Source organism: Triturus cristatus, chromosome 1_1 (genome assembly GCF_964204655.1).
Source record: "Triturus cristatus chromosome 1_1, aTriCri1.1, whole genome shotgun sequence".
Classification (NCBI taxonomy): domain Eukaryota; kingdom Metazoa; phylum Chordata; class Amphibia; order Caudata; family Salamandridae; genus Triturus; species Triturus cristatus.
The window spans coordinates 16,018,773-16,307,130 of record NC_140579.1 but is presented as its reverse complement, the minus strand read 5'-3'; the positions used below and the strand labels follow the sequence as shown (position 1 = coordinate 16,307,130).

Genomic DNA, 288,358 nt, shown 5'->3' with positions numbered 1-288,358 from the left:
TACATTGTACCCCTCTGCCCCAGCCTTTCCTCTTAAGTGTGTGTGGATGTGTTGCAATCTACCTACACTTGGGTTTTCCTACTAAACCTATCTAGTAGTTGTAGTCAGGGTGTGCTACTCCCTTTGCTCTACAACAACTAAGTTCAGTAGAACTTAAGTATATCTATCTTGTTTTATATGTACCTAAAGGTACCTATGTGATCTTTCAATTGGTAACCAAGAGATTACAATGGTAAAACACAGCAAGCTCAAATCCCACCGCTGCCACCAATGTGAGAAGTTGGCCTGGTATATGCTGTTCACTAGTTAAAGTGACCACCTTGTACCATGCCAAGCAACCCTTATGGTGTGGTTGTAAGTCAACCTTTTCGGACTAGCTGCCCTAGTGGTAGCGTAGGCTAAGCAGTCTTTGAGGCTAAACTCGTTAAAGCGTGTTAAGCAGGCTGTTTTACCAAATGTAACCCCCCTTTGTACCAATGAAAGGACACCACACAGATATATATTGAAAATATATATGTATTTATTTCTCAAAGTATCCCCTAGACTCTTTATGAGCACAGGAGCACAAATCGTTAAACAAGACAACGTTATAATATACAGAAGTTGCACTTTATATGGATGGGCCCTGGTGGCCACTCAAACCATATACTAAAATAGTGGTATAAGTACCACGATCAGGAAAGGGCAAAGGCCTAGGGCCTCTAGAATCGCTGGGCCTACAAAGAGCTAACTTCAGTTAGTGACCAGGAGGTCCACGGGTCGCGTGTGCAGTAAGGAAAGTTACACGCGGGCTCCCATAGGTTTTCAATGGGTGCGTAAAAGTTAAAAAGTTACTGCAGAAAGGGTCTTCTGGATGGACTACGATCTCAAGATTCAAAACACAGACACTAGAGATGTTTCTCTACACTTGGGCACCGGAGTGCCAGCTTTACCTCACCCACAGGAAGCGGGTGCATAGGTCTCGAAGTGCGTCGGGTTTCTTCTATCGATTTAATGGAGCCTGATGACAAAGATGCTGCAGGCGGCCGGTCCAGAAGAGCTGCGTTGGATCCAAGGGTGGATCGGAGTTGTAGAAGACCTGAAAGCAGAGGGGACAGTGTTCACAGTCACTAGCCAGTGACCGGCGTGGTACCAGGCGATGTCGGGTGCAAACAGGTGGTTAGGTGTAGCTTGTCTCCGCAGCCACGTGGTCCCTGAAGGTCGACGATGTCCAGGAGTCGAGTCACGAGCTGTCCCACGCAGGCTCTCGCTGTCGGCGGTGTCAGCGACTCGAAAGAAGCAAACAAGCCTTGGCAAAGGCAGGAGTCGTGGAAGTTCAAGAAAGCTGATTGTTCTGACCAGCAAGGTCAGAGGGGCTGCTCTTTTGGAGAGCAGCTAGGGCCAGTCTGGAGCAACCAGACCAGCATCGTTGATTTCAAAATAGGTCGCCAAAATGGCCACTAGCCAACGGGCCAGGGACCGGGCAGACGCGTCGAGATGCAAAGTGCAGAGGGGCCCCACGCAGATCGTGGAGATGCTGGAGGGCTCACCTTTGGTGCAGATGCTGCTCAATGGTTGGGCTTCTCAGGACCCAAAGCACAACTTGGAGGGAGCCTCTGTCGTTGCACTTGCAGCTTGTCGTCGGTCTTCCAAGATGGCTGGCTCCACGTGTCTCGGTGCCTCCACGGGTTCCTTCTTTTCAGGGACTGTGGATCGGGCGGTGAGAGGTCTGGAGGTCCAGGTCTTGTCGGGCTCTGGGCTCGGGCTCCGGCAGGAGGCGGCGGCAAAGCAGACGTTGAATAGCTGGTTGGTGCTCGCGTTAGCAAGATGGTCACTCCCTGACCATAGGGGAGATTTCCTTCAGTCCTCTGTGCAGCAGAGCGTCGAAGTTCCCGTCTTCTTCTTTGTAGTTAAGTTGATTCCAGGATGTCTGAAGTCTTAGGACACAGTTCCTACCTTTAAGCGGATTCTAGGGGCCGGACTACCTGCTAGGTCCCTCCCTAAGGGTGGGACCAGGAAGGGGGGTGGTTACACCCCCAATCCTTTGTCCAGCTCGCCCCAGGTCCGGGGCTGGTGTGCCCCAGGGCCGGTTTGAACTGGCATATGCACCGAGGCTCCTTGTGAGCCTCAGGCATGTCTGATTCCTTTCAAGCCCTACCTGACCAATACACAAAATCCTGTCTGGGGTGGTGCACGCACCTCCCCTGGCAGGAAACCCTTTGTCCACGTCTCCCAAGCTGGAAGGACTCCCAGCAGCAGGAGGGCAGACTTGTGTCTGTGGTGGCAGCATCCATTTTGTGGAGCTGAGGCTATGTCTGATTTTACCCGGGTTTCAGGTACTGTACATGTCGTGTCCCTCTAGAAGGGTGGAATGCTAACCCCTTCGCCAGAATTGGCGAGGGGTTAGTATTCCAATTCGTATGACACCTTACTCGACATGTTTTGATAAAGCCAAACCAAAGATAGCATTTAACCGCGAGGTTCATAATGCACTTAAGAGTATATGGTATGACGATATCTGGAAACGGTAGAAGGAAGTTGTTCCGACCACTGCAGACAGGCTCAGCACATGCCAGAGCACCATCTCACATGGAACCAAGCACTCTGCCTTCAGGATTGTCAAGGCCTGCCATAGGAGTGACTTATAGGTTAACATGTGTTCCATTTAAGGTTAGGTATAGGTATACTACACCTAAGTAAGAGGTGGTTACACCAACTTACCCCAGCTGAGTGAGCAGCCAGTTGTGTCAAATTGCTAGGCCAGGCCAGGGGTGGCACAATACATGCTTCAGCCCCTGGTAGGCCTTAGATACACCAATGCCCGGAGTACCTAGTGTACACTGGTACAGGGGCTCACAGGGTGATCCAATTCCAATTGGTTATGCACCTAGGGTGCATAGTGTCAATTTAGTTAGAGAGAACAGCAGGCTGGGGGTCTGATTAGCAGGCCCACAGCCTCAATATGTCAAAAACCAGTGAAGCAAAAATTTGGGGTGACCATTGGATAGCAGACCCTACTCTCCTACAATGTCCATGAAAGATGCTACATATTCATTGCTACACATTGAAAAATTAGAACCTTTGTGTGAGAAAGTGGCTCTGTATATACAGTTCCCTAATAGGTACAGGGTGTACAGAGTCCACAGTCCCCCAGGGTTTGACAGAGGTTAAAGTTAGATATAACATTACTCTCTAAAGTGGTAGCTTGGTCGAGCAGTAAGGCAGTACCAGAGGACAGTGTAAAGCATTTGTTGTACACACTCAGTCAGCAAATGGTTTCACACACTCAATAACTGAACTCTAGGCCAATGTTTTATATATAAAAAAATTATACGTTTGTTTTATTTTAGAACCAACACTTGGATTTAAAGTATACTTTCTCAGCATGAGATGTTTCATATAAATACTTTTGCAATATGCAATTGGCTTTTGTAAACAGTTACAAGTGGTTGCAATGGCAACTCTATTTTTAAACACAACAATGCATTGAGCTCAATGATGCATTCAAATTATTTGTAACAGATTAATTTTTAGATTACTTTTGGAATTCCAGGACTGGATCCTAGATTCAGTCCTGGGTCAGTATTCAGAATCAAGTGATGAAAGTCGACTTAAGTACTGTAATGATTTTTAAACAATATTTAGCTATTTTAAAAGTTGACACTTAGAAAATATTTCAGAGAAAACAGTCAATGATTCCCTACGGAAGAAAATGCAGGTTACTGGTACAGTATGTTCTCGTTATTTTTGTAATCCAGTACTGGGTGCCTAGACTCAGTACTGGGACCTTTATCCAAAACAGGTAAGCAATTACGTTTTCAGATATCATACGATTTTTGAAGAATATTTAAAGATTGCAGAAATCGACACTTAGAAGAAATTTCACAGAAAAACAGTCAATGGTTTCCTATGGAAGAAAATTGAGTTAAGGGTAAGTACAGTTGTAGAGATTTTTCAGGGTCAGTGCTGGGCATCAAGATCCAGCACTGGGAGTTCACCTAGGAACAGGTGAGTAAATTCGTTTTTGCCACTCGTCTGATTTTTTGTGAATATTTGAAGATTTGAAAAGTCCACACTTAGAAGAAATTTCAGGAAAAAGCCAGTCAATGTTACCCTATGAGAAAAATAGAGTTTGCGGTTTAAGGGTAAGTACTCGACTGGCAGAAGTGAGGTTCTGGGCACAGACTCAGGGGTCTCCCAGGGTCAGGTAGGTACAGTTGGTTCACCCTCAGCGGCTCTAGGGCGGCCGGGTGCAGAGAGAGTTAGGCCCAATGTTATCTCATGAGGGATAGGGGGGCCTTGTTTGGTGGCTGCTGTCTGGCAAGCCACGCGGCTGTGGGAGCTGGGCTCCTGGTCACTTACTCAGGGCAAGTGGGGAAGTAGGTAGGTGTAGAGTTTTCACTGCCAGGGCCATTCGGGCGGCTGGGTGCAGAGTGCTTTTGAGCCTTCGGGTGCTCAATGGATTTCAATGGGAAATCTCCGGTTTGGAAAAAGACTGCAAGCTCGGGGATGAGGATTCTTCAGGTGCCACCACCACTTCGAGAGGTAAGTTGGGTAGTTGGAGAATAGGTAGGTACCCCGGGATTGGACACAGAGGGCCGTGGGGCGCTGGGTGCAGGGGTGCCTTTTGGTGTCGGAAAATCTTACCCTCTGTTGATCGCGGTTGGGGTGGCACACTGTTCTGAGGCTGCAGGCTTCTTCAGGATTGTCGAGGGGGGTCCTTGGGTGCCGGACTCGGGGTCACAGTCGCTGTGGGGTCGTCCTCGTGGGTTTAGTTCACTCCGGCACCGGCCAGGCTTGGCTGGTGCAGAGTGGGCTGGGATCGCGGTTCCGGGCTGCTGCCAGGGGTGAAAGGTAGGTTCTGAGTAGAGCCTCTACTCATGGGAGTCCCAGGGAATCAGAGTTCAAAGGTAACCAGGTCCTCCGGGGTTTCTGAGGTTGCTGGCCACAAGAGATGCCGCGCTGGAGCAGGAGCAGGTTCGAGGGTCGACAGGCCGGTAGGGCTGGGGCCAAAGCAGTTGGTGTCTTCCTCTTTTTAGCAGCTGCAGGGCAGGTCTTTGTTCTTCTTGCTCTTCTTGAAGTTTCGAATCTGGGATCTGGGGGAGGAAGGTTCAGGGTGCCCCTAAATACTAGATTTAGGGGCGTTACTGGTAGGTGAAGGGCAGGGGCCAATGGGTCCCTGTCCTGGGGTGGGTACACCCCCTATCCTGCCTCTCTCCTGTGGGAGGGGGGCAGGAGCCTAGTCCTGATTGGGCAGGGCTTCCCATCTTCAAGATGGCGAGAGCCCGGAGATGTGCTATACCTCGCCTCCCCCACCTGAGGGGTGGGGTTGGCAGGCTGGCACATCCCCTGTCCTTATTTGGGGTTTCCGGCCAAGCTTCCCGCCAGAGTGGGGGGTTGCAGTGGCCTGGGGAAGCTCACAGAGGCGGAATGCCTTTGAAGCTTCCCCCTGTCCATCCTGGGGAAGGAGATTTAGCACCTCGCCCAGGATGTGCATTGTTGCAGGCCCAGGAGAGCAGGGGCTCTCCTACCCAGGGGTCCAGCAACAAGTCTGCTGTGTGGTAGCCTAGGCAGCCTCAGAACAGACGTGGATTGTAGGTTTAGGATTCAGGGGGTCTCTCTAAGATGCCCTCTGTGGTGCTTTGTACATTAAATCACACACTGGTATCAGTGTGGATTTAATGTGCTGAGCAGTTTGATACCAAACTTCTCAGTCTTCAGTGCTGCCATTATGGTGCTGTGGAGTTCGTGTTTGACAAGCTCCCAGCCCCATGTTCTCTTAGCTGGCAGCACTGCACTTACAGGACCCAGGAATGGACCTGGGTACTGTAGGGGCGCAGGGCTCCTGCCTCTGTGTCCACACCACTGGCATAAGGCACCCAGCTAGAGGGGTGGCTGATGTATGCCAGGGCAGTGTAGGTTGTGGGCATGGCACACAGGGATGTGTGCCATGTCGACTCTGTTTTGTCTTGTATCCAGACACTCAGCCTGCAAGAGCAATGTGTGTGTGTTAGGGTACAGGGCCTCTAAGGGTGGCACAATGAGTGCTGCAGCCCTTAGAGGCCTTCCCTGGTCACAAGGCCCTGGGTACCATTTACCAGGGGCTGACATGTGGCCAGGGTTTGTCAATTTGGGTTTTGGCTGTTAGGCAGTTTTTAGGGAAGGAACACAGGCCCTGGGCACCTGATTGGCTGGAGCCCAGGGCACAACAAGGAAAAGTGCATCAGCTATTAGGCAAAAAAGGGGGGGGGTTACTGCAACAGAAACCCACTTTCTTACACTTTGCCTTTCTCTGTTGCCGAATTGAATTCTGCCGTGTGGCTAGTACATGGGTTGATCACGTTACCGTTTCCCCTGTTTAAGTTTAGTTCGTGTATGAAACATTATGCTCTGGGCAGATACGAACAATTGGGTACTGCCTTCCTGCATGAAGTCTGGTCGCTCCCTTTCACATACAGATGTGTGAGGGACGGCAAGGAGGTTTACTTGAAAGGTGAAGAGTGCACTTTCACTCCGGATCACTCTGTTGTGTGTAGGCACATTCAATTGCATGGTGCATGTAATGTGCATGCCCCTAATTTAGCTTGCGTGCTGAGAGGGATTCCTGTGCCAGTTATTACTCCATCTTTTACGCTGCTTGCTAAAGGTAGTTATTTGCTGTTAAATCATGAAGCTTGCTGTGGGATGTTGGTGGGAATTCCCTACATAGTGACTGTATCATCCATTTGGCTTTCAATTCCAACCTTGAAAGCAGAGTTCAATAAGATGAGCAGAATAAGGGCTCTATTGTCTCAAAAAGAAGTCGCGTTGACTTCTTCCCGGAAAAGATTTGTCCTTCAAGTAGCTAACACGCGCACTGAGGTGCAGGCTCTTTTAACTACTGATTTGCCGCTTCATTTTGGGACCTTGATACAGACTATCTTTAATGCCTCATCCACAAGTGGCATAGCTCATTTTTTTAAACTTGTGGGCTCCGGCCTCGTGACCTCTTTTCAAACTATTTTTGGAGTGATCCCGGCCTTTTTTCATTCTATTTTTTCAGTGTCTTCGGAGGTCTCCCTTTACTTCTCGCCCTCGTAGCTGGAATACTGTTGTTGCTCTGTGCCTTGCGCTATGGATGCACACCTTATGTCGCACGACAACATGTCCCGGCTGCTCCATCTTTGTCACCAGATGCTTGAATTCTATGGCGCTTTACCACTGGCGACTCTGAGCGTAGCCTATGGATTGTCCTTCCGGTTTGCCTACTTTACTTGTGGGCAGCCAGTCTTTCATTGCCTAGATTGTCCGTTCCAATGGGCTCTGGGTTTGTGTCTGTCAAACCCGGTGTCTCCTGATCCGGATTATGCTCGGCTTATGGGCCCCTTAGTGGCTCACGAGTTGACTGTTCTGGTGTCGGGATTATGGCCTGTGCTGCGGCGCATGGAGTTCTTGGAAATTGGGACATCGGAACGGCAGCGATTGACTTCTTAGCGAACAGTTATCTTGAGGTGCACGCCGGTTGTCCTCGCCAGGTGCTGGAGGCTCCGGTGGTTGAGGAGCATGTATGTTCCTTCCCCGTACTGAACTGGATGGCAGATAATTTTGCGGAACGTTCCAATGATTTCCTCTTGGAAGCTGTTGCAACTTATTGTGCCTATACATTGATGGATTGACTTTTTACTTTCATTTTGTCAAGATCTACTTGGTTTTTTTCCTCCGTTTTAATTTTTTTTTCTTTTTTTCTTCTCTCTTCGAACTTTTTCACTTCCCTCATATGGACTTATAGTTCATGCCCTTGGTTCCGTTCTATCAAACTTGAACTCTGCGTTCTTGCAAGTGCGCCCCTACTGGTTAGTGGTCCGATCATGGGGGGGTGTAGTGAAGATCGTTATCTACCTATGTACAATGCTAAGTTAGCATAACCGCGTTAAATGTTAGAAAGCCATCTTGCCGCTTTTGCTGCTTTTGCACACGACACTGTAGTCACGTTATTAAAATTGAGAAATGCTTACTCGACTTTGCTTCACATGAGAACTGTCTGTTGTTAACATCTTACACAGTGAGCAGCGACCTTGGTCTGTACACAGTGTAACAGAAACAGTCTGGGTCGCTAGATGGTGCATGTTGTTGAGTTCAGGTTGATCGGCCCACTAGTTTAGCCATAACACGCACGCAGCTGCAAATACCTGAAAGTCGAATGCTTTTAATATTGCAGTGTTACATGTTTTCATTACATTCGGAAGAAGAGCGTTCCTAGGAGCAGAGCATAGCTGATCCTGTGATGTGAACTCTCTGAGCTGATCTAAACGGTATGGGGTTCCCCATTCAAGCCTAGAGACCTTTTATTAGTCTAATAATACTATTAGTGTGTTAGAGAAAGGAAGGTGGCCTAGAGCCACTGTCATTTTAGTATGATTGCGCCTTTCATTTTCTATGGTATTGTAACTATGCTGATGGTTTTGATTTTAATTGTTTGTCTGCTAATGTTAGCCAAACTGCTGCATAGTAGGACACGAGGTTTATAAAATAAACTCTTTAAACTTTTCCCGTGTCTCTGTTTATTCTATTGTGGACTGGTACGAGAATAATTACGAAAAGGTGTTTCTGATTCCCACCATTCCTGAGAAATATACTAAGTCGCTTGTTGTGGGTTGTCTATACATTGGGACCGCCGAGCTAAACCTCGGATAACGAATGGGACACTGATGCTGGCCGGATAGGTGGTTCTGGGTTCTGAGGTGAGTTTTTGGTACACCGCAATTCACTGAGGGCCTGGGTTCCTGCGCATAGTTCTGCGCATAAGCAGAATCCCTGCAACATGAGAAAGTGGCTCTGTATATACTGTTCCCAAATAGGTACAGTGTATACAGAGTCCACAGCCCCCAGAGGTTTGGCAGAGGCTAAAGTTAGATATAACCTTACTCTCTAAAGTGGTAGCTTGGTCGAGCAGTAAGGCGGTATCAGAGGACAGTGTAAAGCATTTGTTGCCCACACTCCGTCAGCAAATGGTCTCACACACTCAATAACTGAACTCTAGGCCAATGGTTTATATATAAAAAAATATATGCTTGTTTTATTTTAGAACCAACAATAGGTATTAAAATATACTTTCTCAGAATGAGATGCTTCATATAAATACTTTTACAATATGCAATTGGCTTTTGTAGATAGTTACAAGTGGTTGCAATAGGCAACACAATTTTAAACACAATAATGCATTGAGTTCAATTGAAGTTTCAAGTTATTTGCAATAGATTACTTTTTGGATTACTTTTGGAATTCCAGGACTGGATCCTAGATTTAGTCCTGGGACAGTACTTGGAAACAAGTGATAAAAGTCGACTTGATTACTGTGATGTTTTTAGACAATATTTTGCTATTTTAAAAGTTGACACTTAGAAAATATTTCATAGAAAACAGTCAATGATTCCCTATGGCAGAAAATTCAAGTTACAGGTATAGTATGTTCTTGTTACTTTTGTAATCCAGTACTGGGTGCCTAGACTCAGTACTGGGACCTTTATCCAAAACAGGTAAGTAATTACGTTTTCAGAAATATTTAAAGTTTGCAGAAATTGACACTTAGAAGAAATTTCACAGAAAAACAGTCAATGATTTCCTACGAGAGAAAATTGGGTTACTGGTAAGTACAGTTGTAAGTATTTTTCAGAGTCAGTTCTGGGCACCAAGATCCAGCACTGGGAGCTCACCTAATTGCAGGTGAGTATTTACGTTACTCGGCTGATTTTTGATGAATATTTTAAGTTTTGAAAAGTCCACACACACAAGAAATTTCAGGAAAAACAAGTCAATGTTACCCTATGGAGAAAATTGAGTTATCGGTTTAAAGGTAAGTACTCGACTGGCAGAGTTAAGGTTCTGGGCATAGACTCAGGGGTCTCCCAGGGTCAGGTAGGTACCGTTGGTTCACCCTCAGCGGCACATGGGCGGCCAGGTACAGAGAGAGTTAGGCCCAATGTTATCCTATGAGAGGTAGGGGGCCTTATAAAGCATCTAATTCTGAGAAAGTATATATCTGAAAGAAACACGTTAGTTAGATTTCTCACCTTAGAATATCCCCAGGCGTCGTTGCGCGTCGCTAGGCGACGTCTGTGGCTCCGCGTCCGTCGTCTGTGTCGTGCGCCGGAATGACGTCGGAGTACTTAGACGCCGCCCTCGCGCGCTGACGTCAGTTCTTCTTTTTTTCCACGCCAGTAAGAGCCGATCCGGGAAGAGCTTACCCCTAGTCATTTTTTGACTAACTTTTTTGCCTTTTTCTGTCTATCGACTGTAGGAGAGTAGGGTCTGCTTTCTATGTTCACCCCCACTTTTTGCTTTTGCTTTACTGGTTTTCGACTTAGATGTGGCTGTGGGCCTGCTAATCAGACCCACAGCCCTGCTGTTCTCTCTCTAAATTAATACTATGTACTTTAGGTGCATAACCCATTTGGATAGGATCACCTTATTGGCCCCTGTACAGTGTACCTTAGGTACCCAGGGCATAGGTGTACCCTAGGCCTACCAGGGGCTGCAGCATGTATTATGCCACCCCTGGCCTGGCCTTCCATTATGACACAACTGGCTGATCACTCAGCTGGGGCAAGGTCGTGTAATCACCCCTTGCTTAGGTGTATTATTCCTATACCTAACTTACATATAGACACATGTGTACCCATCAGCCACTCCTATGGCAGGCCTTAACAATCCTGGAGGCAGAGTGCTTGGTAACATGTGAGATGGTGCTCTAGCATGAGCTGAGCCTTTCTGCAGCTTTCGGAACCATGTCCTTATAGCTGTTCTATGATATAGCCTACCATATACTCTTAAAGTGCCTTATCTTAAACGGTTATGGTAACTATGGTTTGGCTTTATCAAAACATGTCGTGTAAGGTGTCTAACACTTTGGAATAATACCCCCATCCCATTTCTGGGGATGAGGATATTATCCCTCCCTTCTAGAGGGAGAAGACATGTTGTAACCTACTTACCCGGTTAAAGTTAACCAGAGCCCCAGCATCACAAAATGGATGCTGCTGCCACAGACACGAGTCTGACCTCCTGCTGCTGGGAGTGATCCCGGCAAGGGAGGCTTGGACAATAGGTTTCCTGCCTTGGGAGGTGCTAGCACCACCCCAGACAGGCCTTAGTGTATTGGGGCAGGGAGGGATGAATAGAATGAGACATGCCTGGGGCACACAAGGTGTCCCGTGCATAGTCCAGTTCAAACCGGTGCTGGGGCACTCCAGCCCCAGTCCTGGCGCGAAACTGGACAAAGGGAAGGGGGTGTAACCACCCCCCTCCCAGGTCCCACCCATAAGGCGTGACCTAGCAGGTATCCCAGCCCCCCAGATTTGGATAAGAGTGGTAGCTGGGCCCCAGGAGATTAGATTATCCTGAACCTGCAACTTGAACAGAAACTCTGGACCTTCGACATTCGACGAAAGAAGAAGACTGAAGAATCTCCTTTGTGGCCAAGGAGTGGCTACCCTGTGCAAACAGGCACCATCAAGAGACTACCCTTTGCTTTGCTAAAGTTCTATGAGGGACCGACTGCAGAGCCCGACCAGAGCCTTGACTTCCAGACTTCTCCGACCCTGATCCACAGCCGAGCTGAGATCCATGGAGGCGACAAGAGACGTGGGACCGGCTACCTGGGAAAAGTGGCGAGTATCTTCCAGCGCAGCTTCTGAGGCACCCTCGAAGTTGTGCACCGGGGATTGAGAAGCCCCAACCCCAAGCACCATCTGCACCGAAGATCAGCCCCCCACACTCCACGAGTCCTGCGTGGGGCCCTTCTGCATTTTCCTGCTTGCCGCGCCTGTCCGGTTGCTTGCCCGCTGGCTAGTGGCCTTTGAGACAACGCACCCTGAAATCTTCAGCGCTGGTTTGGCTCCTCCAGACTGGCTCCCGCTTCTCTGCAAAGAAGAAGCACCCCAGACCTTCCTGGTCTGCACCAGAAGCAAGTCCTCCGTTCTTCGTGGGTTCCGCTTGCCAAGGCTTGGTGAGTCCTAGTCCAACTTCGACGCTGCCGACAGCAAGAGCCTTCGTGGGACAGCTCGCCTCCTGGTCCTGATCATCCTCGACGTTTCCTGGTCCTCGTGGCTGCAGCGACAAGCTTCACCTTCACCTGCAATCTTCACGACATCGCCTGGTTCCTTCCTGGTTCCACGTGGTCACTGGCTAGTGACCTTGACTCTGTCCCTTCTGCTTGCAGGTCTCCTCTCTTCTTGATCCCAGCCTTGGGATCCACCGGACACTCTTCACTGACTGCCTGTCAGCAACTTTCCTTCAGGCATCCATAGAAGTCCACGAGGAAACCCGACGCAAGTTCACACCTATGCACCCGCAGCCCGTGGGCTAGGTAACTTGGGTACTTCGGTGCTCACGAGGGTATTGACTATCCTAGGGTCTAGTTTCCGAGTCTCGACTTTCTAGCTATACCAGAAGTGTCCTAAAACTGCTTAATTCAAAACTGTACTATTTCTATCGATTATACGCATTACGCGTGAGTGTTTCCACTCTGCACCTGAATCCCGTGGGCCTCCCACTTCCTAACCTTTGGTAGTATAGTGTAGCCCCAGCGATTCCCTAGGCCTAGGCCTATCCTATTTCCGTGACAGTGGTCCTTATACCACTTACTTAGTATATGGTTGGCGTGGCCCCTAGGGCCTAACTGTATTACTTACCTGTGTGACTTAATGTATGCTTAAATAAGACTGTGTTGTACTTACCTCTAATCTCATAAAGAGTGCTGAGGGTTTGTCTAGAATAAATACACTTTATTTTGATATATATCTGTTGTGGTGTCCTTTCATTTGGTATTCAAGGGATTATATATGGTATCACAGCTGGCTTCACATGCCATTCAGAGTTTAGCCTAAGACTGCTCTTGTCCATGCTACCACTAGGATAGCTGGTCTATAAGGTTGACTTTACAACCAATCACCATAAGGATTGTTTGGACTGATATAAGGTGTACACTAGAACTAGTGACATCATACATCAGGCCAACTTCTCACATTGGTGAGCAGCGGTTGGGATCTGAGCTTGCTGTTGTAATACCATTGTAATCTTGAGATACTAAATTGAAAGATCACACAGATATTGTTTAGGTACATATAACATAGATTATAATACTTAAGTCCTACTGGACTTAGTGGTTGTAGGTTGAAGGGAGTAACACACCCTGACTACAACTACTAGAAAGGTTTAGTAGATACAACTAGTGTAGGTAGGTGCACACACCACACCCTCACTAGAATCATGTCCCTGAATGGAGATCACACTGATGCTCCCTCAGGAGAGGAGAATCCTAGACAGGTTCCCTCTAGATATGATGCATTCACTTTCCAGGAGATGAGACAACTGTGTACCTCCAGGAGATTAAAACAGGGTTCCAACCCAACCCTACCCTTAGACAGCTAGTGGAGCTTCTGGAGGCCTATGATGCTGAAAGAGCTGCCCAGGATGGTGCCATAGCTGTAGATAAGGGTCTACCCACCACAGAGGAGTCAGATGGGGCTTCAGATGAAGAGGTAGACAGCCAGGGCCAAGTAGGAAGACTTAGCCAGGCTAACCTAAGCTTACATGGGAGTTTGCATGGGGTCCCCCCATAGAGACCCCCAAGTGGGCTTAACCAGAGAAGCAGGAGGGACAGATCCCCTTCAAGGGAATCCATCCACTCCCATGTCTCTAGCATCTCTAGTGTTTCATCTCACAGGGGAATGACTTCCCCTGAGAGAAAGGAGCATGAAGCCAGAATGAGGGAAGCTAATCTGAGGATTCAGAGGGAAGAACTTGCCCTTGCCAAGGAGAAGCTTGCTCTGGCTAGAGAGCAAAAGTTAAGTGGGTCAGAACCCACTGGTGGCAGCAATATCCCTAAGGATAGAGACAGGCACTATGATAATAGAAACCTGAGCAAGATTGTCCCTCCCTACAAGTGTGGGGATGACATCCACAAATGGATAACTGCTTTGGAGAGAGCTTGCAAAGTACGGCAGGTACCCCAAAGTCAGTGGGCAGCTATCTTGTGGCTCTCCTTCTCTGAGAAAGGCAGAGACAAGCTCCTCACAGTTAGTGATGAGGATGCAGATAATTACACTGTCCTGAAGAGTGCTCTAAATGTATGTGTCTTGTAAATGTATGTGTCTTGTAAAGCGCACTGCTGCCCTGAGGCGTCCTGGCGCTGTAGACCGCTGGGGAACCTGTCCTGGCTATCCCTGTGAGATGGTCCCTCCAGGGTATCTCCAAGGTGAAACCAGGCATCCCCAGCGAATGTGGGGGGCCGTTGTGGAGATGAGGCAAGCTAATGCCCAGAGTTGCTGAGTGTGTTCCTGGTTAGAGTAGGTACCGAGGCGAGAATTATCGAGTCCGTTTTGACCCTGGTCCACGACCCTGCCGCGTCAGGAATTGAACCCTGGTCCCTGGCCGATTCTCTGCTTACGGATCTGCCGCCTCTAACCAGTGACCCACACCATCTCTAATTGATGGGTTTGGCCTAACCACTGAACAATACAGATGTTGTTCAGGGATACCCAGAAGACACAGACTCAGGACTGGACTGACTTTGTAGATTGTGCCACTAAGGCTCTGGAAGGCTGGCTAGTGGGAAGTAAGGTTAAGCACTATACAGGATTGTATAATTTGATCATGAGAGAGCAAATCCTTAACAACTGTCAAAACCAGCTACTGCATCAACACCTGATTGATTCTGATCTGACTTCTCCCCAAGAATTGGGAAAGAAGGCAGATAGATGGGTCAGGACTAGAGTTAAGCAGAAAAACCAGAACCAGGGCGGTGATCAGAAAAAGGCAGACCAGAAGGGTAATGATCAGAAACAAAAAGACCAGAAGTCTTCACCAGGCCCCCAAAAGGCTCAGGGGGAGGGTGGTCCCAAGAAGGATAAAAAGAAAGATGGTCAAAAGAAACCATGGTGCAACTATTGTAAGTCCAACTCACATTGGTTTAGTGAGTGCACCAAAAAGGATAAGCCCCCAGCCACCATTGCCCCTAAGGCAACTGTACCCCCTAGTCCAGCTGTAAGTGGTGGTTCCCAGCAAAAGGGTGTAGTAGGGTTAACCCTGGGAACTGAGGAGGATTCTGGCCTAGTCAGAATACCTACTCAGGCTGTTCTGATCTGTGATGGGGACTTAGCTTTGTCCTCTACTGTTGGCCCCAGTAACCTGGGCAAGTACAGACAGACTCCTTTTATCAACCAAAGAATGGCTCAGGCCTACAGGGACACTGGGGCTAGTGTCACAATGGTGACACCTGCCTTTGTGGACCCTGGACAGATCATACTAGGTGAGAATTACCTAGTGACCAACGCTAGCAATGCCACTACCTCCCATAGTGTGGCTATTGTTAACTTCTCCTGGGGAGGGGTAACTGGCCTCCAGAAAGTTGTTGTTAGTTCAGACCTTCCTGTAGAGTGTTTACTGGGCAATGATCTTGAAACTTCAGTTTGGTCTGAAGTGGAGTATAGGACCCATGCAGAAATGCTGGGGATAGATGCACATGTCCTTGCTGTGACCAGGTCACAGGCCAAAAAGTGCGCCACTGAACAAGTGCTGGATCCTGAAACTATGGACCAGTCACAACCCAAGAGAAAGAGCAGTAGGGTTAAGGCTGTGCCTTCCCCCCTGCCTCAGGTGGTGGATCAGCCCTCCCAGGAGGATGATTCTGAGAGCCCTGAAGGAACTGTCCTAGAAGAACTTGAGCCTGACCAGGTTGAGTTTCTTGGGACAGGGGGACCTTCAAGGGCAGATCTGAGGCAGGCTCAATTAGACTGCCCCTCTCTTGAACCCCTCAGACAGCTGGCTGCTGCTGAGGCTGCAGGGAATGCTCAAGGTACCCATAGAGTGTATTAGGATGAAGGGCTACTGTACTCAGAGGCTAGAGACCCCAAGCCTGGTACATCCAGGAGGTTGGTCATACCACTGAAGTTCAGAGGCTTCCTTCTTACCTTGGCCCATGATATTCCCCTTGCAGGACATTTAGGCCAGAACAAGACTTGGGACAGGCTTGTCCCTCACTTTCACTGGCCCCATATGTCAGAAGATACTAAGGAGTTTTGTTGCTCCTGTGTCACCTGCCAAGCCAGTGGCAAATCAGGTGGCACCACAAAGGCCCCCCTCATACCACTACCTGTGGTGGGGGTTCCCTTTGAAAGAGTGGGCATAGATATTGTAGGACCAATGGACCCACAAACAGCATCTGGGCACATATTCATACTGGTGATAGTGGACCATGCCACCAGGTATCCAGAAGCTATTCCCCTGAGGACCACAACAGCTCCTGTTGTGGCAAGGGCCCTGCTTGGAGTATTATCCAGAGTGGGCTTTCCAAAGGAGGTCATTTCTGACAGAGGTGCCAACTTCATGTCAGGATACTTGACTGCAAGGTGGAAGGAGTGTGGTGTGAACTACAAGTTCACCACACCCTATCACCCACAGTGCAATGGGCTTGTTGAGAGATTCAACAAGACCCTAAAGGGAATGATAAAAGGTTTACCAGACAAGCTTAGGCGAAGATGGGACATCCTTTTACCCTGCCTTCTGTTTGCTTACAGAGAGGTCCCACAAAAGGGGGTTGGCTACAGCCCTTTTGAGCTTTTGTTTGGGCATCCTGTAAGAGGACCCCTGTGTTTGGTAAGGGAAGGATGGTAGAGACCTCTCAGACAACCCAAACTTGACATAGTGGATTATGTACTTGGTCTCCGCTCCAGGATGGCAGAGTATATGAAGAAGGCTTCTAAAAACCTTGAGGCAAGCCAAGAACTCCAAAAAGCTTGGCATGACCAAAAGGCTGTGCTGACTGTTTACCAGCCAGGGCAGAAAGTGTGGGTGTTGGAGCCAGTGGCCCCAGCAGCACTCCAAGACAAATGGTCTGGACCCCACACTATTGATGAGAAAAAGGGAGAAGTCACCTACTTGGTGGACCTTGGGACTCCCAGAAGCCCCCACAGGGTGCTTCATGTCAACAGATTGAAGGCATATGTTGACAGGGCAGACATGGGCTTACTCATGGCTACAGATGAGGGGCAGGAGGAAGAGAGTGACCCTCTCCCAGACCTGTTGACTCAGAACCCTGATGATGGCTCAGTTGATGGTGTGGTCTTTTCTGACAGCCTCACTGTCCATCAGCAACAGGACTGCAGACAGGTTCTGCAATCCTACAGACATATGTTCTCTCTGACCCCAAGTCAGACAAACTGGTGCACCCATGAGGTGGACACTGGTGACAGTCTGCCTGTGAAGAGTAAAATCTACAGGCAACCTGACCATGTCAGGGACTGCATAAAAGTTGAGGTACAAAAGATGTTGGAGCTGGGAGTCATTGAACCTTCAGAGAGCCCTTGGGCTAGTCCTGTAGTTCTTGTGCCAAAACCTCACACCCAAGATGGTAAGAGAGAGATGAGGTTTTGCGTGGATTACAGAGGTCTCAATGCTGTCACTAGGACAGATGCCCACCCAATACCTAGGGCAGATGAGCTCATTGACAGACTGGCAGCTGCTAAGTTTTTGAGCACATTTGACCTGACAGCAGGCTACTGGCAAATCAGACTAGCTGAGAATGCAAAGGCCAAAACTGCTTTCTCGACCCCAGGAGGACATTATCAATTTGTGGTAATGCCCTTTGGTTTGAAGAATGCACCTGCCACTTTCCAAAGGTTGGTGAATCAAGTCCTTACTGGGTTGGATGGTTATTGTGCAGCTTATCTTGATGATATTGCTGTCTTTAGCTCCACCTGGGAGGATCACCTGGTCCACCTGAGGAATGTTTTAGAGGCCCTGCAAAAGGCAGGCCTCACTATCAAGGCCACAAAGTGCCAGATAGGGCAGAGCAAGGTTGTATACCTGGGCCACCTAGTTGATGGGGGTCAGGTTCGACCACTGGAGAGCAAGATCCAGACCATAAAGGACTGGACTCCTCCAACTACCCAGACTCAGGTCAGAGCTTTCTTGGGCCTGACTGGGTCCTACAGAAAGTTTGTTAAGAACTATGGGTCCATTGTGACACCACTTAATGACTTGACCTCCAAGAAGATGCCAAAGAAAGTTCAGTGGACAGTAAGCTGTCAACAAGCATTTGATGACCTGAAGCAGGCCATGTGCAGTGCACCTATACTGAAAAGTCCAGACTACTCCAAAGAGTTCATTGTCCAGACAGATGCTTCTGAGTTAGGTGTGGGAGCTGTTCTTTCACAACTGAATGTAGATGGTCAAGACCAGCCCATTGCTTTTATAAGTAGAAGGCTGACCCCTAGAGAGAAACGTTGGTCAGCTATTGAGAGGGAGGACTTTGCTGTGGTTTGGGCCCTGAAGAAGCTGAGGCCATACTTGTTTGGCACTCACTTCAAGATTCAGACAGACCATAAGCCCCTCTTGTGGCTAAATCAGATGAAGGGTGAAAATCCCAAACTTCTTAGGTGGTCCATTTCCCTACAGGGGATGGACTTCACAGTGGAACATAGACCAGGGACTGACCATGCCAATGCAGATGGACTCTCCAGATATTTCCACTTAAAACATGAAGACTCAACTGGTCAAGGTTAGTTTAATGTCCCTAAGTTTGGGGGGGGGGGGTTGTGTAGGAGAGTAGGGTCTGCTTTCTATGTTCACCCCCACTTTTTGCTTTTGCTTTACTGGTTTTCGACTTAGATGTGGCTGTGGGCCTGCTAATCAGACCCACAGCCCTGCTGTTCTCTCTCTAAATTAATACTATGTACTTTAGGTGCATAACCCATTTGGATAGGATCACCTTATTGGCCCCTGTACAGTGTACCTTAGGTACCCAGGGCATAGGTGTACCCTAGGCCTACCAGGGGCTGCAGCATGCATTATGCCACCCCTGGCCTGGCCTTCCATTATGACACAACTGGCTGATCACTCAGCTGGGGTAAGGTCGTGTAATCACCCCTTGCTTAGGTGTAGTATTCCTATACCTAACTTACATATAGACACATGTGTACCTATCAGCCACTCCTATGGCAGGCCTTAACAATCCTGGAGGCAGAGTGCTTGGTAACATGTGAGATGGTGCTCTAGCATGAGCTGAGCCTGTCTGCAGCTTTCGGAACCATGTCCTTATAGCTGTTCTATGATATAGCCTACCATATACTCTTAAAGTGCCTTATAATCTTAAACGGTTATGGTAACTATGGTTTGGCTTTATCAAAACATGTCGTGTAAGGGTATGAGGATATTATCCCTCCCTTCTAGAGGGAGAAGACATGTTGTAACCTACTTACCCGGTTAAAATTAACCAGAGCCCCAGCATCACAAAATGGATGCTGCTGCCACAGACACGAGTCTGACCTCCTGCTGCTGGGAGTGATCCCGGCAAGGGAGGCTTGGACAATAGGTTTCCTGCCTTGGGAGGTGCTAGCACCACCCCAGACAGGCCTTAGTGTATTGGGGCAGGGAGGGATGAATAGAATGAGACATGCCTGGGGCACACAAGGTGTCCCGTGCATAGTCCAGTTCAAACCGGTGCTGGGGCACTCCAGCCCTGGCGCGAAACTGGACAAAGGGAAGGGGGTGTAACCACCCCCATCCCAGGTCCCACCCATAAGGCGTGACCTAGCAGGTATCCCAGTCCCCCAGATTAGTATAAGAGTGGGAGTTGGGCCTCAAGACTTTAGATTATCCTGAACCTGCAACTTGAACAGAAACTCTGGACCTTCGACATTCGACGAAAGAAGAAGACTGAAGACTGAAGAATCTCCCTTGTGGCCAAGGAGTGGCTACCCTGTGCAAACAGGCACCATCAAGAGACTACCCTTTGCTTTGCTGAAGTTCTACGAGGGACCGACCGCAGAGCCCGACCAGAGCCTTGACTTCCATACTTCTCCGACCCTGATCCACATCCACAGCCGTGCTGAGATCCGTGGAGGCGACGAGAGACGTGGGACCCGCTACCTGGGAAAAGTGGCTAGTATCTTCAAGCGCAGCTTCTGAGGCACCCTCGAAGTTGTGCACCAGGGATTGAGAAGCCCCAACCCCAAGCACCATCTGCACCGAAGATCAGCCCCCCACACTCCACGAGTCCTGCGTGGGGCCCTTCTGCATTTTCCTGCTTGCCGCGCCTGTCCGGTTGCTTGCCCGCTGGCTAGTGGCCTTTGAGACGACGCACCCTGAAATCTTCAGCGCTGGTTTGGCTCCTCCAGACTGGCTCCCGCTTCTCTGCAAAGAAGAAGCACCCCAGACCTTCCTGGTCTGCACCAGAAGCAAGTCCTCCGTTCTTCGTGGGTTCCGCTTGCCAAGGCTTGGTGAGTCCTAGTCCAACTTCGACTCCGCCGACAGCAAGAGCCTTTGTGGGACAGCTCGCCTCCTGGTCCTGATCGTCCTCGACGTTTCCTGGTCCTCGTGGCTGCAGCGACAAGCTTCACCTTCACCTGCAATCTTCACGACATCGCCTGGTTCCTTCCTGGTTCCACGTGGTCACTGGCTAGTGACCTTGACTCTGTCCCTTCTGCTTGCAGGTCTCCTCTCTTCTTGATCCCAGCCTTGGGATCCACCGGACACTCTTCACTGACTGCCTGTCAGCAACTTTCCTTCAGGCATCCATAGAAGTCCACGACAAAACCCGACGCAAGTTCACACCTATGCACCCGCAGCCCGTGGGCTAGGTAACTTGGGTACTTCGGTGCTCATGAGGGTATTGACTATCCTAGGGTCTAGTTTCCGAGTCTCGACTTTCTAGCTATACCAGAAGTGTCCTAAAACTGCTTAATTCAAAACTGTACTATTTCTATCGATTATACGCATTACGCGTGAATGTTTCCACTCTGCACCTGAATCCCGTGGGCCTCCCACTTCCTAACCTTTGGTAGTATAGTGTAGCCCCAGCGATTCCCTAGGCCTAGGCCTATCCTATTTCCATGACAGTGGTCCTTATACCACTTACTTAGTATATGGTTGGCGTGGCCCCTAGGGCCTAACTGTATTACTTACCTGTGTGACTTAATGTATGCTTAAATAAGACTGTGTTGTACTTACCTCTAATCTCATAAAGAGTGCTGAGGGTTTGTCTAGAATAAATACACTTTATTTTGATATATATCTGTTGTGGTGTCCTTTCATTTGGTATTCAAGGGATTATATATGGTATCACAGCTGGCTTCACATGCCATTCAGAGTTTAGCCTAAGACTGCTCTTGTCCATGCTACCACTAGGATAGCTGGTCTATAAGGTTGACTTTACAACCAATCACCATAAGGGTTGTTTGGACTGATACAAGGTGTACACTAGAACTAGTGACATCATACATCAGGCCAACTTCCCACATCGACTCGACTCTGGTGCCGGTAGGATGCCTGGTTTCAAAGCCTGTGACGCCTGTCATCGCCTGATGTCGGTGACGGATCACCATCGCCGGTGCCTTTATTGCCTGGGGGCCGACCATGACGCGGAGTCGTGCCTCGATTGCCTGGCCTTGACGTCGAAACCTAGGCGGGAGCGGTCCCGTAAGCTTCTCGAGCTTCGGCACTCGGCTCCGCGCCTCTCTCGGTCCCGGTCCAGGAGGAGGTCCAAAGACCGATCGCGGAGCTGCAGCCATTGTCATCGCTCGTCGGGGTCTTCGGGTAAGTCGAAGCACTCCAAGAAGTCCAAGAGACGACATCGCTCTTCGGACTCCCCTTGCCGGTCGCGCGACTCTGCTGAGGGTTGTCCGAAGAGACGACATCGCTCTTCGGACTCCTCTCACCGGTCGCGCGACTCGGCTGAGGGTCAGGGTGGTCCCACCCCCGCGGCTCAGTCGGAGCCGCAGGAGCCGCGTCCGTCCGCATACCCGCCGGTCCCTGGGACTGATGCGACTCCGGCGGAGGTCAGTGCCTTCCTCTCGGCCATGAGGGGCCTGGCTCCGCCGTCGATGCCTGTAGGTGCGCCGTCGATGCCTGTAGGTGCGCCGTCGATGCCTGTAGGTGCTCCTTCGGACCCCGCAGGTTCGAATGGGCGACCTTGCGTGCCAGCAGCTCCGGCCCCGGCGCCGTCAACGGCTCCGGCCCCGACGCCGCGGGTCCCCGAGGGATCCAGGCCTGGATCTCGGTGGGCGCCGGTCGACCTCACGACGCCTCCTCCGCAGGCGCCGACACCGGTTCCACCCCCGGCGCCGTCCCCGGACAACGTCGTTTCCCAGTGTAGCCCCGGTCCGGGCCCGACGCCGCCTGGCGCTGCTACCGGCGCCGATTGGTGAACGCTTCATCTACTGCCCGGCTCCGATCATTCCTCCTGTTTATCGGGAATCGGATGACGAGGGCGACTGGGAGGGGTCTGAAGACCCTATGGCCGCTCAGGCCCAACTTTCTCAGGACTGGGCAGAGGAATTGGTGGATGCCAGCGGTCTGGATACCTCCCCGGACGCTGGTTTCATCTCTCCTCCGACTGTGGCCTCGGAGGAGGGCGCAGCCTTTTCAGTGGTGCTGCGCAAGGCGGCCGAAGCCCTAGGGCTGGAGTTGCCTGCTGTGGCCGTGAGGACTAACGTCCTCACAGAGGTCCTTCAACCGACAGCAAGCTCCACTGAGCCTCTGCTGCAGTTTAATGAGGCCCTCATTGACGTTCTGCAGGGCACTTGGTCCAAGCCCTCCACATTCCCTCCTGTGGACCGGAACGTTGCCCGGCGCCACCGCCCTGCTCCGGGCAACCCCAGTTTCTGCTCCCAACACCCCACCCCCGAGAGTCTGGTTATCCAGGCCTCAACCTCCCAATCCTCCTTCTCGTCCGCTCCTCCGGATCGGGAATCCAAGAGGTTGGAACAGTTTGGCAAGAAACTGTTCTCGTCCCTGAGTTTGGGGCTGCAGTCTTTAAATACCGCTTGCCTTTTGGACCGTTACTCCCACTCTCTGTGGGATACGGTGGAGGACGTGCTGCCCTTGTGTCCAGTGGAGGCCCGGACACGACTCGCTCAAGCACTTGCTGACGGTCGAGATGCAGCACGGCACGCCATACGGTGTGGACTTGACACCACGGACTCGCTGGGTCTGGCGATTTCCACCATGGTGGCGCTTCGGCGTCACGCCTGGCTGAGTTCCACGTCATTTTCGGGGGATGTCCAGAGTTCCCTCATGGACATGCCCTTTGATGGCACTCGCCTTTGTGGTGAGAAGGCGGACAGTGCGCTGGCTCGGTTCAAGGACTCCCGTGCCACGGCCAAGTCCTTGGGTCTTTCGGCCCCGCGGCCGCAAACTTCTGCCTTTCGTGGCCAAGGAAGGGGCGCCTCCTCACGTCCGCCCAGCCACCGGCCGCAGAACTAACCTGCACGCGGTCGCGGACGTGGATTCCGCCGAGGCGGTACTGGAGGTCAACGTGCCGGTCAGTCAACATCCACCCCGGCAGCATCCGCCTCAAAGCCTTCCTAGTCCCAGCTTTCAGGCCCATTCAACGCCAGTGGGCGGCAGGGTTCGCCATCACCTGCTCCACTGGCGCTCCATCACGTCGGACAGGTGGGTGCTGCAAATCGTCCGAAGGGGCTACTCCCCCCCCTTCGAGACGACCCCTCCAGCCATGCCACCGCTGAACCACCGTATGTCGGGGGATCATTTGCATCTTCTACGAGAGGAAGTTTCGGCCCTCTTGGCCAAAGAGGCCGTCGAACGCGTTCCTGGTCCACAAGTAGGTCGTGGTTGTTATTCCCACTACTTTCTGGTTCCCAAGAAGGGAAAAGGGGGCCTACGCCCGATCTTGGACCTCCGGAGCGTCAACGCCTTCCTCCGGAAGGACCGGTTCAAGATGCTCACTTTAGCTCAGGTTCTGGCTGCCCTAGACCCTGGAGACTGGATGGTAGCGTTGGACTTGCAGGACGCTTATTTCCACATCCCCGTCCTGCCGGCCCACCGGCATTACCTGCGGTTCACGGTGGGTCAGGAGCACTTTCAGTTCACCATGCTCCCCTTCGGCCTCACCAGTGCCCCTCGGGTGTTCACGAAAGTGATGGCGGTGGTCGCAGCTCATCTGCGCCGATCAGGGGTTCCAGTCTTCCCCTATCTCGACGACTGGCTGTTGAAGGCAGGCTTGCCCCAGCAAGTCGTCTCCCACCTCCAGACTACGGCCGACCTCCTGCACTCGCTGGGGTTCTCCATCAATGTGCCGAAGTCGCACCTGAGTCCCTCCCAGAAGCTCCTTTTCATTGGGGCGGTTCTCGATTTGGCGCAGTTCCAGGTATTTTCGCCGGAACAGCGGGTCCGGGACATTCAGGCCCTGATTTCCATCTTCCGGCCTCTGTCCTGGGTTTCGGTCAGGTTGGTGCTGCGGCTTCTGGGGCAAATGGCCTCCTGCATCCTGTTGGTGCCTCACGCCAGGTGGCGGATGCGGGCTCTGCAGTGGGACCTGAAGTTTCAGTGGGCCCAGCATCGAGGCAACCTGTCCGACCATGCCTTGATCTCGGAGGTCACTGCGAACCAGCTGCAGTTGTGGCTCACGAATCGCGATTGGGTCAGCAGCAGATCCCTCTCCCTACCCCAACCGGAGCATGTCGTAGTGACATATGCGTCCCTCCTGGGATGGGGGGGCCATATGGGAAAGGCGGAGATCAGAGGACTCTGGTCTCCGGCGGAGACTCGTCTCCATATCAACCTATTGGAGCTGAGGGCGATCCGACTTGCACTAAAAGCCTTCCTTCCCTCTGTCCGGGGAAGTGTCGTGCAGGTGTTCACGGACAACACCACCGCCATGTGGTATTGCAACAAACAGGGTGGGGTGGGGTCGTGGACCCTTTGTCAGGAGGCTCTGCGCCTCTGGACATGGCTGGAACCTCAGGGCATCACCCTGGTGGTTCAACATCGGGTGGGCTCTCCGAACGCCAGAGCAGACGAACTCAGCCGCCGGTGCATGATGGATCACGAATGGCGTCTGAACTCGGACGTGGCGCAAGGTCTCTTTCTGCAGTGGGGAGAGCTTTGGTTAGATCTATTCGCCACCGAAGAGAACGCGCAATGTCAGCAGTTCTGCGCGTTGGAATTTCCAAAGCGGCACTCGCTCGGAGACGCTTTTCGTCGCGAGTGGATTTGCAGTCTGTTGTACGCCTTTCCGCCTATACCACTTCTGCCCAGAGTGCTGAAGAAGATCAGGCACGACCGGGCCCAAGTCATCTTGGTGGCTCCGGATTGGGCACGAAGGTACTGGTATCCCGAGCTACTCAGTATGTCCATCGATCCCCCAATATGACTGCCTCTTCAGGAGGACCTTCTGTCGCAGCAGCAGGGGACGGTCCTCCACCCGAACCTGTCCTGCCTCCACCTCCATGCGTGGAGATTGAGCGGCGACAGTTGATGCCATTTGACTTGCCTCCTGATGTCTGTGATGTCATTCAGGCAGCCCCTCCACAAAGACGGTATACGCCTGTCGGTGGAACAAATTTGTGGCATGGTGCACAGCAAAGGCTGTGGATCCCCTTTCTGCCCCTCTTTCTGAGGTTCTTCTCTTTCTTCTTTCTTTGGCCCAGCAGGGCTCTGCTCTGGGCACCTTGAAGGGTTATCTTGCTGCAATCTCTGCTTTCTTAAGGCTTCCTGATCTGCCTTCTCTTTTCAAGTCCCCTGTTGTCTCACGTTTTCTCAAGGGCATTACTCATATGTTCCCTCCTGTTCCATTCGTAATGCCTCAGTGGGACTTGAACCTTGTTCTCACTTTTCTGATGTGTGCTCCCTTTGAGCCCCTTCACAACTGTCCCATTCGTCTACTGACTCTGAAAACTGCCTTCCTGGTGGCTATCACCTCCGCTAGGCGGGTGAGTGAGCTCCAGGCTCTGTCAGCTAAGCCTCCCTTCCTTTCGGTTTATCCGGATAAGGTTGTCCTCCGGACACGTCCTTCTTTTCTTCCTAAAGTCGTGACTCCCTTTCACATCGGGCAATCTGTCACGCTGCCCACCTTCTTTCCGCATCCTTCAAAAAATGAAGAGAGGCTCCACCATCAGGACCCAAAACGTGCGCTGTCATTTTATTTGGACCGCACAAAACAGTTCCGGTTGGACGACCAACTTTTTGTTGGATATGTAGGTGCGAAGAAGGGTAAAGCTGTGCAGAAGCGCACCATCTCGCGATGGGTCGTGTTGTGTATTAAACTCTGCTATTCCTTGGCGAAAAAGGTCCCTCCTGTTGGGCTGCGAGCCCATTCCACCCAAGCCACAGCGGCGACAACTGCCCTGGGACGGGGAGTCCCCTTGCAGGACATCTGTCAGGCGGCGACGTGGGCTTCACTGCACACGTTCGCCAAGCACTATTGACTGGACAGCCAAGTCCGGAGAGATGGTCACTTTGGCCGTTCTGTTCTCCAGGACTTTCTGCTGTGATCTTGGTTCGCAGGCCCACCTCCGGGGTTGGTATTGCTAGGGTATCTATTCCAAGGTGAGGAATCTAACTAACGTGTTTCTTTCAGATGAACAAGTTACTTACCTTCGGTAACGATGTATCTGTAAGAAACATTAGTTAGTTAGATTCCTCACCGACCCACCCAGCCTCCCCGTTCTGCGAACCGACATCTAGGGTTAAGGTTCTCCCTTTCAGGGCCCTAGATTTTTTGGCACCAGTGTCGGTCTCTTGCATGGCTCAGCGTCCCTGGCGCGGAAAGCTATGTATAAGAACTGACGTCAGCGTGTGAGGGCGGCATCTAAGTACTCAGACGTCGTTCCGGTGCACGACGCCGACGACGGACACGGAGCCGCAGTCGACGCCTAGCGACACGCAAGGGGTATTGCTACAAAAATCTTTCCGGATCCAGCCTGACGCCTGGGGATATTCTAAGGTGAGGAATCTAACTAATGTTTCTTACAGATACATCGTTACCGAAGGTAAGTAACTTGTTCATTAATACCTATTGTTGGTTCTAAAATAATACAAGCATATATTTTTTTTATATATAAACCATTGGCCTAGAGTTCAGTTATTTAGTGTGTGAGACCATTTGCTGACTGAGTGTGTGCAACAAATGCTTTACACTGTCCTCTGATACTGCCTTACTGCTCGACCAAGCTACCACTTTAGAGAGTAAGGTTATATCTAACTTTAGCCTCTGCCAAACCTCTGGGGACTGTGGACTCTGTACACACTGTACCTATTTGGGAACAGTATATACAGAGCCACTTTCTCACAAAGCGCGACTACTCGCCCGTAAGAGTCTCAAGGCGCTGGGGGTGTGTGTGTGTGGGGGGGGGGGGGGGGGGGGGGGGGTTCGCAGGTTCCAGTCCATCAAGGAGGGGGTCTGTCGAAGAGCAAGTTTTTGAGGTTTCTTGCGAAGATGGGGAGCGATGTTATCAGTCTGAGGTGGAGCGGAAGGTCGTTCCAGGCTCTGGCCGCACGGGAGGAGGAGCGGCCTCCCGATCTGGTTTTTCTGGTGCGGGGGGACCATGGCGTAGGAGAGCTGGGCTGATCGTAGGGTCCTTTGGGGTGTGTGTAATTTGAGTCGGCTATTCAGGTATGCTGGTCCGGTGTCGTGGAGGGCCTTGTGAGCGTGGGTTAGCATCTTGAAGGTGACTCTAGCTTCGATGGGGAGCCAGTGTAGTGTGCGCAGGTGCTGGGAGATGTGGCAGTGTCTAGGCAGGCTGAGGACCAGTCTTGCGGCGTTTTGGATGTTCTGTAGCTTGCGGGTGAGGTTTTTGTTTATTCCGGCATAGAGTGCGTTGTCGTAGTTGAGCCTGCTGGTGACCAGGGCGTGAGTGACGGTCTTTCTGTGGGCGAAGGGGATCCATTTGAAGGTCTTACGTGTGCGAGGGGGATCCATTTGAAGGTCTTACGTAGGAGGCGGAGGGTGTGGAAGAAGGACGACGAGACGGAGTTGATCTGGCGATCCATTTTGAGCTCTGAGTCCAGGATGATTCCCAGGTTGCGTGCGTGGTCCGTGGGGGTGGGCGGGCTTCCGAGGGCGGGTGGCCACCAGGTGTCGTTCCAGGCATCTGGGTTTGGGCCCATGATGAGTACTTCCGTTTTGTTGGTGTTTAGTTGTAGGCAGCTGTTTTTCATCCATTTGGCGACGGCTTCCATGCCTTCTCGAAAGTTGTCTGGCGGTGTTGGGTTCGTGGGAGAGGATGAGTTGGGTGTCGTCTGTGTATGACACAATGTTGAGTCCGTAGGTTCTGACGGTGGGGGCGAGCGGAGCCATGTAGACGTTAAAGAGCGTAGGGCTGAGGGAGGACCCCTGGGGAACTCCACAGGTGGTAGGGTCCGAGAGGAAAGTAGGGGGAAGGGGGGAGTCTGACCTGCTGTGTTCTGCTGGAGAGGAAGGAGCGGATCCAGTCGAGGGCCTTGTCTTGGATCCCTGCGTTATGGAGTCTGCGTATTAGGGTGCGGTGAGAGATTGTGTTGAACGCCGCTGAGAGGTCGAGGAGGATGTGGGCTGCTGTTTCTCCTTTGTCCAGTAAGGTACGGATGTCGTATATTGTAGCGAGGAGGGCGGTTTCCGTACTGTGGTTTTTTCTGAAGCCGGATTGGGAGGAGTTGAGTGACTGTGCAACTGTCTGTATCTGTCAAGGCGCCACTTCCTCGGGGTCTGTACGTTGCTCTGTGAGACTGTTGCAGGGATTCTGCTCATGCACAGAACTATGCGCAGGAAACCAGGACCTCAGTGAATTATGCTGTACCAAAAACTCACCTCAGTACCCAGAACCCCTATCCGACCAGCATCAGTGTCCCATTCGTTATCCGTATTATCTCGGAGGTCCCAATATATAGACAACCCAGAACAAGCGACTTAGAGTATTCTCAGGAATGGTGGGAATCAGAAATACCTGTTCGCTATTATACATATATCAATCCACAACAAAGTAATCAGAGACATGGTAACGTTTAAAAGGTTCATTTTATAAACTACGTGTCCTAAGATGCAGTACTTTGGCTAACATAAGCAGACAAATGATTATAATTAAAACCATCAGCATTGTTACAAAACCATAGAAAATGAAAGGAGAAATCATAGTATAAATGACAGTGGAATACAGCCACCTTCCTTTCGCTAGTAAACTAATATTATTAGATTAGTAGAAGGTCTCTAGGCTTCAATGGGGAACCCCATACCGTAAAGATCAGCTTTATGTGGATCACATCACAGGATCAGCTTTGCTCTGCGCCTGGAAATGTTCTTCTCCAGAATGTGTGTCAAAACGCATGCAAACTGAAATATTAAAGGCTCTCGACATTCAGTTATTTGCAGCTGTGTGCATATTATGTCTAGAGAGTGGGCCGATCAACCTGGATTCAAAAACATACATTGTCTAGCGGCTCAAAGTGTTTTGCATATTATGTTCAGACCAAGGTCGCAGCGCACGTCCAGGGAGGTGAACAACAGACAGTTCTCATGTGAAGAAAAGGCAAACAAGCAGTTCTCAAATAATAACATGTCTCTGCAGTGTCGTGTGCAAAAGTGGCAAGATGGCTTTCTAAAAGCTAACGCGCTTATGCCAACATAGCAATGTATGCATCTAAATCGCTACCTTCACTACACCCCCCCCCCCCCCTTGATCGGACCTCGAACAAATAGGGATACAAAAAAGGAACGCAGAGTTCAAGTTCGACAGAGCAGAACCAAGTGCATGCATTGGAAATCCAAATAAAGAGCAGTGAAAGTTTGAAAAAAACGAACATAAAAAAAAACAAAATGGAGGGAGAGAAAAAAAAAAAATGGGAAGTCAATACATCATGCAAAAGCTCAACGAGCCCAGATGTAGGAACACACAACAAAAGTGTGGTTTGTGCAAGGGAAGCTGGACGATAATGAAGTTAATACATAAACGTGTAAGCACAGTACGTAGCAACAGCTTCCAAAAGGAAGTCATTGGAACGAGTTGCAAAAGTGTCCGCCATCCAGTCTAACAAGGTAAACGAACATACATGTTCTTCGACCACTGGAGCCTCTAGCACGTTCAGAGGACAACTGGCGTGTTCTTCTAAATAACTTCGTGCCAAGAAGTCATACGCTGCCGTTCCGATGTCCCAGTCTCCAAGGACTCCATGTGCCGCTCCACAGGCCATAATCCTAACACCAGAACAGTCCAACTCATGAGCCACTAATGGACTCATTAGTCGATCATAATCCGGGGCAGGAGACACCGAGTTTGACCAGCACAAATCCAGAGCCCATTTGAAAGGACAATCTAGGCAATGAAAAACAGGTTGTACGCATGTAAAGTAGGCAAACCGGAAGGATAATCCATAGGCTATGCTCAGGGTTGCCTGTGGCGAAGTTCCATAGTATTCAAGCATGCGGTTACGAAGATGGAGCAGCCGGGACAGGCTGTTGCGTGACACACAGTGTGCAGCCATTGCGCAGTACGCAGACCAACAGCAGAACGCCAGCCACGAGGGCGAGAATCAATGGGAGCCCTCCAAAGACGCTGGAAAAAAGGCCGGTATCACACCAAAAATAGTTTGGACGGAGGTCACGAGGCCGGAGCCCACAATTTTGAAAAAATGCACTAAGTCAGTAGTTGACGAGGCGTTAAATATAGTTTGAATCAGGGCACCAAAATGAAGTGGGAGATCAGTATTTAAAAGCGCCTGCACCTTGGTGCGGGTGTTAGCTACGTGAAGGACAAATGTTTCACGGGACGAAGTCAGAGTGACCTCTTTTGAGACAATTGAGCCCTTATTCTGCTCATCTTGTTGAACTCTGCTTTCAAGGTTGAAATGGAAGGCCAGATGGATACATCCAGCCGCCCATGCGGGGGTGGGAAAAGGACATTTTTACAGCAGACTACTCTCTGTGATACAGTCACAATGTAGGGAATTCCCACTAGCATTCCGCAGCAAGCCTCGTTATTCAAAAGCAAGTAACTACCGTTAGCTAGCAACATAAAAGAAGGTGTAATAGCTGGCACTGGGATCCCTTTCAGGACGCATGCTAAATTAGGCGTTTGCACATTGCACGCGCCATGCAATTGGATGTGCCTACTGACTACAGAATGATCAGGTGTGGAAGAACATTCCTCACCCTTCAAATAAACTTCTTTACCTTCTCTCATGCACCTGTATGCTAATGGGAGTGACCTTACTTCATGCAGGAAAGCAGTACCCAATGGTTCATATCTGCCTAGGGCATAATGTTTCATGCACAAACTGAATTTAAACAATGGAAATGGCAATGTGATTAACCCGTGGATAAGCTACACAGCTGAGTTCAATTCAGCCACTGAGAAAGGCAAAGGTTCTAACTTTTCAATATGCAGTAATGAGTATGTTGCTTCTTTCATGGACATGAATTGTTGTTTCGCAGTTAGATTAAAAGGAAGTAATGATGAAGTATTCATGTAGTCCCAGGGAACTTTCCCAGCTTTTAACGTTTGCAATGTCCATGCAAACTGCATTATAGAACGCAATTGATTCTGACCATGATATAAAACAGACACATCATCCTGCACAATATCAACAACAGATGAAACAATATTATCTAATGTGTAAATTCTGGAAGAAAGGGTGTTAATGCTATTATCTATAACAGCTAGCACGTTTTCCATGTTGGCTTGATCAATAGCTCTCAATCTGGAAGCAGCTTCAATCTGCGATAATTTCCAAACCTCGTTATAAATAGCATACACCCACCTCCTGGACGTGCCACCCACAGGACCCTTAACAAAATCATTCAAATCTATTTTGTCATGTAATTTAGATAAATGAACTTTAACAGATGCCAAGGTGGAGTGTTGCAGCCAAGACTGGCATAACTTCCCAACGGAGTAGGTAGTAACAGAATGAGAAGATTAAAAGCGGGGGTCTACACGATCCTACGTATACCCAGGCTTCGGATTCAAAAAAGTATGTTGACAGAAATCTGAACTCGTCTGCCAAGTCAACCAGCCTTCAGAGTTGAACTTAGAAATATTGAAGGATGTATTAGTAATGTACGACTGCAACGCATCAAGGGACAGATCTCTATGATTATCCCAAGTTGGGTAAGCACCCAGATCTGGAATAGAGGGGGAATTCATTTTTTTTTTTAGAAGTAGCCAATCCAAAGCAGGTGGTCTGAAAAATAGTCGAATTCAAAAATAATATGTGGTTCGGGATGGGGCAGGCACGATGCAAAGCTTCTATTCCTTGTACCTGCCATGGGTTAGAACCCCAGACAGATTTAAGATCAATAGTATCTTTCCACAGATCATAACCCCTGACCGCTAAATCATCCATAAAGGATTTGGAATATAATAATTTAGTGTGTGACAGCCTAACCTTCGAGGCAGACTCCGCTGCCAATTTAAAATAAAAGGCGGCAGGTTTTGAAACACTGAAATCAGTAAAATAGGCAAATTTGTTCACCAATGTGCTTGAGCTGCCTATCATTGGCGTTGGACAATGTTCCCATTGTATATAATTTACAAAATTACGAAACGTATTGGCTTTATGTAGGAAACGATTGCCATAATGCTGATAGCAAAACAACTCTCCGTAATTAGCAGTCTCTAAATACAAATCTTCAGCATCAAAAGACGCATATTTCAAATCAGAAAACAGTGCTTCTATGGCCTGAACGTCCCAATCATCGGAGCGAATGTTTTGTTTGACCACATCTCCCATGGAAACACGAAATACATTTGGTACATTGATAACCTCAGTCGAACCATGAATCTGAAATTTAATATCATCCCTCGCAATCCCTTCTAACACAGGCCAGGCAGTAATATTCACAAAAGTCTGGTCTCTTTTTATGATGTGTGATGAGGAGTGAGTGGCCAAAGTTCCATCAATTAGTCTAATTTTAGATCTTTCTTTTAGGTAGTGTCCGTTCACTAGACGAAAAAATACCACCACAAATCCGATGGACATAAATAAAAAAATACATATGAGCATCAGCCAAATGTAAGTCCAAGGGGGAATCAAAAAATATCTTTTAAACCAAACAGCAAAGATAGAAACTTTTGATGGGGCCCTGGAAGTTATAGAGTTAGTATCAAAGGAGAAACGGGACTGTGTAACTGCGGTTGATTGTAAAACAGGTAATGTTACATCTGCAGGATAAGCATACTCAGTATCTTCAGGTAGACCACCAGCCGGTGGTAGCAACAAAGGATCAGCAACTGTATGCATCTCGATGGCAACATCAGGCATGGTGTTAGGAGCCGGAGCGAACACAGAATTTCTCAGCATCGCAGGGCAAGAGACCGCTGGAATCATACTAAGAAGAATCTGCCACTCGCTGTAGTTTGACATTGTCAATTGAAATGTACCTGTTATCCTTAGGATCAGGAAGTGGAGGTAAAATGACTGTTCTTGTACCCTGCACGCCGAGCACTGGAACCGGGGCACAATAAGAGGGGCCGAACTACTCCTTGTTCTCCACCTTCTCACGGACCAGGTCACCAACTCGAGGTAGCCAGCTGACTACCGAAATCTGAAGTTCAGCATCAGATGTGGAGGGCATGTGTTCCTTCGCGAGACTATCTCTAGCCTCTTGTAGAGTCTGTAACACAGCACAGTGATCATCTACGTCAAAGGGTGCGGCTGACGCCGCCATGTCTAGACCATCAAGGTCCGGGACAAACATATTTATGCCAAAGAGCATCATGTATGAGGTCCGCCCACCCAGAGACCTTCTAGGGAGATTATTAAGTGCACGTTGGACGTTATACAAATGGACTAACCAGTTCCGGCCAGTGCCTAAAACCCTAGCTGTCAAGGATTGCTTTAGGTCACGGTTCATCCGCTCCACTACACTATTACCCTCAGGTCGGTATGGATACGAAAATTTGACTTGGACCCCCTAATTTTTCATGGGTTCTGTGTACGCCTTCGAGGCGAACGCAGGGTTCTGATCAGAATGAAAGGTACCACACGCAAAACTTCCCACAAAGACACGCAAATCCCTGATGACAGTACGGGCATCAGCACTCCTTTGTGACCATACCCACAGAAAACGTGTGCACGAATCCACTGCAACTAAGATATACTTGTACGAAGTATCAGAGGAGAAAGGACCGCAGTGATCCAGATAAACACACCCAAGTGGTTTATTGGATATGTACAACTGAGTTTGTGGTGGACGCGCAGCAGTTGAAGGTTTAATCTGCTGGCAAATGTCACAATCAAGAACATAAGTGCGAGCTTGTTTATATAACCCGCGCCACCAGTAACGTTGTTGTAACAGAGAAACAGTTGCTGCAACGCCGGCATGGGCAGACGCCATACCCTCGCGAGCTGCTGATATCAGAGATGGTCTGCAGTCCGCGTTGGGAATCAATCTGTCACCAACGTCGTTAATTCTCACTAATGGGACTTTATCAGGACTTAAGTGATAATGGTAACAAGAAGGGAACCCTCTCTGGAAATTACCTCCATTCTCTGTAGCAGCAATAGCTGCCAAGATGTCATCATCGATCTTACTTTTGGATCTTGTAACTGCTGCAACTAAATATGTCGCCACTGCTGTTTTCGCTGCTTCGTCAGCTAAGCTGTTACCGACAGCGTGGACACCAACTCGCTGGTGCCCAAGAGTGTGAATTACATTCATGAGAGGCAGATGTTCTTTAAGTTCTGCCACTCAAACCCAAAGCATTTTATGCTTAATTGTGCTACCTTTGGAATCACGATATTCATTTTGAGACCAAAATAATAGATTGTCGTGGAAGGACTGAACACAGTAAAACGAGTCACTTACTATGAGTAGTGACTCGAGGATCAGCAAACTCCATTGCAAGCACCAGAGCACGGAGCTCCGCTAACTGTGCGGTACAATCACCCAATGACTGCGTATGCACGACATCAGATTGGAATTCAGCATTTATGAAAGTACCTGCCACAATTGCGCAAGCTGCTGAATAGGCGTGCTTCGATCCCGTCGACGGTTGCGCCAAACCGTCAGTATAATTGACACAATGGTAATCTTCGAGCGGGCGCAAAGACAGAGGAGCCGAATGAACGAATTCATATTGCAAGTACTCCTGCGTCTGTAATGAGGCATCAAAGATATAAGTGACATCTGGCGATGTTAGAGAAGTGGCCCATTGTATCCAACGTGGATGCAAAGCTTTTGAATTGGGTACACTGGCTTTCGTCACTGCATCTAGGGCAGGATACGGTGTGACCACCATGTGTTTTCCTTGCGACAGCGCTCGTTCTTTAAGAATCGCCATCTGCACTGCAGTCAAAACTTTTCCGACAGAGGAAAAGCGCAGTTCAGCCGATGTGTACAGGTTTGACTTGTATGCAATGGGGGCGTTGTCGCCCTCATTGAACGTTAAGTACGTGAAACCCACCGCGCCTGGCACAATTCTTATTACCAGGTTCGTGTGGTTATCACACGTCAGTAAGTATTTTGAAGCAAGAAGATCAGCCTGTAATGATTGCAAAATGGCTGCATGCTCTGGCAGCCAGCTTGATTTGGAAAAAGTAGGTTGTACCAAGGCATATAGCGGCTTGATACGCTCGGCATAATCAGGAATGTACGTACGACCGAAATTCAGAAAGCCCAGTAAAGACTGTAATTTTTTCAATGTTGTAGGCGCACGCAGACATGCGCACTTTTCCAGAAAGTGAGGAGCTAAACCTCGACCCTCATTGTTGAGCTCGTATCCCAAAAACAACACTGTATACTCTGCAATGTGAGACTTCGCAAAGTTGAATTTGTATCTGAAGTCTGCAAACATGACAATAATGCAATCAACGCGACACAGATGCGGCCACAACTCGTCGTCCGTGAGATAGATAGATATCAAAATACGAGTACGCATCCGGGTCAATGCTCTCTAATAGAGAGACTACACGTGCGGCAAAAACGCCAGGGCTATTTTTATAGCCCATGGCCAATCTTATAAATTGTTTTTGCTTGCCGCCCAATGTAAATGCTGTCCACTGACTACTAATAGAGGACAGGTTATGGCTGTAAAAGCCATTTGATATGTCAAGTGTGGTTTTAAACCTTTTACGCACAAGACTATCAACTAGGGCAGAACTGTGGGTATTCTGTACCGCGCACGTCCGGCAATGAGAGTTTAGGTGCCGGTAATCCAAAACTAGGCGGTACGACCCATCAGGCTTCGTTGCAGTGAATAAAGGATTATTCATTGGTGACACACATGTTTCAATAACACCCTGATATTCCAATTGATCAGGGATTTCCGTGACGTGGGATCTAGCTTCGCGGCACATGGAATATTGGGGTTGTGGTTGAAGCATAGACCATAAGGGAATGTCATGGCCGGGAGACAATTTATCCCAGCCTACCTGAGTACGATACAAAGCCGGTGCAAGCACCTGAGCCCACTCTTCGGCAAACCTTTCAGCATGCTCCTTTGGCACAGTATGCGCAAAGGACGGGAGGATAACCTCCTCCCCTCTAGGAGCATCTAAAATGAAAGTCGGGGCCAGTCTGCCTCCGCCAAGAGAATGTCATAGGAAGAGGTCAGATTCTCCCAAAAAATCCCTTGTATTGTTCGTTGTATGTCACCTTCGATTAAGAGGACTATGTCATATAGTCTGTCAGGGGAAGCCACTCTAGTGTCCGCAGTTTCTACAGTAACGAACTTGTCAGTCGCTGTCGCGTCCAGATAGAGACGTAGTGCTTGCCGCACTACTGTAACCTCTGCTGCGCTGTCGAGCAGCGTTATCGCCCATGTCAGGTTCCGAAGATGCGTCCGTACTATCTGTGGCATACCTCGCTGTTAGCGCAGCAACCTTCTTCTTTTGAAACGGGGGACATTGACGTGCAAACTCGTCTTGCTTGCCTCTACCTTCAGCCTGACGGGGTTGCTCACGACCTTGCTGGGCACCCCGACCTTTGCCACGTTCTCCTCCACCGGCCAATGTTTCCTGTAAAGAACGAGGAGAACGTTCAGTAACCTGAAATCTATCAGGTGACTTAATACTAGTGCGATCGCGCAAATTGTATGTGCGCTCACTAGTTGGCTGTGTGGGAGACGCAGGACGAGACCCCTGTTTCAGCTGCTGCTTTCCCTGTTTCTTTTGTCGCCAATTTTGCTTTGGAAAATTTGGACGATCGTCTTTAACAGACGAGCTCACCTTAGTTTGTTGTATCAGGTCAGGAATGACTATAGTTGGTTTAACCCCTAAACTACTGCGGCCAATTGTTCTATACGCCTGCGCAATAATTTTAGGCAACTCTTTTGGCTTATCGAGTTCATTGATGCGGGCTAAGCCATTAGCCACTTGGAATTGTACCGCATCTCCCTTGAGGTTACCAAGGACGAGAGAAGCAACTACGTCGAATACTCTGACAAGTCGCATTCCCAACTCAACAGCCGCCTCCGGACCGTGGTTATCTTGAACACGTTTAATAACGGAGGGGAGCATGGCCATAGACGGAGTGCCAAAGCACTTCGTGTAGACCGTGGCAAAAACCTTACCCCAGGTGTCACAATCGGTCACTTGTGGGACCAAGTCTTTCGGCAAACTTATGGTGAGGATTTTGTGTTTCTCCACTGTCGTAGAGTGTCGAAACACTGCTTCCAGTTGGTCAAATTTCTCGGCAAATCGTCCTAATTCTGGGGGCGCTTGCCCATCACCGAATTAACTATGACTGGGCTAATAACAACCGCAGGATGACCAGCTGGTAGACCCACAACAGCAGGTGCCCCCACCTGCACATTGCGTGAAACGTATTGCACCAAAGCCCTATATACTGTAATGAGGGCTGTATGGAGTGTACGCAATTCATCCACCGCAATAGTCAAATAGCGGGGGTGAGGCGTAAATCCGGCCAGCACCGGCCATGTGGCCCCTGGAATTGACAAAGGGCCGAGTCTAGCCGGTGCAACCGCATGGGGAAGGGCGCCATTAAACCAAATGCTATGCTGCCAGGCTGAAACTGGAATCTCCAGCGTCCTGTATGGTGTATAATTTGCTGGGACCCATGTGTGAGTATACGAGTGAAACGCATTATCATCCGCATTCACTGCCGGCAGCGTCACCCAAGAGTAAAACAACTCGTAAGGGTGTGACGCGTCCGCACTCACCACAAAAATTACGGCCATCCCATCGTCCGGTACCCCATACTGCGTCAAATGACGCCGCAAAGGCGTACGACTATGTGCTGCAATTTCGACCGCCATAAGGACACCGAGAAGAACTGTGAGAAGTTGGCCTGATGTATGATGTCACTAGTTCTAGTGTACACCTTATATCAGTCCAAATACCCTTATGGTGATTGGTTGTAAAGTCAACCTTATAGACCAGCTATCCTAGTGGTAGCATGGACAAGAGCAGTCTTAGGCTAAACTCTGAATGGCATGTGAAGCCAGCTGTGATACCATATATAATCCCTTGAATACCAAATGAAAGGACACCACAACAGATATATATATAAAATAAAGTGTATTTATTCTAGTCAAACCCTCAGCACTCTTTATGAGATTAGAGGTAAGTACAACACAGTCTTATTTAAGCATACATTAAGTCACACAGGTAAGTAATACAGTTAGGCCCTAGGGGCCACGCAAACCATATACTAAGTAAGTGGTATAAGGACCACTGTCACGGAAATAGGATAGGCCTGGGCCTAGGGAATCGCTGGGGCTACACTATACTACCAAAGGTTAGGAAGTGGGAGGCCCACGGGATTCAGGTGCAGAGTGGAAACACTCACGCGTAATGCGTAAAAGTCAATAGCAATAGTACAGTTTAGAAATCGATAGATTTAGGACACTTCCGGGGAAGCTAGGAAGTCGAGACTGGAAAACTAGACACTAGGATAGTCACTATCCTGATGAGCACCGGAGTACCCAAGTTACCTAGCCCACAGGCTGCGGGTGCATAGGGGTGAAGTTGCGTCGGGTTTCGTCGTCGACTCCTATGGATGCCTGAAGAAAGATGCTGACAGGCAGTCAGTGAAGAGTGTCCGGTGGATCCCAAGGCTGGGATCAAGAAGAGAGGAGACCTGCAAACAGAAGGGACAGAGTCAAGGTCACTAGCCAGTGACCACGTGGAACCAGGAAGGAACCAGGCGATGTCGTGAAGATTGCAGGTGAAGGTGAAGCTTGTCGCTGCAGCCACGAGGACCAGGGAACGTCGAGGACGACCAGGACCAGGAGGCGAGCTGTCCCACGAAGGCTCTTGCTGTCGGCGGCGTCGAAGTTGGACTAGGACTCACCAAGCCTTGGCAAGCGGAACCCACGCAGAACGGAGGACTTGCTTCTGGTGCAGACCAGGAAGGTCTGGGGTGCTTCTTCTTTGCAGAGAAGCGGGAGCCAGTCTGGAGGAGCCAAACCAGTGCAGAAGATTTCAGGATGCGTCGTCACAAAGGCCACTAGCCAGCGGGCAAGCAACCGGACAGACGCGGCAAGCAGGAAAATGCAGAAGGGCCCCACGCAGGACTCGTGGAGTGTGGGGGGCTGGTCTTCGGTGCAGATGGTGCTTGGGGGTGGGGCTTCTTAATCCCCGGGGCACAACTTCGAGGGTGCCTCAGAAGCTGCGCTTGAAGATACTAGCCACTTTTCCCAGGTAGCCGGTCCCACGTCTCTCGTCGCCTCCACGGATCTCAGCTCTGCTGTGGATGTGGATCAGGGTCGGAGAAGTCTGGAAGTCAAGGCTCTGGTCGGGCTCTGCAGTCGGTTCCTCGTAGAACGTGGGCAAAGCAAAGGGTAGTCTCTTGATGGTGCCTGTTTGCACAGGGTAGCCACTCCTTGGCCACAAGGGAGATTCTTCAGTCTTCTTCTCTCGTCGAATGTCGAAGGTCCAGAGTTTCTGTTCAAGTTTGCAGGTTCAGGATAATCTAAAGTCTTGAGGCCCAACTCCCACTCTTATACTAATCTGGGGGGCTGGGATACCTGCTAGGTCACGCCTAATGGGTGGGACCTGGGAGGGGGTGGTTACACCCACTTCCCTTTGTCCAGTTTCGCGCCAGAGCTGGGGCTGGAGTGCCCCAGCGCCGGTTTGAACTGGACTATGCAAGGAACACCTTGTGTGCCCCAGGCATGTCTCATTCCTTTCAGCCCACCCTGCCCCAATACACTAAAGGCTGTCTGGGGAGGTGCTAGCACCTCCCCAAGCAGGAAACCTATTGTCCAGGCCTCCCTGGCTGGGATCACTCCCAGCAGCAGGAGGTCAGACTTGTGTCGTGGCAGCAGCATCCATTTTGTGATGCTGAGGCTTTGGTCAGAGGCTAACAGTGAAGTATAATTTTAACATGTCTTTCCCTCTAGAAGGGGGGAATAATATCCTCATGTCCAGAAATGGTATGGGGGTATTATTCCACAGTGTTAGACACCTTACACGACATGTTTCGATAAAGCCAAACCATAGTTACCATAACCGTTTAAGATTATAAGGCACTTTAAGAGTATATGGTAGGCTATATCATAGAACAGCTATAAGGACATGGTTCCGAAAGCTGCAGACAGGCTCAGCTCATGCTAGAGCACCATCTCACATGTTACCAAGCACTCTGCCTCCAGGATTGTTAAGGCCTGCCATAGGAGTGACTGATAGGTACACATGTTTCTATATGTAAGTTAGGTATAGGAATACTACACCTAAGCAAGGGGTGATTACACGACCTTGCCCCAGCTGAGTGATCAGCCAGTTGTGTCAAAATGGAAGGCCAGGCCAGGGGTGGCATAATACATGCTGAAGCCCCTGGTAGGCCTAGGGTACACCTATGCCCTGGGTACCTAGGGTACACTGTACAGGGGCCAATAAGGTGATCCTATCCAAATGGGTTATGCACCTAAAGTACATAGTATCAATTTAGAGAGAGAACAGCAGGGCTGTGGGTCTGATTAGCAGGCCCACAGCCACATCTAAGTCGAAAACCAGTAAAGCAAAAGCAAAAAGTGGGGGTGAACATAGAAAGCAGACCCTACTCTCCTACAAGAACAATGGATTTTACAGTAGCACACGGGTTCAGAAATAGAAAAAACCTTTTTAATTAACAAGCTTGCATGAACCCATTAGGTTACTAACAGGTAGGTGAAATCCGTCACTCCCGTTATCCGGAAAGTGAGGGTGTTGTGGACTAATATAGGCACTACTAAGGCGTTTCAAATCAAAAGACCAAACGTTAAGTGCGCCATGTTGCAGGGATTCTGCTCATGCACAGAACTATGTGCAGGAAACCAGGACCTCAGTGAATTGTGGTGTACCAAAAACTCACCTCAGTACCTAGAACCCCTATCCGACCAGCATCAGTGTCCCATTCGTTATCCGTATTATCTCGGAAGTCCCAATGTATAGACAACCCAGAACAAGCGACTTAGAGTATTCTCAGGAATGGTGGGAATCAGAAATACCTGTTCGATATTATACATATATCAATCCACAACAAAGTAATCAGAGACACGGTAAAGTTTAAAAGGTTTATTTTATAAACTACGTGTTCTAAGATGCAGTACTTTGGCTAACATAAGCAGACAAATGATTATAATTAAAACATTGTTACAATACCATAAAAAATGAAAGGAGAAATCATAGTATAAATGACAGTGCAATACAGCCACCTTCCTTTCACTAGTAAACTAATATTATTAGACTAGTAGAAGGTCTCTAGGCTTGAATGGGGAACTCCATACCGTAAAGATCAGCTTTATGTGGATCACATCACAGGATCAGCTTTGCTCTGCGCCTGGAAATGTTCTTCTCCAGAATGTGTTTCAAAACGCATGCAAACTGTAATATTAAAGGCTCTCGACATTCAGGTATTTGCAGCTGTGTGCATATTATGACTAGAGAGTGGGCCGATCAACCTGGATTCAAAAACATACATTGTCTAGCGGCTCAGAGTGTTTTGCACATTATGTTCAGACCAAGGTCGCAGCGCATGTCCAGGGAAGTGAACAGATAGTTCTCATGTGAAGAAAAGGCAAGCAAGCAGTTCTCAAATAATAACATGTCTCTGCAGTGTCGTGTGCAAAAGTGGCAAGATGGCTTTCTAAAAGCTAACGCGCTTATGCCAACATAGCAATGTATGCATCTAAATCGCTACCTTCACTACAAGCCCACCTCTTGGTACCTCTATTTCAAGATGCTATTACAGCACTGAAAGTTAGAGTGACCAAGTGGGGGGGGAATGGTTTGGGGAAAGGAACAGCTGGGAAGGAGACCTGTAAAACAAATAAATACACATACAAACAATAACAAACAATAACAATTAACATATATAATTCTCAGATGCTGGACTCTGCTATGCGGAATTTGTAGGCTAAAGAGTCTATATTAGGCCTGGGCTAAAATTTCGTTCCGTTCGCGGAAATTGTGATAATTTGACATTTTCGCGTTCCGCGGAGAGCGCAAAAATGTCAAAATTTCCACTTTCCGCAGCTTGGCGATAATTGGTTTCTTGCTCGCGCTGTAAAATGATACATTCTCGCGCGATCGCCTTACCTGAATCCCTGCGTTTGCCGACAAGTTTTCTTGATCCGGTCGCGTTCTCCATGAGATGTTGTATTGTTTTTAGCCATTTGCGCTGTCTCGCGACAGTTCGCGCCCGCAGTGACGTCATGCGTCGCGCGATCACGTCTTTCTTCTCGCGATCATGCACCGCGAGACAACTCAAAACAAGATGGCCACGCCCGCGAGCAACCAGATGGGTAAGTTGGCGACCCGCAACCATGCAGAAAATCTCGCGAACATGCGGGAAAAAAACTTCCGCATCTTCGCGATATTTCCGCTTGTTTGCGATAATTTTAAACATTTTCGCGATAATTTGCTAAAGTGGATTTCGCAAATTCCGCCCACCCCTAGTCTATATATGACTTTATCACGAGCCCGTGATACCAGTTATACAGGAAAGACACTTCCAAAGAATTATTAGCAATATTCAACTATGTTCGTAGCATATGCTCATAGTTTTTACACAATATACAAATGAGCCCCAAAGCGCTTGCCCGGGCGCTTGAAAAGACAACATGCAAATGACCTCCAAAGGGCTTGACCGAGTGTTCCACATACACCATGCAAAGGAGCCCAGAACACTTGTCCCTATGCTCGATAACTCAATAAGCAAATGAGCCAAGAGCTCTAGATTGTAATCGCTGGTCCCTGTACTCAACACAATATTCAAATGAGTTCCAAAGCGCACGATCATAAGCGTGCCAATACAATATTCATATGAGTTCCGGAGCGCACGATCGTATGTGTGCCAATAAAGCGGATCCCAACGATGTTCAAAATGAGTATCACAAATAAAGAGCAGAAATGAAGATTCTCTGTTGCCTTCAAAACAACTGAGGCTTACCTGAAAGCCCAAGATAAAAAGGAATGAACTCCCACTCGGCAGGATTCCAGAATAGTGAGCAACACCCAATGGGGCGTGGCTCCTTTTATAGGCAGACCACACCCACAGTGAAAAAGGCCGACCACACCCATAGGCAGACCACACCCAAAGTGACTGCTGTGTGGGGATTCTGGGATATGTAGTCTCCTATAGCTACATCCGGAAAAAGAAAAGGAAAACACATAAAAGAAAATAGACAATGAAAGGAAAACATATTGCGGTGCTCAATGAACACTTGCAGAACACCGCAGCCACCATCTAGCAACAGGAAAATTTCGTTTCCCACATTGTATCGTGGTAGTGCCATAAGTACGATGGCAACGGAAATCTAAATGAACAGTGGGGGCGGGCCCTAGAACGCGCGCCACAGAGGCGATGCTATCAGTACTCCTCCCTCCCCCCTCCCAAGCGCGTTCTAGGGCCCGGCTTTGAAGGATGGAGAAGATGAAAGCGTCGAAGAAGACGAGGTGCATGCACATCTCGAGCAGGCACCCAGGAGTCATTTTCCGGACCGTAACCTTTCCAGGATACCAAATACCACACGGAGTTGTTCCGTCGTGTAGCGTACAGAATGACTTTCACCTCATACTCCCATTCTCCGCGAACCAATAGCGGGGAAGGACAAGGGCGGCACCGTTGTGTGGCCTTTTTTACAAGGAAGTGTGAAATACAGGATGAATACCCAAAGTTTGAGGTAAGGCCATCTTGTAAGTGACCGGATTCACCTGTTTTATCACACGATTAGGGCCTATAAATTTAGGATGGAACATGTGCTTATGTTTGAAGTCGATATGTTTGGTGGAGAGCCACACCTTCTCTCCTGGTTGATAAATTAGACCAAGACAATGACGTTTGTCATATTGTTGTTTATAGCGTTTCTTGGCTTTCTTCAAATGGCTATATATTTGCGACTGAATCCGCTGAACGTCTTGCAACGTAGTTTGTACGGCAGGAGTACTGTCTGTTGTAGTAGGTATGGTGATTGGCAAGGTATGTGGATGATGACCATATAGACCAAAAAAAGGAGTATTACATGTGGATGAATAAGCGTTATTATAGGCTAACTCAGCTAACCAAAGAAGATTCACCCAAGAGTTGACTGCTTCATCAGCATAGCAACAGAGATATTGTTTTAGCATCTGATTCAAACGCTCCGTCTGACCATCAGTTTGTAGGTGATGACTCGTTGACAATGTGGATGAAACCTTAAGTGCCTTACACCATGTCTGCCAAAATTGGGAGGTGAATGGCGACCCCCTATATGAAAGGATGATTTTTGGAAGGCTGTGTAAACGTACCACATGTTGCAACAGAAGGGTCGCTAATTGGCTAGACGTAGGTAAACCTGTACAAGCAATAAAATGCGCGTATTTTGTTAGACTATCCACTACAACCAGAAGGACTGTGCAACGTTGCACCTTTGGTAGACCAACAATGAAATCGAGAGTGATATGTTCCCATGGTTTCGTAGGAGTCGGAAGTGGTTGTAATAATCTAGGTCTTGAGTGATCCGCTTTATTTCTAGCACATGTATCACAGGCAGTCACCATAGTTTGGATGTCTTTGCTAAGAGTTGGCCACCAAAAGTATCTCTTTACCAACTCCACAGTTTTTGGAACTGCAGGGTGTCCGGCTACGGGATTATCATGCAACCATTGAAAAAACCTTTTTCTGTAAATTTAGGGTGGGAATGTGTAAGCAATCCACATGTAAAGGTAATCCCTGTTTGATTGCACGCTTGGCGTTATTCTTGAACCATTGTTGCCAATCTGTTACCTTAAAGGCATTTCGAACCTGATCAAAAAATAGTTCTGTTTCTGTCACACAAATCACCTTTGAGGGTGTTAAAATGGCTTGAAGAGGTCCTGTATTGGGCACGAGCGAAGAATCTTGTTGTGAAAGAGCATCAGCTATTCGATTGTCAGATCTAGGTCTAAAAGTTACTACAAAATCAAACTGCAAAAAAAGAGCTTCCATTGCAATTGCCTAGGTGTAAGAAGTCTTGCTGAACTCATGAATTGCAAATTGCGATGATCTGTGAAAACAGTTATCGTAAGTCTTGCACCTTTTAAATAGGGACGCCACTCTTTAAAAGCGTCTCGTATTGCTAGTAATTCTTTTTCAGCAATGACATAATTTAGTTCACTATCGCTTAATTTGCGGGACATATACGCTACGGGATGTAGTTGTCCAGTAGCGGGATTTCTTTGAGAAAGTACTGCTCCTATAGCAATATCGGCTGCGTCCGCTTCCACCAGGAATGGTTGTTCCATGTTTGGATGCGTCAATATAGGAGCTGAAGTAAAAGCCGTTTTAAGAGTGGTAAAGGCTGTGTCGGCTTCTTTTGACCAGTGAAACACCTTTTTTTTTATTATAACAGTTTTGTGATAGGTGCCACAGTAGTGGAAAATTGGTAAATAAACCTTCGGTAAAAATTGGCGAAACCAAGGAAACATTGTACATCTTTTACCGAAGTAGGTGTAGGCCAGTCTGTTACTGCTCTAATTTTCCGTTCCGCCATTTACATTCCCAAAGGAGATAGCGTTACACCTAAAAATTCAACAGTGGTGACATGGAACTCACACTTAGCTCTACGAAAGAATCACCTCTATTGTAAAATAACTAACAGACTTGTCTTTACATGTTGCTCATGTTTTGCCACACTATTGGAATAAATAAGTATATCATCTATATAGACGATTACAAAATAGTCTCTTAGAACGTAGTTTAAAAAGAATTGAAATGCGGCAGGCGCATTACAGAGTTCGAATGGCATCACAGTGTATTCATATAAGCCATATCTGGTCTTAAAAGCAGTCTTCCATTCGTCGCCAGAACGGATGCGCACCAAATGGTATGCCCCTCGTAAATCTAATTTTGTATAGATTACAGCCGTTTTAACTTGATCCAGAAAAACTTGAATCAGAGGTGGGGGTATCGATTTTTGTCAGTGACCTTATTCAATGCCCTGTAATATATGCAAGCCCTCAGATCACCATTTGCTTTTGGAATAAAAAAAAGTGGCGACGCTGCAGGGGATTTAGAGGGTCGGATGAATCCGTTAGCTAAGTAACGAACAAGGTATTCTCTCAAATACGGATTCTTCTGCTCAGCGAGAGCATAAATCCGACAACTTGGGACAATGGAGCCTGGTACTAGATCAATTTGACAGTCATACCGTCGATGAGGCGGTAAACCTTCTGCCTCTTGCTCATCAAATACGCCTGCAAACGTTGCTTATTGCCAAGGTAATTCAATGTCTTTTTCTGCCGCAGTTGCTAAGTATAGAGTAGAAAGTCATTTTCTTTGTACAGTTTTCATGGCAAAAGGATGAGGTAAAGTGCATGATTCTCTTGGCCCAATCGATGTGAGGATTATGAAGCGTTAACCATGGTGTTCCTAAAATAAGGCCATACTGTGGTGCCTGAATGATGTCGAACATAATTTCCTCTGCATGTTTTTTGTATAATCATGGCAAGTTAACTGTATTAATGTTGTTTGCAAAGATACGGGACCTCCTGACAGTATACTACCATCTACTGCTTGTACGACCTCAGGGGTTAGCTTCTTTTTGCAAGGAATTTGCAGTTGTTTTGCTGTGGACTCATCTATGAAATTTCCTGTCGCGCCAGAGTCTATTAAAGCACTCCTCTTGTGTTTACTTGTCTGAAAACAAATTTCCACCTCAATTCGGAAATGTGCTGTCTTAGGGATGTTTAAAATGGTACTCATTTTCTGTGAAGGGATGGTAACAACACTCAAGTCTAACCCTTCTTTACTTCTTGGGTGTGTTAGTTTTCCTTATTGTGTTCCAAACTGGCTACACTCTTAGTGGAAGGTGGTCCCTTGCCTTTTGGTTTTACCAGACATTCTTTTACAAAGTGTCCTTTGCGACCACAGTATAGACACAGTCCATTTTTTCTGCGTAACTCTTTTTCTTCTTTCGTCAATGGTTGACGCAATGTACCAATCTCCAGAGGTTCTGGTGCATTATCTGTAGGGCTAGGACTAGAAAAAGATCTTGTTTTGTCAAAATTCACATCGTTTTCTCTGTTTTTTTCCGATCTCCCTTTCGTTCAGATAGGCGATGATCCAGAGTGTTAAATTAATGAGATGAGAACAAGTAGTGGTTTGTGGATCAATCTGTGCCAAAACATCTTTTAAGTCATCTTTTAGTCCCTGATAAAATATTGCTGACCTTTTCTCTTCAGGCCATGCTGTTTCTGCGATTAATCTGTTAAATTGTGATAACCATATCTTGGTTTCCTTTCTTTAACTCAAACAGTTCTCGGTCTGCTGAAAGAGTCACCGCTCTCCTGTCAAAAACCTTTTCATATTCTTGTACTAAGAGTTTCCAGTTATATAACAATGGACTGTCTCTTCGAACCAATGGAACTGCCCATGTAGCAGCGTCTCCGGACAAATATGAAATTAAAAATGCTATCCTGGATTGAGGGTCAGGGAGGGCGCTTGGTCTACAAGTGAAGTGTAATTCTACTTGAGTAAGAAAAATTTGAACCTTATTTGAATCCCCTGAGAAATGCTCTGGAGCAGCTAATGGTATAGGAGTAAGAATGGTTACAGCTATGTTCGTAGGTGTAGAGTTTGGAGGGAGCGGAGTTTTGTTCCAAACCCCCCGTAAAGGAGTTTGTTCACTAACTCCTACTTTTGTTTGTAGTTGAGCTACCTTATCAGCCAGAACAGCAGTTGCGTTTTTGGTTTCAACCATATCCCTTTGCATTTGTGTGATTACTTTCAACAGATCGTCTAAAGTGGCCATGATAAAGCCTCATACAGACCAGGAGGAATTAAAATTTGTGGGCTCACTTTCTGTCAAAGCGCCACTTCCTCGGAGTCTGTACGTTGCTCTATAAGCCCCCCTCTCAGTACCTCCAATTCAGGATGCTATTACAGCACTGAAAGTTAGAGTGATCAAGTGGGGGAAAGTGTTTAGGGAAAGGAACAGCTGGGAAGGAGACCTGTAAAACAAATAAATACACATACAAACAATAACAATTAGCATATATAATTCTCAGACTCTGCTATGCAGAATTTGTAGGCTAAAGAGTCTATATATGACTTTATCACGAGCCCATGATACCAGTTATACAGGAAAGACACTTCCAAAGAATGTGTTACTAACACACTTTCTTATTAGCAATATTCAACAATGATCGTAGCATATGCTCATAGTTTTTACTCAATATACAAATGAGCCCCAAAGCGCTTGCTCGAACGCTTGAAAAGACAACATGCAAATGACCTCCAAAGGGCTAGTCCGAGCGTTCCACATACATGATGCAAATGAGCCCAGAATACTTGTCCCTATGCTCGACAACTCAATATGCAAATGAGCCCAGAGCTGTAGATTGTAATCGCTGGTCCCTGTACTCAACACAATATTCAAATGAGTTCCAAAGCGCACGATCATAAGCGTGCCAATACAATATATTCATATGAGTTCCAGAGCGCACGATCGGATGTGTGCCAATAAAGCATGCAAATGAGCTTCAAAGCGCACGATCATGTGTTTGCCAAATACAGAGTTCAAAGGAGCTCCAAAGCACAAACGGATCCCAACAATGTTCAAAATGAGTATCACAAATAAAAAGCAGAAATGAATATTCTCTGTTGCCTTCAAAACAACTGAGAATTACCTGAAAGCCCAAGATAAAAAGGAATGAACTCACAAATCTGCAGAGGAGACCGAGGCTGCTCCCACTCAGCAGGATTCCAGAATAGTTAGCAACACCCAATGGGGTGTGGCTCCTTTTATAGGCAGACCACACGCATAGGCAGCAGACCACACCCATAAGCAGACCACACCCAAAGGGACTGCTGTGTGGGGATTCTGGGATATATAGTCCCCTACAGCTACATCCGGAAAAAGAAAAGGAAAACACATAAAAGAAAATGGACAATGAAAGGAAAATACAAGGAAAACATATTGCGGTGCTCAATGTTCACCTGCAGAACACTGCAGCCACAGGAAAATGTAGTTTCCCACATCGTATCGTGGTAGTGCCATATGTACGATGGCCACGGAAATCCAAATGAACAGTGGGGGTGGGCCCTAGAACGCGCGCCACAGAGGCGATGCCAACAGTATCAGTGTGTGAGTGGGCATCTGAGTGGCTATATGGGTGTATGAGTGGGTGCATGAGTGACTGGGTGAGTGTGTGGGTTTCTGAGAAGCTGTGGTGAGTGTTTGTGTGTGGTATAGGTTTGTAAGTGGGTCTGTAAATGATTGTATAGCTGTGTGATGGTGTGTCAGTGGTTGAATGGATGTGTGAGTGGTTGTATGGGTTTGTAAGTGGTTGTATGGGTTTCTACGTGGATGTGCAAGTGGTTGTATGGATGTGTGAGGGTGTGTGGTTGTGTGAGTGGTTGCATGGGTAGGTTACTGAATGTGAGTAGTTGTATGGGTTTGTAAGTGGGTGTGTTAGTGATTTTATGGGTGAGTGGGTGTGCGAGTGCCTGTATGGATGAGTGGGTGGTTGAGTCAGTGGTTGTATGGGTGAGTGAGTGCGTGTGTGTGTGAGTGACTGCATACGTGAGCGGCTTTATAGGTGTATAAGTCTCTGTGTAAGTGGCTTTATGTCTGGGTGGGTGAGTGGATGCAGGAGTAGCTGTATGGATGAGTGGGTGTATGAGCAGTTGTATGGGTCTAAGAATGGGTATGTGAGTGCTTGTGTGGACATATGATTGGGTGTATGAAGCTGCATGGGGAAGTGAGTGCGTTTGTCGATGTCATCATTGATATCACTGACCTGGTCACAAGTGATGTAATATGTGAGGTCATAAGCAGTGCATTGCAGGGGCGTAAGTTATAGTTCGCTCAGGTAATTATAACTGCTGAATTTATATGGTTTTGCATGAGTGAAATCTGAACCCAACTATAACATCTCTGTAACCAGTGGTTTTTGCAGTGAATATGTCATGCTTTTTTAATTCTATTTCCTAACTATAACATCCTAATAACCTTTGTTCGAGGCATGTGAGCTGTAGAGCACATGCTTTGCATACTCCTGCCATCTAGTGTTGGGTCCGGATGTTTGCAAGTTATTTTTCTTCTAAGTCTTTCCAGTCACAAGGTAGGTGACTCCTCCTTTTGGCGATAGTACGCATGGGCATCTACTCCATTGTTAGATTGTTTTTTTCCGCCATCGGGTTCGGACATGAATTGCTGTGCTCCAGTTCAACACAGTTTCTCGGGTTCACCTCAGTGCGCAATTCACTTACCCTCGACGGGATTGTTTTCAATCTCGTATTTCAATTCTCCGCATATTGCATTTACTACAATATCCCTCTTTCAATCGGGTAGCTCGTTAAAGGCCGTTGGGCCTACCCGCGTCTGTCCGCCTCACTGTCGATGGAACGGACTCCATTCAAATCTGTCCTCTGTGCCACGTGAAGTTATCACATACCGACTCACACATAGTGTGCAACTGTTGCAGGGATTCTGCACATAAACAGAACTATGCGCAGGAAACCATGTTCTCAGTGTATAGTGGTGTACCAACTACCCACCTTAGTGCCCAAAATCCCAATCTGACTAGCTATAGTGTCTCATTCGTTCTCCGTACTACAGCAAAGCTACCGATGATTAGACAACCCAGAACATGTAACTCCGACTCTCTCGGGAGTTGCGGGAGCAAAAACACTTTCTCTCACTCCCTCATACTTGTCCACAACAGGAGTAATCAGAGACACGGTATAGTTAAAAATGTTTATGTTCGAGGCATATGAGCTGCAGATTGTAAACTGTGCATAGATTGCCATCTTGTGTTGGGCTCGGATGCTTGCACCTTGTTGTTGTTTTGGAAGAGTCTTTTGTAGTCACGAGATAGGTGACTCCTCCCTTGGACGATAGTGCGCATGGGCATCGACTCCATCCTCATATTGTTTTTTTCCGCCATCGGGTTTGGATGTAACTTCTGCGCTCCGGTTCGGCTCCATATTCTCCAAACCTTTTCGACGCGCAAACTATCTAAAACTCGACAGTATTTTTTTCGATCGCGTGATATTCGACGCGCACCTCAACTACTCGATTCTGGTCGTCGATGTGGGCCGCTGGGCCTATCGACACCGTTCGGGCCTACAGCTCATGGAAAGAACTCCATTTAAAAAATGCCCCTAGTGTGGAGCTAAATTCCCACACAGTGACCACCACAAGGTCTGTAACCTGTGTCTCTCGCCAGAGCACAACAAGAACAATTGCCAGGCCTGCGCCTCTTTTCGATCCAAAAAGACCATCCGTGATCGCCGGGCCCGACGACACATCATGGCGCAGCGAGCAGCTCCTGTACCGGTGGACATCTTCAATAAAGGGCCCGATGTCCCGGAGGAGGATTCTGAAGATCTGGAAATCGTGTCCGAAGCAGACGACTCAGACGACCATATCACTCCTGGTCAACGAGTGAGTACAATTGCCCCTACCCAAACCCCACCTGAAAAAAAGAAGTCCCTGGTCAAGACTTCGCCTGCTGGCCCCAGTCATGACCGAAAACAAGCTTCGGAAGCCCCGGGCCCGGCTCCGAAGATAAGGGGCAAGCCTTCCGGTAGCTCGGGACTGAGCAAACCGCATCTCAGTGTTCCGCAGGCACCATCGGCACCGAAGCCGGGCGTGCAGCCTACTCCAAAAAGACATCGGCACCGATCACCTAGACGTCAAAAGAAAAGGCATCGGATCCAAAACCAAAACATTTGGAACGAAAAAGATTTCCGCCTCCACATCCAAATCGAGGGACCCCAAACCACCAAGGCCCCGGAGCAGAAATCCAAACCTCGCTCGGACCCGAAGAAACTGGCGCCGAAATCGGTTACCGAAGAGGAAAAACGTTTTCGGTCGGATCCTATCGACCCGAAACAAAGAACTCTCCACATAGACCCCAAAACAGGACAAGTGGCTACTGTTCCACACAAGAAGAGGAAACTGGACACACCAGGCATTCCTGTAGTGCCTGTGAAGAGGAAAGACTGTGCCACTTCTCCTATACGGCCCTCTTCTCCTGTTCTTCCTCCTAACCCTGTCTCTCTTCCACATTCTCCTATACTTCCAAACTCACCACTACCTCAGGTTGAGGATGATTTAGTGGATGGGGAGGCAACAATGACCTTTTCACTGACCCTGATGACGACAGAGACGTACCTCAGGACGATTGGGATGATTAAGATGACCCAGTAGATCCTCCAGACCTCCCTGAGCCCCATGCATATCCAACAAAGCCATCTCCCCCAGATGACAATATTGGCTTTGGTCAGCTTGTAAATAGAGCTGCTCTGTACCATGGTGTTCAGATGCATACTGACCCCGCAGACCAGGACTTTCTACTAGACACCTTCGAGCAGTCACAAAAGACTGTACAAACCCTGCCAATGTGAAAAAAGGTGTAATTAAACATGCCCACGACATATTCAAGGACCCTGTTAGGACTAGAATTCTCAATCCAAGGATTGACAAAAAATATAAACCCGCTTCCAATGATCCCACCAACATCAAGGGTCAACTACCTTTAGATTCACTAGTGGTAACTAATGCTAGGAAACGTGCCTACTCTCAGACCTCCAGTGATCCGGATAAAGAGTCTAAGTTGTTAGATGCTTCCGGCAAGAGAGTTGCTGCCAAGTAGCTAATCACTGGCAGATAGCCAACACACAGGCATTACTTGCTAGGTACGATAGGGCTCACTATGACCAACTGGAAACCCTATTGCTACATTTACCTGATCAATATAAGACCAAGGCCAATGATTTAATTCAGGAGGACAAATTAATAACTAATGCATCAATCAAGTGTGCTCTTGACACAGTTGACACCGCCTCTAGGTCCATTAACACTAGCGTGTTACTCAGACTGGTTAAGCATCTCTTGTTTCAAATAGGAGGTACAAACAACTATCCTCAATCAGCCGTTCAATCAAGAACAACTTTTTGGACCGGCTGTAGACACCACTCTAGAAAAAATGAAAAAGGACACGGAGACTGCTAAATCCATGGGGGCATTACAGTCTCCATCCACACGTGGTTCCTTTCATCGCTCCTTCTATAGAGGAGCATCCAAAAACATCGGAGCAGACACCGCCTCTTCTTCCTACAAGAACACCACACAAACATCCCCCAACAGGGGATATTTTAGAGGCGGATACATGGGAAATAAAGGGAGAGGCCGAGGTAACAACACTCGCACCTCCCCCACTAATAAGCAGTGACTTCCCTCCACTCCCTCCAGACCATTCCACCCCGGTTGGAAGGAGACTATCACAGTTCCTACCTGTCTGGACTTCCATCACCACAGACAAGTGGGTAAGACAAATTATCCAGTATGGTTACTGCCTGGAACTTACAGCAACCCCACCTACCATACCTCCCAAACAGCGTCCAATGTCCACAGAACATCTCACGCTCTTAAAACAGGAGGTTCTCTCACTGCTTGAAAAGGAAGCAATAGAACTAGTTCCCTTACAGCATCAAGGAACAGGGGTTTACTCGCTGTGCTTCCTAATCCCCAAAAAGGACAGCACCCTAAGGCCAATACTCGACCTCAGACCTCTCAATCTCTACATACAGTCAGATCATTTTCATATGATCACTCTTCAACAGGTCCTCTCACTACTTCAACAAGGCGACTTCCTTGCCACACTAGATCTCAAGGACGCCTACTTCCACATTCCCATACATCCTGCTGACAGGAAATACCCAAGATTCATAGTGGACACTATCAGTTCAAAGTCCTTCCATTCAGGGTGACCACCGCACCCAGGGTGTTCACAAAGTGCCTTGCAGTAGTACCAGCACACTTAACCCCTTTGCTGCTAGGCCTTTCCCCACCCCCTGTGCTAAACCTTTTTTTGGCTATTTGGGGTAGTGCGCGCTTAGGCCCCTGTAACTTTTTGACCACATAAGGTATCCACACCAAATTTGCGTCCTTTTCTTCCAACATCATGGGGATTGTAAAGGGTTCGTGGATTCCCCTGGAGGGGTCCCAGAAATTAGCCAAAATACAGAAATCATTTGGGTTTTTGGGGGGAAAAATGGGCTGCAAATGAAAGCGTCTGGGTTTTTCCCTACAAATGTTATTAAAAAAGGGGTTTGTGGGGCTGAAATCAACATTTACCCAGCTTTTAGGGAATGACAGACTTTTGTCAGAAAACCAACATTTTGTACACAGATTTGACATTTTTCTGGGACATAGCCTATTTTTGCTATTTTTTGTGCTTTCAACCTCCTTCCAGTTAATGGTGGAAATGGGCATGACAACAATAATGGATCCTGGAAAGCTATACATTTTAGAAAAGTAGACAACATTCTGAATTCAGCAAGGGGTCATTTGTGTAGATCCATCAAGGTTTCTTTATAGAAACTAACAGTTAAATATAGGAAAAATTGAAAATTAGTTGAAAAAAACAGCCTTTTGTGTCAACGTTTTCACCTGTAACTTCTTCTAATTATGACAGCTCTTTGAAAGCAATATACTGTTACATTCGCTGGACTTTCTTGGTTGTGGAGATATATAGGACTTGTAGGTTCACCAAGAACCCGACGAACCCAGAGTCAAAAACTGAGCAGCAATTTGCAATGGCTTTTTATAATATATGGGGTATATAGCAATTATTGTGGGAAAATGTATACATGGAAAAATCTGTATGAAAGACACCTATGTATTTCTGAAATGGGAACAAATTATAGAGTTTAGAAACAGTACATATTGGCACATTTTCGAAATTGGGAATACTCATACTAGCATGAGAATTATCGGTCATTTTTCAAAATGACTTTTTTTTTTTACACAATGTCTTTCATTTGGAAGGCAGAAATGCATCAAAAAGCAATAGGTAATAACAGTTGCTTTACAAATCTGAATTACCCTAAGTCTCCCGATAAAAATGGTACCTCACTTGTAGGGGTAAGCATAGTGCCCACGACAGGAAATGGCTCAAAACCCAACGTGAACACACCACATTTGCACAATGCAAAATTACCCTTTTTTTGCGAAGTGTCTAGCTTTAGTTTTTTAACACTAGCTCTGCCGGCTCCTAGGGAAACCTAGCAAACCTATACATTTTTGAAAACAAGACACCCAGGGGAATCCAGGATTGGGTGAATTGACTGCCTCCCACCAGGTTCTGTTACCCAGAATCCCTTGCAAACCTAAAACATTGTAAACAAAAACACATTTCCCCCACATTTCTGTGGTGGAACGTTGTGGAATCAGCGTGGCTCCACAATTTTCCACCCATCCAGAGTTCCCCAAAGTCTTACAAGAAAAATGGTATCTCACTTGTGTGGGTCGGCCTAGTGCCTGCGACAGGAAACGGCACAAAACGCAACATGGTCACACCTCAATTTCGCAGTGAAAAATGACCCTTTTTTGGCAAAGTGTCTAGCTGTAGTTTTTTAACCCTAGCTCTGCCGGCACCTAGGGAAACCTTGCAAACCTATACATTTTTGAAAACTAGACACCCTGGGGAATCCAGGATGGGGTGACTTGACGGCCTCCATTAGTCCAGATGGAGTCGAGGTCTACATAAGACTGAGTCGGACCTTAGGTACTCTTTGTCAAGGAATAGTAACATTATTACTTGTATTGGACTACCATTCACACCAACTAATAATCCAGGTTATCACAATTAGGATTTAGTTATCATGCTTAAACTTTTGACTCCTGGACCGCTGTTAAGTGTATGACCTCAATGTCACTTATTATTTAAAGCGCTCCCATACGTTCAGCACTATATAAAACTGTTACACAAATAAATAAGAGTCCCTAAACTAGGTGCTCGCATGGATTCAAATTGAATATGCTACTTACCAGTATGCATCTGTTCTTGGCATGTAGGGCTGCTGACATTCATATCTGTGCATAGATCGCCGCCTAGTGTTGGGTCCGGATGATTGCACATTGTTGTCCTGGAAGAGTCTTCGAAGTATCACGAGATAGGTGACTCCTCCCCTGGACCACAGTGTGCATGGGCATCCTCTCCATCCTTAGATTGTTTTTCGCCATTGTGGCAGTGATGGAGTAGATGTAAGTGATGACCATGCTATACAGTAATTCTGAGTGCTGCAGCCGCTACAGGCGCCGGGGAGGAGGGTGGGCGATATGAATATCAGCAGCCCTACATGCCAAGAACAGATGCATACTGGTAAGTAGCATATTCAGTTCGAGGCATGTGGGCTGCTGAATTCATATCTGTGCATAGAATAAATAGCAGTACCTCCATTAGTGGCGGCTACCCGTGCCAGCTGCAGCAGTCTGAAAAAGAGTTTTGAGAACAGCCTGTCCTACAGCTGCCTGCTGTTTTGAGTGTACATCTACACAGTAGTGTTTGGTAAATGTATGTATAGTGGACCATGTGGCTGCTCTACATATTTCCTGTAAAGGAATGTTTCCTAGGAAAGCCATGGATGCCCCTAACTTTCGTGTTGAGTGGGCTCGTGGGGGAATCGTTAATGTGCGTTTAGCCTTTTGATAGCAAATTTGAATACATTTAACGATCCATCTGGCTATACCTGCTTTGGAAATGGCGTTGCCCTTGTGTTGTGGAGAAAAGGCAACGAAAAGTTGTTTTGTTTTCCTAAATTCCTTAGTTCTGTCTATATAGTACATGAGGGCCCTCTTTACATCTAGTGTATGGAGCATTCTCTCTGCGACATTCTGTGGATTTTGAAAGAAAACAGGCAGTTCGATAGTTTGATTAATGTGGAACTGCGATATGACTTTGGGCATGAATTTGGGGTTGGTACGTAGTACAATCCTGTTTGCGTGAACCTGTATAAATGGCTCTTGAATGGTTAGTGCCTGGAGTTCACTAACTCTTCTTAACGAAGTGATTGCCACTAGGAAAGCCACTTTCCAGGTGAGGAACGGAATCTCACATGAATGGAAAGGTTCAAAGGGTGGACCCATTAATCTGGTGAGGACCAAATTGAGGTTCCACACTGGTGCCGGTGGGTGTCTTGGGGGAATTACTCGTTTGAGTCCCTCCAAGAAGGCTTTGATGGCAGGCACTCTGAATAAAGAGAGGTGCTGCCTGTTTTGGAGATAGGCTGCTATCGCGGTTAAATGGATACGTATTGAGTTGTATGCCAGATTGCATCAGTATAGGTGTAGGAGGTAACAGATGATATTTTGAATGGATGCGTCCAGCGGGTTAATGTCAATGTTGTTGCAGTAAATGACAAACCTCTTCCATTTAGCCGCATGGCAAGCTCTGGTAGTGGGTCTCCTGGCCTCCTTGATGATATCCATACAGTCAGGTGGCAGGTTTAGGTAGCCAAACTCTAAGACTTCATGAGCCAGATTGTCAGGTTCAGCTGTTGCGGATCTGGGTGCTGAATCTCGCCATGGTTCTGCGTTAAAAGTGAGGGTTTGATCCGCAGCCTTTGATGCGGCACCACGGAAAGGGGGGAACTAACGGACTTGGACACTTGCTCACCTACGGAGGAAAACACTGCTGCCACGTCGCGTCAGCGTTGCTGCCGCTGACTTCGGGCCCCATCTCGCTGTTTGTCTCCCCCGCCTCCGCCACCACACCTTGCGGCCGAGAGCGAGGGGAGACTACAGCCCCCAAGCACCCCTGCGGCCGCTGACGCCGCCAACGCGCCCGGAGGCGCTTTAAAGATCGCGGCTTCCTCCGCGTCACGGGACGCGCGCGGGCGGCGCCGGGCAAAGGGCGGCCCGTTGTGTGGCCGTTAGGAGGCCGGAGGAAGTCGGGTTGGGTCACCCCCCTTGATTGTATGGAAGACGTTTTAATTGCAAGTATAAATTGTTTTTAAAGGATCTTGTCAGTCATGAGCTACTACTGATTGTATATCGAGACTGCTAATATACAGGCCATATCCTGCAGTGTAGTAGTCACTGTCACTCATAAGTTATCAAATCTCATTGCAGTATTCATTTCACCGCATTAGTTTTAACTTGTTTCTCCAGTGACCCTCTTGTTCTGTTGATTGCTGACTATAACTGTAACTGTCTATTATTGTGACTAGTGTTCTGTTATGGCAAAAGTGAAAAATATAATGGATAATTACTTGGTCAAAAGGGTTAATATGATAAACAGTGAAAGACGGAAGTCACTAGGAAAGGAGTCCCTTGTAGAAAATATAGAGCTTTCCATAGATGGTAGTGCCCACACTCTTGCCATAGTGGATCCTTCAACCGAAGCTCCCTTATTGGAAAACTCGATTCTTTCCATTGTGGACAATGATGTTGGCACTTTAAGCCAAGGTATATTGGAGTCCCCAAGAGAGCCTGAACCTCTCCCATCTCTCCCGAAAAGAGCGGTTAGGAAATGCAGAAAGTCCCAACCTAAGAAGGGAAGTGCGCATTAGAAGTCACTGTCAGACCAACTTCAGAGGAACACTGTGGCTCATGCCAAAACACAGACCCTTAACGAGGTCGAGAATTCTGTTCTCTCGGGAGTTATAGCCAAAATTTTTGAGGAAAAATTAGCGCTTATGATTAAGCCTCTTGTAGAAAAAATTGAAACCTTGTCAACTGAGGTATTGAGGCTGGGTGGTCTCTTAGATGAAATGAAACAGCCTATTATCTTGTCTAAAGCACCAATACAACCCGTTCATACTGTCCCGCTACCTACACCGGAGGGTGGGATCTTTAATGGTCCTATGAGATCATTACCACTTGTTGTTAGTGATATTCGTACTAATATAGATACACCTAGTAGTAAGGGGCCTAGAGCTATAGTACAGAAATTACATTGTGTTAACTTACCACCAGCTTGTGAACCTTACGTGGTTGTTTTATCTAATGTTCCTCCACTTGACCCAGTAACTTCTAATTCCCAATGTGAAACGCATGATTCCCTTAAGAGGAAATCAGTTGCTTGGTTAAATAAAAATTGTGGCTTTCCTACTAACTTTTCAGATCAAATACTGTCCACTAGACGAGTCTCCTGGTTAGGTAATACAAGGAAAATGTGTAAGGGGGATTGTGTTATAATACATTTTAGACACCCCCAACATGCTGCAACCACCCTATTAAGGGCAGCTTCTCTTGCATTAGTAGAGAATACTGTGCGCGTACACTCCTTGGGCTACTTCTATAGACATTTAGATAGACCAATACAAACCACGAATAGGGGAAGACTTACTCGTACTAATAATCCATTAAATTTCGAAATCCCTATGGAGAATAGATATTCAGTACTGAGTGAACTAGATGAAAACGATTGACTTATACAAGTTAATAAAAATACAACCTTAGTCCCACTGTGGGTTAACCTTCCAAAGGGGACTACTAAAAGTAGCGAAACCCGTGGTTTGGAAATTACGGTAGCACCAAGGTCTCTAACCCTGCCATCAGATGAGCAGCCATATTCAGTTGGGACTTCTAGAGATTGGCGGGGAGAGCAAGATGAAGCTGGTTTAGACATGGTTTTGAAGTCAAATGCAGCCCGGCTTGAGACACTAGGCAATAACATCGATGATTACAAAGTGGAAGTAGGAAATTCTCCAGTTTCACTTGTGGATGATACTGCTAGTGATGACATTAGATTAAGGGAATCTCCCCTATGTGTAACTGATAATCCTAATATTAGACTACTATCCTGGAATATCGCTGGCCTCTCCAGGAACTTGAAGGACGTGGTATTGTGTTCATTTATTGAAAAACATGATATTATCGTCCTTCAGGAAACCTGGATGGTAGAAACCCCCCATAGAGTTGGATATAAAACTTTTAGCTCTAAAGCTATTCCATCAAATAGAGGAAGGGCATCCGGGGGGCTGGTCATCTGGGTTAAAGTCACCTTGGAAATAGAGGTCAGCCAGCTATCTATCCCCTGTTCTGACCTGCTAGGTCTAAAAATTGTGACCAGTAAGAAAGGAGTCATTTATCTAATAAACATTTATAATAGACCATATCCATCCAACAGGGAATCAAAGGTGATAGACACTTTGGATTCCATTCTAGAAGGCTTAGGAGAAAATGCTCAGCTTTTAATCTGTGGAGATTTCAATTGCAAATATAAACCTATTCAGGGTTTAGAAAGATTGTTTGATGAACAAGACGTTGCTAATGATATCATGCCCCTGGAGGCTATGAGTTCTGTTAAAAGCTCAATAGCAGCCACACAGATGACTGTGTCACATGATCTAAAATCATGCAACGGTCGCTTCCCTTCAGATAGCCCACCAGCTCCCACTTATTTTAAGGGAAGTCTTAGGTCACACATTGATTTTGTAATGGCCTCTCGAAACTTATGGAGATCAATAATTGACTTTAAGATCGACTCCAGAACAGAGAGTGATCACTTTCCCCTTCAATTATGGTTAGACTCTGCTCTCTTTCTACTTAGACTACCTGTAGAAGGCCCACCAAATTCTTCGGTTGGAGAGCTTCAGATATCTAATAATAGGCGTGCTATAAAATGGTCTTACATTTTGGGTAAAAAAGAAGCACTGTCCAACATCTATAATAAATTTAATGAAATTATTGGGACACCCCAGATGCCTTTCTTAGGCACTCAGGGAGTCCTTGAATTACATTATAAGTTGGTCGATGCTTTATCCCCCCTTTTGAGTAAAGTTTATAAAAAAGAAGGGAATAAAAATATGGATCATTTAGAGCTAGAAAATCAGTGGTATAATCAAGACTGTAGAGTTGCAAAATCACGGCTGATCCTTGCAGTAAAAAATGGGAGCCAATGTGACATAAAAAATGCAAGACTGGCCTATAAAAATATTATGAATCAAGCTAAAAAAGCAAGGGATGCTGACCTATGGGAGGCCTTACTGAGTGCAGCTAAGTTACATGACCAAAGTACGTTTTGGAATTTAATTGCCAAGGGAAATAAGAAAGGTAGATCACCCAAGGATATTTTTCTGGATGAATCGACTTGGTGTGATCACTTCTCCAAACTCTATTCTATTAGTAAGGATGATTTGTCCCTTGACAATGTAGACATTAATTCTGATAATAGTACTATACCATTATATTTTAGCCTAGAAGAAACAAACCAAGCATGATTAGCTGTTAAAATAGGTAAAGCCCCCGGTCCTGACAAAATCCCTGGTGATCTACTAAAACATGATGTGGAAGTGTGGGGACCATACATTAACTTTTTAAGCAATTCAATTTTGGCCGGTACGCCAATCCCAGAATCATGGAAAGGGGCAGAAATTATAACAATCTTTAAAAAAGGTGACCGCCATGATCCTAGGAATTACCGCCCTATTAGTTTAATAGATATTTTACAAAAAATCTTTGCCAGACATATTTTAAACAGGATTTTAGATTGGATTGAGGAGACAAAGATACTGACCAAATACCAAGCAGGGTTTAGATCAAATATCAGTACAATTGATCAGGTGTTTAGATTTATGTGCATTTGCTGGAAATATATAAATATCAGGAGGGGTAGTCTTTATGTGGCGTTTATGGATTTAAGGGCCGCCTTTGACCTCGTTCCCCGTAAGTTGTTGTGGTCTACATTAAAGAAGTTAAATGTTCCAGGTGGGCTACTCAATGAACTCATTAGACTACACACAGGGAACTATGCTAAAATCAGATGGGGAAAGGCTGGCGAATTATCCAAAGCGATCCCTATAGATCGAGGTGTGCGCCAAGGTTGCGTATTAGCACCCACATTGTTCTCATTGTATGTTAATGATATTCCAACATACCTGAGGAATTGCGCCCATGACTCCCCGAAATTAGACGGCGAAATAATCACTTCTTTACTTTTTGCCGACGATACTATCCTTATTTCCCAGACTCCGAGAGGTTTGCAAAATTTGGTTAATTCTTTCCAAAACTATTGCGTAGAAAAGGGGTGAGAAATAAACCCAACGAAAAGCAAATACATGGCCATAAACCCAACAAAAACCAAATACATGGCCATAAACCCAACAAAAACCTTTAGGAAAAACTTGCTTTTAGAGAATCGGGCACTGGAACAGGTAGAAAGTTTCAATTATCTGGGTTTGACGTTGGATAATAGACTGACCTGGCGAGGTCAGCAAAACAAAAGTTTATTATCCCTCAAACAAAACTCACTCCCTATCTTAAAGGTGCATAGAGCAAGTCACTCAAAAGCTATTTCCCCAGCATTGGAGGTTTTTAAAGCTAAGGCTCAATCAGCAGCTCTTTAAGGTGCCGAGATATGGGGATATTGTAATACCAACAAATTTGGGACGATTGAAAACAAATTTGTGCGTAGTCTACTTAAAATACCGACTCGTACTCCCGTTGTCCCCCTATTCTTGGACATCAACCTTAAAAGAACAGAGCATTTAGTTTCACTAAGACCACTATTATATTGGATCAGGGTATGGTCAACCCCTGAGCTGAGGGACTACAAGTCTGGTCTGATTGAACTAATTAAGCTGGATGAACATCTGAAAACCCCATGGCTGAAGTATATATGTACGTGGTTCAAGAGACTAGGCCTTCTACATTATTGGGAGGAGCCCCACAATTTGACCCAGTTCTCCAAAAAACTTCAAGGATTCTTTTTGGTCTTATGTTAACGGTGAATTAATCCTGGGTTCTACTATTGGCACATTGTCTCAGAATTTCCTATACATAAAAGATTCACCTAACTTTGAAGATTTTATGGATGAGATTGGTCCTCCTTTAGCAAAATCACTTTATCTAGAATTCAGGTATGGGGTTTTATTGATAAATACCTACACATGTAGGTGGGCTGGGGAAAGTGGTTCGGATGCGTGTATCATGTGTTCTCTTGGGGCTAGGGTAGACCTTGCCCATATACTTTTCTTTTGCCCAGCTTATATGAAACCGAGGATCTGCTGGATTAAACCCCTTTGTAAAAATATGGGGGTTGAGTCATACAAAGTAGCGGAGCGCATACTAAAATCTAACACCTCTCAATTGATGGTGTTTGGTATAAGTAGATTTCTATTTAATGTATATATTAGGAAACGCTCTGGTTATAAACTGTAATAGCAGAGGGATGAAATTTTGGATTACCCTCACTTTACAGTTTTTTCTATCAAGTCTACCTCAGTTTTATAGTATTATTTGTTTTAGAATTCTGGCTTTTAATTAAATTAATATTCTTATTTATATCTTAAATGGTATTGCTGAATCATGGAGATTTAATCACTTTTGTTTATTGTTTGTAATTGTATACTATGGATTTGTATGTTATTGTTTTGTTTATGTATATTGGCTTTTATGGCTATATAGCCGAAATAAAGTATTGACTGACTGACTGACAAACCTCTTCCATTTAGCCGCATAGCAAGCTCTGGTAGTGGGTCTCCTGGCCTCCTTGATGATATCCATACAGTCAGGTGGCAGGTTTAGGTAGCCAAACTCGAAGACTTCAGGAGCCAGATTGCCAGGTTCAGCTGTTGCGGATCTGGGTGCTGAATCTCGCCATGGTTCTGCGTTAAAAGTGCGGGTTTGATCCGCAGCCTTTGATGCGGCACCACGGAAAGTTCTAGAAAGGTGGTGTACCATGGTTGGCGCGCCCATGTGGGAGCAACTAGGATGAGTGTTAGTGAGTGTTGTCGCAGTTTGCGTGCCACTAGCGGTATTAGTGGCGCTGGGGGAAAAGCGTACGCAAATCTGCCGGACCAGTTCATCCATATCGCATTGCCCTGTGACTGTGGATGTGGGAACCTGGCGGCAAAGCTTTGGCATTTTGCGTTTTCGTTTGTGGCGAATAGGTCTATCTCTGGATGACCCCACTGTTGGAAGTACGGTTGGAGAACTGACGGATGTAGCTCCCACTCGTGCATCTGGTGGCTGTGTCTGCTGAGCAGATCCGCCATCTGGTTGTCCTTGCCGGGGAGGTGTTCCGCCATGAGGAATATGTTCCTCTGAATGGCCCACTTCCACATGCTCTGAGCCAGATGAGACAACTGTGGAGAGTGTGTTCCTTCCTGCTTCTGTATGTAGTACATGGCAGTCATGTTGTCCGTCCGGATCAACACGACTTTGTTGCACAAGTGTACTTTGAATGCCTTCATGGCTAGGAAGATTGCCATCAGTTCCAGAACGTTGATGTGCATCTTCTTATGTTGCGTTGTCCATAGTCCCTGCACTGTGTAAGTGAGTACATGAGCTCCCCAACCCTGGAGAGAGGCGTCCACTGTCAGTATTATTTGTGGAACAGGCTCTTGGAACGGTCGGCCCTTGCAAAGGTTTTGTGGAGTCCACCAATGCAGAGAGTTGTATGCCCGACCGCTCACCAACACTAGGTCTTTTAATTGCCCGTGAGCCTGATTCCATTGACGTGCCAAGTACTCCTGAAGCGGGCGCATGTGTAGTCTTGCGTGCGGGACTATGAAAATGCAGGAGGCCATCATGCCTATCAACTGCATGAACACTCGCGCAGGAAGGGAGTGTTGAGGTTTGAACTTTGAGATCAGCAGTTGCATGCTGTTGATCCTCACTAAATTTGGCTGAGCTGTGGCTGCCAGAGTGTTTATGGTCGCGCCCAGGTACTGTCGTACGTGTGCGGGTTGGAGATGTGATTTTGGGTAATTTAGTGAGAATCCCAGACTGTGAAGAAGGTGAATGGTGAGGGACATGTGGCTGGCACATTGCTGGGCTGACTTTGCCTTAACAAGCCAGTCGTCCAGGTAAGGGAAGACGTGAATGTGTTGTCTTCGTAGATGTGCCGCCACAGTTGCTAGGCACTTGGTAAAGACCCTGGGTGCTGTTGTTACTCCGAAGGGGAGAACTTTGAACTGATAGTGATGCCCCTGAATGGTGAACCTGAGATATTTCCTGTGTGAAGGGTGTATGGGTATGTGGAAATACGCATCTTTTAGGTCCAGTGTGGCTAGGAAGTCTTCCTGACTGAGTAGCGAGAGAACCTGCTGTAGGGTGAGCATATGGAAATGTTCTGAGAGAATGTATCGGTTGAGGGGTCTCAGGTCTAGTATAGGTCTGAGCGACCCATCCTTTTTTGGGATTAAGAAGTACAGAGAGTACACCCCTGTCCCCTGCTGGTTGACGGGCACGACCTCTATTGCACCTTTTTGCAGCATACTTAGCACATCCTGCTGCAATAATGCCAAGTGCTCTACGGACATAGGACGGTGCTTTGGCGGTATGTTGGGTGGAGTGGACGTTAATTCGAGACAGTAACCGTGCTGGATAATGTCCCTGACCCACCTGTCTGTGGTGATGGCTTTCCACGCTGACAGGAACCGTTGGAGTCTCCCTCCGACAGGTGTTATGTGGTCGGGGGGTAGGGAGAGGGCGTCACTATTTATTTTTGGGGGAGGACCTGGTGTTGCCGTAACCACGTCCTCTGCCCTTGGTGCTGGAGCCACGATATCCACCTCTGTTGGTTTTATCATAGGTACTTTGTGTGCCTCCTTTAGTGTACTGCTGCTGTGACCCCTGACCTCTAGCTGCTCCTCTATTCCCGGGGCGACGAAAGGAGCCACTACGAAACTGCTGCGTCTGCAGAGCCCCCATTGATTTCGGAGTGTCAGTGTCTATTTTAATTTTCTCGAGGGTAGTGTCAACTTCAGGGCCAAATAAATAGTCTGGGTTGAACGGTTGATTTAGGATATTGTTCTGAATCTCCGGCTTGAAGCCTGAGATTCTCAACCATGCATGCCGTCTTAACATGACGCTTGTGTTGATTGCCCTCGCCGCTGTGTCGGCTGCATCCAGTGCGCACTTGATGGATGCATTGGTAAGGAGTTGTCCCTCTCTAATGAGGAGCTCCACTGCCTCTTTATATTCATCTGGCAAATGTTGGAGTAGTGACTCTAGTGTGTCATAGTGGGACCTATCTGTGTGTTGGCAATGCGCCAAATGTTTGCTGCTTGCGCTGCAAACCGTTTGCCTGATGTCTCCAGCACCTTGGACTCCTTGTCTGGGGGAGGAGCATCACCTGTTTGTAAGTGGGCTCTTTTGCGAGCATTAGCAACCACCATGGAGTCCAAAGGTAACTGACCCCTAATGTACATAGGGTCTCCGGGTGCAGGCTTGTATTTTTTTTCAATCCTGGGGTTTAGCACCCGCGCCCTGGTTGTTTCTTTAAAAATGTCTTTTGCAGGCTTGAGAACTCCTTTTAACATGGGCAGAGTCTTGACAGTTCTTTCGGAAGAGGCGAAAGTGTCCACCAAGAAGTCTTCTTCGACAGTGTCAGAATGGAGTTCTACTCCATGATTGGCAGCAGCCCGTTCTATGAGGGCATTAAAGGCAGCAGTGTCCTCTGTGGGAGATGTCTTGATGTTATAAAGCTGCGTGTCATGCGTATCTGGTGCGGTACCCTGGTCTGTGGGGTCATCCCATGCCTGATCTGGGTCTTGCAGGTGATCATCAGGATCGATATCCCCAGGGTAGGTGGTATCATCCCCTACATAGTCCTCTACTGCGTCTGCCTCTGAAGGCGTAGGAGAAAAGGACGGTGGATCCTGATGGAAGGGTTGAAAGTGTTCATGAAGCACTGGTTCTGACCCTGCCGGCAATTTGTGTTTGAGAGGAATCTTGTAGGAGTCCAATCCCCTCTCTGGTGTGATTTTCCACTTGCGGAGAATCAACCTACCAGTGTTGGCGTTGATAAATCGTGGCTGTGAAGGCTCGAGATCTGTTTGTCCTGTGGATGGGGACTGTGTTTGGCGGACATGTGTCCGAATCTCGAACAGTTTCGGCGCCGTGGGCGGCGGCAACCCAAACGTGATGTTGGTCGGCGCCGAGGGTGGTTTCGAAGCCTTGTGCGTGTCGGGACCCGGCGTAGAGTGGAGGGCTGCCCGTTCTCTGAGGCGTTGCAACGATGCCGAGACCTGTTGCACGGTGAACGCAGATGGCTCTTTGGAGCCGGTCGGCACCTTGGAGGTAGGCGTCGAAGCGGCCCCCGACTTTTTTGCAGTCATGGGGTCATCGATCCGAAGGGAGGTATCGACGCTTGTTGGAGTCGATGACTTGGCAGGCGCCGCTGTTTTAGACGTCGACGCAGACTTGGTGGTTGGGGCCGATGTCTTCGGTGCCAGAGGGCGAGGTGCCTTGTGGGGACCGAGGGCCTTTTTCTTTGGCTCGGCACCCGTATCCGCTGCGGTGAGCTCGGCACCGAAATCCCTTTTTGCGCGGTCGGAGCCGATGACTTTTGCCGGCGTCGAAGGAGTGGAGGGCTTCGAGGCCTTCGAGCCGATCACAACCAGTTTCACTTTCGTTTTCGATGGAACTGGTGCGATGGATGGTTTCGGTTTCGCTGAATGGAATCCAGTCGTCTTCGATAAGAATGGCTCTTGCAAAATGTTCGAGGCCGGGCCTGAAGGCGGGGCCGAAGAACCGTGAGATTGATCTCGGGTAAGGCCTGAAGGCGATCCCTCGACCGGAGCCTTACGACGACTTATTTGTTCGGCCTCCGTATCGACGGGTGGGCCTAGCTCCTCGCTGGAGCTATCTTCCTCGGCCCCAAAGGCCTCATCGTAGTCTCCTACCTCTTCGATGACTTCTTCTCTCTGAAAGATCAGCTCATCGTCGTCTTCCGATCGGGAATCGTGTTCGGAAGCGGGGCTGGAGTCTACGTCTTCCACGCTCTCGGCGTCCTCGTCTTCGGTGCTAAAGATGTTGGTTGGGGCAGGCGCCGATTGCTGCGCCTCCAATCTCGCTGCCCGTCGATTCCGGAGAGTCTTCTTCGAGCGGAATCGGGCACAGGCCATACATTTCGACTCATCGTGATCCGGTGAGAGACATTTGTTGCATACCGGGTGGACGTCGATGTGTGGGTATTTCGCGTGGCATAAAGGACACCTTTTGAATGGAGTCCTCGATTCCATCGTCGATCGAAGTTTGATGTTCGGACCAAGCGGATCCGAAAAGCTGGAAAAAGGTGCTAAAGCACTAAAGAAACTAGTCGACACCGAACGGGAACAGTACCGACGATAACTAAAGGCCTTTTGGCCTTAAACTGAATTTTCCTAACTTGAGCTAAGATAAGCACATCCGAACCCAATGGCGGAAAAAAACAATCTAAGGATGGAGAGGATGCCCATGCGCACTGTGGTCCAGGCGAGGAGTCACCTATCTCGTGATACTTCGAAGACTCTTCCAGGACAACAATGTGCAATCATCCGGACCCAACACTAGGCGGCGATCTATGCACAGATATGAATTCAGCAGCCCACATGCCTCGAACATTATGACGTACACTCGCTGGGCTTTTGTACAAGCCACCTTAAGATCCATGCGATCTTGTCGAAGCCATTCGTAGCAGGGGTACCATGCTGCTCCTGTCTGCGGGTGAGGGTGAAGTGTTTGTCTAGGTGCTAACTTGGATTCAAATATTATGACGCACACTTTGGGCTTTTGTCCAAGCCACCTTAAGATCCATGCTTCTTGTCGAAGCCACCTTGAGATTCATGCCTCTTGTCGAAGCCACCTTGAGATCCATGCCTCTTGTCGAAGCCACCTTGAGACCCATGCCTCTTCTCGAAGCCACCTTTCAATCCATCCGCCTGCCTAGATGCTTAAAGGTGTGGGAGGTGGCACATGCTCTCTAGCCACTTATCCCAGCCACCATTGTATCCTGTCTAGGCAAGGCCATTCCATGCGTATGAAGAAAAGTGGGGCTCCAGTCCGAGGCAGCACAGCTATCACTCAGTGATGAGCAAAGCTGACCTGCTGAGGACATAAGCCGAAGCATTTTCTTTTCCACTGAACACAGAGATAGTCAAGAAGTAAACTTTATTACATAAGTGTTGATTCACACACAGTCCTTTCATCCTGCTCAGCAGGAATAATGAGCAGGGTCAGAAAGAGTTCACTGCTCCTGCTGCCCCCACCCCAAGTGCCACTGCTTACATTGATCCTGCATGTCGCCCCAGAGCTGTTCCTTCTGCGAACTTCCAATTGCATCGCTCATCCCACAGCTCCCCTAGTATCACTAGCTCTTGACAGATTATCCACTTGGGCCCTCTCTGGTCTGGGCAGCAGGTCCCTCCTCCTTCTTGAGGTAGCGCCGGTAGATCTTCCGGATGAGAGCCACTTCTGTCTCCGGTGGCTGTTGCCATTCGTACCAGGGGTACCATGCTGCCCCTGTCTGCAGGGCGGGTGCGGGGGGAGTCTTTGTCACTGCACCATGTGAGTTAGTGTAGTCCTCCTCCTGAAAGTCAACAAAGGGTACACGAGAGCCCAACAACCCTGAAAGACAAGAGAAGAGCGTGCTATCAGTCACAGCAGCCAGACCTAAAGAGGCACATAGAAGGGAGAGATACCAACACAGAGACCAGAAGAGGCAGACAGAGGAGGGAGATATCAAAGCCACCGATACTTGAGAGACTCAGGAGAGAGAGAGATCATCAACACACCGACTTGAGAAACTGGACATAGGATAGCAAGATGAGCAACACCCAGGACAGAAGAGGGAGACACTACCGGACCTGAGGAGAGACACTGAAGGGCAGGACCAGCAACACCTAGACCTGAGCAGGGACACAAAAGACAGAAACTAATCTCCCGAGACCCCGAGCAGGAACACAGGAGAGAGAGAGAGAGAAAGGTTAGCAAAACCCACACTTGAGCAGGGACATAGGGGAGAGAGACTAGTGACCCTTGACCCAGTCTACGGTAGGTCGCTCCCCCTCGCCGCACAGCACCACCGGTGTGACCGTGTTCCCTTGCTCTGCTCTGCTTAGGCTCCTCAGCCTGAATTGTGTGCCTTCGCATTGCTGTTTCTGCTGCTCTGCTTATGTGCTTTCTGTTTTCCTGATTGATTCTGGTGTTCTGTTTTTCTGATCCTGCTGCTCTGTTTATGTGCCTTTTATTTGTCTTATTTTTCTCCGTGCCGCGTGTTCACACCCGTTTTTTTTATCCCTGCCGCTGCGTCCCACCACCCTGCCTGCCCATTCGTTCCCCGCTCCCACCTCCCCTCACAATGGTAGCCGGGCGCAGCGGGTGCGCGCCCGACGAAGGCGCGCCTAAGGCAAGCCCGTCCGCGCCCAGCGCCAGACCCCCTGTTCCCCGCGAACGCCACACCGTCCGCCGCCACTACACCGCCAGCACCCTCCTCGCACTCAACACCGAACGACCACACACCTGCTTCCTGGCCGTCCTGAAGCACACAAAAGGACCCTTCTGCTGCGAAAGCTGCAGCTTCACCAGCCTCCGAGCCGCCAAACCGCCCACCGTGACAGAACACAACCACCTCAGATGCATACTACTGAACACCTGCTCCGCACGCAAACACGCCATCAAACTTTGGGACCGGCTCGTCGCATCCTCCCTGCACGTTTTCTTCCTGACAGAGACCTGGATGAAAGCCTCGTCAGCACCCAACATTGCCATAGCCATCCCGGACGCCTACAAGATCACCCGCAGGGAACGCACCAACGGAGTAGGAGGTGGAATCGCCATCGTCCAGAAGAGCACCCTCAGGGTCTCGACCAGCACCGACGACACCCTCCACACCGCCGAACACCTGCACTTCCAGATCCACACCGACCCCAACACCACCCTCAAAGGAACTCTTGTCTACAGACCCCCGGGACCCCGGCCTCAGTTCAGCGACTCCATCGCCGACCTCATCAGCACGCACACCCTTGTCTCCACAGGCTACATCCCCGAGAACAACAATGACACCAATTCCACCACCCTGATTGACAACCACGCCAACCTCGGACTCAGACAGCTCGTCACAACGTCCACCCACACCGCCGGCCACACGCTTGACCCCATCTTCTCCGCAAGCTCCCATGTCACCTTCAACCACACCACTGAACTCCACTGGACTGACCATCGCTGCATCCACTTCACCTTCCGGAAACCCACGACGCACCATCGCACTCAACAGATCCCCCGTCGCAGCTGGAGCAAAGTCACCGTAGACCAGCTAAACACCACCCTCGCCCGAAGCCCACCCGCCGACCCCACCTCCCCAGACATCGCCGCCCGCAACCTCAGGTGATGGATCAACAACTGCGCCAACACTCTCGCCCCGATCAAGAAACCCTCCAACGGATGCACTAACAAGAAAGCCAGCTGGTTCACCGTGGACCTCCAGACCTCCAAGCAAACCTGCCGAAAACTAGAGAAGAAATGGCACCGCGAACAGACACCGGACAGCTACGCAGCCCACAAGAACGCCATCCGCAGACACCGTCACCTCATCATATCCGCCAAAAGGGCCTCCTTCAAGGACCGCCTCGACAACAACGCGCACAACAGCAAAGAGCTCTTCAACATCGTGAAGGAACTCTCCAACCCCAGCTCCAACACCAACGACATCCCACCATCGCAAGACCTGTTCGACTTCCTTGCCACCTACTTCCATCGCAAAATCGCAGACATCCACGACAGCTTCAACAACTAAGCCGCTCCGACAGCGACCGGCACCTCAGACCCCATGGCCACCACCAACATCGACCCCCTGCTCACCTGCACCAACATAAACACCGACAACACCATCAAAATCATGAACACCATCCACTCCGGCTCTCCGTCAGACCCATGCCCACACCACATCTTCAACAAAGCTAGCGCCACCATCGCACACCATGTCCGCAGGGCCATCCACGTCTCCTTCGAGACCGCGACCTTCCCGGAGAGCTGGAAGCACGCCAAGATCAACGCCTTACTCAAGAAACCCAAGGCGGATCCGAAGGACCTCAAGAACTTCCCTGCTCAGGTCATCGAGAAGACCGTCAATGGACAACTGACCCGCTACGTCAAGGAGAACAACATCCTGGACCCGTCCCAGTCCGTATTCCGCAGCCACCACGGTACTGAAACTGCCCTCATCGCTGCCACCGATGACATCAGGGCCCTACTGGACAACGGCGAAACCGCGGCCCTCAGCCTCCTGGACCTATCAGCCGCCTTCGACACTGTCTGTCACCGAAACCTACGCACACGCCTCCACAACGCAGGGATTAAGAGACAAGGCTCTGGAATGGACTACCGCCTTCCTCTCTGGCAGAACCCAGAGTGTCCGCCTCCCCCCTTTCTGGTCCGCAGCCTCCGAGATCATCTTCGGCGTACCCCAAGGATCATTCCTCTGCCCGACATTGTTCAACGTTTACATGGCACCGCTCGCCCACGTCGCCTGACTGCACGACCTCAACGTCATCTCTTACGCCGACGACACCCAGCTGATCCTCTCCCTCACCAAGGACCCCCTCACAGCCAAAACCAACCTCCACGAAGGAATGAAGGCCGTCGCCAAGTGGATGGAGAACAGCTGTCTGAAGCTGAACTCGGACAAGACGGAGGTTCTCATCCTCGGCTCCACCCCCTCAGCCTGGGACGACTCCTGGTGGCCATCCTCACTGGGAGCAGCACCGACACCCACCGACCACGCACGCAACCTGGGGTTCATCCTCGACTCATCACTCTCCATGACCAAGCAAGTCAACGCCGTCTCATCCTCCTGCTTCAACACCCTCCGCATTCTCCGCAAGATCTACAGGTGGATCCCCACCGGAACAAGAAGAACGGTCACTCAGGCCCTCGTCAGCAGCAGGCTCAACTACGGAAACACCCTCTACGCAGGAGCCTCGGCCAAACTGAAACGACTTCAACGCATACAGAACGCCTCTGCACGCCTGATCCTCGACATCCCTCGTCACAGCAACATCACACCCCACCTGAGAGACCTGCACTGGCTTCCCGTCAACATGAGAATCACCTTCAAGCTCCTCACCCACGCTAACAAGGCACTCCACAACACCAGACCGGCATACCTCAACAGACGACTCACCTTCTACACCCCGAACCACCAGCTCCGCTCCGCCGACCTCGCCACCGTGCCCCGCATCCGAAGAGCGACCACCAGCGGCAGATCGTTCTCCCACCTCGCCGCCAAGACCTGGAACACCCTCCCCATCCTCCTATGGCAGACCCAGGACCTATTAACCTTCAGGAGGCTACTCAAGACCTGGCTATTCGAGCAGTAGCAGCATCCCCCCTCCCTCCCCCCCCCCCTCCCTACTCAGCACCTTGGGACCCTCACGGGCGAGTAGTGCACTTTACAAATGTCCCGATTGTTTGATTAACCCCAGACCTGAAAAGCAACACAGGAGGGAGGGATTAGCGAAACCGAGCCTCGAGGAGCGACACAGGAGAGAGAAAGGTCAGTAAAACACAGAACTAAGGATGGACACAAGAGGGCAAGATCGGTGAAACCCAGAGCTGAGGAGGGACAAGGAGGAGCGCTAACCAACACCCAGACCCAAGGAGGGACACTGGAAGGAGAGATCAGCGACACCAAAGCTGAAGAGGGACATGGGAGGCAGTCATCAGGAACACCAAGCCCTAAGGAGGAACAATGGAAGAGAGTATCCCCCCATATCCAGTCCTGAGGAGGGAAGAGACCAGTGATATCCAAACCTAAGGAGGGACACACAAGGGAGCAATCAGGGACACCCAGACCTCAGGAGGAGCACAGGAGGGACAGATCAGCAACATCCAGAGAGAACAGACACTTCCACACTTGAGGAGAGGCACAGGAAGGAGAGCTCAGCGATACCCAGACCAGCGGAGAAGGACACTGGAGTAAGAGATGAATGGCACTGGAGAGCGGGATAAGCGACACCCGGGTATGGGGAGGCCGAGACAGGACGGAGAGGTCGGGAGCACCCAGGCTTGAAGAGGGACAGAGGAGGAAGCAGGGAGAGACCAACACTCAGGAGGAGTAGGTGAACACAAGAGGAAGAGATTAGGGATTCAGTTCTCCGAAAGAGAAGGGATGAAGATATCAAGGACATCCAAAGCTGAGCAAGAGAGGGCAAAGGAAAAGCACCAGAGTTGAAAGCCTGAGGAAGAGAAGGAACTAGGGAGAGAACAAGAGACCTAGGACTGAGGATAAGGGGACAAGAGCAAAGCAGGGGGGGGGGGGGACTGGGCGAGATCAGGGACATCAAGTCAGATAAAGGGCAGGAGGCAGGGTTCACAGACATCCAGACTAGAGGAGGTGGAACCTTTGCATGACTCCAACCACTAACCACCCATACACGGGTCTTAGCAGAATGACCTCCATGTCCGAGCAAGTGTATTATAGCCACCAGTCCAGGGGAACAGTATTATAACAAACGACCAAGGAGGCTGAATGTCGTTAGCACACATCGAAGCGAGCATTATAAACATCAGACAAGGGAACTGAGAATTAGGACCACCCACCTGGGGGCAGACTATTAAACCCATCCTCCATGGGGGGAGGGTATTATAGCCGCCCATCCAGGGGAACAATATTATAACCACTGACCAAGGTTCTGGTTTCTGTGTGGTAGAGGGAACTACAGTAGGTGGGAACGCTAAGCCTGGTTAAATTTCTGGAGATGGGAACGATGAGCCTGGTTCTGGTTTCTGTGGTAGAGGGCAGCACAAGAGGTGGGAACGATGAGCCTGGTTATGGTTTCTGAGTGGTAGAGGGCAGAAGAGGAGGTGGGAACGAAGAGCCTGGTTATGGTTTCTGTGTGGTTGAGGACACCAAATGAGATGAGAACGATGAGCTTGGTTATGGTTTCTGTGTGGTAGAGGGCAGCAGAGGAGGTGGGAACGATGAGCCTGGTTATGGTTTGTGTGGTAGAGGGCAGCAGAGCAGGTGTGAACGATGAGCCTGGTTATGGTTTCTGTGTGGTTGAGGACACCAAAGGAGATGAGAATGATGAGCTTGGTTATGGTTCCTGTGTAGTACAGGGCAGCACAGGATTTGGCGATGATGAGCCTGGTTATGGTTTGTGTGGTAGAGGGCGGCACAAGAGGTGGGAACGATTAGCTTGGTTATGGTTTCTGTGTGGTAGAGGGTACCACAGGAGGTGGGAACGATGAGCTTGGTTATGGTTCCTGTGTGGTAGAGGGCAGCACAAGAGATGGGAACGATGAGCTTGGTTATGGTTTCTGTGTGGTAGAGGGCAGCAGAGGACGTGGGAACGATGAGCTTGGTTATGGTTCCTGTGTGGTAAAGGACAGCAGAGGAGATGGGAACGGTGAGCCTGGTTATGGTTTCTGAGTGGTAAAGGGCAGCAGAGGAGGTGGGAACGATGAGCTTGGTTATGGTTCCTGTGTGGTAGAGGGCAGCAGAGGAGTTGGGAATGATGAGCTTGGTTTATGGTTCCTGTGTAGTACAGGGCAGCACAGGATTTGGGGACGAGGAGTCTGGTTAGATTTCTGGATGTGGGAATGATGACCCTGGTTATGGTTTATGTGTGGTAGAGGGCAGCAGAGCAGGTGATAACAATGAGCTTGATTATGGTTTGTGTGTGGTAGAGGGCAGCAGAGGAAGGGGGGGTAACGATGAGCCTGGTTATGGGTTCTATGTGGTAGAGGACACCACAGGAGGTGGGAACAATGAGCCTGGTTATGGTTTTTGTGTGGTTGAGGGCACCAAAGGACATGAGAACGATGAGCTTGGTTATGGTTTCTGTGTGGTAAAGGACAGCAGAGGAGATGGGAATGATGAGCCTGGTTATGGTTTCGGTGTGGTAGAGGGCAGCAGAGGAGGTGGGAACGAAGAGCCTGGTTATGGTGTCTGTGTGGGAGAGGGCAGCAGAGGAGGGGGGGGGAACGATGAGCTTGGTTATGGTTTCTGTGTGGTAGAGAGCAGCCCAGGAGGTGGAAATGATGAGCCTGGTATGGTTTCTGTGTGTTAGAGGGCACCACAGGAGGTGGGAACGAGGAGCATGGTTATGATTTGTGTGTGGTAGAGGGCAGCAGAGACTGTGAGAACGATGAGCCTGGTTATGGTTTCTGTGTGGTAGAGGGCAGCAGAGGAGGTGGGGACGATGAGTCTTGTTAGATTTCTGGAGGTGGGAACGATAAGCTTGGTTATGGTTTGTGTGGTAGAGGGCAGCAGAGAAGTTGGGAACGATGAGCTTGGTTATGGTTCCTGTGTGGAAGAGGGCAGCAGAGGAGGTGGGAACGGTGAGCCTGGTTATGGTTTCTGAGTGGTAAAGGGTAGCAGAGGAGGTGGGAATGATTAGCTTGGTTATGGTTCCTGTGTGGTACAGGGCAGCACAAGATTTGGGGAAGTGGAGTCTGGTTAGATTTCTGAAGGTGGGAATGATTAGCTTGGTTATGGTTTCTGTGTGGGTGAGGGCAGCAGAGGAGGTGGGAACGAAGAGCCTGATTATGGTGTCTGTGTGGGTGAGGGCAGCAGAGGAGGGGGGGAACGATGAGCTTGGTTATCGTTTCTGTGTGGTACAGGGCAGCACAGGAGGTGGGGACGATGAGTCTGGTTAGATTTCTAGAGGTGGGAACGATAAGCTGGGTTATGATTTGTGTGTGGTAGAGGAAAGCAGAGAAAGTGAGAACTATAAGCCTGGTTATGGTTTGTGTGGTAGAAGGCAGCAGAGAAGTTGGGAACGATGAGCTTGGTTATGGTTTCTGTGTGGTAGAGGGCAGCAGAGGAGGTGGGAATGATTAGCTTGGTTATGGTTCCTATGTGGTAAAGGGCAGCAGAGGAGGTGGGGACGAGGAGTCTGGTTAGATTTCTGGAGGTGGGAACAGTAAGCCTGGTTATGGTTTCTGTGTGGTAGAGGGCTGCAGAGGAGCTGGCGATAATGAGCCTGGTTATGGATTCTGTGTGGTAGAGGGCAGCAGAGGAGGTGGGAACGGTGAGCCTGGTTATGGTTTCTGAGTGGTAAAGGGCAGAAGAGGAGGTGGGAATGATTAGCTTGGTTATGGTTCCTGTGTTTGACAGGGCAGCACAAGATTTGGGGAAGAGGAGTCTGGTTAGATTTCTGAAGGTGGGAACAATGAGCTTGGTTATGTTTTCTGTGTGGAAGAGGGCAGCAGAGGAGGTGGGAACGAAGAGCCTGGTTATGGTGTCTGTGTGGATGAGGGCAGCAGAGGAGGTGATAATGATGAACTTGGTTATGGTTTGTGTGTGGTAGAGGGCAGCGGAGGGAGGGGGGCGATGAGCCTTGTTATGGGTTCTATGTGGTAGAGGGCAGCACAAGAGGTGCGAACGATGAACCTGGTTATGGTGTCTGCGTTTGAGGACACCACAGGAGGTGGGAACGATGAGCCTGGTTATGGTTTTTGTGTGGTTGAGGACACCAAAGGAGAGGAGAACGATGAGCCTGGTTATGGTTTCTGTGTGGTAGAGAGCAGCAGAGGAGGTGGGAACCATGAGCCTGGTTATGGTTTGTGTGGTAGAGGGCAGCAGAGCAGGTGGGAACGATGTGCCTGGTTATGGTTTCTGTGTGGTAGTGGGCAGCACAGGAGGTGGCGATGATGAGCCTGGTTATGGTTTGTGTGGTAGAGGGCAGCAGAAGAGGTGGGAACGATGAGCTTGTTTATGGTTCCTGTGTGGTAGAGGGCACCACAGGAGGTGGGAACGATGTGCCTGGTTATGGTTTCTGTGTGGTAGTGGGCAGCACAGGAGGTGGCGATGATGAGCCTGGTTATGGTTTCTGTGCGGGAGAGGGCAGCACAAGAGGTGGGAACGATGAGCTTGGTTATGGTTTCTGTGTGGTAGAGGGCACCACAGGAGGTGGGAACAATGAGCTTGGTTATGGTTTCTGTGTGGTAGAGGGCAGCACAAGAGATGGGAACGATCAGCCTGGTTATGGTTTCTGTGTGGTAGAGGGCAGCAGAGGAGGTGGGAACGATGAGCTTGGTTATGATTCCTGTGTGGTACAGGGCAGCACAGGATTTGGGGACTAGGAGTCTGGTTAGATTTCTGGAGGTAGGAACGATGACCCAGGTTATGGTTTTTGTGTGGTAGAGGGCAGCAGAGGAGGGGGGGGGGGGGGGGGACGATGAGCCTGGTTACGGGTTTTATGTGGTAGAGGGCACCATAGGAGGTGGGAACGATGAGCCTGGGTATGGTTTTTGTGTGGTTGAGGGCACCAAAGGAGATGAGAACGATGAGCCTGGTTATGGTTTCTGTGTGGTAGAGGGCAGCAGAGGAGGTGGGAACCATGAGCCTGGTTATGGTTTATGTGTGGTAGAAGGCAGCTAAGGAGGTGGGAACCATGAGCCTGGTTATGGTTTGTGTGTGGTACAGGGCAGCACAGGAGGTGGGGACTGTGGAAATATGGATTTTTCTGATCAGTTATGTCCCCTATCTTGGACCCCAACGGTTTCATGTATGAATCACAAGTACATGTATGTTCCCTCCAGTTCCAGTTATGAAGACGCAAACACATGTGCGTCCACCGTCAACATGTCCTCTTTCAGATCCGCCATGAATGGGCCGGATATTCCATTCCTAAGTATGAAAGGCCACCGGCTTTATATGGTTCACTTATGCCATTTTACAGTCCAGGCAAGTAGGCCCTGATTCTGTCATCAAGCTTTTCTTGCTTTCTGCCTCTGAAGCTCCAGTCCGAGCCTGCATCTGCGACCATGAACTTTGTCTCATTCCCTGCGCGGCTCACGAAGCCTGACATCAGCCTGTTGCCTGCCAAGAAACTGTATTTCACCTTCGAAATGATCTGCTCCGCTCCCTGCCCAATGCATTCCTGTCTAGTAGTTTCAGTAAACATTCTTCCAGCTACCGAGCAAAGGCCCGGTTTCTCTGTCTTTATGCAAGTAATTCATAGCCCTGTTACTATGGAAGATTCCTACCCTCGCATCTAGTGTAGACACTTAGACGCTTGTACACGCACTAACAGTCAGTATAGTCAGTATAGAATAAGATTCTACTCTAAGAGACCTCTCTTCTGGATAACATAGTTCTTTAAACATAGGATGTTAGATATGATTTGGGATTAGGTTGACTTGACCCTCCAGACTTCTGTCGCCACATGTAGAGCTAAATGTCAAGTCCCCTTCACCCCCTAGTTGCACGTCAATCACACGTCATACTGCTGTGCGCGCATCTCTGCCAAGTATTTCTGCTGACATTGCGAAATTATTTCATAGGTCCACCCATATGTGACATCACAACCAATGACGTTTCCTTGTTACTCCCAATTACGCCTCCTTCAGCTACGCATGTGAAATGTTATCTTTGCTATCAATTGTTACGCCTCTTGCATTTGCTTCACTGTAATGTCTATTGTATAAAAGTGATTAATTATCAATAATGTATGTACTTCACTTCCTGAACCTTCGTGGTGATGGAACTTGGAGCAACCGATTCGAATCGTCCATTGGAATAAAGCCCATTCCGAACCACTAATACCACGGATTCTGCCTCTTATTTACTGAGCTATTTTTATTATGTTTCTGTATCAAATTAAGTCCCGGTAATTAAATTATTTACCACATGAATGGCGCCCGAACAGGGACACTTTCTCATCTCACGCGCCGGCGGTGCGTTGCAGGCCCGGTCTCCTGCCACAGCTGGACGGACAACAACGCGTACCAGCAGGATTTCCTGTATCTCCCTCCGGTCAAGCGGGGGCGACTGAGGCTGCGATCAACACCCAGACGAGGCGGTGAGAAGTGCGAAGTATCCCGACCAGAGCCTAGCTGAGAGAGCAAGATCCGAGGTATACAGAGGCCCACCAGGTTTCCGAAGCTCAGAAGTGTCCGAAGTTGTCGAGTCGAGTCCAGTCCGGTCCAGTTCAGTTCAGTTCCGTTCCGAGGCCTTCCGTTCCGAGCTACCCGGTGAGTACCATTACTGGGGAGGCGTTCTGACGTGCACATAGGTTGTGCCGGTCAAGACGGGTTTGGGTACACAAATCCGGTCTGCACAGTTTCAGCAGTGTATCTGTACTGTTTAGCAGTATATCTAGTATATCAAGTATATAAATTCAGAATAATCCAGATAATGCCGAGTATTATGTTTAGTGATTAAGTTTTCCTTAGATCGTCATCATCATTGTTTGCTCATTTAAATGTTAAATGTTAAATGTGTTAATACGTTCTGCATATTGTGGTATGAATGACTGTTCATTATCGTGTTTATTGTATTAAGTTTGTTCAAGATCAAGTATCAGATCAGTTCTCAATATGCCGCTCTTTTCGAAATTAAGACAGATCACAACTAGAAAAGGGGTACTCGAAGAAGCTGTCCCTATTCCTCCTAGGGACACTCCAGGGTACTTCATGTATCATAAACACGGCTTAGACGCTATATTATTTCTTGATTTATGGGTAGACTACACCAAGGAATTACCAGAAAGTCAGAGGTGGCCCGCAGCTGGGACCTGGGATGCAGAGTGCATCATGAAAGTAGAGGAAGAGTTATGGAAAAGGAAAGTCAGACAGTCACAGAAAGACGCCGTTGAGTTATGGCGTAAAGAATCTCATAGACGTACAGAAAAAGCACTCCGACAGGAAGAGAAAAATAAGGAAAATTCAAATAAAGTCCGAGAAAATCTATTAATTGAAGAAGGTACACGAGTGAAATCAGAACAAATAGACAGACAAAGAAATGTCCTTATGAAGGGTATGTATCCCCTTCTGGCCGAGGGATTACCCAAGGCTACTCCGGGGATACCAAAAGACTTGCCACCCCCATTATTTCCAATAAAAGTACATCCTAAGGGGCATCCTAGAACCGCAGAAGATGTTTTTCTTTCCTCATATTTAGATGACGCAGCTCCCGAGCATGCTAACCCCGCCCCACATAGACCGTCGGCCGGGGAGGTTCAACGCCAAGATCCTGTATCTGTATCTCTACAACAACAAATCCTGACACAAGTTCCGGCAAGCACATCTGTTTCCACATCTGTTCCTACAGCTACTTCTATAGCTGTGTCCACACCTATAGTTGCTGTATCGCGTTCAACGAATCCTTTCACGCCCGATACCCCAGACGGGGCTACGGGAGGTGCTACCAACATTTTTTCTACGCCACCCAGAATAAATAAACTTACTTTTCAAGAGTCAGCACATCCACGTACCCCCAAACTCATAAATGCCCGCACGCTTAAGGAACTTCTTGTAGATTGTAGATATGACCCTGTGCCCGGCAAAGAGGACGAAATGATCCTGGCATCATTACGTATCAGACGAGCCGCGGTGTATTTAGGGAAGTTACCAGGAATGACTATGCATCTAGATAATATATACCATTTTGTCCAAACAGGGCGAGATTCTGAATGTATTAACAGAGCTATGGAATACCAGAAAGTGGAGATACAAGGGGAACTGTTACGTTTCCTTATTAATTGTGTGATCAGAAATCAAGACCGACCGGGGGTAGACCCGGAAGCAATGCAAATTCTTACCAGATGGAGCCAGAATATATCAGAAGGGAGACATGATAAGCAAAACTGTATAATAGCCATGTGCCGAAAGATCCGTAAAGAAATAGAACGCCTACACGAAGAGAGATTAGCGGTAGACCAGTTCGAACAAAGCGAGGAGGAAGGATCAGGACTGCCCACAGGACAGTCAGACACCATAGCCTATGTAGGTAGAGGAAGATCTTGTAATAGTACTAGATGTTTTACTGACCCGATATGTCCAGATAATAACAGGAATTTCCAAACACCTATAATAAATATAAGGTCCCCCGAGCATTCGTTCCAAGCCGCTGACAAATTACTCCGAGAACGAATGGGTTATCATTTTCTCGATTCTATGGATGAACAAGAATTAGCCAGGTCAGCCGTTCATTGGGTTGACAGTCCCGGAAAGTATGATGATGATACCGTAGCCCACACATTTTTGAATCTCACCCCAGATGAACAGCGTTTAGCTGGGATTTATATGATTCAACAACTTCTTATACTATATAAAAGCCAACATTCAGATCCTGGTCCCTTACCTGATATATTGACTGAATTACTCACGAATAGATGGAGAGGTTCAGGTACTAAGCTAATTAAAGAAATACTAGAATCAAGAAAGCAGTACATTCTTTTTGTATGTCCAGAACATGTCTCACTGCCCATCAAGGAAAGACCGATGTATTACATGGACAGACAGAATCCCTTACGAGAAGTACACCCAATAAAGGGCGAGGACAATCAGTTTAAACGTGTATTTGTATATACGCCCATATCGAAAATAGAATTGTTAGAAATGAAGAAAGTGGTACCCAGTCATGACAAAGACCCAGCGGGTTTCCACCGAGAAAATAAAGACATGTTACTCATGGGAGAGTACACCTATCCCGACATTATGACAATATTAAAGGTATTAATGCCTGCTGGCATTTATGAAAAACTCAAGGAAAAAGAGTGGGAGGTGGGAGACCAAAAAATAGACTGGACAGCATTAGAAAATGAAGAAAAGGCCCGAGGTCCAGGTTCGGGGCTTGGGGACAAAACTAAAGCACTACCAGGTTTACTAGTACAGGTACTGCCACGTTTATTAACTACGAAAAAGGAAGACTGGGGTGCAATTTCAGCCTGTAAACAAAAGCAAGATGAAGACACTAGTGATTTCTATGCACGATTTGAAAAATGTTTTGGTATAAATAGTGGCATAAAAGCAAGTAGCGAATCATACCCACATCTGTTTGTGACAAAATTAGTTGAAAATTCCTTGCCCCAAGTGAAGAATAGAGTATTAAAATTCGAGAGTACCTGGCAAGGTAACACCCCATCACAAATGTTACAAATGTTACAGTATCATCACAATAGAATTAGAGAGGAACAAGATCATGAACAAAGACGCATGAAAGACACGAAAATGAAAATGCTAGTCTCTCAGACAGTTCCAACTGACGGTCATAAAAAGGGTACGACACAGTCCGGTGATTCAGCAGGACCTGTAAAAGGGACATGCAACTATTGTAAACAGCCAGGTCATTATATACACGATTGCCCAGTCCTGAAGCGTAATATCGCCACAGGTATTACAAAAGAAAGACCACGGCCACCTAGACAGGATCAGAATGAACAAGGAGCCCCGCAGCATGCACAGTCCATGCCAGCTCCACCACAGTCTATACAGTTTGTGCCAGCTGCACCAGCGCTGCCTGTTGCTGCCACACAAACCACGACACGACAGCTGTACCAGACCGCACAGTACGACTATCCTGATTATCAACGATACGCATGAACCAGCCTAGAGAGGGAAGTTGACTTACCCCTTATCGAGGTCCCAGTAGACCAAGAAGGACCTTATGTACATAGTGAATTATTAGGCCAAGATAGAAAATTTTTACTCGATACAGGGGCAAGTCGAACAACCATAAAACGTAGTGAAGTTCCAGGGGCACCCCTCTCAGGCTCACAGAATATTTCCCTTGGTTTTTCAGGAAAACCTATTGTTAATGAAGTATCACAGCCTCTACCACTTACGATAGGACCCTTGACCAGAACTACAGATTTATTGCTTACTAAATCATGTCCAGAAAACTTGTTAGGTATAAAAACACTGAAAGCTCTAGGAGCTATAATATGTTGTTCTCCGGAAGGAGTAAGATTGTTTTTACGTGATTTCAAAGGTCACTATGTGTCTCGAGACATGGATCCCCGACTGCAGACTTTACCTACACATCTATGGGCACAAGGCCCTACTGACGTTGGTTGCATGAATATTACACCATATCGAGTTACACTAAAGGCAGGAGTGGTACTACCACGAATGCGACAATACAAGTTACCACCAGATGCTGTAGTGGTTTTACTACAAATCATTGACGAGCTCATTGCCCAAGGAGTGGTTGTAGAAACAGACTCCAATGTATGTAATTCACCGATAATTCCGATTCTTAAACGAACAGATCCGAAGGCCCCGCCAGTATATCGATTGGTTATTGATCTGCGCGAATTAAATAAGTGCATTGTGCCACAATTCCCTGTGGTCCCAGATATCTCGTCATTACTGACAGCTATTGATTCTGAAGCAACATTCTTTACTGTAATTGATCTCAAGAATGCCTTTTTCAGCGTCCCTATAGATCCGGAAAGCCAATACTTGTTCGGATTTAGTTTAAATGGACGTAGCTTTAAATTCTCACGCGCACCTCAAGGATTTACAGAAAGCCCCAGCATCTACAGCCAAGCACTGAAACGAGAACTCAACAGTATCCACATGCCAGTAAACACTGCCCTGCTTCAATATGTCGATGATCTGCTGATCACCGCTAGAAGCGAACACGAATGTGAGAAAGCATCACTGACAGTTTTACAATTTCTAGCCGAAAAGGGGCACAAGGTGTCCCCTTCTAAGCTGCAATTCTGTGTCCAGCGAGTTGTTTATCTTGGACACTCGCTGTCCAAGGAGGGAAGGCAGCTTACACCCGACCGCATTCAGTTAATAGCTAACATGCCAATACCCAAGACACAAAAGGAGGTGCGGGCTTTTATAGGCCTCACTTCATATTGTAGGCAGTGGATCCCTCAGTATGCATTTCTAGCAAAACCACTCATTCAGTTGACAACACAGGAGGCAGCCACATCGACTGTTTTCCCTTGGACTCAGGAACATGCACAAGCTTTTGAAAGCTTAAAGAAAGCCTTATGTCAAGCACCGGTTTTAGCAACACCATGTTATAATAAACAGTTTACACTCTTTGTTACAGAACGCGAAGGTACTGCCTTGTCAGTACTCACACAGGAACAAGCAGGATCCCACAAACCATGTGCTTATTTTTCTAGTACATTAGATCCCGTAGCTCAGGCTTTGCCTGCATGCCTAAAATCGGTGGCAGCAACAGCTTTAGCAATAAGACAAAGCGATGCCATAGTGTTAGGACATCCATTGACAGTTCAAGTACCACATGCAGTAGAGGTTCTCGTGAATCGAACGCAAACACAACACTTGACTATAGCGCGACTTACAGGGTATGAATTAACATTGTTCCAGCCACATATAGAAATCAGACGTTGTAACACATTGAATCCTGCCACACTTTTACCCGTAATTGGAACAGATCCACTAGCGCATGACTGTATTGACGTTATTACAATCACGACGAAACCCAGACAAGACTTGACAGATGTCCCATTGTCAGACCCAGACCTGACGTTGTATGTAGATGGTTCATGTATGAGAACAAGTACAGGAGAGTTAGTGGCCGCTTACGCAGTCACAACAGACACTGAAATCATTGAAACAAATTGCATAAATACCTTGTCCGCTCAAGCAGCAGAGCTCGTCGCTCTGACGCAAGCCTGTATTCAAGCCACAAATAAAAGAGTCAACATATACACTGATTCACGTTATGCATTCGGAGTTGTACATGACTTCGGCGTGCTGTGGCGAGAGAGAGGTTATTTAACTTCTCACGGTGCCCACATTCAGCACGGACCCCTCATTCATGCCTTATTAGATGCAATACATCTACCCACTGCAATATCAATTATGAAATGTAAAGCTCATACGAAAGTTACTGATATCATTTCTCGAAGCAATGATCTAGCTGACAGAACAGCTAAACAGACTGCTCAAACTCAAACATCCGACATGACAAAGACAATAGTCCCGACGCCAACACATTGTATGACGATTAAAGATCCCGCTCTTGACGTAATTGACATACAGACGCATGCTACTCCAGACGAAATAAAGAAATGGACTGAATTAGGAGGGATCCAAACGGATCAAGGATGGATGACGAAGGAAAAATCTGTGTGGTTCCTTCCTGATTCAATGGTCCAAGTTATTATTAACACTATACATAGTCCAGCGCATCTAGGAGAAAAAGCTATGCTAGACAGCATTCAACACATTTGGTTCAATAAACATTTACGAGCAGCAGCCAAGCAAAAAGTTCGTACCTGTATGATCTGCTGTCAGTTCAACCCAGGAAAAAGCGTTCCCGTAGAACAGGGTGGATTTCAGCCTCCTGATCACCCTTTTGAAGTGCTCCAGATGGATTATATCCAGATGGAACGATGTCGAGGATTCAAATATGTTCTCGTAGTTGTCTGTGCTCTTTCCCGTTGGACAGAGGCATACCCGGTTTCAGATTACACTGCCCCGACTACTGCCAAACAGTTAGTTCGAGAATTCTTCCCACGATACGGTTTACCACGTGCAGTCTACTCAGATAACGGCCAGCCGTTCTCATCCGAACTAATGAAACACGTTTCACTTTTGTTAGGCTATCAGTGGAAATTCCACTGTGTCCGACACCCCGAGGCAGCAGGTCTCGTAGAAAGACATAATCAGATCCTGAAAATCAGATTGTCCAAAATATGCAGAGAGAAAGGTGTCGACTGGGTAGTAGCGTTACCAGTTGCACTCTTTTACATGAGAATGGTAGCACACTCTCCAACAGGGCTATCCCCGTATGAGGTGATCTTTGGCAGACCACCAAATATGTGGGGGACGCCTATACCACGCAAAATAACTGATATTGACTGTAATATGCTGACAGATTATTTGGCTTCCTTGATGTCTGCACTACAATCTTGTCGTTCACAGGTAGCTGCAGCCTTTCCCGACAACACTGAGGTGAAACCCCATGATATAATTCCGGGGGACCTGGTCCTCGTGAGGAACTTTGATCGAAAGACTCAGCTGGATCCTAGGTGGAAGTCACCGCAACTGGTCTTGCTCACCACAAGGACAGCCGTGAAGATCGAAGGCAGAAAAGGCTGGGTACATTCAAGTCATATCAAGAAATTTCATGGACTACCATCGGATGTAAACACCACACCTTGTGTGTCTTCACCCATTGACTCAAAACTTCCTTTTGTTGAATCAAGTAGTCACGAACAATATAAACTAAAACTCAGATCTAACCGGTCGGGAAATTTGATTGTTTAAGTCCTCTCCAAGGTGAAGCGGTTGAATTCGTCTCTGACATGTATCCCTTAGATCTGAATAGAGAAAACACCCGAAAAATGTTGAAACGACATGCATACTGTAAATCACTGCGTAGTCATTGCACAGTGACGTTATTAATTTTGTTTTTCCTAAGTCTTTTAATAATTACTGCAAGTATATTGTTGCACATATATTATCCTATTTCTAGACATGTTTATAATGTTACTGCTGAACATTCTTTTAGTGAATTACCTCCGCATGAGTTGTCTTATAGATTTGCGCTGCGCAATAATACGTTTATTAGTATGTTACATCATTCCCATCAGGTCAGCAATGCTACAAATTGTTGGATATGTGGCCGACTCCCTCCCTATCAGAATTATAAAGGAATTCTACCCCTCTTTCCATACCCATTCACACACAACGGCTCCTGTGGAGCATGGTTTAGTTTAATTAATCCCCTAGATTCAAATTCTGCAGTTTATCAAGACAACTGGGTATGGGGAAATTTAAACTTAGTTTTACTTAAAGTCTGCTACCCTAACAAGGAGGGACTTCCCAAGAGAACAGGAACTGATCTAGAAAATGAAGTATATGGATTAGGTAATTTTACGCTTAATCTTATGATCCTAAATGTCGAATCCGAAGTTACTCCAATTTTGCCCGCCATGTCAGTATTTCCAGTAAAAGGTGAATTATGTGTAAGAAAGAATGGTTCCATACATATGGGCCATAGTAGATGCATCACTGTAATAGAATTCAGTGATCAAGGCAAGTCGACATTTAGAGCTTCCCGCCATTCCTATTTTATATGTGGTCAGACGGCATATGTACGTTTGCCTCTAGATTGGGATGGTACCTGCTACATTGGATTCCTTTTGCCACCTGTTTTCCTAGCTCCTCCCGATTATCACAGAAATACTCATTTAGTACACAATAGAGAAAGGAGAGATCTCCCAATTGTCGATTACACCGAAACAGCATGGGAAAAATACACAGATTTCAATAAAGGTCTCTTTCCCTATATAGGTACCGTTACTAATAGTAAGCTGATACGTAGATTAACTAGAACCCTTGAAGCAGTAGTGAACGAAACTATTTCCGCCTTAGGCAATTTAACAGAAGAGCAGTCTGCTATGCGGATTGTTGTGCTTCAAAATCGTCTTGTCCTTGACGTCATCCTGGCCGATAGGGGCGGAGCTTGTAGGGTCATCGGATCAAGTTGTTGCATTTTCATACCAGAAAATTCGCCATCTGTATATAAAGCCATAACTCGCCTTCATAAGATTGTAAGCCAGATACACCAGAATCCAGGCACCTGGACTTGGTCCGGTTGGTTTTGGAGTGTATTATCTACCTTTGGATGGAAGGTCCTATCCTTCCTAGGTATTGGCTTTCTCATACTATTCAGTTGCTGTCTATGCCTACAATGTGGACCAGCGATTTGTGGTCTGTGTGCCACATCGTGTATTCCATCACCAAGATTTCATTCGTCCCAGAAGAAAAAAGAAGAACAAATGATGCTATATGAACAGATCAATGGATTGATGAAGATTGATATCTCTTAACGGGCAAGTAGGGGACAAGGAGGGAATGTGGAAATATGGATTTTTCTGATCAGTTATGTCCCCTATCTTGGACCCCAACGGTTTCATGTATGAATCACAAGTACATGTATGTTCCCTCCAGTTCCAGTTATGAAGACGCAAACACATGTGCGTCCACCGTCAACATGTCCTCTTTCAGATCCGCCATGAATGGGCCGGATATTCCATTCCTAAGTATGAAAGGCCACCAGCTTTATATGGTTCACTTATGCCATTTTACAGTCCAGGCAAGTAGGCCCTGATTCTGTCATCAAGCTTTTCTTGCTTTCTGCCTCTGAAGCTCCAGTCCGAGCCTGCATCTGCGACCATGAACTTTGTCTCATTCCCTGCGCGGCTCACGAAGCCTGACATCAGCCTGTTGCCTGCCAAGAAACTGTATTTCACCTTCGAAATTATCTGCTCCGCTCCCTGCCCAATGCATTCCTGTCTAGTAGTTTCAGTAAACATTCTTCCAGCTACCGAGCAAAGGCCCGGTTTCTCTGTCTTTATGCAAGTAATTCATAGCCCTGTTACTATGGAAGATTCCTACCCTCGCATCTAGTGTAGACACTTAGACGCTTGTACACGCACTAACAGTCAGTATAGTCAGTATAGAATAAGATTCTACTCTAAGAGACCTCTCTTCTGGATAACATAGTTCTTTAAACATAGGATGTTAGATATGATTTGGGATTAGGTTGACTTGACCCTCCAGACTTCTGTCGCCACATGTAGAGCTAAATGTCAAGTCCCCTTCACCCCCTAGTTGCACGTCAATCACACGTCATACTGCTGTGCGCGCATCTCTGCCAAGTATTTCTGCTGACATTGCGAAATTATTTCATAGGTCCACCCATATGTGACATCACAACCAATGACGTTTCCTTGTTACTCCCAATTACGCCTCCTTCAGCTACGCATGTGAAATGTTATCTTTGCTATCAATTGTTACGCCTCTTGCATTTGCTTCACTGTAATGCCTATTGTATAAAAGTGATTAATTATCAATAATGTATGTACTTCACTTCCTGAACCTTCGTGGTGATGGAACTTGGAGCAACCGATTCGAATCGTCCATTGGAATAAAGCCCATTCCGAACCTCTAATACCACGGATTCTGCCTCTTATTTACTGAGCTATTTTTATTATGTTTCTGTATCAAATTAAGTCCCGGTAATTAAATTATTTACCATAGGACGACGAGTCTGGTTAGATTTCTGGAGGTAGGAACGATGACCCAGGTTATGGTTTTTGTGTGGTAGAGGGCAGCAGAGGAGGGGGGGGGGGGGGACGATGAGCCTGGTTACGGGTTTTATGTGGTAGAGGGCACCATAGGAGGTGGGAACGATGAGCCTGGGTATGGTTTTTGTGTGGTTGAGGGCACCAAAGGAGATGAGAACGATGAGCCTGGTTATGGTTTCTGTGTGGTAGAGGGCAGCAGAGGAGGTGGGAACCATGAGCCTGGTTATGGTTTATGTGTGGTAGAAGGCAGCTAAGGAGGTGGGAACCATGAGCCTGGTTATGGTTTGTGTGTGGTACAGGGCAGCACAGGAGGTGGGGACGACGAGTCTGGTTAGATTTCTGGAGGTGGAACGATGAGCTTGGTTATGATTTGTGTGTGGTAGGGAGCAGAACAGGCGGTGGCGAGGAAGAACCCAAGTTATAGTCTGTGTAGTAGAGGGCTGTGCAGGAGGTTGGGGAGACAAGCCCAGTTATGGTTGTTTAGGGCTGCACAGGACACGGATGGAGCCGTTGTTGGGGTTTTACATCTGTATCCTGTCACCCCCTACATACCAAAATCTCGAGCCTTGCCGATGACGTCCGTCAGCTTCTTCTGCTGCTTCATACACACACCTGCAAGGAAAAGAGGAAAACAATTAGGTCCTGCGTGACTCTCCACAGAATAAACACACACAGACTACCATGAGGTGGCATACCCATGTTAAACAGAAGCGCTACATGGACCTGGTTACTCAAGCTTTTAACGGATAATATTCTGTCAACAGCCTTAAAGAGTGCAAGCACTGACGTCCCACAAATTCCCTCTGTAAGTTATTAGAAGTATTCAGTAACTAGTTATATATTTTTTGTTACAATTACTACCTCAAGTGGCGACGACGTTAATAAATTGATACCATGAGTATTGAAGGCAGAGATTAGCAAAATATAGGCCACAAAAAACAGAGCTGAACTACCCTCTTAAATACTGCAGTGATTTTTAAATAAGAAATGCTTTCCTATGTATTAAATATGCCCCAAACCAAATGGCGGGGAAAAGAATCTGAGGTAACATCTTGTCCTGGTGCATTGTGGGTTTCCCCGACAGGGACGCAGGGTAAGACACTCTCTCTCACGGACAGGGACTCGGGGTAACTCTCTCTCAATGACAGGGACGCGGGATAACACTCTCTCTCCCTGACAGAGATGCGGAGTAACACTCTCTCCCTGACAGGGACGTGGGGTAACACCCTCTCTCCCTGACAGGGACGCGGGATAACACTCTCTCTCCCTGACAGAGATGCGGAGTAACACTCTCTCCCTGACAGGGACGTGGGCTAACACCCTCTCTCTCCGACAGGGTCGCGGGAAAACACTCTCTCTCCCAGAAAGGAACAAGGAGTAACACTCTCTCCCTGACAGGGACGTGGGGTAACACCCTCTCTCCCTGACAGGGACGCGGGATAACACTCTCTCTCCCAGAAAGGAACAAGGAGTAACACTCTCTCCCTGACAGGGACGTGGGCTAACACCCTCTCTCTCCGACAGGGTCGCGGGAAAACACTCTCTCCCCGAGAGGAACAAGGGGTAACACTCTCTCCCTGACAGGAACACAGGGTAACACTTTCTCTCACTGACAGGAACACGGTGTAAGATACTCTCTCCCTGACACGGACGTGGGGTAAAACTCACTGGTACCCGTTCTCAAATTATAAACACAGAGAAGAGAATTCTATAGCAAGTTGATGCTTGAATATTGTGGAGCCAAAATGAACCCCAGTTGGTATAAAAGTGAAGATGAACCATGTGTTTTTATGGAAAATACACTCCAATAAAATGAGGAATCACAGATAAGTACTTACATGACTGGAGGCTGCTCATTATTACAATCAGTAATCAATAACATTCATCGAGGCTTACGGACGCCTGGTCGATGGAAAATGTAAGTAATACTTATTTTTGTTTTATGTACGCAATCTGCCTACGAGGAGGTCAGACAGCGAGGCTGCACTCTCATCAGAGCCCTGCAGGCTCTGTGAAAATCTGGATATAATTTATTATCTAAATCCCTGTTTGGCGGCAGGGATCCAGACCTGCTACTACCATCTACGCTCACTCCGACATACCTGTAAATATTACCCCTGGCCACGCAGGCACTTGTAAAGTTAAGGCAATAACGCATTACTAGGTCTTCTAAAGTGTGACATGTCCAAGAACACAGCTGCAATTGAATGTCAAGACCAGAGGCTCCGATTATGCGCATTCTCCTTAAATGTCTTCCCCGACGCAACGGAGTACCACGGAGAGTAACCACTGACAACCGACATCTTCTGGGATGCAGTCTCTTTAACCACTTGACTGCTTCCACCCCCGTTCGGAGCCCTTTCTAGGATGTTTGGATCAGCTTGTGCTAAAACCCCCATAACTTTTTACCATAAAAGGTATCCACCCAAAATTTACATACTTTTTTCCAACATCCTGGAGATCCTAATGGTATCCAGGGTTTGCAGATTTCCCGGGAGGGAAGAGAGAACATAGCCGAAATATACATACATTTGTTTTAGGGGGAAAATGTGCTTTGCAAGAAATGTTTTTCTAAAAATAGCATCAACGAAAGGTTTACTGTGCTGGGATAACCATCTTTCCAGCTTTCATGAGCAAGCAGTGTCGTTTCAAAAATGCTTTTTGAATTGCAATTTTTGCACTTTGTTTAGTAGTCATTTTTTTCGAATTTGTGAGGTTTGCAGTTAGTGGTGGAAACAAGTGTGAAACACTTGGGTGATCCTGGAAAGCTATACATTTCTGAAATTGACAAAACTCTTTCTCAAACAAGTCATGGGAAGTTTTTTCGTGTCATTTTTTTTGTCGTGATGGACAATTTACAAATGCAATGTACGGTTATGTTCATCAGATTCTTATAGTCACAAGGATATATAGAGCCATTTAAAGCAGTGGCAAAGCCAAGCGGAGAAGTGTGGCTCAATGGTTAGAGCGGCAGACCCTGATGCAGAGGTCTGGCCCGGGACCAGGGTTCAATTCCCCGCCTCGGCGGGTCTTGGGCTCTAAATTCCACAGACCTGACAATTCTCGCCTCGGTGCCTATTCCAATCGTGGAGTCCCACTCTGCAACTCTGGGCAATAGCTTGCTTAATCTCCACAACGGCCCCCACAACGCTAAGGATGCCTGGCCTCCACCTTGGGGGTGCCCAGGAGTGGACACCTCACAGGGAAAGCCAGGATGGGTTCCACAGCGGTATTCGTACAAGCGCCTTGAGACCCTTGCGGGTGAGTAGTGCGCTATACAAGTATCAATTTACATTTACAAACCTGCCGCTACAATATGTGTAAGTCACCCCTATCGCAGGCTTACCGAGGCCTAAGGCAGGGTGCAGAATACTTCATGGGCAGAACATGCCAGAATTGTATGTATTCTGGCCGTAAAAAAGCGAAACTGTTGTTTTTAAAGTGGAAAGGCTTGGTCACCCAATACATGCCGACCCATCAGCTCTGCTAACTCCTCAGTGGTGCGCCCCAAGTCGATACTCCAAGGACCCAAACAACTTGCTACATTAAGCCCGACTTGATTGTCAAAGAATCAACTTCAAGCTCCTCATGCCTACCTGCAAAGCCCTCCACAACGCCGGACCTGCATACCTCAACCACAGCCTCTCCTTCTACACTCCCATCAGACATCTCCACTCTGCCCAACTGGCCCTGGCCACCATCCCACGGATCCACAAAACCACGGCTGGAGGAAGATCCTTCTCTTACCTCGCTGTGAAGATCTGGAACTCCCTGCCTCTGCCCCTCAGGCCTTCACCATCGCTGCTGCAATTCAGGAAGGATCTCAAGACCTGGCTCATTGACTGAACTGCAGGCCCAGCTCTACCCCCACCGTCCCCCCCCAGTGCCTGGAGACCCTCAAATGTTGAGTACTCATGCTTTACAAGAACAGGGATTGATTCATTGGGCATATAGCTTTTGTAAAAACACATGAATCCCAGAGCCGAGAACTGAGCTGCACCTTGCAATGATTTTTCATTAACAACTAAGCACCTCATATGGTAAAAGTCAATTAATTAAAATGGAGCAGGAAGAAAAGCTATATGTTGATAGGTGCAGAAGATACTGAGCTTAGATGAAGAGCGATCCAGTTGGTAAAAACAAATGTTCTACTATTCTAGGTTCCCACGTGTGTGGAAAGGCCTCTCGTTGTATGGTCACCTCCAACTTTTTGCACTGATGCTGCTGGTTTTTTGACTCGAGAGTGCACCGAGGCCTGATAACCAGTGCACTGACCCTACAATGTGTGTGTTACATTGGCCTATACCCAACTGGCATACGTTAAGCTACCTAGAACTCCCTAGTCTATGGTGCCCAGTGTACCCAGGCAAGTTAGAGGGTCATCCCAGGGATGACAGCACTGGTCGTGCCACCATTGATGGGGCACAGGTAAAAGGAGTCTCCCATTCCGCCCGACTTTGCCATTTAAAGCCATGGCTAAGCCAAACCTCCCTCTACAATATGTGTAAGTCACCCCTATCGCAGGCTTACCGAGACCTGAGGCAGGATCCAGAATACTTCATGGGCAGAACATGCCAGAATGTTGCGTATTCTGGCAGTAAAAACGCAAAACTGTAGTTTGTAATGTAGAAAGACTTGGTTGTCCAGTATATGCGGACCCCTCAGTTCTGCTAACTCCTGAATGGTGCGACCCAAGCTGATACTCCAAGGTATCGAACAACTTGCTGCATTAAGCCCGACTTGATTCTCAAAGTCGAAATTATTGTAACTGGTTACAGTGTGCAACTTTTACAAAGTTGCCACTTTGTTGCCTTTAAATCTGTGCACATACTGGTTGCAGAAGGAGCCTGTCCCAGAGACAGCTTTCTGTCCTCTTGGGGAGACCTTCTAACAACTCCCAGGAAAGAATACAATAGAAGCCAGCAACGGGGCGAGGTGTTACCGCCCTCCTGCAGGAAGCCACATGGGTCTTGGTCCTAAAGGTGAGCTTCAAAGGAGAATCCATCTTTAAAGGGCCAAAGGGAAACACTTGGGAGAGGGACGGCTTTATTCTCCAAGTAGACAGGCTGGCACTAGGGAGAAGCAAAGGGACACAGCTTGCCAACCAGTTTTCTCAGGGGCACAAGGCCACCCCCGGGTTGAGATGGGGAGTCTGCCATGTTGAGAGTGGGCAGAATAGTACATCTTGGGATAGCCAGACATTACACTTCCCAGGCAGTGGTCATCAGGAGAGAGGCGACTTAGTAACCCATTGCACATTTTGAGCATAAATAGGGCACCTGAGGCACCCAGATCTTGACTGGGCTGGAAGAAGGACTGGCATGCTGCACCATGGAGCCGTTAAAGAGAGGTTGCACCAGAGGGGGCTGCATCTGCTGTAATTGGTGGCTAGCAAAGGAGAAGGGACTTTGCCTGCTGTGTCCTGCTCATGAAGAATTAGTCTCCAGAGCCCACCTGAAGCAAGAGACTCCAAGGGTCAGTTGGCTGACCTTCTGTTCACAGCACAGAGTCCCAATAGCTGAAGAAGCCTGCTGAGGCACGTTAGTAGCCCAGAATCTACAGACTGCCGCCAACCGCTGAACCCGGGAGTGACGTCAGAGTGCAGCTTGATCCCTCAGAAGACGAGTTATTGCACAGGGAAGGATTTGGCTATGACTGGTAGCCTACCCGTGACTGGACTTGCACCAGGCCCGAGAGGACTTCGAGGGACGTCAATCTTGTGACCTGGGCCACCTCCTCCCCTTTGTGGAGCAAGGAGTAGCCACAGGTGGACCACGCCGACTGCATCACATCCACAGCATCCTTGAGCATCTTCAGCATCCTGTATCCCTTGCATCAGGACCACTTCCATAGGAAATCTAAGCAAAGGATAAAAGTGTCTGGAACTGACTGACGACTGCTTCACTCGCTGTGGTAACTATTTCTAAGGACCTTGCTGGTACCCCTGACATGCTTCCTGTTGGAGTTGGTACCCCGAAGTCAATCAGAATCAGAAGTAAATGTAACCAACTACAACAGAACTAACCAAAAGGTTCTTGCTCAGTAAGTTTCTAAGCGTAATATTTGTTGAAGTTTCTAATGCTTGTTTCGCGGTTGAGTAAAAAGTGCATATTTAGTGGAACTTGTAATAGCTATATCCCCCGTACCCTTCGGTGGATCTTTTTCACTGTGGTGTCTAAAAATACATAATAACAGCCAATTTTCATAAGTTGGTGTCGGAATCCTTGAGTGTCTTGCCGATTGCTTCCATTATTTTTGTGCTGTTTAAATGCTTTACTCTTTTTCCTCTGTGTAAGACTCGCTGCGCAGACTCGCAGCTCCCCATGGTTGAGCGGAGGGTTTAACAAGCGAAATCTGCTGGTCCTAAAGGGGGTGGTAAGTGGATTACATGATGAGGTCGCTCAAGCACATAATATAATACATCCCTTTTCCTCACATACCTCCCAATAAAAATGGTACCCTGCTTGTGTGGCTGGGCCTAGCGCCTGTCACACAAACCCCTTAAACATGACCTAATGACATCACATGTCACCCAGCAAAATCAACATTATTTTTATTTTTTTTACAATATGGGTAGCTGCCGAATATGGGCCCGACTTCAGCTGACACCCAGAGGAACCTTCCAAAAGCATAAACAGCCAGGGAGGTTCAGGGAGGTCAGGCATGAGAGGGTCCCTTTACTGTTTCGTACCTACAGTGCCTTTCAACCTCAAACACTGGCAAAACAGCATTATTAGATCTGGAATCTGTGGGGATCCACAAGTTTCCCATCACCCACCATTCCCACGCTTTTCCTGATAAAACCAATAACCTATTTGTGTGTGTGGGCCCAGCACCTGCAACAGGAAAGTCTCCAAAAACGAAACATGAACAGATTTTTCCACTTAAAACCGACCCTTTTGTTACAATCTAACTGCGGTTTTTGGGTCTGGGCTCCACTGCCTTCAGGGAAAACATATCAAACACGGAAAACTAGACACCAAGAGGGCTCCAGGGTGGTGTGATCTGAATAGATCCTTTGATGTTTTTTTTAACCCGTAAGGCTTGGTATACCTCAACTTTGGCTATGAACATGCATTTTCTTCACATTTCTGTGAGGAAGTTTTGAAAGCTGCGTGGATCCACAATATTACTTCCACTCAGCGTTCTCATCCTTGCCTCGGTAAAAGTGGTACCCCACTTATGGGTGGGGCTGCCTCCCAGACATGAAAGGCCTCAAAACACAAGGACAGATCACAATTTTCCACTCAAAACCGTCCCTTTTTATGCAAAGAGGAAAGCTGTGGATTGTGGGCCTAGGCTTGTCCGTCCACCCAGAGAAACCCACTAAACTCAGAAATTCCTGAATAACAGACACCCAGAGGAGTCCAGGTTGGTGTGGCTTGTGTGGATTCCAAAACACTTTCTTACCCATAAGGTCTGCAAACTAGAGCCAAAAACACACATTTTCCTCACATTTTAGTGAGGAAAAGTTCAGGAAACTATGGGGATTTACAAAATTCCCAGCACCGAGCATTCCCACATTTGTCCTGATAAAAATGGTGGTCCACTTATGTGGGTGTGCCTCGCATCTGTGACACAACAGGCCCCAAAATGGAATGTGGAGATATCAACATTACAAGTCTAAAAACTACCTGGTTTAGAGAAGGGGACAGCTGAGGTATCTGGGCCCGGGCTCTGCCGCAACCCTGTTCACCCCAACAAATACAGACCTGTTTTAAAACTAGAAACCTGCGGGGGTCCATGGTGGTGCGACTTGCGAGGATCCTGTGAATTTTTCTTACCATCAATGTGCTGCAAACATAACATTTTGCCTAAAACCATGCTTTTTCCTAACGTTTCTGTGATAGCAACTTCTGGAATCTGCAGGGATCAACACTATTCCTACCACTCAGTGACACTTTTCCCGAAGGAATCCCATTATCTCTGGTTTGATCTTTTCCCCTCAAGGGCACTAGTTCCAGCCACACATGTGGTGAAGCATTTTTATCGGGACAGTAGTGAAAACGCTGTGGATCCCTGCAGATTCCAGAAGTTTCAATTACATGAATGTGAGAAAAACACATGGTTTTAGGCAAGTTTTGTGGGGCCTTGTGGAATGCACGCAAGGCCCACCCCCATGGACTCCCCGGGGTATCCGGTTTGCAGAAATTTCTGGGTTTACTAGGTTTACCTGGGTGGGCGGCTGACCAGGGGACCGTTCAGCCCGACAAGTAAGAGGAAATCTAAATTTACCTCCCACTCTGTCAGTCCGTGTGTCAAAACTACGCTCAAAGAAATCCGAATCATCCCTTGCTTGCCATGGGGATGCCCGGCACCCCAGGGGGCAGAAAGACTGATTGGGTTTAGGGATGAGTGCCAGGCCCAACACCATGTCGGCCGGCCCACCCTCACCCCATATATATTTTTTTCTTCTTTTTACTAAATATAAGAACATTTATTCCTGGTGCATGGTGGACTTTTTGAAATCCTTTCCCCCACCCCCGTAAAAGGGCAGATAAGCAGTACACCCCCATTGAACCCCTGAGATGTGCTGAAAGACTGGCCTGGTCTGAGTTGGCAGCACTACGTCCTTCCTTTTTAGGAGCACCGTTTCCCAGGTGTCTAGTGGGTCTTCTATCCAACAGGGGGCAGATTAGGAGCAAATTAACTATCTGCTTCCGTGGGGGGAGGAAAGACTTTTGCCTTCTCTGAAGTGGGGGCACGGCTAAACAATTTTACTGTGGAATACAAATTTACCGAGACCAAAGAAAAGGAATTAAAAAAAAAAAGTAAAACATACAATCATAATGGTATTTGCAGCACCCCTCAATGTCAGACTTACACTCACAATGGTATGCCCCCCAGAGCCAGCCTTACATTCAGAATGGCATATCCCCCCCCATTTCAGCCTTCCATCCACAATGGCACGTCCCCTCCCCCCATGTCAGCCCTACATTCACCATTGTCGAGAGTTCCATTTAGGGCCCACTTAGTTCTCCCTTACTTTAGCCAAGCTGCAAGCTGTCGGCTGCTTTGCATACGTTGCACTCGTCGCGTTTATTTTTGTGCCATGATATTAATTTAGCAAAACGCTGCACATGTTTTCGTTATTGGTTCTTCTCCCTGGGACTATGTCTGAACATCTCGTACAAGGTCAAACACTGTGCCCTGTCTTCTGTGCTCAGTTAGCAACGTAGGTTGGCATTTAGACACCACATACATTCACTGCTGTTATCAAAACAGCACCTCGTATCATATACACCGAGACAAGCCGTTTGAAAACAGAGGGGAATTCTTGGAGAGGTCATTGATGAACGCACCAGCCTTGCGCAACCGGAGATGCAGATTACCCCACAATAATAATACAAGGTATGGGGTTCGGCTGTAGTCTCAGCGATCTACGATCTATCATTGTGTGCCCCTAGTGAGGATAGGCTGAGGCAGATGTATCAGTTACCATGGTAGGGCGTTTCACGGTGTATAGTTTACTTGTAATGCTAACTGCTCCAATAGCTTGCATACGTTTTCTAGTTGATACACAATTTTTTTGTAACAGTGCAATACACTTTGCAACTGTTTTCATGTTTTGTTTATTATGGACATGCGCGAGTAAGAAAACAAACGATGATCTGTCGATCATGAGGAGACTAGAGGGTTGTGTTTTCGGGGTGCTAACATACCTGTCACTCTGTGAAGGTTAGGAGCACAAGTAAGGCACTGAGCTAGTCAGGATTGGGGTTCATAGGTACTGATGTGATGTGGCGACTCAGTCCCTACATACTGACGTCCTGTGGTTCCAGGCGTAATTCTGTTTACACAGAATCCCTGCACCACGGCACCCAATATTTGGTCTGGTACTTACTGCTCATAATAGCCCGAATACCCATCAATGGAGACGTCTGTGGGGCGGGGGGACTAATCCTCCACAGTGTTTGGGAAGCACCAAATTCTGTGGTTTTTCATCACGCTCGAAAGAAAACCCATTTTTGTGTTGCACTTTGTTTTCATCTCGGTTTGATTAATGGCTGCGCCCGCTGCTGTCATTCCTGTTAATTGCAGACCTGCCGTCCATGCACATGTAACGCATCACGGACTTCCTAGAGCAGGTGGTCCTTTCATCTTTGTGGTAGAAGCAGATGATGCTTATCGTTTTGAAGCATTTCATTCTTGAGTCAATTTTCCAGCTGTGGATGCAAATGCAACATTTCATACGTATACTACTCCTGCACCATGCGCACAATACAGAGCATGTGCACTCACGGAAATACCGCTGTCTTACCGGGAGTACAATACTTGGTTCCTTGGCGCCCTCCCGCATGTACCTCCGATTGGGTCCCCTTAGTAATGATGGGGCGACCTGGCCAGCCCTAGCTGGAGGCACTCCATACCCTGATGTAGCTAATCTAAATCTTGTACAAACACAGACATTATATCTTGCATTGGTGACACCATCAACGCTGGACTATTTCACGCACCTTGTTGGCTGTGCCCCCACAGCCTGGCCTGCTGCGACAAGTCCAGTTGCCTGCAGTGCCTACAGTAAGTCCTGTAATTGTTCATTCAGTTATGGGCAAAGTGCTCACTAATCCGGAGGACATTCCATTTTGGATCAGCCAAAAAACAGACCAACTGAGGAAATATGAATTTTTATGATCAATTGTGTCCCCTATCTTAGACCCCAACGGCTCCATGTACGTGCTACAAGTACATGTATGTTCCCTCCACTTCCAGCTCTGAAGACGCAAATACATATGCGTCCAACGTTAACATGTCCTCTTTCAGATCCACCATGAATGGGTCGGATATTCCGTTCCTAAGTATGTTTGGCCACCGACTTTATATGGTGCACCTTTCACGTTTTTCAGTTCAGGCGAGTAGGCCCTGAATTCTGCCATCGAGCCTTTTTCTGACTTCTGCCTCTGAAAGCTCCAGTCTGAGCCTGCATCTGTATCCATGACCTTTGTCCTACTCCCTGCGCGGCTAACGGTGCCTGACTCGGCCTGTTGCCTGCCAAAGACTGTATTTCGCCTTCAAGTTATCTGCTCCGCTCCTCATCCAATACATTCCTGTCTAGTAGTTTAGGTAAACATCCTTCCAGCTGCAGAGCAAAGGGTCCAGCCTCACTGTCTCCGTGCAAGTAATTCATAGCCCCGTTTCCATGGTAGGCCCATGCCCCCTCGCATCTCATGTAGACACATAGACGCTTGTACACGCACTAACAGTCAGTATAGAATAGATTCTGTCCGAGAGACCTTTCCTTCCCGATAATATAGTTCTTTAAACACAAGATATTAGATACGATTTGGGATTAGGTTGTTCTGACATCCCAGACTTCTGTCTCCTCATGTAGGGCTAAATGTCAAGTCCCCTTCACCCTCTAGTTACACGTCAATCACACGTCATGCGGCTGCGCGCGCATCTCTGCCATGTATTTCTGCTGACATTGCAGGATTCTCTTATGGATCCACCCACCTGTGACATCCTCTTAAATGACGTTTCTAGTATACGCCTTTATGCACGCCTATTGTAACGCCTTTTTCATTACGTATGTGTATTCTTATCTTTCCTATCAGCTGTTACGCCTCCTGCATCTGTTTTTACTGTAATGCATTTACTATATATATGATTACCTGTCAATAATGTATTGCCTATCCCTTCCTGAACCCTCGTGGTGACGGAACCCGATTGCCTGGTTCGAACCATAATTCCTTTGTAAGGAATAAATTCCCTTTTATAACCTCAAATACCACGGATTCTGCCTCTTATTTTTACTGAGTTATTCTTATTGAATTTTACCGCATAAATTAAGTCTAGGTAATTTAAATTTACCACATAATTGGCGCCCGAACAGGGACACCTTCCCCATCTCACGCGCCGGAGGTGCGTTGCAGGCCCGGTCTCCTGCCACAGCTGGACGGACAACTACGCGTACCCGCAGGATTTCCTGTATCTCCCTCCGGCCAAGCGGGGGTGACTGAGGCTACGATCAACACCCAGACGAGGCGGTGAGGAGTGCGAAGGATCCCGACCAGAGCCTAGCTGAGAGAGCAAGATCCGAGGTATACAGAGGCCCACCAGGTTCCGAAGTTCCGAAGTACCTATGTCACGAGTCGAGTCGAGTCCAGTCCAGTTCAGTTCCGAGGCCTTCCGTTCCGTGCTTCCCGGTGCGTACCGTTGCTGGGGACGCATTTAGACGTGCGCATTAGTTTGTGCCGGTCAAGACGGGTTTAGGTACACAGATCCGGTCTGCACTGTTTCAGCAGTGTATCTGTACTGTTTAGCAGTACATCCAGTATATCTAGTATTATGTCAGTAACTAGTTTTATTCTAATTATCGTTGTTCGTTTTAAGTGTTAAATGTTTTAATATGTTTTAAAAATGACGTGGTATGAATGATTGTTCGATCTTCATTATTGTGTTTATTGTATTAATCGTGTTCAAGTCCAAGTGTTAAAGTTCAAGTGAGAATCAAGTAGCAAGGTTCAAAGATGCCGTTCTTTTCAAAATTAAGACAGATAAAAACTAGAAAAGGGATACTCGAAGAAGCCGTTCCCATTCCACCTAGGGACACTCCAGGGTACTTTATGTACCACAAACATGGCCTAGATGCCGTATTATATCTAGATTTATGGGTGGACTATACGAAGGAGTTAGCAGAGAGTCAGAGATGGCCCGCTGCTGGAACGTGGGATGCAGATTGCATCATGAGAGTAGAAGAAGTATTATGGAAAAAGAAAGCCAGACAGTCACAGAAAGATGCCATTGAATTATGGCGTAAAGAATCGCATAGACGCACAGAGAAAGCGTTCAGAAAGGAAGAGAAAAGTAGAGAGAATTCAGACAAAGCCCGAGAAAACATATTAATTGAGGAAGGTATCCGAGTAAAAACAGAACAAGTAGACAGACAACGAAATACTCTTATGAATGGTATGTATCCTCTTCTGGCCGAGGGTTTACCTAAGGCCACCCTGGAGGTACCAAAAGATCTGCCACCTCCATTACTCCCAATTAAAGTACATCCCAAGACCGCAAAGGACATTTTCCTTTCTTCCTATTTAGATGATGCAGCCCCCGAATATGCTAATGGTGCGCAGCCACGCGCATCACCTGTTGACGACGCTCAACACCAAGATCAACTGCCCCCACCTCCGCAGCAACAAACTCCTCCTCACATTCCAAACGTTCCACCTGTTTCTACAGTTCTTCCTGCATCTATACTGTCTACCTTACATCCAACAAATCCTTTTGGACTTGGCACCTCAGGAGGTGCGACAGGAGGTGCGACAGGTTTCTCCACGCCACCACCTAGATCGACTTATAGGGATTTAGCACACCAACGTACACCCCAAACAGCTAATCACAATATATTTAATGAGCCTCTTGCAGATTGTAGATATGATCCAGTGCCCGGTAAACACGACAGAATGTTGCTATCATCAGTACGTTTACGACGAGTTTCGACCTATCTAATGACGCTACCAGGAATGATTGATCATCTAGACAAAATATATCACTTTATCCAAACAGGGCAAGATCCTGAAAGTATTGGCGAGGCCATGGAATACCAGAAAGTGGACATGCAAAAACTACTGTTACGTTTCTTCATAAACTGCTTGATCAGGGACAGAGATAGGCCTGAGGTAGATTCGGATGAAATGCAAGTACTTACCAGATGGGGTCAGAATATAGCAGACGGAAAACATGATAAACAGAAGAGTATAGAAGTTATGTGCCGAAAGATCCGAAAAGAAGTAGAACGAATACATGAAAGAAGATTAGAGGCAGATAAAACTGAATCAGAGGGAGAGGAGGAGGAACAGACAGAAATGACCACAGGACAATTAGACTCACCAGCTAGAGAAACGATAGCTTATGTAGGTAAGGGAAGATCTTTTAATAATCCCAAATACTTTAATGATCAAATACGTCCGATACGTCCAGAATGTAACAGAAATTTTCAAGCAGCTATGTCAAATCCAAGGTCCCCTGAACACTTATTTCAGGCTACTGATAAAATACTTCGAGAACGAATGGGGTACCATGTGCTCGATTCTATGGATGAACAAGAATTAGCCAGGTCAGCAGTACAATGGGCTGACAGTTCTGAAAAATACAGTGATGATGCGCTAGCACACACGTTTCTGAATCTTACACCAGACGAACAGCGTTTAGCTGGTATATACATGATACAACATCTCCTTATATTATATAAAAGCCAACACTCCGATCCTGGTCCCCTACCTGATATACTGATAGAATTACTCATGAATAAATGGAGAGGTCTGGGTACCGATCTAATTAAAGAAATTCTAGAACATCGGCACAGATACAGTGCCTTCCTATGTCCAGAGCATGATTCAGCTCCCTCCATGGAAAGAAAAATGTATTACATAGACAGACAGAATCCCTTACGCGAAGTGCACCCAGTTAAAAATGTAGATGATTCTTTTTCGCGCGTGTTTGTGTACACGCCCATAACTAAAATAGAACTATTGGAAATGAAAACATTAGTGCCCAGCCATGACAAAGATCCAGCAGGTTTTCACCGTGAAATAAAGGACATGTTACTCATGGGTGATTATACCTATCCTGACATTATGAAAATATTAAAAGTATTATTGCCTGCCGGTATTTATGAGAAACTCAAAGAAAAAGAGTGGGAGGTGGGAGACCAAAAGATTGATTGGACCGCCTTAGAAAACGAAGAAAAGGCCCAAACTGCAGGACGAGGGCTTGGGGACAAAATTAAAGCATTACCAGGATTATTAGTGCAAGTATTGCCACGTTTATTAACTACGAAAAAGGAAGACTGGGGTGCAATCTCAGCCTGTAAACAGAAACCCGATGAAGACACTAGTGATTTTTATTCCCGATTTGAAAAATGTTTTGGTATTAATAGTGGCCTAAAAGCAAATAGCGAGTCATATCCACATCTTTTTGTAACAAAACTAGTCGAAAATTCCCTGCCCCAAGTTAAGAACAGAGTATTGAAAGTCGAGAGCACTTGGCAAGCTAACACCCCTTCACAGATGTTACAAATGTTACAGTATCACCAGAATAGAATTAGAGAAGAACAAGAACACGAACAAAGACGTATGAAAGACACGAAAATGAAAATGCTTGTTGCTCAGTCAGTTCCAGCTGACAGTCATAAAAAGGGTGCGACACAGTCCAGTAATTCAGCGGTTCCTGTAAAAGGGACATGCAACTATTGTAAACAGCCAGGTCATTATATAAACGATTGTACAGTGTTGAAACATAATATCTCTACGGGTAAAACAAAGGAGAGACCACGTCCGCCTAGACAGGATCAGATCCAATAACAAGTACCTCAGCATGTACAGCCTATGCCAGTTCCACAACAGACCGTAGCAGTATCACAGCCACAGCCTATTGCTGCAACACAAAACACGACACAACAGATGTACCAGTATGCACAAAGTGATTATCCCGATTATCAGCGATACACATGAAATAGCCTAGAGAAGGAAGTTGGCTTACCCCTTATTGAGGTTCCTGTAGACCAGGAAGGTCCTTATGTACATAGTCAAATATTAGGGAAAGATAGAAAGTTTTTACTTGATACAGGGGCAAGCAGAACTACTATAAGTCATGACGAAGTCCCAGGGGCACCCCTCTCAGGCTCACAGAATATTTCCCTTGGTTTTTCAGGAAAACCTATTATTAACGAAGTATCGCAACCTCTTCCACTTACAGTTGGTCCATTGACACGGACTACAGATTTATTGCTTACAAAATCATGTCCAGAAAACTTGTTAGGTATAAAGACACAAAGCTCTAGGAGCTATAATATGTTGTTCTCCGGAAGGAGTACGACTATTTTTGCGTGACTTTAAAGGTCACTACGTGTCAAGAGACATGGATCACCGGTTGCAGAATCTACCTGCACATTTATGGGCACAAGGTCCCACTGATGTAGGTTGTATGCACATTACACCATACCGAGTAACGCTCAAAGCAGGAGTGGTATTACCACGAATGCGACAATACAAGTTACCTCCAGATGCTGTAGTGGCTTTGCTGCAAATCATTGACGAGCTCATTGCACAAGGAGTGGTTGTGGAAACCGACTCCAATGTATGTAATTCTCCGATCATTCCGATTCTTAAACGAACTGATCCAAAAGCACCCCCAGTATATCGATTAGTTATTGATCTGCGCGAATAGAATAAATGCATTGTACCACAATACCCCGTGGTCCCAGATATCTCTTCATTACTAACAGTCATTGATTCCGAAGCAACGTTCTTCACTGTAATTGACCTCAAGAACGCCTTCTTTAGCGTCCCAATCGATCCGGAAAGCCAATATTTATTCGGATTCTGTTTAAATGGACGAAGCTTTAAATTCGCACGCGCACCTCAAGGATTCACAGAAAGCCCCAGCATCTATAGCCAAGCACTGAAAAGACAACTTGACAGTATCCACATGCCAGTTAACACTGCCCTGCTTCAGTATGTCGATGATCTGCTGATCACCGCCCGAAGCGAACCTGAATGTGAAAAAGCATCACTGACGGTTTTACATTTTCTGGCCGACAAGGGGCACAAGGTGTCCCCTTCAAAGCTGCAATTCTGTGTCCAGCAAGTTGTGTACCTTGGGCACTTGCTGTCCAAGGGGGGGAGACAGCTCACACCTGACCGCATCCAGTTAATTGTAAACATGCCACCACCCAAGACACAAAAGGAGGTACGGGCCTTCATAGGCCTCACTTCGTACTGTAGGCAGTGGATTCCCCAATATGCATTTCTAGCAAAACCACTCATTCAGTTGACAACCCAGGAGGCAGCGACATCGACTGTCCTCCTTTGGACTCAAGAACATACACAAGCTTTTGAAGACTTAAAGAAAGCCTTATGCCAAGCACCTGTCTTAGCAACACCATGTTACAGTAAGCCTTTTACACTTTTCGTTACAGAACGTGAAGGTACTGCCTTGTCAGTACGCACTCAGGAACAAGCAGGATCACACAAACCATGTGCTTACTTTTCTAGCACATTAGATCCCGTAGCTCAGGCTCTTCCTGCGTGCCTGAAATCAGTTGCAGCGACAGCTTTAGCGATCAGACAAAGCGATGCCATAGTATTAGGACATCAATTGACAGTACAGGTACCACACGCAGTAGAGGTTCTCTTGAACCGGACGCAAACACAACACTTGACTATAGCACGACTGACAGGTTACGAACTAACATTATTCCAGCCACACATAGAAATCAGACGTTGTAGTACATTAAATCCTGCCACACTTTTGCCATTAAGTGGAACAGACCCATTGGCACATGATTGTATTGAAGTCATTACTATTACGACGAAACCCAGACAAGACTTGACAGATATTCCATTATCAGATCCAGACCTGACACTTTATGTAGATGGTTCATGCATGAGAACAAGTACAGGAGAGTTAGTGGCCGCTTATGCAGTCACAACAGACACTGAAGTCATTGAAACGAATTGTATTAATACCTTGTCAGCTCAAGCAGCAGAGCTCATCGCTCTGACACAAGCCTGTATTCAAGCCAAAAATAAGAAAGTTAACATATACACAGACTCACGTTATGCATTCGGAGTTGTCCATGACTTCGGAGTCCTTTGGCGAGAGAGAGGTTATTTGACTTCTCATGGTGCCAACATTCAACACGGTCCCCTCATTCAAGCTCTATTAGATGCAATACACCTACCTACTGCAATATCTATTATGAAGTGCAAGGCCCATACGAAAGTTACCGACATTATTTCCCAGGGTAACGACCTAGCAGACCGAACAGCTAAACAGACAGCTCAGAATCGGACTCACGCAACTGACGTGACAAAGACAACAGTTCCGACATCAACACACTGCATGACAGTTAAGGATCCCGCCCTTGATGTAATTGACATACAGACACATGCTACACCAGAGGAAATCAAGAAATGGACTGAATTAGGAGGGATCCAAACGGATCAGGGATGGATGACGAAGGGAAAATCTATATGGTTTCTCCCCGACTCCATGGTTCAAGTTATCATTAACACAATACATAGCCCAGCGCACCTAGGAGAAAAAGCTATGCTAGATAGTATTCAACACATTTGGTTCAACAAACACTTACGAGCAGCAGCCAAACAGAAAGTGCGTACTTGCATGATTTGTTGTCAGTTCAACCCAGGTAAAAGCGTTCCTGTAGAGCAAGGTGGATTTCAACCTCCCGATCACCCTTTTGAAGTCCTCCAGATGGATTATATCCAGATGGAACGTTGTCGAGGATTCAAATATGTCCTCGTAGTTGTATGTGCTCTTTCCCGTTGGACAGAGGCATATCCCGTCTCAGATTACACTGCCCCGACTACTGCCAAACAGTTAGTCCGTGAATTCTTCCCACGGTATGGTTTGCCCCGTATCGTATACTCAGATAACGGCCAGCCGTTCTCATCCGAGCTAATGAAACACGCTTCACTCTTGTTAGGCTATCAATGGAAATTTCACTGTGTCCGACATCCCGAGGCAGCAGGTCTCGTGGAACGTCATAATCAGACTCTGAAAATTAGACTTTCCAAAATCTGCAGAGAGAAAGGTGTCGACTGGATAGTAGCCTTACCAGTTGCGCTCTTTTACATGAGAATGGTAGCACATTCTCGAACAGGGCTATCCCCGTACGAGGTGGTCTTCGGTAGGCCACCAAATATGTGGGGGACGCCTATACCTCGAAAAATAACGGATGTTGACTGTAATATGCTGACAGATTACCTTGCTTCCTTGATGTCTGCACTACAATCTTGCCGTTCACAGGTAGCTGCAGCCTTTCCCGACAACACCGAGGTAAAGCCCCATGAAGTGGTTCCCGGAGACTTTGTCTTCATAAGAAATTTCGACAGGAGGAGCCCGCTGGAGCCTCGCTGGCAAACGCCGAAGTTGGTACTTCTGACCACGAGGACAGCAGTGAAGATTGAGGGTCGCAAGGGTTGGCTACACTCGAGCCATATCAAGAAATTTCATGGACCACTTTCTAATTTGAACTCTCAGCCCTGCCTTCCCTCACAGACTGACTCAAAACTCCCCCTGGTTGAGAGAACCGAATCACAGGAATACAAACTGAAACTAAGGTCTAGCAAGTCAGACAATTTGATTGTTTAAGTCCTCTCCAAGGTGAATCGGTTAAATTAGTCTCTGACATGTATCCTCTAGACCAAAATAGAGAGAGAAATAGACAGAAACAGCTCAAGAAACATGCATACTGTAAATCACTTCGTAGTCACTGTGTTGTGACATTATTGATTATGTTTTTTCTAAGTCTTTTGATTATTGCTGCAAGTATACTGTTGCACATATACTACCCTATTTCCAAGCGTGCTTTCAATGTTACTGCTGAACACTCTTTTAGTGAATTACCTCCGCATGAGTTGTCCTACAGATTTGCGCTGCGCAACAACACATTCATTAGTATGTTACATCACTCTCATCAGACCAGCAACGCTACAAATTGTTGGATATGTGGCCGACTCCCTCCCTACCAGAAATACAAGGGAGTTCTGCCTCTCTTTCCGTACCCGTTCACACACAATGGTTCCTGTGGAGCATGGTTTAGTTTGATTAACTCTTTAGATTCAAATGCCGTAGTTTACCAAGACAACTGGGTATGGGGAAACCTGAACCTAGTTTTGCTTAAAGTCTGCTACCCTAACAAGGAGGGACTTCCCAAAAGAACAGGAACTGATCTAGAAAATGAAGTATATGGATTAGGTAACTTTACACTTAACCTCATGATTCTGAATGTTGAATCCGAAGCTACACCAGTCTTGCCTGCTATGTCAGTATTTCCAGTTAAAGGTGAATTATGTGTAAGAAAGAATGGTTCAGTATACATGGGCCATAGTAAATGTACCACTGTGATCGAATTCAGTGATCAAGGCAAGTCTACATTTAGAGCTTCTCGTCATTCCTACTTCATATGTGGTCAGACCGCATATATACGCTTACCTCTAGATTGGGATGGTACCTGTTACATTGCATTCCTTCTGCCACCTGTTTTCCTAGCCCCTCCTGATTATCATAGAAATACCCATTTAGTACACAATAGATCCCAGAGAGATCTCCCGATTGTCGACTACACTGAAACGGCATGGGAGCAATACACAGATTTCAATAAAGGTTTCTTTCCCTACATAGGCACTGTCACTAATAGTAAACTGATACGTAGATGAACCAGAACCCTTGAAGCAGTAGTGAATGAAACTACTTCCGCCCTAGGCAACCTAACAGAGGAGCAGTCTGCGATGCGGATTGTTGTTCTTCAAAATCGTCTTGTCCTTGACGTCATCCTAGCCGATAGGGGCGGAGCCTGTAGGGTCATCGGATCAAGTTGCTGTGTTTTCATTCCAGAAAACGCGCCATCAGTATATAAAGCCATAACTCGTCTTCATAAGATTGTAAGCCAGATAAACCAGACTTGGTCCGGTTGGTTCTGGAGCGTGTTGTCAGCCTGGGGATGGAGGATCCTATCCTTCCTAGGTATTGGCCTTCTCATAATATTCAGTTGTTGCCTGTGTTTACAATGTGGGCCAGCGATTTGTGGTCTGTGTGCCACATCGTGTATTCCACATTCAAGTTTTCATTCAAAACCTCGTAAGAAGAAAGAAGAGCAAATGATGTTGTACGAACAGATTGATGGATTAATGAAGATCGATATTTCATGAAGGGTCCGTAGGGGACAAGGAGGGAATGAGGAAATATGAATTTTTATGATCAATTGTGTCCCCTATCTTAGACCCCAACGGCTCCATGTACGTGCTACAAGTACATGTATGTTCCCTCCACTTCCAGCTCTGAAGACGCAAATACATATGCGTCCAACGTTAACATGTCCTCTTTCAGATCCACCATGAATGGGTCGGATATTCCGTTCCTAAGTATGTTTGGCCACCGACTTTATATGGTGCACCTTTCACGTTTTTCAGTTCAGGCGAGTAGGCCCTGAATTCTGCCATCGAGCCTTTTTCTGACTTCTGCCTCTGAAAGCTCCAGTCTGAGCCTGCATCTGTATCCATGACCTTTGTCCTACTCCCTGAGCGGCTAACGGTGCCTGACTCGGCCTGTTGCCTGCCAAAGACTGTATTTCGCCTTCAAGTTATCTGCTCCGCTCCTCATCCAATACATTCCTGTCTAGTAGTTTAGGTAAACATCCTTCCAGCTGCAGAGCAAAGGGTCCAGCCTCACTGTCTCCGTGCAAGTAATTCATAGCCCCGTTTCCATGGTAGGCCCATGCCCCCTCGCATCTCATGTAGACACATAGACGCTTGTACACGCACTAACAGTCAGTATAGAATAGATTCTGTCCGAGAGACCTTTCCTTCCCGATAATATAGTTCTTTAAACACAAGATATTAGATACGATTTGGGATTAGGTTGTTCTGACATCCCAGACTTCTGTCTCCTCATGTAGGGCTAAATGTTAAGTCCCCTTCACCCTCTAGTTACACGTCAATCACACGTCATGCGGCTGCGCGCGCATCTCTGCCATGTATTTCTGCTGACATTGCAGGATTCTCTTATGGATCCACCCACCTGTGACATCCTCTTAAATGACGTTTCTAGTATACGCCTTTATGCACGCCTATTGTAACGCCTTTTTCATTACGTATGTGTATTCTTATCTTTCCTATCAGCTGTTACGCCTCCTGCATCTGTTTTTACTGTAATGCATTTACTATATATATGATTACCTGTCAATAATGTATTGCCTATCCCTTCCTGAACCCTCGTGGTGACGGAACCCGATTGCCTGGTTCGAACCATAATTCCTTTGTAAGGAATAAATTCCCTTTTATAACCTCAAATACCACGGATTCTGCCTCTTATTTTTACTGAGTTATTCTTATTGAATTTTACCGCATAAATTAAGTCTAGGTAATTTAAATTTACCACACAACTTAGAGCTGTTTTTCCCCCATACAGGACCACAAGATAAGAACAGAATATTGACTATGTGCTTACCACGTGGAATGGTTTCCGGATTAGGTGACTGCATCTCACGGGGTTCAGTCTTTGCCAATGTATAAACCACAAGTCATGGCACTCCGTGCATGTCAGTCTTGCCAGACATGTTGAAACAAATATAGAAAGTGCACGGGGCAGCTGCTGCCCTTGATTTGGGGATAAAACTAATAGAATCATTGCAGCCACCACGGGAAATGTTGCTAACATTCAGTGAGAAACTGGGTCTGGCAGCTCAGTGGACTAATGCGTCCACTGCAGGGGCCGCTGTTCGTCCTCATGGTCACAGGTTCAAATCCCGGCGGGTCCACTCAGCCTTTCATCCACCTGAGGTCGATAAAATGAGTACCATTGAGTTGGGTAACAAACATCTGTTATTCAGCACCAAGATGCCTCCGGGAGAACGTGCGCTTTCCAAATACACATGTTATGTAGAAGAGGCATGTCTGGCTATACGCCAGAGGCTCACAGCGGTCGCACAAGCCGACCGTGAACGTAAGCTACCTATAATTTTTGCTAATGTGTATACATCCTTAGGACGCAATAATTTGGGAATCAGACCTACTAAACCACCTCTTAGCAAACCTAGTATAGACAAGGAAGCCAAGCAAAAACTGTGAGTTGGTCAAAAAACCATGGGATAAATCTAAAACACAAAAAGTTAAACATCGCTCACTTTCTCCACTCCAGGAGCCCTCAGAGACGCTATGATTTTCGTGATCGCACTAGAATCAAGGCTTCAGACAGGTATCAGAAATCTGATACACGTTCTCCTCGTTTCTTGCAGGACTCATCCGAAAAGCAGTTCAAGAACGCTTGTCTGACGTAAAGATAAAGAAGGAGAAATCTCCTTCATTTAAACCTCAATTTCAGAAAAAAGAAAGTTGCGGCTATCACCACAAAATATGCCACAGACACTGAAAACCCTCCTTCTGAACAGGAGTTGGGCGGTGACTCTTCTCAACAGCATGGAAGAAGTCACCATAGTGCACTGGAATCTCCAGGACTTTCCTCCAGCGAAAGCAACTGATAACTTCATTACAGTTGAAACCCTAGATAGCCACGTAGCTTCTACAGATAGGTTATATGACTTAGACATAAAAATTGAGGTTGACATACAACGCACCATTAAAGTAATCTTCTGGGTGAATTTAACTTTGTCTAATGACATCCTTTTAGTGGTGGTCGATTGGCCCCACTCTTTGTCCAAAGATCACCACAGGGTGAGGATGTAATACTTCCTTCATCCGCTCCGATCCATTCGCGGAGCTCCGTGGAGCATGCAGAGTTCCAAAAAACTCTGCTCCACAAAGCTGAGCGGAGTTTTTTTCTCCCTCGCCAACGTTAAGTTGGTGAGCGCGAGCAAGGAAAATCCAATGCTAGACCACATCCCAGAGAGATTTCTCAACGCGGGCGGGCGCGACTGCTCATGTTGAGAAACCATTGTTTGTGTTGAGGAAGCTGCCATTCGAGTAGAAAGTCTACTTGAGTGTCAGAATGAAGCAGGGCGAGCTTGTCCTGCGCATGCCGCCTTTCGCACTGGTTTCCCAGTTCAGGACAAACACCTGGCGCTAAAAATCAGCGCAAACGGCGCGACCTAACGCACTCCACGGCTTGCGGAACTCTGCGTAGTGCAGTAGCGAACTCTGCCCAGGCCTACTGAAGAGGTCAAACAAGCCTACGCAGCAGAATAGGCTCTTGCACAAGTCCCAGGTTTATACAGCAATTACGTTGGCTGGGATAAGGACTCTCCTTATCATATCATACCCATAAGGTCCAGCCCGCAAGTGCAACCACAATATCCCATTAAACGAGATGCTAAATCTTCCGTTAAAGACATATTTTTGCAGTTGGAGTAATTGAACCTGTATCTCTTAGATGAATAATCTTCTTTTTCTTGTTTTGAAACCGGATCAATAGTCTAAGACTACAGACTTTTAAACAATCATACACGTGCATTTCCAATACAAAAAACACACCGTATGGCACTAATTAACCATATAGTCCATAAAAAATACAAAATTACCTTGGATATGGCCAATGTTTTTTTAAGTCACAATCTAGCGCCTGAAAGCAGAGATTCTAAAGCCTTCTCTGCACTTGGCATTCAAAGAAGTTATGCATGGCTCCCCATGGGCTATAAGAATAGCCCGGGATTATTTGCTGCCCGCATTGTGTCAATTCTACATAATGACCCGGACACATTGTGTTATGTAGATGATATCAACCTGATAGATGATGAGTTAAACAGACACTTGTCAGAGTGGATTGCATAATTTTAGGATTTACTGCCTGTGGCTATAAGTGCAACTTTCAGAAGTGTCCTTTTCTTAGAATATGAACTCGCATATCAGGGTAAGAGTCTTGCCCCTCACTTTTTGGGGAAGTTTGCACAATTGCAACCTCCAAATACATTGAAGAAACTACAATCCCGATTAGGATTCCTTAATTTTGGCAGAGCATACATTCCCGAATATGTCCACCGCATTAAACCACTATATGAATGAATTCATCCTGATTTTTCCAATACACTTTGGAAATCAGAGCACACTGATACATTCAGAACTTTACAATTTGACTTGCTTGACGTACGTCAGTAACATATACATGTTTTATCAAAGGCAATTGGATTCACCTATATCACTTTTTTTTTTTTTTTTTTTTTTTTTTTTTGAAACCGTTTATTGCAATCTCAAATATATACAGGTATGGGCCTACAACCTTCCGGCCGGCCGCTAAAGTGACGAGAACAAATGAGAAACATACAATGAGGCACTTAGCTTTGCATAGACACTAAGGCAGGAGGTATCAACAACGCAGGCCATATGGCTCAGAGCCCGCAATACGGTTTCATTTTCTACAACACAACAACATAAATAAACACACACCCGCAAGGCAACCCACGATCAAAAATGACAGCACGTGCTCCTCAAATGGGGGACCCCAAACCACCTATATCACTTTTAACAAAGGTGAGAGGCATATAAATGGCATTTATATTCCAATGCAGAAATGAGTTTTGCCTCCACTGAAAAAATACGGACAGCAGTGCAGATGGCTATTCCTAAGGAGCGGCCACTTGCACAAGGGAAACGCATTATTGGTGTCACTCCGGGGCCATCCTTGGAGGCTGTCACAACGGCTTCCGAACGCTAAAGCCCTCCATCCTACATGGATACAATGGGCAACATCCTTAACAGCTGTTGATGTAGACTTTGTCTTTGACCCGCCTTTACAGACACAAGAATTCTTGCAGTATGACCACGTTTATCCCATGCCCAATTTGGTCTTACCTCTTGAACGGTATAAACAGAATATTCACGCTGATGGTTCAGCCCAGCCTACTTATAGGCTCCAGATAGCAGTATTCGGCAGCGTGTGCCACCGTTGCAGGTGTGATCTTGGGTGGAAAATTCCAACCAAAAAAACCCGTACTCTGTCCTTAGGGGACTGCGCAGTTGGCTAAACTAAAAGCTTTGCTTCTTGCGCGCGACCATATGGATTCTGAATTCCCAATACTTATTGAGAGTTATTTGTATTACTGTGTGCAGTCCTTTAACAATAATTTACATTATTGGGCTCAGAAAGATTCCAAAGGCAACACCATCAAGCATAAAATACTTTGGGTTAAAGTGGCAGACCTCAGAGATAGGCTGCCACATGCTCACTTTAAACGTACATCGAGTCGCCAGCGTGTGGGAGCACATGTTGTAGGGAATTCTTTGGCTGATTGAGCGACCAAATCTGCAGTTTCGACTGCCACGTTGCAGCAATTACTCCTTCTAAAATGAGAATAGACTGATATTTTAGCTGCTGTTAATACTAATAAACACTAGAGTAAACATTCCTTTTGTAACTATTCCAGCAGTTGGTGATTGATTGATTCCAAACCAAAACCACAGACTAGCTTTAGTGATAGCTGTGCACCAAGGTGTTGCTTCTGCACATGCAGGTGTGGCGGTCACAATTCTGCTGCTTATCCAGATCTAGTAGTGCATGGGGGTGAGTTTCTGAAAAGTTTTGCGGCTCTGTCCATCATCTCCTTGTTTGCTTTGTGAGCCCTAAGTTGGCAGGGTATGTCCAGATGTGGGTCCCTTGCTCACTTGGCCACTAGATTCAAGCTAGCTGGGTTGATGAGGGGTGTTACCCCAAAACCGGTGGCAGGATTCTTGTTTCAAGTCCAAGGAAGAACTGGCTTGGCAGTTCTGGCTGGACTGTTTCCATGAGGAACTGGGCCAAAACTGATTTGCATATGGCTGGGTCTGAACTGGCGATGATGGATTCAACCCAGATCTAATAGTGACTGGAGGGTAAGTGTCTGAAAAGCTTCAGCGCTCCGTCCATCATCTCCTTGCGTTTGTACAGCAATTATTGGTGGCATGGCTTCTATCAACAGGCCAAAAAATATGTCCTTGGTTGTGACGTTTGTCAACAAACAAAAGCTTCCGCCTTGGCCTGTCCACCGCAGACACACCTGCAGAGAATGCACATCAATCCATACCGGTCTCTGCTACAACTGCCAACAACTCAACTGAAGCAAGTATTGAATTTATTACTGCGCCGTCTGCAGCTGATGTACTTTATACAGATCCATCACACTTGAATTTTTATGATTCTTTAAACGTACAGGTGGCACCAGTTTTTCAACGATCTGCTTCTGGGTATTATATGGGTCAAGATGATTTTCTTTTGATTCTTTTGAGGACTCTTCAGTTTTAAACAATCCTCCTGAGTGGATCTGTGTTTTCTTTTCATGGCTGAAACACACTTATCTAGTCCAGCCTTGCATATATGTTTGGATAACACTTTCCTTGTTTGTTTTATTCCTGTGGAGTGGACTTGACAGTTTTATTTTTTGCTGATTAATGGCCACTACCTTCCAGAACCCTCTGCTACAGAACTGGTCGGCGGGGTGTTGGCTCCCCACTCTTCTTCACATACATTATAGAGAGACTTGTCTCCCGTGAACATTTAAGCTACTCCGGTTACTGATAGAATTGTTTGGGATAAAGTTCTTTGCGACATATTCGGTCCTACGGAGATCCTACAGATACTATATGTGCTTAGGGTTTCAATGGGGGAAGTGAGGGTACCTGGGTTACATGCTGATGATTGGGGTGTTGAAACTGTAAACTCCAAGCTCTCGGAGCTGGAATACTATACGTTTTTGGATCAGAGGATATGTACCTCAATTCTGTTAACTAAGCTGAGATGTTCCGTTATCACCATTACGGACATCATTATTTACATCAAGCTAGTGTTTAACGCACACTTTTTAATTACACACAATGAGAAAATATTCCAACTCCCCCAGAAGGGAGTTCCAAACCATACAAAGATAAATGCACATATTTTTCAGGATATTTGACACGTCATATCCAATGTCCTTAAACCACCAAAAAAAATACATGCTTACGCAAAGAAAATTAATCTATACGGATTCATTTGTTACAAAATTTGCTGTGAACGGCTATGATTATGGGAAGGACACCACTGATTTGAAATCCATTTGAGGTAAAAGCTCCTGGCAGGTCCGGGGTACAGATACATTATTTCGAGCCGGCTTAATCCCAACTCAAGTGAGTTTCCTGACCAAAACATGCAGCCTGCGATAGTAGCCCTGCACGAGTTTGGTGAGGGGTCCACTAGGGTGGCACAATTTGTGGTGCAGTTCTTGGGGGGCCCTTCTTAGTACCTCAGGACCTAGGTACCAGGTTTACTATTTTCTAGGGACTTAAAGAGGGTGCTATAGGTATGGCCAATGGGGGGGGGGAGGGGGGGGAGGGCGACTGTACAGTTTAGGGAAAGAGCTTTGGCACTGCGGACCTGGTTAGCCGGAACCCAGTGCACTTGCAGTCGGAATCACATCATGCGCCAGGCAAAAAGTGGGGGTGACCATGTCAGAAAGGGGTACTTTCCTACGCCCACTCAAAGCCAGCCTTACATTCAGAATGGTATATCCCCCACGCATGCCAGCCTCACATTCCCAATGGTAGCTTCCCCCAATGCAAGTCTTACAATTACAATAGTATATCACTGCAACGATCTCAAAGCCGTCATTTTGTTTTTTTAACCCTAAAAGGCAGTCTTTTTTTTTTTTTAAATAACTTTTTATTAACATTTTAATCTGCAGCAGTTACAGCAGTCGTGACAATCAGGCAATACGTAATCATACAGGGTACATATCAGGGCATCATAGGCGACCAGCATCACAGCAAGGGTAATTTAGCGCAGAGACAAACCCAGCATAATACACTATACCGGCAACCCACCGACCAGCCCGGGACCAGGGGGGCTCCAACCCACGGAATGTATGATTAGGTGTTTCCCGGAGCTCCGGACGTCCCACCTGTAGCCAGGTTGTCCATTAAGGCCCGTCTCTCTCGTCGGAGTTCTATTGTGGGAGAAATACAAATGTCCCCTCTATATTTGTTCCACCGTCCCCATTTGTGGTCCCATTTTCTGGGGCAACCGCGACCTTTATAGACCATTTTCTCCGCCACCATCGATAGATCCATGTCTTTGGCCCAGGCGCTCAATGATGGCAAGGCGGCAACCCCCCATTTCTGGGCAATATTTCGTTTGGCTATGGCCCAACCCAGCGCCGCCCAATCCTGCTCCGCTGGGGTAAGGTCAGTATCCCTCCACACGTTAAGGAGACACAACTGAGGGGAGGGAACAACCAATTTACCGGTGGCCCGCGCCATCTGGCGGGTGACTTTTGTCCAATATTGTTGTATGGGGGGGCAGGCCCATAAAATGTGTGAATGTGCCTACGTGAGGACAATTCCGAATGCAGAGCTCGTTGGGACGCCTACCTAATTTGCACAATAGGATCGCATCAAAATATACACGATGCAGAACCTTGAGCTGGACCAGGCGGAGCCGCATCGGTATCGCCACCTCCCAAGGGGAGGCAAGCGCATCTCTCCAGTCCTCATCAGACATCCCGCCCACATCCGATTCCAATCTGGCCCGTATTTTCTGCATCGTGTCATCGCGGTTATTGATCAACTTTTTATATGTTAGGGAACTAGCCCTGCGGTCCATTGGATCGAGCAACAGTCTGTCGTCCAAGGGCGAGTAGTCTGGAAGAGGAGTCTCAGCGGGTATTACACAATCGATAGCATGGCTAATTTGTAGGTAGCGGTACTGCTCAGAGGGAGTAAGTTGGTATTTAAGCTGCAGTTCTGCGAACGTCGCCTTCCTGCCTTTAACCCATGTGTCCCCTACTGTAGAGATGCCAATGAGATCCCACTTATCGAACCCCACATAGGTGCTCAGCCGTCCCAGACAATCCGGTCCCCAGAGCGGAGTGGCCTTAGTCAGCCGCCCATACCACCCCATTCGCTTCTGGAGAAGATGCCAAATCTCCACCGTCCTGGCCGTGGGGCCCGTCAGACCTATTTTCTTCGGTTTGAGTATAGTGCCCTGTTATATCCACCCTTCCCCATGAGCCAGTGGTCGGTTCGGAAGCTAGGGTCATCATGCGCCCCGAACACTCACTGGTTGATCGCGATCAGTTGTGTTGCCTGGTAATAAAAGGCGTAGGTCCGGCAGTCCAATCCCACCGTCGTACCAGCCCATAGTTAGTTTTTGGATTGCAATGCGCGGCGTCCCGGTATCCCACAACAGTCCACGCAGTGTTGCGTCGATCTTTAAAAAATAGGCTTCCGGGATAGGCGTATTCTGAAGGGCATAGAGGAAGCGGGGGAGCGCTAACATTTTGAAGAGGGCTGCCCGGCCCAGGAGTGTAAGGGGCAGCGTTTTCCAATGGATCACATCAGATTTGAACCGCTGCAACGGGCCCTCTAGGTTTCGCTCATAGAATAATGTTGTATCCAATGTTATAAAAACTCCCAGATATTGGAAGCCCTGTAGTGCCACCGGTATAGTGTACCCCCTGGGGCTAAGCGGCGGATCCCCCCGAAGTGGATACATCTGGGATTTGGACCAGTTGATCTGGTATCCAGAGTGGGCCCCAAATATATGAAAGATATGCAGTACCCGCCGAATCGATCGCTTGGGGGAGGCCAAGTATAGTAAAATATCATCCGCGTATAGCGAGATGCGGTCTTCATGATCTGCTGTCCATTTGAGGCCCCTAATTTCCGGGTCCTTTCGGATCCAGACCGCCAGAGGCTCCAGCGCCAGGGCAAAGAGGAGCGGCGACAGGGGGCAGCCCTGCCTCGTGCCACGACCCAGGGAAAAGGAGGTCGAACGGTGATTATTGACTGATACACAGGCCGTAGGCAGGGTGTACAGTAGTCTAATCCATCCTATCAACCGAGGGCCCAGCCCCACACGGGCCAGAACAGCGAATAGATACTCCCACGCTACCGTATCAAACGCCATCTTGGCATCGAGCGCTAGTAACAGTGCATCTTCCTGGAGTGTCACCGCCCGACCTAGGGCCCCGTGGACTCTACGCAGATTCCGTGCAGTATTACGGCCCGGCGGGAAACCCGACTGGTCCGGGTGGATCAAGGCCGCGAGGTATGGGAGCAATCGGTTGGCCAACAGCTTAGCCAGGATTTTGGCTTCCACTGCGATCAGGGAGATGGGCCTGTACGATGCACATTCGTCCGCTGGTTTGCGGATTACCACTATTGTGGCCATGCGGATTTCGGCCGGAAGGGTGCCAGTCTCATAGCACTCCTTGTATAAGTTTAGCAGGTGGGGTGCCAATTTCGGAGCCATACATTTCATGAGTTCATCGGGATTCCATTGGGACCCATGGCCTTTCCCGAGCGTGTATCCCGAATGGCTGTCTGAATTTCCTCTAATGAGATATCAGACTCCAGAGTCTCTTGTTCTTGCTGGGAGAGACATCGCACCTCAATGGTGGCAAGGAGGTCTGCCACCCAACCGGCCTGCGAGTCCTGCGGCGGGGTATATATTTGCTCATAGTACTTAGCAAATGCTTCAGCTATATTTTGAGGGTCAGTGATCAACCTCGCGTCCGGCCCTTTGATCGCTCCCACCCATCGCGCCGCCATTTCTTTCCGCTCCAGCCATGCCAGCAATTTACCCGTGCGTTCCCCCAGCTCATAAATTCTGTGTCGGGTGGCTAGGGATCGGCGACTGGCCTCTTCATAGAGCAGTTGTTTATCTCGTCTCTTTACTTCCAGTAAGTGTGGGGCGTCGTGGGCAGAGGTGTGGGCACTCCCCTGTTCGAGCTGAAGTACCTCCGCCTCGAGCTCGATAACCCGCCGTCTTCGTTCAGTTTTGTATCCCACCATCAATGACAGCGCCCTCCCTTTAATAACTGCCCCGTAGGCGCCCCATAATGTTACCGCCGAAGCCACCGACCCCTCATTTTCTTCAAAATAGCAATCAGTGTCATGTCGCAAGGAGTCTCTGATGTGCGGGATTTTCAGCAACCACGGCTGAATCCGGATGGGGCCAGGCTGTCGCTTTAGACTGACTCCAAAGGAAGATATGACCGGGGAGTGATCGGAAATCCCCCGTGCCAAGCTCGAGGAATCTGTGAAGTTATGAATATCTTGCGCATGTGTGAACAGGTAGTCAAGCCGTGAGTGACTTCCATGCACTCCGGATTTAAAAGTATAAAGCGTGTCTCGGGGATGTGACCACCTCCAAACGTCCACCAGACCGAATGCGTCTGCGAAATTGCTCAGTTGCGAGCCCCGCGGATCGTTCCCTCGGGGTGGGGTACGGACCACTGTATCGTCCATCGTCAGGTTGAAGCCGCCGCCCATAATTACCGCACCCTCCGGCAGGGTCAGTAGTATCTTTCCAACGTCCGCCAGGGTCTGGCGCTGAAGGCCCGGCGGTGCATAGACCGAGAGCAAGTTGAGGGCCCTCCCTTCCCAGCTTCCTGAGCAAGCAACATATCTACCCTGAGGCTCTGAATGAGTTGTGTGTACCACATAGGGGCAGCCCTTTGTCAGGAGGATTCCCACCCCTCTAGAACCCGACGTAAAGCCAGAGTGGGCAATCATACGGTACCCCTTCCGGTCTAGGGCGTGACAGGAGCCGCCTATGAGGTGTGTTTCTTGGAGCAACACTACGTCAATACGATGACGGTGTATGTATTGCTGCACTATGCTCCACTTAATTTTATCACCCAGCCCATTAACGTTCCAGGTCATTAGACTAAGTCTCTGAGCCGTTGCCATTTAACCTCAATAGCACCGCTTCGGAACAGACGAGGTGAACCCTGTATATGGTTACCTTAGCAATCACCCTCAGCGACGACACCCGCCGCCCCCGCCCTTTCCGAGTGTGACGGAGAGGAAACCAAGAATCAATAGGTAAACAATTAGTGCCATATCTTGTCTAAAGGTATCGTGCAAGACTACTGCAGAAGAACAGTGCAGAACAACTCCCCCAACAAATGCAACCCCACAACATACCCCTCCCTCCCTGCTACCCAGCTGAACGGGACTAGAACCGCCCGCCTCCCCCAACCCGCAGAGTGCCTGTTGCCCCCCCATAAACACTTCGAGGAAACGTGTGCTGCCCCACTCCCATCATGGCAGCTGACATTTTACAAAACCCCTACCCGTATCCGCAAACCCTACTCACGCCAGGCCGAATAATTCCCTGGAGGTCCGCCCGACTAGCCTGAACCCCGCTCCACCCAGTATCTCCTCGTGGAGCTAGACCCCTCCCGAACCCCATAAAGAACAACAATGCTATCAGGAAACGTATCGTTGAGGGGGGGCCATCTATGTACAGGGAGGATCGGCTCTTGCCCCTCGGCTGTCTACCATGGAGAGCCCGTTGGCCATAAAATCAAGGGAGCAGCTCATTCCCCACATCAGTACCACCAGTACCAGGCATAATGTCACCCTGAAGCTAGCAGTCCGCTCCCTGAACAGCTAAAGGGGAATTTCTGGGCTGCCCTGTGCGATCACATACCATCTTACCATTGTCCCTAATCAGTGTTCCCCGCAGGGCCCGGGGCCCCAGAGTCAGAGCGTGAAGGTGAGTGCCTCTGCTGGCGCCAATCAGCAGCCGCATCTGCTGCCGAGGGTTTCTTCTTTTTCCGGCTGTCCACAGTGCGCCAACCTTCCAGCCAGTCCCATGCATCCTCCGGGCGCATGAAGAACCATGATTTGCCCCCAGCCTCCACCCGAAGCTTGGCAGGGAACAGCATTGCGTACTTGACATTGTTCTCACGAAGGGCCTTCTTTACTTCCTGGAAGCTCCGTCTTTGTTTCTGGATTCGTAGGGTAAAGTCCGGGAAGAACGTGATGTTGCTATTCTCCACGGAGACGGGTGGTGCCGCCCTCGCCGTTTGAAGGATTATGTCTCGATCACGAAAGTTAAATACTCGGGCCAAAATAGGTCTAGGAGGGGCCCCCGGCCTAGGGCATCCTCCCGGCACCCGATGGGCTCTCTCAATGGAAAAACACTTGGAGAGTCCCCTAGGTTGCAGGTGAGTGAGGATCAAGTCTTCGACAAAGAGGTCCACCGCTTGCCCCTCTGCCCGTTCCGGAACACCAATAATTTGCACGTTATTCTACCTTCATAGTAGTCCAGCTATCGGGCAAGCACCACATGGGAGGCGCGCAGGTCACTAACCTCTCGTTTGAGGAGGCTGGTGTCGTTCGACAATTCTTTGGTGATATTTTCCACTGTTCCCACCCAGTCAGCGATCTTTCGCACATCTTCTCGGATCAGACCCACATCGGGGGCCACAGTGTCGATCCGCTGTTCAAGGGACGTCTTGACGGCCGTGATGGCGTCCAAAACGTCTTTGTTCGACGGGTCAGGCTTACCGTCCGAGGCCGGCATCCCAGCCCGATCTCCGCTCAGTTGCTGGTGCCAAGCAAATTTCTCCAGTTTGGCCTGCGTCTTCGTTTTGCTGTTCCGCCCAGACGGCATGCTTTCCCTTCGGTGAGCATTCCCCAGCTAGAAGGCGCAGCCGCTAATCCCCGCCGCCTGCATTGGAGATCACCACCCGGCCTGTCGGTTGTCGCTGACCGCACCCGCGTCGCCAGTGCACTCCACCCGATGTCAGGGTATTGCAATAGAGCGTGGGTAAGGCCGGTCTCTATCCGCACCGACCTCCGCTACACCTCGGTGGGATGACCACGCTCCAGCCAGAGGCCCCTACCCCTGGGAGCCTGGCGTCGTAGCTCAGAAGGTAGCCCCTGAATTCAGCCGCTCGGCAAGGCGGCACCCCAACACTCCCTAACCGGCCGTCGTTCGATCCGTATCAACGGCCTAGATCTGCCCTGTCGCAGCAGTGGGAGATCAGGGATCTACTGGCAAGTCTCTCAGCACACTCTCAGGTAGGGCCGCGGAGGTGGCGGGCGACCCCGTCGTACTTTCACCCCTGTCAAGCGTTCTATCTGTACCCCTCGCGGGTTATGGATTCCGGGGAGTCATCGCCAACCCCAGCACAGTAGGGGGATCACCAACCTCCGGGACAGTGCACCAAGAAACCCCTCGAGGCCAGGCTGTTTTGTTGGCGTCAGTCCGGCTTATGAACCTCCTCCGGGCCCACTTCGTTGTAGCTCCGGTGGTGTGTTCGGGCCGCCGGTGTGGCCGCCCACTCGTCCCAGCACACACCCCAACAGCTCCGGCGGCGCCGTTTTCACTGCCACCAACACTGCAAGCGTCTCGCCTCCACCGCCGCCGCTCTCCTCTTCACGCCAGTGTCCCGGTGGACCGCCCACCGGCAGCGTGGCGATCAGCCATTCAGCACAGGAACCCACCGCTTCTTTATCACTGGAGCGTCGCCGATCCCGAGTCCTCAACGCTGGGGTCTCGGAAGTGCAGGGGAGGCCACCGGGCCCCACCGATTGAACCCACACCACAGGGGCGGCGCTGCGCCCAAGGCCGCCTCCCACCAGGCGTCCCAGGCCGCCACCTCGGTCCCACGTAGTTTTTCACCCGCCTGGGCCACACTCCTCACCCAGTGACGTCTTCTACTCGCGGGGCCCGGAGCCAGCAAGCTCTTGATTTACTTCGCCCCTTGCTGCAGGCATGAGTTATCGCATCGCTGCCGTCGCCTCCACTGTCAGGTACTGGCTACTCGGCGGCCACACCACAAGGCCCACCGCTCCGCCAGCGCCCTCCGGTACGGCGCCGGCCCTCAGCTCCCACTTCCGCAGGGGCATCCGCTATGTCAGGCAGACTGGAGGGCCCAGCAACACCAGCCCCCGAGCCGCCCGGGGCGCCGCAGCCTCCAGCATCCGTCGTGTCCGGTCGGGTCGCACCCAGCAACCGCGCGGCAGTGCACCAGCTCCCGGAGAGTGGAGCGCGAAATCAGTTTCACCTCCAAACGCCCCCAAACTTTGCCAATCGGTCCGCGGGGGCCTCGGAACCACCAGCACCCTCTTGCTGCACGGGCAGGGACCGTGGGGCACAGATTATCCGGATATTTCGGGAGTGGCGCTGCAGAGCTTCACTACTGCGCGGCCATTCCCGTCGGCAGCAGGCCACGCCCCCAAGGCAGTCTTTTTTAAAGGGCTTTGAGTTTTAAAAAACAGTTATGTTTCAAGAAAGAAAGAAAATAGTAAAATGTTAAATTATTTGAAAGAATGTTTCAAGGGATTCTCTGGCTACTGAGGTTTACTCTAAACTCACACAAATGGAAAAATATCCTTGCTGGAGAACCAGGGTTGAAGATAAATAACTTTCCATCATGCCTGGCTTCAATGCTTTAAAGTGGATGAATTATGTGCAGAAGTGGTGGATTTACATCAGGACTTAATAAATAAATGTATTCTTATGAATAATTACAGTTGAATTTTGTAAAATGTGTCTTAAAATGTACATGTTTGTTTTTAATTACCTGGCACTGTGAATGAACACACTGTTGTGATGTTAAGAAACACTTTTGTGATAATACAGCAAATAAAGTGTTCTTAGCTAAATGCAAATAAAGGAATTCAAGCATGTTTAGCACATAAACATTAAACAAAGTTTGCAGCTTTATTAAGTAACTTTGTACAACTGTTTCTCATGTAAAGCGCTCGGATACCTCCGGGTCTAGCCAGCGCTATATAAAACTCTTCAAATAAAATTAAGTGAACGATCGGCTCGCTGATAATATTTCAGAACGGAGATGATGGAATGGGCTAGTAGGTATGGGTCGTTTTACAATATGTGTTTAGTAAGCTTGTATGTGAATGTCTAGCTTGGCTCTACTTGGGCCGGATGTTCAATCCTCTAGGTTTTGTTGTACACATAGATCTAGAAATCATTAAATACAAATTGGAAAATACAAAGAACTTTAAGGACGCAATTAATGAAACACCTTTGCTCTACAATAAACAGAGGATGCAATCTTGGGAGGTTTGGAAGGAGGGCTGGACATACCTACATTTACGTAGATTATTTTATTTCTGGAATTCCCACAAAAGTTGATCCGAGCAGCTGCACTCCAGAGGAACTGTTTCTGCACTTACAGTGATGCCCACATATATGGATTGAATTTACCACAATGGGATATTTTTTCCAAGTACACCAACTGCTGGACCTATGTCTGGTTTGAGCATTAATTCTCCCCCTCAGGACATCATCTACAAGGACTTTGTATATGGTTCTTTCTCCCTTGGCGAGAGCCACATTTTGAGAGTCAGAGCATCCCTTCGGGGGGTACATTAGGAGTTGAGTCTGTTGTTAAGGGAACATTTTCTATCTTTTTAAAGGAAATCCCTGAAAGCAGTAGTTACTATTTGGCTCCCCAGGTGCCTGTAGGGTCTGAATACCCACATGAGGCATAAATGGGCACCCCACAAAAAGCAGTAGGTCCATGCCATGGTGTGGGCCTCATCTGGTGGCGAATTTGGTCACCCTCAGAGGATCTGTTGGTATTTTGGGACAAACAAAACAGTAGGGTTTGTTCCCTCACATGAGTAGGCCAGTTTTTAGCTACTATATTCACAAGAAGTACATGGGGAAATGATGCATCTAAAGCAGGATCCTGTTGAATACATTCATGGTTAATGATAGATCTCAAAGAAAGCAATCTCACTTTCAATGTCAGATTAAGAGCACCATCAGCAACCCTGATATCAAAGGAACAGTGCATATGTGCGTGATCCTTACCTGTGCGCATGGGGTCGAGGATCTCGCCAGTGTAAGGAGAGATGAACTGCTCCAGGAGCTTCACGTTCTGCAACAGCACAAAGACAACATGAGACGCAGGACAGGCTTAGAACTGCAATCACCAAGAAACTGACACACAAGCCAAGTACAGCAACCTGGGAAGTACAGCAAGAGCCAATGGAAGTAGGTTATTCCTAGAGCGGCAGCGGTCAACATAAAATACAAACATGGCCAGCAGAAGCATGCCATGCGCAGCAGAAGAGAAAGGATGTAGATCCTTCCTAAAGCGGCAGCTATCAACGTATAAAAAAACACAAGTCCTAAATAGAAGCATGCAATCTGCGGCAGGAGTAATGGGAAGGCCAAGTGGTGAACCGCAAAAACCAACGTACAGCTACAAATGCCATCAACCAGAAGAGTATGAGGAAGGAGACAGGCAGACACACAGGACATGAGCAGTGAGTGTATAGGAGGAATAAACACCTGTATGGCTGAAAGCACCAACAAATACACACACAATGCCGCAAAAACGAACACAGTAGTCCAGTGGGAGGAAGATGGGCCCAAGCACAACCAGACACTACAGCCTGACACACACACGCCAGCAGGCAAGCGAACACAAGAGTAGAAACTGGTTGATCGATACCTGATGGTGTAGGCCCAGCTTCTGGTCTCTGCAGATGGGGCAGGGATTTCCACAGATCTTTTCTCCTCTCTGTCAGGAATAAAAACATGTTTAAGAAACTGAGGGTGAGTAATAAATACTGGCAATGGAGCAAGATCAACTGCATCTGGCACCCAAACCTCTTTGTCAACCGTAAGCACAAGTTGCTGGCTTGGGGAGCAAAAGGTGCTTGGAGGAGAGAAGATTTCTATAGATAGGGCAACCCTTTACAGTTTATATAAATATGTCCAGTTTAGCAACTGTTGCAACAAAAGGGACAGCACTCCATGGGTCAGTCTTTACAACGCCCAGTGGTGCATTTCCAACCTATACCCAGCTGCAGCAGGCACTGCGATCATACAGTGCAGAAACACAAACTGAACAAAGGGGAGGACACCACTCAGTCCACAAATGAATAATGGGATGAGCTCTGGGATTCACTTAAATTCAGCTTTTATTCTTTATTCCATAAAAAACAGTGCTTCGTTCCAGACACATTTTGTAACTTCTAAGAGCATGATGGCTCCTGTAGGGTACTGAAATGAACCCATGCAATAATGATTGTGTGAACAGCATGCACTACATTATGAATTTATCAAAAAGTCATACACAACTTCATCAATGTATCCAGAGTATACATTTAATTATCAATTTTAACCCTTCCTTGAAGTATTCTGTTTAACAAAATACAAATTAACATCAGATACTGCCATTTTGCAAAATCATTTTATACTCCATAAATGATACGCTTCATATGATTTATGCCCAATGCATTTCGGACTGAAAACAAAGTCAGGATAAAAATATTCAGAGTCTAACATGGTTCTGTGTGATCAACCATATTTAAAAAAAAAAAAAAACTTGTGTATGTGCCTTCTATCAACCATCAATCAAAATGTTATACAAACATGCAACAGACAGGACACGTCAGAGCATAGCACATGTATGTAGTTTCAAAACACAAGGAAGGCGTTTGAGTTAATCAAAAATAGGAGTGCACCATATACATTTGTTTTAGCGTTTCCATATGGAGTACTAAAAGCCCTTACGTTTCTGGTTTACTTTCTAATAATGCGCCCAATACGATGAGCGACAAAACACACCAGAGGAAATACATTGTCTTGTGATAAATAGGATTAGCCCTGAAGAAGTTGGAAATTTGTCAGGAATGAAATGAGTTTGCTGTTTTTCATGAATTGAAGAGTAAAAGAAGATTTTAACTGGATAACAGAGTCAATGGCATTATTTAATTAGTGCTCTCCTGAAGATAGTCTATTTCCACAGGTAAACATACATAGAGTGGTGAGCTGAAGGTGAAAAGAAAATCTCTAAATGCACAGCATGTAAAGTAGAAAGGGTAAGAGAAATACATTGAGAAACAACTGCGTGCCAATCATGCAATAGACATTCAATGTGCAGTATAGTCTTCACAGTGCAATTAGTTCTACAAAATGCACATGGTGCTGGTTCAAGAGTTAACTAACTTTTCAGCTCTTGAAAGTAAGTCACGGAGCCTTCATCAGGACAATGTCAAACTTACAACTACTTTGCTTTTGTCCAAAGACAGGGTTGAAAGGTAAAATAAATAAATTAGCAAAATAAAAAAATGTTTCTTCATAACAAATTTCTTTTATGGTCATGCCCCAAGATAAAGGAAGTCAGCTATTTTTATATACTGTCCTGAAAACTAACTGGAACAAATGACACATAGTCTAAGACATTACGGCTCATATCCCGATCGCATACCTAAAGGGTTATAAAAGGACTTCAGGGACCTGTGGCAGCACATACTACCAGCCTGCCATAAACACCAATAAGGTCCTTTTTAGGTCTCGCCTGCGAACGCAGCGCGAAGCGCTGCTCGCAAGCGAGATCTATTGTTGCTGACTTGCCTCGGAAGTGGGACAGGAGATGTGCACGCGCAGGCTTTTGGCGGATTTGAGTTGGTGTACGCGCCTACAGCCACGCGGCGTGCACATCTCCTGTCCCGCTTCCCTCGCAAGCCAGCATGCAGTTTCTCAACACGCACGTCCTAGGCACCGCGCAACCACTATGTGCTCCTGCTCCAAACCCCCACACCCCTGTGCCCTCCGCTTCCCCCACCACCGCTCCCATCCGTGTCCCTCACTCCTGGAGCAGGGCTGCTGCTGTCCAAGCACACATGCGGGCGGGATTCCTCCTAGGAGATAGAAAGCGGCTAACAAACCTCGGTGTTTCCTGCAGTACTGACCAAAGCTCCTTTCCTCGGCTGCCTGCGATGAGCGACAGCAGCGCACAGACCGACGGACAGGAACAACCAGGGACTGAAAAGCGGCACCCAGTAACTGTCCTCAGACTCAGACAGCATAACGGAAAGCAAACGGACCTCAGCCACCACCCCGCCTCTGCTCTAACGTTCCTGCTGTGCGTAAAGGGGCGTCGTTTATAAGCGTAACCGAGCGCCGCCTGCAGCAGCACCACCGCGACTCCATGTTTAACTTTCCCCACCTCCCAGAGACCCAGAGCCGGCCAGGCGCGGGGCTGCCCCTTACTCACACCTTACACACCGCAGCCCCACCATGCCTGGCATGATGGACAAGGGGATTGAGTTCCTGGGGAGGACCCGACCCAACGGCGCCAAAAGCCCCTCCAACGGGCTCATGAGCGACGAGAGCGGCAGCGACGACGAGCACGGTGGGAGCCTCGAACGCTGTGAAAGAGAGGTCATGGAGGGCTGTGTGGAGGAGAAAAAGAATGCTTATCAGGCTCATCCCCTTGCTTTTGTCTTTCTAGATGTCGGGATGAGAGTGTGGCTGGATGAATGCTTAAGACTGAGGGAGGCCAGGATGTTGTAGGGTGGTGTCATCTACTCGTGAGAGGTGCCTGCGCTCTGCCAGTACTCATTAACTAATACTTTAGCCTTGTGCCCAGTCATTCATTTTTTAATTCATTCGTACGTACGTGACCTGCGCATGCATCTACTCGTTCACCAATTGACTCGTTCTCACAGTCTCCTATTCTGCCTGTGTTACCCTCGGATAGGTTGTCTATTGTGACCACATGGGCTAGTGTTTCCGAATCCACATGGGCCAGGGTTTTGGAATTTGACATGTTTCACCCTCGGAGAGCCTGCGGCTCGTAAAAGTCGCCTTCGCGGCAGGTTTAGGCGGTGATCGGAGCCCTCCACCCGGACAATAAGTGGACAAACCTCGTCTAGGTGTCAATGTTTTTATTCAGCTCAGGGCTTTTTCCTCGGTACATCTCAGATGTTTCCTTGGAGCCAGACTGTAATAACAAACTGCAGTGTTTGGAAGGATGTTGTTGCTCGTTTTTGTTACCCCCTTTCTCACTCTGCCCCGTACCATGTCTTAAGAAAACAAGCATTTGCAATGCAATAGGTCCCGCATTACTGAATGTTTGAGCTATTTGTGTTGCATTATTAATAGCAATGCCAATAGCTCAAACTTTAATAGTGCGAGACCTATTGCATTGCAAATGCTTGTTTGATAAGATATTGCTTACCATCTATATACATGCAGCCCTAGATGGTTTTCAAAGAGAGAGTTGCTTATTCTGTTTGGGCCCAGAGGGCCCTTGTTGATGTTGCAGAAATCATAGTGCGCAGCTGTGCCTAGGCATTGGGAACATTCAAATATTAACAGCTGGTAATGAAGTGACTGATCTACCAGGACTAGTGAAATATGGTCACTGATGTTGCACTGCTACTCTTACGGGGAGAGCATGTGTCAGGAATCAAGGCAGCTGCTAGCACAGGACACAATGTCCCAACCCTCAAGCACCAAGGAGCCAGGCTTACAATGCAGGTTTTCCGCGTCTTCTGGGGCGGGATTCCTCCCTTGTGGTTCCTGCGGTAGCCGGCCCATACTGGCCGGTCGCCATACTTCTCCAGGTATTCTGGAAGAGAGAAAAGAAGACAACGCTCAGGAATGACACGACTGTGGACAACAGATAATAGAGAAGCAGACGACTCCTCTCTCACATTTCCATTCTAGATGAGGCGCATATGATACGTGGGAAAGCAAATGTGGAGTACCCACCACTGTCCATGGATCCCGACGTGCTGCCGGCCTGTAGAAACACATATGCATATACGTGTCCATCACCAGCTGATTCAAATGTTTCAATGGTGAATTCACTAGCCCATGTGCTGCTGCTTATGGATACACGCATGTTAATAGATGGAGGAAAATTAGAAACCTCCACAGGTCTCTCATGAGTAATAAAATACATTTCCATGTGTAAATCAAAGTCTACAACAGAAAGATTACATCTGGGCTGCAGAGGTGTGTGTAGAAGCGATGACCTCTGAAGGGGTGGAATGAACTGTAGAAGGCGATGGACGTGGAGAAACTAAGAGCATGCTGAATAAACGAGTGTCTGCAGATACAACAGTGAGGTGTTATGAAGGTACGAGGTGCTGCTCTGTCTATCCTTTCTGCAGCACAAGTGATAGAATGAACTGTAGAAAGCGATGGGCATGGAGAAACAAAGAGCCGACTTATCGCGGCTAGGAGGAACTGGTGGAGTTCAACAGCAGCTGGACCAACGATTCACAATTGTATTGTGGAAATATTGCCTGCAATATAGAAAACATACAGAAAGAGTCTAAAGAAAAAAACAATGATTCACACTGTTGGTGGGATTTGTTATATGATTTGTGAAAGCTTGGTATACCGTGATGAAGACCTCACTATAAAAGCTAAAGCATCCCCCTGCATACAGAGGTCGAAACGCGTTGGCAAAAATCCTGAGGAAGAAGTTGGAGATCCTCCTCTCCAAATAAAACAAGCACACTATCCGTGGATATTGAACAGTGCCAATAGTAACTGAAAACAAGCATTGGCATAGCCAATAGGTCTCGCCTTTGGGACCTTATAAGTGTTTAGTTATCCAGCAAAATATCCTTGGTGCAACAACATCACCTGTTGCATGGCTAAACACTTATAAGGTCCCAAAGGCGAGACCTAGTGGCTATGCCAATGCTTGTTGTACTCGCAGCAAGTACGTTTTCAAAAAATATCAACTGGTTCCGGCTCCGTCCTGTGTAATGCAGTAATGGACAGGCCAGCGTGCATCACTGACATGTTTGCCTACAGCCTCACAGGGGATCCACAGAGTAAGCTGTAAAGCAATTGCATCTGGGATGGCAAAGCTGATGACTGGATTGTAATGTAAACTGAATTACAATTTAGCAAAAGCGGGCGAAATGCCAGCCCACTGACAGCAGCTCTGATGTTTCTATAATGGTTGCCTTTAATCTGCGGCAAGGCGGCCAGGAGAAGCGCACAAAATGTGGCATTTCCAAATGCAATCTCTGTCAACGGCCCTTCCATCACAAGTGCTCGAGTCGAGCGGCTGCCACCATCACCTGTCGTGTAGCTCTCTGCTCTTAAGAGTCTGGTTATTCGCTTGATGTCAGATCCCTATACTTAAATAATTCATCTTGGCACCAAATGGAATATGCACTTCAATGTACACGGGAGGAAAGTGCACTTTGTGGTAAATGTTCAGTGCGTCTGAGCCAGATATTTTTATTTTTTGAATTGTAGTACTTCACTTTTTCTTGAGATAGATGGGCTTTGATTTAATTTCATTTTAGCACGTGGGTAGGCAAATCCAAGTGGCATGCGCATCTGCATCCCATCTGTAGTTAACTGAATTGACCACAGGTGACATTCATTGTGGGAAATTCACCCTTGACCCTGCCAGGTAGGTCGCCCCCCCTCCGCACAGCACCGCCTGTGTGTCCTTGCCCCAGCTGCCGCTGCTAGGTTTGTATCACCATCTGTATCGTCCTGCATTGCCTTTATTGTTATTTGGTGTCTGTGACTGCTGTTGTCTGTCTTCCCCCGGTGCCTGTTCTTGGCCTGTGCCCTCTTTTCCTTCTTTTGCCTCCACGCTGTCCCCGTGTTTCTCTGCCCGCTTTTGCCTTCTGTTCCCTTCGTTGCCCTGTAATTTTGTGCCCATTTTTTGCCTCCGTTCCCTCCGTTGCCCCGTAATTTTGTGCCCGTTTTTTGCCTGTTCCCTTCGTTGCCCTGTAATTTTGTGCCCGTTTTTTGCCTCCGTTGCCCCGTAATTTTGTGCCCGCTGAGTCCCCGCCCCCCTGACCACCCATTTGCTACCCATGCCCAGCCTCCCGCCTCCCAGCTGCTCCTCCCTCCCACCTCCCTATATATGGCGGCTGCTGCGCGGCGAAGAGAGCGACCCTTGACCCTGTCAGGTAGGTCGCTCCCCCTCCGTACAGCACCGCCTGTGTCCTTGCCCCAGCTGCCGCTGCTAGGTTTGTATCACCATCTGTATCGTACTGCATTGCCTTTATTGCTATTTGGCGTCTGCGACTGCTGTTGTCTGTCTTCCCCCGGTGCCTGTACTTGGTCTGTGCCCTCTTTTCCTTCTGCTCTCCTCGCTGTCCCAGTGTTTCTCTGCCCGCTTTTGCTTTCTGTTCCCTTCGTTGCCCCATAATTTTGTGTCCGTTTTTTGCCTTTGTTCCCTTCGTTGCCCCGTAATTTTGTGCCTATTTTTTGCCTCTGTTCCCCCGTAATTCTGTGCCCGCTTTGCATTCTGTTCCCGTGCTGCTCCTCACCGCTTCCGCTGCTGCCGCTGCATCCCCTGCGTCTCCGCCCCCCAGACCGCCCATTCGCTGCCCCTGCCCTGCCTCCTAGCTGCTCCTACCTCCCACCTCCCATATATGGCTGCCACTGTGTGGCCGTGCCGCTGGCGCGCCTAAGGCAAGCCCGTCCGCGCCTGGACCGCGCCCAGTGCCAGAACTGCTGGTCCCCGCGCCCGCCATGATGACTGCCGCCGCTATGATGCCAGCACACACCACACTCTCAACTCCGGACGGACCCACACCTGCTTCAAAGCCGCCCCGAAACGCACACAGGGTCCCTTCACCTGCCGGAACTGCAACTACACCAGCCTCAGAGCCGCCGAACCACCCGCCAAGAAAGACCACAATCACCTCCAATGTACCTACTGAACACCCGCAAACATGCCGTCGAGCTCTGGGACCTGCTCGACACTTCATCCCCGGACGTCGCCCTCCTGACAGAGACCTGGATGGCCCGACAACGCCATTGCCATCCCAGACGGCTACAAGATCACCCGCAGAGACCGCCCCAAAGGAGTCGGAGGAGGAATCACCATCGTCCACAAGAACAGCATCAGGGTCTCGACCAGCACCGACGACACTCTCACCACCGCCGAACACATGCATTTACAGATTCACACAGACCCCAACTCCACCCCCAGGGGCACACTCGTCTACAGACTCCCCGGACCCCGACCCCAGTTCAGCGACACCATCGCAGACTTCATCAGCACGCACTGACCTCCACCGACTACGTCCTCCTCGGAGACCTGAACTTTCACCTTGAGAACAACAACAGCAACTCCACCACCCTGATCGATAACCTCGCCAACCTCGGACTGAAGCAACTCGTCACAACGCCTACCCACTCCGCCGGCCACACGCTCGACACAGTCTTCTCCTCAAGCACCCACGTATCTTTCAGCCACACCACTGAACTCCGCTGTACTGACCACCGCTGCATCCACTTCACCTTCCAGAAACCCACCACACACCACCGCACCCAACAGATCCCTCGCCGCTGCTGGAGCAAAATCACCAAAGACCAACAACACGCAAACCTCGCTCTCAGCCCACCCACCGAACCCTCCAACACTGACGACTCTGCCCACAGCCTCAGACGCTGGATCGACGACTGCGCCAACACCCTCGCCCTGCTGAAGAAACCCTCCCACAGTGACACGAGCAAGAGGGCCAGCTGGTTCACCCCAGAACTCCTAGCATCCAAGCGAGCCTGCCGGAAACTAAAAAAGAAATGGCACAGTGAGCAGACTCCGGAGAGCCACGCAGCCCACAAGGATGCCATCCGCAACCACCATCACCTCATCAGGACTGCCAAGAGGACCTCTTTCAAAGACCGCCTTGACAACAACGCACACAATAGCAAGGCGCTCTTCAACATCGTGAAGGAACTTTCCAACCCCAAAACCAATGACATCCGCCGTCGCAAGCCCTGTGCGACTCCCTCGCCACTTTTGTCCACCGCAAGATAGACATCCACGACATCTTCAACACTCAGACAGCCCCAACAGACATCAACACAACAGACTCTCCGCACACCATCGACCACGACCCCCTGCTAGCCTGGGTCAACGTGAGCCACGATGACACCATCAAGACCATGAACACAATCCACTCCGGCTTCCCGTCAGACCCACTCCCGCACCACATCTTCAACAAAGCCAGCAGCTCCATCGCACCCCATCTGCGCAACGTCATTGTTTTTTTTTTTTTTTTTTAATTTGTTTTTTTTTTATAAAAACCTTTATTCGTGCATCTTAAAAGAACAAATACGGGCCTACAACCGTCAGGCCGGCCACGTTACAGTGAAGCACTAATACCCGCATTACAGCCCCCGTGCGTCAACGGTCAGGATTAACAGCGAGTTAGGAGTCACATACTGGAAATAGCTTTGACACCCGGGGAAGGAGCGGTGAAGGTTAATTTTAAGTTTTTTAGATAATTTTATCAAAGAAGCAACGTCATTGTTGGACAGGCCACACGAAGGGCTTGCTCCCCCCCCGCACGACAGGGCCCGAGCTCCGGCCCGCCAGGCATAACCCACGAAAAGCACCTGTACCCCGTCTCCCGACGGATCTTCTGCCCTCGGACCTCTACTCATCCCGGAGCCCAGCCCCACCGGCTCCCCCGGCCGGTTCAAGCCGCCATCTTGGGTCCTGCACCACGAGGCCGCGTGGCCTCGGCCCGACCCTAACCCCGGGCCTGGCCGGCCCCGACATCCCGGCACCACCTTCCACCCAGGAGGTGAGCGGACCACCTGGCAGGTCAATGGGGGAACGAAGTGTCAAGAGCTCTTCCCCCGCCAGGTGCCGATCGCCTCCAGCTCCCCCAGGAGCTGGCTCCAACCCCTGCTGGGTGTCTGGACACCTTCATCCCGGGCCCTCCGACCTCCAAGTGCGAGGGTCCGGACATCAAAGGGCGCCTGCCCTATAACTGGGGCAGCTCCGGGGCAGGAAGGCAGTTGTATCCTGGAGTCGAGAGACACCGAGAGAACTCAGCCTTGACGGACTACTGGCGCTGCCATAGCCCGCTCTTGTGAACCATCGTCCTGCCTGCTGGCGCTGCCGCGGCCTTCTGCAACATCCATCCTCGTCGGGACCTGCTGGCGCTGCCGCGGCCCGTTGTATCGACCATCCTCACCGGGACCTGCTGGCGCTGCCGCGGACCGTACATCGACCATCTTTCCGGGACCTGCTGGCGCTGCCGCGGACCGTGTACCGACCATCTCAACCGGGACCTGCTGGCGCTGCCGCGGCCCGTACCAACTAAACCACCAAGCTCGAGGATTGTGAGCTAGTCATCATCTCATCCGAACTACCTGGCTGGTAGACAGACTGTCCCGCTACCCCCCTACCCTGCTTTAAGAGACTTGAATCGAGGGGACCCCTGAGTCCAGACCTCCTTGTACCATTCAATCGTACCCTAAGAAGTGCTTATAAAGAACCCTGAACCTTATCCGTGTGTGGTATCCGTCTGTGGGGGGGAAGTTACTTGTCTGTACGATCGCTGGAGACGGCTCTCCCCGGAGACCTCTCCTCCTGACCCCGGCCGACCCTCCCGGTCCGTCTACCCTTTCTAACAGTCATCAATCTCTCCCTCAAGACCGCGACCTTCCCAGAGAGCTGGACACACGCAGAGATCAACACCCTACTCAAAAAACCCAAGGCGGACCCTAGAGACCTCAAGAACTTCCGGCCCATCTCTCTACTTCCGTTCCCGGCCAAAGTCATCAAGAAGATCGTCAACAGACAGCTAACCTGATACATTGAAGACAACAGAATCCTGGACCCTTCCCAGTCAGGGTTCCGCAGCAACCACAGCACTGAGACTCCCCTCATCGCCGCCACCGACGTCATCAGGACGCTGCTGGACAACGGTGCGACCACAGCACTCATCCTCCTGGACCTCTCCGCCGCATTCGACACCGCCTGCCACCGCACACTACGCGCACGCCTGCATGCCATATGGAACCGAGACAAGGCTCTGGAATGGACCACCTCCTTCCTCTCCGGCAGAACCCAGAGCGTCCGCCTCCCCCATTCCGATCCGAAGCCTCTAAAATAATCTGTGGTGTACCCCAGGGATCTTCCCTCAGCCCGACACTGTTCAACATCTACATACCCCCGCTCGCACACGTCGCCTGACAGCATGACCTCAACATAATCTCCTATGCCGATGACACTCAACTGATCCTCTCCCTCACCAAGGACCCCATCACCGCCAAATCCAACCTTCACGAAAGAATGAAGGCCGTCGCCGACTGGATGAAGATCAGCCGACTGAAGCTGAAGACGGACAAGACGGAGGTCCTCATCCTCGGCTCCAACCCTTCAGCCTGGGACGAGTCCTGGTGGCCGACGGCACTGGTTGCACTCCCAAAACCCACCGAACACCCGCGCGCAACCTGGGAATCATCCTCTACTCAATGCTTCCCATGACCAAGCAAATCAACGCCGTCTCCTCCTCCCACTTCAACACCCTCCGCATGCTCTGCAAGATCTACAGGTGGATCCCGACGGACACAAGAAGAACAGTCACCCAGGCCCTCGTCAGCAGCAGACTCTACTACGGAAACGCCAACTACGCGCGAGCTCCGACCAAGCTCAAACATCTGCAACGCATCCAAAACGCCTCTGCACGACTGATCCTCGGCGTACCACGCCACAGCCACATCACCCCCCCACCTGAGAGACCTGAACTGGCTCCCCATCAACAAGAGGATATCCTTCAAGCTCCTCATCCACGCACACAAGGCACTCCACAAGACCGGCCCAGCCTACCTCAACGGACGACTCTCCTTCTACATCGCCAACCGCCAGCTCCGCTCTGCCGTTCTCGCACTCACCACCGTCCCTCGCATCCATAGAACAACCACGGCAGAAGATCCTTCTCCCACCTCGTCGCCAAGGCCTGGAACACCATCCCTCTGAGCCTACGACAGACCCAAGACCTGCTGACCTTCAGGAGGCTACTCAAGACCTGGCTGTTCGACCAGTAGCACCCTCCCCAGCTCCTTGAGACCCTAACAGGTATGTAGTGCGCTCTACAAATGATTGATTGAACTGAATCTTGTTTCTGCATCGTCTGGGCATGAAGCTAGAGCGTGTGTGTAATCTGACCAGGAAACGCTCCAGACCCCTATGACGTCACGTAACGTGTTGTGTTGGAGTGATGTCTTTGTAAGCCTGCCAATGCCGTGCTTTTGGTTTCGCCTTCGTGCCTTTGAAATTAACCAAGCATCTAGTGGCCAACTGTTGAACATGCATTTTATATGACCATCAAGCAACCTGAAAGATCCCGCAGCTCTATGCATTTCAACAAACGGGGGTGGATGTTGTATGTGTGTGTCATACATGCTTGAGGGCGGTGCAGCCTAATGCAGGGAAGAGTGCAGTCCCTCGATGAAAGCAGAGACCATTCCGCGTTCCAGACAGGAGACAGGCACGTGAAGGGACGACCTAACCGCGTCCAGACGCTGATTGCACATAAAAGAAACACTATGCCTTTTGAGAAAGATTAAAAGAAAGGAAAAGGGCTTGAAATGGGGTCGGTCTTGAAGGCGAGGCAAACATGTAATGTAAGGACTGGGATAAAAAGCCCTTGGGGGTCGGTAATGCAGATTTCCGGAAGGTAACAAACATTTTGTGCTTAAATGTAGGATTGTTGATGAAGATTGCTTTGAGAATCTGGCCCATTGTGTACAGTGTGTATCTGAAGTAGGCAGGGAAAGGAGCAGACCAAACGGAGCTGGTGCTCATGATCTGCTGTTTAAACACATTCTGCTGCGGTAACCTCTGGTTACGAAATACCATTGTTATTACGGACAGAAGATGCGATATTTGATCTTTATGTCCCTTGGCTTGCAGATGGGGATGCGAATAGGACATCAGTGTGAGAAGTTGGCCTGGTATATGATGTTCACTAGTTAAAGTGACCACCTTGTACCATGCCAAGCAACCCTTATGGTGTGGTTGTAAGTCAACCTTTTCGGACTAGCTGCCCTAGTGGTAGCGTAGGCTAAGCAGTCTTTGAGGCTAAACTCGTGAAACGTGTTAAGCAGGCTGTTTTACCAAATGTAACCCCCTTTTATACCAATGAAAGGACACCACACAGATATATATTCAAAATATATATGTATTTATTACTCAAAGTATCCCCTAGACTCTTTATGAGCACAGGAGCACAAATCGTTAAACAAGAAAGTATTACAATATACAGAAGTTGCACTTTATATGGATGGGCCCTGGTGGCCACTCAAACCATATACTAAAATAGTGGTATAAGTACCACGAACAGGAAAGGGAAAAGGCCTAGGGCCTCTAGAATCGCTGGGCCTACAAGGAGCTAACTTCAGTTAGTGACCAGGAGGTCCACGGGTCGCGTGTGCAGTGAGGGAAGTTACACGCGGGCTCCCATAGGTTTTCAATGGGTGCGTAAAAGTTCAAAAGTTACTGCTAGAAGGGTCTTCTGGATGGACTACGAACTTAAGACTTAAAACACAGACACTAGAGATGGTTCTCTACACTTGGGCACCGGAGTGCCAGCTTTACCTCACCCACAGGAAGCGGGTGCATAGGTCTCGAAGTGCGTCGGGTTTCGTCTATCAATTCAATGGAGCCTGGTGACAAAGATGCTGCAGGCGGTCGGTCCAGAAGAGATGCGGTGGATCCAAGAGTGGATCGGAGTTGTAGAAGACCTGAAAGCAGAGGGGACAGTGTTCACAGTCACTAGCCAGTGACCAGCGTGGTACCAGGCGATGTCGGGTGCAAACAGGTGATGAGGGGTAGCTTGTCTCCGCAGCCACGTGGTCCCTGAAGGTCGACGACGTCCAGGAGTCGGTTCACGAGCTGTCCCACGCAGGCTCTCGCTGTCGGCGGTGTCGGCGACTCGAAGGAAGCAAACAAGCCTTGGCAAAGGCAGGAGTCGTGGAAGATGAAGAAAGCTTGTAACTCTGACCAGCAAGGTCAGAGGGACTGCTCCTTTAGAGGGAAGCAGGGGCCAGTCTGGAGCAACCAGACCAGCGTCGTAGTTTTCAAGGTTCGTCGCCAAAATGGCCACTAGCCAAGGGGCCAGGGACCGGGCAGGCGCGTCGAGTTGCAAAGTGCAGAGGGGCCCCACGCAGATCGTGGAGATGCTGGAGGGCTCACCTTTGGTGCAGATGCTGCTCGGATGTTGGGCTTCTCAGGACCCAAAGCACAACTTGGAGGGAGCCTCTGTTGTCGCGGGTCTTTCAAGATGGCTGGCTCCACGTGTCTCGGTGCCTCCACGGGTTCCTTCTTTTCAGGGACTGTGGATCGGGCGGTGAGAGGTCTGGAGGTCCAGGTCTTGTCGGGCTCTGGGCTCCGGCTCCGGCAGGAGGCGGCGGCAAAGCAGACGTCGAGTAGCTGGTTGGTGCTTGCGTTAGCAAGATGGTCACTCCCTGACCATAGGGGAGATTTCCTTCTGTCCTCTGTGCAGCAGAGCGTCGAAGTTCCCGTCTTCTTCTTCTTGTAGTTAAGTTGATTCCAGGATGTCTGAAGTCTTAGGACACAGCTCCTACCTTTAAGCGGATTCTAGGGGCCGGACTACCTGCTAGGTCCCTCCCTAAGGGTGGGACCAGGAAGGGGGGTGGTTACACCCCCAATCCTTTGTCCAGCTCGCCCCAGGTCCGGGGCTGGTGTGCCCCAGGACCGGTTTGAACTGGCATATGCACCGAGGCTCCTTGTGAGCCTCAGGCATGTCTGATTCCATTCAAGCCCTACCTGACCAATACACAAAATCCTGTCTGGGGTGGTGCACGCACCTCCCCTGGCAGGAAACCCTTTGTCCACGTCTCCCAAGCTGGAAGGACTCCCAGCAGCAGGAGGGCAGACTTGTGTCTGTGGTGGCAGCATCCATTTTGTGGAGCTGAGGCTATGTCCGATTTTACCCGGGTTTCAGGTACTGTACATGTCGTGTCCCTCTAGAAGGGTGGAATGCTAACCCCGTCGCCAGAATTGGCGAGGGGTTAGTATTCCAATTCGTATGACACCTTACTCGACATGTTTTGATAAAGCCAAACCAAAGATAGCATTTAACCGCGAGGTTCATAATGCACTTAAGAGTATATGGTATGGCTAGATCTGGAAACGGTAGAAGGAAGTTGGTCCGACCACTGCAGACAGGCTCAGCTCATGCCAGAGCACCATCTCACATGGAACCAAGCACTCTGCCTTCAGGATTGTCAAGGCCTGCCATAGGAGTGACTTATAGGTTACCAGGTGTCCCATTTAAGGTTAGGTATAGGTATACTACACCTAAGTAAGAGGTGGTTACACCAACTTACCCCAGCTGAGTGATCAGCCAGTTGTGTCAAATTGCTAGGCCAGGCCAGGGGTGGCACAATACATGCTTCAGCCCCTGGTAGGCCTTAGATACACCAATGCCCTGGGTACCTAGTGTACACTAGTACAGGGGCTCACAGGGTGATCCAATTCTAATTGGTTATGCACCTAGGGTGCATAGTGTCAATTTAGTAGAGAGAACAGCAGGCTGGGGGTCTGATTAGCAGGCCCACAGCCTCAGTATGTCAAAAACCAGTGAAGAAAAAAAGCAAAAATTTGGGGAGACCATAGGATAGCAGACCCTACTCTCCTACAATCAGCTTCTAGTCCGGGCATAAGAAACCACCAGCATGATTAGAAGCATTTAACCTGCCCCAGTTAGTCACATTAATTCGGGAGTGGAATGAAGTGGCAGGAGCTATTTTCACCTGCATGCTACCTTGTTGGAATGTTAATGATCCCTAACTATACAGCAGAGGGCAGACAAAACCGCATTTACAAAGTGTTAGCTGTGTGAAAGTCACTTATGTGCTGTTGTTCACTTTTTTAGAGTCACAGTTCAGCAACCCAACCGAAAGGGACGTGTGGCCCTGATAATGCCAGAGAGAGAGAGAGAGTGCGAGCGAGAGAGAGAGAGAGTGCGAGCGAAAGAGAGTGCGAGCGAAAGAGAGTGCGAGCGAAAGAGAGTGCGAGCGAAAGAGAGCGCGAGCGAAAGAGAGAGCGAGCGAAAGAGAGAGCGAGCGAAAGAGAGAGCGAGCGAAAGAGAGTGCGAGCGAAAGAGAGTGCGAGCGAAAGAGAGTGCGAGCGAAAGAGAGTGCGAGCGAAAGAGAGTGCGAGCGAAAGAGAGTGCGAGCGAAAGAGAGTGCGAGCGAAAGAGAGTGCGAGCGAAAGAGAGAGCGAGCGAAAGAGAGTGCGAGCGAAACAGAGAGAGTGCGAGCGAAACAGAGAGAGTGCGAGCGAAACAGAGAGAGTGCGAGCGAAACAGAGAGAGTGCGAGCGAAACAGAGAGAGTGCGAGCGAAAGAGAGAGAGTGCGAGCGAAAGAGAGAGTGCGAGCGAAAGAGAGAGAGTGCGAGCGAAAGAGAGAGAGTGCGAGCGAAAGAGAGAGAGTGCGAGCGAAAGAGAGAGAGTGCGAGCGAAAGAGAGAGAGTGCGAGCGAAAGAGAGAGAGTGCGAGCGAAAGAGAGAGAGTGCGAGCGAAAGAGAGAGAGTGCGAGCGAAAGAGAGTGCGAGCGAAAGAGAGAGAGTGCGAGCGAAAGAGAGAGAGTGCGAGCGAAAGAGAGAGAGTGCGAGCGAAAGAGAGAGCGAGCGAAAGAGAGCGAGCGAAAGAGAGCGCGAGCGAAAGAGAGCGCGAGCGAAAGAGAGCGCGAGCGAAAGAGAGCGCGAGCGAAAGAGAGCGCGAGCGAAAGAGAGAGAGTGCGAGCGAAAGAGAGAGAGTGCGAGCGAAAGAGAGAGAGTGCGAGCGAAAGAGAGAGAGTGCGAGCGAAAGAGAGAGAGTGCGAGCGAAAGAGAGAGAGTGCGAGCGAAAGAGAGAGAGTGCGAGCGAAAGAGAGAGAGTGCGAGCGAAAGAGAGAGAGTGCGAGCGAAAGAGAGAGAGTGCGAGCGAAAGAGAGAGTGCGAGCGAAAGAGAGAGTGCGAGCGAAAGAGAGAGAGTGCGAGCGAAAGAGAGAGAGTGCGAGCGAAAGAGAGAGTGCGAGCGAAAGAGAGAGAGTGCGAGCGAAAGAGAGAGAGTGCGAGCGAAAGAGAGAGAGTGCGAGCGAAAGAGAGAGTGCGAGCGAAAGAGAGAGAGTGCGAGCGAAAGAGAGTGCGAGCGAAAGAGAGTGCGAGCGAAAGAGAGTGCGAGCGAAAGAGAGCGCGAGCGAAAGAGAGCGCGAGCGAAAGAGAGCGCGAGCGAAAGAGAGCGCGAGCGAAAGAGAGCGCGAGCGAAAGAGAGCGCGAGCGAAAGAGAGCGCGAGCGAAAGAGAGCGCGAGCGAAAGAGAGCGCGAGCGAAAGAGAGCGCGAGCGAAAGAGAGCGCGAGCGAAAGAGAGCGCGAGCGAAAGAGCGCGAGCGAAAGAGAGCGCGAGCGAAAGAGAGCGCGAGCAAAAGAGAGCGCGAGCAAAAGAGAGCGCGAGCGAAAGAGAGCGCGAGCGAAAGAGAGCGCGAGCGAAAGAGAGCGCGAGCGAAAGAGAGCGTGCGAGCGAAAGAGAGAGTGCGAGCGAAAGAGAGAGTGCGAGCGAAAGAGAGAGTGCGAGCGAAAGAGAGTGCGAGCGAAAGAGAGAGTGCGAGCGAAAGAGAGAGTGCGAGCGAAAGAGAGAGTGCGAGCGAAAGAGAGTGCGAGCGAAAGAGAGTGCGAGCGAAAGAGAGTGCGAGCGAAAGAGAGTGCGAGCGAGTGCGAGCAAGATAGTGTGCGAGCGAGTGCAAGCGAAATAGAGTGTGAGTGAGTGCGAGCGAAAGAGAGTGCGAGCGAAAGAGAGTGCAAGCGAAAGAGAGTGCGAGCGAAAGAGAGTGCGAGCGAAAGAGAGTGCGAGCGAAAGAGAGTGCGAGCGAAAGAGAGTGCGAGCGAAAGAGAGAGAGTGCGAGCGAAAGAGAGAGTGCGAGCGAAAGAGAGAGTGCGAGCGAAAGAGAGAGTGCGAGCGAAAGAGAGAGTGCGAGCGAAAGAGAGAGTGCGAGCGAGAGTGCGAGCGAGAGAGTGCGAGCGAAAAAGAGTGCGAGCGAAAGAGAGTGCGAGTGAAATAGAGCGCGAGCGAAAGAGAGCGCGAGCGAAAGAGAGAGCGCGAGCGAAAGAGAGAGCGCGAGCGAAAGAGAGAGCGCGAGCGAAAGAGAGAGCGCGAGCGAAAGAGAGAGCGCGAGCGAAAGAGAGAGCGCGAGCGAAAGAGAGAGCGCGAGCGAAAGAGAGAGTGCGAGCGAAAGAGAGAGTGTGAGCGAAAGAGAGTGCGAGCGAAAGAGAGTGCGAGCGAAATAGAGTGCGAGCGAGTGCGAGCAAGATAGTGTGCGAGCGAGTGCAAGCGAAATAGAGTGTGAGTGAGTGCGAGCGAAAGAGTGCGAGCGAAAGAGTGCGAGCGAAAGAGAGTGCGAGCGAAAGAGAGTGCGAGCGAAAGAGAGTGCGAGCGAAAGAGAGTGCGAGCGAAAGAGAGTGCGAGCGAAAGAGAGAGAGTGCGAGCGAAAGAGAGCGAGCGAAAGAGAGTGCGAGCGAAAGAGAGAGCGAGCGGGAGAGAGAGCGAGCGGGAGAGCGAGCGAAAGAGAGAGCGAGCGGGAGAGCGAGCGGAAGAGAGAGCGAGCGAAAGAGAGAGCGAGCGAAAGAGAGAGCGAGCGAAAGAGAGAGCGAGCGAAAGAGAGAGCGAGCGAAAGAGAGAGCGAGCGAAAGAGAGAGCGAGCGAAAGAGAGAGCGAGCGAAAGAGAGCGAGCGAAAGAGAGAGCGAGCGAAAGGGAGAGCGAGCGAAAGGGAGAGCGAGCGAAAGAGAGTGCGAGCGAAAGAGAGTGCGAGCGAAAGAGAGTGCGAGCGAAAGAGAGTGCGAGCGAAAGAGAGTGCGAGCGAAAGAGAGTGCGAGCGAAAGAGAGTGCGAGCGAAAGAGAGTGCGAGCGAAAGAGAGTGCGAGCGAAAGAGAGTGCGAGCGAAAGAGAGTGCGAGCGAAAGAGAGTGCGAGCGAAAGAGTGCGAGCGAAAGAGTGCGAGCGAAAGAGTGCGCGAGCGAAAAAGAGTGCGAGCGAGTGCGAGCAAGATAGTGTGCGAGCGAGTGCAAGCGAAATAGAGTGTGAGTGAGTGCGAGCGAAAGAGAGTGCGAGCGAAAGAGAGTGAGCAAGCGAAAGAGAGAGTGCGAGTGAGCGCGAGCGAAAGAGTGCGTGCGAGCAAGTACGAGCGAGCGAAAGAGAGAGAGTGCAAGCGAGCCCGAGCGAAAGAGAGTGAGAGTGAAATAGATTGCGAGCGAGAGCGAAATAGAGTGCGAGCGAGTGCGAGCGAAATAGAGTGCGAGCGAGTGCGAGCGAAATAGAGTGCGAGCGAGTGCGAGCGAAATAGAGTGCGAGCGAGTGCGAGCGAAAGAGAGTGCGAGCGAAAGAGAGTGCGAGCGAAAGAGAGTGCGAGCGAAAGAGTGCGAGCGAAAGAGTGCGAGCGAAAGAGCGCGAGCGAAAGAGCGCGAGCGAAAGAGCGCGAGCGAAAGAGAGAGCGAAAGAGAGAGCGAAAGAGAGAGCGAAAGAGAGAGCGAAAGAGAGAGCGAAAGAGAGAGCGAAAGAGAGAGCGAAAGAGAGAGCAAAAGAGAGAGCAAAAGAGAGCGAAAGAGAGAGCAAAAGAGAGCGAAAGAGAGAGCAAAAGAGAGAGCAAAAGATCGAGCAAAAGATCGAGCGAAAGATCGAGCGAAAGAGCGAGAGAACGAGCGAGAGAACGAGCGAGAGAACGAGCGAGAGAACGAGCGAGAGAGAGTGCGCGAGCGAAAGAGAGTGCGCGAGCGAAAGAGAGTGCACGAGCGAAAGAGAGAGAGCGAGGGAAAGAGAGAGAGCGAGGGAAAGAGAGAGAGCGAGGGAAAGAGAGCGCGCGAGGGAAAGAGCGCGCGAGCGAGAGAGCGAGCGAAAGAGAGCGAGCGAAAGAGAGAGAGCGAGTGAAAGAGAGAGAGCGAGTGAAAGAGAGCAAGCGAAGGAGCGCGAGCGAAAGAGAGCGCGAGCGAAAGAGAGCGCGAGCGAAAGAGAGCGCGAGCGAAAGAGAGCGCGAGCGAAAGAGAGAGAGCGAGGGAAAGAGAGAGAGCGAGGGAAAGAGAGAGAGCGAGGGAAAGAGAGCGCGCGAGGGAAAGAGAGCGCGCGAGGGAAAGAGCGCGCGAGCGAGAGAGCGAGCGAAAGAGAGCGAGTGAAAGAGAGAGAGCGAGTGAAAGAGAGCAAGCGAAGGAGCGCGAGCGAGAGCGCGAGCGAAAGAGAGCGCGAGCGAAAGAGAGCGCGAGCGAAAGAGAGCGCGAGCGAAAGAGAGCGCGAGCGAAAGAGAGCGCGAGCGAAAGAGAGCGCGAGCGAAAGAGAGCGCGAGCGAAAGAGAGCGCGAGCGAAAAAGAGAGCGCGCGAGCGAAAGAGAGCGCGCGAGCGAAAGAGTGCGCGCGAGCGAAAGAGTGCGCGCGAGCGAAAGAGTGCGCGCGAGCGAAAGAGTGCGCGCAGGCGAAAGAGTGCGCAGGCGAAAGAGTGCGCAGGCGAAAGAGTGCGCAGGCGAAAGAGTGCGCAGGCGAAAGAGTGCGCAGGCGAAAGAGTGCGCAGGCGAAAGAGAGTGCGCAGGCGAAAGAGAGTGCGCAGGCGAAAGAGTGCGCGAGCGAAAGAGTGCGAGCGAGCTAAAGAGTGCGAGCGAGTTAAAGAATGCGAGCAAGCGAAAGAGTGCGAGCAAGCGAAAGAGTGCGAGCAAGCGAAAGAGTGCGAGCAAGCGAAAGAGTGCGAGCAAGCGCGAGCGAGCGTGAGTGAAAGAGTGCGAGCGTGAGTGAGAGTGCGAGCGTGCGTGAGTGAAAGAGTGCGAGCAAGCGAAAGAGCGCGAGCGAAAGAGAGAGCGAAAGAGCGAGAGAACGAGCGAGAGAACGAGCGAGAGAACGAGCGAGAGAGAGTGCGCGAGCGAAAGAGAGTGCGCGAGCGAAAGAGAGTGCGCGAGCGAAAGAGAGCGCGAGCGAAAGAGTGCGCGAGCGAAAGAGTGCGCGAGCGAAAGAGTGCGCGAGCGAAAGAGCGCGAGCGAAAGAGAGTGCACGAGCGAAAGAGAGTGCACGAGCGAAAGAGAGTGCACGAGCGAAAGAGAGTGCACGAGCGAAAGAGAGTGCACGAGCGAAAGAGTGCGAGCGAAAGAGCGCGAGCGAAAGAGAGCGCGAGCGAAAGAGAGCGCGAGCGAAAGAGAGCGCGAGCGAAAGAGAGCGCGAGCGAAAGAGTGCGCGAGCGAAAGAGTGCGCGAGCGAAAGAGCGCGAGCGAAAGAGAGTGCACGAGCGAAAGAGAGTGCACGAGCGAAAGAGAGTGCACGAGCGAAAGAGAGTGCACGAGCGAAAGAGAGTGCACGAGCGAAAGAGTGCGAGCGAAAGAGAGTGCAAGCGAAAGAGAGTGCAAGCGAAAGAGAGTGCGAGCAAAAGAGAGTGCGAGCAAAAGAGAGTGCGAGCAAAAGAGAGTGCGAGCAAAAGAGAGTGCGAGCAAAAGAGTGTGCGAGAAAAGTGTTTATATTTTTCGTCAATGTATGCTTATGTTGAATGAATTTTTGTTAATCGGATTATATGTTGTGTATAGTGACAATTATGATCTGTATTGCAGACGAGTAGATGAAGGAAAAATTAAAACTTTGATAAAAATAATTGCACAAAATAAATACGAGATAAATTCTCAAACACACAAGATTCATGTGGATGTTGTGTTACAAAAGTGGATATAGATTGATGGCTTTGTGGGGTATACAGTTTTGGCATTATATATTATATATCCCTCCCTACATTTTGACCTGACTGGATCAGAGCCCTGTTCTTTTGGGGAATAAACGAGTGTCTGCAGATAAAACAGTGGGGTGTTATAAACGCACAATGTGAGGCAGAAAGGATTGACAGAGCAGCACAAGTGATAGAATGAACTATAGAAGGGACAAGGGGCAGTGAGACGGCCTGTGGAAGGCGAGGACATGCTGAATAAATGAGTGTCTGCAGATAAAACAAGGAGGTGTTATGAAGGCACGATGTGCTGCAGAAAGAATAGACAGAGCAATACAAGTGAAAATGAACTGCAGAAGGGACAAGAGGCAGTGAGGGAGCCGGCGGGTGACAAGGGCATGCTGTGAAGTGGATAGAGGACTAGAGAGAGTAAGGAGAAAGGGGCAATGGGAGGGCCACAGAGGCTGTATGTGTGTGGAACAGACAGTAACATGACAAAAAAGAAAAGTGATACGAGTAGGAGGAGCGAGAGGGTATCTGTGGATTATACTGACAATCACATGATGGGGCAATGGCCGGCACAAGAAGGTCTTCGCATAAATTTACAAGTGAAGGTGGCATGGATCCTCTGGAGGGCATGAGTTGGTTATTACTGACCTTCGCTCGTTAGGTACTCCCACGGCTTCTCCTTGTAGCGTGACGTGGTGTCAAAGGTGGCAGTGGAGGCTGTAGCAGTAGCATTGCCGGCCTCTTGTGACTCAACCTCTGTACTGAAAACCTGGGCCAGTGGCCACCAATGCCACTGGGGCCGCACCGTCACTGGGGCCTGAAAAGGAAAACACCAACATTTATATCAATGCAGTTCACACAGCAATGTTTTTAAGCCCAGGGGCCTCCCACCCTTTGTATCCAAGACTGAGCGGGCACTCACAACCTCTGCATGAGGGGCTGAGTAAACCCTCATAAAGTGTTCAAAATGAACACTCACACTCCTTACTCCCAGGGTTGAGAAGACACTCAGAAGTAATGCGTCCATGACACAGCCAATATTCATACCTCATGAATCTTGGATTAAGCAGGCCATCACAAGTCATGTGTTTAGGATAGAGCAGACCCATGCACTCAGCACGGAGTGGACTCACACCACTTGCACCTCAAGGTCTTAGACGACTAACACACTCTACATCAGCCTTCTCCAACGAGTAGCTCGGGAGCTGCAAGTAGTCCTTCAGCCACCTCAAAGTAGCTCACCTCTGCACAACACAGCTTATTATATGAGCATTTTGAGTGGTTGAATTAGCAAAATTGAGATTTTGTTTCAGAGTTGCAAATGTGTTCATTTTCAGAACTCATAATCTGATATTTGAAACAAATTAGCCGAATTTCATAAATATATTTAAATCGGCTATTAGAGTGATAAATCATGTGCCACCGAGGAGAATTTTTTTAATGTTATTACCTTGGTACCAGATGCATTGCAGCTATGGCTGTTAAGTATTAGTCACGTAGAGGCATTCCATATGGAAAAAGCCTTGATTACATTACTGTTGCCAACCATGCCGGATGCACCGAAAGGACTGCTGGTAGTAACCTTGCTTATAGTGGCCACTAGCGCAATGTCTTCTGATGTGCACACTATTACAACACTAGTAGCTCCCAATGCGTTTCATTGAACATGAGTAGCTATCAGTACAGGAAAGATTGTAGACCCCTGCTCTACATGCACGACAGAGCACATCCTCATACACCAATCAACTTCCTATGACCAGACGTCATCACCCCCCTGACCTGCTAATGTCGCCTGCAGGCCCAGCGAAGATTTGCTGTATTGTTTCCAAAAAACAAACATAAGGAAACCTTCAAAGCCTTAACATGCTGAATTAACATAAAATGCAATTAGAATACTGGCATTTTTTTTTAAGTTCCTGCCGACTGTGTAGCTTAAACAACACACAAAAAACTTCAAAACGTTTGCACGCCATCTCAAAATACAAAGGTATAATAATACTGAAAATAAAGAAATACAAATAAAAAACATGCACAAAAAAAAAAAAACAGTAAAACTTCCAAGCCTTTGCACACTGACAAACTATAAAAATTTCAATACTGAAATAAATAAAAGCAAAAGCTACAAAATGGATGAATCGCCGATGCAAAACAAAAGCTACCAACATTTACCGTTTAATCTTTCACAAATGGATAGTTTTAATTATGACGGAGTGCCCTTTTAGGTTAAACACGGCAAACAAGTCTCCAAAAACAAAGGTACAGAATAAACAAAGGTATGCAAATACAAAGCTAAACTACCAGCAAGAATATGCGTATTGCCGAAAATATAAACAACACACATAAAACTAATGAAAGCTTCATCAACAACACATAGAACAACAAGCATTGGTAATGCAGTGGTTTCGCCTATGTAATGAATAAAGAGCTGTTTTCAATCAGTCATCATCTGGGAGAAGGAAAGCTTCCTAACAGATAACATGGGAGTGGAGAGGATGTGGTGCAGCGGTCAGAGCTGCTGACTCGAGAACTGGGGATCCCAGTTCAAGTCTCAGCGGCGCCACGCAACACCCTGTGATTCTATGCAAATCACTTAATGTCTCCGGGTGATAAATTGTTATAAAAATATACTGCAATAGTAAAAGGCCAAACTTTATGAAAATATAGTTCCACTAAAGCGTATGATAAGAGTATTGAGGCGGCGGGAAACCAATAAGAGAAGCAGACAAGGAACAACCATTGGTAAATGCAGAAAAATATGCTACAGCCAATAGAAATGGAGGAAAGGTAGGTGTCATGCACAGGAAAAGAGCAACGAGGATGGGATGTAAGTCCCTTTTAAGGTTATATTAAACCCAATTGATTTCTCAAGCACAGTGCAGGCAAAACCTTAAAAAAAATTCCAGGGGGGCGAGGCCAAGACGCGGATGGAGTAGGACGCACGTCTCCGGGTCTCCGCTCCACCGCGTCCTGATATTGCAGCTGTTCCCTGCCACTCGGTCTGCTAACAAGGCGGTGAGCTTGGACTATACGCTAGGGAAGTGTGTGGAGCTTTCTACCCGTTCAAGGGAGGTCTGGACCTGCCAGAAAGCCGGAGAGCCTCGGAGGCTTCTCCAGGGATAGCGCTGGCCGCCATCTTGAGGACCTGGACACTGCGGCGTGAACGGCTGCTGTCTTGTGGTTCCAGACCCGGCCCCTGCATGTGAGGGGGAGCCGCGGCAGTGCAGTTCCTGGAATTGGCACCTGCCCCTTGGGGCCTCCTTGATGCTGGGGGTCGGGTGGAAGTGCCCCTCACCTCCGCCGCATCCTGGTGCTGTCACCATTTTGCAGAGCCGACGCCCTGCACATTGAAGGCCTCCTGACTGCGAGCCCGGACCTGGGGCTTTCAGGTGAGCAGGTGCAGCGGCAGAACGACCCCCAGAATCTGCGCTCATTCTTCGGGGCCTTCTAGACATTGGGAGCCGGGTGACTTATCCTCTCACCCCTGCTGCACTCTGGTGCTACTGTCTTTAGCAATGAGTGGGCCTGCACGATTGGCAGTTGCCAGACCAGGGATACAAATTTGCGCCCATATTGCACTGGGATTGCCCCAGACTCAGCATTAGCTTCTCAGAGTCATCTTGGGCACTAGGGACTAGCATGGTGACTCTCTCCACAACTACTGCGTTTTAGCGCTGCTGCCCCTGAGACAGCTGGTCAGGGCAGGGTGCCTTGCCCATGAGGTGGTGACATTGCAAGGAGCCTCTGGAGGATTGAGGGAGATCCTGCCGTGCCCGAGAACCTACTTCCCTTGAAGGCTTCCCTCGGAGTCCTCTTCGCTGCCATCCTGGGGGTCAGGCCCTATAGCACGAACGCGCTCTGAGCTGCAAGTCCGGATCTGGGTCATTTACTCTGGGGGATAGCACGCCTGAGAGGCTCAGACATTTGCGCTTGCCACCTGCGGCTTTCTGGACGAGAGGGAACGGTATGGTGGCACCCTGAACCCCTGCGAAACCCTAACTGACGTTGAGGTTGGGCCTGGCCTACAGGATCTAGAGGGTTTGGTGACGGCCTACAGAGCAGGGAAACACAGGACGGAACTACTGCACCTGCGTTCCTCCACCCTTTCCCTTGGGAGCTGATACTTCTCTACGGCTGGACCCGTTGTCTTTGCCTGTCATCCTGCCATGCCTCCTAAAAACAAAGCACACAAGGATGTGGATGCCGGCGCATCGCGGGACAACCCAGTGACGTCTCTTTGGTCTAAAATAGGCACGCAACTTCAGGAAGACTGCAACTCATCCATTCCAGCCTCGGGGAGACCCTCCTCGGACTTGGCGATCACTCAGGCATTTATGGAGTCCTTTTTGCAGGAAATAAAGGACTAAATCGGATCTCTTAAGCAGGACTTCAAGGCTGAGCTGCAAGATATTCGCGAGGAGGTCACAGAAATCGGAGGTAGAATGGATGACCTTGAACGCACCATGGACACTAGAGGGGAGGTTCACGAAAATCTATGGAGGAAGCTGACAGAAATTGAGGACCAAAATATCACTTTACAGCTCAAAACAAGAAGATCTTGAAAATCGCAGCAGACGACATAACCTGCACATTAGAGGAGTTCCATTGGGGACGGAGGGAGGAGACGTTATGGCGTCCACAGCGGAGCTCCTACACGATATCAGGGAGAACGAAGACTCTACGCCACCCCTGCTCAACAGAGCTCGAGTCTTTGGTCCTCACAATCGATCGGACTTCATCCCACATATCCTTACCCGGGTTCACTACTTTAGCGACAAGGAAGCTATCTTGAAAAAAGTTAAAGGGATCAACTCTGTTTCATACAATGGACTCTCTATTTAAGTATTTCAGGACCTGGCTCCGGCTACGCTCCGGCGGAGGAAGGACTTCAAACCTGTTTGACGCTCTCTGAGAGAAGCTCCACAACTCTTGCAACTCCCCTTGGAGCCTGAGGGAGAGGACTTGCTGTCACCACGGGAGCGCCGAGCTGGGCCTCTCTGCCCGATCTGGTCCACAGTTATGCCGCCCAAGTCCAGGCACCGCATGCAAGAACTTGAGTCCTCTCAGGCCAAACAGGACATTATAAACCGCATTCATTCTCTGAGTGTTTCCCCCCCCTCCGTCTCGATCGCCAGACCACAAAGAGTGATACTCATTTGATACGTTTGCTTTCGGAACTTCCCTGGCGTGGCTAACAACTAGTGCTCACGGACGCTTCTACTTTCTTTTGCAACATACAGCTTCGACCCCGCCTAGAAGCTTCATGGTAACACTAGCTCTTCGACCTGCCATGGGATGCTTTATGACTTGAATTTCATTAGGTGCGGCGCCGGCCTAGGGGCAGACACCCTGGACCCTGTCGGGGGTCGGTGGAGGGCTGAGGCGCCGCATATACCCAGGTGTGATATTTGGCTCTCTTGCACAGGACGACTATGCCCCCGGAGGTCATTACCATCAAACCTCCAATTGCTCTTCTTGATCATGTCCCAGTGGATGGAGCACGCATTGCTTTCCTCTAACACTATCACGGGATGGTGGTGGCCCACAAATTTCTGTATGACTGATGCCCCCCCCCCCCCCCCACCCCCACTTCAGAGTCCTGCAGGAGAGTGACTTTTGCGGAATTACCCGCCTGAGTGACTTTCGGCTGTTCTCGAAAGACTGATATTGCCTGGTCCAGTTGGCCAATTGTTGTTGAACTTTTTATTTTTTTCTCCCCTTTCTTGGACTGTTTTTCCATTGGATGCGCTCATTTTGGGGACTGGGGGTATGAGAGTACTCCAGGGTGCCTTGGTTGGGTCAATTTGGACATGGGTGGTCATGTCAATGTTTCATGATCTTTCCAGCTCGCTAGAAGGGCATGGGGTGGGGGGGGGAGGAGGGGACGTGGGTCCACACTGCGACTGAGTGGTCTGCATGGGTTGTAGGTTCCCTTTGCGCTCACTATGACTAACCCCATTAGATTTCTCTCTTTGAATGCAAGGGGATTGAACTCCCCCCAATAAGAGGTGTTAGGTATGGCGCTATTTCCTGCACCAGGACCCTGACATTATTTTTATACAGGAGACTCACTTGCTTTCGAAGGATATTCACCTTATGTCCCATCCCAGATATTCAACCCAATTTTGGGCCTGCTCAACTTTCAAGACCAGGGGGGTTGCAATTTTCTTTAAATTAGGCTGGCGTGAGCTGAGACCCACAGTTACGACAGATAAGGGTGGGTGGTTTATTAAGGCGCATATGACTTGGGGCGGGTGGCCTTGAACTTTTGTTAACATATATGCCCCTAATCAAAACCAAGAAGCCTTCCTACACCTTAGGGAGTTCCTGCAGTCGGCCCCCCCAAACGATGATCCTCGGGGGAGATTTTAATCTAGTATGGGACCCCGAGTGGGACCGCACTGCGTAGGCGCAGCAATGCTCTGGGGCAATGTCGGCGGCATTGAGAAATACCACCACAGATTTAGGTTTAGTCGATGCTTGGAGACATATCCACCCGGACTCTAGGAATTTTTCATTCTTCTCCCATGCCCACCGATCATACTCTTGTATAGATCATTTCTTCCTCTCCCTCCCCTTGATACAGGCTTTGAGCAGTGCCGAGATATCTGACATATCCTTATCGGATCATGCCCATGTCCTGGTCTCCCTCCAACCCCCCAATCCACATAGGGAGTCTTTGCCCCGTTGGAGGCTGTACCCTCAAGTCCTTTGAGATCCTGTGGATGTCGCAGATATCCAAAAGGAAATCGAGGCCTTCTTTGTTGCAAACTCCCTCACTGACACGCCTGAGGATATTAGATGGGATGCTTTTAAAGCTACTGTCCGTGGAGTCTTTACATCTATATTGATTGGACTCAGGAGGCTCGGCTGGTTGAAACTACTCTCTCTTGAGAGATATTAAAACCCTAGAACGCAGGGATTATCTCCATCCGTCTCTCCGCAATAAGCGCCGCCTTTCTGAACTACGCGGTCAAATGCTTTTACACCGTAACAAGGTGGAGAGACTCCTACTCAACCTCAAGCAGAAGGTTTACATGGGGGGGACAAGGTACGGGCGTGCTTAGCACGGCGCCTTCGAGCGCAGACTGCGAGGGCGCGTATCGTCAAACTCAGGTGCCCAGATGGCTCATGGGCCACATCAGAAGCGGATAAAGGCCTGGAACTGGAGAAGTTCTTCGGGGACCTTTATGTCAATACTCCTTGTTCTCCTGAAGCTGTTACGGCCTTTATCAATTCTTGCCCCTGGGCCCCTATTGACCCCCACTTTATGGAACTACTGGTAGTCCCCCATTACCCGTGATGAGGTTGCCAAGGCTTTGAAGCAACTACCACTTGGTAAAACCCTAAGACCTGATGGACTGCCAGTCACATTCTATCGGGTCTTCTACCCACAGCTCCGAGATCATTTGCTTCACCTTTTTAATAGTTTCACGGACATCTCAGGTCTCACCCCAACCATGAATGAAGCGGAGGTAGTTCTAATTCCCAAACCAGGAAAAGACCATTCCTTACCCGCGTCATATTGTCTTATTGCGCTGTTAAAAGCTGATGCGAAGATCAACACGAAAATTCTAGCCAACTGACTGGAGCCCAATATTCCAGGTCCCATTGATTCCGATCAAGTGGGGTTTATTCGCCATCGCCATGGGGCAGACAATATTCGCCAGATAGCCCATCTTGTGGAAAAGGCGCGTTTCTGGGCTATCCCTGTCTGTCTGGTCTCCCTTGACGCGGAGAAAGCCTTCGATCGGGTAGATTGGGGCTTCCTGAGAGCAGTGCTGCAGAAAGTGGGGCTGGGCCCAGAAATGGCCTCCAGACTGATAGCGCCTTATGCGAAACCCACTACCCGTATATGTTTTAATGGTCGTCTCACTGCCCCTATCCCTTTCTACTGGGGCACCAGAAAGGGGTGCCCGTTGTCCCCAGTTTGCCCTGGTGGTGGAACCTCTGGCTATCGCCATACAGAATGATCTGGACATTAGGGGTATCCCCATGGGTGGGTATGAACACAAGGCTTCCATCTTCGCTGACGATCTCCTTCTCTCCTTATCCTCCCCATCTGCATGACTCCCGGCAGTGGCTACTCTCCTGGGGGCCCTTGAACATGCGTCAGGATACCGGATTAATCTTGTCAAGTCTCATGCCCTTAATCTTACTCTCTCCGCCTTGGAGGTCCAGGGCTTGCGAGACCTGATCCCGGTACAATGGTGTCAAGAATTCCTGTCATACAAGGGAAACACGCCCTTATGTAAACAGGAGAGCTGTTGCATAACTCAAGGGAAACACGCCCTTATGTAAACAGGAGAGCTGTTACATAACTCAAGGGAAACACGCCCTTATGTAAACAGGAGAGCTGTTACATAACTCAAGGGAAACACGCCCTTATGTAAACAGGAGAGCTGTTACATAACTCAAGGAAAACACGCCCTATAAAGGGAGGAACCGGGAGGTACAAGGCTGTCGGATATTGTGTTTACACCGACGTACCTGCTTCGTGAAGAGCAGTGTTCCGGAGTGGTGCTCCAGTAAGGCAAGAACGGAGGTAGGTCGAGTCATTACTCCCTGGGCCGTGTCTTGCCCCATCGTCACCTGTGAAGGACCCGGAAGCTCTACCGGTCAACCATTGAGCTTCGCTTTTTGACTCGGCTGAGTCCAAGCGCAGTGGCGCTTTTGCTGGTAGGAGTCGTAACTCCCAGCCCGACCAGAGACACAGGGACTGCCAGCTGTAACGCACACCAGGAGGTGTTTGCCGCGTTACAGACTCGGAAGTCCACAGGATCGATCGAGCGGCTGCTCTCGGTTCAGTCTTCTTACTTGTGATTGGGGTATCGGTGACGCATCACCAGGAGGTGACTCCGCGTCCCGGTGCAGTCTGAGGAAGAGGTTGAGCGGCTGCTCCCTTCAGGTAGAGACCCCGGCTGGGTGTTTCCCTGACTCCTCGATTCTCCCCAACACTCTTCGTGCCCCTCACAGCCTACCGATTGGCATTGTCGGCCATTTCATTTCTGCCCTCTGTTGGCATACGCCGGGATCGGCGTATATGCAGAGGACGGTTAGGACCATCCGTGCTGTGGGCTGGTAACGTACTTAGCCTGGAGGATTCCAGTGACTATAACTTTTGTTTGTTCTTTGTATTTTATTTGCCTTCATTAAAAGAACTAACCCTTCACAAGTGGTTGCGTCCTCATTGTCGTGTCTGTTAAACGATCCTGAGACGTTCAGGGCGTTACAAAATATCCAACCTTAATAACACTAACTGTCTCCCGGTCGATAACAGACATGGCAACACTTGATGATGTGCTGGCTGCTTTAGCGGCCATGCAAGTTGAAGTGGCTGCCTCTAGGCAAGAAACAGCCGATGTAAAAGCCAGACTGGATGCTATCCAATTGGACCCGCTCACGCCCAGCACCTCCCTCACGAACCAGACCCCTGCGGTAGTAGTGGAAATGCCGGTAGCCATCCCCTTGGCAACACCAGAGAGGTACAGTGGGGATCCTAACACAGTGCAGGTATTCCTCACACAAGTGGCGCTACATTTATCGTGCAAACCAAAGGCGTTCCCCACGAGTCAGGCTCGTGTGGCTTTCCTTATATCCTATTTGGCTGGAAACGCGGCACAATGGGCCGTACCTCTGGTGAGCAGGGACGACCCCCTCTTATGTGATTGGGGTGCTTTTCGCGAGGAATTCCTGAAGGTATTCGACAGAAGGGCTGACTCGTACACGGCGGACCGTGAAATGCTTGAGTTGAGACAGGGATCCAACGACCTGGTGCAGTATCTCAACGCGTTCCGAAGGCTGGTTGCGGAAACCAAGTGGCCTGTTGCTAAACAGACGGCGCTCTTCCATCAAGAGCTGTGCGATGAGCTCAAGGACGCCGTGGCTCATATTGACCCTCAACCCAAGACATGTGAGGGCCTTATCAACCTGGTATTACGGCTGGAACATAGGCTAAGTGAAAGAAAGGGGGATCATGGGAGAAAAGGAAAATCCCTTCCATCCTATGTGACGGTGGGAAGTCCTGAAACTTCCACCGCAGCCAAGGGAGAACCCATGGACATCAGCGCAATACGAGCGAGCCTCACAGCCACGGAGAAAGAGTCACGCCGTAAACAAGGATTGTGCCTATATTGTGGCAAAAAAGGCCACTACGTACGTGAATGCCCTGCCAAACCGAAGACGTCACGTTATCGGGCCAACCGGTCGGTAACAGCCGTGGTGGACATACCGGCGGAAAACTAGAGGACTCCAAGACCAGAGAAGGGGCATCTCGGAGTCACTCATCCATCCCTTCACTTTCCAACTCGGTCACTAAGGGACAACGACACCTGTTTATCACGGTGCACGTGGGAGTGCATGACCAGTGGATACCCGTTGTGGCCATGGTGGATTCAGGGGCCACTGGCATGTTTATGGACCACAACGAGGCATGCAGGCTAGGGCTAGTGCTTCTTCCCAAAGCAGTACCCGAAGACGTCTATGCGGTAGACGGAAGGCGATTGGTGACGGGGCCCATCGGACAGCACACGGGGGTCCTTCCGATGAGATATGGGAGGAACCATTTGGAACAAATCGATTTTAACATCATCCGAGCGCCCCAATATGGCGTCATATTGGGATTGCCGTGGCTACAGAAACACAACCCCTTTGTGGATTGGCCAACACATCGCATCGAAATGACGTCACCGTATTGCATCCTGCATTGTGGAATAAGAACGGAATCCCTTGACGCAGATGAGAGCGGGAGTCAGACGGTGGCTACAGCGGCAGAAAAAGATGTGGCTCTCCCCCAGGCTTATCACAGTTTTGAGGATGTATTTGATGAGGTGAAGGCGGAAGTGCTACCACCACATAGACGGTTTGACTGCCAGATCGACCTCGTGCCAGGGGCCAGCGTTCCCAGCGGCAGGCTGTATGCCCTGACGGAGCCTGAAAACGTGCATCTCCGGGGGTACCTGGATAAACTCCTCAAGCTAGGATTCATCCGCCCGTCCAAGTCTCCGGCCGCCTCGCCACTCTTCTTCATCCCGAAGGCTAATGGGGAGCTGAGAGCCTGTGTGGACTTTAGGGCATTGAATGCGATAACCATAAAAAAATCGGTACCCCTTGCCTCTCATCAGTGTACTTCTGGAACAGGTCAAGAAAGCTCGTATCTACACCAAGTTGGATTTGAAAGGGGCATACCATCTGGTGCGCATGAGGGACGGAGACGAGTGGAAGACCGCCTTTAAGACCAGGTTCGGCCTTTTTGAGTACCTCGTCATGCCGTTCGGTCTGTGCAACGCCCCGGCAGCCTTTCAGTACTTTTTGAATGAGGTATTCAGAGAGGAGTTGGATATCTACGTGGTCGTATATATCGACGACATCCTCATCTATTCGTCCAGTGTGGAGGAGCACGTACACCACGTCAAAGCTGTGCTCCAAAAGCTGAGGGAAAACATGCTGTTTTGTAAACTCAGCAAGTGTGACTTCCACGTCACATCCGTGGAATTCCTCGGAGTGATGCTGAGTCCAGAGGGACAGGAGATGGCAGAACGAAAGATCAAGGCGGTGAAAGAATGGCCGGTGCCCCAAAGCGTGAAGGACGTCCAAAGTTTCATTGGCTTCGCCAACTTTTACAGGCGGTTTATAGATGGATTTTCAGGAGTGGTGGCCCCAATCACACAGCTACTGAGGAAGTCCAAGGAGTTTGTCTGGTCCCCTGAAGCGAACAAAGCCTTTGAGGCCCTGAAAGCGCCTTTGGTAAGGCGCCGGTGTTGGCTCACCCCGATCCGGATCTCCCCTACGTGGTGGAAGCGGACGCGTCGGATGTGGCGCTGGGGGCTATCTTGTCCCAACGCAACCACGACACAGGGGTGCTTCATCCCGTTGCGTACATGTCCCGCAAACTCAACGACGCCGAACGCAACTACCATATTGCGGAGAAGGAGCTTCTCGCAATCAAGGACGCCTTCACCGAATGGAGGCATTGGTTGATGGGGGCAAGACATGTGGTATCGGTGTACACGGACCATCGGAACCTACAGTTCATGACGGCCACTAGACACCTTTCTCCCAGGCAGCTGCGGTGGATGATCTTCTTTGCGGGGTTCAACTTCCGCATCACATATCGGCCGGGGACGGAAAACCGGAAGGCGGACGCCCTGTCCCGTCAATCTGCAGTTAAGGAACCATTGCCTGCAACCGAGCGTTCCATCATTTCCCAGAGGATGGTATTGGGGATTATCCAACCGGATACTTTCCTGAGGGGAATAAAGAGAGGGATCAGGTCATTCGCATGGCGGAGGTGGCTCCTCAGTCACAGAGAATGGCATCTGAAGGACGGGATACCCCTGAAGGGCAGGTGCCTATTGATACCCACGCCTAGGCTAAGGAAACAAGCATTCATCTGGTGCCATGACTCTCCATGCGCAGGTCATTTGGGCTTTGAAAAAACGGTGGCTAGCATGGGACGGCATTTCTGGTGGCCAACCATGAGAGTGGATGTCAGGAGGTGGGGACAGGAGTGTCCTACGTGTGCTACCATGAAGGCCGACCATGGCCGAACCCAAGGGCTCTTACATCCACTTCCGACCCCGGATAGACCATGAGATAGCATATCACTGGACTTCGTGGTGGGCCTACCGGTAGACCAGGGGATGACGGCAATACTGGTGGTGGTGGATTACTTGACGAAAATGGGGCACTTCATCCCCTGCAAGAGAGTCCCTACGGCCGGGGAATTGGCGTCACTACTCCTAAAGAATGTGGTACGACTGCATGGATTACCTGGGGTGATCGTGTCGGACCGGGGGTCGCAGTTTACTGCGCAATTCTGGAAGACTTGGTGCACTGCGCTGCATGTTAAGACCACCCTGTCCACCAGCTACCACCCTCAAACGGACGGCCAAACCGAGCGCCTGAACCAAACGCTCAAACAGTATCTGCGATGTTTTGTGGACCAGGGCAGGGAAGAATGGGTCGACTTGCTATGGGTTGCAGAGATAGCCTATAACAACGCCACTCACAGCTCCACACAGTCATCTCCGTTCTATAGCAACTATGGCCAACATCCCAGGTTCTTGCCATTTCTACATCCGTTCAGAGAGGACAGGATTCCCGCCACAGCGGACAGGGTGGCACACATAAAAGACACGTTGATGCGCTCAAGGGCTGTCCTAATAGAGGCCAAGAGAAGATACAAGGCTGCGGCAGATAGGAAGAGAAGGCCCGGGCAACTGTACCGCACTGGAGACTACGTCTGGATATCCACAAGAAACATGAGGTTTCGAAAGAACAGTGTGTTCCATCCCAAGTACATGGGCCCCTATCGAATTACCAAGTGTATGGGTCCCGTGAACGTGAAGGTGTGCTTGCCCCAGTCATTGCGGATACACCCTGTCTTTCATGTATCATTGCTCAAACCAGCACCCTCCAAGCCGTCTGGGACACCTAGGCCGGTATGCGTGGAGTCGGAGGTGGAGTATGAAGTGTCGGGCATACGGGCGTCCAAATGGCGCAGGGGGAAGCTGTGGTACCTGGTTGCGTGGAAAGGCTATGGCCCGGAGGAGCATTCATGGGAACCGGCTGAAGGGGTTCATGCTCCGCGCTCGGTCTCCTTGTTCCATCGGCGTTTTCCTGCCAGCGCTGGACCCGTGGGGAGCCGCTGAGAGGGAGGATGTACTGTCAAGAATTCCTGTCATACAAGGGAAACACGCCCTTATGTAAACAGGAGAGCTGTTGCATAACTCAAGGGAAACACGCCCTTATGTAAACAGGAGAGCTGTTACATAACTCAAGGGAAACACGCCCTTATGTAAACAGGAGAGCTGTTACATAACTCAAGGGAAACACGCCCTTATGTAAACAGGAGAGCTGTTACATAACTCAAGGAAAACACGCCCTATAAAGGGAGGAACCGGGAGGTACAAGGCTGTCGGATATTGTGTTTACACCGACGTACCTGCTTCGTGAAGAGCAGTGTTCCGGAGTGGTGCTCCAGTAAGGCAAGAACGGAGGTAGGTCGAGTCATTACTCCCTGGGCCGTGTCTTGCCCCATCGTCACCTGTGAAGGACCCGGAAGCTCTACCGGTCAACCATTGAGCTTCGCTTTTTGACTCGGCTGAGTCCAAGCGCAGTGGCGCTTTTGCTGGTAGGAGTCGTAACTCCCAGCCCGACCAGAGACACAGGGACTGCCAGCTGTAACGCACACCAGGAGGTGTTTGCCGCGTTACAGACTCGGAAGTCCACAGGATCGATCGAGCGGCTGCTCTCGGTTCAGTCTTCTTACTTGTGATTGGGGTATCGGTGACGCATCACCAGGAGGTGACTCCGCGTCCCGGTGCAGTCTGAGGAAGAGGTTGAGCGGCTGCTCCCTTCAGGTAGAGACCCCGGCTGGGTGTTTCCCTGACTCCTCGATTCTCCCCAACACTCTTCGTGCCCCTCACAGCCTACCGATTGGCATTGTCGGCCATTTCATTTCTGCCCTCTGTTGGCATACGCCGGGATCGGCGTATATGCAGAGGACGGTTAGGACCATCCGTGCTGTGGGCTGGTAACGTACTTAGCCTGGAGGATTCCAGTGACTATAACTTTTGTTTGTTCTTTGTATTTTATTTGCCTTCATTAAAAGAACTAACCCTTCACAAGTGGTTGCGTCCTCATTGTCGTGTCTGTTAAACGATCCTGAGACGTTCAGGGCGTTACAAATGGACAGATGTATAGATTCGATACCTGGGCCTTGACCTGACCCCTACACTCTCGACCTGGACTTTCTCCAACTGGCCTAGATATGACTCATGCCAGGTCCGGCGGCTGGGGTAGGTCAAGGAACATTTGCGTCTACCGACGCAGGACCCACTCTGGAGTCCTTTTCCCGCCAGGCTCTGTTGCAAGATTACCTTGCTAGTACGATAGGTTACTCCCAAGCACCTGTCAGGTTACTTCTTAAGCACCTGTTAGGTATGTGGATAGTTGTACTTACCTTTGTTGTAGATAGTTTCTTTTTCCGATCCTGAGGAAGTGCCATGACCAATTTCTGGCTACCAAGGCACGAAACATGTTGATCGTCTTGAGTGTAGGGCATACACAACTAGCTACCTAATTACTAGTGCCTATACCCACCTCAATCTATATTATTTTTAATTAGGCCGTTTACCACTTCAATAAACTTCACCTGTGGACTAACAGTACCTATTTTACACACACACTTTACATCTACACTCTCTAGGGCCCCTTACCCCCACGGCACCCTTCGGCAGGAACAAAAGATCCCCGCCAAAGAGCCCCATTTTTGGGAGCCCGTCAGGAATTGCAGCGCCGACCTGACGAGGGGCAGGCTCAAATGATGAAGCATGACACCTAGCTTGCTGGGTGTGTGAGAGCCCTAGTTCTAATAAGGGTTTCCCCCCCTTCCCTGAGACATGACAGTCTAACTTTCTTTCTTCTTTCTCTCCTAGAGGAACTTTGTACTTTTTTGTATTACTAATTTGATAGGGTATGTACACTGGACCTCTCTAAACTTACCCTCCTTGTCCCCTATTTGTTGACACTAGATATAGGAACGCCATCCAGGAAGAGCTGAACAGATGGAAGGGTCTACCTCTTGCCTGGCTAGGACATATCAATACCATCAAAACGTTCCCTCTTCCTGAAAATCTTATATCTTTTTCAAAACCTGCCCACTCCCATACCGCAGGCAGATATTCTTGCTCTACAGCGTGACTTTACTAAATTTAAATGGGGGAAATCCCGCCCACACATCTCTTAACAAGATTTTAATGCTGCCTCGGGACCGGGCGGACTTGTGTGCCCCAACCTTCTGAAATACTATTGGGCTTATCTTCGATAGATCTCGGAATGGGTGGCTCGTGAAAAGCATTGGTTCCACTTGGACAAAGGGCGTCTGGTGGACTTGTATGGGATCTGGCAGGGCGCATCCTGCAGCGCCTACATAGCCAACCCTACAAAGACAAGACTAGAGATCTGAGATAAGCTTGCAATACCTCGCAGTCTGACAACATTCCCCTCTCCTAATACCCCTATAGCGCGGAACCCTCTGTTCCCCCCCGGCACTGCAAACCCAGGCTTTTAAAAGGTGGGCGAATGCCGGGTTATTCAGGCCCTCTTCCAGGGTAATTACTTCCTCATGTTTGATCAATGTAAGCAAAAGTTTCATCTCACAGGGGAGGCACGCTTGCAAAATTATCAGATACTTCATTGGCTTGGCTCTCAGACTTGCATCCAGGGAGCTACTAGACAGCCTACCGCTTTTGAATACCTGGTACGTAAATTAGAGGGCTTGAAGGGCCTCATCTCCAATACATATACTATCTTACCGCATTCTCAGCGGCCCACGCCCCATAGTTATCAGACGCGCTGGGCTTCACACTTGGTAGAGGATATACATTCCTGAAGGGTGGACTCGTCTATAGCGGAACATCTCAAAGATATACCAGAGCATGCCCCAGCGTGAATCAGCATACAAATTGATGATGTGGTGGTATTATACCCAAGTACGCCTCCACCAAATGTTCCCAAATTCCCCACCAACCTGTTAAAGGTGTCAGAAAGATAGAGGGGACTTTATTCACATATGATGGTCATGCCCGAATCGCACGATGTTCTGGAAGGAGATCCTCAGCCATTTCAAAGAAGTGGTGGGCTTTCCTATTCCTTACTCCCCGGTCACGCTTTTGGGTATTAAACCCCCAACACTACATACTATGATTTACGCAGACTGGGGCTTGATTCTCCATCTGCTCGGAGCAACTAGGCAGTCAATAGCCATATTTTGGAAGAAAACGCAGCTCTCCCCCCCCCCCCCCCCCCTTATTGCTACCTGGTTTCTTCAACTGTTGAATGTATTGGCCATGGAACTGCTCACTGCCCGTATCAATTACACAGATACACGATTTACCCGCACTTAGCAGCCTCTTATATACTATTTCACCATGGCTAGACATTCCCAGTTGGTTCCCCCCAGACCTCGGGCTTTGCAGTGGTTTGAGGATTCACTTGAACCATACTCCAGGGGCCAGCAACCAGATTCCCCCGAGTGACTTACCTAAACACGATGTCCTAGCCTTGTGCCCCCCCAGGTCCCCAAGCTTCTACCCGTAGGCCTCATCCCTCCCAGCACATCCTCCTTTTTTCCCTCCCCACGTTGAAAGAACGAAATATTTGGTTTTTTTCCCTTCCTTCTTTCATTCTTTATCTTTGATGACAGTTCTCTGTTGTTACCCTACCTTGAGGCCCCCATAGATGATTAGAGGAACTGATATACAACAATGTTAGGTATGGAACAAGCGAGTTTCGCTCTCTTCTACTATGGTATAGATCATATTGTAAGATTTTGACAGCATCTGGAGTTGGTCTGCTCTTGATATGTATGTTTTTATGTCATTGTTGTAACAAGTACCATGGATGGTGGGCTTATTTGATGCCTTTCGTACAGGGACACGAGTCCTCAAACTGTTTGGCTGGTGTTGTTTTGTCTTATATTCAATAAACAGAACTTACATAAATACCTGAAACGCATAAAAAACATTTGCAATGCAATAGGTCTCGCATTTGTTGGAGTTGGAGCTACTGGCATTGTAAATGGCAATTTTTTTTGTTTGCAGTGGTGTAATTATTAAAAGAAAAAAATGCACACTATACCACCTGCTTTTATAGCAACTGTACAGTAGAGCTATGGCATGTTAACGTAAAGGGGTGTGAACAGGTGAATGAAAATATAAAAAGTTCAAAATGCAGGATGGAATCTATAGCAGGTGACAGGGACCATCCATTATTTAATAAAAATACATATAAAAAAAAAACCACACAGAATGTGAAACCTGGGAACTTCAGGAAAGCGACTGGCACCAGCGTGGCGGCAGACATTAATGGGTTCATGTTTCAGTACATATACATGCAAATACACCACGACAAAGTGTCCATTTTGTTTTAATTTACCATTCTAAGATGGTATATACCCATCTTGGAGGATTAAATTAAAAGAAAACTATAAAGAGCTTGTCACTGAACATTTTTCTTTTTTGAACGGAGTAGCCCTGTATCACATTTTAAATAAAGCAGGAAGTGGGAGAAAGAATGAAGGGAGCAGAGGGAAGAGAAAGATTACATTGCTGAGCTGCAGAAGTAGTGAAGTAGGAGTTGACTTAGACGAAGGGCAAAAGTCTTTGGTTTTAAAAGGACCAGCGTGTTGAACGACTGAGGTTGATGCTGTGAGCCGTGAAACAGATGTAAACCTTAAAGCAAGACCCAGAGTAATGGTGAAAATGGAGTGCAATAGTCTTAGTGACAGAAATAAAAATGATGAGGTGAAGTTTTAAAACAACCAGCTTATCGAATGATAAATAAAAAGATGACAACCAAGTGAAAGTACATTACCATATGAAACATGCAAACAATCTAGTACTAGGGAAGCAGTAATCACTCACCAAAATGTGTGCCAACAGTAGCGTCTCAGGTGGCGTGTATTAAGGTGGTCATAACTACTATGATAACCTGGTGTGTATGGAACTCGAAGACGGACTACAAAAGATATTGGAGCGCTATGTTGGAATGAAGCGAACACCATGAAACTAGTGACGAGGCTGAAGAAAGGTCCACTATATCGGGAAGAGCATTGAAAAGATGTATAGCTCCATATTAGAAAGGTGCAACCCCTGTGAGATCGTGGCGAGACTGCTGATATTTCTCAACCAGCGTAAAGGCTGGGCGACCTTGTGATAAAACTGCAGGTCATCTGTGCAGCCTGCTGGCAGAACATAGTCCTTTCCCGAATTAATAAGATCAGCCAAAAAAATGGAGCCGGTGTCCATGGAGGTGATCCTCGCTAGGAAAAAACAGACGGGAGGATGAGGGGCCATCGCACATTGTGCGAGGCGGAAGCGTGCGCTGGGCAACAAAAACCAGATCGTCCATGGAGCTGATCGACGCTGAGAAAAAAAAGACGGGAGATGGGGCCATCACGTAATGTTCGAGGAGGAAGAGTGCGATGGGCGACAAAAACAGTGACTTAGTGAAAGTGCCTCAGCTGAAACAAGCAACAATAGGTGGGACGATTGAGAGCAATGAGCCAATAGAAAGCCAGCATTTCGGCATGGTGAGGCTTTACCTATATAGTGCGCCCAAACAAATGTAAATGCACACAAGTGAAAGGAGACAAGTAATACATACTCCGTTGGTGGAAACAACACGTGAAAAGGAGGGACATACAAGCTAAAATAACCGGATACAAGCAACCCTTTGCAAAGGACAGTTAAACTTACCAATTCAAATTGATGGGTGGGCTGTAAGCCCAAAGAGTGAATACAACACATCTCGAAGAGACAGTGCATGCGCTGCCTAGACAAGACCTAAAATAGCTTAGCAAACATGAACATAGTTTTATGTCTTTGACTTTTTCTCATTAGGACCATTTCTTCCTTAAAAACAGTGTCAGACATAGCCATCAACCATTCTTCATTTGATACAATGTCTTCCTAAACCCTTCATAACATAATTAACATTGGCCACCACTTCATCAGTTTCACACTCCTGCCCTTTTTATTAGTGTCTAGTAATTCAGAGATAATCTACTAGTTATTCCCCCCCCCTCCCTACCTTGGTACGTATTCTAACTCAAAGTTTGTAGTGAGGAGGTCCACGCAGGAAGGTTCTAAGTAAAGATGATTTATTCAAGCAGGTAACAAGTAGTATAGTTCCAGTACAACAGGTAGTTGAGTTGTGAAGGGGAGCCCCACCAGCCCATGCTCCACTGTCCCTTCACCTCTCTGTGTGCCAACAATCCGAGGCTCATCAGACTCCAACATTCTATTGGACACAGAGCACAGGCACGGGCTGAGCAGGTGTAAAATTCATTACATAACAAATGCAGGATACTACATTTCCCTTTTCCTTCCAACAGAAGAACAAATACAATATGTGCTAAAATATAACGAGAGTGAGCAAAGGACAGAAATCAAGGAAGGAACAACGGTGTGACATTAGAGAGAACGTCAAGGAAAAGAGCAAACAAGGCAGAGTGAGAAGAGGAGAGGGTAAAGTGTAAGTAAGCAAATAGAATAAACCCATCCTCTACAACAATGAAATAGAAAGGATACAGTGAGACACAAGAGAGAAAATAAGAAATATAGAGAGAGACAGACGTACCAAAGACAAACCCTATGCACACCCACTGGCCAGGAAGCAAGCAGGGAAAGAAGGACAGGCACGACGCGAACAGAAAACAACCACACTTCACCTCTCTGTGTCCCAACATTCCGAGGCTCATCAAGACTAACATTCTATTGAGTACAGAGCACAGGCGCTGGCTGAGCAGGAGTGGTAAAATACATTACATAACAAATGCAGGATACTACAAAGTTGTAACACAGTAACCTGGTTACTAGCCTGGCAAGCCTTGCGGATGTATTACTAACCCAACCTACCCTCACCTTCTAAAGTTTGAACAAGGGCGTTTGATTCATTCTTAATAGAATTTTGCCTCCCCAAATGTATGTACAAAAATGCTCCATGCAGCTGCAAGTACCTGCCTTCCAATTACAGAATAGATCATCTCAGTATTCGATGGGGAACAAAAGATAAACACCATTATTTTCTCCTTGCCGTTGTTCTTCCTTGCCAACATGGACTTGTGAAAGCACTGCTCCCACCATTATCAGAGTAGTATCAAACAACGCCATGGTATCTTATTCACATTGAAGGGTGTTAGGACTCCCTACTTCTGCTATGGCTAATTTGAACGTTTCGAAATGTTCTTCATCTGGAAACCAAGAGGTGACCCAGTGTGCGCTAAACAAGACTGGTCCATGAAAAACAAGAATATAGCCGGGGAAAGGAACTACTGTGAAAAAAATTAACATTGAGTAAAATGTCTGAGAGTAACCATGACAAACGAGTATCCATTGGGTTAGCATTACCCATCCTCATAGCGCTTCAGTACCTTGTCAGTGGAAGTAAGCGCTATGGTAACTCTGCACTACCCACACCTGTCAAGTCACCCGCTCCTTCTATTCAACCGCTGACACACAGCTGCCAACATCCCCAGGTCCACTCGTGACGAGCTGCTCCGGTCCAGGTGTTTTACTTTTAATTCTGGAAGTTGTAGTTCTGTTTTATAACAGAATAAACAAGGACTACAAGTCCAAGAATCCACAGAAAAAAACACCTGGGTTGGAGCAGCACGTCGAGCAAGGACCTGGGGATCTTGGCAGGCTGCTGACAAACGAAAGAACTCCATGGACTTGAAGAGAGGCAGCAGCTTTTCAAGACTATATCACCATCCAAAAAAGTGTTGATGCCCAACTGATGCTGATGAGAGGGGAGGGGAGGGTCACCCTCGGAAACATAAGCAAGGGCAGGGTGCATTTTACTGGAATATCAATAGTATCAACAATGGGGAGCTGTGTTAATAGCACCAGCACTTTGTTCTATAAAGACTGGGGGTCACCCCCTAAAGCTGCTCTCCAGTGATCCCAAGCACTGCCCTACCTGAGCCCCCTTCCCTGTTCTCACCCGTGCCAGGGACCCCCTGACCCCCAGCACTGCCCTCCCTGTGCCCCCCTCCCTGCCAGAGCCCACCTAACCCCCAGCACTGCCCACCCTGTGCACCCCTCCCTGCTCTCACCCGTGCCAAGGCCCCCCTGACCCCCAGCACTTTCCTCCCTGTGCCCCCCCTCCCTGCTCTCACCCTTGCCAGGGCCCCCCTGACCCCGGGGCCGGTGACCCCCAGCACTGCCCTCCATGCCAGGCTCCGGCTCAGGGACGCCGCCATCTTCAAAGACTCTGGGGTTGAAGCTCCAGCCTTTGGGCTCCGCCCACCGGAAGTACGTCACCGGATGCGACCCGCCTCGGATCCTGTCGCCAGCTGGGAGCGGAGCCTGAGAGGGCGGGGACCGGAGGGAGAGCTGAGCGGCGCTCCGGGGAGACAGCTAACGCTCGTGCATTACTGCAGTTATTCTAGACAATAATTGGGGGTATGTCACTTCCAAGGCAGCGCTTTGTATAATTTTAACACCGAAATGTTTTTTTTAACAGGGAAATGTGTTCACGCATACATTATGGAAGAAACGGCAGTAATTAGAACTTTAGTAACACGTTAAAAAACAAACAGGTCGCTGTTATCAGCTGCCGCATTGAAGACGCGCAGCCTAAAGGTTCCCACGATGCCACCGTGCTGCAGCGCTCGGCGATGCCGTCTTCTATGTTTGAGACCCCGACGCGGGCGTCTTCTATGTCTATGCCATCAGCCCCGATTCAGGATGGAGACTCCCGAGGTTTCAGACATGGCAGGTGCCACGCATCTCGCGTTTGAATAACGCATTTCCGGTAATTTGCCTGTGTTAGTGCAGTGCCTCAGTTTGTCATGCAAAAGAACAGTGTCCTGTTGTGCGATAAAACTGCGTAGTTCCAGTTTCCTGGACAGGATGCATAAGCTGAGATTGTTGTTTCAAAGGCTACCAGGCCACAAGGTGGCACTAGTGTACAAAGGGAGGTATAGGAATCTCAGTATGTTATGACATGGAAATATCCTGCTATCACAGAAACTCATAGCAGAGCCAAATTAACTTCAGAGATTTGAAAACCTAAACACAAAACCACACACTCGCCTAATTAATGTAAAAAAAAAAAGCACCCATTGCTTAGGGAGGATGTGGCCCAATGGCTAGAGCGGTCGATCTCAAAGCTGGGGAACCGGGTTAGAGTTTCAGCAGGGATGCCAAACATCCTGTGATTCTTGGCAAATTTAATCTCCTTAGCCTAAAGCTTGAACATGTTAAGGTATGCTGGAGGCATCTCCTGTGACGTCACTGGTGGTCTTTGTATGATACTCAAGGGCAAGACAGGCCTGCAGAGTACCATGCATCAGAGGTTCAATCAATCAAAGGCTTGTAAAGCGTGACTACTCATCCATAAGGGTCTCAAGGCGCTGGGGGATGGGACTGCAGGTCCGTCAAGGTGCTGTCGTTTAGTCGAAGAACCAGGTCTTGAGGTCCTTCCTGAATTGAGGCAGTGATGGTGATTGTCTGATGTGGAGAGACAGGGTGTTCGAGGTCTTCTCTGCGAGGTAGGAAAAAGATCTTCCTCTGGCTGTGGTTTTGCAGATGCGTGAGGTGGTAGCCACGGCCAGTTGGGCGGAGTGGCGGTCTCTGTTAGGTACATGGAATGCGAGGCTGTGGTTGAGGTACGCCGGTCCCGCGTCATGTAGGGCTTTGAACGTGTGTGTGAGGAGCTTGAAGGTGATTCTTCTGTTGACTGGGAGCCAGTGGAGGTCTCTCAGGTGTCCAGTGATGTGGCTGCAGCAGGGGATATTGAGGATGAGTCTGCCAGAGGCGTTCTGGATGTTCTGCAGTTTCTGGGTGATGCAGCCATAGAGTGCATTGCCATAGTCGATTCTGCTGCTGATGAGTGCGTGGGTGACCGTCTTTCTGGACTCCGTGGGGATCCACTTGAAGATCTTTCGGAGCGTGTGGAAGCAGGATGATGAGAAAGAGCTGATCTGGTGTCTCATGGTGAGCAAGGAGTCCAGGATGATGCTGCTGTTTAGTGCTTGGTCTGTGGGTGTGGGGCAGTTCCAAGTGCTGCGGGCCACCACGAGTCGTCCCAGGCGGAGGGGTTGGAGCCCATGATGAGGACTTCGGTCTTCTCTGAGTTGAGCTTGAGGCAGCTGTTCTTCATCCAGACGGCAACAGTCTTGATCCCGTCATAAAAATTGTTCTTGGTGACTGTTGGTTTGTTGTTGGCGGAGAGAATCAGCTGTGTGGCGTAGGAGACGATGCTGAGTCTGTGGTTCCCGAGATGGCTGTTGTAGACGTTGAAAAGCGTGGGGCTCAGGGAGGAGCCCTGAGGCACTCTGCAGCTAATCTCTGGAGGTTCTGAGAGGAACGGAGATAGTCTGACTCTCTGTGTTCACCCAGTGAGGAAGGATGGGATACATTACAGGGCTTTGTCGCGGCTGCTGGTGTCCTAGAGTCTTGTGCATAGCGTGCAGTGAGGGACGATACTGAAGGGGGCCGAGAGGTCTAGGAGGATGAGGGCTGCTGTTTCGCCTCGGTCGAGGGGGGTGTTCTCGATGCTGTGGTTGCTTTCGGAATCCGGATTGGGAGAGGTCCAGGATGTGGTTTGCCTCCATGGACTCAGAGAGTTGGGTGTTGATGGCCTTCTTGATGACCTGGGCTGGGAAGGGGAGGAGCAAGATGGGTCTGAAGTTCTTGAGGTCCATCGGGTCGTAAGAGTGTTTCTACAGCAAGGGGTTGATCTCTGCGTGTTTCCAGTCTTCTGGAAAGGTGGCGGAGCAGTTGATGGAGCGGCAGAGTTTGGGGCGATGGTTGTGGTACCGGCTTTGTTGAAGATGTGATTCGGGCAGGGATCCAATGGTGCTCCAGAGTGGATGTTCTTCAGGACCTTGAGTGTGTTGTCCTCTGTCAGGGGGGTACAGCTGAGTAGGGTCTGTTGTGGTTCGGCGTCGTAGGGTGCAGTGATTGCAGGGGGGGTGGGAGGTTCTTGGGTATCGAGACTGTCAAAGCTGTCATATATCTCCCTGATCTTGCGGTGGAATTAGGTGCCGAGGTTGTTGCAGAGGTCTTGGGGGTGGGGGGGTGTTTGCTGTCTCTGTGCTTGATCCGGCGAATTCGTTGACCACGGCGAAAAGTTTTTTGCTGTTAAATGCGTTGGCGTTAATCCTTTCTTGTAGGGCCACTTTCTTTGTTCTGCTGAGGCAGTGGTGTGCGGTGACATCGGTATTGAAGGCAGTGTGATCTTCCGGGGTCTTGTTGCTCCTCCATCTCTTCTCGAGTCCTGTACCGGTGTGTCTGGACTCATGAAGGGTGGGGGAGCAGTAGTTGGCTTTCTTGGAGTGTCGCTTGCTTGGGGCTATCTTCAGCGGAACCAAAGTGTCAGCGTAGTCAGAGTTCCATCAGTGGAGGTTGCGTGCTGTGGTGTTGGCGTCTGTGGATGTCGGTGGAGCGGTTTTGCTGAGGGCTAGGTGAGCTGTTCTTGAGTGACTGTGTTCCAGCTTCTATGAGTGTAGCGATGGGTGTGGTGGTGTACGGTGGGTTTGGTGAAGGCGAAGTGAATGCACTGGTGGTCAGTCCAGTGGAGCTCGGTGGTGTGGCTGAAGGTGATGTCGCTGCTGGTGAAGATGTGGTCGAGCGTGTGTCCTTCTGAGTGGGATGGGAAGATGACCAGTTGTTTGAGTCCGACTGTGGCGAGGTTATCCACCAGGGATGAGGTGTTTTAGTCGCTGGAGTTGTCCAGGTGAAAGTTGAGGTTGCTGAGGAGGATGTAGTTTGTGGAGGTGAGAGCGTGGGGTGTGATGAAGTCGATGATGGAACCGCTGAAGGGTGGTTGGTGTCCGGGGGTCTGTAGAGGAGGGTGCCGCGGAGGGTGGTGTGCGGGTTGGTCTGGACCTGGAAGTGGAGGTGCTCCATGTTGGCTGAGAGGTCTTACGCGTGGCTGCTTTAGTGTATGATGGTGATGCCTCCCCCCGGTTTGTTGACGCTTTTCTTGTGGATGACCTTGTAGCCGTCCGGGATGGCGGTGGTGATGTCCAGGATGAAGGTGGGGTTCATCTAGATTTCCGTGAGGAAGGCGATGTCAGGATCGACGGATTCGAGCAAGTCTCCGATCTCCACAACGTGTTTGTGAAGGGAGTGTGTTTTGAGCAGGATGCAGTTCAGGTGGCTGGATCTGGTGTCAGATGGTCGTGCGGTGGATGGGGCTGGACTGCGGTGGCAGGTGAAGGTGCTGCTGCAGTTTTGGCAGGGAAAAGTGCCTTGGGTGTCCATTGGCCATACCCGGTGGCAGACGGTGTGCGGTCTGGTGTTGAAAGCGTGGAGGGTGCTGGGGTTGTTGCGGTGGATAGTCCGAAAACCAGGGTCCATGGTGCTGGGCACGGTCCAGATGCAGCGGTTGCAGATGGGCATGCCTTTGGCATGCCTTTAGCGCGCAAGTGGCGTGACTGCGCAATGGCCACCATAAGTAGTGTGAGGGAGAGGGCTGGACAGCTGGGAGGCGGGAAAGCAGGAATCGGTGGTGGACGGGGACAGGGACTCTGGGGCGAGCAGCGACAGGGGCACGGGGAAAAGCCACAAAAAGAGGCAAGAGAGTAGAAGCAGAAAAAGAGAAAAGTGAAACAGAGAAGAAAAAAGAGATCAGAAGGCGGAAAGACAGAGGGCAGAGCAGTGGCAGAGCAGAGAAGCTCCCCACCGGACCACCAGGGATGAGGCGCAGACGGGAGCTTGAAGGTGAAGGAGGTCCTTGAACTATGAACACAAGGGTCCTGGGCTACTTGGGCGACGATGCATGGGGAGTGAAGCTCCTCACTGACAAGTCATAGCTGCGAAGGTTTCAGATTGCTTATGTGTGACATTTTCATTTAATTCAGTGTACTTATGAGTGGTACTCTGTCACGAGCAAAACCAAGCAACGAAGACCAGGGAAACATTTATATATCCGTAAGGACACCCATATGAGCAACCAGAAACTCTAATAAGATTTTAAAGCTGCTGAAAGGCACCAGAAATGTACCCTGATTGTACTGAGCTTTTGATAGGAGAGGGTGTGCATTCAGTTTGCGGCTGCCGCCTTTTCATCTAAAAATACTTCTTTTATTTGCGCTTTGATAGTTTGAAATGGCATATTTTATTCTTTCAAGTAATTGCAACCCAAACCTCAAGCATTATAAATAGAGATTTTTATTTCAAAGGGCAGATGCTTTGGACTCGTTCCTCTCTCCATCACCATACCCCGCTATGAGCCCAATGACGAGGCCTGATGAAAGGCTGATCTCAAGACTATTCCTTTCTGCCTGGAAGTCCTGGCCCAAGAATGAACTGGAGGGGCACTGAGGCAGGGCCTAGTCAGGTGCATCCAATACAACAGAGAAAGCCAAGCAGAGCTGTAACAGGCTCAGACAGTGACGATGGCGCTAAGGATTTAAATTACCTGGCTGGGACTGGTGACAGTCTGGCAGAGCGAGCCACGGGGCGTATGAGCCAGCTTCATGAGATGCTGCAGGCATCAAACTCAGTCTCTCCAGCAGGCGCAGCCGCGGTCCGGACTCCAGCAGCACATGAATGCTGAATGGAGCCAGCAAGCGCAGCTGAGCCAGGCCCCCTGCCTGCAACAGCTAGAATCTGTCTTTGAGAGTACTTCGGCTTGACAGCTTCAGGAGATGGTATAAATGTGTGACTTCACTTTTTAGTACAGTAATGCAGACCACCACACTGAAATGTGTTAGTCTTGCCCCTGATGCCTGGTACTTGGCAAGGCAGTAAATTTTAATGAAGGCATCCGATCATGCACTAAAATGCATTATTCTGTCATAGGGGAGCAGATGTGGTGTAACAGCCAAAGCTACTGACTTTGACTCTGGAGAACTAGGTTTGAGGCTCAGTATTGGCTCAACATCCTGTGATTTTGGGCAAATCACTTAATCTCCCAAATGCCTCAAAACAGTAAGCATTGGCAAAGCCAATAGGTCTCTGCAATGCCCGAGCGCCTCGCTATTGGCGTTGTCAATGTGAATTTCTTTTAGCAGTATTTTGTCCCTTAAGTGATGTTTCTGTGACAGTGTTGTGTCTTAAATAAGAACAAATGTTAAAAAGAAAAATGCGTGGGGTAAAACATCAAACATTGAATTGCAAAAAGAAAGTAACAGGGACACACAAATCTTTGGAGTAAGGGATTGGTCAAGTGAAACTATTTTGTTGAATTACACTGAAAGAGATTTGTCTTTTTTAAGGTGCAAAATGACAACAAAGATAATGAAACAAACTTAGAAATATGAGAAACACAGTCGCAAATAGTACGTAACTCAGGGTGACTTAAAGGAACATTAGACAATGTGCCAATAGGTCTGGCCTACTGGAGGTATTGGCTATTTCAATGTTTGAGCCATGTTGTACAGCAGCCGCGCTGCTGTACCACATGGCTAAAACGTTTCTAAATTCGATACTGCACGTAGGAATGTTTCTTTTTCATGCTTACTTGCAGCCTGTCTCTGCTCTGCAGCTGTTACTTGTCTGGCATCAGGGCTTTGGCCGAGCATTGATTGTCACATCATAAGTGTTAGAAGGTGGTTCTGACACTCTGGGCCGCCCGGATTTTTCGCTTTTTGAGCACCTAATTGTTGAGCTTTTACTGTGGGGGAGCCTCATAAGTTGGGACTCACCCACAGTGAACTCAGGATGTAAGAGACTGCATGGGGATTTTACTGGTGTTCCCCTGGCTTGGCCAGGCCACTGTTCAGCAGCTGGAGTAAGGGACACCGGGCTGGTTACATGCAGACACATGTGTACATGCGTGTGCACACGTGTACTGGCTGCGCAGGGGAGATTTCTAGCGTGCGCAGTCCAGGAGCAGCTACAAAGTGAATGGTGTGGCAGGACTTATGCAGTATTGGGTGGTGACATGGAATAGGCATTATACGCTGGAAAGAAACATGCCAGGGAAAGTCAGTGTTTCTTACTGTTTTTTTCACTTCATTACTCCCCTATGGGAATGTGGGGCCCATGGCTAGATTAACTTCCATTAGGCCTACAGATTCCAGACACGCACTTAAGTCCAATGTAGCGAATGTGAAAATAAGTATTCTGCATAGTCCAAAGTCATATTTGTACTGCTTTTGGGTCATCCACAACTGTCATATTTCTCTGAGCCAGCCATGACCAGCCCCAGGCTGAGGGCTGACCTCAGCTGGATGGATTGATAACCTTTCTTCCACAAGCGAGGGCCTCCTCTCCATGAAGAGATGATGGGTGAGGCTACAGGCTCATCCATCACTAGGTGCAAGGCACCAGGCTGCACCAAGGAGGGAAGGCAGCGTGGGGGGATGGGGCTTCAGACATGTGGCCAGAGACCCTGGACAACGCCATTTTGAACAAACCCAGAGGATGGACAAGGAGGGAGGGAGCAGGGGCAGGGACGTGATCTGTCGCTGTTTGATAGGACCAACAGAGACTTCCTGCCAGCCCCCTACTCAACTTTTAAAAATTGCTTGCACAGGAAGAGAAGCTCTCTCTGGGGTGTGGTCTGCTGAGGCTGAAGGTGGTGGAGCCTGGCGCAATGGGCAGTTGGAAGGAGAGACCCCCTGACTGCCCCCAGGACCCCATCAGCACCAGAAGAAGAGCTCAGGACTGGTGCACAGAAGCAGGGGCCTTTGCGCAGGGAGAAGAGCGGCCCAGAAGGAGAGCCAGGCGAAAGGCTGGTGCAGGGAGCCAGTGAAGACAGCACACTGCTAAATCTACCCTCTCAGAGACCCAGAGGGCAGAGGAAAGTGTTCTCAGTGGCTGGGGCTGGTAAAGAGGAGCATGAAGCGCCCTATAATGCCTCGCCAGGCATTTGGAAATCTGTAGTTTTGGTGCTTTGTGGCCCCCAGAGGAGGGGGGGTCACCCTCACTTGTGAAAAGGTGCTGGGGGAGCTGCTGGAGAAGCGCAGTCTTCCCCTCCCCCAGCACGAAGAAAAGTCCCACCCTCAGTGTCATGGGGACCTAAAGGAACCTACCCCTCAAGGGCTCAGCTGGCATTTAAACACATTCTAGGCTGGAACTTTTGTTCTACAGCTGAGGGTGTGTAGAGAAGTGCATCATGAAGTGAAGGGCTGAGTTGGGGATGTGTGAAGAAGTGCATCCCCTGGAGGTGAAGTGGTGTAATTGCCCCAAAATGCATTTACTATTGGTTATTTCTTTTTAGGTGGACTGAAAGTCACATGTGTAAAGTGAAGTACCTGTGTACGGTGATGTTAAGCTAAATGGAGTTATGTTGCTGGACCTTCCTGCTAGGGGGTCTGGCTGTATTTACGTAATCCCATGCTTTTACCTGTGATTCCTTTTAAAGTGAAGAGGGGCACTGCAGGAGAAGTGTAGTTGCCAGGAGTACTTCTTTTGAAGGGACTGTAAGTCACATGTGTAAGGAGATGTCATAAGCCAAGTGGGGTTATGTTGCCAGACAGTCCTGCTAGGGTGTCTGGCTGTATATGCGCAATCCTGTGATTTCATCTGTGATGCCTTTAGGGGCTGTAATTGCAATGCATTCAAATGATCAACCAAGGTGATGAGTACTGTCATTCTAAAGTGTGCGTAAACATGGATTCTTGCTGCTGCGCTTAGGTGAAGTCCCCAGACTGCTAGCCCGTAAGATAGAGAGGTGCATACTTTATGGTCAGAATGAGATGCTCAGTCAGGGTCATGTGTCACCAAGGCAGGTTTACCCCTTTTTAGGTCTCGCCTGAGACAGCGCTTTAGTGCTGCTCTCGCGAGAGCTTTTGTAAATGGGGGATCTGGAAGTGCAAACGAGTGCTTTCAGGCCTCCAAATACAGTGCATGTGCGCCGGGCGCGCACCATTTGGCAGCCTGCACACCATTTGCTTTCACTTTCGCGGCCGCTTGTTTTTCTTCATTCCAGCTTCTGTTTTGGCACAAATGTATGCCTACAATCAATATTCAATGTTCCTTCCTGCCACGGGAATGTGAGAATTTCAAATAATTCATCATCCTTGATCTTTGCTCCATTCTTGTTTTGAATTTTCTTTTAGGGCGCGCACGCACACAACTCCCGGGATGGTTTTAATTTTTATAGATAATCCAATCCTTTACAATAATCCACAGAGAATCATCTGTCAGAGGCACCATCCTGGCGAGCGCGCCAGACATGTGAACAAATATGCCCTAGTGCCGGACTTGTGCCTGACCCAATTGCAGTCTGACATAAAAATATACCCAGGGCAGTCTCTCCTGGGCATTCTGCCCGGCCTCCGTGACCCCCTGCCCCGAGGTGCTTTTGCCATACCTTCCTCTGCATGGGCCTGGGTTACAAAACTACTGCTATTAACAGATCTGGGTTCCGGAGTAGTGTGCTACTCGCCAAAAATGGCGCTTCGAGGCCTCGTCAGGGACAGCAAGCGCTATATAAATGTGATTACAATATGCATTATTTCCAACATAGGGTGACTTGCTCCTGAATTTACAGGAGTCCTATTTACTCCTGAAAAAAAAGGTTGAATGAATCTTTCCCAATTACCAACCGCTTTCTAGGTGCTGGGACAGATGTCGAAGAAGACTTTAGTCACTGTGAGAATGCTGTACACAGTCTCTGGCTTTACCCTGCTTGCTTATTGCTCCAGTGCTATAAAAGAAACGTCCTGAATCTATTCGTTTTGCCTCTGTCGCGCTCCTGGGGCAGTGTTTCTGAATTCACGTAAACTGTTCCACGAATAAAAAAAACACCTTCAACTCGTGCTCCCTCTCCACCGAATTGGGTCGCTGACGTGACCCATTACTCAAGCCCCCCTTTCCTTTTCCAAGACTATCGCGAGATGTTGTGCCGTTGCTTCTTAGCTCGCCTTGCGGCGTGTGTATTCTAATATTTGCAGTTTTAGTCATATTACAAATGCAAGACTTTATGCATTGCACTAGTTTTCGCAGTGATCGGCTGCCTTCCTAACAATGATGCAGTTAGCCCAAATGTACGCAAGGTTCAGTTGCAATGTGTATTTTTAAGCAAGAGATTCTTAAGCTTGCTAAACTGCCGGTGCCAGAGGTCACGACGGTCACCTTCGGCCATTGCATGTTTTTATGCTCTCGCACCCCGGGACTCCTACTTGAAACTGGAATGGGTATAAACTGAGACTCCGACTCCTCCGCGATCTTTTTGGCTGAATAGCCAGAACGGGCCGAAGTCGATGACCCTCTTGAGACGGGGTCTATGGGGCCCATCTTTCAACAGATCTCCTCGAGTTTCTTGTATCACTTTCAGGAGGATGTAAATATTAGTGCAGCAGGTGCAGTGGCACCTGGGCCCACGTGTGTGAGGGGGTACTTCCCTTTAGTTGCGAATGCCTCTGTACACTGTTTACTCATTTAATTGATTGATTTTAGTATCCCATCTATAACTTACTACAAAGTCCATTTTGAAGTCATAATCCTTCCGGACTCTGGTGTAAAACTGTTAGTACTACATGACAATGGCGTGAGTGTTTTCATGTCTTCGGTTCTCATTCAGCAGACCAGTGCATTTTTTGTGTGCAGTTTTTATATAGCGAGAACTCGACCCGAAGGTATTGGAGCGCTTTACTTGAGAACCAGTTGCGTTACACAAGGACACATTAATTTTTCTTAGGCTCTGGGAGATCAAGTGATTTGCCCAGAATCACAGGATGTTGAGCCCACGCCCGATTCATGTTCCCCAGCTCGGTCTGTTAGGCCACCTCCTCCAATTTTTGGAGCATATTTAGCTATTGGAAATCTAACTAATACAGTAAACCAACCAGCAAAAGCTCACCTCTGTTGGTTGGAGGCGATACCTCGTCCTCTGAGGGAACACTTCTTACAATGTCGGGGGTGGCCATGCTGCACTGAGAACCATGCACTCATCGAAAGAGCAGGCCAGCTGGAAAGGCCACATATCCCGCAGAGAGGGGGAGACTGGGGAGGGTTACAGAAGACAGCCCCTTTATGTTTCCCCCACTGTGCCCGGGAAGCAAAGTCTTTTTTCAGTGGCTATTTGGCCAATCAGGCTAGCCACAGTGAGCGCGAGATCGTGTCCCCCCGGGCTATATTTAGTCCTGGATAAAGTTGGGTGTTTAGGAAGGCTCACTTCCACCTGATGTCTATTTTTCCCCCAACACCCTACACTTTAAGTGGCCTTTGCGCACTCTAGATGTTCTTTTGGGTCCATGCTTTACTTGTTTTTGTTGTTGTTGCATATTTATATAGCGCAAACTCGACCCGGTATTGGAGCACTTTACATAGCACCGTATTTACATTACACATTCAGGCACGGGGAGATTAAGTGATTTGCCGAGAATCACAGGATGTGGACTAGACCTCGAGGCTCGAACTCTGGCTTCCAGCACCAAAGTCGGCAGCGTAGCCGATGGAGGGGACATCCTTCGTAACTGTTTACCTATTCTCTCTCTCTTTCTCAAATGTCAGATAACAAGCATTTACAATGCAATAGGTCTCGCATTTACGCGAGTGTGAGCTATTGGCATTGTAAATGACAATGCCTTTTTTTTTTTATATTTTGTTTTTTAAACATAAATAAAAGGCATTATCATTCACCATGCCAATAGCTTAAACTCGTGTAAATGCGAGACCTATTGCATTGCAAATGCTTGTTCCTAGTTTCCTGATTGTTTGTAGCTTCATCCACATCCTTACTTTTTGTCTTCTCACCCGAGTTTCCTTTCTCTGTTATCCCAACCCCATTTCCAAGATTTTCTTTACATCGCTTTTCATCTTTTGTAAGGGGCAATAAATATTGGAGATCGTATTGGTCCTGCTCGAGACAAGCTGGATATTAGCAATGACATGGAAGTGCAGGGACAAAAAGATCACTTTTTATTGATACAGTCGCATAAAACTTTTTCTAGATACAAGAAACAAGCCAGTATTGGCAAAGTCAATAAGTCTCACTCAGACAAGAGCTATTGGCTTTGCCAATGTCTATTAGCAATGTTGTAGAGCAGCGCGGTTGCTGTGCAGCATGGTTAAAAGTTTTTAAAAAGCAGTATGACGCGGTGAGTGCTGACTGCCTTTTTAGGTCTCGCTGGCGTTGCAGCGCGAAGCGCTGCCGCCAACGAGAACTATTGTTGCCGTGATGCCTCTCAAGGGAGACAGACCGGGGCAAGCACAGCGATCGGGGTCTGTGGACGCACTTCTGAGACGCGCTTGCGCAGACGCACACACAGACACACGCGCACACACCCCGCCGCTGCCGCCCCCCCTCACCGCATCCGCGGCTGCCTAACGCGCGCGCACCTCGCCACCGCCGCCGCCCCCCTGTACAACAAGCATTGGCAAAGCCAATAGGTCTCGCCTTTGTTTTAACAACTCTTTGTGCTACTTGGCAGCAAGTCACTATGGGGCAGGCCTGTAGGAGTTGGGCCGACGCCTAACAGAGTACAACTAGGTTTTCGGGAAACGCGTTTGAGCCGGCAAAGGCGGGGGGAGGTAGCGGTGAGGACATAGAAGAAGGCTTGTGTGTGGAAATTTATCAACTTAGTCGGCCATTTTAAAAAGAAAGTTTTGAGTTCCGTTTCAGGGCAGACTTGTGACAACAGCCACAGGTTTTCATGATATTCGGGAATATATCATTTTGAAAAATGAAAGAAACTCCTACAAAAGTAATTATTTTGACAAAGAAAAATGAAAAAGAAGGTAAGTTGAAGTGTTAGTAGACATCGCCCTCAGAGTTTAACTATTTTACATACACATTGTTCCTGAATTAATTATTGAACATTCACGATTTTCGATGTAACGTAAATGTACCACATCCTCCAAAACAAAAACAACCTGTTGACAATGGTACCCAAATCTATAAGCCAAAAATAAAGGAGGTAGCTGACTCATCCGTAAAAATGAAAATGTTTTTGCAGAGTCAATCGTGTAGGTTGCGCATTGTCTGCGTTGTATTACAAAAACGTTAAATCAACTTGGTAACTAGTGTGTTTCAAAAATGCTTCAGAATAATCAAGTTATGAATAAATCTCACTGTAATACTTTGCCATACAATATAAAGGTTTTTTAACATGTAAAATAGTAGAACATTCTTTACAATGGTTGCATAATTCGATGTCACAATAGTAAGTGTTAGATATGAATACCATTTAAATGTGGCCGCGGCGTTGGCAGGCGTCGACTACGAAGATTCCGTGCCGCCGGCATGTAGGATGACTAGTTTATGGCCTACGCAATGCTGGTACGTCAGGGTGATTCGAGGGAGGAGGGCTCAAGCTGCTGCGCATCTCTCTCCTCAGGTTCCTGGCCGGCCAATGAGCGGCGTCCACATGCAGCGGCGGCCAGCAGTGGAGAGGAGGCGCAGCTGATAAAGGCTATAGCAGAGCGGCGGCGCCGGCAGCAGCAGAGCGGGACGAGGAGGGGAGGCACTGGAAGAGCCGGGCACGGAAACAGCGCGGGACTGTCAGTGGGAGCACGAGAAACAGGGGGGGACACACAACACGGGACCCTCTACACCTCTGCGGCTGCCGGTAGTGAGCGCTCTGCAGTCACCACCACCACCACCACGCAGTGTGCCCGATGGGGCAGAGGGTCTGAAAACCGTCAGCATCACCTGTCTATGCCCGGCTAGAGCCGAGCCCCCAGGGACATAAGAGAGTAAGACCTCACCTCCCAGGAGAGCGGCAGCAGCCTCTCACGGCCCCAGCATGGAGAGCGCGCACACCAAGACCGTGGAGGAGGTGCTGCCTCACTTCAACGTCAACGAGAGCACCGGGCTGGGCCTGGAGCAGGTCAAGAAGCTGAAGGAGCGATGGGGGCCCAACGGTGGGTATACCCCCCTCTACACCAACTTCCCACCCCTGGGTGTGAGGCCAGAGCCCCATGTGCGGATTGCTACTGATGTTTCCCCATTGTGATCCCGGCCTATGTGTCAGCACCCGGCAAAACCTCGATGTGACCCTTTCACCTTATCTGCGGACGAGCTCCCTCCAAGCACATCCTCCTTTCAGTGGACCTCCAAGACAGACCCTGTGTTTGACCCCTCCACATCCCCTTTGATTAAGCAGCCACTGCCACCGCATCTTTAAGTGGGCCGCCTCAACCCCTTCGATTGAGCCCTCCACAGCACCTTTGATTAAACCTCCACAGTACCTATTCATGGACCTCCAAAGTCCCTTTTGTGGTTGAGGTGCATCTCTGGAGGTTCCACAGCCACGTGTGCGGTTCCCACATTTCCATACAGCCTGTGTGAGTCCACCACTCCCTGATCTATGTTCCTTCTCCATCACTCATCAGCCCTTGTGTGCTCCCAACCTCCCCCATCTGCTCCTTGGGGATGTGTGACGGCTCCTCATCACTGCTCCTCTTGTCAACGGACTCATGATCCCATACAAGTATTGGCACTACCAGACATCTACGACCAACGGCATATGGACACCAATGGTCACCGGAATGTATATACAGACAGCTGGGTGCCCACGGGCTCAAAGTTCTCCTCCTTCAAAGACACTTCCAAATTTAATTCACGCCCTCTATTATCTGAAGGAAGTCGTTCCTTTATAGGAAATTCTGTTCTCCATGCCTATAGAAGTGCCTTCCCAGTGTGTTCTTGTGTTTTGAGTGTCTGCCATTTAGTGCAGAATTATACCTCTACTTGTACTTTGTACTCTTTTGTAACATGCACACATGTCACCTTTCCTTTTGTAACTTGTTTGCTACCTCTTGTATTTTGTTTGCTCTTGATACTTGCACAATTGTCACTATTGCCACATGTAACGTTGCTTTTGTAACATGCTCACTTGTAATTTTCTCCTCATGTATCATTACTGTTCCTATTGTGAAGCGCCCTGACACCTTCGGGTAAAGTCCGCGCTATATAAAAACGCATAAAATAGATAAAACTGCCCATAACCCACAGACCAGCAAGTTCTCAGGTACCACCAGGCAAAGTACCCACAGACCTCCAAATAACAAGAGACAGTCGAATATCAGAACACAGAGCCATTACCCTCACTCTTATCAGACACTCAACAAATCACTGTCGCCAATAAAACACGCAGACACTCACATCATATAACACCCAAACACAGTCAGATAGCGTAAGACAGGAACACCCCGACACCCACTGCTAACTGAATACCCGGACATAAAAAACCCAACATAAGACACCCAGAAATAGGTCGATCCATAGTTCACGCGAATCCTCCCCCCGCCCCAAGTACTCTCTCCGAAAAACAATTCAGATTGTTAATGTGTGCCTCCCATACAGATAGTATCAGCCCACCTGTGCCCCTCCACGCTGCAGCAGGCGCATATACCAGCCGTGCCCCTCCACGCTGCAGCAGGCGCCTCTACCAGCCCAGCCGTGCCCCTCCACGCTGCAGCAGGCGCCTCTACCAGCCCAGCCGTGCCCCTCCGCTCTGTAGCAGGCGCCTCTACCAGCCCAGCCGTGTCCCTCCGCGCTGTAGCAGGCGCCTCTACCAGCCCAGCTGTGGCCCCCTTTGTGCTGCAGCAGGCGCCTCTACCAGCCCAGCTGTGGCCCCCTTTGTGCTGCAGCAGGCGCCTCTACCAGCCCAGCTGTGGCCCCTCCGCTGCAGCAGGCGCCTGTACCAGCTCAGCTGTTCCCCCTCCGCAATGCAGAAGGCGCCTGTACCAGCCCAGCTGTGCCCCTCCACGCTGCAGCAGGCGCGTGTACCTGGGTTGGGGTGGGTCCTCAGACTCCACTGATCAACACCCGGAGCACAACAAATCCAGTCCCTTAGCACGCAGCCGCAGAGCGGTTCTGCTGGCATCCGGCGGGGACTCCTGGGAGGGACCACTGCTCACTCCTCCATGTGGGAAGTGAAGGTACTTCACACCCCCAGAGGTGGTAAGGCGAGCCCTTCCCGTCCAGACCCTGCCTCTGAGGTGCGGCCTCTAAGAGCAGCGGGAGGTGTGAGTAGGGGGGACAAACGCAAGATGTGCAAGTTCACCAGGACGTGCTCGAGTTGCACGTGTAGGACTGTATTAAAGTGTATTCTGGGACTTGTAGTGCTGCTTAACCTCTGATATGATCATGACTAAAACTTTCGGAGTGCAAAGCCACAAACTTGCATTGGCTGATGCTCGTGCCTGGGCGTGGGAAACTGGAGCGCTTTGAACTTTACCTACAGCTCATTGAGGGGGTGGAACTGGAGGGGGTCAGGGGAAGCGTGGGGTCTGACAGCATCACAACCAGATGCGGAATCAGACTAATACAGCGCATTTGAGTTCCCCCATGTCCATGCAGGAGTAACTCACTCACTCCTGGTTTGTTTGGGTCGAGACGACCAGGCAGCGCGAGCTGTCTGGCTGTGACTGACACTGACCATCGCCAGATTCCCAAGACAGTGGTCGTAAAGCCCTCCCATTGCTTCCATTGGTTGGTTTCAGGCGCGCAACGCCCATTGGCCTCAAAGGGCTTCAGCCCCCCCGTCGTGTGTCTGCCCGGGCTAAGACAGCTTCCCAGGCACACACACAGCCACACCCGAGTACTTCACAGGTCTTTAAACAAGCATTTGCAATGCAATAGGTCTCGCATTGACGCGAGTTTGAGCTATTGACATTGTAAATAACAATGCCTTTTATTTGTTTTTAAAAAGACAAAAATAAAAGGCATTGTTATTTGCAATGTCAATAGCTCAAACTCGCGTCAATGCGAGACCTATTGCATTGCAAATGCTTGTTAATGCTTGTTGAGGTAATGGGGTGGGTCACCACTGGGATGGTGCCAGTGCGCAGGGCCCTCGCACCAGGTTATGTTCAACTATCTGCATTGGGGGCAAGTTGATGTGCATACATGGGAGTGGTGGTACTAGACCCCACCCCCGCTTTGCGGGAGTGGGTGGAGATGTTATGCAATGTCACAAAGTAATTCCAACAGCTTATGTATATTTGTAAATTGGTGCATAGTATTGAGTAGTGTGTGTGTTTAATAAATGTACTTACTTGTATAAAGCAAAGTACAGACTGGACAATCAATTATTGAGTGTTATTTTGTGCACCTGCAAATGGCGATTACTAGCCCACGCCACCTCCCTTGAGTAAGCCTCAGACTGCTCTGCAACGCTACCCTCTGAGAGTCAGGCGCTCCAATTGGGTGTTTGGTTCCCAGTGAAGGACAAATGTAGTCCTGTTATTTGTGCAGGCCTCACAGATGCTGCCTCGTTTTCCAACAATAAGCTTAATATAATAGATTGTGCAGCAGCTTAACATCATACTTCGAGATTGACAGTTCTCTTCTCTGCCAAATAGAAATCAGTCTTCAAAACTAGAGTATGCACCTATGTTCTATAGCGTTAAACTTTTGAAGACCAGAAGAAAAGGCTTACGTAACCATTTCACCCAGTTTTAGACCTGTCTGCCTGTGCAGGGGGAGTTTGTTTTTCATTTGACTGATGTGGACTTCTTTGAGCAGCACTTCAACTAACCCAAAAAGTAAAAGTTTGTGATTTTTCTTGTTCCTTGGACTTGCTGTCCTTTGACCAGCATTAGAATATTGATCAAGGATCTGTGAAGTGCACATGTAGCCTTAGACGTCATCGGTGTCAATCAAGGTAAAGCAATAGCTAGTTGTTGTCTGGAGGCTTACAAAACAGGAAGCTCAGAGTGACATGGTACAGATCCATCCACTGGGGAAGCAAGGGCACGAATGCAAGCAAGTAAAATACCCCAACCACCTCTTTCATTGGTAGGGTAGTAAAAGAGGCACAACTGGGGTGCAGTGGGCCCCTCCCAACATTTGGCGCTGTTGCCACTGCACCTGCCGCACTATTGATAGCTTTGCTCCTGGATTCAACACTATGGTTGGCAGTTTAGCAGCTTTGAGGGACCCTGCAGAATGGAGCATATTAGGGAGCGGCGTCAGGGTGAGAAAAACAAGAGACTGATAGTGATGAACTAGGAAATCTTTCGGCTCCTGGGCAGTGTGTTTCCCCCCATTTTACCTTGCATAAGCCAACATCTCTATTTACTGCACAAGTTGTGTGGAGAGCCAAAGGCCTCACCATAGCGCCACAAGGCCCACACCATCAAGGAGCAGGTCTCGCCATCAATCTATCAATCAATCATGAAATTTGTAAAGCGCACTACATACCCTTGAGGGTCTCAAGGCGCTAGGGGTGCTGCTACTGCTCAAATAGCCAGGTTTTGAGTAGTCTCCTGAAGGTGAGTAGGTCTTGGGTCTGCCGTAGGAGGATGGGGAGTGTGTTCCAGGTCTTGGCGGCGAGGTAGGAGAACGATATGCTGCCGGTGGTCGCTCTTTGGATGCGGGGGACGGTAGCGAGGGTGCGGTCGGCGGGGCGGAGCGGAGCTAGCGGTTCGGGGTGTAGAAAGTGAGTCGTTTGTTGAGGTATGTTGGTCTGGTGTCTTGTGTGCCTGGGTGAGGAGTTTGAAGGTGATCCTCTTGTTGACGGGCAGCCAGTGCAGGTCTCTCAGGTGGGGTGTGATGTGGCTGTGTCGAGGGATGTTGAGGATCAGGCGGGCAGAGGTGATCTGTATGCATTGCAGTCGTTTCAGCAGTTTGGCCGGGGCTCCCGCGTAGAGGGCGTTTCCGTAGTTCAGCTTGCTGCTGACGAGGGCCTGGGTGACCGTTCTTCTTGTGTCGGTTGGGATCCACCTGTAGATCTTCTGGAGCATGCAGAGGGTGTTGAAGCAGGAGGATGAGACGGCGTTGACTTGCTTGGTCATGGAGAGTGTTGAGTCGAGGATGAACCCCAGGTTGCATGCGTGGTCGGTGGGTGTTGGTGCTGCTCCCAGGGCTGTCGGCCACCAGGAGTTGTCCCAGGCTGAGGGGGTGGAGCCGAGGATGAGGACCTCCGGCTTGTCCGAGTTCAGCTTCAGACGGCTGTTCTTCAGCCATTCGGCGACTGCTTTCATTCCTTTGTGGAGGTTGGTTTTGGTGGTGAGGGGGTCCTTGGTGAGGGAGAGGATCAGCTGTGTGTCGTCGGCGTAGGAGACGATGTTGAGGTCGTGCAGTCTGGCTACGTGGGCGAGCGGGGCCATGTAGATGTTGAACAATGTCGGGCTGAGGGATGATTCTTGGGGTACGCCGAAGACTATCTTGGAGGCTCGGTCTGGAAAGGGGGGAGGCGGACGTTCTGGGTTCTTCCAGAGAGGAAGGAGGTGGTCGATTTCAGAGCCTTGTCTCGGATCCCTGCGTAGTGGAGGCATGTGCGTAGGGTGCCTTTGTCCAGCAGGGCCCTGATGTCGTCGGTGGCGACGATGAGGGCGGATTCAGTGCTGTGGTTGCTGCGGAATCCGGACTGGGACGGGTCCAGGATGTTGTTCTCCTCTAGTTAGCGGGTCAGCTGTTTGTTGACGGTTTTCTCCATTACCTTTGCCGGCAACGGGAGCAAAGAGATGGGCCGGACGTTCTTGAGGTCTCTCGGGTCTGCCTTGGGTTTCTTGAGCAGGGCGTTGATCTCGGCGTGCTTCCAGCTCTCCGGGAAGGTCACGGTCTCGAAGGAGATGTTGATGGCCTTGCGGAGATGGGGTGTGATGGTGGCGCTGGCTTTGTTGAAGATGTGGTGTGGGCATGGATCTGACGGGGAGCCGGAGTGGATGGTGTTCATAATCTTGATGGTGTCGTCGTCGTTAATGTGGGTCCAGGTGAGCAGGGGGTCGCTGTGGATGGTGGCCGTAGGGTCTGAGGTGTTTGTTGTTGGGGTGGTCAGGTTGTCGAAACTGTCGTGGATGTCGGCGATCTTGTGGTGGAAGAAGGTGGCAAGGGAGTTGCACAGGTCTTGCGATGGTGGGATGTCGTTGGTGTTGGAGCTGGGGTTGGAGAGTTCCTTCACGATGTTGAAGAGCTCTTTGCTGTCGAGTGCGTTGTTGTCGAGGCGGTCCTTGAAGGAAGTCCTTTTGGCGGCTCTGATGAGGTGATGGTGTTGGCGCATGGCGTTCTTGTGGGCTTCTTGGTTCTCCAGTGTCTGTTCGCGGTGCCATTTCTTCTCTAGTTTTTGGCCGCTTTGTTTGGAGGTCTGGAGTTCTGCGGAGAACCAGCTGGCATTCTTGGTGGTGTGTCTGTTGGAGGGTTTCTTGAGCGGGGCGAGGATGTTGGCGCAGTCATTGATCCAACGCCTGAGGTTGCTGGCGTCGGGGTCGGTGGGCGTCGGGCGAGGGTGGTGTTTAGCTGGTCCTCGGTGATTTTGCTCCAGCTGCGGCGGGGGACCTGTTGGGTGCGGTGGTGCGTGGTGGGTTCTGGAAGGTGAAGTGGATGCAGCGATGGTCGGTCCAGTGGAGTTCGGTGGTGTGGCTGAAGGAGGGGTGGGGGCTTGCGGAGAAGATGGGGTCAAGCGTGTGGCCGGCGGAGTGGGTGGGCGCAGTGATGAGCTGTCTGAGTCTGAGGTTGTCGAGCAGGGTGGTGGAAGTTCATGTCTCCGTGGAGGATGTAGTCCGTGGAGGCGAGGGCGTGCGTGCTGACTAAGTCGGCGATGGAGTCACTGAACTGAGGTCGCGGTCCGGGGGGTCTGTAGATCAGCGTTCCTCTGAGGGTGGTGTTGGGATCAGTGTGGCTCTGGAAGTGCAGGTGTTCGGGGTTGCTGAGGGTATCGTCGGAGTTGGTCGAGACCTTGAGGGTGGTCTTGTGGATGATGGCGAGTCCACCTCCTCCTCCGTTGGTGTGGTCTCTGCGGGTGATCTTGTAGCCGTCCGGGATAGGTATGGCGATGTCGGGTGCCGAGGAGTCGTTCATCCAGGTCTCTGTCAGGAAGGCTACATCCGGGGAGGATGTGTCGAGCAGAGTTCGACGGCGTGTTTACGTGTGGAGCGGGTGTTCAGTAGTATGCATCTGAGGTTATTGCGTCCTGTCCTGGTGGGCGGGTTAGAGGCTTGGAGGTTGGTGAAGCTGCAGTTCCGACATGAGAAGGGTCCTTTGGTGCGCTTCGGGGCGGCCAGGAAGCAGGCGTGTGCTCGTCCGGTGTTGAGTGCATGGAGGGTGTTGGCGTCGTAGCGGCGTCAGGTGTCGTGGTATTCGCGGGGGCCAGGGGTTCTGGCGCTGGGCGCGGTCCAGGCACGGAGGTGCGCAGACGGGCTTGCCTTAGGCGCACCAGCGGCACAGCCGTGCATCGGCCGCCATAAGAAAGGGAGCTGGACAAGCAGCGGCGCTCTCACTTGGGGCCGATGGAGTGGCCCCTGCACTGGGGTCACTGATTGGGCTGCAGTTTATTCTATAACAGCACATCTGGGCAGACATCTCTTGACACACCAGAGAGACATCTGGGAGAGGTCCGGAGCAAGCACTAAGCATATGTACCTCACTCCTGGGTGACTTCTGCCCTCCTCACTCTACCCTTAGAAGAACAACTTGTTTTTATGTAGCGCTTTATACTGCACGTCAGCTGTCTCTTAGCATTGTAAATAACGGGTTAATTTACTAACCTCATACAGATGAAAGTCTGAGCCAGCTGAGATTTCATCTCATGAACTGCAGTTCACTGCAGAGCCAAGCATGGGGCAGAGGAGGGTCACTGGAATAAAGCGGCAGCAAATTATCAAATAATGCCACAGCGCTAAACTATGTTAAACCCATTTGTCGAAACTTGGGAACTAGTTCTTGGTTTGAGGCAAAAAGAATACTAAAAACTGACACTTCACAGATTTTTTTTTTAGTGTTAGCAGATATCTGCTCGCTGCGGGTATACTATGAGGAAAAAAAGGTTTGAAATGTTAATGTTCAAAATTAAATGTATAGTCCTATTATCTAATGTGCACTTTCTGCATCTGCACTTCAGAACTGTCCAGAGATCAGGCAGACCGTATTGCTGTGTACGCTACGTCCTGCTCAAGTTCGCTTACAAGCACTTTTAAAGCACTTGCACTTTTGTTGCTGTTTAGATTCTATGAGAGAAAGCTCTATTCATTTACATGTACTCGTCTAGTATTTGTATCTTCCCAACTCAACCTGGATTTTACATTCTCTTCATGTATTAATTACATTAGACTATAAGCTTAGCATTCCTATTATATTTTACTTGATATATCGATTGCCGGTATTTTATTCTAAATGTAAATACTTTAGAATTCGCATTTGTCTAAGGCGGAACCATTGGAATGTTTTGTATTTTAACTGTGTTTTATCAACTAATATGTATGAATTGCTTATTATGAATCTTTTATGGGGTTTTTTAAACCGAAATAAAGATTAACGAATGAATGAATGACTAAACAATGTGGCAAGAAAAGGCACTTTATGCAGTACTGTGAGACAGATTCAGAGGCAGCGCTATTAAAACACATTGATTTATGCAGCGCTGTGAGGCACATTCTGTGTAAGCGCTATTAACATACAGTGTTTTAAGCAGCGCTGTGAGGAAGATTCTGTGGCTGCACTATTAAGACACATTGATTAACACATGACTGTGAGGCAGATTCTGTGGCAGTGCTATTAACACACATTGCTTTACGCAGTGCTGAGAGGCAGATTCTGCGGCAGCGCTATTAACACACACTGATATAAAATGTATCCCTGCCCCATACGAAATACAAAGTTTGATTGTGAAATGAAAGGGCTCGCTTTCACCAAATCCTGTTAAGATGATTATTCACCACAAATAATGGTGTTGTCCTGCTTGGACGCACAAGAACATTTATACCACCCCTGGCCTCTAAGCAAGTGTTTGCACTTCTGACAAAAACCCTCAGAAGGTTCCAAAAAGGCGCACTCTTTTATTCTGCACATTCCAGTAAGATTTCACTTTGTGTCAACACTATGGGTGTGCATTAGCACCGCTTTACCTTAAGAGCGACCCGCGCAGACCCGTATTTACAGTTTGTTTGTATAATGCACGCCGAAATAGTAGTCGCCCACTGGGACTTCATTCGTCCTATCGTCCGATCTTGCTTCTAAACGTGGATGCCAAGCTATCGGCTAAGGTAATCGCAAATCGCCTTGTTCCATACCTTTCAGATCTTATACATCCGGCTCAAACTGGATTTATGACCGGCCGGGCTACGCGCCACAATATTCGTAGAGCGCATAATGCTATCGCGGCAGTGGGCGACTTGGGGGAGCCTGCGCCATTACTACCGGCTGATATAGACAAAGCCTTTGACTCGCTTAGTTGGGTCTATCTTTTCGCCCTGCTCAGTCTCTTAAATATTGGCCCTCGCCTGCTAACACTCATACGACTGTTATACACTGACTTATCGGCATCTGTTAGGATCGCGGATTCCATCCCAGGCACCTTTACTATCGCACGGGGCACTCGTCAGGGCTGCCCCCTATCTCCATATTTGTTTGCCTTGGCCATGGAACCATTGGCGGCGTGGGTGAGGATCGAAGCCCAGATCCGGGGCTTTGAGTGGTCGAGAGAGGTGTCTGACCGTATCACGTTATACGCGGAGGACGTTCTGTTCTTCCTCACCCGACCGGAGGTGACCAGCCCGCGTCTACTTCGGGTTATAAAGATATTCGGGGAGACCTCTGGCCTCTACATGAATAGTAGCAAATCGAATGTGTGGCCGTTGCGTGGCGGAGATCGGCTGGGCACCTGGTCTCAAGCAGTCACCCTAGTTCTGGATGGTTTTAAATATCTGGGGGTGTTTTTATCCACACTCCAATGATGTTAAAATGTTATTTTCTCCTTTCTCTGTAATGTGTTTTTTACAACAACACGGATATTTTATTATGGAAAATGTTGAAACAATGCTGCTTGTCATTATCTTTTGTTGGCGCTCAATAAGACGTCGGATCTGTATCGGCTTTCAACAATAAAATTGAGTTGTGAAAAAAAAAGCCTTTTACCTCTGGCTTTAAATATGCAGTATAAAGTGCGCTTCCCTGCACATCCAAGTAGAAAGGATGGGCATGCGCTGTCCAGGGCTTACACTAAAGTGCATGCATTGGCTCAAAGGCACTCTCTCCCTTCACCCAATCTACCGGAGGGAGCGTTGAAGACTAGAACAAAACGGCCCCATCGCCCACAAGCAAGGAAGGAGGCGTCCCGGGGGCCACAGTAGGAGGTACCACTATATTCTTTCTCCTCCTGTCAACTGCTCCCTCATGGAGACTGGCCAGAAAACAGTAGGAGATACAGCTATATCCTTTCTCCTCTTGTCAGCTGCTCCCTCAATGGAGACTTGCCACTTTTCAATCCCAGCAAGAAATGTGAGACAAGATCAAAACAAACTGAAGCCCCAGACTGTAGGGACATCCTGGCACACGTTCCAGTCACAGGAAATAAAAAACAAGAGGAGCCAGGAGTCCCAGCCCCCTTTTTGGCACCCAGGTTGGGAGGGTGGGGCTGACCCACAAGGTTCCTCTATTCTTGGTTCCTGTCATAAGGTGACGTAACCTGGGGGCAATGCCAAGATGACGGCCGCATCAGATGCACTTTGAGCAAGCTCCATGCTGGGCCTGCTCAATATCCTTAATTTATCTAGACCATTCAGCCTGCTGACACCACAGACTGCCCGGGCTGCCCTCCCTTGAGGGTGATATGCTTCATCATTGGGTTCCCTCCTCAAACTCAACCGCAAGGTACCTGGCGTGGGCTACTACTTCCCGTGAAGAGGTGCTGAGGTGTTTTAGAGATGAGCAATGTGAAGAGGTAAGTAAGGGACAGAGTACAAAGAAAGCATGAGAACAGCATGACTAAAATTATCTCCAGATAGCCGATTCAACTTTGTTCAGTGGCCCCCTGGGACAGAGTTAAAATGTGAGGACGAGGGAATTCAAATAAATGTACCCCTGTAGGTGGTCAACACATTTTTGCCCATTATTGACCTCATAATTGTCATTTGTCGGGGCATAGACGGGCACTACGATTATATAACTCGTCTTTGCAATCCTTTTAGGGCAGAGTTCTTCAATCTGTGGGGCGCGGGCGCGACACCACCTGGGGGGGGGACGCGCATTCCACACTAAGATCTTACCTTTGTTGGTATTTTATTGTGCCGTGTCGCAAGTCAAGTCACAGTAACAGAGGGTTGGAGGGGAGAGGGTGGGGAAATAGATAAGGCAGGACCTGCGCTTTTGTAATGTAAAGAGCTAACAGTTAACCTTCCCAAGAGGGGGTTAATTGGTAGAGCTGGAATGCTTCAGCTGCAGTGGGAGGCAGGGTCTCCTCTGCTAAAACCGAAAGTAAATGAACAGACAGTCCTGTTCCTTTGCGTTCAATTTCATAGCAGAGGAGATTCCTTGCCTCCCACTGCAGCTGAAATGACTGCCTCGTGGTTGCAACCGCGTACTGTACTTGATGAGTGTTGTCATTTTTAGGAGAACAAGGAATCAAAGGTGAAAATGTATTTAGTGCCTAGAAGCCACGGTCCAAAGTAGAGTAAAGCAGCTGGTAACCAGGAGTGCGATTTGCAAATTACTGTTTAATCAGATCTGGTCGGAGGTTGTTCTGCAGCCCCCTCCACCAGATTAAAATAAACTATCACCTCCCATCCACGTGTGCTGAGAAGCTGAGGGGGGCACAGGTGTCCGGTTGCACTGCTAGGGTCTAAAGCGCCCTGCGGCACACACTCTCGAAAAGGCAGCCTCGGTGCGCTCTGTCTAACTCAGCCACCTCTCCTGACCAGGCTGTGACTGCTAGAGATCAGGCTTTCAGCAGACAGTGAACCACAAACATGAGGCTTAGGCAGAGTGCAGTACTGTGCTGTAAAACAGTGGTGAGCTGAGTGCCTCCCCGACCCACCCCCCAAAAAAAATACAACAAAAAAATGTGATTCTTTCACACAGCGTGCTGCATTGGATTTACGTTGTGGCATAAAACTAATGCAGCGCGCTGTGTGAAATTAACTCGGCATGTTCATAAAAGTGATCACCTCTTTTAGAAAATGTTCATTTCTTTGTGGCGCTCTCCAATACTCTGACTCATTTAACGTAATTAAAAGTTTAAATGCACTTACCCCGAACACGATGAGTTTATTGTTCCTGCAGCTCCACTCATGCATGCTATGACCTGCTGCCCGTTCCCATTTAAGTATCAATAAACCAGCCGTCACCCTGACCCACAGCCACAGGTGCAGCTACTCGGTGCCAGTGATCAGGGGTGGAAAGAGACAGCGGCCTGCACATGATTCCACCAACTTACTCCAATCCTAAGCAACCCAATACCTGGGGGCAGAAAGATATGGGGAGCGGGGGAATGGTTCGGGGTTATACCCCTCTGTCCTAAAGCTCTCCCCGCGAAGCTCACCACAACATTTTAAAGTAAAATAACAGCACTCACCGTCCGCGCCGCCTCAGCTCCTGGCTCCCGCCGTCCCGCGTTTCCTGCAGCTATCCTCAGGAAAGCCAGTAAGCCACCCAAAGGCAGCCTCCCTTCCCTCCGCCAATCACAGCGCTGCAATAGCAGCGTTGTGATTCATAAGGCACAGCGGAGAGTGCCCCAGCCTGGCCATTTTCTCTATGTAGGTTGCATGCAGCAGCCTACATAGAGAAAAGGGAGAGTTGCTTTGGTCGGCCCCAGGGACTACCAAAGCAGTCAGGACCCACAACAGTGGGCATGGCATTCCCCACTGCCCTCGAGCAGGACCGCCCACCTTCCCTCCCGCAACCAGGCACTTCTGCTTTCTCGCAGTGCGAGAAACAGAAACATAAAATGGTACCATTTTATGTTTCTGCTTCTCGCACTGCGAAAAAGCAGTGGGGTGACGCCCCCACACCCCAATGGAGGAGCCGCCACTGCTTTCAAACTCACCCTGCACTCACAGCGATCACAATGCCCTCACACTGGTCCCGATGCCCTCACACCATTCACCCTGAATTCACAGTGATCACTGTGCACTCAGAATGCACTTGTGCTGTTCACCCTGTACCTCACCCTGCAGTCACACAAGCACACTACTCAACCTGCACTCGTGACACTTTACTCACCTGTCCCCCTCACTGCTCAATCTGCAATCTCACTCAAATAAGCTCATCATTAACCATACATTCATTCGTCCCACTCTGCACTTACATCCACACCAAAATTCATATGGTCACCTCACTCACCCTGCAGTCACTCCTCTTACCCTACTCTCACACTGTTGCATGGCTCACCATGCCATCACATGGGCACTCCTGCCACCCACACAGTGCAGAGGTTTAATGTGCCTGCTACAAAGAACATGTACCAAGCAGATCACTGAACTGAGTGTGAGTAAACAATGAGTAGTGCTATAAAAAAATGAAATATTTGCCAGAAAGGTGCTATAGAGGGATGGGGTGCATTGTTGGTGAGTGGTAGTGAGGAAATTCATGTAGAAGGAGGAAATGGGGGAGGGGCGCCAAAACAGACCGCTGCACTGTGTGCGACCAGTGCTAGGGCCAGCCCTGGATGGTAGTGTTAGCCCCCACCCAAAGTTCTGGTCTAGTTGCGCCCCTGTACTAAAGTATGGGCATGTGCACCGTTAGTACCCTGGCTAAAGAGGGTATGGCAGAGCTGAAAGTGAATCATTTAATCTCAAAGCTGTTCTGAACAGGGGCCCCCAAAATAGTATTGGCCCAGGGCACCCAAAATCCTTAACATGTCCCTGCCACCACAAAGTCTGTCAGACAACATTGCTCTGAAGTAAAATAGGCAACATCATTAATTTATCATCAGTTCTATTTTTTTTTTTTAAACATAAGTGCGACGTGTCCTAAACCCCCACTGCTTCAGGCAAGCAACTTATCGTACCACTAAGGAATTTTCAATTAGGTGTTTGGTCAGCGCCCTCTCTTTGGACTTTCACCTGTCTCTTCGGATCCATAACTGGTTGGTGGGCAATTATCCCATTATAATGCTGCCTAAAACATTTGTTAATGGTTTCTAGAGAAAAATTGTTTTTCATGTACCAACTCTGAGCTAGGGAGTGCTCGAAAAATCTGATAACATGGTCTCCCTTACAGTCACTGTTTTGGCTTAAAATGTCCGCAAAATATTCAGCTTTGAGAGAAACTTCTATCAAAACTCTCTTGCCTTTCAGCTCATCCTACTTATGTGAGATCGGGTTCTCAGCACTTGCGGTATTAAAGACTAAGTACCGCTCAAGACTGGATGTGGAGCACAACCTGAGGATGGCAGTAGCAAAAATCCATCCACAGATTGACAGTCTATGTGGCTAAAAACCAGCACACCCGTCACATTTATGTTGGTGGTGTTATCATTAATCTATGTCATGTGTAAAACAAAGCATCCTAGTAAAAACAATTTGCACACATTGTATCTTGGAAAATCGTGTTTTGAGCTGTGTAATAAGCCTCTGTCATTTCACCACACCCACTCACAAACCTGCAGTTTACTAAACACTCTTATTGTGTTGAACATTATTTGCTGGATATGGCCTGTGATATGCATGTGGCGGTCGATTATGTAGTGTACCAGATTCCAGGTAGTGGGGGGGCCCAACATCTAAAAAAAATTCAGCTGGGGGGGCTCAACCTTCAAAAGTTTGAAGACCTCTGTTTTAGGGGCTTACTACAGTTCCTTCTTACCTCTTCACCACTGCCTTGGGTCAGATCGCTACACTGACGTGCCCTCCCTTCATATTGGTTCCTGTGGTTGTCCTTTAGGCAATAATCCCTTATGGTGCATTGGATGCGTGCTAATGTATGCTCCATTGTTCCCAGTAGACCTTACGTGAGGTGCTAGCTCATTGGTCTTTGATCTCCAGACATTCTTAGAAAGTTCTGGTTAGTTTTCGGGTTTTATTTCACTTCACCTTGTCTAATATAGCTGATCTCTCCACTTAGATCACTAGCATGTTGCTACGCTGCAAGCACCCCTGCACATTATAAATCCCTGATGATATCATGACATTCAATACTAGAAGAGACGTTTGATATCACAATAGCACTATAGTATGGCTTGAGTGATGGAATTTTGTAGCTTGAAAAGGTCTCTAGTTTTTTCCTTCTTTTTTCACCATCTCCTACCATTCTTCCTTTCCCTTCCCCTATCCAGCAGGCATTTTTGTGTCAGGCGTAATGTGTTATGTCCTGATGATGATCCCTACATCCGCTAATGGGTTCGACACGTCGTTGACCATAGTACCATGACTCAAATTGTTGGTATATAATTGTTTATGTGAGCATAGGTACTTAACAATATATGTGACATAACCACCGTGTTTTCATTGTAGTCACATAGAGAAGTGTTTTCGTTTGTTCTCCAACTCTATATTGATGTGTTATTTTAAAATTCAATAAATGCATGGATTTTCCATGCATCCAGACCTCATTGCATCGCTATGTAATTCCAAGTGTTATCTTGCAAGTAAGGGACCTTTGTTCCAATAGAAATACTTATTATCCTGACTGCCACAGGAGGTGACATTGTCTCCTGTTTCAATGACTAGGGACGTGGGGGTAACAAATTGCATTTTTTGTATGTTCGCAAGTCAAGAGGCAGCAAGATGGGAGGGCTGCCGATCCCTCTATCAATCAATCAGGGAAATTGTAAGCGCGCTACTCACCCGTGAGGGTCTCGAGGCACTAGGGGGGTCCCGCAGATCTGGTGGCCGAAGAGCCAGGTCTTGAGGGTCTTCCTGAAGGCGTTTAGGGAGGGAGCGTATCTGATGTCTGCCGGTAGCTTGTTCCAGGTCTTGGCTGCACTGTGAGAGAAGGATCTTCCGCCTGCTCTGGCTCTGTGGATGCGTGGTGTTTCAGCCAGTGCGAGGTAGGAAGATCGGAGGTTTCTTTTGGGTACGTGGAAGTTGATTCTGTCCTTGAGGTAGTTGGGTCCGTTGTTGTGCAGGCATTTGTAGGCGTGAGTGAGGATTTTGAAGGGGACTCTTTTCTCCACAAGGAGCCAGTGGAGTCTTCGTAGGTGTTGGCTGATGTGTTCGTGCCGGGGATGTGGAGGACGAGTCTGGCGGCGGTGTTCTGTATTGCCTGGAGTTTGCGGAGTAGGGACTTGTTAATGCTGGCGTAGAGTGCGTTTTCATAGTCCAGTCTGCTGGTGATGAGTGCAGGGGTGACTGTCTTATTTGAGTCAGGGGGGGGATCCATTTGAAGGTCTTGCAGAGGGTGTTGAAGCAGCTGGAGGTGACTGCGTTGACCTGTCGGTTCATGGTGAGGGATGAGTCGAGTACGATGCCGAGGTTTTTGGTGTGGCCCGAGGGGGTAGTTGAGCTTCAGAGGGCGGCCAGCCACCGGGTGTTGTCCCATGCTGAAGGGGTGGTCCCAAGGACGAGGACTTCTGTCTTCTCTGTGTTTAGCCTCAGGCAGCTGTTGGTCATCCAGACTGCGACGTCTTGCATTCCTTTCTGGAAGTTGAGTCTGGCGGTGGTGGGGTCTTTGGTGAGGAAGAGGATGAGCTGGGTGTCGTCAGCGTAGGATACGATGTTGAGGCCGAGTTGTTGGACAATGGCGGCAAGGGGGGCCATGTAGATGTTGAAGAGGGTCGGGCTCAGAGATGACCCTTTGGGACTCCACAGGTGATTTTCTTGGGATCGGAGAGGAAGGGTGGCAGTCTGATCCATTGGCTTCTTCCAGTGAGGAATGATCGGCTCCAGTCTAGGGCTGTTCCTTGTATGCTGGCGTTGTGTAGTCTGGTGACTAGTGTGCAGTGGCAGACAGTGTTGAATGCTACTGATAGGTCGAGTAGGATAAGGGCTGCGGAGTGGCCTTGGTCCAGGAGGGTGCGGATGTGGTCTGTGGCAGCGAGTAGGGCGGTCTCGGTGCTCTGGTTGCTTCGGAATCCGGATTGGGACGGGTCGTGGACGGCATTGTCTTCGATGAATCATGTCAGTTCCCTGTTGACTGTTTTCTTTTTTTATTTTAGGTTTAATGCAAGGAACAATCACATTTCAACATATCCAAAACAATGTCAAGGTGGGGATCACAACCATCAAATACAACATAAAAATAGAATAGATTAGCAGGGCAGCGTTCTTCAAAAACAGAAAGAAAAAAAAAGGAAACCAGGTGGCGCGGGCACTGAGAGCCCAAATAAACTTAACAATCGAGCAGACCCAGTACTAAGTATTAATCAAAGAGGATTATGTAACAGAATATACCCTATCTTACAGACTCTTCAATCCATTCTGCAATTGGGGACCACATTTTTAACCCCTTTGCTTTCTTTCTAAATCTCTTGGTCTTATAGATTGCTGCTTCCAAATTGAAGGTCGCCAGAAGTCTGGCCCTCCAAACGAGAAATGACGGGGGATCAGGGGAGATCCAGACTGTCGTAATGCAGGCGCGCAGAATAGCCATACAAATAAACAGAAATGAAATTATAGACTTCGATCTTATTTGCGCTTCAGCTTCTATTTTAATTCCCCAGTAATACATATTAGTGATCCCAGTACTACTGCCAAAAAGGATTGAATTGAGGATAGGAGATCCACCAATTTTGGACACAAGTAGAACATGTGGACAGCATCTGCAGCTAAAGTACCACACCTATTGCATTTAGTTCCTGCTCCTGTACCCCATTTAGAGATCTTACCCGGTGTATAGTATAAATCATAAATAACCATATAGTGTTGTGCCCGCATCCTACCAGTCATTAATATTTCATTTGCCAAGGCAATAGAAGTATTTAACGCAATTCCCTCTATATTTAGCTTCCTTTCCCACCTTTCCTGACACTGCTGTAAGTCGTCAGGTAATAACTTTATCAAATTAGAGTTAAAAAAAACAATAGGCATATTTTCCCCCAACTGGTCTATTAAAGGAATTTTTCTAAATTGATGCCTGCCATCTGGGGCTAATATATTGCAGAAGCTGCATATTTGCAAGTATTTAAAAAAATCTTGTTTTGATAAGCCATATTGTAGTTTTAGCTCTGTAAAAGATAAAAATTGACCATCTGGACAGAGATCTCCCAAACGGGAGATCCCCTTCTGCGTCCACCTAACACTAGTGAAATCTCGAAAAATTGGGGGAAGTATGCCTGAAGCCTCAAAAGGGATATAGGCATTTGTTTTCGGAAGGCCTAGAAGCCGCTTAACTCGCCTCCACATGGCAAAGGCGGCCTTATAAATTTTAAAGTTGTTTTTTTTATAATAACTGGGTTCCACAAATTTTATCAAGCAACAATTTGCCTTTTCACCCAAACCAAATTCATAAATTGATGGACTATGGCAGGGCAATAACTTGGCCCTTTGTCCGACAACCAGGGGAGACATAAATTTCAGCGCTGCCACCCAATAATAAAACAAAATATACAGAATCCCCCAGCCTCCCACAGTTCTGGGGAGCACCATCTTTTTGTATGCCCTTCTGTGCCTTTTGTTGTCCTATAAACGTTAGAGCTAATGTTCTCCAGCCTTTTAAAATATAGAGCTGGAAATTCAAGTGGGATAGTTCTAAACAGGTATAAAAGTTTAGGAAGCACCAGCATCTTCCATGCAGTGACAGGTGGAGATTGTTTATTCTCTCTAATGCAGCCTTAATTCTATCCAACACTGGGTTCAGATTAATTTTGGGAATTTTATTAACAGGTGAGCACAACTTAATTCCCAAGTAGGTAACTTCCGAAAGAACGGGAATGCCGTCCGGAGGGTTGCACCCCACACATAAAATTTGGGTTTTGGTTAGGTTTAATTTGTAGCCAGGCATAAACCCATACTGCAGGGCAAGGTGTTCAGTCGTCGATAGAGCAGAAAGGATATCAGTAGTGACAATAGCGATATCGTCTGCATAAGCCAACGCTCTATAATTGGTGTTAGCCACTACTACAGGTTTAATGTCATTAGACTGATTTAATTTAGATTTTAAAAAATCTATGTATAAGGCAAATAATAAAGGTGAGGAGGGACAGCCTTGCCGCATTCCACGGCTAATTATGAAGGGTTCTGACTCTCTACCGACAGTCGTATAGACGCAGTAGGTAATTGATACAGTGACGTGACAGCTTGAAGAATACCCGGACCGAATCCCTTCAAACGCAGTACCTCTCAAAGGAAAGGCCACGCCACCCTGTCGAATGCCTTCTCGGCATCCAACAGGATGATTCCAATAGGGGTCTTCGTACCTTCTGCCCAGTCCATCATTGCTATTAAACGGCGGACACGATCAGTCGTGTCGCGGCCAGGGATGCACCCATGCTGCAGAGATGAGACTAGGGTAGAAATCATACTCGCCAGACAAACAGCTAGAACTTTGGAGTAGATTTTGCTGTCTGCATTGATTAGTGAGATAGGTCTGTAGGAGGAAGGTAGCAAAGGTGGTTTGTCTTTTTTAAGAAAAACTGTGTTTATTGATTTCTGCCAGGACGGAGGGGGTAAACCCTTTTGGGTACTTAACGTTGCCAACAGTTCATTTTTTAAAACCGCAAAGAAGGTTCTAAAAAATTCCAAGGGGATCCCATCTGGGCCTACCGCAAGTGATAACATTGCTGCCTCCATTTCCTCAATAGAGATATCGGCCTCTAGCTCTTCTTTTTGTTCTGGAGTTAATTTTAGGATCTCGTTATTTCCCCAGAACCCAGCAAATTTACTTTCTATATTAATAAGATCCTCATTTAGGTACAGCGGAGTATAAAAATCCTTAAAAATCTCCAAGACTTTTGCAGGTTCAGAATGGATTTGCCCAAATTAGTCCTGGATTGAGTCCACCCTCCTAGCGACCTCCTTTTGCCTTAGTCTTTTAGCGAGTAAGCGACCCGAATTTTCTCCCACCTCATATAAATCTGAACGATGAACCCCAATTTGGGCCGCTAACTTGGTAGCGAAGTTTTGATAGACCCTCATCTTCTGAACAGCCAAATCTTTTGCTATCTGATCAGAATCCTGAGTAGTAGTAAGAGCCGCCATGAACTTAACTTCTAACGTTCTCAGTTTATTAAGCTCTTCCTCCTGTTCTGCCTTTATTCGGCGTTGTTTATTGATCGAATAACTAAAGGACTCCCCCCGCACCCCAGCCTTGAAAGCATCCCATATCATAGCACTTGAAGCAGATCCGCGAGTAAATTAAAAAAATCCCACTATCCATTTAGAGATTTGCTCCTGATAAGCGGGATCAACCAATAACTGACGCTCAAACGTCTAGGTCTTAGGGGGCCTAGACCATGTTTCTACCTGTAGTTCCAGAATGATAGGATTGTGGTCAGAAATTATTTTTGGTTGAATATCTATACTGGCATTGGTCACTAATTCTAAAGCAGCAAAAAAATAGTCCAATCTTACGTGTTTCTGATGAGGGGCGGAAAAAAATGTATAACCCGGGTCGTTAGCTCTTTTCAATCACCAGACATCTACTAGACCAAAATCCTTAAGGAGACCCTTGGTAGCCTTAAAAACCATGCAAAGGTTGGTCGAACACTGCTCGTCACACCAGCAAGTAGCCCCAAAGGACTGTGGTAAATGTAGTGGCGACGGCGGGTACGCCTATGCCACGATGTATAAAGAACAGTATGTGTTGCGTTAGCCATCCCTGGACACGTGTTTCGAGGTAGTTGCCTCTCGTCAGCAGGGAGCAGGTCAGTGTAAAGGGGTGCCGTGTGGACTGCCAAATGTAATTAAAACAGGTCAAGTACCTCTCATGGCGCGCAGGTGCAGATCCAAGGCTCGTCAGCCCGTTGGCTCAAGGGAGCCGTAATAAATTATGCAAAGGTTGGTCGCACACTGCTCGTCACACCAGCAAGTAGCCCCAAAGGACTGTGGTAAATGTAGTGGCGACGGCGAGTACGCCTATGCCACGATGTATAAAGAACAGTATGTGTTGCGTTAGCCATCCCTGGACACGTGTTTCGAGGTAGTTGCCTCTCGTCAGCAGGGAGCAGGTCAGTGTAAAGGGGTGCCGTGTGGACTGCCAAATGTAATTAAAACAGGTCAAGTACCTCTCATGGCGCGCAGGTGCAGATCCAAGGCTCGTCAGCCCGTTGGCTCAAGGGAGCCGTAATAAATTATGCAAAGGTTGGTCGCACACTGTTCGTCACACCAGCAAGTAGCCCCAAAGGACTGTGGTAAATGTAGTGGCGACGGCGGGTACGCCTATGCCACGATGTATAAAAAACAGTATGTGTTGCGTTAGCCATCCCTGGACACGTGTTTCGAGGTAGTTGCCTCTCGTCAGCAGGCAGCAGGTCAGTGTAAAGGGGTGCCGTGTGGACTGCCAAATGTAATTAAAACAGGTCAAGTACCTCTCATGGCGAGCAGGTGCAGATCCAAGGCTCGTCAGCCCGTTGGCTCAAGGGAGCCGTAATAAATTATGCAAAGGTTGGTCGCACACTGCTCGTCACACCAGCAAGTAGCCCCAAAGGACTGTGGTAAATGTAGTGGCGACGGCGGGTACGCCTATGCCACGATGTATAAAGAACAGTATGTGTTGCGTTAGCCATCCCTGGACACATGTTTCGAGGTAGTTGCCTCTCGTCAGCAGGGAGCAGGTCAGTGTAAAGGGGTGCCGTGTGGACTGCCAAATGTAATTAAAACAGGTCAAGTACCTCTCATGGCGCGCAGGTGCAGATCCAAGGCTCGTCAGCCCGTTGGCTCAAGGTACTTGACCTGTTTTAATTACATTTTGGCAGTCCACGCGGCACCCCTTTACACTGACCTGCTCCCTGCTAACGAGAGGCAACTACCTCGAAACACGTGTCCAGGGATGGCTAATGCAACACATACTGTGCTTTATACATCGTGGCATAGGCGTACCCGCCGTCGCCACTACATCTACCACAGTCCTTTGGGGCAACTTGCTGGTGTGACGAGCAGTGTGCGACCAACCTTTGCTTAATAGCCTTAAAAACCCTAGTCTTTTTCCCCTTATACTCCCATATTGCTACTAATATTTTCATCATCTCGCAGATGTAGATTAAAATCCCCACACAGGATTACTGGAGAAGGCCACGAGGCGAATTCAATACTGATGTCATTGAGCATGTCGGTATCGTCAGAATTAGGCTCATACAATGAGCAGAGAGTAAAGAGAAGACCGTCTGTCCTCATTTCAATAATAGCCCAGTTAGTGGAGAAGTGTTACATTTTGGAGGCAAGATGGCGGACGCCGCAGTGTCCGAGTGAGACGGACTGCAGCGCTCTCCAGGGCTCCCTTTCCGATACACCCGGCTGGCTCGATGGCGAGGCCTCCTCCCGGGTAGTTGGGGCGGTCCTTCCTCTGGATCTTGTATCCAGGATGGCGGTGTTGATGTCGGGGGCGGAGGAGGCTGTGGTCCAGGTCTCCGTGAAGAAGGCTATGTCGGGCGAGAGAGAGTCGAGTAGCTTCTAGATTTCCACGGTGTGTTTGTGCACGCAGCGCACGTTGAAGAGGATGCATCTTAGGGTGTCGCCGGTGCTGGAGGCCGGGGTGGTGGTTAAGGTTTGGCGGCAGTGGAGGCAGGAGAACTGGCCGTGGTTTGTGTTTGTCGAGGCCTGTTTGCAGTATCTGAGTCTTCCGGGTTTGAGTGCAAGGAGGGTGGTTGTGTCGTAGCGATGGATGGTCGGGGATCCAGGGTTCCTGGCGCTGGCCAGGTGCAGACAGGCTTGCCTTATGCGCGCCCGCTGCACGCGTCTGGTGGAGGGGGTGGGGTCTGAGCCCCTTCGCCTGCCCCCGCTCCCTCCCCTCTCGTGGGCACAGCTCCACGTGCCCTGTCACCTCAAAGTACAGGCCAAGGAATGGCGGGGGTCGGGTCTGAGCCCCTGCTCCCTCCCTGTACTGAGGGCACAGCTCCCACGCATCATGTCTGCTCACAGCACAGGCCAAGGAATGGAGGGGGTGGGGTCTGAGCCCCTACCTCCCCTCGGCACAGCTCCCACGTGCCCTGTCACCTCAAAGCACAGGCCAAGGAATGGTGGGGGTCTGAGCCCCTCCCCTACCATGGGCACAGCTCCCACGTTCCCTGTCACCTCAAAGCACAGGCCAAGGAATGGCAGTGATGGGGTCTGAGCCCCGAGCCCCTCCCTCCCTGTACCGAGGGCACAGCTCCGACGTGCCTTGTCACCTCAAAGCACAGGCCAAGGAATGGCTACGGTGGGGTCTGAGCCCCTCCCTCCCTGTACCGAGGGCACAGCTCCCACGTGCCCTGTCACCTCAAAGCACAGGCCAAGGAATGGTGGTGGTGGGGTCTCAGCCCCTCCGCTTCCGTGGACACAGCTCCCACGTGCCCCGTCACCTAAAAGCACAGGCCAGGGAATGGCAGTGGTGCGGTCTGAGCCCCTCCCTTCGACACAGCTCCCACGTGCCCTGTCACCTCAAAGCACAGGCCAAGGAATGGCGGTGGTGGGGTCTGAGCCCCTCCCTCCCTGTACCGAGGGCACTGCTCCCACGTGCCCTGTCACCTCAAAGCACAAGCCAAGGAATGGCGGTGGTGGGGTCTGAGCCCCTCCCTTTCCATGGGCACAGCTATGCCCTATCACCTGAAAGCACAGGCCAAGGAATGGAGGGGGTGGGTTCAGCGCCCCTCCCCTCGACATAGCTACCACGTGCCATGTCACCTCAAAGCACAGGCCTTGGAATGGCGGTGGTGGGGTCTGAGCCCCTCCCTCGACACAACTCCGACGTGCCATGTCACCTCAAAGCACAGGCCAAGGAATGGTGGGGGTCTGAGCCCCTCCCCTACCATGGGCACAGCTCCCACGTGCCCTGTCACCTCAAAGCACAAGCCAAGGAATGGCGGTGGTGGGGTCTGAGCCCCTCCCTCCCTTTCCATGGGCACAGCTCCCGCGTGCCCTATCACCTCAAAGCACAGGCCACGCGTTCTGTTTTCTCACAGCGTAGGTCCCATCCTCAGGCTACAAGCAGCGCGGGAAAGGAATGGAGGGGGTGGGGTCTGAGCCCCTCCGCCCCCTTCTACCCCCGCCCGTACCTAGGGCACACGCACAGGAGGCGTGAAAGTAAGCCAGGGCGCGGGGTCGCGCACAGTCCAGGTCTGCTCGCGCGCCGACGTGACCTACGTGCCGCCGCCTCGACCCGTCGCGCGCCTACGCGAAGGCAAGTCCCGCCTCTATTCTTTCACCCCCAGGTCTTTTCTGTACTTTTGGGGGAGGGATTGAACCCACTGCGCACGCGCGCGCCCCGGGCTCGCGCTATGTGTAGCAACTACGAAATGCGCATGCGTGCTAGTGAAAAAAAAAGCTGCGTCACAACGGAAGGGTGCTTTAAAAACCTTTTCCACCCTCCTCGGGGTCGGGTAATATGGCTAAAACACGTAAACTGGTCCTGCGATTTTTGTTTTTGAAAACGTCATTTCTGATAAGTAACATGACGGGCCCAAGGACGTTTTGTCAGCAGCTCCCGTTGAGCCAATCAGCGCGCTGCCAGCCCGCGGTGTGCGCGGCCCCGCGCCGCCGCCTCTTGTGACGTCAGCAGGCAGATAAAAACTGGTCCGCGCGCGCTCCCGGTCATTCTGGGGGTCGGTTTGAGGTAAGTACGGACGCTCACGACGGCATGTTAGAGGCAGAAGGACTTGGGGGTGGGCGGTCGGGCGACGCGGATCCTCCGCTCACTCAATGTGGTATTTTTGTTTCATTTCTCGCAGGTTGAATTGTACCTTTGGGGGAAGACGCCGTAAGCCAGTGACAGGTCCCGACAAGCACCCAGGCCCGCCGCCCCACAGGACACTGCGACCGTCACCCCTTTGTTGTTGTGACTGAAACGAATAGCCCCATAGACACGGCCCCTGCCGCCGAGGCGCCATGGCCTCTTGTGTGTGAGCCCCACTTTGTGTTTAAGCACAAACCCCCCCTCACGGCGCCGAAGGACAGAATCTGGATAGTAAGTGTCGACAGTGGATCGGGCAGCGCCCACGACCTGTTTTTTTTTTTCTAAACAAACATTTTTGGAGCCCTTTTTTAAAGCGGAAAGAAGCCCGTGGATTTTTGTGAAGGTGTCTGTGCGAGGGAGGAGGTGGCGCCCGCAGGAGGGGGGAATGAGCTCGCGCGGCACAAGATGGCGGCGGCCGCAGCGCGAGGCGCCGGAAGCCGCCACGGTCGCCATCTTGTGGCGCGCGGGACCCAGGGGGGTCCGCGGCGGCAGCCGCCATGAGCAATCTGCGCATAAAGATTGCGGGCGGGAGGGAAGGCCCGGGGGTGAGAGCGGTGCCCGGCACCGTGTGTGGTGTGGGGGCGCTGTGTGCGTGTCGGGGGTGCACGAGGGGGCTGCGCGGCCTTGTTTCACATATGTCTGAGCTCAGTGTGTGTTTACATATATTACTTGCCATTAATGATCAGGCGCCCTTCGGGGCTGGCGTAAAATGGCGGCCGTGGCCCTAAGATGGCCGCCTGCGCCAGGAGGCCCCGCCCCTGGTGATGGCCCCGAGGGGGATGGGGGGGGCTATGTTGTGCCACTTTGACCCCGCCCCATGAAGCGTCTATTACACGCGTGCCACCTCGAAGCGCTAAGTGCCCCAACTCAGCCGAGCAGAGAATTTATAAACACTCCCTTGGCTCTGCCTCCATTCGCTACCGCGTTCGATATTTGTACCCAATATAGTATCTCTTGTACCCGCCCTGAGTCCTTGATCGCCCCGCCCAATCCCATACCTCGTACCCCCCACCTGACTATTGGCCCCACATATACCTGACCAACTCCTCCCCTCGTACCCCCTCCTGACCATTGGCCACTCTCTTGTACCTGCCCTTGATCGCCTGCTCTGAGCTAATACCCATCCTGCTTTGAGCACTACCACCTCTTACCCACCCTCCTGCTTTGAGGTTTTGCTCAACCCCACCTCCCGTACCCACTCGGCCCATGAGTACCCTGGTGTCAACCTTTGACTACTCCTACCTCCTTGGACCTACTCTCCTGGTCTTAGCCTTTGACTACTTCTAGCTCCTTGGACCTACCCTCCAGGTCTCGGCGCTGACTACTCTCCTACCTCCTCTTTGGACCTACCCTCCTGGTCTCAGCTCTGACAACTCTCATACCTCCTCCTTGGACCTACTCTCCTGGTCTCAGCGCTGACTACTCTCCTACCTCCTCCTTGGACCTACCCTCCTTTTTCAGCTCTGACTACTCTCCTACCTCCTCCTTGGACCTATCCTACTGGTCTCGGCTCTTGAGTACTCCCACCACTTGTACCCATCCTCCAGTCCTGAGCATTTGTACACCCCCCACTACGTGTACCTACCCACAGCCCTCGACCCCTCCCACCCCTTGCCCCCTCCTTTTTCTAATGTCGGAAGTCTTGGTACTCGTCCCCTCCTGCTTTGAGCCTTGTCTGTTTCCCCCACCATGACCTCGTGTGTGTGCCCTCTCCTGCAGTCGGGTATTTGTGCCCACCCCTAGTCTAAGCCAACCAGCGTATATAATCAATGTCAGTGGTGTTTGTACGTCCCCCCCAAGCACCCTCCTTTTGTCTGTACCCACTACCCCACCTCCGATCCCTTGTCTAGGCCAGAGAGGCATGTGTACCCACCCTTTCGAGCCCGAGTCCTCGTACGGCGCCTCTAGATTTTTGACGCATTTACATCATCTCTCGCCCTCCTTTCCAGTGGCACTTGCTCTTCCTGTGTCTGATCTCAGTCCCTGTTCTCGCTCTGTCCGATCTCTTGATCTGTCACTGTTCTAGCTCTGTCCAATCTTTCTGATATCATTCACTGCCTGTTCTCACCAGTTCTGACCCCCCCTGCAGTCTCCGGAGTCCTTCCTCGTCTCCTGCCTCGCAGGGGGTGAGTGGTAAACGCCTGCACTATGATGACACAACTGCTTCTTATTGCCTGTCTGCCGTGCTCGTTTGTATTCCGTATTGATGCCCCGTTTGCCCTCTTTCTCCCATCCACTGCCGCGTACCTTCCTGTGTCGCTCTCTGTCCCCTTCTTTTAAGTGAGTGTTCTGTGTATCTTTCTATTCCCTTGCTCTCTGGCCCCTTCTGTTAGGTGAGTGTACTTGTGTTTGAATGTGTCCTCTCCCATGTTGTTCTCTGGCCCCTTATGTTGTGTGAGTGTTCCTGTGTGTTTGAGAGCGTCTTCTCCCATGTTCTTCTCTGACCCCGTTTCTTCTGTTCAGTGGATGGTACTTAGTTTGTCTTCTCCCATGTTATTCTCTGCCCCCCCCCCCCCCCCCCATCTTTCTGTTCAGTGTGGGTTCCTGTGTGTGTCTCTCCTCCCATGTTGTTCTCTGCCCCAGTTTCTTCTGTTCAGTGAGTGTTTCTGTGTGTCTCTTTTCCCATGTTGTTCTCTGGCCCCTTCTCTTATGCAAGTGTTCCTGTGTGTCTTCTCCCATGTTGTTCTCTGGCCCCTTCTGTTGAGTGAGTGGTACTTATTTTTTTCTTCTCCCATGTTATTTTCTGACCTTGTTCCTTCTGTTCAGTGAGTGTTTCTGTGTGTCACTTTTCCCATGTTGTTCTCTGGCCCCTTCTGTTATGTAAGTGTTCCTGTGTGTCTTCTCTCATGTTGTTCTCTGGCCCCTTTCTTCTGTTGAGTGAGTGGTACTTAGTTTGTCTTCTCCCATGTTATTTTCTGACCCAGTTCCTTCTGTTCAGTGAGTGTTCCTGTGTTTGTCTCTTCTCCCGTGTTGTTCTTTGGCTCCTTCTGCTAGGTGAGTGTTCCTGTGCGTCTCTTCTCCCATGTTGTTCTCTGGCCCCTTTCTTCTGTCAAGTGAGTGTTCCTGTGTGTTTGTGTGTCTTCTCCCATTTTGTTCTCTGGTCCCTTTCTTCTGTTAGGTGTGTGTTCCTGTGTCTCTTCTCCCATGTTGTTCTCCTACCCCTTCTGTTAGGTGTGTGTTCCTGTGTATTTGAATGTGTCTCTTCTCCCATGTTCTCATGCCCCTTCTGTTAGGTGAGTGTTCCTGTGTATTTGAATGTGTCTTCTCCCACGTTGTTCTCTGGCCCCTTCTGTTAGGTGAGTGTTTCTGTGTGTTTGAGAGCGTCTTCTCCGATGTTATTCTCTGACCGAGTTTCTTCTGTTCAGTCAGTGTTCCTTTGTATGTCTCTTCTCCCATGTTCTCTGGCCCCTTTCTTCTCTTAGGTTAGTGGTCCTTAATGCGTCTTTTCCCACGTTGCTCCCTGCACACCTCTTGAGTGAGTGGCCCTTGGTGTATCTTCTCCATGTTCCTCCATGACCACCATTTGGTGAATGAGTGGCCCTTAGTGCGTCTTCTCCCATGTTGCTCCCTGACTACCTCTTGTTGAGTGAGTGGCTCTTAGTGTGTCTTCTCCATGTTGCTCTCTGACCTCCTGGTGAGTGAGTGGCCCTGTGTGTATCTGAGGGGACGAGACCAGCACTGACGGGCTCCTGCTGGTGTTGCTTCGATGGTCCCTGGGCCTGTCTGCCTTGCCTGGGGCTACTGGTGTCATGCTCCCTGTGGCATCTGCGAGTGTGCTGCTGTCTTATCACTGTGCCTGGCTCATCTTACTCTGATCACCCATGTCTGCCTCGGGGGAAGCCACCCTGCACAGCGGAGCCTCAGGGTGTGCGACGCTCTCACAAGGCGGCACACCAGCTGAAGCTGAACCCCTCCGTCTCACCAGGTCCTGCACCCCCTTGCGCTTGCTTCTGCGCTGAACTAACTTGCTTTGTATGTTGTAGATGTGAATGCTACTACTGGACCTGCACTCAGGGGCTCTGGCCACTAAAGCCCGGGGCGAGGGGCCTGCGGTGGGTGCACTGTGCCCACTGCTGAGCCCTGTTTAGCACCTGTACTAAGCAATAGGCATAAGATGGCACCTGTAGCTGCCGCCCAAGGCACAGCCAAGGCCGCCCGGTAAGCAAACAACCTTTCTGGTCTTCTTGCATCGCCTTTCCATGTCACACCGTGCATGCAGGCCCTCCAGCCGAGGTCCTGCTGCTGCAGCAATGTCTTGCGTTGAATTTACTAGATTGCTAAGCGCTTATTTCCTTTAAGTTGGGCCTGCATGCTACTCGCCTCACACTCTGTTCTGGCCTGGAGGTGCCCTTTTAGGCCTGGGTAGTGTCTTTAGCGTCCAGTGCCCAGCCGCAGGTCCAGTGGTAGCATTGCATGGTCCTCGTAGTATTAAACTCTGGACAGATGTTGCAGTCTGTATCAAACTTCCAATAAATGGTACAAAATATGTTCAAGTATACTTCTTGTTTGTAACTGACAGGATATCACACATCCTCCAAGTTCCTCTTCATTTAAACTGCAACAAAATAAACACATTTCAATGAGGCTGTGATGGTTACACCCAGGTAGACTCCTTAACCTGACATAACTTCATTCAGAAAAGGTGCATCAATGGCACTGTAAAGACCCCCACCCTACTCTCCAATCAGCCATCTTACTGGGAGGTCTGTGGAATGTGCCATCCGCAGAACATCATGTTGGTTTTTGTGCTGCAGTAAGGTCAGTGTTGTGCATGTGAATGAGCCATCGTCCAGTGAGCACTGTGACCCATGTCACCATCCCACTTTTTAACCTTACGTTCTGCTATCTTGCTGTTCGCACAGTGTATCGTATCACATCCTGCAGGCACCACCAGGGTTTGCAGAAATTCTGTTGGATCGGCATGCTCCTCTCTAACTACTGGTATAGGCCGTGCTCCTCACTACCTAGTGTGGGGCAGTGCGCAGCATGGTCCTCCGTAAATACTAATGTAGGCTGTGCACCGGTATTAGCTCCACTAGAGTGGGCAGTGCCCCTCAGTAACTTCTAGAGTAGGCAGTGCACCCACCCACCTCCTCTAACTCTTCTATAGGGGCAGTGCACCCAGCCAACTCTACAGTAACTATTCTAGAGTAGGCATTGCACCCACCAGCTCTTCAGTAACTCTTCTAGAGAGGGCAGGGCACCCAACCAGCTCTTCAGTAACTTCTAGAGCAGGCAGTGCACTGCCCACCTCCTCATTAACTCTTCTAGAGTGGGCAGTGCACCACACACCTCATTAACTCTTATAGAGGGCAGTGCACCCACCCACCTCCTCAGTAACTCTTCTAGAGAGGGCACGGCACCCAACCAGCTCTTCAGTAACTTCTAGAGCAGGCAGTGCACTGCCCACCTCTACAGTAGGCAGTGCACCACCCACCTCTTCAGTAACTTCTAGAGAAGGCAGTGCACCCACCACCTCCTCAGTAAATCCTCTAGAGCAGGCAGTGCACCCAGCCACCTCTACAGTAACTATTCTAGAGTAGGCATTGCACCCACCACCTCTTCAGTAACTCTTCTAGAGAGGGCAGGGCACCCAACCAGCTCTTCAGTAAGTCCTCTAGAGCAGGCAGTGCACCTCCCAGCTCCTCTAGAGTAGGCAATGCACTACCCACCTCCTCATTAACTCTTCTAGAGAGGGCAGTGCACCCAGCCATCTCCTCAGTAACTCTTCTAAAGTAGGCAGGGCACCACCCTCCTCAGTAACTGCTCTAGAGTGAACAGTGCACCTAGCATCTAGAGTGGGCAGGGCACCCAGCCAGCTGCTCAGTAACTCTTCTAGAGTGGGCAGGGCACCCAGCCAGCTGCTCAGTAAGTTTTCTAGAGAGGGCAGGGCACCCAGCCAGCTCTTCAGTACCTCCTCTAGAGTGGGCAGGGCCCCAACCACCACCTCTAGAGTTTGTAGTGTACCGGCCAGCTTTTAAATATGACCTTTCTGACACACACGCAACACTGCCCTCCATCAGTGACTGGACAATGACAATCCATTTATTCTGGGATCCTGCCCCGAGTGTTTTTCTGGAGCCGGACCAGGCAGCCCTTGTTTTGGGTGTGGATGTGTTAGTTTCATTGTGTGGATACAAGGACGATACGTTCACTCTCTTCACTATAAATGAAGCAGAGTCCTCAGTCCCCTAAAGACACATGGCCCACTGTATGTTCTCTCGACGACCCTTCAAGGGACACTGCAGGCCTGGTCTGATGGACATGCTAAACACAAGAGGGTCACACGATTCACCGGGTCGGTGAACTCTCCACTCTTGCACAGACTTGATGCCAGTGTCCACAGTGAAACTTGTCTATTGATTTTTTACCCATTCTGGGGTTAGTTTGCAACAGCACACACCAATTCCTTGTTATTACTAGGGTACACCCAGGTGAATGCAGTCCTGTACCCCTCGCCCCCTAACTTGTCATCGGTGTCCTTTATTTTGTGTGCCAGCCGGCACCAACATGAACCCAGCTGATGTGCACCCTGGGATACCCCTCTCGCCTGGCCAGTGGTATCACTGGGGTGGGCAGTGCCACACCAGAGACACTTACACTAACTAGATAAATCACAGGGTGGGCGGGCTCTGTAAGTTCCGCGTCCACGCAACACCTAACTCGCGCAATGATGTAACAGATTTAAACCTAAAATAACTTAGTAGGAGCAGTATGGCAATGTACAAACACGTTTCTCAAATACAATAAGAGAAGGCGAGACCTGTCTAACGGAGTAAGCGCTTGAGCTGTTGGCACACGGTAGGTCGGCTCGTGGGAGCTCCATACAGTAGAGGGGTTCTTCAGCTCACACGTGTGCTTGTGGTATCCACCTCAGTCAGTTGCCCCTGTGCCCACACACCAGGCTGCTCCTGTAAGAACGGTTTGTTATCCTTCAACGGTAGGTACGATTCCCACACAGGCTGGGCAACGTTCTCCATTCATTTCTCATGTGGTGATTGGTGCAATGGGTTTGGTAGGGTGCCCATACAAACTAGGTAACATGCCCAGTTGTTATGCAGGTTTGTAGAGTGCCCTATCAGCCAGCAGGGTATCGTGGCGCTGGGCAGGTGTGAGCCAAGCCGTGTCTGGTGGGAATTCAAGAAGTGATGAGCATGCAAAGTGTCTGGGCAGGCCTTTCCACGCCTTAGGAGCAGTGTAGAAGAACGTTCGACTGTCTGTAAGAGTCTGATAGAGCTGGGGTGTCCGGAAGGTTTGTATAGGCGGGTGTGCTAGGCTAGTGTTATGTAGTGCCTTGAAAGTGGGGGTGAGGATTGTGACTTGTGCTCATCGAGCTGGGGTGTCTGGAAGGTTTGTATAGGCGGGTGTGATTGAGGTGTGCTAGGCTAGTGTTATGTAGTGCCTTGAAAGTGGGGGTGAGGATTGTGACTTGTGCTCATGGAGCTGGGGTGTCTGGAAGGTTTGTACAGGCGGGTGTGATTGAGGTGTGCTAGGCTAGTGCCTTGAAAGTGTGGGTGAGGATTGTGACTTGTGCTCATCGAGCTGGGGTGTCTGGAAGGTTTGTACAGGCGGGTGTGATTGAGGTGTGCTAGGCTAGGTTATGTAGTGCCTTGAAAGTGGGGGTGAGGATTGTGACTTGTGCTCATGGAGCTGGGGTGTCTGGAAGGTTTGTACAGGCGGGTGTGATTGAGGTGTGCTAGGCTAGTGTTATGTAGTGCCTTGAAAGTGGGGGTGAGGATTGTGACTTGTGCTCATGGAGCTGGGGTGTCTGGAAGGGTTGTACAGGCGGGTGTGATTGAGGTGTGCTAGGCTAGTGTTATGTAGTGCCTTGAAAGTGGGGGTGAGGATTGTGACTTGTGCTCATGGAGCTGGGGTGTCTGGAAGGTTTGTACAGGCGGGTGTGATTGAGGTGTGCTAGGCTAGTGTTATGTAGTGCCTTGAAAGTGGGGGTGAGGATTGTGACTTGTGCTCATGGAGCTGGGGTGTCTGGAAGGTTTGTACAGGCGGGTGTGATTGAGGTGTGCTAGGCTAGTGTTATGTAGTGCCTTGAAAGTGGGGGTGAGGATTGTGACTTGTGCTCATGGAGCTGGGGTGTCTGGAAGGGTTGTACAGGCGGGTGTGATTGAGGTGTGCTGGGCTAGTGTTATGTAGTGCCTTGAAAGTGTGGGTGAGGATTGTGACTTGTGCTCATGGAGCTGGGGTGTCTGGAAGGGTTGTACAGGCGGGTGTGATTGAGGTGTGCTGGGCTAGTGTTATGTAGTGCCTTGAAAGTGTGGGTGAGGATTGTGACTTGTGCTCATTGGTGAACGGGGAGCCCGTGGAGCTCCTTCAGATGTGACGTGTGTGCGGCGTGGGAGCTTGCGAGTGATTCTGGCAGCTGAGTTCTGAATGGTCTGCAGCTCTCTGGTGAGGTTGGTTAATTCCGGCATAGAGGTGTTCCTGTAGCCCAGGCTGCTTTGGACCAGGGTGTGCGTGATCGTGTTTGGAGCCGTTTATAAATCTGCCTCCTTCGGGATATGGAAGCATGAGGCGGCGGTGGTGTTGACTTGGGAGGTCAGGTCGAGTTTGCTGTTGGCGACCCAGAGGTTCTTGTGGGGGGTGGATGTTAGTCCAGCTGTGTTGGTCATCTTGTGATCTGCTTTTCTCGTAGATCACTTTCAGTCTCGTCTGTTTTGCTTGATCCAGCGGGTGATTTCAGTCATGCAGGCGTTGAACTTGATCTGAGTCCTGGGCGTGTGGTCTGTGAGCGAGAGAATGAGCGGTGAACCGCGTGTGAGAGGACAGCGATGTGAGCGCGGATGGATGATGCGGACTAATGGGATCGTGTGTGTTAATGGGGCCTCGCTTGTGACACTTCAGCGCGGTTGCACCCAGATGAAGTAGCTACCCTTGCAAAAAAGAGATTTTTTTGTGTGTGTGTAATGAGAAAGCAAAGCATGTTTTCGTGAGGCAGCTAAAATCCGGATTTGTAACTAGTGCACATGTAGCACGCCCCCTGCAAGAAGGGGTCGCTCCTTTCTCTGAGGACTGGGACTCAAAATTCAAATTTAGGCGGAAATAACTCGGGTTATTTGGTAAGGAGGATTTAGAAGTGAGGACCGTTCTGGCTACCTAACTGCAAGTAAACCAAAAGGCTGCACTCAACTTTCATGGTGTCTCAGTGCATCCCACTAGCCCGAAATAATGCCCGGAAACATGAGTGGCATGCACACATTCCCCGAGGCAGTCAATACATTCTCCCTATGAAAGGCTGATAGGGCGGGGCTGGTTTCCAGGGCTACTAGCAGTTCGGGAAATGACGCCTCTTCCTACTGGCCAGGGATGGTGCTGCAGATCACCGTGTCCACGCTACTTGTGTTGCATGAACTGACCACATAAAGTTGGAAGTCTTAGCAGTCGGGGAACATACCGGTGCTGTATGCTGATAATTGACCCAGTGTGGCACATATGGCACAGAATATCCTTTAGGTGCGGTCCCTGGCAGGCAGATACTATCAACACAGTGGCACATACATACAATATTACACTGGCACTCCCTGTATCAGACTGGTGTTATTAACCCAGTTAGGCACATGGAAAGGATACTCCGCTGGCACTCTCCCTGGCAGGCTGATACTAATAACCCGGAGTGGCACATGGACAGAATATTCCACTGGCAGGATATAATTAACCCAGACTGGCACAGGACAGAATATTTCACTGGCACTCCCTGTATCACACTGGTGCTATTAAGGCAGAGTGGCACATGGACAGGATATTCCGCTGGCACTCTCCCTGGCAGGCTGATACTATTAACCCCCAGAGTGGCACATTGACAGAATATTCCACTGGCAGGATATAATTAACCCAGACTGGCACAGGACAGAATATTTCACTGGCACTCCCTGTATCACACTGGTGCTATTAAGGCAGAGTGGCACATGGACAGGATATTCCGCTGGCACTCTCCCTGGCAGGCTGATACTATTAACCCCCAGAGTGGCACATTGACAGAATATTCCACTGGCAGGATATAATTAACCCAGACTGGCACAGGACAGAATATTTCACTGGCACTCCCTGTATCACACTGGTGCTATTAAGGCAGAGTGGCACATGGACAGGATATTCCGCTGGCACTCTCCCTGGCAGGCTGATACTATTAACCCCCAGAGTGGCACATTGACAGAATATTCCACTGGCAGGATATAATTAACCCAGACTGGCACAGGACAGAATATTTCACTGGCACTCCCTGTATCACACTGGTGCTATTAAGGCAGAGTGGCACATGGACAGGATATTCCGCTGGCACTCTCCCTGGCAGGCTGATACTATTAACCCCCAGAGTGGCACATTGACAAAGTTCCACTGGCAGGATATTAACCCCAACTGGCGGCACCTGGTAGGAATATTCTACTGGCACTATGCATGGCAGGCTGGTGACTATTAACCCAGACTGGCACATGGACAGGATACTCTCCCTGGCAGGTCGATCCTATTAATCCCAGAGTGGTATATGGACAGAAAAATCCACTGGCACTCCCTGTATTGGACTGGTGCTATTAGCTGGCATAACAGTGGAACATGGACAGGATACTCCACTGGCGCTAACTGGCAGGCTAATACTATTAACAGTGGCACATGGGCAGGATACTCCACTGGCACTCTAACTGGCAGGCTGATACCAAAGGGACAAGTGGATTTTTTTTTTCTACAGGGGAAGTAGAGTTCAAAAGCAACTTGTCCCATGGACAAGTAGATATTTGATTAAATTCCGCACCCCTGTACAATTCTTATCCCAGACGGGCACAAGGACAGAACATGCCACTGCCTCGCAGGCTAGCTACATGCCAGACCAGCACATGTGACGGACTTTCCCCCAGCCCTTTCAGAGAACATATTCTTGCCCTTCCAGGAAACCTTCTTTTACAGTACACCATTGGGAAGAGGTGTTTTTCCTACACATGCAAGAGTAGCCAGGAACAGCATGAAACCGCTCCAGCACAAGTCCTGCCATGTTAAACCTGGAGCCATTCAATGTTACTGGGCGCCTCCGACTTCACATTTCCAAATGCATGCCTTGGTGTCGTCCAAAAGATCGTAGACGCTGCAGAGTAACGAGTGGAAGGAAGTTTGCCTCTTAACTAGATGAGGACTTCACCCTGTTTGGGGGAGGGGGATTGATGGGTCTGGACTGCTGTGCCATATTAAGTTACCACCACCACTGCACGAACAAATGACTGAAGAGCGGCGCGTGCTTGTGAACTAGCTTTCCTTGTATTGGTCTGTATTCTCTGTATTTATGAAGTGATTTTTGTCTCCTGTCTTCTCTTTAGGCCTGAAGACTTCTGAGTGTTTGGGCGGCATTCGTTAGCTTTAGCCAGTGGGCCTGTGGGTGCCTTTTCATCCGAGTAGGATTGCTTTCGTAGTGCGCAGTGACGTCAGCACAGGGTAATTAACCAGCACCTCTCCAGCCCACCAGTGCATGCCCCGCCCTCTTGTTTGCCAGCCCTGCCCTCAGCAGGCCTGTCCCTGGAGATCGTCTTGTCTCAAGCAGTGTGTGCTGGAAGCATCTTAACTCCAGGATGTCACCACCAGACCCCCGCTGGACATGACCTGCAGGCAGCCTGCTCTTGAAACTGGACAGTCACTAAACTAAGACTCCTTCAGCTTGCTCAAAGTAGCCATCTAGTAAGCCTTCATGTAGTTTTAAATAAAAACAAAAAAACTTACATTGTCAGTTTTGTCACACAAGCTGGGTACCGCTAAAGAAATGAACATTCTTGGCTTCTATATTTAGACTGCTCAGCTGCTGTTTCCAGGGGCCGCCCTCTGTATTCTCGTTTTGTGAAAGTAAGCTGGCCATACACAGGTTTCTAGAAGGACTGCCATTTATTCCAGGCCTCCTTTAGACCTAGCCGGACCAAATCATTTAGCTCTTTTACTGTTTTGGGCCAAGTGCAAGTTGCATTTCTGCCTTTGGAGATGGCGCAGCAGGTGCAAAACACAATTTGCCTTTTTTGTGCCATTCTTGAAACTGCATGTAAACTTCAAAAGCACCTGACACGTTTTTTCCTTCTTTTCCAATGAGAACTGTGGGGTGGATTGTGCCTGGTTTCTGCACTGGACATTGACCCATGAAGTACCACACTTGCATCAATAAATCTATTCTCGCTTTAACTATCGCATGATTTGTATGTGACCCTTAGACTTGTGCCTTCCTGTGCTTAACTTCTAGATGGCGCTTAAATGTATATCAGGCCTGCTCCCGGATAATGTAGTTCCTATGTGTTTGGTCATAACATGATGTAATGCTAGATAATTATGTTCTTGACGGCAGCTGCTTTCCAGTTTTACTTCCAAACTCGTCAGTCCACAATTTGGTTTGTACAGATGAGTCCAATGGGGCGGTGTGCTGCTTTCCAATGTTCATAAATGGACTGTCAAGAGGCCTCTGTCAAGCGAAGCAAAGTGAACCAGGGGCAGTTTTCTCATTCATTTGTTCGCCATTAGATACGCAAGCCCCAGTCATAACAGTTTGCTCATTTCGTCTATACCCATGCAAGCTCCCCGAGTCTACCCAGGCTCAGTGTCCTACTTGCAGTATTACTTCATCATAGCGTGTGCCTCTGCCCCCGCCTGCCACTGTATACACTGGTATCCTGGCTGGCATGATCACCAGCTAACCACCACAAAGCAGTTGGACAGGTGATTGAACATGCTGGTTCCCGCCTCACAAGGTCATTTGTCCGTGAAGATGCATTTGACTTCCATGACATTGTCGGGCCCAGAGGAGTGTAGCAGAGCAATGAAGTGACTTTGGATCTGCTCATGGTGTCCATGCACACATGCTTCATTGTTGGGCTATGTCACTGGGCTGTGATGTCATCATTAGTCCTCAGCTTATCAATAGGTCATAGGACAATGGCTCTTGGTTGCCTTTTCGATGATGTCATAAGTCTGGCTTATCCATTGGGTCTCCCATGTCATTAGGGAGTCCCTTGCTCGCTCGGCCTCCCTTGCATTGATACCATTGGGTGAATGCTTCAGCCTTTGTGAAGCAGTAAGACCAGCGCTTCACTGATGGGCCTACTTTCCAGTACGCCGTTGAATCAATGCCGTAAGGCTTTAGTCTTTGGATACCTGGCTACTCCACGCAGCACATCTTGGTCTATGGGTGGCTTTGAACCAGGAATGGCGACTTGAGGCCTTTACTTCATTTGGCAGTGTCCTTCCCCATGAAGTGATTGCCTGGAAGGTCTGTACCCACCATTGAGGTGGTCATTGCGCTTTACCAGGACTCTAGTCATTCCCTATACTTTGGGTAAGACTTTCACCCACATCATGAGGAGGTGATTTATCGAAGTTTACATCCTGTTAACATAGATTTGGCACAAGGGCATTCCAGCCATTTTAGTGGAAGATGGCTTCATCCCAGGGGCTTCTTGTGATTTCAATAGGGCCGAGGTTGCCGTGACGCCACAAGGCACTGCTTTTGTTTGGTGGTATTGAGATCTGGCTGTGGTGACTTGGTCGTGTCTTGACATTTTGGTTCATGCTGCACATGAGCTTGCTGGTAAACTAGTATTTGCCTTTCCTCGCAAAGCCCTTAATTGCTGTTGCTTGACCAGGCCCTCCCTCCTAGCCAATTCAGTAGTGTGATCGTAATCACCCTCGATTTCACTTCTAAGGACAATGACTTGACCATGAATCTCCCACATGTATAACACTGTTGGGTGTACTTGTCTGAAATCTGTCGATAGCTTGGTCAATAGTTCCTACTTCTTATATCTTGGGAAATGGTTACTGTTCTGCCTCCATGCCGCAGTCGTGACTGAAGCCATAACCAGCTTGCCTTTGCCAAGGGGATGTCCTTGGGTCTAGGATCTGGTCCCTACATAGCTTGCCTCATATCGAGTCCTAATGAGTCTTTTTTTAATTTTTCCCCCGTACCCTACCAATTGGTCTTTCATCCTTATGTCTTTATCAGATACTTGCTTTGCCTTTTGAATTCCCTGCGTTTTATTGGATTGGAGTTGTCCTGCTTGGTTGACGTTTCTGCCCATTAGCGTCCAGGCTCTGCCGGCCTTGGTTTGAACTCCTGGCTAGCTCTAGTGGGCTCAGTTTCTACCCATGAACATCTCCACTTGTCTCCTGGTTGGTCATCCTTTTATCTGTAAATAACCTGAGCAGTTCAAGGATAATGAGAAAAGCAACGCATAACTTGAGAAGTTGATGTCCCAAGAGAGACTTGACTAGTAGAAGTCCTTGACAGGCCTTGATCCGTTAGAGCCATGACCTTCCACTCGATAAATCCTATACCTCGTGTCTTCTGTCCAGTCACCACAATTATTGTCTGTGGCCGCTGAACTCTCACATCTACTGTTGATCTCTTCTACTAGAAGTGTCTGGATTTGTCATGTTCTGTATTTTATCTCCCTCCTCATGCAATCTTGGGGTGCCATCCTCCCTGGCTTCTCTCGCCCGTGATCTCCTGGGTTTGGTGGCTCAGTGGGTTTGGGTGCTGAAGGTGTACACCATGTGGTCACAGGTTGCAATGCCAGCAGTCCTCTTAACATTTCATTTTCCACAGCGTCTTAGTTGTCAAATCTAGCTGTTACAACTAGGCCTGGAGGAAGCTGCCCGTTGGTCAGTGTACCAGGGCGCGAGCAGATCCAGAAGTGTTATTTTCGAGGTCTTCTCTGGTAATGTGTTGAGTTCCCTTTGAGCAGCTTGGGATGAGGTCACACGTAGTCAGCACAGTTCTGAAGATATCTACAGTCTTCTAACATCAGTTTGTGTTTCAGGAGGCCTCCCTTCTGTCTGTGCTTACCTCTGCCAGGGTGTTTGCCATGTAAGTGCTGTTTAGCAGAGCCTTTCCTGGAGCAGATAGTACACTTCCCCGCCGTTCGTGTGTCCCACTTGCCAAAAAACTGGCCTGACAATTTCTTCAGTTGTGCATGTGGCAGAGATACAGAAGTTATTAGACCGCGCCAGCCGTTGGGTTGCAAAGGTTTTATTCTGGGCGTTGCATGAATTTGGCGAATTTACAGCCAATTCCTTGGTTGGCTTTGTCCTATCCGTTGGCTTGGTCCTGTCCGTTGGCTTGCCTCCCTCTTGTGTTTTCCCTTCTTTGTGGATAGACTTGCTAACTTTATCCTTCTGCTGGCGTTGAGGGACCTACCGTTTCTTTTTGGTTAAGCACACTGTCAGGGTATGTTTTTCAGTTCCCTCCCATGTGTGGTTCTCCCTTTGTTGCTCTCATTAGTGCTGTTTCACCCCCCCCCCCCCACCCAGCATTATTTTTAATACCATATTTGTTCCTCTGTGGACTCCCACTTTTTTTTTCCGGATGCTAGGCTGCAAATTGCTTCCAAACCTTCAGCATTGAAGAAAGTATTTTCCTCCTCCCAATTTCTTTATTTTCCAATCCTTCTCGTGTTGGAGTCTTTTATTTTTTTTTTAACACATTTCGTAGCTGCGGCATCCGTCTTGAATTGGAAAAAAAACTGCATAATTTCCTGTACAGGCGGCTCTCGTTCTTGTTACAGCTCGTACAAGGCAGAATTCTTCGCCGCTACTGGCTGGGACCGCGTCTCCGAGATCCACCATGCATGGTGAGGCATGCGCCTACAAAATAATGCACCTTACAACCCCCACCTTTTCTTTTTTTCCCCCCACTTTTTGGCTGATGCTGTAAAGTTTTCCTAAAAACTTTTTGCATTCCCAAAAGGCATTGGCAAAACCATTAAGTGTGCCCTGTTGACATAGCCCGTGTGGTGTTTTTTTTGGTACTGAATTGAAATTACAGATTTGAGGCCGTCTTATGTAGCCTGTTGTCACTCCCTGTCTCCAGGTGCTCCAAATAAGATGCCTAAAGGTGCATTCCATTGGAGATGAGCTTCTAAGAAGACAGCTAGGTCTTAGCGAGTTTCCTAAATGTAAAATGGGCCGATTTGAAACTTAGTGTAGTAAAGATTTGAGAGCTTGGATTTCTTGTTTTTTTTCTTTAAACACAAACTCATGGTTGCTAACCGATCTTGAATGCATAAAGGTGTTATGTGAACTACAGAAAGAAGAATTTAGGGCTATTTCCATAAAATAGTTTGTGCCCAAACTGTGCCGATTTTAAATATTAAAAAAATCCGACTGGGAGCCATTCTAGTATTGTAGTGTAGGATAGGATCAGAATTATTCTTATCAGAATTCTGAGATGGTGAAAGGAAGTTTTGCCTCTTGAGGCCATTTGTGATTCAAGGGTCAGTTGTGAATCTCGAATTGTTCCTAGGTTACATAAAAGCCGCGCTTTTCGGGACATACTTTTTTTTCTTTACATTTTAGTTTATAAACGAAAGAACAATTGCATCTAATGCCTTTTGCGACAGTACAGACACGCCCATCTTTGAATATACATCAACTGCCATTACGTTGTTTAGCCTCTGTGTTATAGCATCTCTGCACAAAGTTTTTATTTCAGTGACTTCCATTAAACAGGTTGGGGTGGATCAAACACATCTGTGGTAGGAGTCAACAGAAGCAGCTGGGTTTTATAACAGTTGAGCAAGAGACCGAAGATTGGATAACAAAGGGGAGATTATTGATTTTTGTGGGACCCATATTAAGAGATTTAGGTGTATCGACAAAGTACCCTAGTTGGACAGCTTGTGCACACCCTGACAGGAAGCACAGCCATTTCATAATGCCACCACCTAGTGTCTGAAATAGTATAACCTGGTCAAAGGCAGTAGAGATTAAGGAACATTGTACCTCCTCCACTATTGTACCATCTGGAGGTCATCTGTCATTGAAGCAACAAGTTCTGTACTCCCCTGGTCTAAACCTTGCTTGTGAAGGGTGCATGAGGTTGTTGGATCCTACGATTGAGTTAACCGTCTCTTCTAAGAGTTTTGACTTGAAAGGCTGCAGGCAAAGATTTTTTAGGCAGTAGTAGTCCTGCAGCAGGTTTAAAGTTACCTGGGACAAGACCCCGAAAAAGGAGTTTAAAATTCCATGGACGAATGGGCTTGTTTAGTACTGGATGCGTTTACAATAGAGGCTGAGGATTGAACTGTCTGGTTGTCTGTTTTCAATTTGATTAAAGTCTTTGGTAGTAATCGGTTACGTGTACTGAACCGGGAAGGCCTAGAAGAGTCGGCTTGGGCGCGGTCTTCCAAAGCCTTTGATAGGTAATCGGTTATGCGTAGTACTTAACCAGGAAGGCTTAGAAGAGTCTGCTTGGGCGCGGTCTTCAAACCGTTGATTGGTAAACGGTTACATGTACTTGACCAGGAAGGCCTAGAAGAGTCTGCTTGGGTGCGGTCTTCAAGCCGTTGATAGGTAATCGGTTACATGTAGTACTTAACCAGGAAGGCCTAGACGAGTCTGCTTGGGCGCGGTCTTCAAGCCGTTGATAGGTAATCGGTTACATGTAGTACTTAACCAGGAAGGCCTAGAAGAGTCTGCTTGGGCGCGGTCTTCAAGCCTTTGATAGGTAATCGGTTACATGTACTTAACCAGGAAGGCCTAGAAGAGTCTGCTTGGGCGCGGTCTTCAAGCCTTTGATAGGTAATCGGTTACACGTAGTACTTAACCAGGAAGGCTTGGAAGAGTCTGGGCAAGGTCTTCAAGCCTTTGATTGGTAAACGGTTACATGTACTTAACCAGGAAGGCTTAGAAGAGTCTGCTTGGGCGCGGTCTTCAAGCCTTTGATTGGTAAACGGTTCCATGTACTTAACCAGGAAGGCCTAGAAGAGTCGGCTTGGGTAGTGTCTGTTAAAGCCTGTGGCTGGCTACTAAGCTAATCTTGCTTTTTTTTTTTAATTTAAATTATTTTGGGAATGCTTTTGGGTAACTTTACAAGTTGCTGGGATGGCAGGATGTTATTAAGAAATGGGGAGTTCTTGGAATTGTTTGGAATAATTTCTTAGCCTGTTTGAATATTTTTGGGAGTGTTAAGCCCTTTGGGTCTTCCTGTTCAGATAGTTAAATTTGCCTCTTTGTCTTGTGTCATTTTGAAATATACATGGTTATGTTTCTTACAACAACAAATGCGTCTCTTTACTGGGTTGGGGGGGGGCATTTGCATGTGGCGTGATTTTTAAATTCCTACCTTGATGCTATATAGTACTGAGGTCGCCTCGGGTCTATAAACCTGGCCTTGTAAAACTTCAGCATGCCTGTGCGTCCTGTATCCGTATGTCTGCGTTGTCTTCTCTGTTTGGAGCCTAGTACTCCCTTCAGTTTTGTCGCACTCTTACTACCTGGCGGAAGCCTTGTAGTGCTCAGGCTTTGTCTCTGGTTCACGTTCTACAACTCTTCAAGCGCCCAGGAAATTCACGCTCCATGTAGAGTTTACTTAATGTTAACTTTGTCCATTGTTGGTTGGGTGTGCCTTGTCAGTCAATAAATGGTCTCTTGTAGTTGCTCGTGTTTTATTACACCAACAAACCTAGACTAAAACTTTAAAGACCACTCTGGTTCCTTCTTTAGATGTGACCATTGGTAACAGAGGCCCTTGTGAATGTAGCAATCCGATGAATGATGTCACCTTAGGTCTCGAGACCCACCTGACATCAAACATTCTGCAACGCTTAATGAAGATTGGGCAAAGGATAGGATGGGCCTTCACGCAAACTTAGTGGCACTTTTATTTCCAGGGTGTTTATTGGTAAACGTTTGTTCCATTTCATCACCGATGAGTCCATGGTTCTTGGAAGGAGTATTTTCACAGTAGTGCATTCAGGGCTGTCCACCATACACAGTAGTGAATTCATGGCTGTCCATACATGGTAGTAAATTCTTGGCGGTCCACCATGCACGGTAGTGAGTTCAGAGCGGTCCACCATACACAGTAGTGAATTCATGGCTGTCCATACACGGTAGTGAGTTCAGGGCGGTCCACCATACACGGTAGTGGGTTCAGGGTGTCCACCATACACGGTGGTGAGTTCAGGGCTGTCCACCATACGGTGGTGAGTTCAGGGCGGTCCACCATACACGGTAGTGGATTCAGGGCGGTCCACCATGGACGGTCGTGGGTTCAGGGCGGTCCACCATGCACGGTAGTGGGTTCAGGGCGGTCCACCATACACAGTAGTGAGTTCAGGGCGGTCCACCATACACGGTAGTGAGTTCAGGGCGGTCCACCATACACGGTAGTGAGTTCAGGGTGGTCCACCATACACAGTAGTGAGTTCAGGGTGGTCCACCATACACGGTAGTGAGTTCAGGGCGGTCCACCATACACGGTAGTGAGTTCCAGGCAGTCCACCATACACTGTAGTGGGTTCAGGGCGGTGCACCATGCACGGAAGTGGGTTCAGGGTGGTCCACCATACACGGTGGTGAGTTCAGGGCTGTCCACCATACACGGTGGTGAGTTCAGGGCTGTCCACCATACACGGTGGTGAGTTCAGGGCGGTCCACCATACACAGTGGTGGGTTCAGGGTGGTCCACCATACACTGTAGTGAGTTCTGGGTGGTCCACCATACACGGTAGTGGGTTCAGGGCGGTCCACCATGCACGGTAGTGGGTTCAGGGTGGTCCACCATACACGGTGGTTAGTTCAGGGCTGTCCACCATACACGGTGGTGAGTTCAGGGCTGTCCACCAAGAAACCAATCTTCTGTGTTCTTCGAATCTCGCTCTTTGCACTTCAAGCTCCCTACTTTTTTTGCTGTTGGCAGTTTAACTTTTTACACTTGCCTTAACGCTGTGACTTGTTCTTTCAGCTTGGCTTTTTCTTGTGTTTTTTGGATAACTGAGCTGCTGTGCACCATTTTGTGAGACATGCAGTGCTTCCTCTTATAAGAATGGTCGTTGGGTGGTGGGTCATTGTTGGCTAACGTGTTGAGTGCACTGAACGTTGCTATATGTCGTCTTCAATTGATAATTTACAACCAGGGCAAACTGACCGTTTCTTATGCATTTATATATTGAATGATTTCTCAGTTTAGAAGATTTCTACATTTATACACTTCATGGTTGAAGTTGTTCAATATACTTTTTAAATGTAACAACATAATGAAAATTTGAAAATAAGTTGCAGTTCTAACATAATAACATATTTTAGTGGTGTTATAGAGCAAATGCAAAACGTCTTTGACATTTCATTTGAAACTGAACTTTTTTTTATTTATCTAAAGAAAAATCAGCTTTTTCTCTAAGGTCAGGGCACGGTCCTGTTGTATGCTATAGCTAAGGGTTAGGCGAGGTATAGAACCCTTGCTGTCGGCTGGGTCAGTGGTAAGCAATGACTCGCACTCTGAGCAGGGCTGTTCTGATGTCTGCTTTTCAATAACCGCTTCATTATTGTGCTCTTTAGTCTTAAATAAGGATGTGTGCTGACAGTCGGCACCTTCTGCGACTGCGGAGAACCTCCACTCCCTGTACGCGCCCCGGAAGGACGTGATAAGAAGGCCCCCCCTGGTTCTTTTGATAGGCCTTCAAGTAACTGTACTTTTATCTCTCTAAAATTTCCGTTTGACTTCAAACTAATTCATGCATCGTTTGGACAGTCCTCGGAGGAATATGGACTATATTAAAAGGGCTCTTCAATTGTGACCGGATATCTTAGTCTCCTTTGCTAAATGGCCTTTTTATGTTTGTCCCCTTTACAAATGAGCCATAGCCCATTGTTTTTTATTTTACATTTTTATTTATTTTTATGTGGCAATTTACCGCAATAAAAGCAACTTACAGGCATTTACTTCAACTTGCGTGGTGTGCACATTGACACGCCTTGCAAAACGTTAGAGTGGTCGTGTACATTCTTCAATAAACCTGTTGTATTATGTGTTCTAAAATCTCAAGTCTGGAAATATGGTTCCAAATGCCCTGAAGGCTCAGGCCTTTTGGGTAGTATTTGAGTATTCTTGCTGTTTGTTGGATCTTTTACTTTATTGACACTATTAAAAAGCTGATCTCAGAGCAAATGACGCCTCTTGAGGAAACTCCTAATCAGTTCTCCAACTCCATCTCTGAACCCCACTCAAATCCACCTGACAAATGTGCCGCTGCCACACATTGTATTAAAGCTACCATTCCAGGATCTCACTTCTGCATGCCTGCTCACACTCACCAATTCTTCGTATTGGCCCACCAAAAACCAGTATTTGGTGACCTGGTAGACCGCTCGGCAGATGTAGAACTGCCACCTGTACCAGTATCCAAAATGTCCTGCCCTTTTTGTTTTTTTATGCTCTTCTCCTATGCTTTGTTAGAGAAAACTAGAGCCGCAGATACGTTGTCCATGGTAGGTGCTGTTCTTGAAGGAGCCTTCAGGTTTGACCGCCCCATGGTAGAAGAAAGTTCTGAGAGTCTAACCTGATTCCTACAGAACGAAGACGACAGAAGTGCGACTTGGGTTGAGCTGGTATTCATACCAGTTTATTGTGTCTGTTGGAGGGGGCATGACGTCTCAGTAAATTCTGTGTTTAGTCACCTGCTGCCATTATGGTAGGAACAGTTGCTCAATGAGACCGCAGTGAATTGACACCTCCACATTTAGTCGTAAATCTGCTGCAGAATGATAGGTACTGTGCTTCAGCCCGGTTGTTCATTTTTTTCCCCACATGTAAATATGCATGCAATGCTAGAAGTACTTGTAACTTCGGTTGCTTTTGTGCTTGTTTTTTGCTGTCAAGGCAAAGTTAAATTTTCGTTTTAGTGTTTTGAGAGTAGGGAAGAGCTAGTTGTTTGCTGTGGTGCTGGGCCTATCCATGGTCTGAGGCCTGCCTGCCTGCCTGGTGCCGCTACCACTTGCCACTCGGCTGCTGTTGGCGGCCAACATCTTATTTTGCTTCACCATGGTCCCCGTTCGCTGGCCTTGCTCTTCCAGGAATGTGGGGCAAATCTTTTCAAAGCCATGATTGTCTCATAAAAGCCGTCTAGTTTGAGTGCCTTCAGCCCTATAGCTGTTCAGGCAGCATTGATTTTGTCGTACTTTGCTTCCTCCCATATTACCATTTGCATCTTTAGTACTATATCGCCCTAATCTATAAAGCAAATGATGGATACAGGGATGTCCTGCATTAGCAGGCATTCCAGATTTCATATCTTAAATTTAGCCCTTCTGCTCTGATCGAGCCCATATTTTAGCAATAAAAAACATTGTTGGCGGTCCTCCGGCATTGAAGACCACATAGTCTCTCCTGGGCCACGAAATTAGGGTTCAATCTCTGCCATGGAAAGCCATTTTTTTTAAGGGTGCCGTTTCAAGTAGTCTAAAATTAACATTGATAGTTTGTGAATTTTCAGCTGCGACTAGTTTTGCTCAGTGGTATCTTTTCTGCTCTTACTCCCCTTTCACTGTGAGGAGTGTACAATCCAGCAGGCAGAGTATAGGCTTAAAATAATCTTGCTTCTCATTTAGGTACCAGCGGTCGAGCCTCGCTTTGCATTGACTAACGTCTGGTATGGTAATAAGACCTGCAGAGATGACCGGCAATCCATAGAAATCTTAACTGCGTATGGTGATGGCAAGTGTTTATTTCCTCAGAAAAAAATGTTCGCTGCAGGCTTGCAGTGCGCTAAAGGTGTGTCACCTTTGCAGGTTTTAATTGAGCGGCTTATGAGGGGGGGGGGGGGGGTTTCCAAGTCAGTGGCTCACTTACCTTATTTCACTTTTGCACTGTTTCTCTGAATGGGTCCCCAGTGTGTTAGATGAGGCGTTGAGGCTTTCAGTCTCCAGTCATTGTCGAGGGCTTCTCTTGGCTTGAGCAGCTGGTGCCAAGAGTGTACGCTTCCCAGGTCATATGGCTTGGGATTGTTGGGCTATGGTGCAGAGGTAGCACAATGAACTAGCTTGTGGACACAATAGCAGTCTTGGTTTGGTTGGTGGCATATCTGCTTTTGCAAGCCTTTACACTTGAACATGCTTTTATAGTATTTGTATTTGTATGTGGATTTATTAAGCGCGATTGATGCCCGGGGGCGTCCAAGTGCTGAGGGACCAACAGATGTATAGGCAGAGGCGGGGATAGTTTCCAGAATTATTGTGGGGAGTTGAAAAGAAGAGTCTTGAGCTGTTTCCGGAATGAGGTAAGATTAGAATTGGCTCTCAGATGAAGAGGAAGGGCGTTCCATAGCTTGGAAGCGTTATGGGTGAAGGTCCTACCGCCTGCTCTGGCTCTTTTTTTTCTGGGTGCGGTGGCCAGAAAAGTCTGGTTTGACCGTAGGTTTCTGCTTGGATGGTAGTGAGAGATTAGGTCGCGGGTGATGATTGGGCCTTTGTCCCAGAAAGCCAGGTGGGCAATACACAAGGCTTTGAAGTGGATTCTTTGGCGGACTGGCAGCCAGTGTAGACTGGTCAGACTAGCTCTGACGGATTGTCGGCGTGGGAGCTGGAGCAGTGTCCGAGCTGCAAGTTCTGCACTGTTTGAAGTCTCCGCAGTGTGTAGTCTGGTGCAGCGAGGTATAGGACGTTATTGAAGTCCAGGCGGGACTGGATCAGACCCTGGATGGCCACTTGTTTTGCCTCCATGGGTAAAAGATGAAGAATTTTTTTGAGCATTTTAAGAAGGCCAAAACAGGTGGCGGAAAGTTTGGTAGCTTGTGTGTCGAATGACAGGGATTTATCGAGCCACACCCCAAGACTCCTGATGTTGTCCTTGGGTGTTGGGGGGGGGGGGGGGTGCCCAGACAGGGTGGCCACAGGGAATTGAAGGAGCTAGGATTCGCGGGACCTAGAAGCATCAGCTCCGTCTTGTCCCCGTTTAGCTTGAGTGATGAGGAAGACATCCAGCTCTTTACTTCCTCAAGGCATTTACAGAGTCCCCCGCTCATGGGAATGTTGGCCTCATGTGCCAGTGAGACCACCAGCTGGGTGTTGTCCGCATAGGAGATGATCTTAACTCCATACGGACGAACAACCTCAGCCAGTGGCCTCATATAAATTTTAAATAGCGCCGGGCTTAAAGAGGAGCCTTATGGGACCCCGCACCTTAAAGGTCTGCTGGTAGATTCTGATTCACCGTCGAATACCTGAAAGGATCTGTCTTTCAGGAAGGACTCGAACCATAGCCAAGCCTGGTGCTTGACGCCAACATTAGACAGACGGTTCAGCAGGATGTCATGGCTGACCGTATCAAAGGCCGCGCTGAGGTCAAGGAGGATCACTGCCACTGATCCTCCTTGGTCCCAAGATTTTTCTGGATTCCTCGGTGACCTTGAGGAGGGCGGTCTCGGTTCCGTGCTTGGGTCGGAAGCCTGTCTGGGTGGGGTCTAGCAGTTGGTTGGTTTCTAGGAAGGAGACCAGAAGGCTGTTGATGTATTTCTCCAACACCTTGCTCAGCCAGGGAAGCAGGGAGATTGGCCGATAGTTGCTGAAGTCTAATGGGTCCAAACTGGGTTTCTTCAGCAGTGCTTTAACCAAAGCCCGTTTCCATCCAGGAGGGACTGTGCCGGAGGAGATAGAGGCATTCAGGAGGTCCATTATGATGGGTAGGGTGACCTGAGATGCCGACATTATAATGTCTGGTGGGGCTGGGTCGTTGGGGGAGCCAGATTTGACTTTCCGGGCTTCAGTTTCCAGAGACGCCAGATCTAGGGGGGGGAAGTGAGCTAGTGTAGTGGGAGTCTGTAAGATAGGGTGTGCCAGGACTGTGTTAGTCGAGGCTGGAACGGAGGTGGCCAGGGGGGAAAAGGAGGCGTAGATTTTGTCAATTTTTTGGTGTAAAAAGGCTGCCACATTGTTGCAATGCTCTGTGGATGTGGTTACAGGTAGGCTGGGTGGTAGCTTGGAGACATTTTTTACTATTAGGAAAATCTCCCTAGGTTTTGATTTGGCTGACATGATTTTGTTAGAAAAATATGCCGCTTGAGTGGCTTTGATTTCTTCTTTGTACTCTTTAAGTAGCGTTCGCTATTGGGTTTTTCCTATTGGAGAGAAGTCCAGACGCCATTTCCTTTCAGCTTTCCTGCATAGGCGTTTCTTTGCCCTAAGGGCCTCTGAATACCATGGTGCCGATTTGTGGGAACGTTTTAGAGTGGTTTTTCTTTTGGGGAGAGTGTTGTCAAGGGATTGGGTGATCCAGTCTTCATAGGTCTGGTCAGCTAGGCGTGGATCCTGCTCCAATGACCGAGCTGCCTGAGCTTGTGAGACTGCCTTGATGAACGCTGCAGTGGAACCCTCTGTGGGCACCCCATGGGCCTGTTCCGCAGGGACCAGAGCCCGATGGCAAGGATGTGACGTGGAGGCTCCTGGGATGAGACCTGGTTGGCATGGCAGACTATCCTGCTTGCAGGTGCCAACCGTTGTGGGCTGGCTGTTGCTGTATTTCCAAGACGACTGACGGACCTAAGACACAACAGCTACAAAATAAAGGCCCAGTGGCAGGAGTAAACTCCTATTGCGTAGAATGATTATTTTCGATACTCAGTATTTGCCGCCAACCTTACTCCGGATAAGATTTCACCCACTGGCTCCTCAGGTCATTTACTCGTAACTTAGCCTTTCTAAACCCAACCACGTGCATTTGGGAGAACGTGGATTGGGTTTTCCTCCAGCGTTCAGTTGTGTTACACCTTTCCTTTAGCTGGGTTCACCATGCCCTGTATTGGCCCGGTGCTTGATTTGAAAGGCGTCGATCATGAATAGGAGCGCAAGCAACCCTGGCATGGTGTGTAAAATGCAAGGGCGCTTCAGCTCTTCACCAAGCAGTTACACGTCTCCCATCCAGAGTGATCACATGGTTGACAATGGTATCTACTAGCTATAAAGATGGTTTTGTTTGGGAATTTGGCGTGGGCCGCTCATAGTCTTTGCTGAGAAGCGATTACGTGGGAATCTTGGCGTGGCCCGCTCACAGGCTTTGGGGAGGAGCGATGTTTCTGGTGAGGGTGCTTGAAGATGCTGTCAATCCTTTCTGGCCAGGACTGCAGTCCCCACACCTGTAGCACTTTCTTATTCCTTCTTCAGAATACAAGCCATTGTAGTCCTATTCAAAAAGATCTGGAAGACTTGGCCTCTAGTCTTCCTTTCTGGCCCTGTCCGACTGATTTAGTTTTCCAAGTAGATCTTACGAACCCTCAATGGGTACTGTCTGCTCTGCCCCGAAGATCCTTTCCAAGGCTTGTTCACCTTGACTTTTACCATGCTCTTGCATTAGAGGTACAAGAGCTTCGACCATCTGATTAAAGTGTATGATGTGTGCAAGAACTTTGGGTAGAACCTGTACCATTTCCATGTGCAGGCAAGACGTTCTTTGGGTTACACTGGCTGGACATTAAACTTGTAATACGGCAAATAGAGTTTAGTCTGTCCCATCACACCCTACAGTGCCTGCCTACAAACACCTACCCGTTTTCTTTATTCCTCACTGTGTTCAACCTTCCTCGCTCACCCCTAGGTTACTTCTCCCAAGAGAGGGAATAAGAATTACGTGGTGCCACAGGGTAGTATTGTTGTTGGTACTTTTGCAGCATCAAACTGCACCTGATGGTAATTTTACTTAGCAGCTCCCCCGAGGCTCCTAGGATAATTTAATACTGACTCTTCAGACACCCTGAAACAAGGCGCGTGCGTTGTGACGAGTGTGTGGTTGTGGTGCTGTGTGTTGGCCTTGACTTGACATAGATGACCGTTTCATTCTCACAAGTAATAGTCTAACCACGTGTGCTCCATTTGTCCCCCTCTTGCAGAGTCAACAATGGGCTCTGGTCCGATCGACCCCAGAGAGCTCTTGACGGCCCTGGACGGCTTCCTTGGGAAGGATGGCGAAGTGAAGGCTGCAGATGGCATCACCAAGATTTTTGGGTAAGCTCTATTTTCTTTTTCAAAGGACTGTTGGAAAGATCCAGTTGCGTGTCTTGCTTTACTCTTTCGATGCCCCTTGTCGTTAGACATGTGCATGCTTTATGCAAGTCGGTGGTGCAGGATCAGCGCGATAGGCTGTCCGTGCCTTGCATTTTAATGATTGTTATGATAGGAGAGGTTGGGCCGATCATGGTCTTTGAGCATGTAAGAATGGCTACTTGTTCAGTCACACACTATCTGGTGTTATCAAGCCTGAGCCACAAAGTAATTGGTAACTTGTCTACTAAGCTGCCTCTCAAAGACCGCTTGTCCCACTTGAGCGCTTATCTCTTGCCCACTGACTTCCCTTTATTTTCACAGCCTCATGAAGGAGTCTCGAAAGATGGTAAGCCGCTGTATCTACTTGAATATCGTCCAGCAGACTCGCTCTCCTGATATCCTCGCCAAGTAAGTCTTCGTCATCGTCTTTGTATGTGCTCTCGTTCTGGAGTCTACTGGTTCTTTTGGGGATGCATACTTTTGATTATCCGTTGATGGTGTGTAATTCTTAAATCGTGAGTTCCAAGTTGGTGCGGCATCATCCTTGCAGATTTGGGTGCCTGTTTGAGTGCCTTGGACACCAAATGGGCTCCAAAGGCGTGTGAATCTGATTGAATGTGTGATCTTGGTTTTCTTCACAAAATGCCCCTAGGACGTTCAGAGGCAGTTCCTCACTGAAGCATCTACATTTTCCCACAGGTTCATTAAAGTCGGAGGTTACAAGCTTCTCAACACATGGCTGACCTACTCCAAGTCCACTGGCAACTCCCCGCTGTTGCAGGAGATCCTGATCACGCTGCAGAGCCTGCCGCTGACTGTGGACCATCTGAAACAGGTGAGCTCCTGTCCACCTCTACTCATGGCTCTTCCAGTGCTAAGAAGGTCATCTGTACTTGGCAGATTCCTAGAGCTTGGATTGGCTCGAGAATGGGGCTGTGCTGCAGTTTCCATGTGTTGTGGCAGGGCAGAACTCCAGGGCACATATCTGACACCCTTTTCCCCTAACCCCCTCTGCACTGTTACTTTACTCCTTGTAATCCCTGTGGCTCTTGTCCTCCCACCCCTCCACCCAAAGTTCATCTGTTTACAGCTTTCCGATGATTCGGGATTGAGAACTGTCCGAGTGCAGACTCGACAGGACGTGTCCGTGCGATATTTAAGACACCTGTCGTTCCTTTATCGCTAGTGGTTTAGTAGCTGCTGCTGTTGGTGTTGGTGTTCGTGCGCTGTGTTCTGCACATGAGTTTGGCCAGGCTTTGTGGGGTGCGTAAGTTTCCAGGCTGCTAAGTTAGAGTTGCAGAAAGGCAGCAATCTGGCTTCTAGTAAAAGGGGCAATCTGTTCCAAAGCCTAACCTTGTGTCTGCCTCTGCTGTGCAGCAGGTGAGGTCTTGTATCATCCATGACCTGTCCTAGGGGCCTGATGGACATCATCTCTGCACCTCGAGTCTATGATAGAGCGCCACATGCTCTCTTGTACAGAATCTGATTTGTGTAACGTTGGCACTTAAATTTCATTTTTTTTTTATTTCTGCTTTCAGAACAACACCGCAAAGCTTGTAAAGCAATTGAGCAAGTCCAGTGAGGATGAAGGTGAGCTGAAGCCCCACGCATTGGGTTTTTCTAGAGCAGGCAACACCAATGTATGTGCTCTCGCATGTTCTGTGGGCCGCCTGGAGGGCAGGCTGCCTGAGCCTTGTGTGCTGGGTTCTACGTTGCACAAGCTTGACCTTTGCGTCAGGCCCTCCTGCCCTCTGATTGCCAGCACTGTGGGCTCTTCGAAGTGGCATCTGTATGCCAACCAAGGCTTCTCTTCTTGGTAGATTTTCAGTTAGTCATCAAGACTAGCCATGACACGTGGGATTTGGAGAAAGTGAAATTCCTGCCCAATGGCGAGGGGGTGAGGGGTAGTTCGTCCTTTTAATGGGTTTAATCATGCAGCACTTCTAACTGAATTTTTATTTTCAGAGGTGCGCAGACTGGCAGCCATTTTGGTTGATGAATGGATGGGCATTATTCGGTCTCAGAGCAACGCTCAGCCTGCAGGTAAGGATGGAGTCTGGCCTGACTCGTGGAGGTGGGGAGGGAGGGTGGGGGTACCTTAGATGGAGAACCTACTTTGCCAGAGTTAAGATGTTTGTCCTAATACTGCTGCCTCTTCTTCAGAAAAGGAAAAGAAGAAGAAACGTGAAGATGGCAAAAACCGCTCTCCTGTCCATGAGAAGCCGCAGGCTGCAAAGCCGGAGGTGAAAGTTGAGATGGAGGACGACACGCATGAGAAAAGGAAGGAGAAGCCAAAGACCCAGAGGACAACAGCACCCAGCCACGCCAAGTTCAGGTCCACAGGTGAGTGAAGCTGCAACAGTTGCTCGGCGGACGTGCTCTGAGGGCCTGCCTTGGCGGACGTGCTCTGAGGGCCTGCCTCGGCGGACGTGCTCTGAGGGCCTGCCTCGGCGGGAGTGCTCTGAGGGCCTGCCTCGGCGGGAGTGCTCTGAGGGCCTGCCTCGGCGGGAGTGCTCTGAGGGCCTGCCTCGGCGGGAGTGCTCTGAGGGCCTGCCTCGGCGGGCGTGCTCTGAGGGCCTGCCTCGGCGGGCGTGCTCTGAGGGCCTGCCTCGGCGGGCGGGCTCTGAGGGCCTGCCTCGGCGGGGGGGGGCTCTGAGGGCCTGCCTCGGCGGGGGGGGGGCTCTGAGGGCCTGCCTCGGCGGGGGGGGCTCTGAGGGCCTGCCTCGGCGGGGGGGGCTCTGAGGGCCTGCCTCGGCGGGGGGGGGCTCTGAGGGCCTGCCTCGGCGGGGGGGGGCTCTGAGGGCCTGCCTCGGCGGGGGGGGCTCTGAGGTCCTGCCTCGGCGGGGGGGGGCTCTGAGGTCCTGCCTCGGCGGGGGGGCTCTGAGGGCCTGCCTCGGCGGGCGGGCTCTGAGGGCCTGCCTCGGCGGGCGGGCTCTGAGGGCCTGCCTCGGCGGGAGTGCTCTGAGGGCCTGCCTCGGCGGGAGTGCTCTGAGGGCCTGCCTCGGCGGGCGGGCTCTGAGGGCCTGCCTCGGCGGGCGGGCTCTGAGGGCCTGCCTCGGCGGGCGGCCTCTGAGGGCCTGCCTCTGCATCAATCAGGGATTTGTGAAGCGCACTACTCGCGCTGTCTCAAGGAGCTGGGGGTGGGAGTATGGGGAATTAAGGCAGCTCAAATTCTCATCCAAAAAGCCAGGTCTTGAGGCTCTTCCTGAAAGCTTGCAGTGTGGGGGGTTTGTCCGATGCTAAGGGGGAGTTCCTTCCAGGTCTTGGCTGCAATGTAGGAGAAGGATCGCCCTCCTGCTCTGGTTCTGCCGCGCTTCATTAGTAGCTCTCGTGCTGCGGCCTCTAGGCGCTGGAGGAAGCCTCAGTGCTTCATTGGTAGCTCTGTTGGCGAGAGCAAACGTGACTTGTCTCTTCTATCATCCTAGGTCTTGAGCTGGAGCCTCCAGCACCTGCCCAAGGGCCTGTGAAGAAGAACATCAATGCGGTTGTTATTTCAGAGAAATACAACATCAAGATTGCTCCACTGAAGAGGCAGAGGTGGGTACAGTTCACCAGCGCTGGTAAAGCCACGGCTGTGCTGTGAGGCAGCAGGAGGGAGGGGAAGCAAGATTCTGTCCTGGGAGGGTTCAAAGGGGAGAGCAGCAGCGCTGTCCTGTGACACTTAAGTACATTTTGAGCTATTCCATGTGCTACTGAGGTTAAGCAAGGCTTTAGCAAAGTACTGAATATTGTTGTAAATTGCAGGCTACGCATTGAGCAGATATGCGTCTTATGGCGCAAAGTAATGTTTTTGATCACAAGTTTAACAACTTGAAACTCCCCCCCACCCCCGCCAACTGGAAGGTCTTACGTATTTTAAGTAAGGTTCTACCCACTTCAGCTACTCGGGTCCTCTCTGCATGCAGTGGCCACATTTCACATCTCTCTCCTTGAGCCTTTTGTAAACTGCTAGCCTCATCTTCTCTGTTTGCAGCTCTGTTTCCAGTCCATCTGAGCCCCCACCTGCTGAAAAGAAGTATAAACCTCTGAACACCACTCCCAATGCGGCCAAAGAGATCAAAGTGAAGATCATTCCTGCACAACGTAAGTTGGTCATCCACTGGCCTCCCATTTCTAACTCTTCTCTCCCCCCCTCCCCCCCAACTGAACTGCTCAGCTCTGACCAGCAATCTGCTCTCTTGCAGCGATGGAGAGTTTGGGCTTTTTGGATGCATTGAACTCTGCCCCGATCCCTGGAGTAAAGATCAGGAAGAAGAAGAAACCCACATCGCCAACTTCCAACAAGGTAAGCCCCGCGAGGGCACCCGGCATGACCTTGGTGGCTGAACATGCATTACATCAGTTTGCAAGCTCAATGTATGACACTTTTTAATCTCAGACCAGAACATGCTTCGATCATGAATGCAGAGTCCAGTATTCTCACTGTCACAGAACCTCACCCTGTTAGACAATTATTTTCTGAGGCACGCAACTCTCCCACTAAAATTCAAACTCTGCGAGACACAAGTTCCTATTGCCCGCAGACCGTAGCTTTTGAGCCTTCCATGTCTCTGGCACAGTCATTTGAAACACTTTCAAAGTTCCACCATGCCATTTTCAACACTTTCAAAGTCTTCACAGTCACTGATGCAGGTGGGAGTTGTGAGAAGTTCTTGCTATTGCAAATAACAATGGTGCTATTTGCACCAGCGCTATTCACACTGCTGCAGGGGTGTCCTTTTGAAACAATAGTTTTGCTCTTTCTGTAATTTAATTGACAGACCATCTTTAAAATTCAAATAGCCTAAGTCACAAACAATATCTGCCTCATTCCTAGAAAGCACAATTATTAAAACTTGGCCTGCCTAGGAGCATGATAAAGGTGTGAGTGACTCATTATTCAGGAAAACACTAGATGGCAGCAATCTGCAGTTTAATGTTAACTGAACTTGCACCGCTTTTCATAGAAAGGAAACCATGATAAATTAAAAGTATGCACGCCGTGCCCCATCGGTTTCCCCTCCCTCTCTCCCACTTCGCAGCCCCCCCAAACCCCCCCCTCCCAATCCCCACCGGACTTCTCGAACTAGGAACACTGAATGTATGCTCGAAGGCTGCAAATAACAGAGCAACATTCAAGTTAAAAAAAAACTTTTCACTTGCCTGTTGACGATGTAAATGGCAAAATCCTTCCCAGTGAGGCTGTAAAACACAGAATAACCTCGACTGCAACCAAAGAATCGGCAGCAAGCACAAGGCAAAGGACGAGTGAAAAAAGCGTCAGCCTACCAAAAGGTAGTCGTATTCAGGAGCTTTATGCCCGCAAATCTTGCAGCACTTCCTGCCATGGACGATGCTGTCCCCCCTCATTGGTGGAAAGTCAGTGGTGACGTACCTATGTGCTCATTGGATGCTGTGCTCCAATAGAAAAGGCCCATTTGAAAATAATGTAGAAATGCATGAAGCAAACGTACCTGCGACGTAGGAGTGGACCACAATGAAGGTGAGGTTTTAGGGGCGGATTGTGCCCCCCCCCTGAGATGGTGTTGCGCCCCCCAGATTAAAGAACTCTGATCTAGAGGGTAATTCAGCTACAGAGATAGCAACTTCTATAGGTCATGGCAAAGCTACGCCATCCCATAATGCCACATCTGGTAGCAAACAGTTCTCCTTCCCCTGATCATTCTACACCTGTCTGGTCGATTGCAGCAGTTTTTTCCCACCTGACAGTCCATAACATCGGACCGGTGGGTGTTGGACATAAGTCAACATGGTTATTGCCTGGAGCTGATCACCCCTCCTCCCAAATTCTACCTCCCACCTAGAGACCCTCTCTGGAGCATGAAACAAGAAGTGGAAGCTCTTACTCAGAGAAGCTATAAAACCCTGTAAGCATCTGTTCTTGGCATGTAGTGCTGTTGATTCACATGCGGCCACCCTCTTCTCCGGACACATATGGTTCTTGCAGTTATCTATACTTTCATATGCATGAACATCTCTTTACTGACACTTGTACTCCTTCCTCACCCTCTTGCGGGAAAATAATGTAACAAAAGAGTTGACGCCTATGCGCATTATCACCATACGTGGTGACTTGAAAGACTTCTTCGAAGGAAAACTACTTGCACACATGCGGACCCAACACCGGATGGCAGGAATATGCAAAGCCTGTGAATTTACAGCACCACAGGCCAAGAACAGTTGCTTGCAGGGTACGTAACATAATCCCTTTACAACTCCCTTGCCATGATGCTTTCGCTTCCCCTTTTCTTTTTTTGTACCGAGGCCTGTCCAATCATTAATTAGATGGTTGCTCACATACTTGCAGCCCTGGATCTAAAATGTGTTTCAGGAACTAATTTTGGGGTCTTAATTGTCCTCTCACCATCTCTTGTCTTCTGCAGCCTGGTCCCTTTGAGACCAAAGCCACACCTGATGCGAGTGAGACCAAGCCACCCTCCCCTGATCCTGTGCCGACAGTGGAGGCTATGGAAGTGGAGCGGCCGACTACTCCGGTGCCAGCAGAGGAGATTCCGGAGCCAATGGAGATCGGTGAGTGGAACTATGTGCATGTTGCTTAATCAGACTGGGTGAAAGCGAACCTGAATGCTAAGGCAGCCACGAGACAGATTAGGTGTTTGTGGGAAAAGTAGTAGGTTCAGATTGGGCTTTTGTTCCCTCTTGGGCCAGTTTGACGTCTTTCCAACTTTTATCGTAGTTCCAGTGCCTGTTGTAGCCATAGAAGCCACGCCTGTGGATGTCCCCATGGAGGTTCCTCTGTTGACCAAGAAGGGAAGAAAGAAGAAGACTGTGACCTGGTGCGAAGAGAGTAAACTGCGTGAATACTTCTATTTCGAGATGGACGAGACGGAGCGGGGTAGGTCTGACACCATATCTTTACTTCAGAAAGACCAACCGTCCACTGACAGCCAGATATGCCCCCGAGGTCATGGGCTGGTTGTTGCACACATCAAGTGCTAACGTCTACTACTCTTCCAGGGGATGATCATCATCAGTAGTCCTAAACATGGAATAATCCCGCTCACGTGAGGGGACCCCAGAAGGAGTCCCCGCATGCTGACTGGACCATTCAATGCTTATGACTGAGAATTCCCCTGGAAGAGAATTGAAAGCTGCCTCCCCTGGCCTCCTTGACGAAGGTGCTGTCATTCGCCGCCACTGTCCCAGACTGTTTTATTGGCAGCAGCTGATTCGTCCGCAGTTACCTGCCCATTGCAGTTTACCTGACAGCATTTCCTGTTTGCCTGGTGCCTTTCCTTGGTAGAAAAGTAGCCCGGTTTTTACCTTGCTCAGTAGGGTCTACCTAGTCTAATGTCCACAATCTGATTGATTGTTTGTAAAAGATTTTGATTGGTTTTTGTTGCTGTCATCTAGTCCTTGTCACATTGGTCTGTACCCAATCAGGATCACTTCAGCAGTGAGATGCAGTTTCTGTGTTCGACACATTAGGAAATATGCCCATTTTCAGTCTGCCCTGCAGAAAAATCCCATAACAGGTCATAACAATCACCTGGTCAATGCCCTTTTGTGAAGAAGATGGGTGGTGGGTTATTAAAGTACTTGTTAATGCTTTTTTGTTTTGGAAGTGCAAAGTAGCATCAGGATGTGCATTTGAGCCCCGCCTCCTGTGACTGCTGCCTCGCCTTGACACTTAGCCAGCGTCTGCGCATCTTCTGACGTTTCTAGACATTGGAACTCTAATCTCCCGGCTCTTTTCTCCCCACCCTCCAGTAAACGTGAATAAGATCAAAGACTTCGGTGAAGCTGCTAAGCGGGAGAAGATGATGGACCGGGAAGCTTTTGAGACGGCGCGGCGCCTCAGCCACGATGCCATGGAGGAGACTGTCCTCTGGCACTACCCCAAGCCTATTGACATGATTCCTACTCTTGTGCACTGGGGCAGTGCCAGCCAAGAGAAATTCACACAGGCTGAGCGCGAGAAGCTGATCCTCCAGGAGATCTTTCTGACCAAAGAAAGGTGTGTGTGGGAACTGCTGTCTGTCACTGGCTGTGCGGTGTGCAGGCTGCTAGTTCCGGGGAGGCTTTCACCCTCTGTGTGTGACTTTGTAGGCGGTGGGGTGGGAGGCGGTAGTTCTAGGGAGGCGTTCACCCTCTGTGTTTGACTATGCTGGCGGTGGGGTGGGAGGCGGTAGTTCTGGGGAGGCTTTCACCCTCTGTGTGTGACTTCACAGGAGGTGCTTAGGCTGTAGTTCTAGGGAGGCTTTCACTCTCTCAGTATGTGACCTCATAGGCGGTGGGGTGGGAGGCGGTAGTTATGGGGAGGCTTTCACCCTCTGTGTGTGACTTTGTAGGCGGTGGGGTGGAGAGGCAGTAGTCTGAGGAGGCTTTCACCCTCTGTGTGTGACTTTGTAGGCGGTGGGGTGGAGAGGCAGTAGTTCTAGGGAGGCTTTCACCCTCTATGTTTGACTATGCTGGCAGTGGGGTGGGGAGGCTGTAGTTCCGGGGAGGCTTTCACCCTCTGTGTGTGACTTCACAGGCGGTGGTGTGGGGAGGCTGTAGTTCTGGGGAGGCTTTCACTCTCTCAGTATGTGACCTCGTAGTCGGTGGGGTGGGAGGCGGTAGTTCTGGGGAGGCTTTCACCCTCTGTGTGTGACTTCACAGGCGGTGCTTAGGCTGCAGTTCTAGGAAGGCTTTCACCCTCTCGGTATGCAAATTCCCTGGCTGTGTGGTGTGGGGAGGCTGTAGTTCTGGGCAGGCTTTCACCCTCTCAGTATGTGACTTCACAGACGGTGGGGTGGGGAGGGGAGGCTTTCACCCTCTGTGTGTGACTGCTGGCTGTGGGGTGGGGTAGGGAGGCTGTAGTTCTAGGGAGGCTTTCACCCTCTGTGTGTCACTTCAGTCGGTAGGGTAGGGTGGGGTGGGGGAAGCTGTAGTACAAGGAATGTGTTCTCCCTCTCAGAATGTAACTTCCTGTCTGTCGGATGGGGAGGATGCTAGTTCTTGGGCGTCGTTCTCCCTCAGGCTGAAAGAATCCTTGCATAAGTCCCATACTAAGGTTGATGAAGTACATCTGTGTGATTTTAGACTTCCACCCTGTTGTGTGGGTGGTTACTCTGTATAGTCCTGCTAACTTGAGCTACTCTTTCCATTATTCTTTGCAGAGTTCCAGACAGCCCGCATGAGCCGGATCCAGAATCCTACGAACCCTTCCCCCCTAAACTCATTCCACTCGATGACGTAAGCACATTTTCCCTTTCACAGAGCTTCCTAGAAATTTGCATGGTCCCTTGTGAATCTTCCTGGTACCAGCGAGATGCCATGCCATGGTGGCTGTCGCCTCCATTGAGCACTGGCTTTAGGCCTTAGTTGTGAATGGCTCTCTGGTTGAAATTCAGAGGTGTGCAGTTTACCGTACCCACTAATTAACTAATTAATGGGCACGATATAGCCCACTTCTAGTTAAGTTTCGGCAGGTCAACCTGCTGGTATTGACATGGAAAAATGGGACAGTATTTATTGTGATCAGGATGTTTGGGTTTACTGCACCAAAACTAACATGGTATTTCCCAGAAAATAGGGATGAATTCCTACCGATAGTGAGTAATTGTCATGTGCAGTAAATAACCTCTACCCCCCCCCCCCCCCCGGTCATTGGTGTTGAGGATGCATTGGGTCAAGTGTTCGAGGTGTGGATGGTAGTTGGTGGTGTCTGAGGATTTCCTAGACAGAATGGAGTTGTGGTTGCATGACCACGGTCTCTGACAAAGGTTGTTTGAAAGGGTATGTGCGGAGCGATTTGTAGAAGAGGGGGAGAATAGGAGGGGGGCGGGGCGGCAAATGAGAAGGTGGAATGGGGTTCCCTTGGGTGATCTTTGCAAGAAGTGATGTCTCGTGTCCACTTATCTGTAACCTGCCACTGTTCTACTATGGCAAAGCCCCGGATGAAGCACATTTTGGCACCAAGCCTTTTAGCTCCTTTTGCATCTCGAGTAATCGACCTATACCTGTTCCCTTGGTCTCTGTTAGTCACCCACTTTGCTGCAGTGCACGGAATCTGAAAATTGACTCCCTTGCCTGCCCCAATTACTCCTGGGCCATAACAGTGTATTTGTGGCACCTATTATCTTGCGTCCTATTCGCTTTTCTTATTTGGTGACACCCAGTTTCTCCGCAGTACAATCCGCACCAAATGCTGCATATACGTGCGTAGTGAGAATTGTAATCACTTTAAATATAAGTAGAGTGAAACTTGGTGCAATGTTACATATAGGCTTGTACCTCTGCTTTCTGATATTTCTGTGTTTTTAGGAGATTAATCTCGAAACAACAAAGGCTGTGGTTGTGTTAGATGAGGCATGAAGATGTTTGATATCTGTACTCAGATCTTTGAGCGTGCACCATTCTGTCCTTCTTCAGGAGTCCTCCATGGATACCACCGTTTTCCAGGATTCCATGGACCATGCGGCTGCTTCTCAATCTCCTGATGGCGCTGGAGGAGCAAAGCTGCCACCAGTCCTGGCCAACCTCATGGGCAGTATGGTTGCAGCCAAGGGGCAGCCCGCACCTGGTGTTGCATCAGCCATCAATGTTATTAATGTGCAAGAAATCCTCACCTCCATTATCGTGAGTAGAACAATGCAAGCCCTGCGAATATTTGACATGCGCGCTTGTTGTGATATTGGGCTAAGTCATGGATGTGTCACCAACATACAACATGGTGTTCCGATATATCCTTAAATAGTAAAGGCTCGGGCATGGAGGTATATTCATGTAGTTAATTAAGGGATTGAGCAGAGTTACAGAGCAAGCTTTGCGGAGCATCGTTTTCATGCAGTGTACATGTTGATTATGGATCGTATCTTCTATTGAGCTGACAGACTTTTCATGCATAGTCCTTCATTAATCAACTTCTGTCTATTTATTTGATTTTTGGCAGGGGGCTCAGGGTAACCAAAAGCCAGAGGACCTACTAAAGCAGCCAGCCTTCTCAGATAAGATAAAACAACTCCTGGGTAATCTTCAGAGTCAGCCTCAGCCTCCTGCTCTTCCTGGAGGTAGGTAACCACTTGTTGGTGGTTTTAATTCTTAACAATGACGTACAATGCTTTGCCTGTATCCATTGTTAGACATGGTAGATTGCATGCATAGATCTTGGAGAATGCTGTGTCCTGACGCTGATGTGCTCTTTATTTACACAAGGGGGCGCCAGAGATTCAGCTTCCTGTTGAGCGTGTAACCTGGGTTTTACAGATCTGTAGGTGATTTAGTCTGCGTAATGTTCCCTAGTTTATCTGAAGGAATAATGTCTCTGGTTTAAGAAGTAAAGTTCTCATGTAAATGAATTCTTCTCAGCAGCTGCCCCTCATGCTTCAGTTTTTACTTGAATACTTATGAGCTTTTGCGCTTTGGCAGGAGAAGATAGGTGGCTTCCCATATGAGGCTAATTTGATGCACGCATTTCTTTAAGTTCATCCCTTCTTAATCACCTGAGTTTTATTGTGAGGGTTTACATTCTAACAGAAGGCCTGGCCAACTCGGCGTGGGGGAAGGTGTTGGGTCTTCTATACAGAATGTTTGCTGACTCAGTGTTGCGTTCTACTTAATATAAGGACTCTTTGTCTTTGTAGGTGGGCAAGGCTTGCTCGGACCTCCTCTGCTTGTGAACGGCTTTCCCCCAGGGCCCAAAAATATGCCGCATTTTCCACCAGGCGGGCCAGTGCCTCCTTTCCAAGGTACGTTTTGTTTGCTTCCTCCCTGCTCATGGCCTTGTTTAAACAAAAAACTATGCAATGAAAAGAAAACCATGTGCATAATTTGCTAACTTAGCTCATCCTAAATTTGTCTTGTTTTTATTTCAGGACCCCCATATATGGGTCCAGGAGGAATGGTTGGTCCTGGAGGTCCGGTTGGTCCTGGAGGTCCGGTTGGTCCTGGAGGTCCTATTGGCCCTGGTGGTCCTATTGGCCCTGGTGGTCCTATTGGCCCTGGAGGTCCTATTGGCCCTGGAGGTCCTATTGGCCCTGGAGGTCCTATTGGCCCTGGAGGTCTCGGGGGCCCAGGTGGGCCTGGTGGTCTTGTTGGACCCATTGGTCCAGGAGGTCCAGTTGGTCCTGGTGGCCCTCCAGGCCCGCGTATGATGGGCCCTCCGCTTCCAATACCTCCACCACCACCTCCTCCGCAGCATGATGGCTTCTGGGAGCAGTCAAACGAGAATATGAGAGGTGGTCCGCATGGAGGCATGAGGGGTGGACCACATTTCCACCGAGGAAGAGGACAGGGAGGAGAGCCAAATTACAGTGGTAGAGGAGGACATGGTGGATCACACAATGCAGGAAGAGGCGGCCTCGACCACGGCCATAACAGAGGTCATGACCGGGGACATGACCGAGGCCATGAGCGGGGTCATGGTGGCCATGATGGAGGTCGGGGGGGTCATGATAGGGGCTACGACGGTGGGCACGATCGAGGCTTTGATGGTGGTTACGATGGTGGTCATGATCGAGGCTACGATGGACATGACCAAGGCTATGATGGAGGCCACGAGAGGGGTCGAGGCCACGAGAGGGGTCGAGGCCACGAGAGGGGTCGAGGCCACGAGAGGGGTCGAGGCCACAGAAAGGGTCATGGAGGTGAGCATCATGATTTTTGGAAGATGCTACTGCGCTACTTGGGAGGGGTTGGGTGAGGTTCTTGATTGGGTTCTGAGTCTCTACACCATGGCTATATCAACAGTTAGACTGATTTCCTCCATGCGATTAGCCGTATGCTTTAAGGATACATTTCTAAGGCCAAGAGAGTCGCAGATCTCTGTGATACCTTGGTTTTTTTTGTCTCGCCGACACTCACTAGTTGTTGAGGTGTATGTACATAGGTTTTTTGTGTGTAATTCACAGTTGTTGGCAGTGTCTGGCTACTCACAAACTTCCACCTCAGTTTAGTGTAGCGTACTTGATCTGTTGTCCCCAGGGGAGCCTTGATCTCTTTCTATTTGGAATAGATGGGCAGTGTGCGTTTAGTCCAGCAATAAGGTGGAGAAGTATACTTAATGGAGAAGACGTTATGGGAAGATCTATGCAGATGCTGAAAGGACATTTTGGGGTGCTATTGGGGGAATCTGCTCCTTGTTCACTACTAACCTTGTTTTCTTACTTTTAACAGATATGTCCAGGCGTTCTGTGTGTCGCCATTTCATGGTGAAAGGTAACTGCCGGTATGAGCACAAGTGTGCGTTTTACCATCCTGGAGTGAACGGTCCTCCTCTCCCTTAGGGTGCTGGAGAAGGTTCCTACTAAAGCGCTTATCTCTCCCCACAAGGGATGGGGATATGGTGGAAAATGAAGCTGTAAAAGCTGTCTGAACTGGCGTGAAGAAAGAGCTGTTGGAGGGGACAGTGTCTTGTGCACTCCGATGGAGGCTGGAAGTGGAAAAGCATTGGCTCAACTTCTTGGCTTCTGTGAGGCCATTTTTGTTTTAAATAAGAAACTAAAACCAAGAGCTGCTTCTGGATAAGAACCAACTGCCCATAGTGGTTACTTTGATATCTACGACTTGGATATCCACGACTGTCTTGCGAGCATATCCTGGCCCGGGTCGCCAAATTATCTCTGGCACTGCTCTTTATAGCCGGGTGAACAAATAGAAATCCTTCAGACCGAGAAGAATGTACTTTGGTTTTGTGCCGTGGAATACTTGTTTTGCTTTGGAATCATGTTTTCAAATCTCTTCTCAGAGGAACTCCTCAAATGTGCATAGACTGCTGTGTTTTAGGGAGTAGTAGCTCCCTGTGAGTGCAATGCCAGTTGTTTGAGGGAGGGAACTACTGACTGCTTATGTTGTACTTGGGGATGAGGCCACTGGGTAGAAAAGTTTTGTTAAGGACTGCAAAAGACACATGATCATCTTTGTTTATTTTGGAACTGAATGAGGTGCAACTGTAAAGCTTCTGCACATGTGCTTGAAGCGAACAGCTGTTAGTTTGTGATACCGTCATGTTTAAGCTGGTCTTTTGATGAACCAAAGGCAAACTGACCCACATTCCTTCAGCTGCTGCTTCCTCCATCTCAGTTCACTTCGCAGCAGCACATGCTGTGTCTTCTACTGGTTGGGAAGTCCTGAGATCCTGTTTTCTACTCTAACAATAGCACTCGCTAGGTGGAGTGAGGCAGTTGCTGCATGTATACATTCCCAGTTTTACTTTAAGAAGGAGCCATGTGTTATGTAAACTATCCAATAGTCGTAGCATCAGAAAAGGAAATTGGTGGACCCCGTATAATTGGAGGAGAGTGGATGGCTTGAAAATGGGCACCATCTTGAGTTTGGGATAGAAGACCGCAAAATAGGTACTAAATAACTACTGCCAGCTGGCAATCTAATTAGAGTGGTACTTAAATCCTGTGTACTCCTGGTACCTGAGTTATCCAGGTTCTGGGTAAGAGCTTGGCAATCTCCCACTGGACTGAAGCAAGAGGAGGCCTTGCTGGCTGCTTTTCTCCTAAACACTAAGTATTCATTCACATTTACACAAGTATTATGCCGCCTTGTGACTAGCTTTGGAGTCACAAGAACTGCCTGGATATTGACCTCATATAGTGCATTTGCTTGATGGCTCATGTGGGAATTGGTATTATGAGCATATTTCATACCCTCTGTGCTATTGTATTTATAACAAGTTGTACTCTGCGCCTATTAACAGTGTTTTCAGGTAATGGAAAGCATAAACGGGTAGTTGGAGCCTGGAGCTGCAGTTTATGGTGTCAGCATACTACCTGATTTATGGATCCGTTCTCCTAACTGGCCAGCAGTATTGTGTGAACCCCTGTGGATTACATATGGGGTGCTAAAGTTGTTTTCTGTGAAAACTTGTTATTTTTTTATCTGTCTCGACAGGGACGCAATTTCAAGCTACAACTTATCTTCCATTTTTGTTTGTATATTTTGTATCTTAATAAAACTGGTGCAAATCCAAGTAAATCCATTGTAGTAAGAGCAAATTCATGCTCAGCTCACTAGTTAGGTTGGAGTTATTGTGGGTCCCTTGCTTTAGTTTGAAATCTTCTTAATTGGGCATTTTCATCGCAAACTTTTCCAAGTATATTTATATTCCCCAGCATTGAATCTTTCATAGATTCACATGCTTGTTTCTTCCGTTGTTGAGATGGGAGTCCACAGTAATTATAAATATTAGTGTAAGAGTCTTTCATCTAGGTCTGTTATTGTATGCCCAGTAGGATTAAATCGCAATCCACATCATTTTTTTGCATAGCCAAAGTCTGACCAATGAGAGCTGAGCATGCACCCTTCCCTCTTGTGCAGTGGCTTCAAACCTCAGTGTTTTTTTACTGCACAATGTGGAAATGGTCTCCCTGAGCTCTGCTCAGTTTTTTTCCTCACAGATTCTTTGTGGGATAATTATCTTCAGGTGAAGTCTTTTCATTTTATTTAAACTGTATCCCTCTCATCTGACAGTCTGCCATCATGTCAGAAGTTTAAAAAAAAATTGATTATTTAGAACATGCAAAAGTTTTGGCTAAATGAGGCTATTCTCAGTCGATCCTCACAAAGAGTGCCTATACTGATTAAAGACTGCAGATATTGTAGAACTTTTTTAGCTAAAACCTTACAAGAAAGGGAGGCAAGGCTGTTATGGCTTGAAAAGTAAAAAGCTTCAAACTCCAGACCCTGGAGATGACATACCCTGCCAAAGACTAAGGGATCTCAAAAAATGGAAAAAAATACTTTTCTTGTAGAGGATTTCCATGTATCGTCATAAGCACTTGAATAGTCCCGTCTTTGTGCTGGGACCCCGGAGCTCTTTAGATATATCTTCTGAAGTGGATACTTTTTCACCTTTCTTCAGGAAGGCCTGCACAGACACTTAAGAGATAGAAAGACAATAATGCAGCCAAAATAAGTAGGCTACACTGGCCGTATCTTCATCTTGCAGTGAAAAAAGACAGTCAGTATACTATTTTTGTTGTTGCCATTTTTGTGGTGTTTGACCCACAGAAAACTCCTTTGTTCGAGGCATATGGGCTGAAGATCACACACTAGTGCATAGATCGCCATCTGGTGTTGGGCCCGGATGACTACACTTTGTTGTGGCCTGGAAGAGTCTTTGTATGGTAGATGACTCCTCCTCTGGAGCATAGTGCGCATGGGCATCGACTTCATCTTCAGATTGTTTTTTTTTCCGCCATCTGGCTTGAATGTGTATGTCGCTCTCGCTCGGTTTCGTTGACGCGCGTTCCCTGATCCCTACCGTCGGTATTGTTTTCGATCAAGACTTCCTTCTACAGACGTCTTGAACAACCTGCACTTTTCAATTCCAGTGCTCGTCGAGGGCTGTCGGGCCCAACTGCGCCATTGGGCTTTCGGCTCATGGCAAGAACACCATTCAATAAGTGCCCTTGGTGTGGACACAAATCCCCCCACACTGATCTACATGAGGTGTGCAATCTGCGCTTGTCCCCAGAGCACGAGAGCCGAAATTGCCAGGCCTGTGCTTCGTTCTGGTCCAAAAAGGCAATAAGGGACCGTCTCACTCGGAGAGTCATGGCACAATCGTCTTCATCGGCACCAGACCCCTTATCCAGGAGACTCCAGTTCAATCGGAGTCAGAAGAGCAACAGCAGGAAGAAGTCATCATTTCCGAAGCAGACGATTCAGCTTCCAGAGCCAACTAGCAGGCAGAAGATGATGATCCCCCTCCAGCTGGTCAACTGGTCGTAAGTACAGACGATGACCCTATTCCTACTCCAACACCTCATGAGACTTCGGTTCCACCTCCACCTTTGGGCCCAGGTGCACACTGATCACAAACTTCCGATGCCCCGCCTTCGGCCCCGGCAACGAAGACTTCCAAAAAGCTTCTACGCGACTCAGGCTCGAGCCAGCCTTCAGTCAACCCCGATAAACAAATGGTTTTCAAACCAAAAGTGAAACCGATACAGACTTCGGCACAGAAGAAAATTTCGGTACCCAAAATTGTCGAACAAAAGCCCAGTCTGACACCGAAACAAACTCTGGCACCTAAAATGGTCAAACCGAAGCCAAGCTCGGCACCAAAGCCAGCTTAGACATCTAAGCACACTTCGGCACCTAAAACAAGCTACGGAACCAACAACTCCGGATCCGAAAAAAATCTCCGATCCGAAGAGAAAATTCGAGCCGAAAAAAGCTTCCGACTACAAGTCTTCGGAACCCAAACCATAATCCACTCCGAAGACTGTACCGGACATCGGTAAACCAAGCAAACAGCTCGATTCCAAACAGGGCAAACCGGCCTGAAAAAGGATTCTTCCATAGAAGAGCTTTTCCGCCCAGACCCAAAACAAAATGTTCGAGGCATGTGGGCTGCTGAATTCATATCTGTGCATAGATCGCCGCCTAGTGTTGGGTCCGGATGATTGCACATTGTTGTCCTGGAAGAGTCTTCGAAGTATCACAAGATAGGTGGCTCCTCCCCTGGACTACAGTGCGCATGGGCATCCTCTCCATCCTCAGATTGTTTTTTTCCGCCATTGGGTTCGGATGTGCTTATCTTAGCTCAAGTTAGGAAAACTTTATTTAAGGCCAAAAGCCTTTAGGTATCGTCGGTATTGTTTGCGTTCGGTATCGACAAATATTTTGACCTGTTCTCGGATTTATTCACACTTCTCGGACCTAGTTTCGGTCCGACCATCGATCGACGTTCGAGGATGGAATCGAGGACTCCCTTCAAGAGATGTCCTTTGTCATTCGAAATATCCACACATCGACGTCCATCCGGTGTGTAACAAATGTTTATCACCGGATCCTGAATAGTCAAGGTGTATGGCCTGCGCCCGGTTTCGGTCAAAGAAGACACTTCGGAATCGACGGGCGGCTAGATTGGAGGCCAAACAATCTGCGCCTAACCCGGTTAACATATTCAGCACCGAGGATGAGGAAGTCGAGAGCGTCTAAGAGATAGACTCGAGCCATGCTTCGGAGCCTGAATCCCATTCTGACGACGACGATGAGGAGGTGATCTTTGAGGGCGAAGATGTCGTCGACGAGGTAGGAGATGACGATGAGGCCCTTGGGGCCGAGGAAGATAGCTCGGGAGAGGAGCCAGGCCAATCTGTCGATGCGGAGGCCGAAGGACACAGTCTTGCTAAGGCTCAGGTCGAGGGATCGCCTGCGGGCCTTACCCAAGATCAGTCGGATCGTTCTACAGCCCCGCTTGAATGCCCGGCTTCGAACATTTCACAAGAGCCAACGCTATCAAAAAAGACTGGATTCGGTTCAGTGAAAGCAAAACCAAAACCAGCACCGGTCAAATCAAAACCGAAAGTGCAACTGGTTCAAGTCGGATCGAAGGCATCGAAGCCCTCCAATCCGTCGACACAGAAAAGGGACATCGGAACCGACCAAAGAAAGGAGGACTTCGGTACCGAGAAGACAAAAAAGGTCTTCAGCACCGAGACACAGAAGAAGGCCCTCGGTCCCGAGAAGACGCAACGGCCTATGGCACCGAAGGTTGGGGCACCGACTGTGAGAAGTTGGCCTGATGTATGATGTCACTAGTTATAGTGTACACCTTATATCAGTCCAAATACCCTTATGGTGATTGGTTGTAAAGTCAACCTTATAGACCAGCTATCCTAGTGGTAGCATGGACAAGAGCAGTCTTAGGCTAAACTCTGAATGGCATGTCAAGCCAGCTGTGATACCATATATAATCCCTTGAATACCAAATGAAAGGACACCACAACAGATATATATATAAAATAAAGTGTATTTATTCTAAGCAAACCCTCAGCACTCTTTATGAGTTTAGAGGTAAGTACAACACAGTCTTATTAATGCATACAGTAAGTCACACAGGTAAGTAATACAGTTAGGCCCTAGGGGCCACGCAAACCATATACTAAATAAGTGGTATAAGGACCACTGTCACGGAAATAGAATAGGCCTAGGCCTAGGGAATCGCTGGGGCTACACTACACTAGCGTTAGTTAGGAAGTGGGATGCCCACGGGATTCGTGTGTAGAGTGGAAACACTCATGCGTAATGCGTAAAAGTCAATAGCAATGTTACAGTTTAGAAATAGATAGATTTAGGACACTTCCGGAGTAGCTAGGAAGTTGAGACTTGAAAACTAGACACTAGGATAGTCACTATCCTGATGAGCACCGGAGTACCCAAGTTACCTAGCCCACAGGCTGCGGGTGCATAGGGGTGAAGATGCGTCGTTTTCGTCGTCGACTCCTATGGATGCCTGAAGAAAGATGCTGACAGGCAGTCAGGAGAGAGTGTCCGGTGGATCCCAAGCCTGGGATCAAGAAGAGAAGAAACCTGCAAGCAGAGGGGACAGAGTCAAGGTCACTAGCCAGTGACCACGTGGAACCAGGAAGGAACCAGGCGATGTCGTGAAGAGTTGCAGGTGAAGGTGAAGCTTGTCGCTGCAGCCAGGAGGACCAGGAAGCGTCGAGGACGACCAGGACCAGGAGGCGAGCTGTCCCACGAAGGCTCTTGCTGTCGGCGGCGTCGAAGTTGGACTAGGACTCACCAAGCCTTGGCAAGCGGAACCCACGAAGAACAAGGGACTTGCTTCTGGTGCAGACCAGGAAGGTCTGGGGTGCTTCTTCTTTGCAGAGAAGCGGGAGCCAGTCTGGAGGAGCCAAACCAGCGCAGAAGATTTCAGGGAGCGTCGTCACAAAGGCCACTAGCCAGCGGGCAAGCAACCGGACAGACGCGGCAAGCAGGAAAATGCTGAAGGGCCCCACGCAGGACTCGTGGAGTGTGGGGGGCTGGTCTTCGGTGCAGATGGTGCTTGGGGTTGGGGCTTCTCAATCCCCGGTGCACAACTTCGAGGGTACCTCAGAAGCTGCGCTGTAAGTTACTAGCCACTTTTCCCAGGTAGCCGGTCCCACGTCGCTTCCACGGATCTCAGCTCTGCTGCAGATGTGGATGAGGGTCGGAGAAGTCTGGAAATCAAGGCTCTGGTCGGGCTCTGCAATCGGTTCCTCGTCGAACGTTTCACAAAGCAAAGGGTAGTCACTTGATGGTGCCTGTTTGCACAGGGTAGCCACTCCTTGGCTACAAGGGAGATTCTTCAGTCTTCTTCTTTCGTCGAATGTCGAAGGTCCAGAGTTTCTGTTCAGTTTTGCAGGTTCAGGATAATCTCATCTCTTGAGGCCCAACTCCCACTCTTATACTAATCTGGGGGGCTGGGATACCTGCTAGGTCACGCCTTATGGGTGGGACCTGGGAGGGGGTGGTTACACCCACTTCCCTTTGTCCAGTTTCGCGCCAGAGCTGGGGCTGGAGTGCCCCAGCGCCGGTTTGAACTGGACTATGCAAGGAACACCTTGTGTGCCCCAGGCATGTCTCATTCCTTTCAGCCCACCCTGCCCCAATACACTAAAGGCTGTCTGGGGAGGTGCTAGCACCTCCCCAAGCAGGAAACCTATTGTCCAGGCCTCCCTGGCTGGGATCACTCCCAGCTGCAGGAGGTCAGACTTGTGTCTGTGGCAGCAGCATCCATTTTGTGATGCGGAGGCTTTGGTGAGAGATAAACAGCAAAGTATGATTTTAACATGTCTCTCCCTCTAGAAGGGGGGAATAATATCCTCATCACCAGAAATGGTATGGGGGTATTATTCCAAAGTGTTAGACACCTTACACGACATGTTTTGATACAGCCCAACCATAGTTACCATAACCGTTTAAGATTATAAGGCACTTTAAGAGTATATGGTAGGCTATATCATAGAACAGCTATAAGGACATGGTTCCGAAAGCTGCAGACAGGCTCAGCTCATGCTAGAGCACCATCTCACATGTTACCAAGCACTCTGCCTCCAGGATTGTTAAGGCCTGCCATAGGAGTGACTGATAGGTACACATGTGTCTATATATAAGGTAGGTATAGGAATACTACACCTAAGCAAGGGGTGATTACACGACCTTGCCCCAGCTGAGTGATCAGCCAGTTGTGTCTGATTGGAAGGCCAGACCAGGGGTGGCATAATACATGCTGCAGCCCCTGGGAGGCCTAGGGTACACCTATGCCCTGGGTACCTAGGGTACACTGTACAGGGTCCAATAAGGTGATCCTTACCAATTGGTTATGTACCTAGGGTACATGGAGTCCATTTTACAGAGAGAGCAGACAGCCTGAGACCCTGAATGGCAGGATCTCAGGCCAACTAAGTCGAAAAACCAGCTAGACACTAGGCAAAAAGTTGGGGGTAACCATAGTCAGATATCCACCTTCCTACACCGACCAACAAGGTCACGGTGGTCGATCCGACTACGTCAACACCGAAGAGTGCGGCGACCGCCAAACTTTCGATTCAACCAGGCGTCGATCCCAAACTTCTGATCGAAAACCCGAAGGCTGGGAAGAAACCGGAGACGGTGATTGGATGCAGCTGACACTGCAGCAAGGGCAATCAACACTAGTGTGATGTTGAGGAGGCACGCATGGCTGAGAATATCAGGTTTCAAACCTGAGATTCAAAATAATATCTTGAATCAACCAGTCAACCCAGACTTTTTATTTGGCCCCGAGGTTGACACTACACTGGAAAAGATTAAAAAGGACACAAACTGCGAAATCTATGGGGGCTCTACAGTCGCAGCAGTTTCGGAGTGGCTCCTTTCGTCGCCCCGGGAAAAGAGGAGCAGCTAGAGGTCAGGGGTCCCAGCAGCAGTACAGTAAAGGAGGTACCCAGGGTACCTATAATAAAACAATAGGGGTGGATATCGTGGATCCAGCACCAAAGGCAGAGGACGAGGACACAACAACAGCAGGTCCTCCGCCAATAACAAACAGTGGCGTCTTGTCGCTGCCCCCCGCCCACATAACACCGGTCGGGGGAAGACTCCCAACAGTTCCTGCCAGTCTGGAGATCCATCACCACAGACAGGTGGGTCAGAGAAATTGTCCAGTACGGTTATTGTCTGGAATTAACATCCAATCCACCCAACATACCACCAAGACACCGTCCTATGTCCGCAGAGCACTTGACATTATTGCAGCAAGAAGTACTAAGTATGCTGCAAAAAGGCGCCATCGAGCTCGTGCCTATGGAACAGCGGGGGTCAGGGGTGTACTCTCTGTACTTCTTAATCCCAAAAAAGGACGGGTCTTTACGACCTATACTAGACCTCCGCCCACTCAACCAATACATTCTGTCAGAGCATTTTCATATGCTCACCCTCCAGCAGGTTCTGCCGTTACTCAATCAGGGAGACTTCCTAGCAACACTAGATTTAAAGGATGCGTATTTCCACATACCCATACACCCATCACACTAAAAATATCTCGGGTTCACTCTTCAGGATCAGCATTATCAGTTCAAAGTACTCCCTTTCGGAGTAACAACAGCGCCCTGAGTCTTTACTAAGTGCCTAGCGACAGTGGCCGCACACTTAAGGAGACAGCACATTCACGTCTTCCCTTACCTGGACGACTGGCTTGTTCAGGCAAAGTCAGCCCAGCAGTGTGCCAGCCACATATCCCACACCATTCACCTTCTTCACAGTCTGGGATTCTCACTGAATTATTCCAAGTCACATCTCCAACCCGCCCACGTACGGCAGTACCTGGGCGCGACTATAGACACTCTGGCTGCCAAAGCTCAGACAAATTTAGCGAGAATCAACAGCATGCAACTGCTGATAAAAAAAATTCAGACCACAACACTCCCTTCCAGCGCGAGTGTTCATGCAGTTGATAGGCATGATGGCCTCCTGCATCTTCATTGTCCCGCACGCCAGACTACATATGCCCCCGCTTCAGTAGTGCTTGGCACGTCAATGGAATCAGACTCCAGGACAGTTGAAAGACCTAGTGTTGGTGAGCGGTCGGGCATACAACTCTCTGCATTGGTGGAATCCACACAACCTTTGCAAGGGCCGACCGTTCCAAGAGCCTGTTCCACAAATAATACTGACGGCGGACGCGTCTCTCCAGGGATGGGGAGCTCATGTACTCAATTACACAGTGCAGGGACTATGGACGACACAGCAACGGAAGATGCACATCAACCTTCTGGAACTGATGGCTATCTTCCTGGCAATGAAGGCATTTAAAGTACACTTGTGCAACAAAGTCGTGTTGATCCGAACGGACAACATGACTGCCATGTACTACATACAGAAGCAGGGAGGAACACACTCTCCACAGTTATCTCATCTGGCTCAGAGCATGTGGAAGTGGGCCATTCAGAGGAACATGTTCCTCATGGCGGAACACCTCCCGGGCAAGGACAACCAGATGGCGGATCTGCTCAGCAGACACAGCCACCAAATGCACGAATGGGAGCTACATCCATCAGTACTCCAACCGTACTTCCAGCAGTGGGGTAATCCAGAGATAGACCTATTCGCCACAAGGGAAAACGCAAAATGCCAAAGCTTTGCCGCCAGGTTTCCGCATCCACAGTCGCAGGGCAATGCGATATGGATGAACTGGTCAGGCAGATTTGCGTACGCTTTTCCCCCAGCGCCATTAATACCGCTAGTGGCACGCAAACTACGGCAACACTCAATGACACTTATCCTGGTTGCTCCAATGTGGGAACGCCAGCCATGGTACACCACGTTACTAGAACTGTCCGTGTTGCCGCCTCAAAGACTGCGGCTAACACCCTAACTTTTAACACAGAACCATGGCGAAATTCAGCACCCAGATCCGCAACAGCTGAACCTGGCGATCTGGCTCCTGAAGTCTTAGAGTTTGGCTACCTGAACCTGCCTCCAGAATGTAGGAATATCATCAAGGAGGCCAGGAGACCCACGACCAGAGCTTGCTATGCGGCTAAATGGAAAAGGTTTGTCATTTACTGTAAAAACAATGACATTAATCCGCTGGATGCATCCATTCAGAACATCATCTGTTACCTGTTACACTTATACCGATGCAATCTGGCATACAACTCCATCCGTATACATCTAACCGCAATAGCGGCCTATCTTCAGAACAGGCAGCACCTCTCTTTATTCAAGGTGCCTGCCATCAAAGCCTTCTTAGAGGGACTCAAAAGAGTGATTCCTCCAACTCGCCCACCGGCACCGGTGTGGAACCTGAATGTGGTCCTCACCAGATTGATGGGTCCACCTTTTGACCCTCTACATTCATGTGAGATTCAATTCCTCACCTGGAAAGTAGCCTTCTTAGTGGCAATCACTTTGTTGAGAAGAGTTAGTGAACTCCAGGCACTAACCATTCAAGAGCCATTCATACAGGTTCACGCAAACAGAGTTGTACTACGCACTAACCCCACTTTCATGCCTAAAGTGATATCGCAGTTCCACATGAATCAAACTATTGAACTGCCTGTTTTCTTTCCAAATCCAGAAAATGTCGCGGAGAGAATGCTCCATACACTAGATGTAAAGAGGGCCCTCATGTACTATATAGACAGAACACGGGATTTTAGGAAAACAAAACAACTGTTTGTTGCCTTTTCTCCACAACACAAGGGCAACGCAATTTCCAAAGCAGGGATAGTCAGATGGATCGTGAAATGTATTCAAATTTGCTATGAAAAAGCTAAACGCACATTAACGATTCCTCCCAGAGCCCACTCAACACGAAAGTTAGGGGCGTCCATGGCTTTCCTAGGGAATATTCCTTTAGAGGAAATATGTAGAGCAGCCACATGGTCCACTATACATACATTTACAAAACACTACTGTGTAGATGTACATTCAAAACAGCAGGCAGCTGTAGGACAGGCTGTTCTCAAGACTCTTTTTCAGACTGCTGCAGCTGGCACGGGCAGCCGCCGCTAATGGAGGGACTGCTATATAATCTATGCACAGATATGAATTCAGCAGCCCACATGCCTCGAACTGAATATGCTACTTACCAGTATGCATCTGTTCTTAGCATGTAGGGCTGCTGACATTCATATCGCCCACCCTCCTACCCGGCGCCTGTAGCGGCTGCAGCACTCAGAATTACTGTATAGCATGGTTATCACTTACGGTATCTACTCCATCACTGCCACAATGGCGAAAAACAATCTGAGGATGGCGAGGATGCCCATGCGCACTGTAGTCCAGGGGAGGAGCCACCTATCTCGTGATTCTTCGAAGACTTCCAGGACAAAAATGTGCAATCATCCGGACCCAACACTAGGCGGCGATCTATGCACAGATATGAATGTCAGCAGCCCTACATGCCAAGAACAGATGCATACTGGTAAGTAGCATATTCAACTCTTCATATCCATCCAAAGACTGGACATATAATCACTGTACCTAATAAACAAACTGGAACCTCTCACACCTTCAGTTCCACTCCAAAAACATGCTCAAACTTCTCCCATAAGGGTACCTTCACCAGAACTGCAAGATCCTTATATTTCCCCCACACACTCGCCCTGATGACGATGATATTTCTGAGGGAATAGAAGATGAGCAACCCTTAGAGGACCCAGACAATATTCCTGGCCTTGATCCTTGGGAAGACTACAATGCACTAGATGCCCTGGATCTACCCCAAGAGGACGTATACCCCTCTAGGCCATCTCCTCCAGATGACACCATAGGGTTTACACAACTCATTCACAGAGCAGCTGCCTTTCATGGGGTCGATCTCCATACTGACCCAGTGGATGACTTCCTTATGGACACATTATTACCCTCTCATAAGACCCACAACCATCTTACCAATGCTTAAAGGGGTTTCAACGCATGCACCAGACGTATTCAAAGATCCTGTCAGAGCCAGGGTAATTAACCCCAGGTTGGAGAAAAAATACAAAACCGCTCCATCTGACCCAGCCTATATCAAGGGCCATCTACCATTGGACTATTTAGTGGTTTCAACGCACGGAAAAGAGCAAATTCTCAAACAAGGGACGCTCCACCCCCTGATTAAGAATCCAAACTCTTAGATGCTTCAGGGAAACGCAAGACATCTCAAGCAGCCAATGTCTGGAGAATTGCCAACACCCCAGCTCTGTTGGCAAGATACGATAGGGCTCATTACGATGAGCTTGAAACCCTTCTACAACATCTACTAGATAAATGCAAGACCAGGGCTACTGATATAATACAAGAAGGGATGGTTCTGTAGTAGGGGATCTCTGTGTATAGTCATAATCTATGAATAGTCCCGCCCATGTGCGGGGACCCCGGAGCAATCAAAATATCTCTTAAGCTGTCCTGCATTTGCAAACCTGCAAAGACACTTAAGAGACAGACAAAATAATACAGCCTAATAACAATATGGCTGCACTGGCCAGCACTTCATCTGAAGTGAACACAAAAGCCAAAATAAAGTTTAAATGTCATTTGTATTCACATCTGACATGTTCCTTTATTGTATCACACTCCCTTCACCAAAATCCCTTTAAACAATAGAGAGGAAGGGGTGGACAGACAAGCCCTATAGGCTGTCATGTGTCTGCTAAAATGATACTGTGCCTTTAAGGAACTCTCCAGAGACCCCCGGTATCCCAGGATGCACAGCCAAAGCAAGTTACTTTCAGTTCTTTTTTCCGGCTCCAGCTAGCAGGACCCTGGAGCATTGAGCTCTACCCTTTTGGGTGGATATTTTGGATAAAAATTGTTTTTTTTTATAAAGTTTGTTCATTCGACGTCTAGAGCCTTTCTCTGCTGCATCCTGCAATTTGGTGCAGTTTGACCCACTCTTAGCATGGCTTTATTTGATAAATGCCCTGAGTGTGGGAGGAAGATGGCCAAGACGGACCCACATGATGTCTGTATTCTCTGCTTATCATCTTCACATGTACCTGCTACATGTGACATCTGCAAGACCTTCTCCAGGACGGAGAAGATTCGCCTTCAGGGACAGGAGAAGCAGAGAACAGGTGGGACTTCTGGGCATGGAGGATCTCCTTCCCCATCCTCTGCCCATGCTTCAGCCACTGGAGGGACCTCCGGGCAGAAAAAGGAGTAGAAACGACGCCTACCGACTGGAAGATCCCGTTCGACGTCGAGGACTACGACGGCGAAAGGTACAGCACCGGTGTGTTCGCCGTCGATCCAGGGCTCTGGATCTCGGCGTCCTCAACGTTCGCCGTCGAGAGAGGGGCCGGCGAGACCTCGGACTAGGTCGCCGTCGAAGGCTTCGCAGTCGACGTCGACACACCATCGATGTCGTACTGAGCCCCGCAGCCAGCGCCGCTCGCCTCCTTCGCCGTTGACTCATGGATCGACATCGACGCGAAGCCACCGGCGACGGACGTCGAGTCGAGGGGGATCGCCGTCGAGCCGAAGGAGATCGCCGTCGAGGCGAAGGATATCACCGTCGACGTCGAGAGGCTCGCCGTCGAGACGAAGGCACTCGACGTCGAGAAGACACGTTCGACGTCGAGGGGATGCCGTTTGCGTTCAAAGGCGAGGAGAAGCCGTACGAGGTCCACGCACGGCTCGACGTCGAGGACGAGATCACCTGGTAACACTTCTTCCGTGATTACGATCTCCAGTCGTGGATCTAGGAGAGCGGGACGCTCCCCCTCGTTCACTTCGGCCTCTTCACGGAGTAGACCCGCAAAGAAGAGAAGGGTGGACGGAAGTCCGGTCAGGGCTAGTCCGGGTTCTCCCGCAAGGAGTGATGGGAGAGAGTCTCCAATGGACCCCCTGCCGCTGCCTCTACCGCGACCGCAACCTAAGCCTCCCACGCCTCCTCCTCCTCCACCTGACCCCCGGCTCCCAGTGGCGCCTCCTAAGCGGCCTATGCCACCTCCGCCACCACCGCCTCCGGTGCCACAGCTCCCGCCTTCTCCTCGGCGACCAGTGACTCCTAAGAGACTGAGATCACGCTCTAGATCGCGCCGGAGGTCACGGAGTAGACACAGATCGTCCACTTACACAAGGCATGGACGATGGAGGTATAGATCTCGATCCAGAGGCACGAGGTATTCGGACTCTTCTGGCACTGGCCGGCTTTCCCCCACGTTATCGGAAACGCCGCCTACTAGAATCTCGCCAGTGGATGATATTGCCACTTTCCAAGATGTTCTGATGAGTGGGGCGGCAAAATTGGGAATCTCAGTGACAGTACCAGTTCCCCCTACCTCTGTGATATTCAAGACTTTACACAAGGCGCATCTATCACGCCCCCTCCTCCCTTTGGTTCCAGGTCTGGAGGAACCAGCCATGGAGGTCTTCTTGACACCGGCCGTGGTGAAGTCTGCCCCCTCAAGGTTGCAAAAGAAATACAGGGCCCCTGATTCGGACCCGGCGTTCCTCAGGGTGGACCCTCCCCCGGACTCTGTCATTGTGGTTGCGGCTAGGAAGCAACATGCCACGTCGCCCTCTTCCACAGCTCCTCCGGATAAGGAGAGTCGCAAGATGGACTCCCTGGGGAGGAGGATGTGCTCTACGTCGGCCTCGACTATGAAGGCTGCTAGCGCCTCCGCTCTGCTGGGTCGCTATGACCGATCGTTATGGGACTCACTGCAACAGTTTGCTGACTCCCTGCCTAGGGATAAACGGGAAGACTTCCAGGAGGTGTTGAATGGGGGCATGATGGTCTCCAACCAGATCATCAGTGCAGCGGGGGATGTGTCATTGCTGGCGGCCCATGGGTACTGTCATGGAGTATGTAGGAGAGTAGGGTCTGCAATCCTATGATCACCCAGATTTTTTGCGTTTGCTTCATTGGTTTACGACTTTCTCCGGCTGTGGGCCTGCCAATCAGACCCACAGCCTAGCTGTTCTCTCTCGAAATTAACACACATGTACATTAGGTGCATCCACTAATTGGAACTGGGCCGCCTTGTCAGTCCCTGTCTCAGCATACCACAGGTATCCAGGGCATCGGTGTACCCAGGGCCTACCAGGGGCTGCAGCATGTATTATGCCACCCCTGGAATGGCCGCCCAAATCTGACACAACTGGCTGCACGACAGCTGGGGCCACGTGGTGTAATCACCCGTTGCTGTAGGTGTAGTATTCCTACACCTAACCCTAAAATGGACACATGGATTCCTATCAGTCACTCCTATGGCAGGCCTTATCAATCCTGAAGGCAGAGTGCGGGGAGTCATGTGGGATGGGGCTCTGGCGCGAGCCGAGCCCGTCGACGGCTTGCGGAACCAAGTCCTAATAGCCGTTCCATGGTGACGCGGGCCAGCTATTTGCTAACTTTGGCATCGCATCACCTACACATGTCGAGTAAGGTGTCATACGAATTGGAATACGAACCCCTCGCTAGTTCTGGCGACGGGGTTAGCATTCCCCCCTTCTAGAGGGGCACGACATGGAAGTAACCCTGAACCCCGGTTAAAGTTGACTCAAGCCTCAGCATCACAAAATGGATGCTGCCACCAGACACAAGTCTGACCTCCTGCTGCTGGGGGACCTTCCAGCGAAGGGAGTTTGGACAAAGGGTTTCCTGTCGAGGGCGGTGTTAGCACCATCCCAGACAGGGTTTGTGCATTCCAGGTAGGCAGGGCTGAAAGGAAGGTGATTGCCAGTGGCACCCCGGTGCTCACTGTGCATAGCCCGGCTCAAACCAGTTTCGGGGGCACACCAGCCCCTGAGCTGGCGCGAAGCCGGACAAAGGATAGGGGTGTAACTACCCCCCTCCTGGCTCCACCCATAGGTAGAACCTAGTCACGGGCCAACCCCTTTTTCTTAGAATAAAGGTAGGAGCGAGTCCCCTTCCCAAATTGGATAATCAGATAATCGGATACCTCCGAATCACGAACCACTTTCCCCCGAAAGGAACTCTTGACTATTTCTGAAGACTCTCCCTTGTGGCTAAGGAGTAGCCACCCTGCACCAGCAGGCACCAACTAAGCGCTTGCGGTTTGCTGTAAGTCTCTCCTACGGATCAAGACTGCCCAGCTCGACGAGACCCGAGTACCCTGCCATCTCTGACCTTTTACCTGCCTCATCAGCCCAGCTGAGAGTCGTAGGTGTGACGAGACCTGCGGGACCGGCTATCTTCAGAACCTGCACGACGCTTATCTAGCACGCCCACCGAGGGACCCTCGAGTGAGTGCACCTAGGGTTTGAGAAGCCCTAAACCCTGAGCAGCTCCAGCTTCGAAGTCTGTCTCCCCAGCATCCACGAGATCTGCGTGGGGGGCCCTTCCGCTCCTTGCTGTTCACCGCGTTGTCCGACCACTTGCCGACCGGCTTGTGGCCCTCTTCACGACGCTCCAAGATTATTTTGCATCCCCGGTCTGGTTGCTCCAGACTGGCTCTTGCTCCCCTTCAACAGAGGAGTACCCCGGACCCTCCTGGTCCACTCCCGACGCCATCTTGACTCCCCCGCTTGGGTTGCCACTGCCAAGATCCGCTGCCCCTTCCTGGGCCCAGCATCATCGACAGCAGACACCTTCGTGGGACAGCTCGCCCTCCATCCTGGTCGCCGCCGCGCCTCCTGGTCCGAGGAACAGCCGAGTCCGACGTCACCCACTCACCTGGTCGAGGTGACTTCAGCCGGTACCCTCCTGGTACCCACACGATCGCTGGCTAGCGGTTGAGAACTGAGTCCCCTCTGCTTTCAGGTTTTCCTTCACCACCGATCCAGGCTTGGATCGCCCTGAACGTCGTCACTGGTCGCCTGCCAGCAACTTCTTCTTTCAGGCTCCTGAGACTACACGAGGACTCCCGACATCTTGCCGAACTTCACGCAGCCGCAGCCTCCGGGCTAGGTAAATCGAGCATCTCGGTGCTCCATCGCAGGTTCGCTCTACAAGTGTCCAGTTCCTTTTTCGTTTAGTCCCACTGATCGGAACACTCCGGAATCAGTACCTCCAGACTCTAACCATTCGCATTTCACTGTTAGTGTAGATGGTTTCTCGTGCCCCTCGGGCATTTGTGTAAATTGTGCAACTGAAGTATTTTCCTAAGAGTTTTGTAGTGTGCTTAGCTCCCTGACTCATAAAGAGCCAGGGTAGTCTTGTTATAAATAAATATCCTTTTATTTTCATAACAACTTGTGTGGTGTCCTTTCACATGGTGTTCAAGGGGTATATGTGATGGTAAACAGCCGGCTTAACACGCCCTCTAGAGTTTAGCCTAAGACTGCTCGTATCCACGCTACTAGGATAGCTGGTCTAAGAGGTTGACTTACAACCAATCATCAATAAGGGTCGTTTGGAATGATACACAGTGATCACTAGAATAGTGAGCACTACATATCAGGCCAACTTCTCACATTGGTGAGCAGCGGTTGGGATTTGAGCTTGCTGTTGTTTTACCACACACGTATCCTAAGAATATCGCAGTGAAAGATCACATAAGTACCCAGGTACATATAACTTAACTTAGAATACTCCGAGTTCTACTGAACCGGCTGTTGTAGTGTAACAGGGCTTAGCACACCCTAACTACAACTCCTAGCAAGGGATCAGTAGGTAAACCCATAGTGTAGGTAGGTGCAACACTTACACCTCACTAGAAAAGCATGTCGATCCACGGAGAGTCTTCGCAGACTCCCTTAGTGGTCAGTGACCCTCCACAGGTCGTGTCACGATATGCAACTCTTAGCTTCAAGGAGATGCGACAACTGTGTGCCTCCAGGAAGCTAAACCAGGGTTCTAACCCTACCATCGCAATTCTGATAGGTCTCTTAGAGGCGTACGATGCTAGGAGGTCCTCTAACACAGGTCCCCCCAGTGCAGATGGGAACATGCCTCCCTTAGAGGGAACCCTCGGTGACCCCGACCTCGACCTCCACACAGAGGAGGAGGACGAGGACGAGTTATCGGGAGACGAGGCAGACAAAGGTCCAGTGGTAGTCAGCAGGCTTACTAGGACCAACTTAAGCAGGCATGAGAATGGAACTGGGGGAGCCCCAGGCCCACGCTCAAGCAGGCTTAACCTTGGGAACGGACGAGCTAGGTCTCTCTCCAGAGGCTCCGGCAGATCGGTTCATACACATGTCTCTCAGGCATCTTCTCAGAGAGGAATGACGTCCCCTCAGAGAAGGGAGCATGAAGCGAAGATGAGGGAAGTCAATCTGAGGATCGAGCGGGAAGAACTTGCCCTCGCCAAAGAAAGACTTGCCTTGGCCCGAGAACAGAAATTGAGTGGGTTAGATCCCACTGGTGGCAGCAGTCTCAATAGAGAGAAAGACAGGGGTATAGACACTAGACACCTGAGTAAAATAGTGCCCCCCTTTAAACAAGGGGACGACATCCACAAGTGGATAACTGCCTTGGAGAGGGCCCGCACTGTCCAGTGCGTCCCCCCAAGTCAGTGGGCAGCTATACTGTGGCTTTCCTTTGAAGGTAAAGGAAGGGACAAGCTCCTCACTACTAGAGCTGAGGATGCTAACAACTACCAAGTCCTGAAGAACACACTGATTGATGGGTTCGGCTTAACCACGGAACAGTACCGGGTGCTGTTCCGGGACACCCAGAAAATTCAGTCTCAGGATTGGACTGACTTTGTTGATTGTGCCACTAAGGTTTTGGAAGGCTGGTTGCTGGGTAGCAAGGTTACTGATTACACAGGATTGTACAATCTTATCATGCGAGAACAGATTTTAAACAACTGTCAGAACCAATTGTTGCATCAGCACCTTGTCGACTCGGATCTGACCTCTCCCCAAGAATTGGGAAAGAAGGCAGACAGATGGGTCAGAACAAGGGTCAAGCAGAACCAGAACCAGGGTGGTCAGAAGAAAGCAGACCAAAAGGGTAACAAAAACGAACAAAATGACCAGAAGTCTTCGACAGGTCCCCAACAAACCAAAGAGGGTGGGGGTCAGGCTTCACAGAAGAAGAAGACTCAAGAAGGCCAGTCAAAAAGGTGGTGCCAATACTGTAAAAGTAAGACTCACTGGTTTAGTGAGTGCACCAAGAAAGGAGGGCAAACTCCTACCACTGCAGCCCCTAAGGCACCTGCGCCCCCTAGTACAGTCAGCAGTGGTAGTGCGCCTCCCAAGGCATTAGTTGGGTTAACCTTGGGAACCGAGGGGAGTGACGACTTAGTCGGCACGCTCACTCAGGCCGTCCTTGTCTGTACAGGGGATATGGATATGTCCCCTGATGCCAGTCCCAATACTTTGGGCAAATACAGACAGACACCTTTGATCAATGGAAAAGTGGCTCAGGCCTACAGGGACACGTGTGCCAGTGTCACCATGGTGACGCCTAACTTCGTGGACCCTGGACAGATCATGCTAGGTACCAGTTACCTAGTGACCAATGCCAGCAACGTCACTACCAATCACAGTATGGCAGTTGTTGATTTCTCCTGGGGAGGGGTAAGTGGCCCGAAAAAGGTTGTGGTTAGTTCAGACCTCCCCGTAGAATGTCTGTTGGGCAATGATTTGGAAACGTCACAATGGTCAGAAGTGGAGCAGAGGACTCACATGGAGATGTTAGGCTTGCCAGCACATGTCCTTGCTGTGACCAGGTCACAGGCCAAAAGATGCCCCACTGAACAGGTGCTGGATCCTGGAAGAACGGACCAGACACCTTCCAAGAAAAGGAGCAGTAAGGGTAAGGCTTCGCCTTCTCCCTTGCCCCAGGTTGTGGATCAAGTCTCCGAGGAGGCTGACCTTAAGGAACTGAGGGAAACTGAGCCGCAAGAGCTTGAACCTGGTCAGGTTGAGTTTCTGGGCTCAGGGGGACCCTCCAGGGAAGACCTGGGGAAGGCACAGGTAGACTGCCCCTCACTTGAACCCCTCAGACAGCAGGCCGCTGCTGAGGCTGCAGGGAACGCCACAGGTACCCACAAAGTGTACTGGGACGATGGACTCCTGTACTCTGAGGCAAGAGACCCCAAACCTGGTGCGACCAGGAGGCTGGTCATCCCCTTGTCTCTGAGAGGTTTCCTTCTCACCTTGGCCCACGAGATTCCCCTTGCAGGTCACTTAGGCCAGAATAAGACTTGGGACCGAATTGTTCCACACTTTCACTGGCCCCACATGTCCGAAGATACGAAGGAGTTTTGCCGCTCCTGTGTCACTTGCCAAGCCAGTGGTAAGTCAGGTGGCACGACGAAGGCCCCCCTCATACCACTACCAGTGGTGGGGGTACCCTTTGAGCGAGTGGGGATCGACATTGTCGGACCAATGGAACCCCAGACAGCATCAGGGCACAAGTTTATACTGGTGGTGGTGGACCACGCCACCAGGTATCCTGAAGCTATTCCCCTTAGGACCACTACAGCCCCTGTGGTGGCACGGGCCCTACTTGGAGTGTTCTCCAGAGTGGGCTTCCCTAAGGAGGTCGTCTCAGACAGAGGTGCAAACTTCATGTCGGGATATCTGACTGCTATGTGGAAGGAATGTGGTGTCAATTACAAATTCACCACACCCTATCACCCGCAATGCAATGGGCTTGTTGAGAGATTCAACAGGACCCTAGAAGGGATGATTCACGGACTACCTGAAAAGCTTCGGCGGAGATGGGATGTCCTGATACCCTGCCTCTTGTTCGCCTACAGAGAGGTCCCGCAGAAGGGGGTTGGCTACAGCCCTTTTGAGCTTCTGTTCGGACATCCTGTAAGGGGACCCCTTTGTTTGGTAAAGGAAGGATGGGAGAGACCTCTCAGAAAGCCGGCATCAAACATTGTGGACTATGTGCTCGGTCTCCGCTCGCGGATGGCGGAGTACATGGAAAAGGCGTCTAAAAACCTTGAGGCGAGCCAAGAATTACAGAAAGCTTGGCACGACCAAAAGGCTGTCCTGACTGTGTACCAGCCTGGACAGAAGGTGTGGGTGCTGGAGCCAGTGGCCCCAGCAGCACTCAAAGACAAATGGTCTGGGCCCCACACGATCATTGAGCAAAAGGGAGAGGTCACCTACCTGGTAGACCTGGGAACTCCCCGGAGCCCCCACAGGGTGCTCCATGTAAACAGGCTCAAGGCATATGTCGACAGGGAGGGCATGGGCTTGCTCATGGCCACAGATGAGGGACAGGAGGAGGAGAGTGACCCTCTCCCGGACCTGCTCTCTCAGAACCCTGACGATGGATCAGTAGATGGTGTTGTCTTTTGTGGCAGCCTCTCTGGACATCAACAAAAGGATTGTAAACAGGTTCTTCAATCCTTTCGACATATGTTCTCTCTGACACCCAGTCAGACCAATTGGTGTACCCATGAGGTCGACACTGGGGACAGTCTACCCGTAAAGAGTAAAATCTATCGGCAACCTGATCACGTCAGAGACTGCATCAAGACCGAGGTGCAGAAAATGTTGGAGCTGGGAGTCATTGAACCCTCGGACAGCCCCTGGGCTAGTCCCGTAGTGCTCGTGCCGAAACCTCACACCCAGGGCGGTAAGAAAGAGATGAGGTTTTGCGTGGACTACAGAGGTCTCAATGCAGTCACTAAGACTGACGCCCACCCGATACCAAGAGCAGACGAACTTATCGACCGGTTGGCCTCGGCCAACTACTTAAGTACGTTTGACCTGACAGCTGGGTATTGGCAAATCAGGTTAGCTGAGGAGGCCAAGCCCAAAACAGCATTTTCTACCCCGGGTGGGCATTATCAGTTCGTGGTAATGCCCTTTGGTTTGAAAAATGCACCTGCCACCTTCCAAAGGCTGGTGAATCGAGTTCTCACTGGGTTGGACGACTTCTGTGCGGCGTATCTGGACGATATCGCTGTCTTTAGCTCCACCTGGGAGGATCACCTGGTCCACCTGAGGAAAGTGTTAGAGGCCCTGCAGAAGGCAGGCCTCACTATCAAGGCCACCAAGTGCCAGATAGGGCAGACACAGGTTGTATACCTAGGCCACCTTGTAGGAGGGGGCCAGGTTCAACCGTTGGAGAGCAAAATACAGGCCATACAGGACTGGGCTCCTCCAACCACCCAGACTCAGGTTCGAGCTTTCTTGGGCCTGACTGGTTATTACCGGAAATTTGTCAGAAATTATGGATCCATTGTGACCCCGCTAAACGACCTGACAAGTAAAAAGATGCAAAAAAAAGTTCAGTGGACAGCAAGCTGTCAGAAGGCATTCGATGACCTAAAGCAGGCCATGTGCACGGCACCTATCCTAAAGAGTCCAGACTACTCCCGACCATTCATTGTCCAAACAGACGCTTCGGAGCTGGGTGTGGGAGCTGTTCTATCGCAACTGAATTTTGATGGTCATGACCAGCCCATAGCTTTTATTAGCAGGAGGCTGACCCCCAGAGAGAAGAATTGGTCAGCTATTGAGAGGGAGGCCTTTGCTGTGGTTTGGGCCCTGAAGAAGTTGAGGCCATACTTGTTTGGCACTCACTTCAAGATTCAGACCGAACATAAGCCCCTCTTGTGGCTAAATCAAATGAAGGGTGAAAACCCCAAACTACTTAGGTGGTCCATTTCCCTACAGGGGATGGACTTCACAGTGGAGCATAGACCTGGCACTGATCATGGCAATGCAGATGGGCTCTCCAGGTATTTCCACTTAGAGCAAGAAGACTCACCTGGTCAAGGTTAGCTTATTGTCCCAAAGTTTGGGGGGGGGTCATGTAGGAGAGTAGGGTCTGCAATCCTATGATCACCCAGATTTTTTGCGTTTGCTTCATTGGTTTACGACTTTCTCCGGCTGTGGGCCTGCCAATCAGACCCACAGCCTAGCTGTTCTCTCTCGAAATTAACACACATGTACATTAGGTGCATCCACTAATTGGAACTGGGCCGCCTTGTCAGTCCCTGTCTCAGCATACCACAGGTATCCAGGGCATCGGTGTACCCAGGGCCTACCAGGGGCTGCAGCATGTATTATGCCACCCCTGGAATGGCCGCCCAAATCTGACACAACTGGCTGCACGACAGCTGGGGCCACGTGGTGTAATCACCCGTTGCTGTAGGTGTAGTATTCCTACACCTAACCCTAAAATGGACACATGGATTCCTATCAGTCACTCCTATGGCAGGCCTTATCAATCCTGAAGGCAGAGTGCGGGGAGTCATGTGGGATGGGGCTCTGGCGCGAGCCGAGCCCGTCGACGGCTTGCGGAACCAAGTCCTAATAGCCGTTCCATGGTGACGCGGGCCAGCTATTTGCTAACTTTGGCATCGCATCACCTACACATGTCGAGTAAGGTGTCATACGAATTGGAATACGAACCCCTCGCTAGTTCTGGCGACGGGGTTAGCATTCCCCCCTTCTAGAGGGGCACGACATGGAAGTAACCCTGAACCCCGGTTAAAGTTGACTCAAGCCTCAGCATCACAAAATGGATGCTGCCACCAGACACAAGTCTGACCTCCTGCTGCTGGGGGACCTTCCAGCGAAGGGAGTTTGGACAAAGGGTTTCCTGTCGAGGGCGGTGTTAGCACCATCCCAGACAGGGTTTGTGTATTCCAGGTAGGCAGGGCTGAAAGGAAGGTGATTGCCAGTGGCACCCCGGTGCTCACTGTGCATAGCCCGGCTCAAACCAGTTTCGGGGGCACACCAGCCCCTGAGCTGGCGCGAAGCCGGACAAAGGATAGGGGTGTAACTACCCCCCTCCTGGCTCCACCCATAGGTAGAACCTAGTCACGGGCCAACCCCTTTTTCTTAGAATAAAGGTAGGAGCGAGTCCCCTTCCCAAATTGGATAATCAGATAATCGGATACCTCCGAATCACGAACCACTTTCCCCCGAAAGGAACTCTTGACTATTTCTGAAGACTCTCCCTTGTGGCTAAGGAGTAGCCACCCTGCACCAGCAGGCACCAACTAAGCGCTTGCGGTTTGCTGTAAGTCTCTCCTACGGATCAAGACTGCCCAGCTCTACGAGACCCGAGTACCCTGCCATCTCTGACCTTTTACCTGCCTCATCAGCCCAGCTGAGAGTCGTAGGTGTGACGAGACCTGCGGGACCGGCTATCTTCAGAACCTGCACGACGCTTATCTAGCACGCCCACCGAGGGACCCTCGAGTGAGTGCACCTAGGGTTTGAGAAGCCCTAAACCCTGAGCAGCTCCAGCTTCGAAGTCTGTCTCCCCAGCATCCACGAGATCTGCGTGGGGGGCCCTTCCGCTCCTTGCTGTTCACCGCGTTGTCCGACCACTTGCCGACCGGCTTGTGGCCCTCTTCACGACGCTCCAAGATTATTTTGCATCCCCGGTCTGGTTGCTCCAGACTGGCTCTTGCTCCCCTTCAACAGAGGAGTACCCCGGACCCTCCTGGTCCACTCCCGACGCCATCTTGACTCCCCCGCTTGGGTTGCCACTGCCAAGATCCGCTGCCCCTTCCTGGGCCCAGCATCATCGACAGCAGACACCTTCGTGGGACAGCTCGCCCTCCATCCTGGTCGCCGCCGCGCCTCCTGGTCCGAGGAACAGCCGAGTCCGACGTCACCCACTCACCTGGTCGAGGTGACTTCAGCCGGTACCCTCCTGGTACCCACACGATCGCTGGCTAGCGGTTGAGAACTGAGTCCCCTCTGCTTTCAGGTTTTCCTTCACCACCGATCCAGGCTTGGATCGCCCTGAACGTCGTCACTGGTCGCCTGCCAGCAACTTCTTCTTTCAGGCTCCTGAGACTACACGAGGACTCCCGACATCTTGCCGAACTTCACGCAGCCGCAGCCTCCGGGCTAGGTAAATCGAGCATCTCGGTGCTCCATCGCAGGTTCGCTCTACAAGTGTCCAGTTCCTTTTTCGTTTAGTCCCACTGATCGGAACACTCCGGAATCAGTACCTCCAGACTCTAACCATTCGCATTTCACTGTTAGTGTAGATGGTTTCTCGTGCCCCTCGGGCATTTGTGTAAATTGTGCAACTGAAGTATTTTCCTAAGAGTTTTGTAGTGTGCTTAGCTCCCTGACTCATAAAGAGCCAGGGTAGTCTTGTTATAAATAAATATCCTTTTATTTTCATAACAACTTGTGTGGTGTCCTTTCACTTGGTGTTCAAGGGGTATATGTGATGGTAAACAGCCGGCTTAACACGCCCTCTAGAGGTTAGCCTAAGACTGCTCGTATCCACGCTACTAGGATAGCTGGTCTAAGAGGTTGACTTACAACCAATCATCAATAAGGGTCGTTTGGAATGATACACAGTGATCACTAGAATAGTGAGCACTACATATCAGGCCAACTTCTCACAGAGTACACATGAGAAGGCATTCCTGGCTGAGACTTACCTCTCTAAAGCCTGAAGCGCAGCAAAAGATTGCTAACTTGCCTTTCTCTGGCACGACGTTGTTCGGGTCTCATGCGGATGAGGAAATGGCCCGCACGAAGGCCGAAGCAGAAACCCTGAAGGCCGTGGGGTTGGAAAACCCCAAGGAACAGAAGAGATCATTCCGTTCCTATGGCAGGCGTTATTCTAAACAACGCGGCCAAGGGTGTCAGTCTGGTCAACAACAACCGCACCAGCAACAACAGTTCCCGAGGCAGTCCTTTCAAAAGCGCCAGAGGGGCAGAGGCCAGCATCAATCCTCGTCGGGGAACAAAGGCCCGGCCGGGTCGAAGCCCTGAAAAGTCACTTCTCCCTCATCCGTTACCCGCTCCGGTGGGGGGAAGTATTCAATACTACCTGGCAGAGTGGAGAACAATAACTCAGGACAAGTGGGTGCTGAATATTGTTTGCAATGGGTACAGTCTTCGTTTCACCAGCCCGCCTCCACAGATTCCACCAGTGCGCTCGCCCTTCATGGTGCGAGAGCTCCAGTGGGAGGCGGACATTCTGTTAAAGAAGAAGGCGATAGAAACTGTTCCTTTGAGGCAAAACGGAAAAGGTCTTTACTCAAGGTTCTTTCTCGTCAGAAAAAAGGACAAGAACGAGTTCAGGCCTATTCTAGATCTGCGTCAAGCAAACAAGTGGATCCGCAGAGAAAAGTTCCGTATGTTGTCTCTGCATCAGATTTACCCTCAGTTGCATCGAGGAGACTGGCTGTGCGCCATAGATCTGCAGGACGCTTACTTTCATGTGCCGATCGCACAAAAGCATCGCAAGTTCCTGAGGTTTCTGGTAGGCAACAACCATTACCAGTATACAGTACTCCCGTTTGGTCTGAAGTCTGCACCAAGGACGTTCTCCAAGTGCATGGCAGTGGTGGCAGCACACTTGCGGCAGAACAAAGTGTTTGTGTATCCATACCTGGACGATTGGCTGATCAAAGCTTCCACGTACCAGGAAGCCCAGTGTCATTTCAACAGGACAGCTGCCTTGCTTCATCGCCTGGGACTGCACATCAACATGTCGGAAGTCAGTGCCGATCCCTGTGCAGTGTCTCCAGTACTTGGGGGGCCTCAGTCAATACTTTGAACGCAAGCGTGTGTCCTTCGGAGGAGAGACGCTTATCTATCCGTTGGAAGGCCCTGCACCTCCTCTCAGCCCACTCTCCTACAGTGAGGACGGTGTCCTCTTTACTGGGGTCGATGGCTTCCTGCATCTTTCTCACCCCCAATGCACGTCTGCATATGAGGCCTCTGCAGGAATGTCTGGAGGATCAATGGAACCAGAGGCGGGGGCGTTGGGAGGACAAGATTCATCTGTCCCAACACGCTCTACAGTCTCTGAAATGGTGGTGCTCCTCAGAGAATGTCTGCAAGGGTACTCCCTTTCACAAGGATATTCCGGTCCAGACCATAGTGACCGATGCGTCTCTCCAGGGCTGGGGAGCGCATTCGGGCCCTCTTCAGATTCAGGGGATATGGTCACAGACGGAGATGACTTACCACATCAACTTTTTGGAACTCAGAGCAGTACACTTGGCCCTGAAGGCGTTTCATCCCTCCTTCAAGACGAACTCCCTGCTAGTTCAGACGGACAATACTACTACCATGTATTACCTCAACAAGCAGGGGGGCTCCCATTCACGCACGCTGTCTCGGGAGGCACAGACGATCTGGAATTGGCTGGTGGCCAGGAACCTAACGATCACGGCAACCCATCTGCCGGGAGTGCAGAATGCCCAAGCCGATGCGCTCAGCAGGCTCGTTCAAGAAAATCACGAGTGGGTGCTAAACGACGACGTGCTAAGAGACGTCTTCGCAGAGTGGGGCACTCCGGATATAGATCTGTTCGCTACGGCAGAAAACAGCAAATGCCGCGACTTCGCGTCCAGGTACTACCAACCAGGGACGCTGGGGAATGCCCTATGGATCAGCTGGTCCAACAGCTTTCTCTACGCCTTTCCACCCATTCCCCTGATTCCGGCGGTGCTGATCAAGCTGTCGCAATCCAGAGCCAGGATGATCCTGATTGCTCCGGAATGGCCGAGGCAATGGTGGTTCATCGACCTTCTTCACCGGTCTGTTCTGCCACACCGGCGCCTGCCGTGTCGGCCGGACCTTCTCACGAAATTCGGAGGACAGATGGTTCACCCCAATCTCTCGTCCTTGAGTTTGGCAGCATGGCTCCTGAGCTAGTGCAGTATGGACACTTGAACCTACCTCAGGACTGTATGGAGATCTTGAAAGAGGCGAAGAGACCGTCTACGAGGACTTCTTACGCCTATAAGTGGAAGAGATTCTGCTTATGGTGCACGGCAAAGGACATTGACCCTACATCCTGTAAAGAAGATGTTATTTTGCCTTATCTGCTGCAGTTAGCTCAATCTGGGCTTAATTTTCAGTCTATTAAAGTTCATCTCGCAGCTTTGACTGCGTATAGAAAGGGCCCTTCCCAAACCTCATTTTTTCAAATCCCTGTGATTAAAGATTTTCTGGAGGGTTTGCGTAAGGTGTTTCCCCCTGTTAGACGACCTTCTCCACCATGGGAATTGAACGTGGTGTTGTCCAGATTAATGAGGGAGCCTTTTGAGCCTATTCATAAGGCTTCTCTGCAGCATTTGTCCTGGAAGGCCGCCTTCCTTGTGGCCATTACGTCGGCCAGGAGAGTAAGTGAGATTCAGGCTCTGTGTTGTCAAGAGCCGTATACTGTATTCCATGCTTCTAAAGTGGTAATGCGTACTCATCCTAAGTTTTTGCCTAAAGTGATATCTGATTTCCATGTAAATCAAATGATAACTTTGCCTACATTTTTTCAGCATCCCTCCTCCCTGGCGGAGAGGTCTCTGCATTCGCTAGATGTGCGTAGAGTGTTGAAATTCTATCTAGATAAGACAAAAGATATCCGCAGGTCGGATCAACTGTTTGTAAATTATGGTTCAGTAAGAACTGGTCTAGCTACCTCGAAACAGTCCATCTCCAGATGGATTGTGTCTTGTATTCAGCTCTGTTATCAGAAAGCTAATAAGACGTTAGGGGGTAAGCCTACAGCGCATTCGACTAGGGGCAAAGCAGTGACTACAGCTTTGCTTAGGAATGTTCAAATTGCTGACATTTGTAAGGCTGCCACCTGGAAGTCGGTCCATACGTTTACAAAGCATTACTGCCTGGACTCTGATGCTAGGGCAGATGCGCAGGTTGGACAGGCTTCGCTGAGGAATTTGTTTGCACAGTAATTTGTTGGTGTTCGGTTTTTACTCCACCGCTGTTTGTTGGTTGGGATGGGCTTGCCATTCTATTCATAGATTATGACTATACACAGAGATCCCCTACTACAGAAGGAGTAGTTTCTTACCTGTAACTCCAGTTCTGTAGTAGGGGATCTCTGTGTATAGTCATAATCTAGTGAATAGTCCCGCCCATGTGCGCGGACCCCGGAGCAATAAAAAATAATCTCTAAAAGGTGACAAATCATGCAGACCTGCATACACCTTTAAGAGAGAATTTAATTTAAAGACAGATAATGCAGCCTATACCCACAGGCTACACTGTCCAGTACTTCAACTAGAATTCCACCAAAATCCACAAACAGCACTGCCTGTCCAGTTTTTCTCCACATAGGAAATAACCCTGCCTCTACCAGCAAAAGCCTCTGGAATGATAGAGAGCAAGGAGTGGACAGACAAGCCCCATAGGCTGCCATTATGTGGCTTGGAACAGGATACTGTGCCTTTAAGAAAACTTTCCAGTTTTCCAGAACTTTCCCCAGTATCCCAGAATGCCCAGCAGGTCCCATTTACTTTCAGTTCTTTTTTCCGGCTCCTGCTAGCAGGACCCTGGAGCATTGAGCTCTACCTTTTTCAAGGTTTTTCATTGAGATTTTGGCAATTTTTGTCACTTTTTCTTGTGTTTAATAGCTGGTACTGTCAACATGCCTGGCTTGTTCGACAAGTGCCCGGAATGTGGTCGAAAGAAGGCTAAAACTGACCCACACGAGGTGTGCATAGCTTGCCTTCCCCAGTCCCACGTGCCTGAAAGCTGTACCATCTGCCACTCGTTTTCAGCAAGAACCCTGAGGGACAGGATGAAGAGCAGGCTTCAAGCTCTGGAGGAGCGAAGACTGAAGGCACCAGGTGGGTCTGGAGGGGCTGATTTGGCCCATGCTGAGGCCTCTGGGGGGCTCCCCAGGGGCAGGAAGACCAGTAAGCGCTCCCGCTCCCCGTCGACGTCGAGGGCGTCGACGGCGACGTCGAGGAGGATGACCACCGTCTGTTCGCCGTCTCCCCAGGGCTCTGGGGAGAAACGGCGTCGACGATCGCCGTCGAGGGACCTGAATAGGCCGCCGTCGACTACATCGGCGTCGTCGGCGACGACGCCGTCTTCGACTGCGTCCAGTGGTCGACGTCGAGAGAAGACCCGGCGTCGGCGTCGAGGGATCGCAGCTCGCCGTCGATGAAGAGAAGGAGATCGACGTCGAGAAAGAGAAGGTCGCCGTCGAGGCGAAGATCACCGTCGAGGCGGAGATCGCCGTCGAGGCGTAGGTCGCCGTCGAGGCGAAGGTCGCCGTCGAGGCGGAGGTCGCCGTCGAGGCGAAGGTCGCCGTCGAGGCGGAGGTCGCCGTCAAGGCGTAGGTCGCCGTCGAGGCGTAGGTCGCTGTCGAGGCGAAGGTCGCCGTCGAGACATAAGTCGACGCCGAGACATAAGTCGACGCCGATGAAGAGATCGACGCCGAGAAGATCGCCGTCGAGGCACAGGTCGACGTCGAGGCACACGTCGACGTCGAGGAAGAGAGAGTCGCCGGGATCGGTGTACTCAGTGGTGTATACCCCGCCTCGGAGGTCTCCGTCGCCTCCTCCTCTCCCACCTCTGCCACCGCCTCCTCCACCACCACCACCACCGCCACCTCCTCCACCACCGTCTCCACCTCCACCGCCTCCTCCGCCACCCCGGCCTCTGTTGCTGCCAAGCACTCCTGCGGTGCTGCTGCCGGTCCCCCCGAGGTCGGTTTCCCTTCCACGGTACCCGACTCCACCGCAAGGGACCCCGAAGCCACGACGCCCACGGTCGCCTGGACCAGCGAGACCGGCGGACAGGCCTAAGCCGAAGAGGTCGCGCTCCCGCTCTCACAGGAGGCGACGATCGCGGAGCCGAGGGCGATCCTCGTCAGACTCTAGACGACGCCGCAGAAGGTATAGGTCCAAGTCGCGCTCCTCGGACAGGGACCTTTCCCCGACGCTGTCGGACTCCCCGGGGACTAGGGTGTCGCCGGTGGACGACTTGGTCTCGTTCCAGGAGGTGCTGTTGCGAGGGGCTGCGAAGCTGAATATCACGGTGACGGTTCCAACACCCACGACGTCCGTGATATTTGAGACGCTGCATAAAAGACACTTGTCTCGCCCCCTCCTGCCTCTCGTGCCTGGACTGGTGGAACCAGCTTTGGAACTGTTCCTCACTCCCGCAACAGCGAAGGCCGCTCCGTCCAGGCTCATGAAGAAATATAGGGCCCCGGAGTCGGATCCGTCATTCTTGAGAGGGGACCCGAAACCGGATTCGGTTATCGTGACGGCGGCGAGAAAACAACATGCGACCGCCCCGGCCTCCACGGTGCCACCGGACAAGGAAAGCCGCTGGCTGGACTCGGCGGGCAGGAAGGTGTGTGGTACCGCCGCCACCACGATGAAGGCGGCGAGTGCAGGGGCGTTGTTGGGCCGTTACGACTGGGCCCTGTGGGAATCCCTGCAGCAATATGCGGACCTCCTGCCACGAGACAAGAAGGAGGACTTCTTGGAGACGGTGCGCGAAGGCATGCTGGTTTCTAACCAAACGATCAGCGCAGCAGCGGATATATCGCTATTGGCCGCCCACGCCTACTGTCATGGCGTCCACCAGCGGCGCCATTCCTGGTTGCGCCTGACGTCCCTCAAGCCGGAGGCGCAGCAGAGAGTGGCCAACCTGCCCTTCTCGGGGGAAACCCTGTTCGGGAAGCATGCGGACGATGAAATGGCCCGCATGAAGGCTGAAGCGGAAACCCTGACGGCCGTCGGGTTAGAGAAGGCCGAGAAAAAGAAACGACCGTTCCAGAGGAGGTTCGGGTCGTCGGGCCGAGGGCGTGGGCAGGGCTCGGGACAGCAGCAGCCACAACAGCAGCAGTTCCGCAAGCCCTTCCAGAAGCGCCAGAGGGGTAGAGGTGGCCAGCAGGCTACTACCACAAATAAGGGCCCGGCCGGGTCTCGGCCCTGAGCTGTTACTTCCCCCTCAACCGTTACCCACTCCAGTGGGGGGAAGCATTCGATTTTTTCCGGCAGAGTGGAGAAAAATTACTCAGGACAAGTGGGTGCTGAATATTGTTTGCAATGGATACAGTCTTCGGTTCATCAGCCCGCCTCCAGCGATTCCGCCGGTCAGCTCTCGCTTCCAGCTGAGGGAGCTCCAGGCGGAGGCAGACATCTTGTTGAGAAAAAAGGCGGTGGAAGAAGTACCTTTGTCTCAAAGGGGAAGAGGTCTGTACTCTCGGTTCTTCCTCGTTCGCAAGAAGGACAAGAACGAGTTCAGGCCCATTCTGGATTTGCGACAAGCAAACAAGTGGATTCGCAGAGAAAAGTTTCGCATGCTATCGTTGCACCAGATTTACCCTCAGCTGCAACGGGGAGACTGGCTCTGTGCCATAGATCTACAGGATGCGTACTTCCATGTGCCCATAGCACAGAAGCACAGGAAGTTCCTGCGATTCCAAGTCGGCGCCAATCACTATCAATACACAGTACTGCCATTCGGGCTAAAGTCTGCTCCCAGGACTTTTTCGAAGTGCATGGCGGTGGTGGCGGCACACCTGCGGAGGAACAAGGTGTTTGTCTACCCGTATCTGGACGATTGGTTGATCAAGGCGTCATCCTTCGAGGAAGCGCAAGAACACTTCCGTTGGACGTGCGAGCTCTTGAACAGGCTGGGGTTACACGTCAACATGTCCAAATCGGTCCCATCTCCGGTACAGTGCATACAGTACCTGGGGGCCTCCATAGATACGCGGTCAGCAAGCGTGTCTCCTTCGGAGGAGAGACGGTTATCACTCCTTCGGAAGGCTCAGGACCTCAGGACTGCTCCATCGACGACTGTGAGGAAGGTGTCGTCTCTGCTGGGATCGATGGCCTCCTGTATCTTCCTCACTCCGCACGCACGTCTACAGATGCGACCACTGCAGGAGTGCTTGGAGGATCAGTGGGATCAGAAGACAGGCTCTTGGGACGACAAGATCCGACTGTCTCTACATGCTCGTCAGTCTCTGAAGTGGTGGTGTTCGGCGGAAAACCTCCTCAAGGGGGTTCCCTTCCACAAGGACATTCCCACGACGAATGTGGTGACGGATGCTTCTCTCCAGGGCTGGGGTGCGCATTCCGGGGACCTGCAGATTCAGGGGAAGTGGTCTCCTTTGGAATCGACGTACCACATCAATTTCCTGGAACTCAGAGCTGTCTTCCTGGCACTGAAGGCTTTCCTTCCGTCCTTCCAGACCAACTCGCTGCTGATACAGACGGACAATACAACCACGATGTATTACCTCAACAAGCAGGGGGGATCGAGATCGCGCACTCTGTCGCAGGAGGCGCAGGCGATCTGGCGCTGGCTGCTGGCCCGAGGATTGACGATCACGGCCACGCATCTGCCAGGGGTGCAGAATGCTCAGGCGGACGCCTTGAGCAGGCTGATTCAGGAAAACCACGAATGGGTCATAAACGACGAAGTACTAGGAGAAGTCTTCGCAAGGTGGGGGACTCCAGACGTAGATCTGTTCGCCACCGCCGAAAACAGCAAATGCCGAGACTTCGCATCCAGGTACTACCAGCGGGGGACGCTGGGGAATGCGCTATGGATCGATTGGTCGAACAGCTTTCTGTACGCTTTTCCACCCATTCCCCTGATTCCGGCGGTGCTCATCAAGCTGTCCCAGTCCAGGGCGCGGATGATCCTGATCGCCCCGGAGTGGCCCAGGCAGTGGTGGTTCACGGACCTTCATCACCGGTCTCTCCTTCCTCACATGCGGTTGCCGTGCAGGCCGGACCTTCTCACGAAGTTCGGGGGGCGGATGGTGCACCCCAACCTCTCGTCTTTGAGTTTGGCGGCATGGCTCCTGAAATAGTGCAATACGGTCATCTGAATCTACCAGACGATTGTATGGACATTCTGAAGGAGTCTAAGCGACCTTCCACTAGGACATCCTATGCTTACAAGTGGAAGAGGTTCTGTATCTGGTGTAAGTCCAAGTACTTTGATCCGACAACATGTAAGGAAGATGTCATCCTTCCATACCTTTTGCATCTGGCGCAGTCTGGCCTTAATTTCCATTCCATTAAGGTTCATCTGGCTGCTTTGACTGCTTACAGGAAGTGCCCTTCACAGACGTCCTTCTTTCAGATTCCTGTGGTCAAGGATTTTTTGGAAGGCTTGAAGAAGGTGTTCCCTCCTGTCAGACTTCCCTCGCCTTCTTGGGACTTGAATGTGGTGCTGTCCAGACTGATGAGAGAGCCTTTTGAACCTATTCACAAGGCTTCATTGCAGCACCTATCCTGGAAGGCGGCGTTCCTAGTGGCCATTACATCGGCCCGCAGGGTGAGTGAACTTCAGGCATTATGTTGTCAAGAACCTTATACTGTGTTTCATGCTGCTAAGGTTGTGATGCGTACTCACCCTAAGTTCCTTCTTAAGGTTATCTCTGACTTTCATGTCAATCAGACCATAACTTTGCCTACGTTCTTTCAGAATCCCTCTTCACCAGCGGAAAGGGCTCTCCATTCCCTGGATGTCCGAAGGGTGTTGAAATTTTATCTGGATAAGACCAAGGATATTCGTAGGTCTGACCAATTGTTTGTTAATTATGGCTCAGTCAGGACTGGTCTTGCGACCTCTAAGCAGTCCATCTCTCGGTGGATTGTGTCCTGCATACAGTTGTGTTATCAAAAGGCTAATAAGACCTTAGGGGGTAAACCTAAGGCTCATTCCACAAGGGGCAAAGCTGCCACGACGGCTTTGCTGCGTAATGTTCCGATTGCGGAAATCTGTAAGGCGGCCACGTGGAAGTCGGTCCATACCTTTGCTGCGCATTACTGTCTGGACTCGGATGCCAGGGCAGATGCTCAGGTTGGGCAGGCTTCGCTGCGAAATTTGTTCGCACAGTAGTGGTTGTGTCTTATGTGTTCTCCACCGCTTTTGTTGTGTGGGGATGGGCTTGCCATTCTATTCACTAGATTATGACTATACACAGAGATCCCCTACTACAGAAGGAGTAGTTTCTTTTCTGTAACTCCAGTTCTGTAGTAGGGGTATCTCTGTTATAGTCATAAGCGCCCGCCCTCCTCCCTGGTGGAGAGATACTTATTCATATGGAGAATGCTACAGGTCTGGCGTGCTACGCCTTCAAAAAGAACTGAAAGTAAATGGGACCTGCTGGGCATTCTGGGATACTGGGGAAAGTTCTGGAAAACTGGAAAGTTTTCTTAAAGGCACAGTATCCTGTTCCAAGCCACATAATGGCAGCCTATGGGGCTTGTCTGTCCACTCCTTCCTCTCTATCATTCCAGAGGCTTTTGCTGGTAGAGGCAGGGTTATTTCCTATGTGGAGAAAAACTGGACAGGCAGTGCTGTTTGTGGATTTTGGTGGAATTCTAGTTGAAGTACTGGACAGTGTAGCCTGTGGGTATAGGCTGCATTATCTGTCTTTAAATTAAATTCTCTCTTAAAGGTGTATGCAGGTCTGCATGATTTGTCACCTTTTAGAGATTATTTTTTATTGCTCCGGGGTCCGCGCACATGGGCGGGACAATTCACTAGATTATGACTATAACAGAGATACCCCTACTACAGAACTGGAGTTACAGAAAAGAAACTACTCCTTCTGTAGTAGGGGTATCTCTGTTATAGTCATAAGCGACCCTCCCTCCTCCCCGGTGGAGTAACCTGACAGTATCAGGTCTGTTGGTATACACCTTCAAAAAGAACTGAAAGTAACTTGCTTTGGCTGTGTATCCTGGGATACCGGGGGTCTCTGGAGAGTTCCTTAAAGGCACGGTATCCTTTTAGCAGACACATAATGACAGCCTATAGGGCTTGTCTGTCCACCCCTTCCTCTCTATTGTTTAAAGGGATTTTGGTGAAGGGAGTGTGATACAATAAAGGAACATGTCAGATGTGAATAAAAATGACATTTAAACTTTATTATGGCTTTTGTGTTCACTTCAGATGAAGTGCTGGCCAGTGCAGCCATATTGTTATTAGGCTGTATTATTTTGTCTGTCTCTTAAGTGTCTTTGCAGGTTTGCAAATGTAGGACAGTTTAAGAGATATTTTGATTGCTCCGGGGTCCCCGCACATGGGCGGGACTATTCATAGATTATGACTATAACAGAGATACCCCTACTACAGAACTGGAGTTACAGGTAAGAAACTACTCCTTATTACTAATACTTCCATCCGTTGCGCTCAAAATGCTGCTGACACAGCCTCAAGAGCAAAAAATACTGGCATACTTTTACGCAGGCATGCCTGGCTTCGTATTTCTGGTTTCAAACCAGAAGTACAAACAAGTATTCTCAATCAACCCTTTGACCAAGAGCATCTGTTTGGCCCCTCAGTTGATGCCTCTCTTGAAAAAGGACACTGACCCTGCAAAATCCATGGGGCCTCTACAAAATCAAACTCCCAGAGCGTCCTTTAGTCGCTCCTCAACTTTTCCTACCAACACTGCATCCTCTTCTTACAAAACTCCCACCCAATCCTCGCCAATAGAGGTTTTTACAGAGGAGGATACAGAGGCAACAATAGTAAAGGCAGTGGCCGAGGCAACAACACCTGTGCTGTATCCACCCCCAAGCAGTGACTTCCCTCCCTCCCCGCCCCCCACCCACCCCCAGACCATTCCACTTTTGCTGGGGGGAGATTACAACTGTTCCTACCTGTCTGGAACTCCATTACAACAGGTGGGTGAGCCAAATAATTCACTCAGGTTATTGCCTGGAGCTCACTGCCACTGCTCCAACAAAACCACCCAAACAGTGTCCCATGTCACAAGAGCATCTCGCACTCCTAAAACAGGAGGTTGTTGCTCTACTACACAAACTAGCAATAGGACCAGTTCCACTACACCAGCAAAACACAGGGGTTTGCTCGCTGTATTTCCTTATTCCCCAAAAAAAAAAAAAAAAAAGAAAGAGACTGCTCCCTCAGACCTATGCTGGACCTCAGACCCCTGAACCTTTACATACAGTCAGACCACTTCCATATGGTCACATTACAGCAGGTCCTTCCTCTGCTAAAACAAGGCGACTTCCTTGCTACCCTAGATCTCAAGGATGCCTACTTTCACACTCCCATTCACCAAGCTCACAGGCAGTACCTTCGGTTTGTAGTGGACGGTCATCATTACCAATTCAAAGTCCTCCCCTTCGGGGTCACTACAGCACCCTGAGTCTCCACAAAATGTCTTGTGGTAGTAGCAGCACACTTGAGAAGAGACAACATCCATGTCTGGACGACTGGTTAATAAAAGCCAAGTCATACTAGCAATGTGTCCAGCACACACAAGACCATTCACCTCTTACACAAACTCGGATTCACTATAAACAAATCAAAGTCGCACCTCCAACCATCCCGGTCCCAACAGTATCTAGGTGCCTCAATAGACACCTCCAAAGGACTTGCATCCCCCAACCCAATAAGAATACAGGCCATGCAAGCACTTATACAAAAATTTCAACCGCAACACTTACTAACAGCTCGAGTGTTCATGCAACTAATTGGAATGATGGCCTGTTGCATTTTTGTAGTAACGCATGCAAGACTCCAGATGCGTCCCCTACAAGAGTGCTTAGCAAGCCAATGGAACCAGGCTCAAGGTCAACTAACAGATCTCGTGGTGGTGGACAGCCAGACACATCGCTCTCTGCAGTGGTGAAACACCAAAAACCTTTCCAAAGGACGGCTGTTCCTCGAGCCAGTTCCACAGGTGGTGCTAACCACAGATGCATCCCTCATCGGCTGGGGAGCTCATCTGTCAGAGCACACAGTTCAATGCAGGTGGACACCGCAACAATAGCTAAACATAAACCATCTGCAGTTGCGAGCCATTTTTCTAACACTAAAATCCTTTCAAAATTACCTATCAGGCAAGACTGTCTTAGTCCGCACAGACAATATGACAGCCATGTATTACATCCAAAAACAAGGAGGATCACACTCCTTACAGCTCTCCCGACTGGCGCAGAGCATATGGAGGTGGGCCATTCCTCAAAAAATCTTATCTACTAGCAGAGCATCTACCAGGAGTTCTAAATCAGATTGCGGGTCTGTTGAGTCGTCAGAGCCAACAGACTCACGAGTGGGATCTTCATCCGCAAGTTCTTCAACCTTTCTTTCAAGTATGGGGACAGCCACAAATTGATCTGTTCGCCACACACCTAAACTCCAAATGCTTAAGCTTCGCCGCCAGGTATCCACACCCATTGTCCAAAGGCAATGCGATATGGATGAGTTGGTCAGGCAAATTTGCATACGCTTTTCCGCCTCTCCCACTCATTCCGTTAGTGGTGCGCAAGCTGCAGCAACACTCACTCACACTGATCCTAATTGCACCAACATGGGCAAGGCAACCGTGGTTCACCACACTACTGGAACTTTCAGTGGTACCACATCAAAAACTGCAACTCTCACCACATCTGTTAACACTGAACCATGGAGAGATCATGCATCCGGACCCCATGCAGCTCAACTTAGCAATTTGGCTCCTGAGGTCTTAGAATTTGGATATCTCGACCTCCCACCTGATTGCATGAACGTTATCAAAGAAGCTAGACGTCCTACCACTAGAGCTTGCTACGCAGCTAAATGGAAAAGATTTGTTCTATATTGCACCAATAACAACATTTCTCTTACAGGGGATCCTCATCAATGGTCATAAGCACTGAATATTCCCGCCCATGTGCAGGGACCCCGGAAAAAATAAAAATTATATATGAAAAACATATATATACAGCTCTTTCTCTCTCGCTATATATATATATATATATTTTCTCATATCAATGCAGCTCCCATCTAGGAGGCTAAACAATGTAATTACACACATAAAGACTGTATTTGCCAATATATATAAAAACACAAGAGAGCAAGTAGCACTTGAACTCTGTTTTTTAATGAGCAAAGTACTCATAAATATCAATCTGCAAATAAAGTAGACATTGTTAGCCTACAGGCTGCATTGTAAAACAATAGCATAGAAAATGAAAGCATTTTCAACAAAAACTGGCACCGTGCCTTTAAGGCAGCCATGACCCCTAGCTTCCCATCATGCCTCAGGGATGTCAGTTAGATCAGTTGCTTTCCGGCTCCTTCAGTCAGGAACCTGGATTTTCAGCTCTTCCTATTTTTGGCTTTTAGTCAAAAAATATTATAAATCTTTCAACTTTTTCTGCCTTCATTCGACGTCTTTTTACCTTAGAGTGAAGGCAACACCTTTTTTGAGTTCAGAAAGGGTGTTTATTCGACTCTTGCCCTGCCTGTAGCAAGAAGAAGGCCAGATCTGATACACATCCTGTGTGTGTTCTCTGCCTCCCTGAGACTCCTTCTAGCAAGTGTCATCATTGTAAGAAGCTATCCAGGAGAACTTTAAAAGAAAGGGAAAGAAATCGCCTTTTTGGCCTCTCTGAAAGCGGTAGGTCTCCCGTGAGGCAGCAGAAGAAAAGAACTCTGTCAACGTCGAGAAAAGTCACGACCTTTTCTCCATTGGCACCGGGATCGACATTGAAACTACCGGCGACGACTAAATCAACGTTGAAGAGTTCAGTGATGCCGTCGCATCATCTACCATCGACTACGAAGACTATGTCGACGAAGGTAACAGGTCCTCCATCGACGTCAACCAGGCGGTGTTCGACGTCGGCAGGTCTCCGTCGAGGCTAGGGGAGCGATCGACTTCGAGACCCAGTGCTCCATCGGTGCATCATCGGCGCTCGACGTCGAAGCACATCACTCCGGCGCTGCAGCGCTCGACGTCGAGGCATATTTCTCCGTTGTCGCCTCGTCATCGGCGATCGACGTTGAGAGGCAGATCTCCGACGAGGTCAATCCAGAGCTTTGTCCTCGAGGTACAGGACATTTCCTTCGACGTTGAGGCAGAAGTCTCCGTCGAAGCCAGGTGAAGAATTGTCGAGACATCCTACTCCATCAGTGATGCCGACACAGAAGTCTCCGTCGAGATTAGGCAAACGATCTTCGACGTCGAGGCAGCGATCTCGGTTGTCGGCAGATCAGCGCCGATAGACGTCGAGGCTTCCGTCTTTAGAACAAGGAAGGCAGACATCCAAGCAGGGTCCTCCTTCGACGTCGGGCAGACGTTCGACGTCGAGAGCAACGTTGAGTTCACCTTATAAGAGGAGAAAGTCAACGTTGAGGCGGACATCTCCATTGAGGCGACAATCGGCGCAGAGGCGCTCCAGATCGCAGTCGAGACATCATCCAAAGAAGCCTCACCTCCAGTAAGCCTATCCTCTTTTCCTTCATCTAGGGCTGACTCGCCCGGTTCTCATCATGGGTCAACGTCCAGGTCTCCAGAAGTGGTGATCTCGACTTCATGCAGCCCAGAGTCAGGAGGACACCAAACTTCTCCAACCAGATCACGAGAGAAGGTGAACTCCCCTCCTTCTGCAAGGTCTCCTGAGGGACGAGAGAGGCGCAGATCACCTTCCATTCATCTATCACCGCGGTGGTACAGGCCGTTGCATCATTGGGCCAATCCACCAGCCACAGTAGTCCAACTTTATTCAAGCCCTCTCCACAGAGCTTCGTTGTCACGTCTAGTTGAGGCTGTGGATAGAGAACGTCCTTCCTGAGGAGTCTGGGCTCGCAGTCGCACTCCTGCTCGTTCCCACAGTAGGAGGTCCAGATCTAGAAGCAAGAGAAGGTCGCACAGATCTCCCAATCCGTCCTCTTCAT

General features: G+C 49.3%; 2 protein-coding genes across 4 annotated transcripts; one reads left to right on the top strand and one right to left on the bottom strand.

Annotated features, from left to right (window-relative positions):
* Positions 1-68,724: 68,724 nt before the first annotated feature.
* MRPS18B (mitochondrial ribosomal protein S18B) lies at positions 68,725-169,649 on the bottom strand. Its single transcript, XM_085636660.1, has 7 exons — positions 169,494-169,649; positions 148,460-148,628; positions 130,858-130,955; positions 127,044-127,112; positions 126,398-126,464; positions 89,942-90,001; positions 68,725-69,197 (listed from the first exon to the last, which is right to left on the bottom strand). The coding sequence occupies exons 1-7, from the start codon at positions 169,575-169,577 to the stop codon at positions 68,956-68,958; spliced, it is 789 nt and encodes a 262-aa protein (XP_085492786.1). The 5' UTR covers positions 169,578-169,649; the 3' UTR covers positions 68,725-68,955.
* Positions 169,650-169,655: 6 nt separating this feature from the next.
* PPP1R10 (protein phosphatase 1 regulatory subunit 10) lies at positions 169,656-249,334 on the top strand. Of its 3 annotated transcripts, XM_085636165.1 has the most exons (20): positions 207,410-207,505; positions 207,621-207,856; positions 234,250-234,364; positions 234,725-234,811; positions 235,103-235,238; positions 235,942-235,993; positions 236,369-236,446; positions 236,567-236,746; positions 237,829-237,940; positions 238,377-238,486; positions 238,588-238,688; positions 240,787-240,934; positions 241,101-241,259; positions 242,135-242,381; positions 243,526-243,601; positions 244,781-244,987; positions 245,301-245,418; positions 245,992-246,096; positions 246,223-246,993; positions 247,523-249,334. In XM_085636165.1, the coding sequence occupies exons 3-20, from the start codon at positions 234,258-234,260 to the stop codon at positions 247,630-247,632; spliced, it is 2,904 nt and encodes a 967-aa protein (XP_085492291.1). In that variant the 5' UTR covers positions 207,410-207,505; positions 207,621-207,856; positions 234,250-234,257; the 3' UTR covers positions 247,633-249,334. The 3 variants fall into 3 exon arrangements, with proteins under 3 accessions (XP_085492639.1, XP_085492291.1, XP_085492722.1); XM_085636513.1 differs by lacking the exons at positions 207,410-207,505; positions 207,621-207,856 and adding an exon at positions 169,656-169,779; XM_085636596.1 differs by lacking the exons at positions 207,410-207,505; positions 207,621-207,856 and adding an exon at positions 209,615-209,751.
* Positions 249,335-288,358: the final 39,024 nt, after the last annotated feature.

What these genes read in the sequence shown, in the direction of transcription:
- MRPS18B (XM_085636660.1), bottom strand. Translation starts at nt 169,577, where the DNA reads ATGGCGGCGTCCCTGAGCCGGAGCCTGGCATGGAGGGCAGTGCTGGGG. An exon ending in GGAGTACCTAACGAGCGAAG is followed by an intron (nt 130,956 to 148,459) that starts GTCAGTAATAAC and finishes TCTCTCTTCCAG; the next exon opens with AATACCTGGAGAAGTATGGC. An exon ending in AGACGCGGAAAACCTGCATT is followed by an intron (nt 127,113 to 130,857) that starts GTAAGCCTGGCT and finishes TATTCCTGACAG; the next exon opens with AGAGGAGAAAAGATCTGTGG.
- PPP1R10 (XM_085636513.1), top strand. Translation starts at nt 234,258, where the DNA reads ATGGGCTCTGGTCCGATCGACCCCAGAGAGCTCTTGACGGCCCTGGAC. An exon ending in GAAGATCATTCCTGCACAAC is followed by an intron (nt 238,487 to 238,587) that starts GTAAGTTGGTCA and finishes GCTCTCTTGCAG; the next exon opens with CGATGGAGAGTTTGGGCTTT. An exon ending in TCCGGAGCCAATGGAGATCG is followed by an intron (nt 240,935 to 241,100) that starts GTGAGTGGAACT and finishes CTTTTATCGTAG; the next exon opens with TTCCAGTGCCTGTTGTAGCC.